This window comes from Tachypleus tridentatus, chromosome 7 (assembly GCF_004210375.1).
Source record: "Tachypleus tridentatus isolate NWPU-2018 chromosome 7, ASM421037v1, whole genome shotgun sequence".
NCBI lineage: Eukaryota > Metazoa > Arthropoda > Merostomata > Xiphosura > Limulidae > Tachypleus > Tachypleus tridentatus.
This window is the reverse complement of record NC_134831.1, coordinates 138,511,392-138,738,310: the sequence shown is the minus strand read 5'-3', so window position 1 is coordinate 138,738,310 and position 226,919 is coordinate 138,511,392. Positions and strand designations below refer to the sequence as shown.

General features: G+C 33.6%; 5 protein-coding genes across 10 annotated transcripts; 1 reads left to right on the top strand and 4 right to left on the bottom strand.

The window, feature by feature from the left end:
- Positions 1-2,441: 2,441 nt before the first annotated feature.
- LOC143256713 (growth arrest-specific protein 2-like) lies at positions 2,442-39,489 on the bottom strand. 4 transcript variants are annotated; one of them, XR_013031447.1, is made up of 8 exons: positions 39,149-39,489; positions 24,653-24,823; positions 17,514-17,638; positions 12,956-13,097; positions 12,102-12,526; positions 11,066-11,164; positions 6,897-10,669; positions 2,442-4,602 (listed from the first exon to the last, which is right to left on the bottom strand). XR_013031447.1 is itself a non-coding variant. In XM_076514319.1 (7 exons), the coding sequence occupies exons 2-7, from the start codon at positions 24,789-24,791 to the stop codon at positions 10,385-10,387; spliced, it is 1,215 nt and encodes a 404-aa protein (XP_076370434.1). In that variant the 5' UTR covers positions 24,792-24,823; positions 39,149-39,489; the 3' UTR covers positions 2,442-10,384. The 4 variants fall into 4 exon arrangements, 1 of the variants encoding a protein (XP_076370434.1); XR_013031446.1 differs by having other exon boundaries at positions 2,442-7,032; positions 10,335-10,669; XR_013031448.1 differs by having other exon boundaries at positions 10,335-10,669.
- A 4,720-nt stretch (positions 39,490-44,209) lies between these two features.
- Positions 44,210-69,875, bottom strand: LOC143256712 (glutathione S-transferase 3, mitochondrial-like). Of its 2 annotated transcripts, none has more exons than XM_076514317.1 (6): positions 69,752-69,875; positions 62,173-62,317; positions 59,495-59,559; positions 57,795-57,852; positions 48,761-48,833; positions 44,210-44,534 (listed from the first exon to the last, which is right to left on the bottom strand). In XM_076514317.1, the coding sequence occupies exons 2-6, from the start codon at positions 62,293-62,295 to the stop codon at positions 44,434-44,436; spliced, it is 420 nt and encodes a 139-aa protein (XP_076370432.1). In that variant the 5' UTR covers positions 62,296-62,317; positions 69,752-69,875; the 3' UTR covers positions 44,210-44,433. The 2 variants fall into 2 exon arrangements, with proteins under 2 accessions (XP_076370432.1, XP_076370433.1); XM_076514318.1 differs by having other exon boundaries at positions 69,756-69,792.
- Positions 69,876-86,891: 17,016 nt separating this feature from the next.
- Positions 86,892-178,347, top strand: LOC143256711 (uncharacterized). Its single transcript, XM_076514315.1, is given in 8 exon segments — positions 86,892-87,228; positions 141,233-141,717; positions 141,720-142,678; positions 169,715-170,191; positions 170,645-170,761; positions 173,021-173,245; positions 173,759-173,989; positions 175,340-178,347. Coding segments are annotated over 7 exon segments (2,226 nt in total). The 5' UTR covers positions 86,892-87,228; positions 141,233-141,554; the 3' UTR covers positions 175,394-178,347.
- A 3,677-nt stretch (positions 178,348-182,024) lies between these two features.
- LOC143258132 (uncharacterized) lies at positions 182,025-196,835 on the bottom strand. The gene is made up of 6 exons (XM_076517151.1): positions 196,587-196,835; positions 190,194-190,255; positions 187,128-187,181; positions 186,284-186,310; positions 184,829-184,885; positions 182,025-182,200 (listed from the first exon to the last, which is right to left on the bottom strand). Exons 1-6 carry the CDS (start codon positions 196,705-196,707, stop codon positions 182,141-182,143), a joined length of 381 nt encoding a protein of 126 aa, XP_076373266.1. The 5' UTR covers positions 196,708-196,835; the 3' UTR covers positions 182,025-182,140.
- Positions 196,836-213,806: 16,971 nt separating this feature from the next.
- LOC143258131 (apolipoprotein D-like) lies at positions 213,807-225,387 on the bottom strand. Of its 2 annotated transcripts, none has more exons than XM_076517149.1 (5): positions 225,069-225,387; positions 220,036-220,166; positions 216,568-216,650; positions 214,730-214,828; positions 213,807-214,131 (listed from the first exon to the last, which is right to left on the bottom strand). In XM_076517149.1, the coding sequence occupies exons 1-5, from the start codon at positions 225,234-225,236 to the stop codon at positions 214,001-214,003; spliced, it is 612 nt and encodes a 203-aa protein (XP_076373264.1). In that variant the 5' UTR covers positions 225,237-225,387; the 3' UTR covers positions 213,807-214,000. The 2 variants fall into 2 exon arrangements, with proteins under 2 accessions (XP_076373264.1, XP_076373265.1); XM_076517150.1 differs by lacking the exon at positions 225,069-225,387 and adding an exon at positions 221,101-221,674.
- Between the last annotated feature and the right edge of the window lie 1,532 nt (positions 225,388-226,919).

Sequence of the window (226,919 nt, the reverse complement as noted above, 5' to 3'; positions counted from 1 at the left end):
TACAGTTTTAATCTTATGTGCTTACTAAATTAAGTTTTGAATCATGAGTTTCTAGTTTTCCTTCAGTATCGTAAGATAATTTGTAATGAGTGTGAAACAATACTTAAAGCCATTATATATATACATATAATCAGAAAATAAGAACATTGTAGTACAAACTTTGACGCATCACTGTAATATTTAATATTAAGTTTTGATTCATAGTTATCTGCTAAATTTTAAATATACATTTAAAATGGATTTGGATAATTAAAATTCAGATAATAAGCACACGAATACATTTATTTTCATTAAACCTTCGAAATACAAAATACGATAAACATATTGAATAGTACGTATATGTGATATCTATATGTGCATGATGTTCTTTAAAAAGACTGAACAATCGAATTCGTTTACACTGTCAAATTTAGCAAACAGAAAACAAACTGTGTGCTTTTATACATTTATGTATTTCTACACATAAATAAGAAAAACAGATCCAGAAAGTACAACTTAGACCTTCGCAAATAAATTATTGGCCAGACAAAATTGTTTGACAAGTAATATTTCCAAAATTAAAAAAACAACAACAAAAAACGTTTTAATATTTTAAGAAATTTATCTAAATAGAGTATACGTCAAACTGCTGGTGTGGGTTTTAACACTTATTGATAAACTGAGAACAACGTTTCGACCTTCCTAGGTCATTTTCAGGTTAACAAAGAGAGAGCCAAAATTAAACCAATATAAAGAAACACTTTTATACCTACATTAATTAATAACCTAACATCCAACTGCATCGCCCCCTACAATCCCGTACCAGTTTTTATTCTCGTCCCTAAGACATGAGTACTGCAACGGTCAGTTGAAAACTCTCCTTGTTAACCTGAAGATGACCTAGGAAGGTCGAAACGTTGTTCTCTGCTTATCAATAAAAGTGTTAATACCCATACCAGCCGTTCTGAGACATATTTTTATTTCAGTGGGTTTTTCGTCATCGAGAGTATACGTCAATTGTTTGAAAGACATATTTAGACAGCTACTAGTTGTACACACAAATAATATGACTTGTTCAAAATGGCTCGATATAGCATTGATCCACCCATCACAAGTCTCCAAATTACTTCAGCTTGACAATGAAGCACGAGTGTTTTTTTTTTTAATTTTATTAATAATATTATCTCTTACCTCAGTAAGTTTATCCTCGAAGCAACAAAGACACTTCAAAGAATGATTTAAATAATACGTTATTATGGCTCAGAGTCACTAAAATGTGCGAGTGGAAAAGCCAGGTTAGGCTTAAAGTTTGAAGCTGTAGATAAGTGCACTGTTAATTCGAAATGCATATAATCAGAGGAAAAAAAGGTTTTTAAAAATAGAATTAATCAAATTTAGGATGTTATTGTAGTGACTGGTTGCTATTTATTATTGTCAACTTGGTTGCCTCTCCATAACAATAAATACAGCTAAAAGTGCAGTAAAAACCATCTGCACCAGGTGGATATCAACACATTTTCTTCAGTTGTATTTACATTTCAACACGTCTGTTTGATGAGAAATGGAAGTGTTGACTCACCCGCCCAAATTGCGTTTCGTCACTGTTACCGAGTTCACAGTTTGCGATCATTACACCACTGCATTCGTGTGTGTTTCGTGGAATTATGAATGTCCTCTGAACAAACTTACCATCGTAACTCAGATGACTGAGCTAGCATAGCCCAACGGGTTTTCTTTTACGTGTTACTGACGTTCACTGTTGAATTTTAAGCATACTTTTTGCTGCTTTGTTATTGTTTTTGTTACACAACGTGACTCAGTGGTGATGCTACTTTATCACACATGGTTGTCTTCCTGCCACTGTTGTTCTTTGTTATTGAGGTTTTACCAGGTGTAGGCTATCGATCTGTAAAAGTATGTTTCTCTTCATTTGTGTCTATTTAATTATAAATCTTTACGTTTGTCAAGCTCCATTCTATGTCCGTCTGCCTATTTACTGATATATGCAACACAAAGATACGAAACACTTAAACTAAAGAAGAAAAGTCCACTTTTCAAAAGGACTCGGGCCATAGTGTTTCTTAAGTTTGTGTCAGACTGATTTCTTGTATCTACATGTTCTCCTAACACCTTGAATGTATCAATATGTGTACTTATCCGTCTTCCTTTCTATATAGCTACGTATCATTGAATTATTTTTTATGAACAAAAAACCTCATAGAAACCTAAAGCTTTGTTTGTTAAAAGGTATGTTATCTGAAAAGGTTGACGATTGTATTTCTTCCAAATTTCTTATCTAGTAATTTGTTTTCTAGAAACAGTTTATGAGGAGATCATCTTTCGTTTGTTTCTGACATCCTATTTCACAACTGGCAAACATTTTACAAAGATATTCTTGTAAAGATTACGTGAGAAAATAACTTATCTTCAAATTAAACTATATGACACCACAACATCTCAGACACAACTTTTATTTCAAGCAGCTTTTTTCTCAAGTTATCACATTTTTTTACAGTCACACAAGAAAGCCAAAATTAATATACATTGTCAGAGAACCTTTGACTGTCAAATCGGAAGTACTTTATACGAAAAATTAGTACAATACAAAAAATATATTTGCGTTCATTAAGTGCTCAATGTATGAAAATATAATAAATACACAAACTTGTCAGTTAATTCAAAACTATTTTGAAACTGATGAAAACATAACAAGACCATAAATGACAATAAAAATGAGTTAAATCCTCAGATGTCACAGTTATATCCTAAAAAAGCATTAATTACAGACATCCACACCAAATCACTAACACTACTATTAGGAAGAAACAAATACTGTTACGAGATAGATACTTAAAAGCATTCACTTAAACAATAATGTCATAAGGGTGACCAAGCTTAACACGCTAAGTATTTTTATATCCCCTCAAAACTAATTGGAAACATTGTTAGCAGTTACGCATAATGCATATAATCCGGATCTATTATCCTTTCAAACACTTTAGCAGCAAGTTTTCACTTTTCTTGAGACACAGGATATTCCTCATAAAATTCTCATCACAGTGACAGCATTGTATTATAGTTTACAATCATTTGTAGAGAGTCTATATTGTAATTTTTCATCATTGATATCAAACAAGACAATTAATAGCGGGAAAATTAATGTGAAAATGTGAGAGAGAATAACAAAATATTGTTATGCATACCATGAAACAATGTATTATAGTGGATAATAAGGAGATATAAAATTAATATCAATATTATCATGAATATCAAAATGAGTTAAACGATTTCTTTCCCCTCATATAATGAAGAGAACAAGACAGTGTGTTGTAATGTACACTAGAGAAAGATAAATCACTGTATTTTCATAGATACCAGGAGAAGACAGCAGCAATCGGCAAAGAAAACAACAATCTCTTGTCATTAATATCGAAAAGAGGTAGTAACAATCTCTTGTCATTGATATCGAAAAGAGGTAATAACACTCCCTGTCATTGACATAGAAAAGAAGTAATAATCTATTGTAATTGATTTCAAAAGGAGGAAGTAACAATTTCTTGTCATTGATATCGAAAATAGGAAGTAACATCTTGTCGGTGATATCGAAAAGAGGAAGTAATAATCTATTGTAATTGATTTCGAAAAGAGGAAGTAACAATCTCTTGTCAGTGATACCGGGAAGAGGAAATAACAATCTCTTGTCAGTGATTTTGGAAAGAGGAAGTAACAATCTCCTGTCAGTGATATCGAAAAAAAGAAGTAATAATATATTATTATGAACATCAGAAAGGAGAATAACAATGTCTTATCAGCGATATCGGGAAGGAGTAACATTATCTTTTCATAGGGTATTAAGACATAATGATAACGATGTTTTATCATGGATATCAGAAAAAAATAGAACCAATGTCTTGTTACAGATATAAGGAAGAAAATGTACCATTGTTTTGTAATACCAGATAGGAGAGATAATAATTTCTCGTTGTGAATAACAGGAATGGATAAAAAGGTCTTGTACCATGAATATTAAGAGACAGTAACAATGTCTTGTCATGGATACCAGTATGAGAAAACAACATATTATCACAGATCTAAGGAGAATAACAGTTCTCCATGAAAATAGAAGAAAAATTAAGGTTACTAAAATATTATTGAAAATATTGAAATAAGAAGAAAAAAATGCAACTTGGTTTTGACCTAACAGTCGTATCATGCTGGTGAGATGTTTCATTTTTACGACAATTATTTTCATTAACTTATTCAGATTAATATTTCTTATCAAGCCTATTTTCAACTTCTGGCTAAGAAAAAAAATGCGATTATATATTCCATAACTTTGTTTTTTTTATTTGTTTTTGAATTTCACGCAAAGCTCGAGGGCTAGCTGAGCTAGCCGTCCCTAATTTAGCAATGTAAACTAGAGGGAAAGCAGCTTGTCATCATCACCCACCGCCAACTCTTGGGTTATTCTTTTACCAACGAATAAAGGAATTGACCATCACATTATAACGCCCCCACGGCTGGGAGGGCGAGCATGTTTGGTGCGACCGGGATTCGAACCCGCGACCCTCGATTCCATAAATAAGTGGAGTTGTAAGTTATCAGAATGGGAATGTTTTGGTCCTAGAAAAGAAAAGATTCAAAATATTTCTATACATCTCTTGTGGACTCTAACACAGATACATGCCTTCAGAAACTAATAATTACCAGTATACATATATTTCATAAAAGAGAAAACTTGAAAACCGATATATACAAACTGGGTGTACATGTGTAGTAGTATTAATAATGACCACTAAGTATGTTCATTTCTTGCTTTAAAATACCAACATTAAATGTGCATTAAGCTATGTTGATAAAACATTTAAACTGAACATTATAATGAATCTGTTGAAAGCACTTAATTTACAGATCGCGTGAAACCTTTTTATATTAATTTTCCTATTGCCTGTCTTGTTATTTCAAGATCAGTTCAATAACCAAGGATGCAATGCTGGCGGAATATTGTTCCGGTACTTGAAATTAGAGTACGAATCTCGACAGTTCAAAAACTACAAATATGTATACAAAGTTCATTCAGTGGCTTTCATAAACAGACATTCAGAGGGCTAGAGAACACTCCAGCTGTTTGCGATCCCCCGTATAAACTACTAGAACTCTCTCAGACCGCCCAACACACATTCTGTTACTCTCCCTCAGGAGTTGGCATCAGGCACAATACCACAATTCCAGTTCAGACTGTTGAAATGGTGAAATTTTTTCATGTGGTTATTAAGACACACAAATATCATATTAAAGCATTTAATAGAAGCACATTTCACAATTACACTGTGTGTTTAAAACACAACTATTTAAATATATTCAATATTTACATAATATACAATGAAGGTCGCTTTTTTTAATAGCTGTTCATTTTGGCAGGACAGAAAGTATGCAAGATATTATAAAAGTCAAGGTTGCTAATGCTGTATTCAGTTAGAAAGATGGTAAATTTATAAGTTATGAAATGTTAAAACTTAATTTAATATTTTTGATTTTTATTTAATAGACAGTTGTTGTTTTCGGTTATTTGGTTGCCCTGCTTTTTATTTTTAAAGTTGTTTTACGCGTTTTCATTTTCGATGTTGTATAATTAGTCTCAGAAAATTAGCGTTTAATACATTTTCTTCATTTAACATAGACTCACAATAACAGAAAATAGCTTTTGAGATTTTTACCCTTATGATAAAAACGTAAACAATATGTAATCAAATATTACAAACAAAATATAATTATATTAAAAACACAAAGATCTCTTTAAGTATACTTAATCAACGCAGAAATGCACAAATAATTTGAAAAATAATGACACAAAACACGATACACAACAATAACCATTGAAAATATTTTTCACGAAACTCTGACCAGAAGAATCACTATGAAAATTTCACTCATGTGCTAATATTACATACTCTAAAATTATTCAACGAAAATAGTCTATATTAAGTTATATGTATATATGAGCTTTTACTTGTAAAATAAGTATTGTTAGCAAAAAACAGTATGATCCGAACATACGTAACAACAAGATTATACTTGTTGGTTTGTTTCAGAGCAAAACTTAATTCGGCTCCTTACTATGTTCACCGCGAAGAATTAACACAACTATATTATCTTCATAAAATACATAAAGACGACTGTTTTAACTAAAGTAAAAAGCACCACAGCGGGCTACCTGCACTATGCTCAACGCAGGGATCGAGTCTCGATTTTTAAGCTTATAAACTCTCAAGTTAACCGTTGAGCTGCCAGGAGGCGAAGAAGACAGACATTTACATTATTTTAAATACGTCTCTACAAAACTTATATTCGTGTGAAAGTAAAAAATAGAGAAAGTAAATACTAATTTGTTAAGCAAAAAGCTACACTATTGGCTATGTGTGCTCTACCAACCACGAGTATCAGAACCCGGTTATAAGCGTTATAAGCCTTTAAACTTAGCGCTGATTCACTAGAGGGGTGGCATAATAATTATAATGTATTGTATACAAGTGTTTCAAATGTGTAAAAGAACAGTAAAATATGTTTAAAAATCACGGCCCATTTAAAGATTTAAAACACAACTGTGACTTTGTTTCAACATAAAATAATGTAGCTTAATAAAAACCATATAAAATACATAATATAATTAATTAACATTACGGAAAAACGAAATACAATCAGTACACGCTTATTTTGTCAAGTATGTATCTTAAAACTAGAAAAATATAATCGAGAGATACTTAGTTTTGTTAAAAAAATTAGTCCGGAACAAATAATACATCCTGACCATGGTAACCGTTATTTGGTTATTTCCGTAAATAAAAAAATGTATATCAATAAACTTATATTTATTAAATAATCATTGCAATCACAAAAATAATACGATCTGTACCTACGTATGTAATAATAATCTTATATTTGTTGGTTTCTTTCAGACCAAAACCTGACTGGACTATTTAATATTTCCACCGAGGGGAATCAAACACCGCATTTTAGCATCGTAAACTTACTGCTGTCCCGCCGGAGGACCTTCTATTTGTTAAAAAAACCCAAAAAAACACACAAAATATAATACAATCCGGACCTAATTTTGTAACAATAGGTTTTTCTTTGTTAAATAGTTATTGTACACACAGAACACAATACAAAACGAACAAACATACACTGTAGTAATTAGTTTATCTTTGTTAAATAATTATAGTACATCCAAAACATTGTACAAATGGAACATAAATATGTATCAAAGGACTTAACTATCGAACATGCATAAAATACTACAATCTAGACCAATGTAAGTAAAAAATAAGATAACCTTTCTTAGATAATTATCGTACGCACAATAATTTGTATAATCCAGAATGTCTTCTCGTTCAAAATTTAACGTATGCATAAACCATTATATAATTCTGGCCTGCTTGCCTCTGTTGTGTTCACGTCGTCAATACTAGAATTTCAACTCGCTTGATCTGGTAAAATAATTATTGTATATACACGAAATGTTGGTATCCAAGTGCTGAAGTTGGAGACATCGAAGTAACGGACTTCTCCAAAAATGTCAATGAAATTTTCAGTTTTAACTACAGACAATTTTAATACCGAGAAATAGAAAACGGTTAGAATTTTCTTCATTTAATTTCTAGTTTTTGTTTATTTATTTTTGAATTTCGCGCAAAGCTACACGAGAGCAACGTGCACTAGCCGTTCATAATTTAGTAATGTAAGACCAAAGGGAAGGCAAATAATCATCACAACCAGCCGCCAACTCTTGGGCTACTCGTATCAACGAATAGTAGGATTGACCGTCACATTATAACGCCTTACGGCTGAAATGGCGAGCATGTTTGGTGCGACGGGGAATCGAACCCGTGACCTACGGATTACGTTAATATCTAGTGTCCTGTGAAAAATGTTGGCACGATCAGAGAAAGTTTCCAAATTATGTTCTGCTACTTGAAATGACGACTTGTCGTCACTAACACCAAATATACAGGCAAATATTACTTACTTCAATTTACCATAAATTAGCTTACATAAAATGTATAAAATAAAATCATATTAAAACTTTTAAATATAATCCTTTATCAAATTCTTTCTCAGTTCGATTTCAGTGCGAAGTTAAAATAGTATGTACATAAATTCTAAAAAGTCATATATGTAACACATTAACGTCAACATTGCCCGTTTCATATTTTTAAATAGCAAAAAAATAGCCTTCAAAACAGGTAAAAAATTCTCTCTAAATAGTTCTGCAAAATATGAAGGGAAAAACAGATACAATAAACGAGTATTAAAGAAACAATAAAAACAAACGTATTATTAAATTTGACCTCACTAAACATCGTATGGGCCCAACTTGCTGATCAAAACTACGAAAATATCACATTATAATGTGGTTGGACGTTAACAAACTTACTCCGCCCCAAAACAAAACAGCAAACAACAATCAGGACCTAAAATATTTTAATGGATCTTTAGTCCTTGAATTATGTGTGAAAAGAAAATTAACGAAATATTGTGTATTAAATAACCTATTCGTTCTACGATAAGTGAATGAGCAGTTGGGTGTATTACCACGAATTACAATGTTGGCTGAACACTTAAAGCCTTATTTGCACATTAAGAGTCTAGGACCACAAACTAACAATAAAGTTCACGTACGAGTAACGTTACATAAGAATTAAATATTCTAGGTTTGCAAATTCACTTCAGTCGCAAAGTGTTACTGGGTTCCAAGGTATTTGGTGAAGCTACTTAACTATCAACACATCACGGTCTCTACACAGGATTTCAATGAACCTTAATTACATAAAAAAACAAAAACATTTTTACCTTTGACCATTTATATAATATTTTAACCTGTTGAACCTTAAATAATGTTTACTACTTTTTGACAAAATAATTCTCATTTTCTCTAACACTCCACACATTTTAAAAACAAACAGAAATTTCTGTAGTAAAATATCCAGGATAAAAACCTGACTGGATGTTAACAAAAACTGACCGGTAGCCTTTCAATTCATAACGTTCATATGCGAAATGACTTATTTCATTATTATATACTTAATACGTCCAGCAATTATTTTGAGAAATGTTTGTTTGTTTCTTTGTTTTGGAATATCGCGCAAAACTACATGAGAGCTATCTGCGCTAGCCGTCCCTAATTTAGCAGTGTAAGACTAGAGGGAAGGCAGATAGTCACCACCACCCACCGCCAACTCTTGGGCTACTCTTTTACCAACGAATAGTGGGATTGATCGTCACATTATAACGCCCCCACAGCTGAAAGGGCAAGCATTTTTGGTGTAATAGGGATTCGAACCTGCAACCCTGAGATTATTAGTCGAACGCCTTAACCTCCCTGGCCATGCCGGGGCTTTGAGAAATGTAAAGACACAATAATTAAGGAAAGGTAAATATATAGCCTCATTTTATCACATTAATTTTTGTAGCGTATCTAAAGTAGGCTTAACAATGACTAGTTTCGTACATTTTCACAGCTTGCTTGTGATTCTGTGTCAGTTTACCTTCAAATTATTTCTTATTTTCTATGTTAAAGCTACGGTTACTAACTGTTATTCATTAGCGAAAGAGAGAGGGATCATATTCTTTGTGATTAATAATTAAATGTGCACAAAATACACTGTGATTTGTGAACTGTATTTTTTAAATACTGTTATATATAGTTAGGGTTGATATTAGACTGACTGACATCAGTCTCACTGTCTTTCATTTTGAGACAATGGAGGCCTTCTTTTAGTTCCATATTTGTCAGTTAATGAAAACAACTGAAAACAGGAAATATACACTTGTTTTAGCTTGAATTCACTTCTTTAACACTGATTGCTGAAACACTGAGTACAGTTATCACAATTAGACCATAATTAAATACATAAGAAAAGCTGGCTATGAAATTAGTCGCTATGAATTCTACCTAAAAAAAACACACAAAAATTCTCGACTTTTAAAGCTTTGAAAAAATTTCATCATCGCGAAATTTATTAGCTTTTCTTTACTAATTCATGAAACCGGCTTAAATAACATACGGGCTTTTTTCTTTTCTATAACTGAGCACTTTATAATTTCACTTGCTTTTAGTTTCGCACTGGTTACTACTTGAAAGTTAAAAAAAAAACACGTCATAATCGTTACTGAGAAATTTGTCGGATCTATTTTTTAACTTGTCCACAGTTATAGCTGACTCGACTTTGTGTATTTACTGGTTTGGAATCATACAGTCGAAATTGTTTTTTGTTTTTTTTTGTAACCGACGTTTCAATACATCAGCTAATCTGATCAACTTACAATTTCAACACTCCTCTATGGTATCAACTTACAATTTCAACACTCCTCTATGGTCCAATTAGCTTGAGTTGCTTCACGAAAATTAAATTTGAATATCAACTGATCTTTTTCTGGAATTAGTGCTATGAGAAATGTCTGGAAGGGAACTCATAGAGTTTCTGTGTTTAGCTCTAGCATTAAGTAAAGACTCAGATCCACTACCATTGGACAAGGGGTTTGAAGGTTGAGAGTTGACATCTGACCAGGCTTGTTTACTGTCGATGAGCTTGACTTGAGAAGGGTCCGTCACGCGATGACGGGACAGGAAGTGTTCCAGGGTGTCCCAACCTCCACCGACACGGACCATCACGTGACGACCTTTCAAGAGCTGAAGCAGAAGGGAAAACTGTTACCCCAATTCGTGTACAAACACACACACAGTTGTTCTAACACATATTAAGGTATACACATAATGTTTTTATTAAAGTAAACGAAAGCTGTTTTGGTGAAACAGTAAAATACGCGAGATATAACTTTTAACTTCTGTTAAAAAACACAAACAGTGAAGTTAGTTTCAGTGAAAAACTATGAAGAATTCATATGCTTCAATTTATTTTTCGATTGAGTTTTTCTGCACAGTAGTTTAAATTTTACAAAAAAATGCATACAATCTTAAACTTTTATTCTGTCTAAAGCATTGTTTTATATAAGTATGCATTCAGTAGTGTTACAATATTTAAGTTTGTTTCAGTATATCTATTAAGAAAAAAAATTCAAAACCTACTCGCACAAACACACTTTTCCCAGCAACGCTGTATCGGCCTTCAGAAACCTTCTTTATCTGAGCTTTATCTTCTAAAACGTCATCAGCTATTTGCATCACCTAAAATATCATGACATTCGTATGCACGTTAATACTTAGATAGTTTCTATACCTTAATAAATGGCGAGCAATTATGTATCAGAATACAAAAGTGAAATAATCAATGCTTAATTTGGAGCGGGAAACTTCTCGAGGAATAAACGTTCCTAATTTTCTGATTAGATTATCAAAATGGATCACAAAAGAAAGTACCACTTCTTTCAAAACTACAATTTAACAATTACAAATAACAACACTAAACAGAAATCGCTCAACGTAATAGCATCTGTAACAAATGTTTGACCATGAGAATAAACACAAAATTATTTTAGTTTTTAAAAATTATAGAACTTTTGATATTAAAGGAATAAAAATTATAAATCCAAATTTTCAATTATAAGTTTCTTTCTATACTTTGAAAATTCGTATTTTATGTGAAACATTGAACGAAGAAAATGTTTTCTATATATAGTCCACTACGATAATACATACACCTATGTTTACGTTCGGGAATATTTTAAATACTTATTGAAATATTTACTCTTTGACTTGTTTATTGCTACGCGAAGAATTATCTTTACTTTCTTGATCACGGATATCGAAACCTGAATTTTGGTGTTCTAAGCCATCGGCCTTAACACTGAGCCACTCATGAATAATATAGTTAGGTATCTATAGAAACATTATACAAGCTTATCAAAGATATATGCAGCATTACTATGTATAGTATCACCCATCGTGAAAACAGATGTAGACATTATATCTATTATTAAAGTGTGTAGCATGGACTTTCACTCTCGAACACCTGGATCACGAAACATTCGAAGTTCAAATTTCAATAGTGTCCATGTAGAAAAAACCTATGAACTACAAAATCTTTCTGTTCGAGAACTATATAGCCTCTCACTTATAAAGTTTTGAATGGTACATACATCATTATTTCCGTAAAATATACTACCTTTTTGTCCAAATCTGAAGACTTCGGCCGAGGTTTTACGGGTGTTTCATTAGACCGGACAGGACTTGGAAGTAAGGGCGGACTAACTGAATTCTGACTTGAAGCGCTCGCTACAGAGTCTGTTGAATCAGCACCGGTGCACATTGGAGTGGGAGATACACTAGAAGAAGAGTCATCAGTTTTAGGCATAGGGACTGGCGATAAACTGGGTGGTGTGCATTCCATTCTTGGTGAATAGATTGGAATTAGAGATGGAACTGGGGAGATGGACTCTGAGTCCGAGGCTATAGTTGATCCCGTTGATTCATGTTCGTCTATCTCCTTCTCCAACTTAACTAGTCCTGGTGGCTCGATGCCATACTTTGAAGCAATCCTTCCTAGCTCCAAAAGACACAACACCACAGCACGAGGTTGGGTGTGTAGTACTAAGTAAGATAAATAAAGTATACACATACGCGAGACTGAAGAAACGCCAAAATCTTATCACACAAATTACGTGAAAAATTGGATCAGATAAAGAACTAAAAATCATGATATTTCGAAACTGGGTTGTCCATTTTTTTTTCAAATCAAAATTCATTCAGGGAGACAAGAAGTCAAATTCAACCTTAATCAAATGTAGCTAGTTTTTAAATCTAACGTGATTGAAATATGTCTTCATGCTTTTCGAACCTAATGTTTTTCAAGAAACTTCTCGATTTAAGTTGTTTTTGTTTCAAAGCTCAAATAACAAACGATTCTATCAAACGAAACCTATTTAGTTATCTCAAACTTAAACCTACGTAATATTTATTAGGGAACACCTACACAGCACACATTTCAAATATACTTTAACTTTTACGAATAAAACTTACCTAAGCCTTCAGATTCAAATATAACAGCTTCACGCACACCAAATTTTCGGCACCACTTAAGGAAGTTCTCCGCATTTTCGCGGGCGAAGAAAGATTTCGATCTTGCGTTTTCCCAACATTTAAACGACATTTGTGGGACAACCTACAAAATATTTATTAAGTTATCGTTAGACGTAAAATACTAAACGTCAATGAAGTAAAGAAGACAAAATTCAGGGTACGAAGAGAGATACTGATCTGAAAAATTTGTTTGTTTGTTTTCGAATTTCGCTCGAAGCTACACTAGGGCTACCTGCGCTAGTCTTTCCTAATTTAGCAGTGTGAGACTAGAGGGAAAACAGCTAGCCCTCACCACCCACCGCCAACTCTTGGGCTACTCTTTTATCAACGAACAGTGGGATTGACCACCACAATTAACGCTCCCACAGCTGAAAGGGCGAGCATGTTTGTTGTGACGGGGATTCAAACCCGCGACTTTCGGATTACGAGTCGAGTACCTTAACCACCTTGTCATGTCAGGCCAGAAAAGATAGAAAGGTAGGAATATAAATGTTGATAAGATTGTTGTTTTCAACATGAAATGTTAATAAAACGCTTTGTTGTCTCCCAGTAGGGCAGAGACAAGTTTCCCGCTTCTCACCACATAGTTAGGGGTTTGTTTTCCACCAGTAGACACAGCGAATAATCCTATATAACTTTACTCTAAAACTAGTAAAGTATTTGTAAGTCGGGGAAACACGCAGGATATCGATCTTAATGGTATCTCTACTTCATTTTCATAAACTAAATAATTTGATCGAAGACAGTCTTTCATGATATCACATTGAAGATTACTGGTTTTATGTATATGATTTATAAATGGTATGACACTATCGTAAAGTTTGTGTTTAAGGTCATATTGCGATGTGAAATTCAAATACCCCTCTCGTGAACTTGAAGCTCCTCCCTTCTTGGCACGTGTGTTTTGTTTATTTCGTATTCAAGGTTTCCAACTGCAAGGAAGGAGCTTAGCACTTAACAAAGAATTTTTTAATCAACGACAATCAGTGACATCTGCTTGTCGAATGGCAAACATTGGAGTCGACACAAAAGGCCTATAATTATTACGTATTTAATTTCTTGCACCATCTGAATTCATTGAATACTAAAATTCAGACTAAAAATAAATGAGAAAACGCTCATTTTTAGATGCTTCTATTACAACAAAAGAACCTCTTAAAATTTACAGGATGTACATCTGTATATACAATATTTTATAATAACCGTATGGAAAAGAACGGATGAGGTTTGTAATTATCGAAATCTTCAGCAAGGAAAATAGTATTTTGTAGTTCTGCAGAGGAGTTCAAGTGGTGTCGCTCCATGCTTATCGACTACAAGGGCCTGGTTTTCAAAAACATTAGTGATGTTTGGTCGATGTGTGCGTTAATCCACTTTGTGTCGTATCATCACACCTGCATACACCATTCAGGGTGGAAAAGTGTTATTGACAATAAAAACAAATGAATGCAGAAGGCGAAAAATGGGGAAAAACAATTAAAATTGACACAAATTAATTAATTAACCAATATTCAGTTTTGAGCTCATAAGTTTTAAACTGGGGTTTCTTTGTTTCTTGTTAAGCACAAAGCTCAGCAATGTGATATTTGCCCATCACAAGTATCGAAACTTGGCTTTTAGCAATGTAAGCTCTCAGAATTACCGCTGAGCCACTGAAGGGCATTAAACTATATGTGACAAAAACTTAGGTGTCAGAACACCAGAACGCAATACATAGTGATTATAAAACAGATAAACACGTGGATGACAATGTCAATGTCAAAGAGGCCAATACTCGCTGGTGAATGTAACATGTCTTTGGCACACAATCCCAATATGGCCAACTTTAACACTAGAAGACTCGTGAAAAACAAATAATTATCTAAAACTGTCTATATCAGTATTTGGAATCTGCAAGAAGATATCTTTGCGCCAAATCTCATGTAAGTCCACGAAAACCACGAATTGTGCTCTCCTCGCTGAGAAATTGAGCAAAAGACAAAAATTTCAAACATGTCTATATTTCTGTTTAGTACCTGTAAAGAGTATTTTTATAAGACATTCCATGTATATTGGTCGAAACAAAGCTAAGTAATTGACCAAGACCCCTAAAATTATGGGTTTATTTAATCTTTTGTTCCCTCCCTAAAAATGACCAAAAAATGGCATATTCTAAATTTTTTCTATGTACATGTATGGAACCTGTAGAAAAGTATCTTTGTACCAAAAATCATGTAAACTGAGAGAAACATGTCAGAATGACTCAAAAAATCCTAAAATTATGCTTTCTGTAGTACTTGAATTCCTATATTTTCTACAACTTTGCACCAACTGACCCTCCCTCCACAAAAGCTCAAAATGGGCAAATACAATATGTTTTCTATCAAAGTGTTGGGCGTTTGAGAATTTAAACTTGCGTCAATTGCTATCATGATTGCTGTAAATATGATCGTACAGAAGCTCAAAATATAGATTTTTTTCGGTTGTTTGACCTTTGGCCTCATAAAAGTTTTCACAAAAACTTAAACTTAAAAATGAAAAAAGTGTCTGGATATTGGATCAAGCTTCATATTAATCAGTGAAGGAATGACAATTGATTGAAACGTTTTCGGAAGAAGAAGAAAAATATAAAGAAGAATTCAAAAATAGAAAAACAGCATGTCTACACAGGGAGACTGATAAGTACATAATGTTTATTATTGAAAATACTGTATTACATTATTAAATTGTATGCAGTGTTGTTTAATTTTAACTTATTAAATTATTTTGAATTTCGCTCAAAGCTACTCAAGGGCTATCTGCGCCTAATTTAGCAGTGTAAGACTAGAGTGAAGGCAGCTATTATCACCGCCAACTCTTGAGCTACTTTTTCATCAACACGCAGTGAGATTGATCGTAACATTATAACACCCCCATGGTTGAAAGGGCGAGCATGTATGGTGCGACCGGGATTCGAACCCGCGACCCTCACATAAGGAGTTGAGCGCCTTAACCACCTGGCCATGCCGGGCCCAGCTGAACAACGTTACTACGCTATGCTGTGAATTTAACAGGAAAAGAAAGATGCTAAATAGAAGACGGAACAGTGTCAACTGTTCTACGTTGTTCGACTTGTATTACCTTATACGATGGCTATTTTACTTCAACTATCGTTAATTATATATAGAGGTAAAATGCTCACGCGGAGGCAGAAAAAAAACACACTTGTAACGAAATAAATATAGCTGTTTTTGATGTTTCTCACTTTTGAAATATTAACACGCTTAGTTGGAGAATAAAATCGTACTAACGATCTAGACTTACACGTTCAACATTGCCTGTTAGTTTAGAACCAGTTTTACCAACATGTTACAGTGTAAAGGTACAATAATGGTTATTAATAATAGTGAAATAGTTTACTTACACAAAGTTATATGAACCCATGACGACTTTCTTAATGTACTTAGCAGACAAAATTGTCATTACGTGTTCGTATTATTTGGTTGTTTTTGCCAATACCTGCACGCAACAAATACGTGGATGGAATATTTTATTGATAAGTAAAAAAAAACAACACAAGAAACTGAGGATAGGTTTCCCATTTACTACACATGTTTGTTTTATAATTATCTCTACGCAGTAGAGAGATCTTGACATCATGTATAACAATAGAGAAACCTTGCTGGAGTAAATATCATACAGTGCACAACAATCTTTCTACGTCTGGTATCACCTTTATATGCTTCAAAGTTTCGTTACATTTATTTTAATGTCATACAAACATCTTACTGCATTAGATATCCTTAGCACGCCACTGAAATCTTGCCACGTACAAAACAGTAATCTGATTACAACAGGTATCCTTATCACGCAATACATATCTTGCTACAGCAGATATCTAACACGATACAGACACCTTGCTGCAGTAGAAATCCTTAACACATACACTACAGTAATCTACAGCAAATTTCCTTACCACACATCTTGCTGAAGCAGATATCCTTAGCACGTTACAACTTGCTACATAAGATACTTTTAAGGCGTACACTACGGTAATCTTACTGCAGCAGGTATTCTTATCACTTAACACATATTTTTCTTCATTAGATATCTTTAACATGCTACAGACGCTTTGTTACAGCAGACATCTTTAGCATGTTACAGCGGATATTCTTAGCACGTTACATATATCTTGTTACATCAGATATTCTTAAGGTGTACACTACAGCAGACATCCTTAACACGTTACAAACGTAGTGCTAAAACAGATATCTTTAACACCTTACAAAAGTAGTGCTACAGTAGATATCCTTAACACGCTGCAAACATAGCGCTATAGTGGATATCATTGACACGATACAAACATAGTGCTACAGTAGATATCTTATGGACATCTTGCTGCTACAGATACATCCTAGCCCTTTACATAAATATGAAATCATAAGTATCTATACTTAGTGTAGAATGTAATTCTGTTTGCAACATAATCTGATGACATCCTGTAAAACAATTAAAAGTGTGTGAAAGCCAATAAACTAACCTCTGAACTCAAACCTTCCTGTCGACAGCTTTCTGCCTTTCTCTGGATCAACTTAGCAAGTTTACAGATAATGATCCCATTGTCTAACGCCTCCATGAAGTTTTCAATAGTTATAGTTTCTACGTCTGTAAAAATAAAACAAAGCTCATCTTGTGAAAATGTTCAGACCACTTGATGTCATCAACATGAAACAACTCAGTGTTTACTCGGTTTTTTGTTCTATAATTTTTAACTTACTTACAAGTCTTTCTTAGATTCTTTCAGTTAAAAAAAGTAATGAATATTAAGTCTGAGCACCGAAACCTAAATATTTTAATCGGTCATCCTATGCATAGTTAGTAAAGAAATGCAGCTAGATTCATACATAGAAACTTAGAAAGAGAAAACCTATATCAGACACGCGCGTCAATTTCTGTAACGTTCACAAAGAGTTCTAACCATTTTCACGCTACGTTTGATAATGTAACCTGGTTTAAATGAAAGGTCTTGTGCGAATACATTACGCGAGATATTTGTGAAACTACAAATGTAATAAAATTGTATGCTACCAAAGTAAAATATTAAAAGTAAAATTTCTCTTAAATACCGACACTAATGTGTATGTATCCAATTAAATACATATAGTGAAAGAAGCAGACACATAATATTTAGAGAAATATGTTCCTAAAATAGACACATTAATCTAATTATAAGACCATTAATGAAATATAAAAGATACAGAAAGAACGAGGTGTATTTCTGAAAGGATAGTTCACATGAATACACCTGGATAACATTTCTTGTTCTGACAGGGTGTCCACTCAGAAGTGTACACCACATATCAACAACTTACGAAACCAGATAGTTTGGTTTGGACGGGCATGGCCAGGTGGATAAGACACTCGACTCGTAATCAGCGGGTTCGAATCCCCGTCACACCAAACATGCTCGCCCTTTTAGCCGTGGGGGCGTTACAAATGACGGTCAACTCCACTATTCGTTGGTAAAAGAGTAGCCCAAGAGTTAGCGGTGGGTGGTGATGACTAGCTGCCTTCCCTCTAGTCTTACACTGCTAAATTAAGGACAGCTAACGCAAATAGCCCTCGTGTAGCTTTGCGCGAAATAAAAAAAAAAAAAGTTTGGTTTGTTTTGAATTTCGCGCAAAGCTACTCGACCTTCAGGTTACGAGTCGAGTGCCTTAACCACCAGGCCATGCCGGGCCTCGAAATCAGGTAGAGAATACGTAGAGTATTTTTTGTAATACTTCTACTTTGTTTTACGCTCTTACAAACAAAGGTTAAACGCAATGTCATCAAATCTTATTTGTATTCATAACGCGATAAGGTATTAAGGAAAACAAGCATTGCGACTTATATTAACTAATTAAAGTAAAACATTAAATATGATATTATAACTTTTTACCTATAGTTAATATTAAGAACTTTTTTTACCCAGAAAAGTTCAAAACACAACAAGAACAAACAAATCGTTGCTAAAACTATATGACACATCTGAATGAAGCTATACATTCGAGATATATAAATCAAGAAGCAAAGAACATTAACACTAATTTTATTCAGTGTTGTAGCAAAACGAAATTCATAAGCCTATTAAAAGCTATTAATTAAAAGCAGTGGACGAATACTCTCATATGCTCAGTACGTGCGAATTTTGCATAATTAGAAACACAGGCGGCTTTAATGAAGAATATAACCAAGATATATCTTGCCCTATCCCAAAAAAATCCCAGAGAGTTTGTTTGTTTATTTTTCTGATTTCGCGCAGCTACTCGAGGGCTATATGTGCTAGCCGTACCTAATTTAGCTGTATAAGACTAGAAGGAAGGTAGCTAGTCATCACCTCCCACCGCTATCTCTTGGGCTACTCTTTTACCAATGAATAGTGGAATCGACCGTCACATTATAACATCCCTACGGATGAAAGGGCAAGCATGTTTGGACGGGGATTCGAACCCGCGACATTCAGATTACGAGTCGAGTGCCCTAACCACCTGGCCATGCTAGGGCTGCCTCAGAGAGTCAGCAAAAACTTACTATTAGTCAATGACTGTGACTGCTGTTCACAATTAATAATTTTCGCTTTCTGCTTTTACCATGAATAGACCGCTTCCAGGTTACTGTCTATGAACGAATCGATCAGACACGCAACCAACAAGTTTTTGTGTGTCTGGCTGAATATTTTGAAAGGCTTATTTTAGTTTCTTTTGCTCTTTTAGGTTAGATTTGTGTTCATTATTCTTGTTCAGTGTTCATGAGCCCCTTGTAGAGATAAAATCATAATCATCTTAAAAAGTATCTAATATAATTTTTAATTCTGTTAAAATATAAAGATATTCTTTAAATGTATATATATATATAATAATTATACAGTAATAAATATTTTATTATTGACACTACTTTCTTTTGTGTAAATTTAACGTTCAACATACAACTGTTATATGTGTGCATATAATATATATATGAATCTTTGCTCTGAACTTCAATCCCGCCTGATTAACAAGAAGTTTAATTTAGAAATTAGCACAAAGTGTGTTGAACACGTCTGACGGTTGAACAACTTTTTCTAGTGAATATACAATAACCTCACACGTCACTGCTTCGACAAGAGGGCAGTTTATAACGCGTTTTGAGCGACTGTTGTCTGTTGTCGCCACTGTACACGTACATTAACGGAGCTTAATGTGTACTAGGGCTCGGTGAAAGAGAGAGGTCCAGAATCTGAGGTAATTCATTTCAACACTGCCGGAAGTACAAATAAAACATAATTTCAACTAGTAAAAATACAAGACGTTACGTTGGCGGAACGTGAAGGACCTTGACCACATTATTATATTTTCCCCCAACAAATATACTCTTCAAAAAAAGAAACGCAAAAGGGATTTTTTTTTATTTTAAAGAGAAATATATGTAATAACGTTACAAGCTCAGAGTATGTGATGTTACACGTGTTAAGGCACTGATTGTCAGACCAAAATGACAATAAAAGTTGTGGACTTTGAAAACGGAGGAAAACAACGGATTTTTCGCCAAAACGCATTCGTGTCCAATAAATTTGTTTGAGAGATCTGCATGTTCTGCAAGTGCAACATGTGCAAAATCCCTATAAAAGTGACGGGTTCTCGGTTTCCATAGCTCAGTGTTAAGCCACCGACACGCAATACAGTTACGCCAAGACTGACTGAAGCACAATGCAACAACGCCATTGGTCGCCTGGAAGCAGGCGAATCTCGATCAGATGTTGCCAGAGCTGTGAATGTCCACCAAAGCATCATCACAAGGCTATGGAATCGTCACCAACAACATGGATCAACTCGTGACCGTCCACGATCTGGCAGACCTCGTGTAACCACGCCCGCACAAGATCGTTATATCTGGTTACGTCACCTTCGGGATAGGACCACCACTGCAACGTCTACTGCCTCAACCATACCAGGGCTGCGTAGGAGTTCCGATCAGACCGTACGCAACCGTCGACGAGATTTTTAGGCCCCATGTGCAACCCATCATGGTGAACGTCAACGACGTTTTTCAACATGACAACGCCCGTCCTTACACAGCCCGACTCATCACTGTCTTATTGAGACACCACAACATCAATGTTCTTCCCTGGACCTCCAGATCACCAGATTTAAACCCCATCAAACATCTTTGGGACGAGTTGGACCGACGTCTGCGACGGCGACAACCTCAACCGCAGCCATTCCACAGGATGTGATTCGTCATCTCATCGCTTCCATTGGCAGGAAATGCCAAGCAGTTATTGATATACACGGGGGGCATATTCGTTATTGACGTTTAGTGACGTTAAACTTCAACTAGTGAGCGTGGACTTCGCCTTTGCAAACTTTGGATATTCAGCAGTGAATGTGCAAAGTTTCACACATGTCATACAAAACTACCCGGAATAAACTTGTTAACAATTTGTCTCAAATTTTGCCTTTTGCGTTTTTTTTTGTTTTTTTTTTTGAAATGTATACACAGAACAGCTAACACACTATTTACGTGGTTATGAAGACTATCGAACCTAAGGCTTCCGGATTTCAGAAACACAGGTTTAATTTTGGTATAAAAATCTAATCGAAAAGAGCAAACAGATAATACTTCGACGACTAACTATTTTCAAACTGTACGGGAAGATAGTCGTCACAAAACGTATTGGATTAATTCAATAGATCAGAATAGTCAAGGGTACGGTAAGAGTTTACTTCCAGAACTAATAACTAAAGACTTAGCTTTAATCGACTTGTCTAGTTTAAAGGATCAGGGTGAATCAGTTTGAGAAAATAAGTAAGTGCTTTCGGAAGTAATAATAAAACTTTATTCACGTTACAAAATATCGATTTTATGCAATTAGTTACATGATTAGCGCATGTTAAATATTGTTTCTTGTTGTTGTTTTTTTAATTTCGTACAAAGCTACACGAGGTTATTTTCGCTAGCTGTCCCTAATTTAGCAGTGTAAGACTAGAAGAAAGACAGCTAGTCATCACCATTCACCGCCAACTCTTGGGCTACTCCTTTACCCACGAATAGTGGGATTTACCGTCACATATAACGCCTCCACAGCTGAAAGGGCGAACATGTTTGGTGTGACGGGGATTCGAGCCCGCGACTCTGAGATTACGAGTCGAGTACCTTAACCACCTGGCCATGTCAGGCACGTTAAATATAAGTATAACGCCATAAGAACTTCAATATATACTACAACTGTAAGCAGTTTAAACAAATTTTACTCTCAGATTATTGACTTATTTTTTTACCATTCACTACAGGTAAAGTTCATTTACTGCAAGATGTTTCCACAATACTTTCTTTGTACCTGTTACACTACACAGTGTAAGGGATAGGTACAAATCATTCATTTGTGAAACGCCAGAAGTAATTAGTGACACTAATTGAGATTTTAACGGTAACGGTTACAAACTTTCTTGTGTAGCTCATATTTTATTAATGAATTACTTTATAACCAACAAAGTCAAGGAGATACAAGCAGTTGTCCTGCATAAGTAGATAAAGAAATACATTTTAAAAAGCCCATGGAGTGAATCGATGACGTAAGTTTGCAATTATAACTCCGAATAGCATGAAAACATTATTTTAAAAAGAGAGTTCATTAAAACTGAGGTTTCTTCTTTGAAAAAGCATGACTGTGAAAACAAGTAAATGTTTCTATATCTTATATATAAGTTTCAAAATATATAGACCCTCCAGTATATTCACAGCTTTATAACGTAATGATAGTCTCGAAATTCTGGCCCGGCATGGCCTAGCGCGTAAGGCGTGCGACTCGTAATCCGAGGGTCGCGGGTTCGCGCCCGCGTCGCGCTAAACATGCTCGCCCTCCCAGCCGTGGGGGTGTATAATGTGACGGTCAATCCCACTATTCGTTGGTAAAAGAGTAGCCCAAGAGTTGGGGGTGGGTGGTGATGACTAGAGGGAACTCTAGTCTTACAATGCTAAATTAGGGACGGCTAGCACAGATAGCCCTCGAGTAGCTTTGTGCGAAATTCCAAAAACAACAACAACAACTCGAAATTCTAGTTTGCAATAATAGTATGTTAATAGTTAAAATCATTAAATTACTTAATTAATGGTTAACTGAACAAAAGATTAGTTTGTTTTGAAATTAAGCACAAAGTTACACAATGGGCTATCTATGCTCTGCCTACCACAGGTATCGAAACCCGGTTTCTAACGTTATAACTCCGCAGACATTTCGCTGTGCCCCTGGGGATCAAGAGATTAATTAAATTTTTTTTTTTGAATGGATTTTATGAGATCCAACCGAATTTATATTAAAATTACACGTGCGTGTGTTTTCTTATAGCAGAGCCACATCGGGCTATATGCTGAGCTGACCGTGGGGAATCGAAACCCTGATTTTAGCGTTATAAATCTGTAGGCTTACCGCTGTACCAGCGGGGGACTTACATATACCTGTCACATTTATAATAATAAAAAGTACTTATGATGCATGCATTTTAAGGCAGAAAATATCTACTGCTATATGTAAGACTTAGAAAAGGATTAGAGATTGAATGGGAAAAATAGAATCCAATAAATACAAAGTAATGACAATAATGTAATGTTGTTGTTTGAAGTTAAGCACAAAGTTACACAGTTTGCTCTCTGTGATCTGCCAGCCACGTATATCTAAACTTAATTTCCAGAGTTGTAAGTCCACGGACAACAACTTGTCTGCCAACTTGGCTGACTGAAGAATTCTTTTTAGTAGGAAAAGAAACAGTCTTTTCCTGAGGGACATAACGTATTGTAACGAAGATTAAAACATAAAAATCCCTCTTTTTGTTATTCATGAAGATGTGTCGTAGATATTAGATTCTGAAGAAAATGTACGAAACATATGCTTGTTGTTTTTTATCTATTTACTTTAAATTAATGTACAAAACTGTATCGTAGTCTTTTGTTACAGCTTGTAATATTAAACATGAACTGGAGAATGTTCAATCTTTTTGCTATTAATTAACACACAAGTTTAAGAAATACTTAAAAATTGCAATGAAATAAAACATTTGTATAAGTTTTCGTAGTGAAAACAGTATTATGCGTGTGTGTGTAGGAGATGGAAAAATTAGAAAGACCGATAGCGGTCACACATTCTGCGGACTTACAACGCTAAAAACCGGGTTTCGATACCCGTGGTGGGCAAAGCACAGATAGCCCATTGTGTAGTTTTGTGCTTAATTCAAAACAACAACGGTCACACATATTTAATTTAAATTTCACGATAGGTTCGTGATTTAGCAGTGTAAGACTGGAGGGAAGGCAGCTAGTCATCACCACCCACCGCCAACTCTTCGGCTACTCTTTTACCAACGAATAGTGAGTTTGACTGTCACATTATAACGTCCCCCCCCGGCTGAAAGGGCGAGCATGTTTGGTGCGACTGGGATCCCTTAGGTTACGAGTCGAACACCTTAACTCACCTTGCCATGCCGGGTCATCTTTCGAGATATCTTGTAATATTACTTCAACTGTACAGCGACTTTCTTTCTTTGACCAAAAACTGCTTAAGTGTATCGGATTTGTATGTCCGTATAGGAACGTAAAAATCAAGATCAAATTGAGGTCAGACATGATAAAACCAATGCTTACCAGAAAATAACGACTAAGCCTTACCTAAGATTTTGTTTATCCAATCTGCCAAATCCTCTTTCAAAGGTATCAAATTTTCTTCCTGTCTTTTGGCTATTTGAAACTTAAAATCATCCCACATCTGCTCGTCCGACATAGCCTTACATTGTTCTTTTCCTGCCATTTACAACTGTCTTGTTCCACTGCCCATAGAGTCTACAGAAGAATTGGCATAACAATGTTACATTAACAAAATAATAGAGATTAGTCTACTTCTTTACTTGTTATTAGCGTATTAATCTTAAAAAAGAAAGAAAAAACATTACTTCGTAAAATTCATTTGCATCTCTTCAAAAAAAAAGTAAAATTTATATGGACGAAAAATGTTTGTGGACATCAGAAAGACGTTTACCTGAGAATACCAAAATGATAACAGTATGAGCCACTATTATCCAAACAACCCATAAGAAGGGACAAGTAATCATCTGAAAACTCATATGGTCACTGTTTTACATATGTAGATAAATAAAGTATCCCACAGATTTGTGAGGGTTCATATAGTAGTTAGTCGACGTATAGGAAACATCTTTAATGTTTTAACATTTCATTACTCACAGATACAATACGGTATTTATATTTGAGCCTCTTATTCTGGAACATTTAATCAGAATGAAATGAAGGACTCAGAAATTCTACTGTTACTCTGTTCGCAGTTTTGTTGTGGATGCGTTCGTTCAATTTAGGTAAGAAAAACCATTTAAACATTGAGACACCATGACGTATTTTAAAACATGCGTTTCAAGAATGTGGTTTTATGCTACAGACGGGTGATTCACAATAGCGTCTATCTTATCTTACACGGTAATATAATTTGGGAAGACGAATGTCTGCCCGTAGGGCTTGCATTTAGCTGGGCCGGTTTCTTTTTTATTGTTGTTTTTTTCACGATCAGCGCTACATAGCTCTTTCAGAGTACGGTTATTCGATTAATTAAATACTTATGTCTCTGATGGCGCTTACTTGTTTGTGTGTTTTGAGTTCCGCCCAAAGCTATACGAAGGCAGTCTGTGTTAGCCGTACCTAATTTAGCAGTAAAAAGACTGGAGAGAAGGGAGGCAGTCATCACCGCCCACTAACAACTATTGCGCTACTTTTTTACCAACGAATGTTGCTTACAAGAAGTTTCATAAACAATTCTTTCAATACGAATTCGATAACCCTTAGTTTTAGACCGTGACTTAAAATACCACAACTTTCAATTTTTATTTTGTCAATTTTTCACACGTTTTTTTTTAGCAAAATCATAATAATAAAGTTTGGGAAAATGGATGTCGATCTATCCATTGCGTATGTTTATTTGTTGTTGTTGTTGTTTTAATTTCGCGCAGAGCTACACGAGGGCACTCTGCGCTAGTCGTTCGTAATTTAGCAGTGTAAGACTAGAGTGAAGACAATTGGTCATCACCACCCATATGGTTGAAAGGGCAAGCATGATTGGTACGATCTTCAGATTAGGAGTCTAGTGCCCTAACCACATGGCCCTGTTACGTCCCATTGCCTGTAGATAATTAAAAAAAAATATATACGAAAACAAATTATATGTATATGTGTAAGGCCAACTAAGAGTGATTCTTATGGATGCATTATAATTTTTCTATGCGTTGTTAGATTTATCGAAAAGCTTTTTTGTTCAACACAAATTTTAAATCATGGTTATTAATTTTTTAAAAGCCAAATTTCACAATGTAGTGTATACCGTTTTATACTAAAAACTATGTCAAAATTTATATTTTAAAGAAAACGCACTTACAATAATTATGTTTGAATATGTTTTTATTTGAGCTTCGAATATGTTTCCTGTGCAACGATTTACAATTTTGTTTACAAATTCGAGAATTCTGTTTTCGAGTACAAAAACATGGGTGGCTAATTCAAACGTTTGCAGAATGGGTGTTTTAAAGTTATTCTGTTATTTAAAAGCTCATAAACAAAGACAACAAATCAAAACTTTGAAGAAAGGGGTGAATACTCACAAAAATCAACATTTCCGGAAATGGATTTTTAGTTTTAAAACGTATTTTATGAAGAGGACGTCTTAGTAAGCAAATGTTAGATTTTGTGTGGTGAAGAAAGGATAGGACCTGAATGAAATACATCGTTGTAGACGGTTTACACTTTCAACTAAAAGGACTTTATAACTGTGACAACTATGCGATTGAGAGTCGCAAAGTAAACGAGAGGGAGCGAAGATTTTACTGTGAATGTGGACACAAAGAGTTTTTATTTTACTGTGAATGTGGACACAAAAGTTTTTATTTCACTGTGAATGTGGACACGAAGAGTTTTTATTTTACTGTGAATGTGGAGAAGAGTTTTTATTTTACTGTGAATGTGGACACGAAAATTTAACTTAGTACTCATCTGTGTAATTACAGTAGCAGGTTTCTTTATAGAATCATTCCGATAAACTTAAGCTACACCTATGCACCCTTGATTGAGAAATTTCGGGAGCTATTCTATTGTTGCAAGTTTATTTTTAGAATGTTCATGCCAAATGCAAAACATTCCTATGTTTCCTTCACTGAACGAGTAAACAAGTCACTATACTGGTGAAATTTTCTTTGTAGCCTATGATCACAGGACCTAGTTATGTACCACAATATTAATATTATTTTTCACTGGGAATATATATATGTGTGTGTGTGCCCGCCTGTTTGATTCAAAACCAAGCTGATATTATACGATTTCAGTGTAATATTCAACTATATATTCTACTTATGATAAATTATAGTGTAACGTTCATATCAACCCTTTTATTTATTATGAAAATTGCTTTATGAGTAGTGTTTTTAACAACGAATTCCAAACTGGAGATCTCAAACATTTTTCTGTGGTTAGTAGATACTCCATTCCTATAAATAGGATTACTCCTTATTTTATGAATGTATCACCTGGATACTTAATGTGAATTAAAAAGTTAGACAAGCTTGTTTCTTTAAAATTAAGCACAGAGCTACAGAATGGGATATCTGTGCTCTGCCCACCACGGATATCGAAACCCGGTTTCTAACTGTATCAGTTCACAGATATATCGCTGTGCCACTCAGGAGCGGTTAAAAAAGAAAATGGAGTGGGTTGAGTGGGGAAGAGCAAATGGGCGCAAATGCCTTTCAAGTCCTTAATCCAACCTTGGAAAGAAAAGCTGTATATTTTTCAAAATTATCTGTAGTACATATTCCAATATCAAAAATAATGACAAGTAAATTTACGCAATATTTGCCAGCTAACTAACTACTAAGTAGGGTACAAATCTTCTTTAGTAAAGAATACAAAAACTCGTATTTTTCGTATTATAACTTTTATAAACGTGTATTACCCTCACACTTAGTGGGACGATCATCAGCGTGACTGCAACTTCCTTCCTCACATTCTTGTTCCTACAAAGCGGTGAAGGGCACAGTAGCAAGTCAACAGTGTACGAACTGTCTAAAGGCTGACTAACTAACTTTACAAGGCGCAACAATTTTTTGACAATCCAGAGGTATGTTGACCAAATAAGATTCTTCATTCTGGTGAACAACCTCGTCGAGCAAATAATCAGTATTACTTGTAGAGACTTCGGGACGAACAGGACCAGTTCTACCAGCGTAAGAACCAGTCATCACCTGTTAACGAATTTTCATTATTTCACTTCAGGTTTTGGATATTGCTTGTTAAGCACAAAAGTGCACAATGAACTGTCTGTGATTTGCCAATAGCGGGTATCTAAGCTCGATTTTTAGTGTTATAAGCCCTCAATTACACGGTTGAACAACCGGGAAATTGATGTTAAAAAAATAAGACCTTTAACATCCTTTATCAAGAACTGTATTCGCTTTACCTTTTAGATTTGCTTCGTACTCTATAATAGAAATTAGCTATCACAAAAGTTAACCCCTCTTGTGGAATGTATTTGTTTATTGTTGTTTTATTTGGCAAGCTGACTGTAAATTATTTATATAGGTAAATTTTTGGAAGTGACTTTAATAAAGATATTGAACTCAGTGTCAAATTTATGGTTTTGTAGGCCCAGGGGCCAATACTTTTTTGTGGGCTTTACATCCCATGTTATTTAACATAGAATAAAATTACCGATGGATCCTCATTAAGACCGTGGGTTCTGGAGCCGAGACCCCTCTATCCGCTACCTAGACATGCCACTGACTGAACTATTGGAAAGGGTTCAGAGGAGAGCTACTAAAATTATCCCTGGGATGGGGGAGTTGTCATATGAGGAGAGATTAATATCTTTAAATTGTTTTCCTTTAAATAAAGAATAGTTAGAGGGTATCTGATTGAAGTGTTTAAGAATATAAAATGAATTGATAATGTGATGCATTAATATTTTTCACGCTTAACAGCAAAATTTATAGAAGCACAGACACAAATATAGATTTAGGCAAGTTAGAAGCCGTCTTCAGCTTAGACAATTTTATTTTTCAAATAGAGTAGTTGACCTATAGAATGGTTTTTCTTCGGATGGTGTAGAGGCAGTAAATTTGAGTAAGTTTAAAAGAAAGCTTGATAGATGTATGAATGATAATTGCTGGATTTAAATGTTTTACTTTGGCGTAGATAATGGGATAACCATGATGGACCAACAGTTCTTTTGTTGTCTCTGGACACCCCCTATTTTGATACATAATAGCATAATGTAATGTTAAGGGACAAAATATTTTCTTCTGTTAACAGACAGAAGTCTCGAGTCTCTCCTACAGTGACTAATTAAAATCTGTTACATCAACAGGGGTGCATTGAAACTTGTATAAAAAGTGTATTATGCATATTATTGCTCTTCTTTGTAAGAGAAACGAATTAACATCTCTGAGTTCCGATTGGTTGCAACATCAAAAATGTTATTCGACGCTGAAATCCGTAAAAAAACATTTATACGATATGTAATTTTTCTTGGAAAAAAAAACAATTTTTATCATACTGTATTGAACACGAAATGAATTGGAAAATGAAGCTCCGAGTTTTATCCGCCATTACGTTCTATCTTTGACTGCACGTTGATAAATTAAATATCCGTTTGTAGTTTGTATATATATACTTTCTTGGTGGAAGGCGAACTCGATAAAAGTTTTATAGCGTAATAGTAAATATCCATGCAGAGATCGTGTATCTAAAAGTAAATATCCGAGTGACGACGATTGGTTTTGTTACCTGTAAACATAATTATTTTCAGTCATTAACTGTTGTTCTGAATTGTGTGTTTGAAGATTTACAATTATCACCTATGTTGAGTTATGCCACGGGGTGTGGTGAGAGCGTTTAGAATAGTTCAGGTTGCTTTTGGGGCGTGTACGTGTTTATACAATTCAGGCTGTTTTCTTTTGTCTCAGGTTTCTGGCGTAAATTCTGAATAAATACCAATAAAGCACAAAACCATTTCCATTGTATCTCATTTACTTTTAATGAACACTGAGTTTTTGTTTTAGTGAGCATCATTTTCTTTGTTCAAATTAAGCTCCAATGACTGTTTTCTTCTGTCTTTACGATTATTATTTTGCTTGTATTACATCCTTTCAACTTATACTCTCTCATTAACAATTCTTTCACTTTAAATGGGCTTATTCTATCACAAGTCCTGTATCGCCAGGTTTAAGTAGCACTCAAAGAAACAGACAAAAGAAAGGAAATTGCGTTATATATAAATTGGGTGTACAAAATATACACCATGTGTAACGTAGCAAATGTTAGGACTTTTGTTCAAATACATATTTGCTCAGACCAACTAGGTTATGTTGATTAAGATGCTATAAAAAGAAAATTACATTTATTCATAAATTAATTACAAAAATAATCATGTAGGCTACTAGAGTGATGTCTTCCTGTGGAAAAGAGGTAGCTTTAAGGACTCACAACTTTAACAACTTTAGTAAAAACAATAAACCTAATGAGTGATCTACGATATAAAAATTTCAAAAAATACTTAAATGTAAGATATTATTTTATTTCTGAAAATATATACAGATACAGATGCGTTACCTGTTCGAAGCAGAGACGATGCTAAATAATAAACATTTAAGTAATTATTTAAGACCCCCGGCCACGAAAAACTGACCCAAATTTAAGAAGAAAAACAACACGTCAGAACTGAAAAACTGACTGAGGGCGCCAGACTACATAACGGTAATCCAATAATACAATCGAAAACATTTCTTCTTCTGATTGAAAAAAATATATATACTCATAAGTGAAATCTGTAAAATAGCTTGCCAGGAAAATAAACATAGAAAGAAATGAGACTGTGGCGCCTGTAGATGCTTTGTTTACTTTCACACAAACCTCCTACACAAGTGCTATTTACGCTAGCCGTCCCTAATTTAGAAGTGTAAGACTAGGGAGAAGGCAGCTCTACTCTTTTATCAACGAATAGTGGAATTAACTGTCACATTATAACGCCTCCACGGCTGAAAGGGCGAGCATGTTTGGTGTTATGGGGATTCGAACCTGCGACCCTCAGATTACAACTGAAGCGCCTTAACCACCTGGCCATGCCGATCCCCTATGAATAGGAGGTATGGTAAATCAATCAGACGACTCTCCGTAACTCAGTGATAAGTCTACGAATTTATAACACTAATTTGGATTCGATACCCGTCGTAAACACGGCACAAATAGCCCATTATGTCGCTTTGCGCTTGATAATAAACAAGCAAACATTCAAATGTTCTTGAATAACTCACGAAAAGTGTAGGTAATCAATGTCGTAGTTTCACATAATAAAAAGGTATTTATAAACAATTTCCATAGATTATAAAACAAAAGTCAGTCGGTTTTCGCCCAAACAGACCGCTTGCTTGAAAGAATATGTAGGGTAAAATGTGCATGCATTATTATGATATACGTATGAAAGAAAATTTGTTAAAATACAGAAGCAGTATTATAGACAAAATTGTATTCATAGTTAGCTACACACTGAAATCATTACAACAATAAAAATTTTTCCGTGTTAGTTATGAGAATTTTTGAAAAAAGGTTGGATTCAAATGTAACGATTCTACGAACATCTAAAAGTTCAAAACTTATTTCCAGAGAAAATTCTGTATTCGAATAACATATGAGGATAAAATTATAATTTTCTCACAATCAGGGAATCGAATAACGTGTAACAACATTAAAAAAACACCAAAAGTTCACAAGCTGTTTTTAAAACTGTCTTCAGAGACTAACTCCCTCAAGTTTTATGACAAACAGTTCAAGAAAAATCAAAAGTTTATTTTAATACTGACGAAGTTGGATCATCTGTCTCATGATTTCGTGTTGGAGGAAAAAAAGGTACAAACTAAAGAGTAGGAATTGTGTGAAAAAGCAAGATTTGATGTTGTTAATTGCCACAAGTTCTTCAGAGTGAAAAGTCTAACAACACGTATAAAAGATTTTGTAACCGAATTTTATGTAGAAAGTAAAGGAAGTTAACAAATCATACACTTAGTTCGGTTCGTATGTTTTTCAGAAGACGAAACTAACAACTACGTTGTTTTACAGAAGTGTTCGTGAAACTTTATGAATTAAAAAAAAAAATCCCACAAACTTAGTTTCTAGCACAAAAGATTCTGAATTGTTCTATTCGTGCACTCAATGGATAAGGTAGGACCACAAGTACGACGACTTATAGCAAAAGAAATAACACTTTACAGATAAAATTCAAACCAGCATACTAAATACATACGCGAAATATGAATTACAGGGAATATTTTAACGTATTTGATTGAATGCAGTAAACTAATCTTTTGTGGCACAGAATGTAGTAAACCAGCAGTTTACTGACTGATTAGAAAACTTATAATGCTCTCAAATGTGGCATATATTTAATGAGTATAAACTAACGAAGAGAAACACAGTTCTTTATCCGTTTACTTGCTTTACTCTTATAACACATACATATCGTGACTTACCCATACGAGCTTAATATTAACAAGTATTTGTTGATGACTATGTGGGGAATCCACAATAGTCTGTGGCATTGCACTAGTTCTGAACTGTTTCAGTTATTTATCTACTAAGTCTTCCCATATTTTCTAATGTTACCTTATAGCGACAGATGGTGGGCGTGAGGACATTTTACATATGAGTAGGAACCCAATTAACTAACTTACTTCAATTTGTTTTCCTTGCGAAAATTATACGGCTATTTCATAATTAGTAATGTCTTTAAAAGACTGTGATGGCACTTCGTAATTCTTGGTTTCAGGAGCTACGGTGTGAGATGATGTTCGTTAAACCCCACCATGGTCGTGGCTAGAGCATCAAAATTATGCTCAGCATTTGACATTTAAATACCGTATGTTTAATGAGATTTTTAACGAGCTATTTCGTTTCTTTACCTCTAGAAATTGTATAATTTAAAATTACAATAAGCTAAGTAGGGTTTGAGTAGCAAGGGATGAAAGATCAGACGAGATGAAAAGAACCCATGCGGAGCGTATGTCTAAGCGACCTCCGGATGATCCCCAAGATGTTTTATCCAATTGCAATGTTGGCTGTGTACTCTGGTTATTAATTGAAGAGTGCGGTCTGGCTAAGGAATATGGTTAAGCATATTTTATCAAACAAAATACAGTTCGTCAAATGAAAGCCGTAATTTAGATATTAACGTTTTTTCCAAGATAAGGAATATTTCAAATTACTAATCCACAGATTTAAACTTAATTGTATATTCAATTTGGGAATCCAGTTTCATAGTTATGTTAGAGTAAACGAATTTCAAAAGCTAACTTAGACAGCATTTTTGAAAATGTAGTTTGTTTTTGAATTTTCCATAAAGCTACATGAGAACTGTCTGTGCTAGACGTCCCTCATTTAGCAGTAATAGACTAGAGGGAAGCCAGTTAGTTAACATCAACCACTGCCAACTCTTGAACTACTCGTTTACCAACTAATAGTTGAATTGACTGTCAGAATTGTAACGCTCCCACGGCTAAAAGGGTGCACGTGAATTCGAACCCATGGTAGGTAAATTGGGAGTCGAGCGCCCTAACCACCAGACCATATTCAGGCCATAAAAGCGTAATGTTATTTGAAGCGGATGACTAAAATGGTGGATCTCAGGTCTAACTTGAACTGTACAAAAGTTAAAAGTCAGTTTAATAGCATGACAACCAAAGGCCAATTTATTAAAACTTCTATTAACTTTAATAATAGAAATGACTACCTGTCAAGGCCATAAAGTTAAAAACTAGCAATATGGCATTAGTACCGTATTTTATGCCTTGGAAGATGCACTTTTTCTTTTAAGATACCACGAAAAATCCCCACGCGTCTTTCAAGACAAAAGTGATAGGTTAAGACAAGAGGTTAGTTTAGGATCTACTCGAAACGGCCTCTCATACAGATCGTAATTTCATTACTTACCAATTACAAGTATTTTTAATAGCATAAAACATTCAATTTAACCAATACTGTCGATATACTGTGAATGATATGATGTATTTGATTGTATTTACTCAGTAGGTTGAAAAAAAAGGTCAAGGCTGCATCAGGGGATCAGTTGCTGAGTCAAAATATGTTTTTCTTAGAATTGTCTTTTCAAAGTTAGGGTGCTTCTTCCACAATGTAGCATCGTACAAGACGTAAAATACGGTAAAATAAAGTCTGTATAATAAAACTTCTCAAAACAATCCAATCGTTGATACATTGAGTGTATTACACTATTTGTTAATCAGTACACTTGACTATACAGGTACAGTACAAATCACGACGTGTTTTAACTTTCTTGACGCATTCTTATTTCTGAAGAAGGTTCAAATTTCGCATTCGCTTCGACTCGGAAATATTTGATATTTCAACGAACAAGAGATGCCGAAAATGAAATAAGTTCGTATAAGTTTTTATTTTAATTAATCAAAGAACGTAAAAAAAAACCCAAAAAACTTCAAAGTTGAAGGCGTGCTGTGTATTACCTCCAATCCAAATTCCATATCATTTGGGAGCGAGGGTACTCCCACATTTTTTAAAAGCATGCTCTACTTACACCAATGCTCCGTTGTCCAGAATAAATTATAACTTTTTTATGCCTTGTTAAGTTTGAGTGACATTAATTACAACGCACGCAAACTAGGAGGATAATTATGTACATTAATAAAAACAACTGTGTAGGGACACCGCTCGTGAATTCTGTTAAGCCTAGAAATCACGTATTTTGTATTTAAACCACGTCTCTTCTACCTTATTATAATTATTGTATAAAGTATTAATTTTACTTAATTAATAGGAAGCAGTTTGAAACTATATAATCAGGCTTAATTTCTTTAGCAAAAGTTGTGCGGAATTGACTTACTAGGCGAAGATGTTTAATGCTATTGTTCTAGAAAATAATCCAGATAATTGTACCACTCTAGTAAAAGTCAAGATATGTAAACACACTATCCGAAATAGAAAATACCCAATTCAACCGTCCTACTAAATTTGAAAATATATGAATAACCGTTTTAACATAATATATCTAATTAAACTGATTTACTTATAGACAAAAATTACAATTTAAACTCTCTCATAAAATAAATGATGTATAATACACTACCGCTCATTTAATATGACACGAGTTGTATTAGAGTGATTTACTAAAATAGACTTGCATTATGTCTCCTACAATCAACATTTTAGTTACTAGCTGGAACACCCGTCTCCTGGACGGTAAAAAACGCCCATAAAAACTGTAAAACACAAAATGTGAAAGCGCAACTTTATATGTATCTTCGCATGGACCCAACAAATTTTCATGTGACGTTTGGTGAAAGTTTATCAAAAGGGAAGAAGTAGTTGTAAAAAACAAAACCTGTAAAAACTGCAAATTTGTATCCATCCCCGTTATAAACATTCATACCAAATTTGGTGAAGATCCATCCACACCCTGGGAAGTAGTTACATGTACGTAGAACAACTGTTATATGGATATCTAAGTTGCGTTGGCCTCGCGGTTATGATGCTTGACCAGCAATCTGAGAGTTACGGGTTTGAATGCTCGTCATTTCAGACGTGTGTGTGTTTTCTTATAACAAAGCCACATGGGGCTATCTCTTGTGTCCGCTGAAGAGAACCGAATTCCTGATTTTAGTGTTGTAAACCCGAAGACTTACCGCTGAACCAGCGGGGGACATGTGGGTACGTTATAATGTAATATTCAATCTCACTATTCGTCGGTAAAAAATTAGCTTAAGAAATGGCGGTGAGTGGCGTTGACTAGCTGCCTTCCCTTTAGTTTACCACAGCTAAATTAGGGACGGCGAATGCGAGAAAGCTCTCATGCAGCTTTGGGCAAAGTTCAAACCATTACTTGTTGTTTAAAAGCCTTTGACTCGCGATCTGCCGCTTGCAGGATTAAAACCTGTCACTCAACACTTCCGTCCTTTAAGACGTAGGAGCGTATAATGTGACGATTAGTCCTACTATTCGTTTGTAAAGATAAACCTAAAAGTTAAAGAAGTTGTCTTCCTTTTAGTCTATTACTCCAAAATTAGAGACAGCTTGCGCAACTAACCCTCATGTAGCTTTAATGTATCCAGCTAGAAATCTTTGCTCTAGAAATTATGATCTATCGAATAGCAGTGTTCGTTATCCAAAATTCAACCATCTGACTAGTTAACATCCTTAAACTTGGCATAAACACAGCCACATCCATAGCCGCCAAATCCAGATACTTCCCCTGCATGAGAATTGTGAAGATCCGATCTCGTCGAGAGAAAAACAACAAAAGCCAATGTCTCAAAAAAACATGTTGGCGCGATAATATCAGTGACGTACGATACTGCCTGGAGTGAGGTGTGGCTTCAGTCCAGCTACTTTGAATTGCTGGCTAATGCTACGAAGGCAATAACAGTGGAACACACTCGCGTCTGACCTACAATAGAAGCAGCTGTTTGACATCGGACATTCTTTACACTTCTCGTTATTCACTGTGGACGTCGGTGTAGCAAGTGAGCTGGAAATGTCTCAATATCTTTGACCCTGGGATGGGAAGATTTAAAAAAAATAAATGAACTCCAGATAAGAGCGAATCGGAAGAAAAAGACGAGGCTTCGTGTAATGGTGGAATGAAGCTTTGTTTTTTTCTTTCGATTTGCCCATTTCTATATTTACTGACGAGGGTTAAAATTCCCACGAAACGGAAACAACTCAAAGCCAAGTGATGAATCGAACGATGTATAAGGTTTCATATTTACTTTTGGTATTTTAATCAACATGTCTGCTGAACAATTCAGAAGAATAAATTAATAGCAACAGCGTTAAACGTTCTTCAAAACCTAAATAAATACTGGTTCACTGGTGTTTATACAGAGTATTTTACTCAGGCTGCATATAAAGAACATTTTTACTTGAATATTACATTGTACTGGATTATAATTCATCTTATCTCAGATGTTCACGAAACCTTTTTGGTCAAAAATATTGGCATTCAACACAGCATCGTAACCAAAGCCAATATATTACTAATTATAGATATGTATGTGTGTGTGAACGAGTGAAAAAACCTCAAAAAACAACCGAAAACACAAGTTACATGTCCTTGTGGTCAGCTAAGTACTGCATAGTATGCGCGGCCCGGCATGGCCAAGCGTGTTCGACTCGTAATCCGAGGGTCGCGGGTTCGAATCCCGGTCGCACCAAAAATGCTCGCCCTCACAGCCGTGGGGGCGTTATAATGTTTCGGTCAATCCCACTAGTCGTTGGTAAAAGAGTAGCCCAACAGTTGGTGGTGGGTGGTGATGAATAGCTACCTTCCCTCTAATCTTACACTGCTAAATTAGGGACGGCTAGCACAGATAGCCCTCGAGTAGCTTTGCGCGAAATTCAAAAACAAACAAAACAAGCATAGTATGCGTGTTATCAAAACTGCGGAAATCGTTTGTGTATTTTTCTTATAACAAAGCCACATCGGGCTATCTACTGTGTCCACCGATGGGAATCGAACCCTTGATTTGTAAATCTGTAGATTTACCACTGTCCCAGCGGAGGTCCTGTAAAAATCGATCAACTGAAATAGTTGTCCAAATATACTTAAAATTTACATAATATTTTATATAACCCTGAAAGTGTTATGTAATGACATGAAGGTGACACTGCACAAAAATATGTACTTCGCACTGCAAGAGGGTTGTTGTTGTTTTGAATTAAGTACAAAGCTACACAATGGGCTATCTGTGCTCTGTCCACCACGGGCATCGAAACCCGGTTTTAAGCGTTGTAAGTCCGCAGACATACCGCTGAGCCACTGAGGGGGGGCTGCAAGAGGGTTACGCTGTATAAATGTACTAAAAAAAAAGACAAAAATTGCGTCTAGCATATTAAAACGCAAACATTATTTCAGGATACATTTTTCAATAAATGATAATTCAATAACGAACGGTAGGTAGAAAATATTGTTATAGCACATTTCAGTATTTTAATTACGAATCCTAACACTAAAATACTGACTGTATAATGTTTTTACAGTTAACATTACAATTAACAATAGGTAAGCACGTTATAAACACAGAAATAAAGACTGGTAACAATTACTGTTTGCATAAATGTATTAATTTTAACAAATGAACACTAACATTTTACCAAAATGACATATGTATTTATTATTCAAACATACGCAACAAATTCTAGCAAGAACAAATCTATCTAAACTTACGTCATCATGTCGACAAACAGGTACCGCACAACATTCTCGAAACGCGACAGACCGAAATGCATGCCTTGGTCTCTTTTAAATGTTCAAACGGTGAGTGCTTCCTTCTTAGATAAGGAGTGAAAATATTTATATCCATCAATTAATAACTACCGATCCATATCACTACAGCGATGACTGCTTATAAAGCGTATGGCTATAAAGACAATTATGCAATACAATACTATGATAGAGAAGAAAATCTTTAAGTTTGTATGATTTTAAAAGTAGTGACTGAACATTGAAATTCAAGAAAGTAAGTTATAATAAAACTGCAAACTAATGAGATATTCAATGGGTAAGACGCGATCGGAATTTCACTTCCGAGTTATTAGCACAAAGACGGCCTTCTTTTATATTATTGTGTAATCCAGAAATCTACAGCAAGGTTAGAAAAAAATAACTCAGTTTTATTTCTGGTAATTCAATAAGTTATACCTTCAGCTTGAATATATATACAAATATGCCATCGTTTTATCACACTTAAACCTTTAAAGACGTGCGAGTTATATAACACCTAAATTTCTAAAAACAACAACAAATATCCGTAAAACTAACGAAAATATTGGTCAAAAATATAACTTGCTTTACTGTAAAAGCTATACATGTCTGTTATTTAGCTTTCAAGAAACATACGCATAAGGTTGTCTTTGGTAATATCGATTGCCTGCTTATAGGAGTACTGATGCAATCAAGACAATAGCACATACGGATTGCATCATGCACAAATTTAATTATTAGTCTAAACATGCAAAAATCACACGAATTTTCTTTTTAGATCGTTTATATAAATAAAATATTAGAAAGGACAATTAGTAAGAAAACTTTATATTTTCACTAACCAGCGAAATAACTAGTATCTGCACTTAAGAAAGATCGTTGAATTGATGCTGGCTTCAAATGTGTTGAAGACATAGCCGGTTTATAAAACGGCAGACAACAGCGTCATAACCCGTTACTGGAAGCCTGCAGAAGAGAGACGTTTGTTAACTCGTTCTTTGCCTGGAAGTTAGAGGAAAACTGGCGACTGTGTGTTATGTCAGCCACCATACAGCAACAACGTTCAGCCACTCACGAGCTACATATGCTTTTTCAATGACCAAAGCATTCCGAAGTTTTACTCTATTGCGACAAGTACTTCATCCCAATCTACCTGGATTACCTCCAACAGTGCCCTCTTTCGGCGAGGTTATATTGCTCTAACGTTGATTAATTAAACCGTGCATTCTGTAAATAATAAATAACCAACAGCTAACTGTTAAATTAAGTTCATAATGCAGAAAAGATGACCTGTCTTTTATAAGTGATTTGTTTGTTAAAGTTTTTAAAATAGTGTGCTTGTAATAATGCATTTCATAGGTTGAAAATAAACATTCATCTCCTCTGTTATAACAATACTTTGATGTACGTCTATAATAATAAAATGAGCATGTTCAAATATTTTTATTAAATTTTATACCGCACAAATTCTGCAAAAATCTATATTAATATATTGTAAATAGTTGAAAATATATACAGCGGTAAAATACGATGGTGTTTTGTTTCAAAGCACAGCCATATTAAACTATCCGTTGTGTCTACCGCCCAGCACTCACCGCTATTCCACCTAAAATCATAAAATGTAATCAGTATGACACTACTAAAACTGCTCACAATGCTTTTGTTGTTCAAAGTTTACCTTACGACATATTAATTCTAAAAATATAGCCAAAAACAGGTACTGCGGAACCGTAGAAAAAAAAAAAAAAAAAACATTTGTTGGCACTAAAAACAAAAATAATGCAGGATAAAGTTTTATGCGCACAATTCAGACATCGGAATAGTTTTTTAATACAAGTCTATTTCTATAAATACGCAAAATAACGTTTCCCTTTTTTAGATACATATACTGTTGATTTTACTGTTACTGATAAACAAAGGAACACACGCATCAGATTTTTGTCGCTGATAAACATCCCTAGCATAAGTACATTGATTTTATAAATAAACAGGGAATAAGCAAAATTTTCGTGCAGATGACCTCTGTAATATATTTGGTTTTGAATTTCGCACAAAGCTACATGAGGGCTATCTGTGCTAGCCGTCCCTAATTTAGCAGTGTAAAACTAGAAGGCAGCTAGTCATCACCACCCACCGCCAACTCTTACCAACGAATAGTTGGATAGACGGTCACATTATAACACCCCCACGGCTGAAAGGAGGAGCATGTTTGATGCGACGGAGATTCGAACCCGTGACTCTCGGATTACGAGTCAAGTGCCTTAACCACCTGGCCATGAAGTTCGAAACGTTGTTTTCTGCTTATGAATAAGTGTTAATACCCACACCAGTCGCTCCGAGATAAATTAACAATGAACACAGTTTATTTTTACAGTTTTAACATATTTATTGGTTCTAAGATGAGTCTTATCTGAAGATCTTATGCTGCTTTTGTTGTTTGTTATTAAGCATAATGCTACAACAAGGCTCTGCCCACCAAGGTGATTCAAACCCGGTTTCTAGCAGTTTAAGTCATACACATACTACTGTACCATTCGGAGTACTTCACGATGCTGTAAGGAAGTTATTGAAAATTGACATATGAAGATTAAAAGCAGAGTTCTTCATAAGCTTTTAGTTATACACACGCTATATAACATGTAGTAAACATACTAGTTGATTCTAAAGAGAAAAATGTTTTTGTGTGACGAATTTCAAGCCAAGATACAATAAGTCTTTCTGAATTACTTTTGAAGTGATGGCTTGTTTTTTTTAAATTTTGTACAAAGCTGAACAAGGGATATCTGTTCCTAACTTAGCAGTGTAAGACTAAAAGGAAGAGCAGCTAGTTATCACCACCCACTGCCAACTCTTGGGGCTACTCTTACCAACGAATAGTGGGATTGACTGTACATTATAACACTCCCACAGCTGAAAGGGGCAAGCATGTTTGGAATTTGAAACCCTCGACTCTCAGACTACGACTTGAGTGCTCTAACCACCTGGTCATGCCGGGCTGCTCATTTTTTCAGAGCAGTAGCGTGAATAAAATTTTGCCAAAAACACTAAAAAATAGGACGTAAAAATGTGTAGCAGAAAATTCTAAATAATAGAACACAATTAAAGCTATAAACTCGATAAAAGGAAATATTAATTATGCTATTAAAGTAATTAATTTCTTTTGGATTTTAAAAAAGCAACATGAGAGTCATGTCTCTAAGGTAGCAGCCGTAAGACTAGTCAACATTATCCACTGCCAACTCTTAAGTTACGCTTTATCGAAGAACTGTAGGATTGAATGAAAAATAACATCATCTCCATTCAGATGAGCAAGTATTTTCAGTGATGGGTTTCAATCCTGTGACCCACAGGTTAAATGACTTAATTTTGGGTAATGAGGCACAAGAAGGTTAAAAAATACAATTACATTTTAATGCAATGTAACATTTAGTGCTAATGGTACGCTGGATTTTGTTTTACTGATGCATATTATTGTTTGGTAACGTTGAATCATATTGAGCAGTTTTAATTCCTGCACTTATGAAAAAACACCTATTATTTGGCTTTACTATATTAAATACACCATTAAAAATACAATGTTACAAAATGTAAAGTGTAAAAACTAGTTAATTAAGTACACATTCATTACATTCCCAGACACCAACATTTAAATCATTTATCACAAAGCCAAATAACCCCATTCTGTTGAAAATTATCACTAGATCAATGTTTCAAAAACGAAAATAGTTTTAATTTCAGTCTGGCTTTGCAGAAATTATATTTCATTTGTTGAATTTTATGCAAAGCTACTCCTAGGCCCAGGGCTATCTGCACTAGCTGTTCTTAATTTAGAAGTGAGATAAAATATTGAGCTACTGTAATCAAGCAGTGGGACTGGCTATCACTTTATAACATCCCTATGCTGGAAAGTCAAGTATCTTCAGTGATAGGATTCAAATCTACAACCCATAGGTTATAAGTCAAATATCCTAATCACCCAGCCTTTAAAAAACAGGCAAATATTTTGGCACAAGTTAAAGACTTTGAGGTTAAACAGTTTCAACTTTTAGGCAGTAATAGAATACGACAGGTAAGTAATGTAATCATAGTACTACTGCATCAATATCATAAACTTTGTTGTAAGCTAGGTTTAAAAACTAAGAAAGCCATATATAGTGGTCAAGTCTTTGTTTTGAAAATAATGGCATTAATTAAATTGTAATTCCTAAATCAACGTGTTAGTGGGAAAAAAAAAATTTAATTAAACTAGTTCAGAGATTTTTCTCAATCTACAGAAAGTTACAATTTAGAATTTTATTGAGGTATGGTGTCATTTGTTACAAATGTCAGTACTTTTGTTCCCCCAGCAACTTAATTTCTGTGATCGTTAATTGTATCTTTGGGTTTCATGTCACTATTTGATATTTATACATTATGTAGCCTCTTCTACAAGCAACTATTTTTCTTCCAGTAATTTGTTTCTGTAACTACAGATCTCTACCCTGAAGATATATGTGTATATCACGTATTGTATCCTTTAGAAATCTACACGTTGAAAGTTTTTCTTTAAAAAACAACATTGGTTAAGAATTAATTAAAATAACATTTACAAAAGAAACTTTGATATTAGTTGTAGTTTTAGGTGTCACCCAAGTACAAATATGTTATCTTGTTTAGTGCTTCAGTTGTGTGATATTTCTTTAAATCATAATTTGTTGGGTATTAAAAGGATATACAGACCACACTATGTAACACAAATTTTGTTCCTGGATAGTGTGTGTTATTTCTCAATTGCTTATGTTGTAAAAGTACAGAAAATGGCCATTATTCCATTCAAACTTTGCTTTTGTGAACTGGATAATGAAATTTAGAAATTAACCTATTTTCTATGTAAAAACAGACAAATTTGCACATTTTCATTTATATAAGTTTTGAATAAAATATATGAATCAAGATTTACAAGTATTTATACTGAAATTGTACAAAAATGTTTAGAAGCGAGTAATTTTGAGATTTGCAACTGTAATGTAAATCACTTTCACGTATCAGCCCCCAAATACAGTATCTCCCATCATGTTTTTGGTATATGCTCGCAGGTGACAAAAGCAAAGTTTGAAGAAAAAATACACATTTTCCATTTACTTTAGGCATAAGCAATTGGAAAATAACACTTTCTCCCCAGGAAAAAAAAAAAGCAAAACTTTTGTTACATAGTGCTATCATTATATACATGTAAAAACGGTTCGTTTGGGTTGAGAAAATTTTTTACGTAGAGGAGAGATCAATGTTTCAACCTTCCTCGGTCATCATTAGAAGGTCGAAACGTTGTTCACTCCTCTACATAAAAAAACTTTTCAACCAAAACAAGCCGTTTTTACATATATATTTTTCTCTACAAGTGGGTTTTCTCGACATCACTGATTATTAGTGCTATCATTAATTAAACTACTTAAGTCCCAAAGAGGTTTTTAGTAATTGACCAATGTGAAACCAAATCTTACAATAACCACCTGTAGCAGTACATGGGTTGATTTCAACTGTTCATAAATACCACTATGTCTGATAATTAGTGTACTGACATTTGCTTTATAACTTTATGGAAGTCATACCAGGAAATAAGTGAATAAATACTGTAAGCATTTAACATACATATCTTCTGTGAATCTCACTAAATGATAGAGAGAGAGAGAGAGAGAATATCCACATTGGGCTATCTGCTGAGCCCACCAAGGGGAGATTGCCCCCTGATTTTAATGTTGTAAATCCATTGACTTACCGCTGTACCAGTTGGGGCACTAAAGATAGGAAGGCCCCTGGAATATACCATGCATTTCTTTGTATATCCGAGTTGTATAATTGAAATAAATCCTGAAATACAGTTATTATATAAAACTATTAATAATCAAGTAAACAGAAAATATAACTCCCAATTTTAAATCAAATTTATTAAAAACATTTTGTTCTGAATAATTAAACAATGTAAATGTAACTAGATAAGTAACACAATTTTAATATTAGAAAACTGTGCTATACATTTTATTTGTATAACTGGCCAGCATTAATTTTCAACGTATTGGAAGTTGTACGCTTAAATGATTTTTAACACATGGTGTATCAGCATGCCTGACTTTCAGTTATGTATCAATAATTAGATCCAGCCAAGAAGCCCCACACCAAAATGCACACTGCTATAGAGCAGGAAAAGAAGTCCGACATACTGGAATCCTCCTCGCATTCTCTTCTGTGGATCTGTCATTGAAAAGAATTAGGTAATAAATACCATTTCATTATAAAACTAATTTTGTATGGCATGGAGATTGAAATTTTAAATAATTAAAACTCAATACTCAAATTCGAGTTAAGAAAATTTAATAATGTCTAAATATTATCTAGTGAAAAAAAGTTATTTTACCTTTGTTAAATTTCTTTAATTTCTAAAAATATTTTGTCACACTAACAAAGTTTATATTGTATTCAAACTAAAATGTTGCTGAATTATCTTTACAAATCTATTTCATGAATAAAAAATTTATATAAATTAACTGAAGGACACAAAAAGTGCACATACAAATAAAAGAAAAATGTATGTGTATCTTTATTTAAAGAAGGATTTATTTATATAAATGAAATTAGGTCTTATTACAGCAACACAAAGGACACTTCATTCATAGCATACATACTACACATATTATGGAATTCTTGTATGGCATACACCATATTGGGCACACTTACATTCAACTGTCGGTGACTGACTGTACCCTACACAGCAGATTAACAGCCAATGGGTTAATTATTGATTAAATGCCCATACCAAACCAATATTTTACAGTTATAATTATTAAATCATAAAGAATATTCAAAAATTTAAAAACTCATGAATGCATCTCATGTACACCTGTTCTAATCTCTGCATGCCAAACAATAAAGACTTTAAAAATGTGAATATATAAACCCCAATCTCTTATACTACTCAATAAAACAAACCTTTAAAAAGTGAAGAATATATCAGTTTCTCAAAGAATGAAACCATCAAAATACTAAGAATAAACATATAGCCTTAACTATCAATTAATTCACCATCTAACACTGAGCTATATCATTTTCTGGGAATGCCACTTCTCACCAGTAACCTTGGATCAGATAAAATTGAAAGGATAAGACAAAGAAAACTAAATAGTTGGATACAAAACTGCAGAAGCAGAGAGAAAATAAGTGGAAATCTTGATAAATTTGACAAGGACTTTGAAGAAAATGAAGAAAAATGACAGCAAACCTTTTGAAGACATTAGTAGGTTGAGTACTTTCCTCTTCATTATAATTTTGATGAAGTCTATAACTTTGCTAATGTAATTCAAGCATTAGTGAAATTAAAAAAAAAATGAATGTTTTCTCTGTCATACTGCATCACTTTAAGCACCCTTGTGATTCATATGTATGCAAGTTCAGTTGCAAGCATGATTTTTCTAATGAAAAGGCTTGGAAACATAATATACTAGAGGTTTGATAAAGTGTAATATTTGCTTAAGAACATCTTTTTCCCACGAGTGAAAAATGGAGGTGTACACTTTCAGTGAAAAAAAACAAAACAAATGTATACTTAATGTCAGAAATAAAAAAACGGTAAAATAATATTACAATAACAGCTCCATACATGTATTAGACAAAACAGATTAAGCAAAGATCAAGTGCAAGAAGAAGCAGACTGAGATTTTGTGGTAGGGACAAGAGTAATTCAATTGTGAATAAGCAGAGGATAATACAGCTTATTGGAACCACCAACAGAGAAACTGTATTTTAGTAGTCTTAAGTAAACACAAATAACGAAACAAAATTACATTTTATAGCCTGCCCTCTGTAACAGTTTGAAACCATACATGAATCATACGAATTATTAAATTTCATTTGGTTGAGGTTATTTTCCCAGATTACAATAACATTTGGAAATTGTAAGAAGATAGTTGTTAATGGTAAAACATACCACTTTCTTAAATGTTGCAACACAGGTCTTTGCATTGCTGAATATATTTCTTATTACCTTTCTGTTTTGAAGTATGTTTTGTTATATGATTACTACACAACACCATAGCTATAAAATTTCTCAAAATTAGAAACAAAGATATTTTATTTCTTTTCTTTTTTTATATGTAAACTTTATTTAATCACCTAAAAACATTCCATAACAGATGAATGTCTAAGTTGTGTCTGCAAGGATACTTTTACTTAATGCAGGGTCAGAGTTCCCAACCACATGCATAAAACTTGTGAATACAAGAAATTGACCTTCTAATGTATCTCAGGATGGCTAGTGTGGGTAGTAACACTTATACAACTTTTGCAAAAGTGTTAATACCCATACCAGTCTTCGTCGAGATATATTTTTACTTCAAGAGGGTTTCTCATCATCACGAATAAGTTTCCAATAAGAACTGCTTTTCAGATTTTGTAAATGATTCCTAGTTCAGAGATTTAAAAAAGTTTTTCTTTTAATACAGAGATATTATAAAACAAATTGTAATTAATTTCACTCAAAGTTTATCAATTATAAATCTCCAAAATTCAGAAATAAGTTTTTCCTGAAAGTTTTGAATACAAATGCTCCTCTAACAACACTTATAAAGCCACAGAATGACTACAGTACCTACATGTGCCCATGAGTGCTTGTAAATCCATAGGGGTTTACTTGTTTCTGAACACTGGCCCAGTAGTTACACTTAGTCTTTGGAATTGTGTGTTAATCACATTAAATGTTTTTGAAAATGCAATTATTGTATCACATGATTTTACATTTCTCTTGGAGTCATCATCATAAAGACATCCATTAAAAAATAATAACTGACATGGAACTTATCAAAACAGAAGAAACAATTAAACTACATTCATACAACAGGTGAGGGAGGAACATTTAATTAGAATATTTTTTATATAGCTATTTCATGTATTATTGTATTTTATTATACCAGTAAACTGAGCAATTAGTTTTCTGGATCCAATGTTAAGTACACAGTTTGTAAAACCAGGTTACTCTGGAATCAAAACATTATACAGAGAGCTCTCTTTTTTTTTTTTAAATAGGGATAAAATAATTGTCTAAAACTGAACATTAATTCTTTTTTCTATATAAATTTATAATTTTGTGAAAATTATGAGATCAAATTAGAGAAAAATCTAAGGTACTAATAAAATTATTCTTTGTTTTACATCTAAAAACCTTAGAGTATTTGAATTGAATACACAGATTTACTGATAGGGTCTGTTATTTAACAAAGTTTATAAGAAAGATCAAATATTTACATATCATACATACTTTGTATACTGTTTCTGTTACAGATCCTCTTTATGTACACCTTTTGAATAACGTATTTCACTGATTAACAAAAGTTCAATACTCTTTCAGTTTTTTGATTGGCAGAGTCTCTGATTCTTAAATCTCATTTGTTGTTTCAACAACATGTATCAAAATTATTTTCATTAGTAGTTTAGTTACATTCTTGATTCAGAGCTTTATATACATGCGATAAGTTACCAGCTATAGCCTTCAGGTATCCATTTATATAGCACTGTATACTGTAGTGCAATTCATCAGCAATAAAAAAAGTATTCTAAAAATGTATGCCGTACTTTATTCAGCTTATCATATTACTAGTAATTATCATGAAATGTATAGATAATGTAAATAACTAGTTTATCTCATTATTTGACAATATGTTAAAACAGACTGTAGACCTGTACAGCCATCATACTGTTGTTTTACGAGTCTTTGATTCATGGGTAAAAACAATTGTATTTGTGAAGTAAAATCATTACCATAAAATTAAACTATACAAAAACTTTGTGTGTGTGTGTGTGTGTGTGTGTGTGTGTGTGTGTGTGTGTGTGTGTGTGTGTGGAAATTTTACAAAATGAAGGATAGAATTCATAAAGCTTTTGTATTGTTTGTTACCAATGTGGACAAGATAAGGGATTAACTTACTACTATTTAGGAGAACATATAAAAGGATATTGAAGTGTAGTGCTATTAATTCTTCAAACATTTGATTAGGAATCTGATGAAAAGAACTTTGATGTGTGTAGTTTTAACAATGAATAAGATGCAATAGTTTAATAAACTATACAATGATGACAAAGAAACTTTGAACCAATGCTGAACTTTATGTACATTTTTTAAAAAATTTTAATGCAAAAATGTCTAAAAACTTTTAATTGTAAATAAATAACTGAATAGAACATAATGTCAGTTAATTGTATATTTAGTTTTGGTAGAACTAAATTAAAATATTAAAAAAAGTCATCACTTATAGAAATTGTCAACCAACATCCCTATACAACATAAATTCAGTTATATCACAATTTTTAAGAAAATTATAAAAAAAAGTTCATTAAATACATTTGATTGGTTGTTCATTTAAATATTATTAGTATCCAGAGATAATTCATCAACAAATTCAATTTTCTCCAACACATGAAAGTAAACATACCTCCTGTAGAGTAGCCAATAGTATAAACAATTCTCCCAAGTAACCAGACCAATCCAGCTGCTGCTCCGAGACGCTAAGTAATAAAAATAAGTCATTTGTTTCTTGAAAATAAAAATATTTCATATTAATTGTCAAAACAAATTTCAAATCTTATGCTGTAACATTATTATCCCATTGAAAATGTTTTTCTGTGACTTTTTCACACAGGTTTTTGCTGGTTCATTCTTAAAACAACATTTTAGATGTTTGATTGACAGATATAATCCTATGCAACAGTAAACACTGGAACTATGACATATCTGTACGTAAACATTGGTTAAATATTCCTTTCTAGAACCCGGAAACTATGAATGTTACTATGATGGTTCTTAAAAATGTTTAATAAATGGCAAACTTTACAAGTAAGCTGGTATTTAGGGGTTTAGCTATTGCACAGGAAAAACTAGAGAAATAATACTCTTAGTTTACATAAATACAATGAGTTTATCAACCATTATGTATTATAAAAATTAAGCCTAATGATCAGTGTTTAAGAGTATTGATTGCTTCAAACTGAAAAAATAAACACAACAAAAGTACACACTTGTTTTGAAAGAAATTATGCTCATGAATAACATTTGAAATGCACAAAATATGTAACCAAAAAAAAATCTTAACTATTTCCGATCATTTTTGTTTTCAAATTTCACACAAAACTACACAAGGGCTACCTGCACAAGCTGTCCCTAATTTAGCAGTGTAAGGCTAGATGGAAGGCAACTACTCATCACCACCCACCACCAACTCTTTGGCTACTTTTTTACTAACGAATAATAGGATTGACCATGACCTTATAACTACCCCACAGCTCAAAGGGCAAACATGTTTTGTGCAATGGGGATTCAAACATGCGATTTCCACCACTAATGACAAGTTATTACAACTACTATTGTTGTACACAAAACAATCTATTCTTTAAGCACTGTACACTTACAAAGACTATCTTTAAAATACTTAAGGAAATACACTGCTGGCCAAAATCTTAAGGCCAATGAATATAGAGATAAAATATGCATTTTGTGTTGTTAGACTAAACCACTTATTTGAGTAGAGCTTTGAAAGATAACAATAAGAAAAGGGAAAATAAAAATAAACTTCTTTAGTATTTAATAGGGAAAATGTGAACACTATGAAATTAGCCTAAATACTAGCTGATCAAAAGTTTAAAACCATATTGAAACAAAGCATTAATTAGTAAACATGTAACGAAATTTACTCATTTGTGTTCAAGCATTAGCATTGTCAACATCTCCCACTGACATCTCCTGTGTTACACTGGGTAAAAAAATGGTGAAAGTTAAAAAGTTGACAGAGTTTGAACGTGACAGAATTGTCAAGCTGCAAAAGCAAGGTCTCTCTCAATGTGCTATTGCTGGTGAGATTGGGCGTAGTAAAATCGCTGTTGCAAATTTCTTTAAAGACCCTGAGGGATACGGAACGAACATTTCAAGTGGTCGGCCCAAGGAAATTTTGCTGGTGTTGAGCAAGAGGATTCAATTGGTTGTCCAGCAAGACACCAGCCGATCGTCGAACCAGATTATGGCCCTTATGGATGTAGAGGGCAGATCAAGAACAATAAGACAGCATCTATGAGAAAAAGGCTTTAAAAACCATAAACGTCTTCAAAGGTCAAGCCTCCTTCCACACCACGAATCAGCTCAGTTAAACTTTGCTGAGAAACACCAAACATGGAATGTAGAAAAGTGAACAAATGTTTTGTTCTCTGATGAGAAACTATTTAACCTGGATGGTCCAGATGGCTTCCAATGTTACTAGAACAACAAGCATATCCCACTGGAGACATTTTCTACACGATACAGTGGAGAAAGTCCCATCATGATCTGGGGTGCTTTCTCCTTCCATGAAACAATAAAGCTTCAGGTTATACAGGAGTGCCAAACAGCAGCTGACTACAGTGGCACATTGGTTGTTTTTGAATTAAGCACAAAGCTACATGATGGACTATTTGTGCTCTGCCCACCACGAGTATTGAAACCCGGATTTTAGCGTTGTAAGTCCACAGACATACTGCTGAGCCACTGGGGGGTGTGGCACGTTGGAGAGGACATCTTTATTGACTGAAGGCCCTTGCTTATATGGAAGTAACTGGATCTTTCAACAGGACAATGCTGCAATCCACAATGCCCACAGGACAAAGGACTTTTTCATGGCAAATAACATGATTCTTTTGGACCACCCAGCATATTCGCCTGAACTGAACCCCACTGAAAATGTTTGGGGTGGATGGCAAGGGAAGTCTATAGAAATGGATGTCAATTCCAAACAATGCATGATCTTTGTGAAGCCATCTTCACCACTTGGAATAACATTCCAGCCAGCCTTCCATCGACTTATATCAACCATGCCAAAGTGAATGTTTGCAGTTACTTGCAATGACGGCTGTGCAACTCACTACTGAGACCTCTTGTTGGGTATTTCCTACCCTGTTTAGGACTTCTTTTTGGTATGGTCTTAAACTTCTGACCAGCCAGTATTTAGGCTAATTTCATGGTGTTCACATTTTCCCTATTAAATGCTAAAAAAGCTGTACTTTTTTCCCCTTTTCTTATTTTCATCTTTCAAATCTCTTCTCAAATAAGTGGTTGAGTCTAACAATGCAAAATGCATATTTTTTCTATGTTCATTGGCCTTAAGATTTTGGCCAGCTGTGTATGTATACTATGTTCAAGAACAATTAATGAACTGGTTAATTCCCACTGTAAATTAAATTCATCATAAATTCGCAATATACTAATAAAAATTAAGTATACAAGCACTAAACATAATTATTCATAAAGGTACCTGATTGTGCATCATTATGTTTTTCACTATAAACACACACATTCAAATTATTAACTTCTATTATTTGTTATTTAAAATCAATTTTCAAATGTTTATTCTGTAACTGCAACTTTTCAGCAACTATAAGTTATCAACAGCACAAAATCATTTCAAACTTAACTTTATTACTATCATTTTCATAAATGACTCCTTATACTGAATAGAATTTGGATTAATTCATATTAAAGTTTAGTTCAGTTTCAAATGAAATACACAAAAGCTTTAGCAACAGTACAATTCCATAAAAGTTTATAAAACTATCCAATACTAATGTTAATAATTCCAAAACTAACCATCAGTAGGTGAACTAACAAGATTTTGGAAAGACAACACCAATGCTAAAATTATCAGAATTGCACTGACTATAAAACTAGCAATACCAGCATATTAACAAGATTTGACGTGACGTCCATTTATATTTTATTACTTGTATTTCATCAGGAAATGTGATGCATATATGTATAATACTATCACATTTAACAGTTGTCTTTATTTGGTGTTGTACCATGTATATCAGGTCTGTAAATGTAGTGGACATGTCATGGTAAACCAGACCTGTGGTGGTCTCATAGCTCAAAATCAGCAGGGAGTGAGAACTGGACATTGCACTTGCTATGTCTGTAAAACATGCTTGCTGATTACTTGATTCCTGAAAGCATGTCCCTGACATGACTTGACATTGTGTAATGTGAAATGGAAAATCACCTTAAATATTTTGTTCACAAGTTCTCTTATCTAAAGTAAAGAAACAATATCATATTCTAACATTTCACTGTAACTAATTTTGCCTTTAAGTTCCTCATGGAAATGAAGCAAAATGACAAACAGTCTTCTGAATCCAAATCATTCCATACTTTCTCACTGTACAATTATTACAGCACAGAGGCACATGTACTCATATTATCAGATTTGGGTGTTGATCCAGAGAGAAAAGTGTCCTTCCACAGTTTGCAAAATGTTTTTACTGCTTTCTACTCAAATTAGTAATTGGACTACAGAGTATTGATCATTTATGTTTATCTCCTGGCAATTCCAAGGCACTACAGCTTTTATTTGTGGCCTCATTGTCTCATGACTTTTCAGACTGTTGATTGTGGTATTCTCATATGCTTGGCAACTTGATTGATGTTGTATTCCTCTAAAGAATTTCTTTCTCTTGATTACAACTCCCATTTTTCTGAATTCCACCAAACTTTAATAATGTTTGTTATAACCCATTTTATCAGCTTCCAATAAGTCTTACTGCCACTTAACACTTTTTTGTTCACTGTTATAATACCAAAAGCATCTTAATGGTATACCAGTGTTATTACCACTGCTTGAGCATTACACTTTAAGAACTAACATTACAGATAACCCTGTTAGGAGTCATTTTTAAGGCAGAATAAACATGTAATATTTGGTGCTGATTTTATTCAATACCTGTATGCAAACTTTATCATAAACACTCTCTGGTGATTACTGTTTTACACACACACACAAGTTATACTTGTCATATTACTCTAATCAAGAAACAGCTTTTTGATGAGTAGTTTAAGTTATGGAAAGACAAGTTAACTCAAAAACAACCATATACGTGTAACTCATATCAGTTTTATAAACACATGAAAAATAAAATATAACCAGTAGCAACTGTACAATGTTACTCGTATCACATACATGTTTAATTAAACTGATTAAGCGTATCTTAGTTATGTTGTATTTCTACTTTTGTCTGTTCCTCTACTCACTGTCTGAAACTGTTTAGTTATTATTATTTTTTTTTTTATTGGAGGAATACTTCACTAGCTTAATTTAAATTAGGATAGAAATAAGAATTCTAATTAAATTAAAGTATACTAATTGCATTTATATTTAAGTTTATTTATATACTTGTGTAAATACATGTGGCTCTTAATCCCAATAAATATAAATATGGTTATAATTAACAAGACAAAGTTAGGAGCATCTTATTTTGTCATATCAAACACAGTAAAATAGCTGTCAGACTTGTGATTTGCAGATGATGTAATGTTTATGATGAGAATTGTTAAAGATGTTGAAGAACCACCAACAGTTTATACTCAGAAAGTTGGAGCACAGGACTGAAGATACATAGAAAAAAAATTAAATTATAATCTTTGTTACAATGGAAAATTCAAAATTAAGGAGATGTAATCAAAAAAGTTAATTTATAAGATGTATTATATAAGGCATATAGTATACAAATACCTGAGCAACACCCTAAACTGAGAGAACAATACAAAAGAAAAAGTAAACCACAAAATATAAACAGGTTGGAGTACTTTTGGGCCTCTCTCTCTAAAACACAAACATTTAACTATAACAAAAATTAAAGTATAAGACATTAAAAACATCAAAGGAGCATATGCAGAGATGGACTGAACATGTATTAAAAAAATACAACAATAAATTAACATAATGGATAATAGTAGGCCACTGGGGACTTCAAGTCTGGAAAAATACCACAAAAAATTGATGAAGATTGAAACTATAAGGATGGCTACGTCCCGAGTTGGAAATTACCTAAATTAAAAAATGCACTTTTACAAGATTAAATGAATCAATAGAATATAAAACTAAAGGGTCCAACTAGGAAAATCACTCCAAAACATTGTATATAATAGTAAACTTGAACTTACAAAAACAACAGTGCATACAAAAAAACTAAACTGTTAATGCAGCTATATTAATTTTACAGTCAATAATAATTAATTGCAATATGTTGGCCTCACATAGTACATGTAACCTGATGTATGCAAAATGTTTGAACTTCTGCTGTACTTTACATTTGTTTTGATTTCTTTAGATTGTTTCAAAATATTTTACTCTTGTACAGTTATTAGAAGTATTTATATTACATGAAGAATTTAAATATGCAACAGTTTCTTGTGGTTTGAATAAGTTGTTCTATTCTACTATTTTAAACACAAATGAAAATTTATACAACTAAATTTTAATCAAACAATCTTAATTTAACCTTTTATTGACAATGTACTTGTACCATGTTTCTTGGTCTTTAAATATAATTTTTAAAACTTATTTCTCATAATTTAACAGTAAATAAATGTACCAAAACTTGTATACAAACATATATCTAAATTTCATGTGAACACAAAAGATTGTATGAAAATATCATGGGCTTCTATTTTTGGCTTAGAACTGAAGACTGTCTCAGCCATGTGTGCTTCTGCTTTGCATGAATATAATCAACATACAACTGTAGACTTGCTTAATCTTGCAAGTAGCAAAATGAAAGATAGACTGTTTTAAATTTCTTTTGTGCCACAATTCATTATATTTAGCCAAAAGGGATCATTTAATTCTTTAAGACTGTCTTTTCACACACTTCATTTTTCAGTAAAGTTCCAAATTCCCTCTTAAACCCTTTTAAAATGCCAGCCTCTACAACTGCTGTTGGCCATTAACCCAATAAGTCAGTTACCATGTTATAAACATAACTGTTTTAATTTGACCCTAGCCTGTCATTTCCAAATCTTAGAAAGTTCCAATATCTTGTTATATTAGAGGTATTTTCCATACTGATCTCAAAGATATCTCATGAAATTCTATATCGCTTCTTACCCTTCTTTTAAGTGAAGGATCTTCACCTGTACCTAAAAGCAAACCCTTTCAGGCTTGGATTAATCCTAGTAGCCCTTTTCTAAATCTTTCCCAATAAGTCAATATCCTTTCATAGATGAAGAGGTCAAAACTGTACACACTTTTCCAAGTGGTGTCTAACTAATGATTGATATAAGCATAACATTACTGATTTGCAAACACACCCTAAAATCCTATTACCTTTACTACTAACAACAGAACACTGCCCCAGTGATTTGAGTGATCTATCCATCAACATACCAAGATCCTTTTCTTCAATCAGATTTTTCAGCAGGTTTACACTTATAAGTTTGAACCAAAAAATGGCAAACCATAAAGGGCATGTTTCACTTGATTATAATCAAAGATGAGTTGCAAACACTAATCCAACTTACCAATTAATCCAAGTCACTCTGTTGTACCAAACATCCTCAATACAGGTAAAAACATTTCAATGTGGTATTCAACCTGCAAGTTTTCTTGTACTATAACATCTACCTACATTTAAGTGATACTCAAAACAATTGTTCTGAATATTAGTTATTATCAATGGTTCTGTTATGTCCAACATATCAAAGAATGTGATAGTTAAGAAAAATTCTGAACAATTCTGTAATAATAAAGCATTTGCCAATAAAGACATGACCTTATCCTGTACAAGATTTTGGGTCCAATTACTAAATATTTTCAGGAGGATTTTTTTACATTTATAGGATAATCAGGGCTGTAAATACAGTATGGTGATCTGTGTTGACATTTTTCTCTGTTATTAGTTTTCCCACTGTTAGCCTTGAAATGTGTAAAATTCTAAATATGTCCCATATCCCTATTTAACAATTTCTCTAAATTCAGAAATGACAAAATTTCGTGTCATAGCCACAAAACAGGCTTTTTAAAAAAAAAGAACTAACATTTTATTTCTGTTATACCAATGCATACAAAATGTAAAACCTAATTATACAATACCCAAACTTTCTATATAGTCACTGGTATTTAGTAATAAACCTAAAATAGCTTCACCTCAAGTAGGTTCTTTGACCATTTAATATTGAAACCCAACCTATAATCACTTCAACACACAACTTTCCATCATTATCTAACTCCATTTAAACCTAATCCATGTGTTTATAATTAAAGTCTCTCTCACTTAACAGTATTTTAAAAGTAGCAACACTGGATTCATTATACAGTTCCTTTAACCCCATTTTTTTGATCAGGTGCCCTATAACAGTTACTAATTGAAACCTTTTAAAACCCTGAGCTTATCCCACATGGATTTAACCTAACAACTATCATTTCTTATACCTTCATTCTTAATTTACTACTGCATTTCATCAAGCACTTAAGGAGCTATTCCACCACTCTTTAAAAATAAAAGTATCATCATAAAATAACTTGTAACTTCCAAATATTCTTATTATTAATGTTCTCTGCACCTGAAGTTTCAGTAATTTCCACTATACCAGTCTTCCATTTCAACTAGTCTTAACTTACTAAGTTTTCTCCCTTTCATTCCTAATATTTCTAACATTAATATAACAGCAACTACAAGTATTTTTGACCATATGTTTATATTTAAATTTGACAAATATATCTTCAAAATGTATTATAAAATTTGCTATTTCAAAACCTTATTTTTGATCTGTATGCTGCCCTAGCTATATTCCTATCAATCTGTGTATTCCAAGTTTCCCTATCTTTCTCTGCAATGCAAGTTTAGTTTAAACTAGCTTTAATGAATACCTGTAGGGCTTTCCAACACATTCTCCTACAAACCTAATTAAACGGATCCCATTTATGGCATATAATTTATCCTTACTTGAAAATTATCCTAAAGTCCAACCAGCCTGCCCATTGTTCTAAGCATCTCAATAATTCTTTTAACCCTTGGAACTTAAATAATTCATTGTTATATCTAGTCTAAGGGAACATTCTTCAAAGGGCCACACATGTACTTCTATTTCTACTTTTTAAACAAGTTTTCTGATTTACAGGTTCCCACATCATTCACTTTAATATGTATTACAAAAACTAATGCTCCATTGAACCAACAACGAAATAATCAACATGTTCTATATTGTCTTATACTTTAAGAACTGGGAAGCAAATTCCAGTCCTAACAACAAATGACTATTACTTAATGAGAAAGTATCCACTATGATCATCTGATTCCTTACTGCAAGAAGACAATGATTCAATTCTCTTTGAAACTGGTGCTTGAATGCTAACTAAAACTACTTCTATAACTCAAACTTTTTTTTACTACTACTACTACTATTCACCCACACAAACCCAGCACTTTCATTTCCATCCTTCCCAAAACAACCTTTATCTGACTTCTTCCCATTACCCATTTTAATTCCTTCATTTTTGCTCCAAGGTTTTGATGAAGAAAGAACAAATGACACTAATTTGAATATAATCTTTCAAAATCTTAAAAATTATGGGTATCAAAAATGCTATGCAAACTAAATTCTAATATTATGACAGCATAAAATTCCACATACATAACCTTTTATTTGAGAAACAGGCTTATAATATAGAAACTTACAGGGTAATGGATTCCACCCAACAGCAACAAAACTTGAAACTGTGTATAATTTTCTAGGCTAGATAAAAAATGAAGAAAGGTGTAAGTTTGATTATAAACTATCAAAATAAATACACATGTAATTTAAACATCAGATAAATACAAAATTACTTACCTTCTTTAACTGCTTTAGGTTGCACTTTAACTTTGAGGCATAAAGGAATGCAAATATTCTGTAGATAACTCAAAACATTATCATTAAGCCACTGAAAAAAAAAACAGTATGCAAGTCTTGTTCTGATAAGGTTTTGTGAGATTATCAGAACAAGACTTGCATACTGTTTGTTTTGAATTTCGTGCAGAACTACATGAGGACTATCTGCACTAGCTATTTCTAATTTTACAGTGTAAGACTAGAGGGAAGGCAGCTAGTCATCACCACTCACTGCCAACTCTTGGGCTACTCTTTTACCAATAATAGTGGGATTGACCATCACATTATAATGCACCCATGGCTGAAAGGGCAAGCATGTTTGGTGTGATGGAGGATTCAAACCCACCACCCTCAGGTTACAAGTTGAGTGCCTTAACCACCTGGCCATGCAGAGCCCTTATATACTGAAACTTAAAACAAAAAGGAAACCTATTGGTGAGTAAAACAGTTTACACTGAAGACTAGAGAAATAAAAACAACAATCAAATAAGCAGAACAGATAAAAGGCCTGTCATTTTTTGTCCTGTTTATGTATGTTTTGTTTTTGTAATGTTACTAAACCTTTCCAAAATACTTATTACAAAAAACAACAGAACTATTAGATTTCAAGGTATCAAAAACAAAACAAAAAAACTCCATACATGTTTTGGATTAATTCTAAATATCTAACATTAATGTTTCTCCCTACCATTTGGGTAACTCAGGGATTTCCCTCCAAACACTTTCTTCTAAACCATTACTTACCAATTTCTAAGAGATGCCGAATAAATTATCTCAGTTCCATTACTTGAACAAAGGTAAAAATATTTTCCCCAACCCCTTAAAGAACCAAAGTATTCCATGAAAACACTGTTATGGGGATTACCTGAAAGCAGACCCTAAATTTGGCATCAAGTTATATTAACGTGTAACTAAGTAGACAAATCAATTACCAATCATAACTTGGTTAAAATATCATAATGGCAGAGACAATGATCATTGAATTGAAAAAGTGAAAAATACAAGTTCCAGAATTAAGTTTGCATTATAGTGACCCAATAAATGATGTGGGCTTTAGGCCCACAGTTTTACTGATACATTGATAATTACTATATTTTATTGTATTAACAATGGTCCATAATGAGTGAAACTTTTCAATTTGTTACTTCTCTGTTCATAGCATAATTCATTTACATATGTCATATATTTTAATGGAGGAAAAACAAAATATAGACCCTGTTAGCAAGTAGGTGTACTTTTCCTTTAAACCAAATATATACAATATAAAATCAAAGATACTATGATGCTACTGGAAACAATTTATAGGACTATTGAGCACATTTACTACATTGTAGCTAATTCTATGTTACATTACAAATGTTGGCACACTTACAGAATCTAATTCCACTGTTGTAACAAATCTAAATTAATGGTTTGGACCTAAAATTTCTTACAGCAACCTCTGAAAGTAGGTTAAGCTTACAAAGTCTTATTCTAAACTATCCTATAACTTAAATCTCAAACTTACAAATTCTGATGAGCCCTCTGGATACAGTTGAAGACATTGTTGGAATCACTGTACATTATAGGATACTACATTAAAAAAAAACAACACTATTAATGACCACATGTTCTACCTAAATATTGAAAATAAAAATTTGAAAATGACATACAATGATAGTAGTTAATTAAGATAAGTGTTAAAGCAAATACAAATCATTAACTTTACACAACACTTCTCAGAGAAAAAGCCATACATAATAATAAAACACTGGAGGTACTTACAATATATGTACTTCAGTCTAACTTACTTTTGAACAGAAGTTACAAATAATCATCTTTTGCTCAGCAAAACAATTTTGACATTAAACAAACAAAAGTAAACAAACAATTCAAAAACAACACAAGTCATGGAATGTTATTAAGGTTGAAGATTCTTTATGAACCAAATAGGCATTGCTCACAACTATAGAAAACAAATAACCAGCATCATTAGATATATCCATGTAACACAATATTGTTTTCTACCTTTCATATCACTGTCACAATTTAAATGATTTGACCATGATGAACTTTCTTTAACATCAAAATTTAGCATAAAGTTAAAATATGTTTATTTTTCAGATATTTTTCATTAAAACTTAAGATGCACATTGACAGAATAATATATAGATTACATTAAATAAAAAAACTAAGAGCAGATAAATATTTAAAGGGATCATATGAATTCTGATATAATTAAACCTTTTACTTTACTTCTACTTAAATATTGAAAAATAACAAAACACTTAAATTTAAACTTAAAACAGATGTATATCTGATGACAAAGAATGACATAAGATGCATTCAGTTGTATCAGTGATAAAAATTAAACTGTAGTAACCATTTTGCAAGAGGTTCAGTATATAATATACAGGAGTTCATCTACACATTTGCATGTTTAGTATTTACACTAACTTTTATACAGCATGTGCATCTTCACAAAATTTGGTAGAATTTTAGTAAAATAGTACAAGTATTTTATGTACAGAAAATCAGATTTTTAAATAAAATACGTTTACTAAAGATTTTTTGTGAAAAAAATTAAGGCTGTTTCATTACCAGTGTAAGTACAAAGTAATTTCATGTTATGATAAAAAAACTTGTTTCAAAAATATCAAGTACTACTTGCATAATGTCAGTTACATTTCATATTTTTGTTAAGATATTTTGTCATTTTCTATACTTATGTGGAGCCTACATATCATAACACAAAAATACAAATGTTTTGTCTGAGTAGTAGTGTATGTTTGCATATGCGCTTGCGGGTGTTTATCAGTCATGCTTAGCTGACATAACTTGCACTGATGTGGTGCATGCATACTCATGATACATATCCAATAATATAAAACTGACCTTTAATCCTCCACGTCTTGGCTGTGTTTTAAAAACTACTATTTTGTAATATATGGTCACCTTTCAATTATTATACATTATGTATATAATTATTACTATTTAGAATTATTAAACTTATTTTTCTTATAACATAGAACAATAAATCAAGAAGTAGACCAAACAATTATCTCTTCTCATTATGACGTTTGAACTTCGTTGCTGTTGGATATATATTGTTAAGGCTTACAAAATTTCACAGTGGAGGATATCGAAATATTTTTGAAAAGGTTTTATATATATTTGAATAACCAATAAACAAAAATTACTATGCTGATATCATAAAATTCTACTATAATTCATTAAGCTTAGTAACTAAGATTATTTAGATTTAAAAAATATATGAAACTTCATTCAAACTAAAGACAACCTATTTTCTTAAAAATTTGGTTCAAAAGAAGGTACAAGTCTTTTCACAGATTAAGATGGCTGAGAAAATCACTAGGTTGATATTCTAGGCTGTTGATGGGTTTTTCACACATCATAAATGGAAGTGTATATAAGGGACCATTTCAAAAATGTAAAGAGATGAAGGGATCACTGATTCAGTACGTATGCCATATCTCAGTGAAATATAAAGATATGAGGTTCTCATTTTACATTCTAACTTATTAGTAATCTGAGTTTCTTATTTGTAAAAAAAATTATAGACTTAGTACTCTGACATCACAAACATCTAATTTTAACCAATGTTTCATTCAACATACCATGTGACTTACTGAAACCTATATTCAGGAGTGTTCTTCTAATATTTATTCTTAAATTAACTTAAAAGTTTGAACTATAATCTACAATTCAATTCCAAACTTTTGAACAAACTCATAAAATAGTACTTTAATATTTTGAATGCAAGTTAGCTAATGAGATGATATGGTCTTTGACCAGTGACCTGCCATGAAAGGGTTAATAAGTCAATAAATGCCTTCAAATAATCTTCTGTAACATCAGTACACTATACTTAGATACACTCCAGCATTTTATGTAAAAACTTCAGGTTAATTTACAAAAAAACATCCTACAAACTATAATTTAATAAGAAAACAAAGCAGGAAATTTGATGGCAATTGTATAACAGCCTTGTTATTTAGTGGACTTTATTCATCTTGGCTAATTAAATACAACAAAAGAAAATGTGGCAGGCTGATAAATACCAAACAAAATCAAGATTTTTGAAATGGTAAAAAGCAATGTCTGAACACTTTTCAGAGGCAACAGGCACCTTGAGAATCAAGAACCACTTTACTACATTTCCTATTTCAGAAACAGGAACATTACCTTAATTTCGTACTTCCTCCGAGCAGCGCCAACTTTCATTGCCATCCACGTATTGACAAATGCTGAGCCAACGGACACTAGAATAACATAGCCATAGTCTGAGGGAATTTCCAGGGTCACCATGGTAGATAGCTCTCAGTATAACCTTGGGAAATAAATGTATAAACAGCAAGTTCACTTTTAAGAACAAAAACTGGTTTAATACAGAAAACTAGGAAGTTAATAATCTTTAATATATATTAGTTTAATTCAGTACTTCAACTTTTTCCAATATTTTTCATTCCTATAATTTTTTCACAACAGCTCATTCATTCCAGTTTGAAATGAGACAAAAAAAAAAAAAAAAGAACACTAAAATGCAAAAATTCCTTAAGACTTAAATATACATGAAACAACAATCAGAATTAATACAAAAAATTTAAAAAATGTATTTATCAAACTACAACGAGAATAAATAACTAATTTTGTTGCTCTTGACAATTTGTTGTATAACTGGTAATAGCTATTCACTCTGATCTCATTCACCCAGTAGAGAAGCACTGGGCTCTTAAGTTTAATACTACTTAAAATAAAAGGGGAGATAAAGAGCATATTTATGTATCTTTCAAATTCTTACACTTATCACTCTCACAATCTTTCTCTAGCTTGCAAAACGTACAAGTAAATGTTAAGAAGCATCATAGATAACAGTAAATCTTCTCAACTTTCACCTTAGTATTATCATCTAGAGTGAAATTTAGAAAGCATAAGAATGTAAACTTTATAAGATATACCTAAATGGCTGAAATGTGCAATTCACAGTGCTGGAAATAAAAGATAGTGTACAAACAACAGAAACACTTATCCATATTTTGTTCCAATTACATCTAATTGAATATGAACTGAAATTTTCATCAAAATGAAGTTGTATAATTATTTACAAAAAGTATGAAAATATATGTATTTACAGAAGTTTTTGTTTAACATTAATTAGTTTCTAGTAATGGAGCTATGTTATTTGTTTATTGTAACATTTGTACATAAATCTCTCACCTACAGAACTTGCCAGCAACCACATTCTTGTACATAAGCATCCAAAAACTAAGAAAAATGGTAACACATCAAAACTGACATATTCCATAAACATATTTTAGTGTTTAACCTTCAAGTGCCTTTGACAGATCTACAAGAAAGGTTATACAAGGGTATCTTCCAGTTCTTTCTTGGATTAGACAAATACATCACATAAGCTGTTACACATACCTTGTCAAGAACGTGTTAATTTGATTGACCAGTGGATTAGATTATTGGAGAGGGAAGAGATGGCTTTTCCACAATACTGATATTCACCTTAGCAGACAGATTATAATTTCACTTAAAACACAAATTTTTTTATGAAATTGTTTAAAGGACATAAGATGGAAAATTTGCCCAAATTGATTGCTAAGAAATATTTTCAATGGAACTAGTATAGATATAATTACAAAACATTTTATATTTGTTATATCCAGGAAATAACTAATTTTTGCAACACATTACAAGGAATTTGGATAGTTTGAATAACTAATGATGGTAATTAGAAAATTTTAATTAGTTATTTTCACAACATTAACGAATTTAATCATAGTTTCAATTATCTTACCTATGCTACCCGATGCACACAAATAATCAGTTATATAAAATAAGCAAATTAATTACCAAGTCTCATACCATATTCTCATTTCTTAATACATGAAGACTTACCTTTGCAATCTCTCACAGTTTCAGGTTATTTTCTGAAGTTGTTTCATTTTATTCTTAGTGAACACAATTTTTAAATATCAGTCTTTAGTGTTATTCATCATTACAAAATGCGATGCATTTTTTAAAGATAACATTGCTTTTATTAGAACTGGGCAATTAGTGGAATTTGTGAACTGATTACAAATCAGAATCAATCGATTACATTCAGCATGTCAAGTCTGTCTCATCACGAGACCAACCTTTGTATTTGTGGCTTATTTTGTTACTTTAAGAGACCATTCTGATTTACTCATCATAAAATATTAAAAGCACTTCAGGTAAAACAATCTAGGATTTAGTTACTTTTTTAACCACAAATTGTTTTACAGGACAAATTATCAGATCCAGGACAATGTCTCACATTCATGATTGCTGACTCTCACTTCAAAAAATTTTTGATGTTGCATTCCTATTAATAAATACAGAGCTTTGTGAAAATTTGTACTTTCTTATAAAAATGTGGCATTACTTTGATAAAGCATGTGATATATAATTTGTGAAAGGTTACAAGACTTGAACATGGTAATCAAATTAAGTCAATCAGCAATATTTCTGTAATTTTTTTTATAAGTGTAAGAAGTTTTTCAACAATATTTCAATTGTATGCAATTAAGTTTTTCTTTACATGAATTGTCTTTGTATGTGTGCGTGTTCAGACAAAAATTGTTTTTTCCCGTACAAGTATGTTTTGTATTTTCCAATCATTTTTTGAAAATCTTTGGTCTGTTGTATTCAACTGACAAAATGTTTCACAATTGTTTTACTAAAATATAATCATTTCTTTCTAATGAGATGCCAATTTTATTCAACAATGTGTAATTTCTCATCTTGAAAAGTAGAAGTTATAATTACCAAATTACCTATCTAATTAGATTCGCATTTGGAAACACTCTTTTGAAAGAATTTCCTGACATAATTCTCACTTTGAAACAAACCTAAAATTGCAAACAAACTTTCAAGATGCCTTTTTTAAAAAAAAAAAAAAAGTAAAAAAAATAAATAAATAAAAGGTAGGCTATATACAAATAATGTGGGGTGAAACATTGTACCCCCAGAGTATCATATATGTAGTGTTGAATGAAACCTAGAAGCTAAATATAGGACTAATATTGTTCCAAGTTTCTCCTTACAAGACTATAATAAAAATTTATTTAAAAATAACTGTCCTCAGATTTCACAGATAAAACTAGTACAGATTCTTGTATTATTCTGAAGTAAATTACAAACAAATAAGAAAAGAATTTAATCAAATCCTGCAAAAAGAGATAATACTACATTTTGTACATAGCAAAACGAATGATGAAAACATTTTGCAGCAATTAAAATGATTCATAAAATTGAAACAAAGTATTATAAGAAACATTAAAATTATAGTACTATAAAATATTTAAGTACAGATGTTTCCTTTTTTGTATCTAACTGTATCATCAGTGTGGAAAACATACAAAACTTTTATATGTACAAAAGCATCACAAACTTAAGCACGTTGTTACTGATAATGATGGAATTTAGAAAATGTGCATTAAAATAATTAATACACTCTACAGTACAGCCGAGAAACAACTAAAACCACAGGTCGAGTTGAGAAATCAATAAATCAAAACTTTAAGTTAACTACTAGACTGTATTTAAATGGTATGTAACAATACTCTTATTTTTCTTTTTCAGTGCTTTCAGTCCCATTTGTATAATGTGGGTAAGAACTTAAGTGTTACATATTGTTACTCTTATTAATTCATATGTAGTGAGGTTTTTTGACAGGCATGGTAAAATGTGTGTGCATGTTTTTCTTATAGCAAAGCCACATTGGGCTATCTCCTGAGTCCACCATGATTTGAGCATTGTAAATCTGTAGACTTACTGCTGTACCACCAGGGGACACAGTAAAATGAGCAAGTTACATTTTTCATAAGCAAATAATGAATATTAACAAACAGTAAATTTTTTTATTAAAGCAAGATTATCCTAAGTAATGATGGTTTATAGCTTGTAACAAATATGCAATTTAAGGTACAGCTATGTTAGTACTGTTTACTACAAACAAGGTAAATGTGAAACAGATGCCAACACTGCAAGTAACATTGGATTAATCAAAAATAGCAAGTAATCAGATATACTAATTTTGATTAGTAAATAAATTTCATGTATGGTTATATCAATCAATTTAACTTAAAAAAAAACTTAAAATAATCAAAACTAATAATGAGAAGTCATACTGGTGATATTTTGATTATTCAAATAAGCTAATGCACCAAGATAAATATTTTATTATTACACTTCATAGTACAGTTGGGCAATAAACTGAGTATCCATTACAACAATGTCACAGAATAATTCATTAATCAAAATTAGTAATTAATCCAAGACTTGTGCAAGATTTGATTAGTTCAGTGTGTTTGATTAACCCCTCAATCATGCTTTCAAACTGTTGCACATACCATGACATTTTATAATTGCATTAGAAATTTATCAAACAACTATTTTAAAATGTAAATTAATACACTAGGAATTGAAATATAATTTGCATATTTTTATATTTTATATTTGAATCCTCGAATTTCTAAAGGAAATATAGAAAACAATTCTCAGTCTATACTGGTATTGTCATGTGACATGCATGTAGACTGAAATAATACTTTTTGATTTCTACAGCTTCAATAGAGTATTTCCCACACTTTCTAACTCATATAATGACAAGATACAACTTTAACATTCTAGTTTCTCCACTTGCCAAGATATATCCCAGTCTATGATACAAGCCTCATAGATGTGAAAGGAAACAATTCAAATTGTAAATACTTTATCATTAACTTAAGATGTGGCAACAAAAAGATACATTCAAAGAAATACTAAAAGGTGTGATTCAATTTGTTTAATAATTTTCCACTTTTCATTTCACTGTACAATGTGTACCTTGATAGTTTACCTAAGTTAGTTTTAGGGTAGAGGAAATAAACAAAAGTTTTACCATTAAAAAAACAAAAAAACTTTCAATATTCATTTAGGCTCTGTAAATTAAATATAAAAACCTAACCATAATATGAAAAGTATTTTTATTTTTACCATGAGAGTCATCCTGCACTCAGATTGACTCAGTAAAGGCTTAAATATTCGTAGATAAATCTTTAATATAAATACTTAATATTTTGTATTCAGTATTTCTGTGGATACAACTGAGAATCCTCTGTCCTACCACTTAGAACAGTATATTGCTTGGACAAATTAAGAGACTGATCAAACAGAACATCAAGATACTTTTCTTTCATAACACAGATTACTCCCATCAAATTTACACTCATAATTCAGATTAGAATATTTTAAATGCATTTGTTATAATTAAATGACACCTGCCATTTATTTTCCCAACTCACTAAGTAATTAACTCCTTTTGTAAAGTGGCAACACCCTCCTCAAAGCCAGCAACATCCAAAGCTTTATACTATCACCAAATTACCATTCTTTCATCTACATCATTGATGCAAGTTAAGAGCAAAGGTCCCAACACAGAGTTGTGGCATACTCCACTTGTGTCAGTAACCTAGTTAGACAAATTTTCATTTATAACAACCTGCTGCTTTCTTCTATCCAGCTAGATTTCTTACAAATAAGTCAACCTATCACCCACACCAAATAATATTTGTGCAAGTCTTAAGCAGCACTTTGTCAAATTCTTTTTTAAATCTACATATATCAAATCCACACTTATCTCACCCACAGAAACAATCTATTAAAAGAATATTTAAGACTAGTGAAACAAAATTTTCTCACATTCAATAAAATTATAAACATAAAAACAAGGATACAGCTAGTTGATGTGATGGATTTAGGAATATATAGAGTTCTCTTCATAATCTGGGTGTTATAAAGTCAGATGCCATTCTTTCTAAAAAGTGGTGAATCCTACAAAAATATCATTTTTAAAGCTTGTAACAAGCGTATTGGAAGTTAGAAATAATTGGTGATATAAATCAGTGGAAGCTACCAAACTTTGTACTCATCGACTTGCAGATTCCTTTTACATGATATTATTGGTCTAATTTCAAAACACAGAAACTGATACTGCTATTGCACAGTGCATGCTCAAATTAATGATAAACCCAATATGGATTGTAGGATCTAATGATTTAGCACAAGAAAGATTAATGCAAAGAATGAGTAAAGTTGGTATTGAAACTTTCGACTTTTTTTAAAGCTACCTGAAGAATTATTGCATTTACAAGGTGCATGTTAGCTGAAGCAGACACAATGGAACACACAAAACCATCTAATGATGAAATATATTACATGCAGATTAGTAAGGAAAGATTCTTTTTTGTGCACAAAGATATTTCAAAGCACAGTATATGCTCTTTGATTTGATTTTAACAGACTGACATACTTATATTAGTCTTGTATTGCCTGCATCATACAGGTGAACTAACAGTGAGTGGGGAGGGCAATATACATAGATCATTAAAACTACTGTGGTTCCTGGAACCAAAACAGCACAAGATGGCATAAACTCACGAGACCAACTTCTACACTGGTAATCATGATGGAAAGTCTGTTGGACTAGACAAAACTGAAAGTGTAATATATTCAATACATAAAACTTGATGTTGTTTAGATGCAAAGTATGGATGAGATCAAGAATTGTTTAACATAACCCGTGAAGAATATAGAATAACTTACTATTTTAGGAATGTTTTTTATAAACACACACACACACTCTCTTAAGGTAAAAATACAAGAACACCCTTTACTTTGAAATAATCATCAATTAACATTTTAAGTTTATATAAAATGCAGGCTTCTATTCCAGCTGATGGTAACTTATGTAAGTGAATTATCTTGCTACAAAAATCATCTTAGTCAGAACATACACAAGAGTTCAGTCACTCTAAACTCATATAGCAAGTGTGGTACCTCAAGGTTTTGTAATGGTACCCTTATTCTTTTTTTCACATGTTAATAATACTGATGAGAGAATAGTCAAGTTCGACTGTATTACAGTTTTGGGTGTTGCTGGCTGCAAGGAGAATGCTGTTATTTTACAAATGGATTTAGATCACTTGATAAATAGCAAGTTGCACATAATTTAACTGCTACTCTTATAGTTTACATGCTATAAAAAGAAGCACACTTCTGTAGCAATATGACACAAGCCATAAACTCTCAAACCACAGGCCAAGATGACAGTAAGTACTAGAAGTAGGATATGCCTGGCCACAAAATTAAATACAAAAACTTAAAAGGCTAACGAAAAAGTTACAAATCCCACCTTCTATCATTTTATGTTTTTTTTGCATCTAGGTACTGATAAATAACGAATGTGTATTTAGTTTATATTTTCTTCTCTTCAGACACCAAATTTCCATATTTTAAGTAGTGACATCCACCTGTTGTTAACCCACAAATAACTTGCGGTTAAGCTTCCCCAATCCCACATGTAGCCTGAGAGTGTAAATATTACCAAAACCTGTTAACGACACCTGTTTAGGATGTAGTGTAAAATTGATGTGTCTATCTACGTACGAGCTTGTTTTACTAGTGATACTTGTGCTAGTACTAAGCCTTAATTTAAGGATGATAAACGATCAAACTAACTGGTATTAGTACTAGAATTAGTAGCAGTAGTAATAATAGTAAAGTAACAATTTACAAATGGAGGGACTATATCCCCAATATACCTTTTTATTTTAAACTAAGATTTTACTATTAAAATAAGATATATATCTCTGTTTTATAACTTATCTAAGCACAAAACAACAAAATTCCTATGACAATAAAACATGATTTCAATTTTAAAAGTAACTTATTTTTCATAAAATTTACTCACACACCACCAAACAGTTAAAGCAGGAAAATTATCGCGAAATCGCGCTATTTAAATATTCTATGTAAATACAGGAGAACGCCCTCTGCAAAACAAGCATCATGTTTAAAGTGAAAATAATAATATCTTGAATAAATAAATTGATGGCCCAGCATGGCCGGGTGAGTTAAAGCGTTCGACTCGTAATCCGAGGGTCGCGGGTTTGTATCCCTGTCACATCAAACAGGCACGTCCTTTCAGCCGTGAAGGCGTTATAATTTACAGTCAATTCCATTATTCGTTGGTAAAAGAGTAGCCCAAGAGTTGGCCGTGGGTGGTGATGACTAGCTGCTTTCCCTCTAGTCTTATACTGCAAAATTAGGGATGGCTAGGGCAGATAGCCCTCGAGTAGCTTTGCGCAAAATTCAAACAAAAAAAACAAACACAAAATAAATTGATTAAAGATTTATGTTTTTATTCAATTGGTATTAGGTAAGTGATGTAGAAAGAGTGAATGCTGGCCTTTCATTTCGAAATACATCTCAGTAAAAAAAATAATCCATATCTAGCACTTACGAGACCTTTCGTCAGCAACGTGTTTTATCTGGTCGAATCGTATACGGCAAATATATCGGTGGTTTAGGAATTAATTATATCATCAATTTCACTACGGCTTAAACAAGATTGGATAAGTGAAATGTAATTATTAACGTTTTTTCTATGTTTGAGTGAGATTAATATTTTTTGTCGTGGCTTTAAGTTTATTTTTGTTTTGCTTTTTTAAGTATAAACTCTTAGCTTATAGCTCCGTTATCTCGACCAATTTGAGATTTACGGTTTTTGGTCTTAGAAGGTTGACGTATTTGACTGCACCCTAGGTTTCAGAGATAAGTTTATTCTAATCTTACCTAAAATAACCACAATTTGAGGGTAGGCTGTAGAGATCCTGGTGAGTAATAAGACTGAATCATATACGCGAATTTCAATGGTGATATTACTGGCCCCCCACACACACAAAAAAAATGTAGTTATTAGAAAGAGAAACAAAGGTCTTCATTCTGCCCAAACGAATTTCAAGTACTGTGCTTATACATTATTCCCTCTTATTTATTTGTAAATTTTAACTGATGGACAAGATGAATGTCAAATAATTTGCACATTAAACACTGTCAATAGTGATAAATGTTTGTTTCGATTTTTAGAGATATCCCATTACCAATAATATTACTACTAAGATTATTTTCCGAAACTTGAGCATAGTGAAATATCGGAGACATGATAGCAAACAATTTTATGAAAATTACTCATTACAAGATATAGTTGCTGAGGTAATAATACATCTTTGGACAAATTTTTGGTGAACAAAGTTGTTATTTCATAGAGTGTGAGGTTACCCACAACGTTCCTACTACATCATATCATTTATTGTTTAATAATTTGATACTTTTAACCGGACATGAGTCAGTAAATTGATAAAATACGAGCACTTCAGCACACAATAAACCCCCTCCCCAATAACTCAGCAGTAAGTATCTTGGCTTACGACACTAAAAATCATGTTTCAACACAAGTGGTTGGCAAAGCACAATTAGCCTGTTATGTAGCTGTGCACTTAGCAACAAACAAACGTAACTAAAACACGCGTGCATGTTGGTAACTTTGATTGTATTTTCTCTGCACGACGTTCAGAATAATGTATTTTGATAGGACGTGGTCTTTTTAAGGATGTTACTATAACACCATTATTTACAAATATTACAGGATATCCCAATATAACTTATTAAAAGGCTCGGCATGGCCAGGCGGATAGGACGCTCGACTCGTAATCTGAAGGTCATGGATTCGAATCTCAGTCCCACCAAATATGCTCGCCTTTTCAGCTGTGGGGGCGTTATTATGTGACGGTGAATCCTACTATTCGTTGGTAAAAGAGTAGCCCAGTAGTTGGCGATTAGTGTTGATGACAAGCTACCTTCCCTCTAGTCTTATACTGCTAAATTAGGCACGGCTAGCGTAGATAGCCCTCGTGTAGCTTTGCGCGAAATTCAAAACAAACAAACGAAAACTTGTTAAAACCAAAGGCGAGTTCTGTTGTTACTCAAATAAATTTAAATGAGTTATCTACGTTGACATTAGCTTAGAAAGAACTATAGAAGTCAGACTAACTTGACAGAAGTTGAATATTATTTCATAGCTTAAAAGGTTAAGAAACAAAATCCCATAAATCATGTTTTTATAAAACAAGAAATACGTTTTATTTGCTAATATAAAAAACATATACGTTCTTACTACAACAAATAAAGTTTATCTAACGACCACCAGTCGGATTCTTTGCATTTTAGTTGAACTTTTTTTAATCCTATGCATATTACCCTGTAATTTGAATAATAGATTTAATAGTCTTAAATCTAGTTTATACAGAATGATTTTAATAACACTGAAACAGTGTTTAGGCTTCTCAATTTTACAAGTGAAGGTAAACAATGTCGGAAAACATTCTTATTGTACATTTCCAGGAACTTTAAAAGGAAAACCGGGCCAGGCCTGGCGAAGCGTGTTAAAGCATTCGACTCGTAATCCGAGGGTCGCGGGTTCGAATCCCGGTCGCACCAAACATGCCCGCCCTTTCAGCCGTGGGGGCGTTATAATGTGACGGTCACTCCCACTATTCATTAGCAAAAAAGTAGCTCAAGAGATAGCGGTGGGTGGTGATGACTAGCTGCCTTCCCTCTAGCCTTACACTACTAAATTAGGGACAGCTAACGCAGATAGTAGCTTTGCGCGAAATTCAAAACGAACAAACAAAAGAAAAACCGGAAAAGAGTCATATGTCTTTACAGTTCTACACTGCCGTCAATCGGTCATAAAAGCAATTAAGCAATGTAATATTTATACACGTGTAAAATAAAAGGCGTATTGCAGAAGATGGTAGCGTAAAAATACAGAAGCATGTAGATTTGTTTTAGGGTTGGTCCCCGTGTTTATTAAATACACTATGTAACACAAATTTTGTTCCTGGATAGTATGTGTTATTTCTTAATTGTTTATGTTGTAAAAGTACAGAAAATGGCCATTATTCCCTTTAAACTTTGCTTTCGTGAACTGGATAATAAAATTTAGAAATTAACCTATTTTCTGTGTAAAAACGGGCACATTTGCACATTTTCATTTATATAAAGTCTGAATAAAACAATATATGAATCAAGGTTTACATGTATTTATACTAAAGTTATACAAAAAAGATTAGATGTTAGTAATTTTTCGAGATTTGTGACTGTAATGTAAATCACTTTCACGTATCAACCCCCAATTACAGTCTCCCATCATGTTTTTGTTATACACTCCTAGGTCGCAAAAGCAAAATTTGAAGAGAAAAATAGCCCCCCGATAGTACAGCGGGTTTCCGTATTTACAACGCTAAAATCAGGGGTTCAATTCCTCTAGGTGGGCTGAGCAGATAGCCCTTTGTGGCTTTGTTATACGAAAAACAAAAAACACACACACACACCTGAAGAGAAAAATAAATCTTTTCCATTTACTTTAGGCATAAGCAATTGGGAAATAACACTTGCTGCCCACAAACAAAAAAAAAGTAAAATTTTGTTACATAGCGTTATCTACTGTGCAATTATTTTAAAGCTTTACTCCTTTTAACTGAATATTTACATATATAAGTTGCAGAAGTGACGTTTTAATTTATACTCTTCAAAACAAGAAACGCAAAAGGGATATTTTTTTTATTTTAAGAGAAATATATGTAATAACGTTACAAGCTCAGAGTATGTGATGTTACACGTGTTAAGGCACTGATTGTCAGACCAAAATGACAATAAAAGTTGTGCACTTTGAAAACGGAGGAAAACATCGGATTTTTCGCCAAAACGCATGCGTGTCCAATAAATTTGTTTGAGAGATCTGCATGTTCTACAAGTGCAACATGTGCAAAATCCCTATAAAAGTGACGAGTTCTCGGTGTCCATAGCTCAGTGTTAAGCCACCGACACGCAATACAGTTACGCCAAGACTGACTGAAGCACAACGCAACAAGGCGAATCTCGATCAGATGTTGCCAGAGCTGTGAATGTCCACCCAAGCACCATCACAAGGCTATGGAATCGTCACCAACAACATGGATCAACTCGTGACCGTCCACAATCTGGCAGACCTCATGTGACCACGCCCGCACAAGATCGCTACATCCGGTTACGTCACCTTCGGGATAGGACCACCACTGTGACGTCTTCTGCCTCAACCATACCAGGGCTGCGTAGGATTTCTGATCAGACGGTACGCAAATGTCTACGAGATGCAGGAATCCGACCTCGACGTCCAGTCAGAGGCGTCATCCTCACCCAGCAACATCGTCAAGCACGGCTGCAGTGGACTCGGGCACATCGGGTATGGCCTCATCTACGATGGTGGCATGTTTGTTCAGCGATGAATCACGTTTTATGCTTCGTAGGCAGGATGGAAGGACCCGTGTTTACCATCGCCGAGGTGAACGTTTTGCAGCAAACTGTGTGCAGGATGTTGACAGATATGGTGATGACAGCGTCATGATGTGGGCTGCCATCGCCTACAATGCCAGAACAGACCTTTTGCACATTCAAGGGAATCTTACGGCTCAACGATACGTCGTTGAGATTCTTAGGCCCCATGTGCAACCCATCATGGTGAACGTCAACGACGTTTTTCAACATGACAACGCCCGTCCTCACACAGCTCAACTCACCACTGTCTTCTTGAGATACAACAACATCAACGTTCTTCCCTGGCCCTCCAGATCACCAGATTTAAACCCCATCGAACATCTTTGGGACGAGTTGGACCGACGTCTGCGACGGCGACAACCTCAACCGCAGACTTTACCTCAGCTTGCAGCAGCTTTGCAGGCTGAGTGGACAGCCATTCCACAGGATGTGATTCGTCATCTCATTGCTTCCATGGGCAGGAGATGCCAAGCAGTTATTGATGCTCACGGGGGGTATACTCGTTATTGACGTTGAGTGACGTTAAACTTCACCTAGTGAACATGGACTTTGGATGTTCAGCAGTGAATGTGCAAAGTTTCACACATGTCATACAGAACTACCCGGAATAAACTTGTTAACAATTTGTCTCATATTTTGCCTTTTTGTTTCTTTTTTTGAAGAGTATATTTAGTAATAATAACTAAGTAAGTTGCTATTAAATATTATTACAATTATACTTTAAACATTGAGTACCAGTATTAAGTTAAACACTAAATTAATTTATTAACACTAACAAAAGAACTCGCTTCGGGCGTGATATTTGTTTAGGTGTCTCCAATGAGATTGGAGGACGGTTTGTGTGCACAACCTTCGCTGTCACTAAGGCAGTAAAAAGTGGAAAAAATAAAACGGCTGTTAAACGTTTTTAAAATGGGAACTCGTATAAAACAATTTTTGAATATTTCTGTAAAATCATTTTAAAGATTCGTAGTGATCACTCTTTCTTTACGTAAAGCCTCACAATGAGCTCTCTGTACTCTACCATCTGCAAGTATCGAATCACAATGTTTAGTATTATAAACCCTCAGTCTTACCAGGAGACTGCAGTACTCAAATCTTAGTTTAGTATGTTTGAAGTTAAACACAACGCTACACAGTAGCTGTGTGTAATCTACCCACCACGGGTATCGCAACTCAGTTTCCATCGTTGTTAGTCTGCTGACATACTCCTGTGCCACTGCGTGGAATGTTCACGGTAAAATAAATGAAATAAAAATAATCAGATTTGCTATTATGTAGTTAAAAATAGATATTGCATTATTTATAGTAGTGTTTCTTACCAGTTTTGAATAACGTAAATCTCTTCCATGTGCATGAGCCTTTCCTATTTACAACCCTAATATTACCGCTAGTGTTGTCATACGTGTGTTTGCTTAAATACTCGTCTCTTTTTCTACCGATGTCTCACTATATTAATTTCCACACAGCAAACGTTATTGTCAAAATGTGCCATACTTATCACAAGTTAAGCTACAGTTGCCGTAACAAGGCTGAAGAAGTTGACGAGTTACCTCGGAAAACAAACCTTAGATAACATAATTTTACAACAAGTGAAGGCAAACGATTTGGAAAAGGCAGTTATTGTACACTTATTAGTGTACCTGTCAGATTAGGCACACTACTCTAACAAAACAGTATTTAATTTCGTTTAACTTTTTTCTTTCCTTCTGTTCACTGTTATTAGGAGTAGCTCGTGTACTGTCGAGTCAACTACGCCATTGGTCGAGAATTAGTGGTCCCCCATGAGTTAGAGGTAAGATTACTGACGTATAACACTGATATCAGGAGGTTGATTCCTCGCGGTGGTCACAGCAGCTAGCTCAGTGTGGTTTAGCAGTAAAACTAACAATAATAATCGAGAATCAGCGATGCATAGCCCATGACTGTACAAAAGCTATAAAACTTTATATATGAGAAAAAAAAAAGAACACAATACTCCATGTCTTACAATAAATAAAAGTTTTGAAAAGAGTATTAAATATATAAAACGTATTTTTATATTGTAATCGGTAGCTCATGAAACATATTTTGAATTAAAATATAATTTAAAAAGATCACTAACACCGTAGGTTGTATAATGTCTATTTATTGAAGAATAAGCCATATAATGACTTGCAAGTTGTCCCACATGCCAGTAATCACAAAATGAATCACACATTCGCTCTTTACCTTCTGAAGGCCCGGCATGACCAGGTGGCTAAGGCACTCGACTCGTACGTAATCCGAGGATTGCGGGGTTCAAATCCCCGTCACACCAAACATGCTTGCCCTTTCAGCCGTGGGGCAATATAATGTGACGGTCAATCCCACTATTCGTTGGTAAAAGAGTAGCTCAAGAGTTGGCGGAAATGACTAACTGTCTTTCCTCTAGTTACATTACTAAATTATGGACTGCTAGAGCAGATAGCCCTCGTGTAACTTTGCGCGAAATTCAAACCTAACCATTCTTCAGGAGTGTCAGTAGAACTTGAAAGTACATTAAAATATGTTTGTTTCTTTAATAAAAGTAAAACAAATGGGTCATGATATGGAAAACTCAAAAATTAACAACACTCTTACTGCCAAGGACACAGTTTACAAGCTAAAATTTGGATTTCGATACCCGCAATGAACAGAACACATTATGTAGCTTTGTCCTTAAATATGGTAAGTACGATAATACTTAATAGTACAGATTAACAAGGTTTTCCAATAATTTACCAGCTATAAAACCACCCTACTGAACCCCTGAGCGAAAAACCGACCATTCAAAGTAATGGTTATGATATATTGTACACATACGTACTCATAATATGTTAAAACTTCATTAACATTTCTTGTGTAACAAGTTAAAAAAATTTAATAAACCAACATTTTCTTCTGCTACCTACTTACCTGCCCCCTCCATCCAGTGGTGCAACGGTATGTCTACGGAGTCACGCAGCTAGAAACCACGTTTCGATACCCGTGGCGGGCAGGGCACAGATAGCCCATTGTGTAGCTTTGCGCTTAATTTCAAACAAACAAAACATACTTTCCTGATCACGTCAGCAAGGCTGGTCAGTAAGAGGTTCAAAGTATCGGTACAAGATTTTACTAGCTTACTTAACTGGTTTGTGTTTATCCACTTCTGATACTCCAATAAATATACAAAGATTTTTTTAAATAAATAGTAAACATATGCCTAAATATATTTTATATCCAAATCAATCCAGCAGATGGTGCTACGTATCGATGGATAGAGACACGACAATTTTGAAAGGTAAAGTATTTACATTATACTCAAAAGACCCGGCATAGCCAGGTGGGTTAAGGCGTGCGACTCGTAATCTGAAGTTCGCGGGTTCGCATTCCTGTCGCACTAACCCATACTCCCCTTTTCATCCATGGGGGCGTTATAATGTGACGGTTAATCCCACTATGCGTTGGTAAAAGAGTATCTTCCTTTCGGATACTTCTTATAGCAATTCTATGAATAACCAACAATCCATTATTTCCCCTAAAACTTTAATTTTTTTCCTATTTAGAAGCTGTCATTAATAATTTGATTTTGGTTTCGTTGTAGTTAAGCTAGATATTGACAACTAGTGTTCTGTCCATTACGAGTATTGAAACCGAAACCTGAAGTTTTGCATCGTAAGTCTGTAGATTTACTACTAAGTCACTGGGGGCGGGCACCATGAAAAAAAAAATTTAAAGAAATTAACAAATTGTAATTTAATATCAGCTGTCAATTGATGCCAAAATACGTTTTTGTTGTCGAGAGCAAAAATGTCGATTCGATAAAACACACAAAATTGGACGTTTTTAAAACATTTTGTCTATCAGTGTAAACTTTGTACGTTATTTCTGAAAACCATATACTCAAACATTATTTTAACCGTTTGTTTTTAATTACCAAGTTTAATAAAAACATAAATCAGTAAATTCATAAGTTTTAGTTCCCTTTCTTCCGCGGTTTGATTTTTTGAAGTTAAACGTAAAGCTACACAGTGAGTTATTTGTGCTCTGCTCACCACAGATATCGAAACCTGGTATTTAGCGGTAAAAGTCCACAGACTTCCCGCCATTCTATAGTCACAAATTTCGTTGGCAAAAATTATGAGGGACAAGAGAAGGAGATTTCCCTATTGGATCTTCCATGATGTCCTTTAAATGTGGTAACTATTGTCTTTTCACAGTATGATATAAAATACCATTGGCATACGATATTTAAAACACACGAATAAACATTTTTAACTTTTCAATTAAGTTAAGATGATATTTTACAGAAGCTCTTAGAACTAATAATATTGGTTAGCCTGAAAATAAATAAGGATTCATTTTTGAAAATCTTAATGCTAACGTCTTGATACTATGCAGACCTGCATAGGGTTTGTAGGCGAATAAGCTTAAGTGATTTTTTAAAGCTGTGTTATAATGTAACACTATAGTAACTACTGAACTATAATATTATGCAGTACGTTAAGTGCATGATATGAAAACTATTTTAAAGGCGCGCCACGCCACTTCGTACAATCCATGCTGCCAGCTCTGGGCATGCTCTCTGACAAATGTACATCTTGGCAATAACCCTGCAATGCAATTTCCATTAAAAAAGGTTCTGCTCTAAGGTTATTATGTTCAATGAACATCTTTCTCTTTTGGGCTTTTCAATAATTCACCTGGTTCACGAGAACGAAGTTTTTTGAATGCTATGTTAGTTGAACTCCTTGTATATGCTGGATTCATAACTAGATTATCTAGTCACTGCACCTGTACATTCCAAGTACAATTGAAAATTAATCCCCAGAGTATGTTAAAATATTTCCTGTCAGAATGCACTTTCCAGTTTAAGATTTAATGTTACATATCTTTACTTGTTAATTTCTTTAAAAATAACTTTAAAACCTTTTAAACATAACATTTTCAGATAGCACTGTACAGTGTTTCGTTTTAAAACGTTGACAAAATGTTGCTCTCGAATAGATGTAACATTTATAGTAAAAAGCTCGTAAACTGTAGATATTTGTCCAATATTCATCTTCATTTTGCCATTTCGGTTTTCAAATTAGAGGTGCTTACAATAGGTTAGTTTGATAACAACATTGGCATTTGAAACAGAAAACAAATATCAAATGCTGGTTTTACATGCTTCTAATTTAAAATAGATTAACTGAAAAGAAATTTAGAAAAAATCATCTGCAACTAAATAATTTTATCGCAACTTTAAATTTATTGGTTTCCATTACGTTGTCAGTTTTTGACACTTAAACCTTAACTTTGTTGTTCATGCTTCCAGCCAATTACAAGTGCAAACAATGCTCAACACAATCAAAAACTGCCAAGTTTCAAGCTTCTACCCCATTACTGGACTGTAGGTAGCGTCATGCTATCTAAAATTGAATATTTTTGGGTAGAAAATGTAACGGCTCTTACCAAAGACAAAATATATTTACACCCTCATATTATAGCTAATTATTGAAATTGAGGATTCAAAATTTCCAAGACGAAGTTACCCCTTACACTTAATGGATCTGGAAAACAAAAGAATATGGATCAACTCGGGGTACAGGAACCATTCAGAAACAAAACTACAACAAGTCGTACCCAGCTCAGGTAATCAACATATGGCGTATTGTAAAAGATAAGAATCCACGAAAACAATGATCAGTGGCAAAAGTCGTCGATGTGCATCAGGCAACATAATGAAGAATAATCTCGATCTTTAAAAAGTGACACAAGTCACATGTAAAGAAGTTGCTTTTACAAACAATTTAGAGAAAAGCCTCTCCGTGAAATCCAGCACAATTCTACAGGCAGGATGTCGACATCTTCTGCACCAGTAAGATGAAAGCGACAACCATGAAAGTTCTTCGTCAACAATCAGAGTTAATGAGAATGTTTAAAATCAAATTACCATACAGTGTAGTTAGGAAAATCAAAGCATGGGAAATCACCAGGACAGCCTATAGCAAGAAGACATTTGGTAATATCAGAAAAGAAATTCTCTTCTACCTCCGGATGAGAGACTAACCACTATTGGCGTCGCCTCTGGAATTGTAGCTTAAAATTCATCTGAACTCAACAGTACTCAATTTGCAATTATAGATTCATAAGTAACCAGCAATTAGTTTTTCTTATGTTAGGATCCTGTTAAACGCAATTATTTGTCTAGCACTAAAGTTTTTTTCATATATAATTACTAAAGAGTTAAATTTTAAATTTATCAATAATTATGTATAGATATGCTTTTGTATAGAATAGTTCAGAATGAAGTTCATCAAATAATTTCATAAAATGCTTTAAAACAATCGTTTTCAAATAATTTTTGACAAAAGAGGAGACTTTAAGTTAGTATGTTGAAAGCTGTTTGTTTACAAAAAATGACCCCGTGGCTCCGCAAAAAGATTGAAAGTTTACAACGCTAAAAATCGAGTCTGATTCCTGCAAATGGCACAACACGGATAGCATTGTATTTAGCAATAACAACAACAGAAAAGCTAAAATGACTTATATCGACTAAAGTAAAATTACTAGCCATCTAGAAAGATAAATTCATGTGTTTAAAAATGAATGTCTAACACATATTATTAGGTTAACAAATTTGTTTGTATTTTTCTACACTTAATACCCAAATTACCAACTTGTTTTATATCTTTCACTATCGTTGGGTCGTCATTATTGTATCGTATTGAGTACTCAGTTGAAGTAATTACATTATCGATGGTACTTTTGTTTAAATATTTGTCTAAGTCGTATGTCATTGTGAATCCTGTAAGAAGCACAGACTCACAGGTGTCCCCCAGTGGGTCACGCGTAAGTTTCTGGATTTACAACGTTACAATTTAAGACTCGATTTCCCTTGATGGTGGAAAGCGTCTATTGTGCAGCTTTGCACCAAAATAAACTGCATCTAACATTAATGAACGAATATTGATAACTTACTAATCAGTGATACGTAGGTATGCAGATAAATTTTCGTAGTTAGAAGAATAATTAAATTAGGTAAAAAGGAATATGAGATACTTTACCTGCCTATGTAGTTCAAACTAATCTAAGGGCTATTCACCAGCCAAAGAAACTACTAAATGTATCTAGCAGACTACATGATGTAGAAAACTAAACTGTATTATCGTAAAATTCTTAAACATGCAGAAAGAGCACGAATCATTTCAACCCGAGTTTGTTTGTTCATTGTAAAGCGCAAAGCTATTCATTGGGCTGTTTGTGTTCTGCTCACTGCAGGTATCGAAACTCAATTTTTAGTAGCATAAAATCTCAGACTTACTGCTGGAACCACCATAGGGCAGGCCTAAGTTGGAATTTGGTATATAAAGGGTTGTGCAAATGCCAAAATGTAACCATAAGTTTGATGATGCACGAGTCAAAGTTTATTTTCTGTCCTGATAATACTTATTTATATAAACATAGAAGAAAAAAATAATACAAAGAAATACAACAAAAATCTGAATCTGAGGAAGAATTAGAAATAATATAAACTTTGTTATTATTCCAGAAAGCGTGACTAACTTTTTATTGTGTGATGAAGTTTTGTCATTTTCAGATGAAACAGAAACCGAATGGTAAGATCAAGTAATACTGCAGAACTGGGAAATATTACCAGAGTCTGGTTAAATCAGACCTCGCTCAAAATAAAAACAGACATAGTTGTTTAACTATGAAATGAAGTAAACAGTTTATTAATAGTAATATTTTTCAAATTCATCTTTGCATGAGGCTAGCTTCTATACATTCACCACCAACAACTGGTTTGACAATACAAACTTACTCCGCATCAAGACAAAATCTACCTGGAGATGACTGCTAGCCTCTCTTAGAATTTTATTGAGATTTTACTAACTCCTTCTAAAAGGCCCCAATATGGACACGACAGGGAATTCAGTTCCTTATCAAAAACGGGTAAAATAAAATATTCAATATGTTGAGTTTGCTTTCTATTTGTATTTATTTATGCAGGACATAAATGTAAATGATCACACATGGAAGTAGTCAATATCATCTACTAACCCTAACATTACGTGGAAAACTAAAGGGAGAATAAAAGCCTTTAATTTTGATTATCTAATTACGCATTGAAAACCTATACTGAAACCTGAAACAAATCTAAATAGAAACACATTCATTTTCTGGAATGATTACAGCCATAAATACCTGCATATTACAACATCTGTAAATTACATCTGTGGTTGTTGTTTGTAATTACGCACAGATCTACAAAAAGGGCTATCTTTACTCTGCCTACAAATGGTATCGAAACCCGGATTCTAGCGTTGTAAGTACTAACTAAAATATGTTAGAAACTATATTCATGCTAATTTGCTCTGGTTCAAAAGTATTAAACCAGAGTTGGTTAAATATGTCAACCAGGATACTCCTTTGTATTATTGATGTGAATTATACGTATATAAAAAGTATTTCAATTGTTTTTTAATTAATCGTCCCTCTTTAGGGAATTCAAATGTTCATTTATTATTGTTGATGCTTGCTACTAAAGCGAACTGTGGATTATAGGTAAAGCTAAATTCAACCATAAGTACATCTTTTGCAACTTTAATGGCAATAATAAGTTCAAGAACCGAAATGTTAGACATATATTTATCTTATGTTTAGAAATTGTTAGAAAATATATATTTATCAGTGTATGTATGCTTTTGTATGGCAAAACCATATCGGTATATCTGCTGTTTTCACCAAGGGGAAATGAACCTCTGAGTTTAGGGTTGTAAATCAGTGGATTTATCACTATTTCACAAGGGAGACTGATTTTAGTAATAATGTTCATTATCCTTGTCTTGTTATGAAATTAAAGGAATCGGCGAATAAAACTTTTGAATGATGTTGCTTAGTATATCTTTTATATATGTATATACATATATATTGCGAACTGTGGTGTCTGTCCGACGTTCGTCTGTCTTTTGTTTACAGCGACAGCTTTTCTCACTGTGTTTGAAATTTGAAAAGCTGTGCACACAGGATTAGCTCAGCATTCACTTTTGAAATGACAGGTAACAAGCATGAATAATGTTGACACCACATTTTATTTCACAAGCAGGATATTTTACACTAAAATGTAAGGAATTACTCACACTATCATTTACATCTCGAAACGTGACGTAACTTGAATAATACGAATATAGATTTACAACATGTTACTGTTGACCAATTTTTAGCGTGAAAAAATGCCATACAATTATTTTTCCTGGTGGGCAGTATAATTAGCTCAGAGCTTTGGCTTTGGGTGAAACCAAGATTGTGACACAATTAACCTTTGTAAACTCCAAGTAGTTTGAATTGACAGATTAACGTAAACTTTTCCTGTCACTGGAGACGGGTACTTTTGTTGTTATGTCATATTTCTGTTTCTTCAAAATAGAAATAACATTAATGAATATTACATTAAAATAGTATAATTGTTAATTAGAAAACGAATTAGATCCGAGAAAAAAGGACAGTCATTTGTAATACACTTCAAGGATCTATAAAAAATTATGTCAGTTTTGTACTAAAACGAATAAAGTTGATTTGTACACATTTTGTGCAAGAAATCTACAAATATCAAACTGAATTGAAAAGGTAATTGTGGGTGGGATAGGATCTGTTCTTTTTTAAGTCATAAAGCACTAAAAAGATGTATTTTCAATTTCCATAGTGCAATTAAGGTCTACTATTGCAAGAAAAAAATACATTAAAATGAAGAACACGGAATTTTGCACTCAACAAATGAAATATTTTAACTGTAAGAACAATTTTAAAATATGTGAAAATAAGTGGAATTGTACAATCAGAAAAGAAATTGAAATAACATAAAATCTACGACCTAAGTGACATTTTGCTAATGTCTGATTGGAAAGTACTGGAGCCATAAAGAAATGTTGACCTGTTTCCAAATAGTAAATACTTATTTTCCCTAAATATCTCTGTATAATATAACTAAATAATTTATTGTACTGATTAATTAATTGGCTAGGCATGGCCAGGTGGTTAAGGCACTCGACTTGTAATTTGTTTTGAGTTTCGTGCAAAGCTACTCGAGGGCTATCTGTGCTAGCAGTCCCTAATTTAGCAGTGTGAGGCTAGAGGGAAGACAGTTAGTCATCACCACCCACCGCCAAATCTTGGGCTACTCTTTTACCAACGAATAGTGGGATTGACCGTCACATTATAACGCCCCCACGGCTGAAAGGGCGAGAATGTTTGGTACGACCGCGATTTGAACCCGCGACTCTCGGAGTACGAGTCGAACGCCTTAACACGCTTGGCCATGCCGGTCCCCAGCGTTTGAAAGCAGAGATGGCTAAGTTTATATTTCGGTAAAAAAATGGTTCTTTGTGTTATTTTGTGGTACGGAATATTTATATTTTATTTTGAACATCAGACATGTGCGAAGTTTGCTAAATGAAGCAGCAATTTTGAAAAATGAAAATAAATATTTTTATTAAAAAAGTTAAGTGTATAGTACATAACCAAAGCGTAGCTGGTATCATTGGATTTCCCGTAACGCGACTTTCTCATAAAAGTAATATTTATAAATAGGTATCGGTTCAATCAATATTTCCTATTACGATTGAAAAGAAAAGTTATATATAAGTGTTACACAGACATTTTCTTCGGTGACTCTTAGATTTCTCTGATACAGTGTTTCCGACATAAAAATAATGCTATTAATACCGTAAAAACAACAAAAACAACTTAATTATAAAATGTACACGTTGAGTGAAGACCTACTGTGTCTGCTGGATTTTCGATTAGCCAATGAAATAGACTTATATAAAACCCAAGTAAAAGTTGAAACCAAGGCAGCTAATTACGTTATTATTACACGACTCCAATGAGACCATGATATGAGATTATCTTTAATCAGAGATGTTGGTTGATAAACACTTGAGGGCCATACACTTACAAAGACGTGATTTTCGGATAAGGCCCAATGATTATGCTACACTCCAATGGTACATCTGCGATATCTGGTCGCAATAACTTATAATTTCCAAGCAAAGTTTTCGTAATGGGATCTACTAAATCCTCTGGGAGTGCTTTTAGGATAGACGATTGGCAACGGTCACGTTTGCTCTGCGCGATGAATTTTTAAAACCGTTTTCCCTAAAGTTTTGTTTTTTTAGTAGTGACTAAATTTTTTTAAATTTAGTGTTTTGAGCAATTGAACACTGTGGTTATCAAGAAAACAATATGTGATCGAAGCCAACCATTTTTGAAAATAAGCTAATAGAAGATACATTAATGTTTCTTATGAAGTGGGCCCAGCATGGCCAGGTGGTTAGGGCGCTCGACTAGTAATCGGAGGATCTCGAGATTGAATTTCCGTGACAGCAAACATGTCTGCCATTTCAGCCGTGAAGGCGCTAAAATGTGACGTCCATTCAATACACTATTCGTTGGTGAAAAGAGTAATTCAAGAGTTTCCAGTGGGTGGTGATGACTAGCTACCTTCCATCTAGTCTTACACTGCAAAATTCGGTACAGCTAGCGCAGATAGCCCTCGCGTAGCTTTGCACGAAATTCAAAAATAAAGAAGCAATCAAATCACCAAAAGTAAGTCGTTAAAATAGCATATACAATAACTGTGTAAGATAAATAATTCTGCTAAAAACAAGAAACCTTCACGTTAACAAAGAAATATCTGTTTATAATTAAGCACCAAGCTACATAAGCTATCTGCGCTCTGGCAATCACGGGTATCGAAATCTGGTTTCTGGATTTATACGTCCGCACTGGGAGGCAGGTTAACACAGGTGGCCAAGCATTAACTCGTGGTATTTGACGCGGATTTTAAATATACATATTATGGAGGTGAAAAAAAAAATGAAATAGATTTATAAAGTTAGAGCACAATATTTAAAATGTTGAAACTTTGCAAAGAAATTTAAGTTAAGGAGAGATAGCGTATCCAGTTAAATTATATATATATATATATAATTAATTATCAAACAAGTATATGCCCGGCATGACCAGGTGGTTACGGCGCTCGACTGGTAATTCGAGTATCCCTGGTTCGAATACCGTCACACCAAACATGCTCGCCCTTTCAACCGTGGGGACGTTATAAATGTTTACGGGCAACCCCACTATTCGTTGGTAAAAGAGTACCCCAAGAGTTTGCGATGGGTGGTGATGATTAGCTGCCTTGCTTCTACTCTTACACTGCTAAATTAGGGACGGTTAGCGCAGATAGTCCTCGAGTAGCTTTACGCAAAATTCAAAACAAACCAAACCAATCAAAAAAGTAACAACAGTAACTAAATGTGTTTCTCCCTCTTTCATGATTGGATGAAAGGGTTACACGCTTTTTCTCAAGAATAATTACTTCAACAGTAGTTAACGTTTTCACTTCTTAACATTTCAGAAATTTTATGTCAGAAACATTAGGAAAACTGTAGTAAGTTTACCAACAATAGTTTACAACAACAGTGAATTTTTTTCAGTGTTGCAGCCAATTTAATATTGTATTAGCATAATATACAGATAACAGTATATCCTTGTTCTAATTCAGTGGATTTCAAAATATGTTTTAAACCATATACCTTATTGTACTTGTCATACTTTTAGGGACGCAAGTCATTGAGAACGTGGTCTGTCAAGCTTGAGTGCTGAGCTTCGTTACTGCAAGTATTTTAAATGAGAATAAATAACCTTAACATGGTTATGTTAGACAAGTATAATGCATAGAGGTGACAGGTAAAAAGGAAACTGACATGTTACGAATTAAATCAAGAACATGCTGTTTGCAGAACATTAAAAAGTTCACAACAAACATCAAAATTTTGACACTCTGCGTCCCTCCATTCTACCAACATCCCCACGATGGAGACAGCGGAATCGTCCACTAATCTGGACGTCTATCAATGCTTTCGCTGCGAGTTCTTGAATAGCACGAGTGACATAGCAATAACAAGAGCGTGTGGTTCTCTGGTGGGTTATGAAAAGTAGTAAGAGGACCTTCTAAACAGGTATCAAGGTCTCTTTGTGCAGGTAAGGCTTTTGCATTTTAATATTTCGCAGTATTTTCGTTGAGAAAGCGGCAATTAATTATAAACATGGAAGCATCAATATAAGCTTCTTATGAACACACCAGGCACCAGTGCTTGCTGCTCTCGACGTGTTTGGCACTCGCACCACATTCGTAGAGACGATCGTTAACGGCGTATATGTTGTATTATTATATATAGACGTAGATGTAAATATATGTAGCTGTTTTCCTCGCTCTGCCTCCTCTCTGTAGATGAATCGCCTACTTTGTATTTCCTGACGTAACTTTAATACCAATGTTTCCTTGACAACGAAAGATTTCTTTCTTCCCGACTACCTATCCATACACACACACACACATATATATATATATTACCCGCAGTGGCACAGCAATATGCCTGTGGACTTTTAAGGCTAGAAACCGGGTTTCAATACCCGTGGTGGGCAAAAAATATACAGTCCATTCTGTAGATTTGTGCTTAATTCGAAACAAATAAAAAATTCATTCGACTTTAATCTCCCTTAATTTAAGGACAGGACGCTCAAGTATTTTTTCATTAACCAAGAAATTTACCTTTGAGTGGCCCTGACAGCAACTTTATTGAACCTGCGAATTTTTCTTGAGTGTTAGAAAAATTAATATAAATAGTTACATGTGTTCCAATCAATTTCCACATGAATATAGAACATGTATGTATGTATTTGATGGACACTCAAGATGAAAACATAAACAATAGCAGAACTAAACTCAATACTCTAAAATCTTTTGGAAGCCACATCACTGTGGAAACGATTTGATTATATGACTGTTCTAACTATGAATAATTTGGTTGACTAATAATGAAAAAACATCAACCTGGACGAATGTATCTTTGTCTTTCGATTTTTATTAATTTAATTTTCAAATTGATTATATAATACCATCATAAGAAATACTTTTCTTATAACAAAGCTACATCAGTCTATCTGCTATGTCCACCCTGGTTTTGACGTTGTAAATCCGAAGACTTACCTCTGTCCCAACGAAAGACATCGTAAAAAATATGTATAACATTAATTTGTAAAGCTTCGTGGTAGTATACTGTACGGTTTGAGAGTCCATCTGACGATTTTTTGTTTGTTTGTTTGTTTTGGAATTTCGCACAAAGCTACTCGAGGGCTATCTGTGCTAGCCGTCCCTAATTTAGCAGTGTAAGACTAGAGAGAAGGCAGCTAGTCATCACCACCCACCGCCAACTCTTGGGGTACTCTTTTACCAACGAATAGTCGGATTGACCGTCACATTATAACGCCCCCACGGCTGGGAGGACGAGCATTCCATCTGACGAACTTAAATAACCTCAAAGAAAACCCTGAAATATCATAAAGGACACTCCTGTGAACAAGTAACAGAATAGGTAATTAAAGAAAGAGAGAAAATAATAGTTAAAAATCCATGGCATATTTCTAGTGTATGCAAATTTTATATACCTCATAAAAGTCTGTGGTTTAGAATTGAAGTAATATTTATCACATGAAAAAGTTGCTGTTTGTACAAAGCAGAAAGCTGCTTTTAAAGGTCTATCTGTGTTCTACCTGCCACGGGTATTGAAACTCGGATTTTAGCGATATTGGTCCGCAGAATTATCACTGTGCTACAGGAGGGCAACAAAAAAAGAGGAAGATTTATTTGTCAAAATGTCTTTTTTTTTTTTCACGATTTGGGATGCTTTGTTGAGTCACTTATGATCATTTAGGGTAATTAAACTTACCGTAGTTTAGTGTTTTCATGCTGTGAAAATATGTTATTCAAATTTAGTTAAAACTTTTAGATTCCAGCTCTCAGAAGCATTGGTACTAACTCGTGGTAGAACACCATCGATTTTATCAATTTATAGATTAAGCTAAGTGAAGAAAATATAACTTAGATTATTTCATGAAATTAAAGGGAAAACGTTTTATAAAATGCTAAACCCAAGGAACAACACAGGTAAAATTAGAGTATACTTTTAGAGTACAATTTCTCCACTAAACACAGTTAACGATTCAGTTTTTTAAAAAAATCCTCGCAATTCATGGAGCATACTGCGAAATTCATGATGCCTACAGTCAAAGCCTAACTGAATTTACTTGCGACGAATGGTTACATTTGGCAAAAAAAGAAGGAAAATGAATAACAAACAGGGAATATTTGGGCATGTACATATTCTCTTCATCTCTTAGATATACTTATTAGCACTAAGTAGACGATGTAACGTGAAACCTATCTCTTCCCCCAGTCAGTGTAACACTTAGTTTTTGAGCTCGCGTGAAGGGTAAGGTCTTTGGTGCACATTATGTTCATGAAGGTTTCAGTGGTGTTCCAGTCAAGGCTTTTACTACCTACTCAAAGGCTTTTTTGTTTCTTATTCAAGGTAGCTCTTCACAATTCTTGCATTATTCTGCATTAAATTAAACTCTGGTCCAACTGCATTCACAAAACATCTTGGAAGTGGGTTTCTTGACATGTCAGGTCCGGCATGGCCAAGCGTGTTAAGACGTGCGACTCGTAATCTGAGGGTCGCGGATTCGCATCCACGTCGCGCCAAACATGCTCGCCCTTTCAGCCGTGGGGGCGTTATAATGTGACGATCAATCCCACTATTCGTTGGTAAAAGAGTAGCCGAAGAGTTGGCGGTGGGTGGTGATGACTAGCTGCCTTCCCTTTAGTCTTACACTGCTAAATTAGGGACGGCTAGCACAGATAGCCCTCGAGTAGCTTTGTGCGAAATTCAAAAACAAACAAACAACTTGACATGTCGATCTTCTCATATTGTCTCTTACGTCGAAAAGAAACCGACAACAAAAGACACGAAACCTTGATTTGCCTGTGAGAAGTAGAGGCGTTAATAGTTTTACTAATAGTGGTAGTCTTTATAGAAACTGTGGGACTGGTTAGTACTGAATGTTACTCCAGCTATTCTCTTAAACTTCATGTGAGTCAATAGCAAAGTTCTACAGCCGCTAACAGTGATTTTAACAGATATCGTACGGCGTAATTAATTTTTGAAGATCTTATCCAATCTTTCTACTACATGAATACGAACTGTCGCTTCTCTATTGTATTTGTTTAGTAACAGCATTTAAACGTTTGTACTATTGCCAATAATTTATAGCTTCCGCTAGTAAGTAACATTGATTGTTTGGCTTTTTCTTTTGGCGGTATCTGCACCAAACAATCAGTACAAATTATGGAAGTAAAATACTAGAAAATGTAAAAGAAAAGTAGCTGAAATATAAATAATGCTCAGAAGTCAGGTAAAAACTTTAATATAGTTAAAAAAGGCCAATGACCCGTAAAATTCGAACAATCACGGTGGATAGTTCCACCATCACCAATGACACTGTCCAAAGTCAGGAATATACAGTTCTAAGGTATCAGTAAAGTAAACATAAGCGAAGCAACACTCAAATCAGTAAAAAATTCAATCTTTTTTTTTTATTTTTGGCTTTTCTCAAGTATAGTATTTCAACCTGCATTAAATGTTTGCTATATTTGATATTTTAGTAAAGTGCAGTTAACTTGAATTCATGACGAGATGTTCACGTGTAGAGAGAGTGACTTAGGTTCTCCGAGCATGTTCTTATTGTGTGTAAACATTTCTGTTAAACTTTCGAATTTTCTCTGCAATTTACTTATAGAAGAAATACTCGATGACGAAAAATTTGTCATTTTGCTCTAATGTTTTAAGTCATTACTCATACTAAGGAATCAACTTTTTATGTTAATTGTTCTTAGCACGAACAGTTTTGTAGTATACATTTCCTTCGTAGCAATAGTAAACAAACATTCTTTACAAGAGCTAACACAGAGGATTGCCAAAATTATTCAAATATATTTCAAAGACCTCAAAAGCATTTTGACATAGTTTATTATTAGAATGCTCTTGACAAATAACAGCAAACTATTCATAAGCACTGATGCTTCTGGATGTTTTATTCATTCAATGTATTACTGATAAAATGAAGAAATTCACTTACACTGTACCAGATGTTTTTATTTGCTTATTCCAAAAGGAACTGACTTAATACGTCTGCTGATACACAACAAAATGAAGTCTGTTTTACAGAATCTGATATAGATATCATAAGGTGTGATATTTATTATGACAACACCTTGGTCAAATAGACATGATCAGGTGAAATATTCGTTAGATATGCTAGGTTTTAATGAAGAGAATAGCTTTGTACATTTTAATGCATTGGTAAGATAAACATGAGCAGTACAGGCCAATTACTTTAATGTGGTGATCTGGTTGAAAATAATATAACTAAAAATCATAGTACAATAATGAAGCAAAATACTCCTTTATTAAAACTCACATCTTATCAAAGAGGGATTTAAATCGACCACGTGCATCTGCTTTTATGTTTCGTAGGCAGAACTAAGTACAAGTGTTAAGTCAAGTTGATTAAAAAACTTTAAAGATTGTTCTAAGTCAGTCGTAGGTTTGATTCGTTAGAATCCATTAGGTGTGTGTGTGTTTTCTTTCAGCAAAGCCACATTATGCTATCTGCCAAGAATCCATTAAGTATGGCTCATTTTTCAGATATAAACTGTAAACTTTTATTGGTGTAAAAATAAACTGTTTATGATATGAAATATAAAGTTTAAGTTATTATGGGTTTTGAACTGTAGCTTATATGTAGCTGAAACAACATCAAAAGATAAACGTTGTGAAACTTCACTGAAATTGCTTAGTTTGTTCGAAAACAAAAAAAAAACTAAGTAGATGCTCTTTCAAACTATTACTTCGATAAAAATTTGATAACTAAATATTAACAGTAACACTTGGTTACTGAATATTAACAGTATCACTTGATAACTGAATATTAACAGTATCACTTGATAACTGAATATTAACAGTAACATTTGATTACTGAATATTAACAGTAACACTTGATTACTAAATATTAACAGTAACACTTGATAACTAAATATTAACAGTAACACTTGATTACTGAATATTAACAGTAACACTTGATTACTGAATATTAACAGTAACACTTGATTACTAAATATTAACAGTAACACTTGATTACTGAATATTAACAGTAACACTTCTCTCGATTATTAGTTGCCAGTTTGTTTAAGTTATTTTATTTGTAAAAGAAAATGAATTAAAAGAACAGTATTTAAAAACCTTTAACCTCTTGTAGCACCTGAATAAGAGATATACTTTATAAGATTTAAAGTAATTTAAAACAAGCAAATTATATAAACAAGAAATCTTCAAGGTCGTATTAAGACTTTAAATGTTAAAAATCTAATTAGATATTTTTAAAAATAATTCTAAGTACTTTGAATAATAGTTTTGTAATTTATTGTTCTATGCACTGTAAGGCATTATCAAAGCATTACATACTGATATGTTTTATATCTTTTGAAAGACTTTCTATCGTTGTTTCACATACACCCAAGAAATTATCATTTTTATGTGAGAGTTTCTATTAAGTTTATCGAAATTTTGAGGATGTTTTCATTAGATAATTTCAGCCCATATAATATCACAGGAGTTACATTCGCGCTTCTTAACTTCAGATCGGTTAATTTACTTCGTATGTAAGATAGTGATGCACACATATACACATACATTTAGGCGCTCAGCTCGTAATGCTGAGGGTCGTGGGTTCGAATCCCCGTCGCATCAAACATGCTAGCCCTTTAACTCGTAGATGCGTTATAATGTGACGATAAATCCAGCTATTCGTTTGTAAAAAAGTAACCCAAAAGAAGGCGGTGGGTGGTGATGACTAGTTGACTTCCCTCTAGTTTTACATTGCAAAATTAGGGATGGCTAGCGCAGGAGTAGCTTTGCGCGAAATTCGAAAATAAACAAAGTATAAAGCAATGTATTTAATAAAATGCCTTAAATTTGCCATAAAAGCCTAGAAGAATGGAAACCTCTGTTAACAAAACATCAAAACATCTCTCTTTGTTTATCTTTCTTTGTACATTCACGTTCTCCTTTCTAATCACAATAAGTGTTTTGTTTTTTCAGAGATATTACCATGACATAATTTCACGTCATTTACAGTGCACTGTTAAATGTCGATTGAACGGGCTTGATACATCATTTCGTCTCTCCGTTGTATTACATTAAATTTTTTCACGCTTGTTTTAAAATCGTCAACAGTCTTGTTTTAGTTGAATTAATTGGAGTGAAAGGCACTAGAATGCTAACGTCAAAGAGTTTGCTAGTTTCTCCATGAATAAACGTAGAAAAACAAGTGAAATAACTTACAATTAAACCATTAAACACGGCCTAATTTATTTCTTTAGATAATAAAAAGAAAACCTAATGGCTTAGTGTTAAAAAATGCGTTTCGTTGAGTACTGTATATTTCTGCAGGCTGCAGCTTAAAGTCTAACACAAGGAACGCAATTCCAAGAAAGTCACTCGGTCAAAAAAAACAGGGTCATTCAAAGAGCTTTGATGTTCAAATTGCTTTAGAGCATTCGAGAAATAAATGCAGAAACATTGGACATACTGACGAAACAAAGATTGAGCTTTATGGAAACCGTAGAAGAATTTTATTCGAAGACGCGACTATCGTAAATTTAAGCAAGTGCGTGTGTTAGAAAAGCGGTGTGCGAATCCAGTTTATGGGCCTACATAATGGCATGGCATGTTAGTCCTGTGGTAAAACTCTAAATTTCAACGCAGGCGAACCAGATTCGGTTCAGTGCGAAACTACTAAACATTTCCTCGTACTTTAAGGTTATTGGTTCGTTATAGGAGCAATAATCAAGGAATCCCTCAGAATGCTACTGACTAGATATCTATTCTCTGCTCAGTAGCTCAAAACTAGCATCTTTACAGTAGATACAAAACTACGACATTGTTGAAATGTTTTCCTGTTGCAGAAATACTAGATGCTATTTAAAAAAAAGCACAAAAGTCGTGGGATTATTAAAGATATTTGGAACAACGTTTAATCTAAATTTCAGGAGGATTATGATCCAAAACACAATTCACTGTGGAAAAATTGCACGTGGAAAACAAGGAAAGAACTGTTGATATAAAACTGTGGATTGGCTGATGCTAATTTAATCAGAAATTTGGGACACTAGTTGAAAAGCAGAAATGAAAAATAGAAAATAACTAACTAACTTGAGTAATTTTGGGGAGAATGTACAGTAAATACGGAGAGAATACCAGTAGATTGTCTGACAGAAACTAGTGATGACCCTTATGCCAGGCTGGAAGTGGAACTACTAAATAGTGATTGTTCAAATCGTATCGTACTAAATAAAGTCAAGTGCTATGTTTATTTTCGTAATATTTGTTTTAAATATAGTTGGCAAACTATCACAACACTCTCTTGTTGTAACTATTCGTGGGCGTTGAAACCTTGGACCTTGACTTTTGACGGGTAATATTACATATTACCTTCTATTAACATATGTTAATATATATTAACTATAAAAATGTTGAAAATTCTATTTAGTTGATTTTAATTTTAATTTTTTTCAAGTGTTAGTACAGATGCAAATATTCCATAAGTTACAATAAGTTACATTTTGTAATGTACGTTACTTTTTTCTTAACTGTTAATGACCCAGCATGGCCAGGTGGTAAAGGCACTTGACTCGTAATATGAGGGTCGGGGGTTTGAATCCCCATCACACTAAACACACTCGCCCTCTCAGCCGTGAGGTCGTTATAATGTGACAGTTAATCACACTATTCGTTGGTAAAAGAGTAGCCGAAGAGTTGGAGGTGGGTGGTGATGACTAGCTGCCTTCCCTCGAGTCTTACACTGTTAAATTATAAACCGCTCGTGGAGATAGCTCTCGAGGAGCTTTGCGCAAAATTCAAAACAATCCAAATAAACAAACATATTTTAATGTCAAAATCATTTATTATGTAATTGTTTATATTTGTTTAAACGCTAATAAAAACCGTGGGTTTCCTGCTTCTTGCCTAAAGCAAGGATTAGAGCCCCGAAATTTAGTGTTTTGAATGCTCTATCTTCCCGCTGAGCCATTGAATACTGAAAAAAAAAATTAGAATAAAGGTTCGTTATATAAAATTAAGAAAATGTAACTCTTTTTTTTTTTCACCTTTAATCGTGTGCAAGTATGGGTAACTATGCAGTGATTATATTAATTGTGACTAAATAAATATATAACGATTTTAAACGTTGGAAACTCAGCATGCTCTGCTCGTGCATATACTGTAAGGAGCAATCTAATCAATCCTATCAGACTTTATAATTTTATATGCAGGGCAACGTTATTAGACTTAAACTGGGAAACTAACGCATATTTGTTGATGTTTGTTACACCTTTTTTAGACATAATTATTGTATTAACATGACGAGTTCTATTGTAATGACTACAGATTTTTGTATTAAAAATAATTGGGTTTTTCAACTGAGGTTTGTTGTAATCTTCTAAAGATAGCCGAAAAGACAAAAAAACATTCAAAACAAACCAGAAAACAACCCCGTCTACTTCAAACCCAATAGTAGATGTTGCTAGATAACATTTATATGTATGCCGATAACCATGCTTCAAATACATGAAATGTTTGCCTATCTGAATCATATTTCTTTTTGAATTGATACATTTAAGAACTTTAGAATTAGAAAGTTCAATGTTTATACATATAAACACACATAGTATATGTAATACATTTAATATTGTATTAAGTTTTTTTTAGGTTTTATAACTACTACCAATTGTAGCACTGTGTTAGTCGAAAATTCCTCCTGTTTCCTCAAAATATGAGTTGACATACCTTTTACATAAAACATGGTACATGGGACTCTAATTTTGAAATAATATAAGCTGAAGTTATCAAATGAAATACTTTAGGTTTTAAGTCTGCCAGAGTACAACTCCATGTTTGTAGATAAAAGTAGTGAACGGAGAACTAGTGAAGTACTACGAACAGTTAACAGTTCCTGGATATTACGAAGGGTTTATGAATGAAATAATGATTTCTGAGCAAAATATTGTCTTGGAGTGTAAAAAGTCTGATAGTCACATCCACCTACGGTATCGATCCCCGAATTTTACTGTCATAAACCACCAAGATTATCGTTGAACCTCTCTGGAGTTTAGATAATTTTGTAAAGATAATAACTACACCCAGAACAAATACTACCATAGATAGAACAAAATTAACGGGTTATTGCTCTTCCAAAACTAGATTAGAATTTTTAAAATGTTTATTAACTTTATGTAATAAAAAAAATTGAAATACTAAAGATTATCTTTCGATATATATCACAACCTCACAATATAATAAAATAGAGTAAAACGATTTAGCTGTTAAGTATGAAATTACACTTGTTTAAACCACTCGTACGCTCAAATCAGATTTCTAAGACATGTGATCTTCAGAAATTGATACACTTACTTGATTATGCTATCAACCACAAAGCTCATTTGCTGTTTAAGGGATTTCAAGTCCTAAATGTAGCTTAACGTGTTTCAGGAAAAATGTGATAACTTGGGGCTCATAACTGAATGTGTATGTTGATATTTGGGGGCGCAAAAAATATGTTCACTTATATAGATGTGTTATATAACTCAAATATAGTTGTATTATATAACTCAAATATAGACGAAATGCATTACAAGCAAAGCGTGAAGAATTTGTTTGTTTCTTTGTTCTATAGCAAAGCCATATCGGGCTACCTGTCATGTCCATTTCTGGGAATCGATCGTTGTAAGTCCATAAACTTACCGCTGTTTCCGTGGAGGATAGATTCAAAATAAAGCGGGAGATGTTTTTCTTTTTTAACTAGGAAATATTTAGAGTTTTGATGCAGGAATAATGCCAAAGTAACACGCTAGAAAAAACCGTTTGATTGGGAATGTTTTTTTTTCCTAAACCCTGTTTTATTATTTTGTTTTTGACCAACTCAAATTATTTTTTATACCAGATAAATCTAATCAAACTTCAAAGAGGCATTTGTTTCATCAGTTACTATATTACGTAATTATATTTCCGTTAAAAGTAATTTCGATGCTTTAAATTAAACTCTCCTGTCTTACTTGCCAATGGACGATTTCAGAGAAGCGTTTTTTTTTTTTGCCTCAGAATAAACAAAAAAGCGTTTCGTGTAAATATGGAATTAAAGAAAGCGAACAGATATCATAGTTATATCATATATCATAGTCCAATCCCACCAGCAGAGTTTAACATCTCAACATATACATTTTCTGTGAATAAAAAATAAATATTTTATTACTCGTTCATTAACTCTTGATGACTTGCATTTTTCTATATGCACGTTCATTTTCTAGAAATGTTTTCTGGTGACACGTCTCTTATGAGTTTCTTTCCGTATCGTTGGTAAATACTGCTGGTGTGCAGTGTGAGTGATAAATCACTCTAGGTAAAGATACATGTAATACATTTCTTCCCTCATATTTTATGCAAACATGTTCGTGTGAGAACATTGTTATAAACAAATGTACAAAATTAAGGCACTCATTCTGAATGTCTTTGGACAACGAATTGGTTCAGAGTTTCAGACTTATACAGGAAATATGTATGTCAGTTATCGATAGATGTCACATACTAATTATGAATAAATATGGTGAATACTTTCATAATATGTAAGGTCAAGCTCTTTTTTGTGATGTCCTCCTATGGGACAGCGGTAAGTTTACGGACTTACAATACTAAAATTCGAAGTTTGATTCCTTACTGTAAACAGAACAGGTAACCCAAGGTAGTTTGATGTGACTTTGGTCTAAAACAAAGAAAATCTTTTAGTGATCTAACAAGAACAGCTTAACCACTAAAAATATTCGTTGTGGTATATATGGTTTCGTTTTTCTTTGTTACAGATTCGTTATGGTCCACCAAGTACTGGAATTTAGAATATTTAACAGAACCTTATCCACAACACGTACTTAAAAACATTTTCTCAGTCTATTTATCATCGTCTTTATTTCTACAAAAACGACAAGGAAAGACTTACAGATGAATACTTGTAGAACTATTTTAAACATTAATGCAGTAATAAAATAGTTTGTTTGTTTTGGTACGATTAAATTTCTAATTTATTTACTAATAATCTCTCCAGTTGTAGAGAGAACATTGCATTAGTATAGATATTCTAGTTTTCAAGCGTTATACACTTAGCTTTATCAAATACTCTTATAACCATTAAAGAAATTTCTTCAGATGTTTGAGTTTCTGACATGGTCACGTCATTTTGGAAAAAAACAAAACATATCGTTTTTGAAATGATTTTCTCTTGAAGTCTGTCTTTGTATAAATAGGTATGTAGCAGTTTTTCTACTCATGTCGTTTTGCGACATCTATAGGAATTTAGCCCTTATTATTTTCCATATATGCCCTTAATAATACTCGTATCAGGACATTGTGAAGGCAAAATCATGACCGAAAGTTTTCTGTGTCTGATTGTTTTGCCTTTCAGGTGTCACTGGAGGAGGAATCCTGAGTAATGAAACTTGTTCTCGAGGGAATAACATGATGGATAAGGATCTTATTATACCTGTCAGCAGTCAAGTTCCTCAATTTGTGTTGACGTCTATTTGTTAAAGTGCACTCCATACTCGTCTTGATCCTCAAATGTGCTTCACTGTAAACATACTTTGATCATGACATCATTCTCACTTCTACCATTGGAAAATTATCTTTTGTTATTGCCAAACAATTTATAGCTGGATTCAAGTTTAAAGAGTATCATCGTTTAGATTTGTTCGTCAATTTCAGCTTGTTGGTTTGATTATTTCTTCTTAGAATTGATTTTGAACAATTACACATTCATTACAGCTATTTGTTTGCTTATATTCTATTCTGGTGGTGACGTTCCTACCTGCAGTTATAATTAGATCACTGACAAGATATAGCTTAGTTGAAGCATGTAAAGATGTAACATGAGTTACTTAACATTAATTTTGAGAAATTCGTGCTTTCTTCCTCGACGTATGTTATGAACAGTACTAATTTCACATGCTATTTTCTTAGTTTCTATACAGTTCCTATTGAAACACGAAATTTCGCATTAATGTGTCCAATGGGCTAGACTTCACTAACTAAAACTTTGATTTCAACATGTTCATGATGTAGCATTTGAGTCCTGGGAATAAAGAATGCATTTACCACAAAATGACTACTTGTACCTTTAGAGGTACAGAGGTTGGGTACGTTCTTAGAATGACTTTCCATATCGCCTAGTTTGATCTTTTGACAGTTGCTCTGTAACGTATTTTTCGATTGAAAATTGTTCAGTCCTAAGACTGTTCAAAGCACATTCTCCTGTTGGATTTATATAATCCAACTATTGCACTTGGACAAAGGTTTCACAGTATCCGTTACAACTGTTTATTTCGCACAGGAGTTCATAGGTATAGTGACAGGTGGATCAGTATGTCTCCATATGGAATAGCATAAATCATTTTTTATTTCTACAACTAGTTGTGATAAGAAGTAATTGAACAAATATGCCGTGGAAACAAGTTAGGTACACTTGACTTGTGTAACTTTTCCATACAGAGATTGTTTGTTTAAATCTTTTGCAACTTGTTGATTGGAACATAAATGTATTTTGCTACTGACCTTTGTTTCCGTTGATTCTTACCCGTTACAAGATGCTGCACTTTACTAATCAAGAACTGTTGCAGGTCTCCTTCTGGATAGTTCTGATGTCTCAAGTTGATCCATATTCTTCTGTTTTCAAATGTCATTAAATGCCAAGAATAGTCTGTATTGGAAGTTATAAATCTTCTATCTGAACACATCCACAAATATTTTGTTTCGGAAATGGCTGTTACGTACATTTCCAAAAAAGCGATTAGTTTTTGGAGTATCACACTTCCTACAAAATGTCAATCAATTTCAAATGCAGTTCTGACATGTTGTGTTTCACAGCGACTTCATACCAGCTTTAAAATGTTTTAATACAACGTGCTGAACACGCTATATTATACTGTTGTGGCAGTATCTGATGGGGTGAACGACGAGCAATCACAGAATAAGTTACAACCATGTGATTGGGCTCTGATGCATTTCATTCTCATACAAAAGTAGGGATGAATCTCATAGTGTCTTCATCTAATAATCATTTTATTTACCGTTTTTATAATTATATTCATAAATCCATGGTTAATAATTTTCTTGAACGTTTGGTTTTATTTATTAGCACTTGTTCATTCTTCAAAGCTACTGTTTTTCATCATAATTACAAAACGGTGCTATTATTTTTACCGAGTTAAATACATTCAGTATTTAACGGAAAACATTGTTTTCCATGCTAAGAAAATTATGTTTAATGTTCTACCAAAACTCATGCTTTTGTTTATCAAGATATATTAATCCAAGGTTCCGTCGAAACCTCTATTTTACTGTTAAGATAAATACGTTTAATGATGTATTAAAAACTACAAGCTAGTCACGAAAGTTTATTTACAGTTTCTCATTATGTTGCATGCAAATATTAATAGTTTTACTTTAACACATAAGCAAAAATTGCATTGCTTTGAAATGAGTCCCAATAGTTAACTACTCTTGTTTAAGAAAAGATAAAAAAAATTGTAAAGTTAATCAGTTCTCTTCATGAATTACAACGTAATTTACTGATATTGAAAATTACAACATTTTTTCACCGGCGTTCGGACATATTTTCAGAGAAAAACATTAGTTCGTTTATAGAAATTCGGCATTCTTCAGAAAGCTCTGTTTCATTCGCAGGCATTTGCTTCTGTCTGAAAACACTCTTTCTACATTCACCCGGTATCTTACCGAAAGTAACTCTTTATCAACAGATCTAGTTGAGTTGAGTTGTTTGGAAACAAACTATACCATGAACTAACTGTGCTCTGCCCATCATACGTGGGTCTGCAGACATACCGCTGTACCACTGGGTACATCAACACATGTAAATATCCTGCTCTCTTCAAAAACTTTTTTCTAGATTACAAAATTGTCGATGTTTCAATTATACTAACAGTTATATGTAGATATGATGGTACTTCAAAATGTATGTATTATCAAAACACATATATTTAGGTTTCACCTAAGCCTTCATGAAAGACAGAAAACAATTACTTCTACATAAAAAAACACTTAAAGGTATTTCAGAACCAAAGACATTCAGTGATACTCAGATTTTAAGGTCTTCAAAAACAAATTCCTAGTTATATTTAACTTGTTTTTTGCTGACACTGATTGAGCTAATATACAAAAAAAATCCTGTTCATTTACTTGCGCCCTCTCGTTTTCATAGGTCTTCGAAATTATTCTAGATGTAGTCCACGGGGACAGTAATATGCCAACTTTATTTACAGAAAATTAGCAGTGCTGTGAAATGTCAAGGTAACCTGTTGTTGTCTAGAAACCTGTACATGTACGTGTTTTGTGCTCGCAAAAATAACTGCTTTATGTAAAGATATTCAGTGCTTGTTACCGTTTCTATTGACTCACATTCAGAGACGTTCAATAGCCTCTACTTTATCTAGATAGTCTTCGCTATTCATCAATCACCACTGTAATAAACACCCGTAGGCGTTTACAAACTATTGTTTTGTCTATAGACAGTCTTCACTGTATTCCAAAATCATTTCGTGGTTCACAAATAGTCTTCTTTCCTCATTCATCAATACCATAAGCAGAGACACTTGGACCTGTCTTAATATTTTTACCTACAAAGTGTCGCCGCTGCTTATTGATCAGAACTATATATATAAACACTTGGAGGCGTTTCAAGATCATTACGTTTTCCTTATAGTCTTCAATGATTATTATTAGTCTGCTGCTACACGCGCACAAAAACACCACGAGATATTCCAAATTAGTTACTTTATATATACAGACAGTTATTGTTTCTTACTGGTTATTACTATATTTATTTTATTGATATACATATATATGTATATACGGTCATTGTTGCTCACTGATTATTACTTTATGTACAAACAATTCGAAGTGTTTATTCATTAATATTATATTTAAAGTGTTTTAAGGTGTTTGGAAACATCGCACTTATTAATTCCCAAGTGTTAAAACTATCTACACTGCATATACAGTGACTTATCTCACTTTGAAAACTACTCATATACTAACATCATTAATTAATGCTAACGTACTGATGACAAGTGAAAAAAATATACTCCGTAACTTCCGACTATTACATTATAATGTTTCTCTGAGCTAATATCGTTTTCTTTATCAGTCACTGGATATATTTTGTTTCTCGTATTCGCATGTAAGAAGAGAATGTGTTTTGAAAAGACACAACTCCAAATAGACTTATGTTGGAATTTAAGGAAGATTTTTCAAGTATCTTAAGAAGAAAAGGTTACATTAACTTTTCGGGATAAAGTAAAAATAATCATGTTACTTGGCCTGTTCACTTAGAAACACACACACAAGTAAAACAAGCCTAAAGCATAAACGTCGAAGTGATACGATTTGTATGAGTGCTAGTTTTCATTATACCATCACCAGCCTTTAATAACATGTGCATGGGCAGTCTGTTACAATATCGTATTAAATTGTTCCCGGACGTTTTAATAAAGAGCTGTCTTTGGTTGTCAGAGTTAGAAAAGGTTTCATCGTAAATGTAACGTTATTAAATACTGAAAGACACAGAAGGAAAGAACTCTTTCTTGGGAATTCAACAGGACAGGTTTAGGTATGCTTTCTCTTTGAAGTTTCTTTTTTTCTCTCTAGGTACTTAAGGATAGGTTTTCTTATCTTTCACAGACGTTACATTTCAAGGGATTCTTTCAACGTTTTTTATACTGTTAATCCTATATCAAACTTGTTTGTACATTAACTTTTGGTGTATATGCTCTGAAACACGAATAAATATGCATTGTCATGCACATATATATAGAATATTCTCTAGACTATTAGTTTCGCAGTGCCCCTGTGGAACATTGGTAAGTCTTCGGAATTACAACACTAAAATGAGGGTTTCGGTTTCCCCCGGTGGACACAGCAGGTATAATGAGGGTTTCTGTTTCCCCGGTGGACACAGCAGATATAATGAGGGTTTCGGTTTCTCCCGGTGGGCACAGCAGATATAACAGCATACACACACACACTCTAATTTTATGATTAGTTTGTAAGTTTGTAAATCATATACAAGGATATCATCATGGAATGTTCTGCCCTCCACCAGAGGCTTAGTGGTCTGAAAACTTATAACGCTAAGAACCTAGTTTCGATACCCATGCTTCGTAACAAAATATACAAACTCTGATTTCTTATTTGATGAAAAGATTTCGATTCAAATTCGTACTGTTTGATTTGCTAGAAAAACTAATCACGAAAATATTTCTTAATTCGGTATTCTGAATTCAACGGAATCACTCCGGATTTATTTGATACAGACGTGCTCACAAATCATAAATACCTGAAGTGTTTTATTTTAAATAAAAAAACAGACTTCTTTAAGTTATGTGTGTAACCTTTAAATATTTACTCAAGAATAATTATCAAGTACATTTAAAAACCCATCAAATTTCATATATTATAAGGAAATATTAATTTACCTCTGCCCTGCTACGATTACCCATAAAAGTTTATGAAATCCTGGTGTTATGTGCTACAAATTTTTTTATAAAGAATGGCCATGTAGTTGAAGGTTAGGGAAACTCCCTTATGGGGAATTTCTATTAGTTAATTAAAACCGTATAGTTATAAAATAGTAAAAAAAAATCTCCTAAAGAATTATTTTATTGTAAAATATTGTATTCGAATTTCTATAAACGTTTTTAGAGGCGAGTAGAATCCGATAATTGCAAATAAGTTAATCGCCTCTGTTAAATTACTTCGTAGTAAAAGGAGAGTCAAGTTTTCCATCAGGACTCCTCTGAAACAATTAAAAGCATCTAAGTAAATCCTTTGAAAAACTATACGTCGTAGTAAAATATTTCTTTAGGCCTTAGTTATATTAGATGTTTTCTTGAGGCTAATAAAAACACACACTTTCTTTTAAAATAAACAATAAGAAACATTTTAAGAAATAGCGAAAAGAATTTGTTTTTTGAAATAATTTATTTTTCTCAAAAATTATAAAATTCTTAACTAACAGAAGTTTCCTCGTGAGATTTTGTGTTCAGAAGTTTCCTCGTGAGAGTTTGTTTCAAGTGATTGGAAACGCTTAGCCCTACAGAAAAGGAGTGTTTTTATTCATTTGGTAGCTATTAAAACTCAAAAATTAACTCCATTCAATTATTCTGTTAACAGGAGCTCAGCGGATAGCTCTGTGTGGTTATGCTAGCAAAAACAAACATAATCACGAACTACCTAAGGCAGTAAAAAATAACGCAACAATAGTAATTGAAAAATTTCTAAAGACTGACCTGAGTTTAAGTCATTATTGATGAGATACTTAGCTGTAATATTTACTAACTTAATTTCACCAATAGCTAAATTGTAGGTCTAAAGGTTTATTATGCTAGAAACCAGGTTTCTGTACCCTCGGTGGGCACAGCACAGGTAACCCCTTATGCAGCTTTGAGCTTTAAAACAAACAAACATATAAAGTAAAAAATTCCATGATCTATGCTAAAAAATTATGATATGCTTCCTAATATCTGGGAAATTATATTAATGTTAGCTTTAGTTAACGGTACTGATAGTTAAGTTGTATATCAAGCCTTGAAATTGTTCTACATAACAATGTCAGTAGAATTATTGCCAAGCCTTGAAAGTTTGAACGGAATAGTAGTTATGAAGCTACACTTTAGGCCTTCATCATAATACTAACTGTGAAACTACACGAAAATTAGTGAAAGTGACAACATAATACCTGCTTAAAATTAGAAGAAAAAACTTAATGTTTTTTTTTTGATAAGGAATAGCACGATTTTATTAAAATTCTTATGTTTACCTCAGATCAGATATTTAACTGTATGTTTAACTTGCCTCTGTCTTCACTTACCACGTGTTTAAATAATAATATCTTATCTCCGATATCTTATTACTTCTATATTGCTATATCTCAGGTCAGAGCATAATGAAATATTATATTATTAAATCTACCTAACTGTGCACGTTGTTTAACACTTCCGAGGCTTGATCCAATAATATGTTGAGCACTTGTAAGGCGTCACAAAACGTTTTGTTAAAGCACTCTTTTGAGGCTCCTTTCCTAGTTCCATTCCTAGTGTATTACGTTGTATATACTTGTAACTGTTGATGTCGTGACACTGAAACTTGCAAGTAATGTCAATTATTACAATAGTAAGACGAATACCTTGTTTATTATCAATATTGTGAAAGTAAATTGGATATCATGTTTATTTTTATACTATTGTACTTAAACACATATTATGTTTTTACTTCAACCTCTCTCCTAGTGGCACAGCGGCGTTTCTGCAGACTTATAACGCTAAAACACGGGTTTCGATACTCGTGATGGCAGAGCACCGTTAGCACATTGTGTAGCTTTGTGCTTAATTCTAAACAACAAGGCTTCCATTTCTCTACGTATTTTGATTATTGTTTGTCTACGAAAAATAATTTACCTCTTACTTACTGGCAACTCATTAGTAAAGTGCATACCCTATTTATTTTTGGTGCACATCACTGTAGCAAATATTAGGTTATAACTCTAACAAAATCACTGCTATATTTTACTGTTTATATGCCAAAATTAACATTCTGTTTACCATTGGTATGTCGATGGTGGCCCGGCATGGCTAAGCGTGTTAAGGCGTGCGTCTCGTAATCTGAGGGTCGCGGGTTCGCATCTCGGTCGCGCCAAACATGCTCGCCCTTTCAGCCGTGGGGGCGTTATAATGTGACGGTCAATCCCACTATTCGTTGGTAAAAGAGTAGCCCAAGAGTTGGCGGTGGGTGGTGACAACTATCTGCCTTCCCTCTAGTCTTACACTGCTAAATTAGGGACTGCTAGCACAGATAGCCCTCGAGTAGCTTTGTGCGAAATTCAAAAACAAACAAACAAAACAAACTCGATGGTTAATATCCTGTTCAGTAGTGGTACCATAATAGTAAACGTGAATAGCTAATTTATTACTGATATCACGATAATAAAGGAAATACCTTGTTTATCACTGGTATAATGACAGTAAAGAATAACAATAATTATTACTGTGACAAGAGCAGTTAAATATTTATTATAATTATTAGGACAGTCAAGTGAATATCAAGTTTATTATTGGAAACACAATAGAAGTGGTTCGTTATAAGTAACGCAACACTGCTGTAAGGTCTCTTTTTTGTTTAATATTTGTATACTAAAATTATTATCCTAATCCTTACTGGTAACACTACGATAACTAACTACCACATCTACTACTGGTACAACAATATACTGTGGTATCCTGATACTCTAATTATAATCTTCCTGCTTGTTTGTCTGTGCATTTATGTCATTAAAGAGATTATAACACAATTTTATGTGTAAATACGAGATGTAAAGTTTCTAATTGGGTGCAATTTCTTAGTTATAATAACGGTTGTCAGAAGTTTATTTGATTGTTCTCAGTTTCATGAGAAAAGAACCAGGTTTTATTATTAGATATAAATGATGTAACAGACAAATAATGCCTCTGTTTAAGTGAAGAATATTTTAAACATTGCGAAGTAGTAACTGATAATTGGAGCTGTATCTCTCAATCCTGTGTTTTTCAGAAATATGCATACGAACCCAGAAAATCCGTTTTGCTTCTTAAAACGAAAGAGGTCTAAAAATAAGTTATTGTTAATCACGCATGTTAAATTTGTGAAGCACAAAGTATTTAACTACTTAAGGAAATGCAGTGAAATGTTTTTGGAAAACGTATTTGAATTATTTAAAAGTTTAGTAGACGTATATTATAGATTATGAGACATTGTAAATTAGGGTTCAGTTAGTAGTCCTCTGAGTGTTAGTGATTACTGAATATTACTTGCTAACAGATCAGTAGTGTCTTGCTTAATTTTTATATTAAATAAAGTATCGCGATTGTGATTAGGCTTAACTGTTATGAGTGTCTTAATAAAAGGATAAATTGTCACAATACGTTTTAATTGTTTAATAATTTATTTGTTGGATTTCGCACAAAGCTATACAAGGTATGTATCTCAAGACAGTTGGTATGGGTATTAAAACTTTTATTAATATAAAGAAGAGAACAACGTTTCGACCTATCTTGAGTCATCTTCAGGCTGAAGTTAACCTAAAAAGGTCGAAACGCTGTTCTCTACTTTATTTGAATAAAATTTAATAGCCGTACCAGCCGTCTTCAAATACATATTTACTTCAAGTGGGTTTCTCGTCATCACTGCACAAGGTATATCTGCGTTAGCAGGCCCTAATTTAGGAATGATAGATTAGATCATTATAGGTAATGCACTTGGTCAAAACAGCCCACCGGCAAATTTTGTGCTACTTTTGTCAGAAGAGTACGAATATATAACTGTCACTCTTATGATTCAGCCACGGCTCCAAAGAGAAGAGTGTGATTTATTTCTCGTGGTAACGCGATGCGAAACAAGAATCTTCAAATTCACAGTCCGTAACTTTAACCGTTAGTTCTGGCTTCAAGACTTCTGATCGTAGTTATGTGGTTTTAGTACCTGTTCTCTTGAAGAATTGACCTTAGCAGTCAATACATTTTTTTCCTTTTATTACAAAAATTTTCCTTTATTTATTATCTATGACGTGGCCCTACCTTTCCGTTGTTTGTTAAAAATACTACAAGAAGGCAAAGAATTGGATTAAAGATAAAATGAACCTGACACGAGTAACATGTTTATTACTTCTGGTGCGGCCTAACCTTTATTTCGTATGTTATGTTTATATTACGATGCTTTAGAAACGTATTCTTATTTTATTTACATGGTTTATGGCTACGTTTAACTGTCAAAGTATTTATCAAATAAGTGTGTGTGTGTATTATTTTATAGCAAAGCCACATCGGGCTATCTGCTGAGTCCACCGAGGGGAATTGAACTCCTGATTTTAGCGTTGTATATCCGTAGACTTACCGTTGTACCAGCGAGGAGCAACAAATTAGTACTTGCATAGTATGATTTCATAAGTCTAATATTACCTATCAAGACACTACTAACTTTTATAGTATGATTTCATAAGTCTAATATTACCTATCAAGACACTACTAACTTTTATAGTATGATTTCATAAGTCTAATATTACCTATCAAGACACTATTAACTTTTATAGTATGATTTCATAAGTCTAATATTACCTATCAAGACACTACTAACTTTTATAGTATGATTTCATAAGTCTAATATTACCTATCAAGACACTACTAACTTTTATAGTATGATTTCATAAGTCTAATATTACCTATCAAGACACTATTAACTTTTATAGTATGATTTCATAAGTCTAATATTACCTATCAAGACACTACTAACTTTTATAGTATGATTTCATAAGTCTAATATTACCTATCAAGACACTACTAACTTTTATAATTTTATGTGTAGATAAGTAAACTACTTTATGATGTGGTTTTGACAAATATATTTCATTTCCTCAGAATTTGTTTGAACAGCTGAAATATTTTTGTTATGACTGTAGTCAACCATTCGCTTCATCAGCATAACCAGTAGTTTGTAAACAAACCAGACCAGACTATTTGTGTGTATCAAATAAAAATACTAAAATAATACATTAGAAAACGTAATAAATAAAGTAATTCTAATAAACGTCAGTTCTGTTAAGCAAAATGTGTGTTTCTTATAACAAAATACTATCGAGCGATCTACTGAGTCTACCAATGTGAATCGAACCCTGGAAAATAGCTTTGTAAATCCGTAGATTTAACGCTGTACTTGCGGGTTACTAGGCATTGGTTAGTTTACAGACTTGTAACTCTAAAATCCTGAGTTCCTTCTCCGCTGTGGACAGAGCTGCGATAGCCTTTTATGTAACACTGCAATGAAAAAACAGTAGAGCCAAAATGACATATTATACAACAATATATATCATTATCATTTCAAGTTTATCTAAATAATTTGAATAATAAATATTTATTTTCTAGAATATAAACAAACAAAAATGCCAACTCCCTCGAAATTGACTCATAAATAATAAAAAAATATTTTGCTCTTTGTTAAATTATGTCTAAAAACGAGAAGTTATGGCGGAGCCTCATTTCTTTGTAAGGCTTAGCCTCAGTTTTATCACAACCAAATGAGTAAGTTGGACAATTTAATTTCATTTAATAAGCATTTTAACTACAAAACTTCTACTTTAATATCTGCTCTTTACATGGAGCTACAAGATAAATTGATAAACAGATTTTAAAGTGCTAAGGTTTACTTACGCTTTCAGATTAACTAGTTTTATGTGTGGCTGGTTATTTTGTGCTGCTTTATGTACGCAAGTCCTATGGTAGGCTTAGTGGAACTTTTGGATCGATGAAAGAGAATTGTTTTAGCAATGAGGTTCCTTCGTGACACGTTAGCAGAGATAGATGGGTTCCATATTTGTAGCAGAAAATTAGATAATTTTTTCCTACTATTTAGAATCACACGTACTCTTCTGTGTCTTCATTTGACAAAAGCATTAGGGTTCTATTTGATAATTACATTGATAAAATGACATCCAAATACACATCAAATTTATTTTTATCGTAAGACAGTGATGAATGCCTCACAGGATTTAATATTACTGGTAACACAGCACTAATGAAGACTTCGTGTTTGTTGCTGCCTCTTTGTGATATTTACTGAGTTAATTTCCTCGACTGTTATGCAACCAGACTTCTACGAATCAAGTGTACATTCTATTTAGTATTGTATGCAAAACGCAGGAAACACTTTTAATGTTTAAGATACATCGCAACCAGTCAAATTTTTCAGTGGGATTCATCCTCCATGTTCAATCTATCATATTATGTTTACTCTATAAGATTATGTCATAAATTTCGTTGTGCATAATTTCAGTCTTTCAAGTGACTCAAATATAAGTTTTAGCAGTTACGTGTTTTCATGCATTTCTTGGCTGTTTGTAAAACTCGTCTCTATAAACTTCATTATAGTAAAAAATAACCAATTAATGACTTGTTTCAACTCGGTATATGTGAGAATAAAATAACCTTAATGGATTTCTTTTTTCTAAATCTATTGATACATTTCTCCACAATTTTAAGTAATAATCAGAACGCAAATCGACAAGTAATTTGAATTAGGTAAGAATGAAAGCGAGTTAAGGCCACCTATTGATTATGTTACATAGTTTTAAACGTTCCATAAATAAAATATTTTTTTCTCATCAAACGTTGGGTTCGATATTCATATTTTCACTTCGTGTTTAATGACTGAACTTCGTCTTTCTAAAATATGAGTGACTTAAATATGATTTTGATTCCAATCGTGCACTTGAGCAACCTTACCTTATTCAGCAGCGAAATAAGGTTTTCAATTTTACTTACTGAAATGTGCCGTTAAGTAAAAACTATTCTGAATCCCAAAAACGTTTAAGAGACGAGATTAAATCTCAGGGGAAATACCCTCCTCTTGTTTGTTTGTTTTTTGTTTTTTTAATTTCTCGCAAAGCTACACGAGGGCTATTTGCGCTAGCTGTCCCTAATTTAGCAGTGTAAGACTAGAGGAAAGGCAGCTAGTCATCACCACCCACCGCCAACTCATGGGCTACTCTTATATCAGCGAATAGTGGGATTGACTGTCGCTTTATAACGACCCCACGGATGAAAGGGCGAGCATGTTTGGTGAGACGGGGATTCGAATCCGCGACCTTCAGATTACGAGTCGAATGTCTTAACCCACCTGGTTATGCCGAGCCGTTACTCTCCTCTACAAGCGATGGTAAGGTGCAGTAATGCTTTTTATTTTGTTTAATAAACATAGATAAAACATTTGTATGGATATAAATGAGTCGCATCCACTTCAAACCCATACTCTGTAGTAGCAAATTCGTCTGTAAATCCCTCTCTATTATTGTTATGATTACTTATTTTGTTGTTAACCACTGAAATAGTTTAAAAGTTTTAATGATTTGCCTTTCACTCTAACACAGATATATCTTATTTCACCAGATGTCTAATATAAACCATTCAGTACAATGTATCATATATTTTAATCTAAAATGAGCTTAGCCTCAAATTAATATTTTATATTAGACGACTGTTATCTCGTCTGTGAAACAATATTTTGTTGTTAGTAATTCGATAGTGAACTTTCCACTAAATAATTTAGAAAAATTAATGTTCTTTCTTTCTAGATACTCATAAGATTACATGTGATTTTGTAGAGAATAAAGGATGATTTAAACAGTAATATACATATATTGTATTTGCAAGAGAGTTAGTCCTATGTATTGACTTGCCACTGTACTGTAGAAGAGTGGAAGTCTCGAATATATGGTTAATTAGGTCCAAGAATAGAATGAGGCTTTAGCTCCTGTTTTGCATATTGCATTTAAGTTAGTTGAATACACATAATGTCTTTAACTATAATACTTAGAGTATACGTTGAAATCTAAGGCGTAGGGTGTGTGAGTGTTATGTGTACAGAGCTTACATATTGTTTTATGAGCTTTCAGTTTACACATATATGTGTAATGTTAGTGTTATGTAGATAAGTTACTGGAATATAAAGTATGACTTTGATAACAAGATATTATGCCTATTTTATAATTTTAAGGTAAGCTTTCACTGCCGTGTAAGTAAGTGATATATCGTATAGGCTCGTCGATTTAATTATAATGCTTATCGAGGTATGTAGTATGTTGTATAAGCATTTTATTACTCTATGCCAAATAGTATAGAGCAGTTTCAGGCACCTTATTAAGGCGCATCGTATTGTTTCAACAATCCAGTGTAGGTTGCATATGATATGTAATTTGTTAACGAATATAAGCAGATTCTTCGATGTGTGGTACATGATATGGCTTCCATCCGCTTCATGAGGCATGTGGTATACCTGTTTTAGTACTATGTATACAGCTTATTGAGAGCATGGTTTTAACGCTCCGTGCATAAATTAATTACCACAGTGTCTGTGTAGTTTCTGGTGTATAGGGCTTGCTTCCAGTTACTGATAAGAGACTGGATATATTTTAGTAGGGTTGTAGGGTTGTGTATATTTGGATCGTAACCAAGTTCTTTCATGTCGACCTTAATCTTTTTGTGAACGAGGATGTCTGTAAAATTGCCAGATACAGATCTGGCTGTTTTTACTTGAACGTTTTCATAACATAAATATATATGGCTGGTTCATTATTAAAATTGGGGCTTTCTTGTAATCCAATACATCTGTTAATACAGAAAAAAATTACTGTCCAAAAGCACATTGATTTTATAAAATATATAATTTCTTTACTGTTATAATATTATCCATATTCTTTCCTTAGATGAATATTTACCAAAAACAATTCACAATGAGTATTAAGTTTAATAAAATAATCAGTAATTGAAAAACAACAACAGCTATATTTGCATCATCAAAACATACTATGATAGAAGTTACTTAACTTGGACTTTGTCTTAGAGATTAGCAATGAGCTTCTACAATCTATGATTTCCTCTAATTGAAGAGACGGTAATCATTCACGTTATCAGAATCAAAATTTTAAACAATCACATGTATTAAGCATAAATGATTTAAGCCTTAGGAAACATGGCTAGTCTGATTGTGAAATAGGATTTGTTGATTCGAAACTAATGAGTAGAAAGTTGAACAGATTTCAGTTCCTATCATAGATAATACATTTTTTTATAACGCATGTCCTTCGTTGTGACGGATTTTGAACGCTGGAGTCTGTGGTTCGATTTCCCGAAATTGACACAGAATATAGCCCACTGTGGCTTTGCTGTAGAAAAAGCAAGTAAACAGACAATTAGAACACATAACTGAGAAAAAAACTATTTTTGACACCTAGGAAATTGTTTTCTCAACTTTTCAGTACAATAGATGCAAAAGTATGGTTGACGTTTTAAGTTTGTTTTATTAAAGAAAAAGCTACACAATGGGCTATCTGTGCTCTGCCCTCTGTGTGTATTGAAACCCTTAGATTCATTACTGTGCCATCGAGAGAGACGATATATAAAGATATATATTTTTTTAAAATATAAGTCATAAGTTCTTGCAATTACTAAAGTAATTTTTGCCAATTAAAGGTGTGGCTACTTAAAACTCTACAGGATAAAAAAAAATCTAATGTTATTAGTTCGCTGTTTCTTCTAAATGATAAGTACAAACGAATTTAAGTAAAATAAATAATTCAATGTTAATCCTAATCTTAATTCTCACGTCTAATAAATAAGGCTTAAAGTTCTTCAACTTATTCTAATTCACACCCAAAACAACTGTTGTTCAAAGAACCTTTCGGCTAATACTACACCTGTCTTGTCTTGATGAGTCCTGGTACTGGGCGAGAGGCTTCGTCAGTGTTGGATATAGTAGATAAGATATTGTGTGGTTGACTTATTATTCTAGTCTTCTTTATTGCGAATCATATGTTCCTATGATTGGCATAACCAATAAAATAAGACATGTTTAGTTGACGAACTTATTTTGGGAGTGCGGATCACAATGACAGTTTAACTTTTCTAAAAACACATAGTTTATTCGTCAAGGTGATGAAAGAATAACAACTTTCAAGTGACATACTTTTGAAATATAAATGTACCGAGTTTTATTTATTGGATTTTAAGCGTAAATCCTTATAATGGGCTATCTGTGCTCTGCCCATCGCGGGTATTGGATCGGGATTTTTAGCATTATAAACACCTATATATACCGCTGAATCATAGGTGAGACAGATGTGCTGATATACAGAAAATGCAATAATTTGTAGCTGCAAAATGTAAGACCAGTTTTGGTGAAAACACTTTTGTCACACTGTATTTAAATATAAACAACTTTGTCAATAGCGGTGCATCTAATAATTATTATGGTCATTATAGAAATATTCTTCCAACTCCAAAAAAAATCATTAATAATGATAACAACGTTCCTTTATCTATTTAATAAAGAATTTACTTTAGCGCTATAATATATAAGTGTAATACAATCCAAATTAGAAGCTATCTGTTCAAGAAATATACAGAAGTTTATGAATGAGTACAGGAAATATTGCCATACGTTATTTATCCGCTATTTGCTCTGTTTTTGTTGCTTCGAGAGTTTATTGAGAAACCGTGAAAGATGTGAAAATAATATTATTTCAGAAGCCATCTACGAGACAAGATTGAATACCAGTTTCCGATTTAACTTCTATGTTGTTGTTTTCTTCACTCCATTGACAAATTTAAAAACTGTGATGTGTGTTTGAGTTCTGTGAAGAAACGAGGGTACTCTACACTTTTTTGAAGTTAAGCCAAAAAACTACACAATTGGTTATCTTGGCTTTACCAACCGCGGGTATCGAAATCTAGTTTCTATCGTTGTAAGTCTGTAGACATACCGTTGTGTCAGTGTGGAGCCTTATTATAGCCGTGATAGGGTTTAAAAAGAAAACTCACCTTAAATAACGTAGTAGCAAAATATTTAATTCACACACACACAAAACTGGATAAAATAGATGAGAAAATAAAATAGTTATTCGTACTACTAACACTCTGAAAAGCACTACAATAATGTATTGTGTATTTTTATGTCCTATCCTTAATATCAAACATTTTCTCATTCATGCGTGTGAAAACGTTTTTTTTTTTTATTCTTGTGATTTCTTTGTTTTACTCATTTCATCATGGTATGCGAGGATTGTACTTTAACATTTTTCGCATAGCAGTGTGTCTTGATAACAGATATGTTTTACTTGAATTTGCAAAGTTGCTCTTCAGGAAGTCAGTGAGTTTATTTTGGCAGTAGTTTCAGTTTTATTTCTCAAGAGCTCCTTTGGAGATGTAAGGCAAGGAGAGGCGATCAGAAAAGTTCGTTTCTCATCAGCTCCTGCGCGGAATTAATAGTTGGTTCTACTGGGAAAGAATAATGGTATTACTTGGAGAATATGATATATACCGAGTTACTTGAGGTAGATCTATGTTAACATTAACATTAAAATGGAATGTATAAAGCTGTAAATCACGACAGAAAGTAGAGAAGGAGAGCTGGCTTGGCTGGTCGGCGATGACAGCTTGGAGGATGGCAGATGGTTCTTGGATGGCGAAGAAAACCAAGGCTATGGTGAAGTAACGAGTTCCTGGATTAAGCGGTTACTACTTAAAGGATAATAAAATTGGATTAAATAGAATAGCACTTTTGATTTAAAGTTTGCTGAATTATTGGTTTTAGCTTGAATCAGAAGGCACCTGACTTGCCTGGCTGTAACCGTTGGAAAAAAAAGGTGAAACATGTAAACAGTCATACAGTGAAACATGAGGAGGTTTTAGTACATCTTATGGAACATCAGGTGTGACTATCTGGCTAGGAAGAAGATATAGGGGCTATTATCGTAGTTCTCGGAGTCATAGTCGGGAGGTTTCTGGAACAGTGGAACAACTGGGTGAAGGGTGTCTGAGTCTGTTGTTGGTCAGATGTTAAACTCGGGGGTCTGCAGTAGCCAGTATCTTGTTCTTTCTTGGTGATCCGAGTATGGGTGTGTTGGTTGTCGGTAAAGGCCGATGTGTTGACTGTAGTGATACTTGTGGGTCTGGGATGTAGTAGTTGTTAGTTTCACCATTGGTGGTGTCTGGATGAATTTGGTGTAAATACTTGTTGTTTTCAAAATGTATGTTTGTCTGCGTGGAGTTGTTCTTGACGTGTGAGATAGATAAAGCTGTATTAATGATAGGTGAGTAACGGTGTTGGTGGTGGGTCAGACTTTCTGATCTTGTTGAACTGTGATGATTGGGCTCTAAAGTGAAATAAATGAAAAACAGCCATTAGTTAGAATCTGGTCATCTACATGTTTAAAGGGGTTACCACCTCCATAAATGAGAGACTTGTAATTCTGGATAGGATCAGGTAAACAGCATGGAGTTTGGATTCAATGGTTGCTTTAGGCGAGTGTAGGATATCTGCTGGGGAGATAGAAAGGGATAGACGTTCCTAAGAAAGACAGAAAAAAATATTGGTTGGGCTTTGAATGGTGGAACGCCCGACATTAATGTTGGCGTTCCAAGGTTTGCAAAGATGTGAGGTCGGTCAGGATAGAGGGCTAGATGAATACTCCGCCTCGACGAAGGATTCTGGTCTTTCTCAATCCAATAAAAACTCCTGGTATAAACGAGTCAATAAAGGTGACTATCTGGCAATGGGTTTAAATCCAGCAGTAGTCTATCAAGAATTACCTGTTGGATCGTCCATTTGTTCGGGAAAGAGTTTATTGTCTCGGGAGATATCTTATTACCAATCAATTCACACTTCTGGTCGGAAATTTATTGTTTAAACTTCAAAAAGCGCTTCTCGTGTGAGAATATTTTTTTTATCTACTTGTTTGTTTGTTTCTGAATTTCGCACAAAGCTACAGGAGGGCTATCTGTGCTAGCCACCCCTAATTTAGCAGTGTAAGACTGGAGAGAAGGCAGCTAGTCATCGCCACCCACCGCCAATTATTGGGCTACTCTTTTACCAACGAATAGTGAGATTGACCGTCACATTATAACGCCCCACGGCTGGGAGGGCGAGCATGTTTGGTGTGACGGGATACGAACCCGCGACCCTCGGATTATGAGTCGAGCGCCTTAATCAACTGTTCATGCCGAGAATTAAACTTGGGCCTCCTGGGTGAAAGCCAGGTATCCTAGTCACTAAACCGTATGGGAATATCTACTCGAATGTAAACTATTTCTTGAATAGATACTCAAAATATCGAAATATAGTGACATGATTTTTCTACTTAAAATTTAGTTTTACTTTCGAGGATGACTTTACAGATAATTATTGCTGAAAACCTAAAAGTAAAAGTTGTTTACTGAGACGTTACTGTAACCAACGTGGAACTACAATCACTGTGAAATAAATACAACACGTTACACTATATGAAAAATAAATTGTTTGTTTGTTTTGGAATTTCGCACAAAGCTACTTGAGGGCTATCTGTGCTAGCCGTCCCTACTTTAACAGTGTAAGACTAGAGGGAAGGCAGCTAGTCATCACCACCCACCGCCAACTCTTGGGCTACTCTTTACCAACGAAAAGTGGGATTGACCGTCACATTATAACGCCCCCACGGCTGGGAGGGCGAGCATGTTTGGCGCGACTCGGGCGTGAACCCGCGACCCTCAGATTACGAAGCGCATGCCTTAACGCGCTAGGCCATGCCAGGCTTCTGAAAAATAGAAATCTTGCTATCGTTGTAATAGAGTTTGCAAAGAAAACTCGCTTTAAAGTTTATTTGTTTGTGCTAAGCACAAAGCCAGGCAATGAGCTATCTGTACTATGCCCACCACGAGTATCAAAATCGGGTTTTTAACGGTATGAGCTCTCAGACTTATAGGTTGAGTGTCTGGGGGATTCACTATAAAGATTAGAGTAGTACAATTTTTAATTCATAAAAGAACTGTGAAAAATGACTGAAAGAAATAAATACAAAATCCGGATGTATTCTGAATGTTATAAACAAATAATAAACAATGACAACATTTCCAGATGTTGTAATTCTATCAAGAACAACGTATTACACATCACAACCTTTGGCTTATTTACAACTTTTGTAATACATCAAAACTTCATCATTTTCTAAATATTGAATGTTTGGTCAACAAATGCTATTTTTAACAGAGCGAGGCTGTCTTTCTTCTTTCAACATTACGTAAATAGTTACGCAATTCTGAAGTTTGATAATGCGTATGCAACATCTGATGCAACAAGAATACTTTTGCACAATGTTCTAAGGACCCTGCAAGTGTAATTCAGATTAATTTGTTTTTATTAGTTTATCATTTGCACTTTTATTTTCCATTAACCACAAAGTCGAACGTTTTATCTTTTTTTTAAAACTTTCCATTCAATTCGATTTGCTATTTTTGTGGAACATTATACTTGTCGTTTATTTCCTGTTTCCATAAACAGGGGAAAATCACTCACAAGAGAGAAAAGAAAGCTGAAATCTACAATTGTGAGATTCCCCAGTTGTTTAGTGGCAAGTTCGTGGACTTATGCCGCTAAAATCCAGGGCTCGATTTCCTGTGGTGGACATTATGGAGCTTTGCGTTAACAAACAATCCTAAGAAATTCTAATATTTTGTGCTTACATACTAAAAATTGTAATTGATTTTATATATTATTGATTCAGTTTTATACTCTACCTTTTCAGGACCAGATCCACTGCACCAATATTGCTTATTGCTTAAATTGAAACGGTTCGGCATGGTCAGATGGGTTAAAGCGTCCTGCTCGTAATCTGAGGGTCGCGGGTTCGTATTCCCGTCGCACAAAACATGCTCGTCCTTTTAGCCGTGGAGGCGATATAATGAAACGGTCAATTCCACTATTCGTTGGCAAGAGAATAGCCCTAGAGTTGGCGGTGGGTGGTGATGACTAGCTGCCTTCCCTCCAGTCTTACACTGCTAAATTAGGGACGGCTAGCGCAGATAGCTCTCGTGTATCTTTGCTCGAAATTCAGAAAATAAACAAAAACAATTAAATTGAAAAATCCAAAACACATTAACTTTTGCCGCTTCTATTTCGTACTTCCACGTCATCACCCAATAAACTAATTAAGAACAAACAAGAGCATTTCGACTTTTAGAGTGCGTCAAAGGGAAAAATTCTTTATTGAAAACTTCTCACAAACTAACATTCAAAAATGTATGGTACGAAAACGCGTATGATAAAAACTTGGCAACATGCCAGAAGAAATCGGTGTTCTTGCTTCTATGTGTGTGACTAAGAAGGTAGGATAGGTGTTGAGAAGTTCCAGTTCTAATAACGACGAAAGACGTTTAGCACAAATTTTATTTCTTTTCACTTACGTAATATTTATTTTATTTCTGACAGATTAACATTCCACCAAGCGTTCTTATTTCCTATGAATGTTCTGTTTCCTCTAGTCTTTAGAAGATAGATGAAATAGTTCTCTTCACACTGAGAAGTATTAAGGTAAAAATCAAAATGAATGTTTGTTTTTAATTTCGCGCGATGCTACTCGAGGGCTATCTGCGCTATCCGTCCCTAATTTAGCAGTGTAAGACTAGAAGGAAAGCAGCTAGTCATCACCACCCACCGCCAGCTCTTGGGCTACTCTTTTACCAAAGAATAGTGGGATTGACCGTCACATCATAACGCCCACACGGCTGAGAGGGCGAGCATGTTTAGTGTGACCGGGATTCGAACACGCGACCCTCAGATTGCTAGTCGAATGCCTTAACACACTTGGCCATGCCGGGCCTCAAAATGAATGTCAAAACAATAAAAAGCTTTTTGTTCGACGAACGATGCGATTAAGATATTTAGGTTCTGATAATAAGTTAAAAGCTGAGATTTATCCTTTTATGTGTGACGTAGCATTTTTATCGTGGTCATTTGATTAATTATAGCCGATCACAGTAATAGCATTTCACGCTCTATTTGTAAAGAAGAGATGTTATATTACGTGTCTTACTCTAAAAATATACTTTAGAATTGAAATAATCTTTATCTTAATTTCATGATTTAACAATACTATCCATTAATATGACGTTATTAGAACTCTGTTTATTTAGATTATATTCATACTAGTTTTGTAGCAAGATGAAAATTATACGAATAACTGTTTAAAAATAATGTCTCTGCTTGAGTCCGTTCATCAGAAACTTGGGACACAGAATAGCCTATCAACTTGTTCGTCTAAAATCCACATTAGGCTGTAACAAACGTGACTGTTATTGTGCTACAGAGTTGTAATAAGCTGACTGTAACAAGGATTGTATATTTAAAAATCCCTATTTTATTCATGGTTGTAATCAATGAAATGCTTTTGACAGTTGTTACCAATAATACAATTTTGACGGCCCCCAGAAAAACATTCTTCCTTTTGAATGATATTTTTGGTAAAAATTTCCTAACATTTATGTTATTTGAATTTCAGGAAAAAGAAAACGCAGTTTATATCAATACACTCAAGTTTATTTGTATAAAAATCTTGTAAGATGTTGATGAAATTAATGATAATAGCTCACTAGCAAAAAGTGACCGATAAGTTCAACAATAAAGCTTTTACTTTGTTAAGAATTAAGCACAAAGCTATATAATGGGCTATCGATGTTCTGCCTTCAAAGGGTTTCGCAACCCGATTTCTAGCGATGGGAGTCCGCAGACATACCGTTGTGCTACTGGGAAACCGATTATATAACACCAAATATAACCTATTATTAGATGATAATATAACTGCAAGCGCTTTTAGTAACATTTTAATGTAAAGTTAGTGTCAATGTCTTTCTTATTGTTTAGTGCAAACAACTAAAAATCTTCAACATATTTTTCGGATTTCAGTCTCATAGAATGCATCTGTGACCACCTTCAGAAATAAATCGCTAGATACTGTGGATCAGTTAGAAAACACCTTTGTAGGGCAATGGGGTAACATTTCTTAGAACTTCCTCCAGAAACAACTTATACAGGATAAGCAGCAACGTTGTAGAATTGCGTTAGCCAAAATACACATTTTCAGAATTCTAATTTTTCGCATCTTTTAATCATAGTGTTGGTATAGATATTCTCAAAATGTGAACAGTTACATTTAAAGGAACGTTGCAGAAGTTTATTTATTTTGTTTCTGAATTTCGCGCAAAGCTACACAGGGGCTATCTGCGCTAGCCGTCCCTAATTTAGTAGTGTAAGGCAGCTAATCATCACCACCCACCACCAACTCTTGGGCTACACTTTTACCAACGAATAGTGGGATTGACCGTAACATTATAACGCCTCTACAGCGTAAAGGGCGAGCATGTTTGGGTGACGGAGATTCGAACCCGCGACCCACAGATTACGAGTCGAGTTCCTTAACCACCTGGTCACGCCTGACCGAACGTTCCGGAACACTTCCCATTTACACATTGGTGTGTTGTGAAATTCATCTCGAGTAGAAATTAAATTTATGTTTTGATAAAAGATTCAAATAATAATATATGTCAATAACATGTAGATTATAATTTACTTTGAGAACGGGTGAAATATTTCAAAAAAAGAAAAATTTAAAAATCAGAATTTTGTTTCTACATATTTAAGATAAAGTACAGCGTGTCCTAATGGTAAATGTGTCTTGCTGCGGATCTAAAAGTCCACAGTTCGATTACCGTTATGCTCATAAATAAACACAGTTTAAGATTTCGGTTTGAACGTGTTATAATTAATCTTGCTATTCGGTTATTAACAGCTGTAATGGTGACAAGTACTACTGATTGCATTTTTTTTATTTTTTTAGTCGTTGGTCAGCATTTTGAATTCATAGATAGCTATGTCTTGACCGCAGGAATTTTTCACCTAGCAGTTTAACTCATGTGATGTATAAGATGCTGATTAGATTGAAAGTACCAAATTCCAAACTCTCTTGAAAGTATTTCATAGGATCTCACAAAACGTAAAAAATGAATTTCGAACAATAATAGACGTTAATTACGTGGTACATGGAGGGCATATTTTTGTCCAAAATTAATTTTATTAGTTGTATCTGTTGAATAAACCAGACGGAATTCTGAATATAATATTTGTGATACAAATATATTGTAATTAGATAACCCTACCTGAATATTTGTTTACGCTGTCCCTGTTTTCTTGTGCTAACTTGAAATGTAAATATATATATATATATATATATATATACTTCTCACTTTATGAATATACACAAGTTTTTCTCCGTGTAAATGCTTAAGATATGATGTTCTTGAATGGAGAACTATATTTTGAGATCTCACGTTTTTCAAAACAGGGCATTATATAAAATCACACTTCCTATCTGTAAAAAGAAGGGGAAGTTAAAGCTATATGATAGCTCTGTATTACCATACGAATATTGAGTTAGCAATGAGGATAAGTAACTTGTCTAATTACAAAATCAAAACAGACCAATACGAATTAATAGACATTAGAGTTGATAGTAACTTGAATTTTTATTTGGAATTAAGCACAAAGCTATATAACGGGCTATCTGTGCTTTGCCCACCACAGGTATCGAAACCCGGTTTCTTGTGGTGTGAGTCCGCAGATACACCGCTGTATCAGTGGTATTACTGAGGGTAGCAACTGGAAAGGTTAAGTTACTGGTTTGAAGTGGTTATTATATGGTTCGAATGAAAACTAAAGTCGAAAATAATGTACGAGATGATTGATATTTCAGAATTGAATCAATGGGAAGATCGGATTGATATTATGAATATCTCATTCTTTTTAGGTTTAAGTATGTCGTGCATGTTTTTCGGTTTATTTAGATTAGAAATAGACACTGATCACATTCACAAAAGAATAAATAGTTACATAATCAGCTAGAAAACGGAAGATAAACCATAGCTAAATTGAAATGTACAGTGAGCTGAACAAAAACTGTTTCGAGACCTCTCATCCATGTTGATTCAAAATATATACATGTATTATTTTACCAAGTGTCCAAATAAGCAAGTCAAACATATACAGATTTAAAGACGTTTAATTTACCTCAACTTATTCTAAATAAGAAATTAATGGAAATATTCACATAATATACGAAATTAATTTAAAATTAATTCGTATTCAGGCATTTTAAACACAAAATAAACAGTAGAACGGAATATCAGAAAATTACAAAAACCTGAAACACCCACTCACACACACATATTTATATTATAAAAATAAATAGATTAAAACATACTTTAGATTATACAATTACGTAGACTCGGGTACTTCGAAGTAACTAAATATTAGAATTATATACTTATATGTGCGTAAGTAAATTCAAATTAATTCAGATGTAATTATTGTAAGTAAATTACATATTTGTATTTCCAAACTCAAAAATGTGTAAGTACATGTTAGACTTTCATAACACAAAAAAGGAAAAACTGAAGAAAGATAAATATAACCGGAAAAAAACAGATTGAAAGTTAAAAATACTCAGAAATAATCACCTCTTTAAATGACTACAACGAATTATTTACCACTTTATCAAGTTTTAGTTAAGAAGTGTTAAGCCAACGTTATTAAGTACTATTGTAACCCATTAACTAACAAGTTTAATAATGCAGTTTTCTCTCTGTTAGTTTCTCGAATGCATCTTAAAGCATAGCTGTGGTACCAATAGAAGTCTTACAGTATACGGAAGTATCTGGAGCTATTTTCTACTGGTCTTATACAGCTTTGTTATTACTTTTCCTGCAATTAAATAAACGTATTTTGGCCAATCATCACTTTTCTCCGACATTTCATTTTTTAATGAGGGCTGTACTTCAGCAATTAACGCAAAATGGCTTTTATCTTGCTGTAGACCACCTCAAAATGAGTGACTACATAATTCCACAGTAACACTTTGTAATTCTTTTTATATTTTGCATCCAGGAACCAAGATTTACGTTTTTAATAAATCTTGAGAGTGAGATCGGAACTTAGACTATGTTTAATCAATCATAATTTGTTTGTTTGTTGTCCAGTAGTACTGGATAAAAAAAATATGTCAGTGGTTATAAGCCATTCTTTCAATCCCACAAAGTGTAGCCTAGTACAGCTTCCACACCTTCATGAATGTCAGCTTACTTAAGAATACTTAAAATACTTAAGAAACAAACTGGTTTCCATATTAAATATCCTCTTTTTCCACGAACTAAATGTGTACTTTCGTGCTGCGTCTTAACTTTTACAGCTGATATGTCTATCCTTATAAATGCATTACAAAAACAGTCACGATACCTAAAAGAAACAAAAAACACCTTCCTATCTAAAATCACCATTTTGTTGACCGAATTTTAATAATGCAAACTTGATCTTGTATTAGCTATCCATTTTTTTCCATGGACTGAATGTGTACGCTCATGTTGCATCTGGACTCCTACAGGTGATTCGTCTGTCCTTACAAATGCATTATGAAAACAGTCACAATGCCACCAAAAGAAATTCAAAAACTCTCTATCTGGAATCACCATTTTGTTAACCAAGCAGTAGATTTCTATACTGTTGGCACTTTTTCAAGAAGCTTAGTACTCTACTGAAAGGTTCATGGAGGGCTTGCTGATCTTCTACTAGTTGTTGCCAGGTTCTTGGAGCGCCTGGTACATCACAGAAGGGCTTTTAACAATGAGAAAGATATATATCTTCGATGGTCCTTTCTCAACGAAGTCCCTATAATTTCCCATTTGTTATAAAGAGTTGGCCGTTTATTACCAATGAAAGAGAAGAAAGAGCGGGAATGGTTGAAAACACGAAGGAAAGGTCAAAAGTGAAGAAAAACCAGCACTCAAGCGACTCACAAAGAACAAAGTCTCGACACTTAAATTTTCTTCGTAGCTTGTTTTGTGGTATTATTAGATATAGAGCATAGTACAGGTAAGTAAATATTGCTAGAGACAGTGAGTTCAGGAGAATATAATTGATAAGTGTTAATTATTCAATGAAAGGTTGTGATGTTGTTCTTAACCTGTGGAAGTGACTGAAGAACCGATACAAAATGGACACAAAAATTAAGGTGTCAGAAGTTGACATGAAAAAAATAAGTAATAGTTGACGAGTTCCATAGGCAATCTAGTTAGCTGTGTTATAGGTGACTTCATTGTTCACGAATCCTATCTTGAAGAAAGTTTCTTCTATTTGACCTTAACGTCAAATCCACACTTCCCAAAATTTTAATACATTAATCTTTGAAACTGATAATTAGAAACCAGTTAAGGGTCAGTTATAACTCTACGTTTTCACGTGAATATTTGGCCAACGACCAAACTTTGTCACTTATCTGGTCACAAAAGCCCAACAAGAGAAAGAAATTATGCACAGGTAGTTTTAAATTTAGTGAAAAGGTATGATACATTAAGACACGAATTTGAAACAATTAACAACTACCAATCAGCTGACTTTGTAATCTACAAAACATTTGGAAACAAGCGCAAATCCTTAAACTATATAATTAATTTTAGTGTTAAAAATACCATAGTGAATATATTTTTGTAATCATTGACGTTTTCATGGAGATTTTTGAAAATAAAAATCAGAGAATAAGGTTTGATACAAAACATTGTTTTATCTTGATGACATCCAGAAAATTACTGTAAAATTTATCCGATCAATGTGCTATTAGTAGGCACGGTAATACTTGATACGTAGAGACGACCCAAAAATAATGGCTGCCGTACTCAGTACTGTGATGGTTACAAGTAACTGCTAAAGTTGAATTATAGCCTTTTTTGAGCACCTGATTGCAATTGTCGAATGTTTCATAGTAGACTCTCAATATCGCTGAAAAGTGTTACTGAAGTATGGAAACTAGGTAAAAAGCCAAAGCATTCACCTTTTTGTTTCTTTTCCCATGCTATTCAAAAACAAATGTGTGAAGTTTTCGAAATGGATGTACTACAACAGAAGAGCATTTCAAGAGCACTTGGGAATAGGATATCATTAGGCTCGGTAATGCTTAGTATAAGCTAAAAAAAACACAAACAGATCTTATATCTACTGTAAACTATTTTACTACAGCTTAAGTTAGCTTTTTTATAGAAATCTGGTGTTCCTTTAAAAAGCTCAAGTACACGGCTAAACATGAATTATCAGCCAGTAATAAACGAACGCTACATGACTATAACATAAAGAATACTCAATGCTTTGAACACTATACGATTGGTTCCATTAGGGAGTCGACCCCTATATTATACATAAATTAAATTAGATAAAAAAGAAATCAGGACACATAATATTAAATTTTATTGCACATATTCATATAATACACTAGCTTTCAGTTGTTGTATTGAAAACGTGCTAAACATGGATTAAAAACATTTGGTAAGTGTAAAATGATGTAGTGGTAACAGAACAAAAAGAATCGAAACATAAATGTAAGGATGATACAGCTATACATTTTTTCATATGTTCCTTTCTTACTAAAGATTCTTTTAGGTTAAGTTTCAATAAATCAATATTATGACAAGTGACGATCAATAATATATCGTGGTCAATTATATGGTATAATATTAATATCTGTGGTACTTCTACAAGTGCAATGAAGAAACTGGCAAACCTGATATGATATTAACATATGTAAGGAAGGTTGTCAAAGCTAAATAGTACTGAAACACAGAAGGGATAAATATGTAGACCCATAAAACAATTCCTACATAAGTAGTGAAATCTTCACAAGAAAATCTTTTATCTACCACTGAACGTTAAATTCCTGTCACTTGCCTGAATTCAGGTTGAATAAAACCATTTCAACTGAGTAGTGCTATACAGTGGCTAGTAACTACAAGCTTTAAAGAATGACATAGTACTTTCTTGCTTCGTGGGTAGGGATTGTTGTGTGGTTTTTGTATATTCATCTCGATCGTGTCTCTGTGCTTTTTTGACATTAATATTTCTCTTTATATCATACTTAATTTTTGCAATTTTTATTACATGTATACATGGTGTTTTCTCCCCAAATTTTATAACAAACATAAACTGTAATATGATTCCTCACCGTCACGTTGGTCCCTGAAAGATTAAACTAATTCTGTAGATTTCTTATTGTAAATTAGAGTGTGAATTGCTTGAGAAGAGTTATATTTTAATAACCAATTGTTCTGTTTCAACAAACAATGATTATATCCCATTATTAGCTTGTTTGAAATCTACCGTATGGCTCTAATATTTATAGGAGAAAAAGGCAGAACCTATCTTGTTACACACGAATGTTTCACAACAAAACAGGATATGTCTTATAAAAAAAACATGCTAAAAATAACAACTGTTGAACTTTCTTGTCCTTTTTTGAAGTGAATTTTGTTTAAGACTTTTCTTGCGTTTTGTTCACAGGTTCCAATCTGTGGCCACGTATTAATCCAGGTTCGTTTACACAGTCTATCTAACAGTGTATGAACATGCACGTTGTTTGTATTTATGTGATGGGGATTTATGTACGTTTCGATAAACTCTTATATTTTACAAATAGATCATTTGAGATATCCCCTTCTCTTGAAGAAAATCTATGATATATTGGATTATGTATTTGGTTCTACGCTTTATTGGTATTTATATGAAGTGTCCGTGCCTTCTAAAATGTTTACCTTGTTTACCAAGTGTTCAAAAGATAAGTCTTTTCAGCAAGGTACGGATCCACACTCCGGCAACTTGATATTTACTAAACTACTGCGTGCTCCTCTCGAAAAGGCCCGGCATGGCCAGGTGGTTGAGGATCTAAGGATCGAGGGTTCGAATCCCCGTCGCACCAAACATGCTCGCCCTTTCAGCCATGGGGGCATTATAATGTAACGGTCAATCGCACTATTCGTTGGTAAAAGAGTAGCTCAAGAGTTGGCGGTGGGTGGTGATGACTAGATGCTTTCTCTCTAGTCTTACACTGCAAATTTAGGGACGGCTAACACAGATAGCCCTCGTGTAGCTTTGCGCGAAATTCAAAAAAAAAAACTCGAAAAAAGAAGGTAGTGCATTGTAAATGCACTTATTTATTATACACGAAAAAAGGTTTGTAATTAGATATAATTTAGTTTTCGTCGGTTAAATTGCCAAACATTTTCCATGGTTTAAGCTAGACGGTTTAAAGGATTGTCGACGATATTGTAGAAGTACGATAGCAAAACTAAAATTTAACGCAAAGGACTGTTCGACTTTTATAAAGTTAGGCGTATAATTAATGCCTCAAATAAGCATTTCCTTTATCAACCTTGCATCCGTGGCTTTAATGCCACGAGTAGCAGGCTTATTGTTGCTGTTACTCATAATATTCCTAGGATTGACACGTGACTTTTCACTCAAATTTCATATCATTTATTTTTATTAAGAACTAACCAATCACTAAATGTTATTACTATCCTACAGCGAAGGTCATAGTCAAATATGTCGCACTGATACGGTCCATTTACATGATTTGAACGCAGTCTTTTATTACACTCTTGGACATAGTTACCTTTATTACATAACAACAGGCTTGTAAGTTGGACTACAAAACGTGGCACAGGATGGCTCTAGCCAGGCTCGTTAGCAGAATACAGCACAGTAAAACTGACAACGTCATCACAACTTAACGAGAATACACTTACTAGCGATTGGCCTGCCATACTTTTCTTACAGTATCTTAAAAGCTGCTATTCGGTATGATGAACAAACATTTGTTTTTCGAAATCACTTCATTTGTGCTGTAACATTACATTTCGACATCTATATTGATTATACAACAAAGCAATAACGAAAACCAGATATTTTTTAACTTTTAAAGATACAGTTAGTTTTCATTCAAGTAAAAGGTGTTATGTTAACTTTGTACCTAATTAAGTAGATTCATCTATGTTTCAGAGTTTCATGTAAGTCGACTATTCTGAGCAAATCTGTTTCTGTTAATAAACTGATTGGGAAGACAGCAATTCAACGCCACCCATCGTCAAACGTTAGGTAAATCTTGTTCAACCGACAATAAAAATTTGATCGTTTCCCATGAGTCTTCGCGATATAGGGTCTCATGAAATCATGAATACACAGAGTTGCAGCACGCGCTGAATAACCACTGACCACGCCCAGCATTATCTGCCGTTAGAAACGCAGTAGCAAAAAATCCTCTACAAGGGTCAGTTAAATAATTTTTACCATAAGTATCTGACAACAAAAGAAGAAACTATTTTGAAATCATTTTTTTAATAAATAGCAATAACGTAACTCATGGTGCTGTTTGTTTGTTTTCTGACTTTCACGCAAAGCTACACAAAGTCTATTTGTGATAGCTATCCCTAGCTTAGCAGTGTAAGGCTAGAGGGAGTGAAGCTAGTCATCACCGCCCTCAACTCTCGGGCTACTCTTTTACTAACGGATAGTGAGATTTACCATCGCATTATAATGTTCCCACGGCTGAAAGAGCGAGCATGTTTGGTGTGAAGAGTATTCGAAACAGTGATCCTCAGATTACGAGTCGAGCGCTCTAACCACCTGGCGATGTCAGGCCAGCTCACAGTGATGAAGCCCCATTTGCACCAACGCTTCTCAATACAGTGTCACTGATTGTCAATTAAAAGGCCTGGCATGGCCAGATGGGTTAAGGCGTTCGACTCGTAATCTGAGGGTCGCGGGTTTGAATCCCCGTTGCACCAAACATACTCGCTCTTTCAGCTGTGGGAACGTTATAATGCGATGGTAAATCTCACTATTCGTTAGTAAAAGAGTAGCCTAAGAGGTGGCGGTGGTGGGTGATGACTGATGACTAGCTGCCTTCCCTCTAGTCTTACACTGCTAAATTAGGGACGGCTAGCGCAGATAGCCCTCGTGTAGCTTTGCTCGAAATTCAAAAACAAACAAACAAACATCACTGACAATATTAAAATATTGTTTTGTTAATTCTAGGTTATATGTATATCAGCTACATGTACCTCATATTTACTTACCAATTTTTCTCGACTGAGGGGTAATTATCTATGGAGGATCCAGTGGTTGAGAAATGCTACTCCATAGACATAGCTCCATTGCGTTCCTATATTTATATCCGAATTATTTATTTGCAGAAGAGACCAAAACGATATAATAATAACAAAAGCTTGGACATCACTGTAAACCTTATCTTTCACTAGAAGTCACCATAGCTATCTTAAAATATGAGTTCTACCTTTATTAAAACAAACATGTGTCGCACAAAGTAATAAAGACACAGAAGCATATCATATCCTGAAGACTACCATTGCTATCACGAACATTCCTGTACCAAGCACGTCTCTCTTCCAATCGTTCTGCCATTTTTTGTTTCTTATCATATTTACAGTTGAATGTTTCTCTAAGCTTCTACCTGGATGCTTGTCTGCTTTGTGGTAGGTATCTGAGAAATGTCGTTTAAACTTATATATTTTTAGTATTCACAGGTTATGTAACAATTATTTTGTGTGCCAATTATCATGACTAAAATCTTACGTTTAAATGCTTTATATAAAACATAATTAGCTGGTTTATTTGTTAAGCACAAAGCTGTAGAATGGATTATCCATGATTGAAATCCGATATTTGGCTACGTAAGTCTACAGAATTACCCCTAAAGCAATGGGGTGGGGGTGGGGTAATTACCAGATTGTGTATTGTTGACATGGGTAAATAAAAATGAACGTTTGATAGCTCGACTACAACTCCTCGCCTAATTGCTCAAGTCTGGCCACTATCTCATTTCCCTGTCTGGTGTGTGGCCAGTAACAAAACAGTGTTTAAAACAAATATCTTGTTTTTGATATTATTTTTGTATTCACTAATCAAGTAATAAAGGATTTACGTGTGTTCAGTGCTTTTTTCATTAAAGCATAGAATTTTCTACCTTATCCAATTCACTCATTTTTAGAGCATGTTGAATCATTCATGATATAGGTGCTATTTGGTCTCTTAAATGAAACACGTGAGTTTGGTGTTGATCTCATAATGTTTAAGAAAGGTTCATCATCTCACTCCTTGAGTCTTTTTACAACTTGTACAAATGGAATTTTATTTTACCTTACCTAACCAATCTGTTCAGTTTTTGCAATACGTTTTGAAAAGGAAATGGCGAACATTTGTCCAGATGACCATATTGCTTTGTATCAGATGCTAGTATTCTTTTCTTTGTTATGTGTAACTTAAGAAATTGAATTGCGTGATATATATGTTGGTCCACAAACAAGTGTACCCATGGCACCATTGAAATACACGAGATGTTAGTAACACCAGTTAGATCGTTGCTATTGCACATGGAAGACAAGAACTAATTTCACTGCAGGGGACACATTAAAATTCTACACTCTTATTGTATCATCTTCAGATTTACGTGAATCGAGAATATAAACATTGACCATGGCATGGCCAAGTGGTTAAGGCGCACGACTCGTAATCTGAGGGACACGGGTTCGAATTCTCGGCACACCAAATATGCCCGCCCTTTCAGCCGTGATGCTGTTATAATGTGTGTGGTCAATCCCCCTATTCGTTGGTTAAAGAGTAGCCTAAGAGTTGGCGGTGAGTGGTGATGACTAGCTGCCTTCCCTCTAGTCTTACACTGCAAAATTATGGACGGCTAGCGCAGATAGCCCTCGTGTAGCTTTGCGCGAAATTCAAAACAAAACCAAACCGTATCCAAGAAGACATCGATTTTGACAGAAGTGCCTTGGCATGATTTTTCTTTGCGAATATTGAGCCTTTGTATAAATTTAATCATCAGCAGACAAGATGATTTTGTTTACCATGACTGATTTTGTAAACCAAAGAAGATGAGACATACTAACATGTATAGTTATTATTTGTAAGATAGTGACATTAAACGTAATTGAAAAGCCGCACATGTAACATATAATGTGCTATGTGTTGGCAGATATTTTAAAACATTAGATATGCAGAAATAATATATGCATAATGTATGTTTTCATTACTTTTAATTAATTGATAAAAATCTACTTTGAGTCAGAATTACTGACGTTTCGAACATTGTGGTTGTAGTTTTACACTCAAGAATCTGTTCTTCTCGAAACGGATATGATGATCTTTGTACATATTATCTATAATATTTTATTCTTTCTTTGGCACAGCATACATTCTCTTTTTTGCTATGATAAGAACTGGTTTCGCCAGAAGCAAATGACAAAAACAGCTTTAAGCATCACTTATATCCTCATTTGTTTGATTGTTATTAAGCACAAAGCTGCGCACACCATGCATATTGACAACCGATTTTAGCGTTTCAAGTCCTCAGAATTACCGTTGAGCCATTTAAGTTTTCAAATATAGTTTTTTGTATAAACAGCACTTGACGATCCATTATATACACTAAACAATGCAGTGTCACCAACGATTGCTTTAAGTCATTCTTTCTTTTTTTGTTGCTTTCTTTTTATACCATATTTCTCAATGTGTCTTCAGCTTTTGACGTTTCATTGTTAGCTCTGAATGACAAGAAAAACAACCAAACAATCTTCATGCGAGGTCTCCATATGAAATAAGGTAAACGTAACTCATTGGTCTCCTTTTCTCAGTACCATGAGAGGAGGATCACGCCTATGGTAGCATCATCTGTTCTCCATTTTGTGAGATAGAAGGATCTCATTGGTCACCTTTCCTCAGTAGCATGATGGGAAGGTCATGGTCCTCTTGGCATCATCTTTTCAAGTTGTGAGATAAAGGATCTCATTGGTCACCTTTCTTCAGTAGCATGATGGGAAGGTCATGGTCCTTTTAGCATCATCTTTTCAAGTTGTGAGATAAAGGATCTCATTGGTCACCTTTCCTCAGTAGCATGATGGGAGAGTCATATTCCTGTTAGCATCATCTTTTCATGCTGTGAGAAAAAAGGATCTCATTGGACACCTTTCTTCAGTACCATGATGTAAGGATCATGCTATTGGTTGTATCGTTTCATCGATAATCTGAAGTAAAAATATCTCACTGATCGCCTCTCCTCAGGAGCATGGTCAGATGGTCAGACTATTTTTTGTCTCTATAGATCGCTAGTTATATATTTGTCACCTAAATAATCAGTAAATCTATTATTCAGTGGTACAATAGGAAAATAAATTAAACATTTTTGTAGTAAAAACAAAATACAATGTTGCTTTGTATAGCTTCAACATGTCTGAACAACTATTATTAATTTTCCATTTAATATATATCTTTGTAAACTAATACTATTTTTATATATGATATTATCATTATCATTTTAGTAATGTTACAATAATATTTATGAATCAATGACCTAAAACTTTGTATCATGCTACAAAATATTTGTATTTACCTCACCAATATATCATAAATACTTAAGTTGACATTTTGAAGAAAATGCAAACAAATTCATTTAAAACGTGTAGACGTAATTATAATGTTTGATTTTGGGTTTCTAATCGTTTTGACAACCTTTAAACCATTTTTTTCCATAAAATGTATTATAATTCAGATCTTCTGATTTATCCTGGAATTTCCTCTCATTCATTACTTTCGGATAATCACCAGCCTTTTCACCACATTGAGTGTGTGTTTTTCGTATAGCAAAGCCACAAAGGGCTATCTGCTCAGCCCAGCGAGGGGAATCGAACCCCTGATTTTAGCGTTGTAAATCCGGAGACATACCGCTGTACTAGCGGGGGACTTCACCACGTTGAAACTAAGCACGTTGGTTTCTTTCATTTTGATTGTTACCCACATAAAATATAGCAATATATTTCAAATGTTTAAAATAGAAACTGATTAGCCAAAAGTCGATAATTTTATTGTATGTTATGAAATAAAGTTAGATGGTTTTGGACGGTGAGAAAATGATTTCTACCACTATAGAGAAACGACTGGGAAAATTAAAAATTTAGAGTGCTTTTAGGATATTAAGTGGGAATTTTAATTTGTTCTTGCAAGAACAAAACTCTGATGTAATTTTAATACACTAGAAAATGTCTTAGTAGAAATACATTAGAATTTAAAAGGTTACTTTTCGAGTAAATTTTTATCGTCAATTTTATCAGAGAGAAATTTTAACTCAGCTTCTGATAAAAAAATGTTATAAAAACGTAAACCTTGTCAATGTTAAGGCATCGCCTTTTTTGTACTACAACGTATTTTTTACAAAGTTATGACAGAGTCACTGCTTTCTAAAAAAATCCACATCATGAAAACATTGTCGCAACGTTGGTCATAACATTACCAACACACAACCGTCAGACGACGTTGTGGGACAAGTTTTGGTTTTGGTGGAGGAATCAGTATTTAGGATAATTAACAATGTGTTCTTGTATTTAATAAAAACTCTATAATTTCACTAAAAACATAACAAGTTCCGTGCCCAAAATTCATACGGAGCGATATATAAGCTCTTCAGTTGTACAGCGGTATCTCTACAGACTTACGATACTAGAAACCTGGTTTCGATACCCATCGATGTTGCTTTGAACTAACCTTCAAACAAACACGTATATATATATATATACACACACACACACATACATATCCACGTATAGACATTGTATCGATTAATTGTATTGGTAAGCATATTTTCTCTACTAACTACTAAAACCCGTAATTTATGTACTTAATTTACTATATTATCCTTGAGGACATATTTTTGTGTACTTTGTAACTGTTGTGTTTTATCATATTTTAATACAAATGTAAAGTTTGACAGGCGCGCAACAATAACTTTTGTACGGAGTGAGGTTTACATTTAGTCCACCATTGACACGTTATAACCGATAAGTGTTTATCTAATACTAATACCAAAAATGTTTATTTATCGTTGTTTTAAAGCAGTTTAAGCTAAAAGTAAGTATTCATTTATTTAAATACGACCTTTTCTAGATTTTTTTATATTCACAAAGTTTTAATTTGAAGCTAAGGGGAGGGTTTGAAATTCACAAGATCTCCCTCCCCCGTCGTTATAAGCAGGAAATTAAACAAAGCTGATGAAGCTAAACGTAGATACTTTAAAGACAGTCCACCAACATAACACCAAATTTAGAAACACTTTAAACTTAGCTATGTGATTTTTTGATTTGATAAAGGCATCTACCAATTAAATGTGTTTAAAATTTAACTTCGAGAGGTACAGCATTTGAAGAAGCCATTGAACCTTTGTGAAACATAATATAAAAAGTATAGACAGTAGTCTATTAAAACTGGGGGGAATAACTGATTTCGCCATTTAGTTTATTTTGTGTATAAGGTGTTGTTTAGTTAAACGAGGTCTGTCATGATTAGGACTCACACACTGTGGGTCGTGGGTTTGAATTTCTATAACCGAACCTGCTCGTCTTTTTAACCATGGGGGCGATTTTAAGCGACGGCCAATTCCACTGTTCGTTGGTAGAGGAGTAGCCCAAGATTTTGCGATGGGTGGTGTTGACTATCTTTCTTCCCCTAGTCTGCTAAATTTGGAACGCCTAACACTAGTAACTCTCATTTAGCTTTGCGAGAAATTTGAAATAAACCAAATCGAATTAAATATATCAGTTAAACGGATAACCTGTTGGTATTGTAGCAATTTATCATGAGAAAGAAACGGGGAAGATATGGTAAACAAATACAAAGTTTCGTCACCTTAACGGAATTCATTACTAAAAGCAATCTTGCGCACTGCTCAAACAGCTGGGCTTGCGTTAACAGATTTGTATGATTAGAAAGGTATGTAATATTAAGCTCATTAGGTTACATTAAGTATTACAACCAATGTCATAACCAGCGTACACCTGTAGTTTCAACTCTATCAACTTTAAGCATCCAGTTTATGACTATGACAAGGAGCTTTATGGGAATTACAATTACACTCTTTGTGTTCGCTTAAATGCTTCAGATCATGTGAAGAACAGATAATTAATATTCATGCTCATTTATTTATCATATTGAGCTATTGATTATCATGAAAAAGTCATGAAACGTATAAATGTAATCTGAAACAATACATCCCTCTGAAGAGAAGGAGTTTAGAGAGATAGTATCTTGTAATGCGTTCAGATTATTGCAAAATAATCAGATTAAATGCTAATTTGAGAATCGTAACGCAGATTGTTTTCAAATGTTTGATGAAGGTTTAATTCTCAAAGTGCATGCAATTAATTTCCAATTGTTAGTTCAACCGATATTGTACAATATCCAAGTAGAATCGTCCCTTAGAATCGTAATTTGTTCATTGAATTCCTTTTAAAACAATGTTTCATCCACACCAATAAATTTCAAACCGAAATAAAAATGTTAAATTAATTTATGTTAGTGCAACAATTGCAACAATATTTCACAAATTATTCAAACAAATTTAATTGTAGTGAATTTGAGTTATTATTAAAACTTGGGAGTCCGTTTATAATGAGTAAACTTTCTTTTATTAAAAGTACAATGTTGGATGATCCAGGATCAGATGATCTTCAATTTTTTTTTTAAGTTAAGATGGGTTGTTTGCTGTTTTCTACCATAAATAGTAACACAACTTCTCTGCGATTAAGTCTGTTTTGAATAATTTATAAAATATTATTATAATTGTTGCACTATCTCAGTCTTTCGTGTTGTTTATTTTATAATTGACTTCATTCTTTTACTGCGAATATATGTTTCGTAATATTGTGCCCTTTATTCAAGTAACTGTGGAATAACAACCACCATTACATTAATTTTGGAATACTTCAAACAAACAGCCGTATCATAGAATTGGAATCGAATATCAAGCATTCAGTAATCATTGTGGATTACGATGTTTTGTTAAAAATAACTTAGTACGTAGTTTTATGATGGTATATCTCGGTCTTAATATAATACAAACTCTGTCTACATTTTGATATTGTATGTGAGTTTTATGATACAGTCGTATGTTTACAGCAGGTGGGTTCAGAAATATCTGTCCTGTAGTGTACTTACTGGCTTCAGTTCATTTTTCAGAAAAAACTACTTTAATATGACCAGATTACCACATGTCAGGACGTTTTGAAGGCAAGGGTGAACAGTTTTAATTAATAAACAAGAAAAATGTCGCCCCCAATTTATAATGTTGCTTATTACAATTTATCCCGAACAAGCCGCCATTGTGCTTCGATACGGGTTTTCTCTCTTTGGGCTTTGATGCAGGATTGTTCAAGCTCAATCTAAGCTAAGAAATAGCAAGCCCGTATTGAAGCTGAAAATGAGAAAGAGGAATCCCGTATCGAAGCAGAATGGGACTGGTTCGAGATAAATTATAATACGTAATGTAATGAATTGGAGGTCAGTATTAAAATAAACGTATGACGATAAATCCGTTACAAATTGTAGGCCAAAAATAAAGGTTTAAGGAGGGTGATCGTGAACGACAGGCCACCTATTGTGAACAAGGGATTTAATTTATCAGACGTTTATTAGAATTGAATTGCACAACCTGCGCATCACGTGGTTTCTCAATATGTTTTCCTTAGACTCTTCTTGATACTGCTTGTTGTTTCTTTTCCAATTGTATTACAACGCTGAAGATGTTCAAACTAGTCAAGTTTGCTATACAAACATCTATTGTGAAGGACGTAAGAAACATGCTTTACGAATCGTCTTATGCATTTGTATTTTGTGTAAAAAACAAAAAAAAAAGGTTTCAAAGTTACTTCATGAAAGAGGTTCGAGTTAATTTGTTTCAGTCTGGTGATGAATATAGGAAAAAACACAGATATTTTCATCTTAAATTTTATAATTATTGCTTCAGAAGCCCAACCATTCACGCTTGCAGCCGTGGTTCCGTTGATTTATTTGTTTTGAATTTCGTGCAAAGCTATACTAGAGCTATCTGTGCTAGCCGTCCCTAATTTAGTAATGTAAGACTAGAGGGAAGGAACTACTCATCATCACCCACCGCCAACTCTTGGGCTACTCTTATACCAACGAAGAGTGGGCTTGACCGTGACGCTATAACACCCCCACGGCTGAAAGAGCGAGCATGTTTATTGTGACTGGGTAAAGATGTATTCACGAATGTCGCGTTAGTAAGTGTAGTTCAGTTAATTTTCCACCAGAGATGTATCCATAAATTAGTGTTTGCAATATTCAACATGTTTTTGCTAGTTATACTAAACGTTGTGATATCCAAATTATAGTAATGAATTATTAATAGGAACATTATTTCTCATTCTTTTTACTATAAACAGTTGATAGGCCGTAATGAATGAAATCGTTTAAAATTTGGCTAGCCTTACAATGACACATAACACGTCTCTTAGCCATAAGCTATCATATTTGTCCAGCTGAAACTTTGTGTATATATATATGATTGATATTCACGCATTTAAGAGTTGTCGACCGATTTTTTTGTAATGGAAGTTCTGTACACAGGTAAACAATTTTTAATAATGAATAGAAAAATAAATTTTACTAAAATATGTAATTGTTGTTTGGAGTTTAATGCTCTGTGGTAAACAGAGCACAGATTAACTTTGTATTAAAGCAACAACATCTTTATATGTGGATTTAAAAGATTTACTAAAAAAATCTTTTTTTGCTTAAACTTTGAGTACCAACCCGATATAGTCTGTATATACCCATAAAATAGTATAGCATCAGACGGTTATGCAGAGATTTATTAAAAGCCAACTTTCATTATTTCTTAAGTGAACATCTTAAGTGAATGTACAATAAATAGATAAACCTCATTTTCACCTATAAACTAAGTCGTTTTTTTCAAAAATACAATACTCTTTAACCCGAGTGCTTTCGAAAAGTGGACCTTTCTTCTTCGGGGACAAACTGAGTCGTATATCTTCATCGATTGGAGTACCTGCTGTCTGGGTCGCTCTCACCATTTGACTTGCTTCGTATTGTAGCACGATCAACGCATACAGTGCAGGGATTTATTGACCTCGCTTCCAGTACGTCCTTACAGAAAGGGTTGATTTTTTTTTTTAAATTTCGCACAAAGCTACTCGAGGGCTATCTGTGCTAGCCGTCCCTAATTTAGCAGGTTAAGACTAGAGGGAAGGCAGCTAGTCATCACCACCCACCGCCAACTCTTGGGCTACTCTTTTACTAACGAATAGTGGGATTGACCGTCACATTATAACACCCCCACGGCGTTATAGTCCTCATGTAGTTTTGCGCGAAATTCAAAATAAACAAACCAAATCAATTCTTCATTTGCGTTCAGATTATGGTAAAACTATATTACCCTACACTACAGCTTGGCTTTCGATATTCTAAAGAAATTTAGTGTTGTTTTAACATTTAGGAATATTTTCTTAGGCTTACAACTACGTCAGGATTTTAATAATATTTAACTGTGTATTTCAAAGTAATTACCTCTACAAACATACAGATGAAGATTGGATGATTATATTATATATATATTTTATCAACTATTAAGCTGTATTAGAGGATTCTACGGTGGCTGTGCTCAGTAATATATTTACTGTAATCAGTTCTACCTGCACTTTATAGTAATGGTAATATTTAAGTTAATATTAGTTTAGTGGAACTGGTATCAGTATGTCCACAACTATCTATAGTCAGTAGATGGGTTGGACTCTGATTGTCGCGGACTTGACAGCCTCAATTTCATATCTTACTTGACACTTAATTCATTTTTGATGCGCGTTTACAAGCTTTTTACGTGCGATCTGGTGGATAGTTGTAGTTATTGGATATCTTTTTCATTAATACATGGATGCTAAAAACTGTAGAAACAAGGCCATCTTCTATCAATATTTGATTGCTGTTCAGTTTAGTCAGTTTGTAAAATGCACCTACTTGCTAAGAAAAAGACCTCATCTTAAAAAATGACATTAAAAAACTAAATCCTTAAAGATATTCCAAAGTGTATGTCAAACCTTTTGTATTTAACATTGTAATATCTCATTTTGTTAGATTAGTGTAACTATCTGAGTGCTATTAACTGTGGAGACAGGGTATATTCTCTATAGATATCTGAATATTATCACCTGTAGACAAGGTACTTCCTCTACAGATATCTGAGTATTATCACTTGTAGACAGGGTATATTCTCTATAGATATCTGAATATTATCACTTGTAGACAAGGTACTTCCTCTACAGATATCTGAATATTATCACTTGTAGACAGGGTACTTTCTCTACGGATATCTGAATATTATCATCTGTAGACTAGGTACTTCCTCTACAGATATCTGAATATTATTGCTTATAGACGTGGTACTTTTTCTACAGATATCTGAATATTATCACCTGTAGACAGGGTACTCCTCTACAGATATCTGAATATTATCACCTGTAGACAGGGTACTTCCGCTACAGATATTTGAATATTATCACTTGTAAACGTGGTACTTTCTCTACAGATATCTGAACATTCTCATTTGTAGACGGGGTACTTCCTCTACAGATATCTGAATATTCTCACTTGTAGACGGGGTACCTCCTTCACAGATATCTGGATGCTATTATCGCAGGTTTTTTTGCACATACGTGTATCTTTTATACTTTTTACATCTGGTACGATTTTGCTGCTCTTGGTTGTGTGAGTTTTTGGTTTTTTTAATGAAGATTCTCTTTACTGGTTTGCTGTACCGATTATTAACGCCACCTTAGAGTCATTGTATATCCATTAGATCGATTATGTTTAATGTATATAATGTATACAACTAATGAAACTTTCATATTATTAGATGGATGAAAGTATGTTTCACTTTTGTTTAATTAATATTTTGTAGATTTTGGAGAGACGTTGTATATCAATACCAGCGTTATAAACTTTTTTTAAAACTAAGCCTAAGCGAAATCGTTAATTATTTGGAAGATCCAGTAAAAAAAAAAGTTACGTGAACTCTTTCTTATTACGAGGTTCATTAAAGTTAATTGATTAAAAATAGCGAGAAAAAGTATGAATGAAAAAAGAATGAAGGTAAACAAGCGTCAAACTCAAAGTAACTTTTAACTTAGATAAACATAGGAGTAGTTTTTTTTCAGACACTTGATATGTAATGACGATATTTTCAGTAATGTAACAAGAAAAGGAAAAGTCATTGTTTGTGCCAAATATTTTGTATCTAACTATTTAATAGCTAGTTTTGTTAGATAAATGCAGCTATCATATTAATATACTCCAGACGAAAAGTGTTAATCTAGAAAAATGTTGAAATAAATACATACAATTAATTAACGTTACAGTATGAAAGAAAAATCAGCTCAGCCACTTGCAACCGTTTTTAACCCTAAGTTGAACTTGTTTCTTCAGCTTAAAAGTGTTAATTAGTCTTCTCTCTTATGTCTCATTAATTTTCACGTTTTCATTATACAAATCAGTTGACGGTTTATTTTTTTTTTTTTACAATATTTTATCGAAACTTCCTGAAGTGTTAACTATTGTTACTGTAGATAATTAGAATGTGAAAGTTAATGTGGAACTCCGTATGTATTAAAGTCGATTGCGGGTATATAATAGTATAGTTATAAATGCTCCTAAATCTCTACCTGTTGTCACTTAACCTGAAAAAAATAATAATCGAAAGAGTTTTATATGCACAGATTTTAGAGCCATTCTTGTAAAAGAAAGTATTGACATTTCTTTACAAAGAATCGAATAACTTGTACTTCCTCTTTGTTTTTAAATAAACCTTTTCCCTCTTTTTCTTTTGGTTTTAGGCACAGTAATAATACAGACTGAGCAAATGATCGCAAGAAGATTACGAGGATTTTTATTAGGACAGTTTTCTATAAATACACAACTGTGAGATTTAACCATAATCGAAGTGAACTGCACCAAGAAAAATTAAATGAGTCTTGTATCAGAAAAGACAAATAAATCCTTCTTTTTCACAGAATATTCATAACCACCAGGATGGAGAGGTAGCTTCGCAACTGTTCTTCGGGGTTCAACGTAAACCAATGATTAAAAAGGTAGTGAGGAAGTGCCTCTACCAACAGCGTGCTATAAACAGAAAGTACGTAGCCAATAACTGGAGGTATGGAGGCAGAGCTCGAACTTGACGACTGCATTGCCACTTGTTCAAATAGAAATCAAAACAAAATTATCAATGATAGTCAAGCAAAGGAAAGTTCAAAGAAGGTGCCACGTTACTTGAAAAGCGTGCCCATTAAACCTATCGTACATCCAGTGGATAAAAACATTATTGGGAGTTTTTGGCATCTGTAATTTTTATTGCAACAGCCATCGCAACTGGAATTCCTTCTGTTACTATACTGACACTCTTGATACCAATGGTATTGTTAATTCGTCACTTATTTGCAAATTGCTCCCAGTGTAAACAGAATAAAAGATGTGGCTGTGGAAACGACAAACTTCATCTTCTGTCAGCAGTTGATGCATTTTGGTTACATGATTCGGAATTTAATCGGTTCGTGTCACACTGCTTGTTCTTCGTAGAACGAGGAATGAACGCAGAGAAGCTTCGAGAACTCGTACTTACTCGAGTGATTAACAAACAATACAATATGGGGCTTGCATTCCCACGATTTACTCAGAAGATCATAACGGTGTCGGCAGGCTATTGTTGGGTTGAAGACGAAAATTTTACTCTTGACAATCATATATTCGAAGAACAAAAACGAATAACCAATAAAAGAGAGCTTGAGGACCATATGACATTCCTAATGGGTCAGCCCTTGTCACGGGAACGCCCTCTGTGGGAGATCCGAGTAGTTCCCTACTTTGGCAAAGCTGATGATACAGTATTAGTACTTCGTATACACCATGCCGTTAGTGACGGAATATCATTTGTAAAGATTCTAGGAAACTGTTTAGCAGACAGCCGACATAACCTGAAACTAAGACCTCGGTTTGGTGGGACCACATTTCCTCTTAATGTTTTCCGAGCCCTCGTGGTAGGGCCTATAACCTTTGTCATTTGGTTACTACGTTTCAGACGAGATTGCAACCTTATCCAGCATTCACAACGACTTTCAGGCGAAAGAGCAGTTTGCTGGTCTCGTGATTTCAAGTTCTCCACGATTCAGCGTATTAAACAGATTACCAGAAGTAGCATCAATGACGTTCTTCTAACAGCAGTTACTGGATCTATTCGAGCCTATTTCCGAAAAAACGGAATACAACATCCTCCTAGCGTAACAGTAAGTTCGTTAGAGTCTATTTATTCTAATAATTTTTACATGCTCCAGCACTATAAACGGTAATGAACCCAGAGAAATATCAGCTTGAAGAGATGGGTGTCTGGGAAGTTTGAAATCCTTACAACTAATACAACAAAGTTACTTAAAAATATAAAAGTACAAAAATACTGTTTAGATATGGTCCGGCATGGCACAGAAGGCTCTGATTGGTAAAAATAAACTTCTTGACTCTACTATTTATTATATATTTTTCAAGTTTAAAAACCACGAAGTATTTAAAAAGATACAGCTGTATATAACAGTAATGGTTTTGGAGGTTTCAGCGTTTCCATCTTCACCAGAATCAATATCATGCTACTTGCTTTCTTCTTATCTAATCTGATGTTGACATCTCAGGACGCTTGTCCTTTCTATCACTGTTCTTTCTTTACTTTCAGTATCGTTTATTCGCTTCCAGTTAATATGATTTGCTTCATTTGAGCATGAATCAAAAGGTAAGCAGTAATTACAAATGCCACAGGTAAGGCAGTCCCCCCTCCTTTCTATGTTTATGTTCCTGGCAAGACATGTTGCAAATTTCATTTATGACTATATATTTTCAAACACTACGAGTATCGAAACCCATATTTTAGCGATGTGAGTCTGCAAATGTACCGTTGAGCCACTGGGGGAGGGGGCTTTTAAACGAGATAAATTAGTTCTATGGAACATATTACCTAATTTAAGTTATAATAATAGCAATGATTTCCCTCTGTTTCGGAAAAGGGAAACAGTTAGACTTCTGAAACGTAATTTTCAAACCTGGGTTCAATATTAACAGTTAATACTGTGAAAATCTAGTACATTAATTAACACATTCACCACGTAAATTAATGTTTTTATGAATAATACAGAAGTATTCAGCGATTATTGCAATAGCACAATTAAATAAGTGCTGTTGATTATTAACTTTCTAAACTTCGTGTGTAAATTATGCACGATGCAGTTTCTATATACTAAAATATTACATTACTTCTATTATCAAGTTGTAGGTCACAGAAAATAATTCCCCTCCGTGGACTCAGCAGATAGCTCGATCTGACTTTACTATAAGAAAACAGACACACATACACAAACACGGAAAATAAATTAACTTGGTGTTACTGTTCTCACCTGATGTTAAATATTTATTTCATATAGGGAAATAGGGTGTTGTTTGTTTTTAACACTTGACCTTGGTGACTTACAAGATCTAATTAACGTATTATATGTATTATACATAACACTGAGTCAACGCTTGGTAATTTTAGTACTTCATTCTTATAAAACTTAGTTACCTAATTTCACTAAGGTAAGTCTGAAAAGAGTCGCCCTAAAGTTTGTCGATGGGTGGTATTAACTAGCTATCTTTCTTTTAGTTTATCATTCTTAAATTAGAGATGGCTAACGCAGATGGCACTAGTGTAGCTTTGGGTGAAATTCAACACAAACCAAATAATCATTAAGGTGGATATCTATTTACTAATTTGTTATTCGTGGATTTTTTTTCCATTGGTTATGTTTTACTTACCCTTGAGTAGCACAGCGGTATGTCTGTGGACTACAACAATAGAAGCCTGGTTTCGATACCAATGGTGTGAGAACAGATAACCCATTGTGTGGTTTTGTATTTAACTTCAAACAAACAAATATATTATACTTATTAGGGATTATCACCAAAAAGGCTGACGTTAAATCTAAGGTTATCAAAATATTTTTAACGAATGTGTTGACTCATGATAGATAGTATGAAATGAAAAGTTCCATAAAATTACTATAAAACTACAACCTTATTATAAGAACATTTTATGTATCAGTAGCTACACTTGATGTAAAGCGTAAAAATGCTTCTTTCCAATCTAATATTCGACATGAAATATACATTTTCTTGTTTGGTTACATTACGTTTAGCGTTAAGCCTGTTTATTTGTTAGTTTTAACACAAAGTTACACAATCGGCCATATGAGCTTTGCCCACCACATGGAATCAAACCCCTTATTTTAGCATTGTAAGTCCGTAAGCGTATCCCTGACTCAATGGTGGACTGTAGTTAAGCTATGCGTATTGTAACAAAGGAGATCAATTTTCCAAATGAATTCTGACAACAAAACAAGTAAATTACGATATTAATGATACCACGGAAAAGTCAACTATCATATTCTCAAAAGATTTCAAGGGTCCAAATAATCATCTGGGTCTTTCTTAGACTATACCAATATATCATATCTAAATAAACCAACAAATAACTAATTCCAAAATGTACAAACTTATACACTTCCATTAAGGATCACGTGAATTCTCCTTTTATATTATTATTTTTACTGGTCAAAATGAATAAATCACTAACATTAAGGTTTAAACCTTATTTTAAATATTCGTTGTTTAAAATAGATGTTCCCAAATCTTGTTTATCACTTAATATAAGTTAGGAGCACTTAATTCTTCGTTATAATCTTATTATAAATCTAGCATCTCCCTCTTGAACCTGTTTTACATCCTTACCACCATTGTAAACATTCCACTTCTGATCTTGTTTTAAGTTGGCGTTCATTATATCTTTACCACCATTGTAAACATCCCACATCTGGACCTATTTTAGGTTGACGTTCATTATATCCTTACAACCATGGTAAACACCTCCCTTCTGATCCTGTTTTAAGTTGACGTTTATTATATCTTTACTACCATTGTAAACATCCCACTTCTGATCCTGTTTTAAGTTGACGTTTATTATATCTTTACTACCATTGTAAGCATCCTACTTCTGGACCTGTTTTAATTATATTCTTATCACCATTGTAAACATTCCACTTCTGATCCTGTTTTAAGTTGACTTTCATTATATCCTTACCACCATTGTAACATCCCATTTCTGGACCTGTTTTAAATTGGCATTCATTAAATCCTTACCACTATTGTAAACATCCTATTTCTGGACCTGTTTTAATTATATCCTTACCATCATTGCAACATCCCATTTTTGGACTTGTTTTAAGTTGACTTTGTCTTTTCTAAGTAAAATAGGCCCAATAATGTAAGCATAGCCAGTGCAGCTTCAGTAGATACTCGCTTGATACCCAACTGAAAGTTGTGAAAGACCTAATAGTGAACAAAACCTGTGTGGGAACCTTTAAGGCTCTAACCAGTCGCAACTACAAACCCCCATATACTTCCACGCATACGTACGGTCACTTGCCGTAAGATCTCCTGAAACAATGGGAAACATTATTTTATTTTACATGTGTTATAATTTAGTGTTTTATTTTACTTATGTAACATTAATAGATCTGGGCGTCGTGTGGGTGGGAACAAAATGTTCTTGTCCTATGGCAGATGTACGCCATTGGGTAAACCAAAACCGAATCCGATGTTTGAATTGAAAGTATATGCTGCATATTTATGTAAATAGATCTCACATATTTGCTAACCTTACCTATTAATAGTTTAAATTTATATAGTTTTAACACCAAAATCTGGAAAAACCTTTAAGCCAAACATTTACAGAAAAATCGCTCATACTGTAGTTGTTTTTATCAAGACTACTTGTAATTTTATGTACTTTGTATTCATAATTTGAGGTGTATAAAACTAGCTTTAAGATATATTTAGTTTCCCACAAGTCGCTGTCCAATATGTCTCACTGTCAGTACCATAACTTTGAAATTTACATAGTTTGTATGCCACAAGTATTCTGTTAAGACGATCACTTTCATCATGACTTAATATCTCTGTGTTGTATGTTTTTGTTAATTACAGTAGTCGCATTGTAAACTTACATAAATTATTCAGGTCATTTTGGCTTTGAGTGTGGAACAAAATATAGAAAAATAAAAGGTAAACACGTTACTAAAAGACTGTTTATATGTATATAATTTTCTTTTTCTCTCTTTCTTTTTTTATAAATAGGTAAATCCTCTTCTGTTCTACTCAGTAGTTAAGTAGTTACTATTTAACGGTTAGTCGTGGCATAAGAACAGAAAAAAGTAACAACTTTGTGCTATCACCAAATTTAAACCTGGTACATTAAGATTTGAATTACTACGGAAAAACATTTATAGCTTTAGATTTTTTAAAGTTTTTATTGTAAGGTGATATTAACTTTCCGTATTGGGTTTAAAAAGTATCAGTTATTAGGTTCTATGTGAAACTTCCGTACTATGTTTTTTCTTATCTAAAGCACAGCATTTCAGAAGCTCTCTCAAGAACTGGCAAAGTTCCACATACACACGTAAAGTGAACTTGCCAGCGAACGAGTGATTGGTAAATAACTTCCCTAATTAAGATTCACTGTCTTATATATATATATATATATATATATATATGTGTGTGTATATATATATGTAAATTATTTTTAAAATATCGATATTTAGTGCAGGTCTGTTTACTGGAAAATCCAAAGCAGCAACTTTAAGTAAACTGATATATTTCTAATCGTAGAAGGGTCATATCTTAACACCTGCTAATAACTTCGCCATTATTGAACTTAGTTTTGGTATTTCCACGAAGATAAACCAGAGAAATAAAATATGCGACTGAAGAACTTCCATGCGCGATAGGAAATGATATATAAGATAAGTAAACAGAGATCAGTTCTGAATAGATATGTATTGAAAACACCTTGTTAATTCTACTCGCATGTTTATAACACCAACTACACTAGGAATGTTCTAGACCAAAAACAATTTTGAATGAGAAGAAATCTTCGTTATAAGCACACAAACTATTAAATTAATCTAATTATACTTATGAATAGATCTAACTCAGAATGGGTATTGTGTTGTTCTTAATTCTAGTCACTACCATAGTCTATATTACATTACCTATTTACCTTTATTTTACCAAAAACGGCCCGGCATGGCCAAGCGTGTTAAGGCGTGCGACTAGTAATCTGAGGGTCGCGGGTACGCATCCCCGTCGCACCAAACATGCTCGCCATTTCAGCCGTGGGGGCGTTATAATGTACGATCAATCCAACTATTCGTTGATAAAAGAGTAGCCCAAGAGTTGGCGGTGGGTGGTGATGGCTAGCTGCCTTCCCTCTAGTCTTACACTGCTAAATTAGGGACGGCTAGCACAGATAGCCCTCGAGTAGCTTTGTGCGAAATTCAAAAACAAACAAACAAATAAACTTTACCAAAAATGCTCAAAGAAATAAATGAAAATGTGGGATAAAACTTGAAGGACTGAGAAGGAATTATTCGAAGCTTCAAACAAGTTTACTACTGATAACACAGCAGATCTCTGGCAATATTTTGCATTTAAATATCCTGTTTTGATCTATTCTTCCCAATAACCTGGTCTCAAAGTATGCATGGCAACCTGTTATTCCTTTTATTCGCTATGGCTATGTCTTCTCTGGCAACACTAAACCCAGAAGATAGAGAATAATTATAGTTACTGTTCCCATTAATGAGTTATTTCATTGGTTAACACCCATATCATCATGTTCTGATAGACCAATGGGTCATACTTTTCCCCATGTTTCAAGCCACGATCATGCTTAGAAGGAAAAAAAGATATATGTATATGAAAGTATCAATATATATATATTTCTATTTGCTTCAGAAACATCTCTATATCAGTCTCACTACTATAGTCAGCCCCTTAGTCATATGCACATTTTATTAACAGTGTGTAAATGTTAAGACGTCGATCATGTACTTTTACATAAAATGGATTCGTTGTCGTTACAAATCAGAACATCTTATTGGAATCATGTGGCCAATGTTTACATGAATATTTTTAAAGCAACAAGAGTTAGCGATGGGTTATTTTAACTAACTGGTTGCCTTTACTCTAGTTTATCGGTTTAAAATTAGGGTCAGATGGCACAGATAGTTCTTAAGCAGCTTTTCATGAATATTTGAAGACAAACAACATTTTCCTTTCAATCGAATTGAAAAGAGCTAACAACAGGATTAAAAATAAAATTCACCAATTGTTCACTAAGTTAACTCATTGTAATTAGGGAACCAACATCTCATGTCTTATATTTTACTGGCAACGTTTTCTAACGTTCATCCTTTGAATGTACAAAATGATATGAAATATGCAGAACACGATGATCTAATAACAATCAGTATCAGAGCGTTAAGTCAACAAGTTCTTGTGCTCCTTATATACGTTAAGCTTGATATTCTTCGTATGCTTTAAGAGACATTAGTTACTGTAGGAAAAGTGGGCCTTATTCCAAGTTCCTGGAAGCCAAAGTATTTACTGTTTGTTAGAATTAGGATTACTTTGAAGTATCTCCAGACATTGAGATCTTGCCATTAAATATGTTAACCTTGGCTGACTGTGTATAAGATTGCAGAGTTGCACATAAGTTGTTACATTTAGTAACACATTAGTTGGTAAATGCGCAGACATGTAGGTTGATACAACCAGACAAATATGGGTTGTCGCATCCAGTAATTTTTAGGTTGTTAGATCTAGAAGCGTATAGGTTGTTCGATCCAAAATCACATTGGTTACTAAATGTAAAAACATATAGGTCGTTGAATCCAGTAACATATAGGTTATTAGATCTGCACACAGAACTGTATAGGTTGTAACATCCAATAGCGTATAGACTGTTACCTTCAGAAACATTCTGCTTCGGCTAACATATAAAAACTAGATTCTCACCAATGAAAGGAAATGTACAGATACTTACATATAAAAATGTCAACTTCTACTCATAAAATCTTAACTTTAAATATTTTAGCTTTAGATTTATGTCTTGATGTTAGCTTTATTAATACTTATACTACTTTTAGTGCCTTAGTTTATTTAGTTTTAAACTTAATAATAGTTTTCCAAATTATTGATTTGGTCTGAAAAAAGTTTTAATTAAAGAAACAATAAATTAAAACTGATTGCATTTCTTTCTACTGACGAGAAATTTAGATAAAATGTAATATAAAAAGCTTTTCACATTTTACACGATGCACAGTGTTGGAAAATATATTAACCAATGTGTTAACATTATTTTAAAACCTACTGAAATTCCAGTTAGGCCAGTGGTACGCACTTAGGGTATTCATGGTGTTGCAAAGCACCTAACATGTGGAATAGAAATATATTAGTCATTTTAGAGGGAGTCTCAAAGTTGTCTCTGTTTTTGGTTTTTTTATCAAAATAGCTTACGGAACGTATGTAAACTACCAGTCAGTTTCTTAACGATTTTGTTCTTTTTTGTACTTGTAAACTTAAAGAGAAACTTTAATATATTTTATACAATAACCTGAAGCTGATTAGAAATGAATCATTTTAAAGAAAAGTTGATTTCATAACAGAAATGCGTATGATCTAATAAACTAATATTACTTAATAGAATAATGATGGCAAAACTGAGAAATTTCATTATGTAAAATCTCCGTAAGGGGTTTGGTGACTTAAAAATACAGTTGTTAATTAGTCCAATTATACAGCGTCTATAACTATATCATTACATTCGCCGTTAGATACATTTATTTACTAGAATTCTAACTTTTCCATCCTGGGGCTAAGTTTCGTTGAACTTCAAAAACTTTAATTCAATCTTCCATTTCTCAAAGTGATCATAACACAATTATCTGGTTACTACAACTACAAGGTAGAAAAGAGATCGCAGTGATAAGAGTAAATTGTTAGTTTCAAGTTATGAGTTCACGCTTAACTTAATTTGTGTTATATAAGTAGAGAGCGTTACGTCCCACAGCTTTCTGTAGTTTCTTTAATTAGTTTAATACTCTTAAGAAGGCAGTTATTAAAAGTTTCGAATGTAAATCCGAATTTGCTACAAGAGCCGTAGGCCAGAATTTAAAACAATATATTTCATTTTTGTGAAATTAATGGCTCTTATATTATCGTTCGTATCTGGTTTTGTCTTTTTTTTCTTTGTCCGATTGCATGTATTCGAGTATCCATATGACCCAGATCGGCCAGTTGGTTAAAGCGCTCAAGGGTTGCGGGTTCGAATCTCCGTTACCCCAACCATTATCGCTCTTTCAGCCGCGGAGACGCTATAGTGTGATGGTTAATTCCATTATTCATTGGTAAAAGTGTAGTCCAGGAGTTGTTGGTGGGTTGTGATGACTATCTGCCTTTCCTCTAGTCTTACACTTCTAAGTTAGGGATAGTTAGTGCAGATAGCCCTCGTTTAGCTTTGCGCGAAATTCAAAACAAACAAACAAACAATCGAGTATGTATAATTAGTTTTATGTTATCCTACAGTGTGCCTTTTGAAATGACAGTGGATTGTGCATGGCATGAAAGCTGTAATGATTGTTGGTAAGCCTAAATTTGTGTTCTATATACCTGTTTATTTTTATATTATATATGCGAGGCAATTTATTGTCGGTTTTGTGCTATTATTTTATATTTGTTTCTCTCAGTAAATATACGAAAGTACGAATCATCTATTTGCTTATTAGTAATAAACAGAAAACTTATAAGAATTTCATGTTTTTATGAATCCTTCGATTTTTTTATTGTGTTTCAGTGTTTTCCGTCATTTTTAAGGTTCTCTTAATGAGAGTGTCATTCTATAAATATAGTGTCCAAATTACAGTGAGATGTGAACTTTTTTTCACAGAGAAAATAGATTTGTGTTGGATTTACAAGTAAAACCGTAAGTATACTACCGTTACCTAATTCGGTCAAAAGTGTTCCCACATTAATTCCTCTGCACCATTATTGTTAAACTGTAATTATAAACATGTTTCAAAGCAGTATGAACCAGTTATGACTTTGGTGAAAATAAATTCGGAAAACACGTTTTAAAAAATATTAAAATGTTGTAGAAAAATTGGTTTAGAAAATGGCGTTCAGGTGTTGGTTTATGATAATGTTAGAACTTTGATTAACCACATTTTTAACAAATTCAAAATACTAGCCAAGACAAATATAATTGACTTAAATTTACAATATACAATGATTTTATCTTTCAAATCTCGAACAATAAAGGTCATCAAGTTGCTACTTGGAGAAACTATTAGAAAGCTCAAAACTATGTGATTATACTTAACTTACGCTTAAACTTAATATGTTTTTAAAGAAAAATTAGGGTTATCAATTTTGGATATAATAACAGTACGTTCGCCTCTTGGTTTTGGATATTAGCGTAAAGGCATACAAGGGTTATACGCTAGCCATCTTTAATTTTGAAATGTTTGTTTTTTTTAATTTCGCGCAAAGCTACACGGAGGTTATCGGCACTAGCCGTTTCTAAATTAGCAGTGTAAGATTAGAGGGAAAGCAGCCAGTCATCACCACCAACCGTCAACTTTTGGACTACTTTTTTGCCAATGGATAATGGAATTGACCGTCACATTATAACGCTTCTACGGGTGAAAGGGCGAGCATGTTTGTTGTGACGTGGATTTGAATTGGCGTCCCTCAGATTGCGAGTCGAGCGTTCTAACTACCTGACAGTTTTGAACTGAGAGTCTCGAGTAATGACAGTTAGTAAACAACATCCATTGCCAGTTCTTGGGCAGCACTAAACAATAATGAGAGTTGACTATCTCTTGTAATGTAACATCCAGTAGCGGATTTAAAGTTGTGTGGGCCAAGGGTCTAATAGTGCCTGTACATTCCATGTAATTTTATATAGATTAAAATTATCAATGAGCCCCCATTAAAACCATGAGCCCTAGGGCTGAGCTTCCCCCAGCACCTACTTAAATACACCACTGACCGCATTTCCAACATATGGAGAGCGCTTTTTTGTAGATTCGCAACTTAGTACGCTAAACACTGGGCCACATCTGACCCAAGGAACAGTACGATAGTACACTATAATTTGCCGAAATAGAGACGTTCTTTGAAAACTTTCTGAAATAAAGACATCAAACCTTTGGATTTAATATTCTTTCCAAATTCACAAATTTTATTATTACTGGATTACGTTACACGCAGGCTAAGTTGGTTTATAACTAAAATAAGTTGTTTCTCATCATAAACAGATATTTTGTCGCTTGTTTTTTGCTAATCTCAATGCTACACAACGGGTTATCTGTTTTGTGGTCATCACGGGTATCGAAAATCGATTTTTAGGCATGGATATTCGTAAAAAATAAAGTTCTTAATTAAATTTTTTACCTAATCTATGAGTTACATAAAAAGAGAGCTAAGTTCGACTTTTGGGCGAAATTAATGAGGTCAAATTTATAACCGTTGGACAAGTAAGACTGTTGAAAATATCAATGTTCATCTTTCTATGTTAATTATAACTCGATAACTTACGTATAGTGAGTAGACAACCATCTACAAAGAACAAATACTATGTTGTCCTATGTTTAAATCATCTTTCCTCTTGCTCAGAGGTAAATTTGAAAGTTTATGACGCCCAAAATCGGATTTCAATACCCGTCTTGGTCACATCACAGATAATTCAACAATAGCTTTGTACTTCACAACAAGACAACCTATTTACAGGCTAAATAGTTTATTAGATGTCTAACATCGTTTTTCTTGTTCAATAGACTAATCATATTACTTAGGCTTGCAGTCAGACTTAGTGAAACCAAGTGAGACTTGGTGGAGAAAATGTATCGAGTGATTTCCGGAAGTAATGCTACTTATTGACTTCATCTGGCCATAACACAACCTTTACTACCTTATATATTGTGTCAACTAAGCTTCTTCAATCCAAACTAAAGTAGTTACTTATAGAATTATCATTCTCATAAAGTCATCTTAAATAAAGATAGAAAACGTCGATTTTAATCAAAGTCATACAACGTTGAAATCCAAAGAAAAGACAGTTTTAATGTATTATTTCAGATTTGTTTTTACCTTATTGTAATTTTGCAAACGATAAAGTGAAATATTTGATGAGGTGTTTATTTTAAGCTTTAGCAGTTGGTTGTTGTGTATCGTAATTTGTAAAAATAAAAGTAATATTTGATAAAAATATAAAACTACTAGATCTGAATTTGCGAAATACGTTTTCACGAATGTTTAAATTTGAATCTCATAAGTCAATGTAAAATTCGTGATTTTTTAAAAATTAATTTGAATAAAATAAAACGTAACGTGGTATATGAAATTTTCAGTAATCATAATCGAACAGTATTGATTGAATTAACAGAATAAAGTTCCTTTAACCTTTTGTAATTTATATTCAAAACACCACGTAATGATCAACGTGAATATTTTTACCAGTTTAATTGATTGGACATTTTGTCATTAACCAACCAGGCCCAATATGGCGAAGTGGTTAGGGCGATCGTCTAGTAATCTGAAGGTCACGGTTCGAATGTCTACCGTACCAAATAGGTTTGCCCTTTCTGCCGTGGGGGCGTTACAACATTCGGTTAATCCCACTATTCATTGGTAAAAAAGAAGCTCAAGAACTGGCGGTGGGTGGTGATGACTAGCCGTCTTCCCTTTAGTCTTACACTCCTAAGTTAATTAGGGACGGCTAGCGCAGATAGCCTTCGTGCAGCTTTATGCGAGATTCAAAACTAACCACGCGAAAATGTTTTTTTCTTAAATATACTTTTTGTGAAGAGAAATGGTTGAGTTAATATTCTAAATGGTTTATATTCAGTACATAAAACTTGTAGTTTGACTTGCTAAAAAGTGTATCTTTGTGAATAACAACTAATTTAACTATACAACTTAATTTGAAGAGTGCTCTCTTTGTAACAAGGGGTTGGTACGTTTGTTATCAAGAATTTCAAGCATTAAGGTGTTGTATACATGTAAACGGCTTAAACATTTCTAACACTTAAAACAACATTACAGACAATATTAGCAGAAGCACATGTGTAGACACCATTAATAACAACAAACACTGATTCTGTTAATACCGTCTATCTGTAACGAGAAAAGAAATCGCACTGCTTCTTATACTGTTTGTTCTGTTTATTCTTAGTGGTGTTAGAAATAAATAATTTTTTGGTAGTAATTAACGTAACTCAATAACATGTACGATTACATCTGAAACTTAAATATCTTATTGCAAAACTTATAATTCAGTAATAACGAAAAGAGTTGTTTAATGTGTAAACTGTCAGAACTATTGGAAATCGAAAAGTGCAAAGATAGCTAGCAACTCATTTTGGTATTCCAATGTCTGCGTAGTGAAAGTTATAGACAGGCTGTCTGTATGAGTGTGTGTGTATTACTATATATGTATATATTTGTAGCTGAGCCATGTAACAAACACTACATTTCCACAATCTTACTGATAGATGGTGTTATTCTACAGCGCATAGCCTTCGATTTGATATTAAGTTTTGAACATCCGAAGTGTTATAAAAACACCTCAAGAAACTTGAGAAAACTTGCTTTAGGCTGGCAATTCATCTTACATGAATTGTGTTTTTACTGCCAAGACTGACAGCACAAACAATAGTTATCCTCATAGAGGAGTGAAAGCTTCGTGTTTCTATTAGTGCAATGATTATTGGAGTCGTATCTAGAAAGCCTTGGGTGAACAAACTGCCAAAGGCGACATCGTTGAACATGACCGTTTGGGGTGAGGTTCAGTTTTGGTTTGAAGAAACATCATTATAAATGTACTTACAGCTGTTTCTTATGCTTCAACGGTTACGAATCTATTACTTGACTATATAGCCACGTGCTTAAGATTAAGGATAGATATTTCATGGTATGAAACTTTTTGTTTTCTTGATTACAAATACACTAACCGAAGAGCTAACTAAAACAGGTTTACTCATTCCTTTGTATGTTGACTTTATAATAGTATCTTCTGAAGATATTGTGGCTGTATCAATGCAATGATTGGGTGGAGATAAGAAGAGTCATACTTGTTTCCAGGTATCATTTATTACCAAACGCAGCTCTCAGTTCAATTACATGACTCAGTCAGACCCTGTGTATGCATGACCACATCAGGATGCTCATGTTTCAGATTTAATTATCGATAAATAATTTTCAAGAAAGCTGATTTATTAGTTGTACGAAGCAAATAAACGCTGCTCCAAAGGCACAGATTTATCCATCTAGTTAACGAATGAATTTACTTATGAAACCAAAATCTCGCCAATCTTAGTTTCTTTTTGAAGTATTTTCGTTGAAATGTTTATGGTGACGTTGAGCTGTAGTATGTTTCGGGTTACCTTTGCATATCCGTTTTAAGTTACTGACTCAGGAAAAAAAGAGAAAATATAAAAACGCTGCCGAATGCTGACGTGGCCACAAAGCCGTTTTTATAGTCTTTGTAGATTCTACAAAATTTTGGAGAATAAATAAACGTGACCAAGTAAATGTAAACAGAAATAAAAATATTGGAAGTTTGATAAGTCACATTAGGCTATCTGCTCTCAGAACGAGAAATCGAGCCACGAATTTTAGTTTTGTATGTCCGTGAGCTTACCACTGTACCTCCCCACTCCCCGAGGGACGTTTCAGTTTGAGTAAGGATAATGTTTCTGAAACATTTGCTTACACAATATAATGGTCTTTATAAGTTTATATAATAAGTATTTCAACAATCGTCTAAATCATTAGAGACATTTCTCTTCATTTCCTTTTAATTATTCACCATGTGTATGTACATAAGTATTTATTAATAACTTTTGATTAAAATAGAGTAAACGATATAGATCTACATCAAAAAGTAGCTCACTAATTATTAAAAGTAATTCACCACAATACTCTGAGAAGAAGTATATAATGATTAAAATGTATTGAATCGTAAGTTTAACAACGTGTTTTAAAGTGTAATCTCAATATTATTTCATGAAATTTACCAATTGAGAAGACTGTTTGATCTTAATTTTATATACTAAGCTAAGAATGCAGAATAATTCCGTAAGATTGAGGATTATCAAACAGATAAAAATAAATATTTAAATACCGAAACTAACCAGACTGGAAGATTCAAGATTCGAGACGCGATATTTTACAGAATATGAGCTGAACTTTTACCTGTAGGGTAGTTATAACTGTGAAAGTCAATCCTAATTCTTGCCTAAGAGTTGCTGTATAGGCGGTATCGGGTAATTGGTTTTCACCCAATATTTGAAATTAAGGACGGATATCTTTGAATCATCGAGGTAGCTTGACCTGAGGGCTTAAATCATAAATGATATAAATAGTCGAATATTTTATTTCTCAACATTTGATCTTATGATCTGACTAAATATGAATATATTGAAGCAATAGAGTTAAACATGTTCTTGTTTCAATTATTTTTGTCAGTACCGTGTTCATTAGCATATTACTGCTTGAACCTTAGGCCTTACGTTTCACATCCAGGCATTTAAATACCTCCTCTCAATGCAGTATCGGTAAAGCAGCTGTATTTTTGCTTCCCACATTTCGGTTCGTACTTTTCTAACTTAATGTTCTGTTTCACATATTCTTGACAAATGTTCGCCTGATTTTCAATGTTTAGTTTAAGGTTTTTTTCTTGGCATAATTTGACAAATAACAAACTATTATATTAGACCTAACATGTTCACTGTGTTCCAAGGAACACAAAAGCGTTGTCTAAAACTGTAATTAACAATTAATTATCTGTGGCAAAGTTAACGTAATTTATTCTATGTACAAATATTCCACGTCTGTTGTAATTTATGCTCTTTTTATTTAGTAGCCGCAAAATTCGTTAAATTTAACACATGGTTATCACTAAGTCAGAAGTAAACACATGGCCACCACTAAGTCAGAATTAAACACATGGCCATCACTAAGTCAGAATTAAACACATGGCCACCACTAAGTCAGAATTAAACACATGGCCACCACGAAGTCGGAATTAAACACATGGCCATCACTAAGTCAGAATTAAACACATAGCCATCACAAAATCAGAAGCGGCGAAGTAAGACATCAGTTTTATTTATATTATTCTAATGCATACTTGCATCACACAGTAATTACGATATTTTCAGCTTTATCAATCTGTAATTAATTGTTAAAAATAGTGTTCCTGTTCTAAATCCACGGAAAAATCAGATAATTTTTCGTGACGTTATTTATAACCAAACAAAAGAACTCTGTTGCATGTATGTGAAGCTATACATGCAACAAAATGTATGTTTCTTTGAGCAGAATACTCACATTGATATAACCCATGATTACATGGAGTATTTGTGGTCTCTAAGTACAGATAAAAGCTAATTCACAGTCCAGGAAAAGAGCGATGTGAAGTTACAAGAGATACATCTATTAAGATGTACATTCACGTCAACCAAATGGGTTTTGATACATTTTTGCCGTTCACTTATATCCATAGGAGTGAAAATACTTTTTTCCCTTTACAAAGAGTAGGTGTTAATGTTGAAAGTACTTTGATGGTGAATGTGTCTTATCTTTAGACATGCTTTTCATCTTATACGTTATTGATATTATAGCAAAACAAATATATATATTTCTAAGCCTTAAAAACTTTCAGCAGTACAGATCGACGTCTATTATGTAACATCTTTTCATAACGACACAACCATGTATTAAAGATCTTAGTTTCGAATTGCTGACCGCTAGGGATAAAACCGATCGGTAGAGGTTTCATAATTATCATAAAATTGAACGAGCAAGTTAAATTGGAATTACTTTGCTATATACATTTAAACAAGAAACTATGAAGTTATAAGCCATTGCTTCGAAATTTCAGGAAAGTTTGAAAGCAAACGCCTCACAGAAAGGTAAAGCCGTTGTTAATTAAAGAACAAAACATTACTGTGTGATAATGAAAACGATCGTTGCTGATAAATAACGATAGAATTGTGAAAGTTTCTAACTTAAGAAGAGAAAGTTCAGTATAAAATTAATAATATTTATTATAATTTTCAAAAATTACAACTAACAATTAGTAAGGTTTGGTACTAGGTTTCGGATTTAAAATTCAGTTTCGAGGGATACGTAAATTTCATCACCTATAGTTCTTTATTGTTAAAGTCTTTGGTTGGAGTGAGAACCATACATTTATACATTTTTATCAAATGCAGTTGATTAAGAAAACCTTCATGATTTGAAAAAAATCAAAGGAAGATAAGTGAATGATCACTGTGTATACAGCTCATTTACTCTTTTTTTGTTTATATTAGTAACGTACCTCGGTCTTTATTTGTGTTGTAAATATCAGACTGCTTTTCCAGATGGTTTATTTGTGTAGACAAAATCTTAAAATTAAATTCATGATGCCTTGCCTTAAAAAGTATTGTCTGAGTTAATTTGGAATTAATTATATGAATTATTTTACTTAGTTTCTTCCAGATTTCACAAATATTAATTATTGTTATTGACAACCACAATCCGTAGAATTTTCTTTCAGCATACAATAAATTTAGATGACTGAAAAACAGATAAAAATAATACATTGTTTGTTGGTGAAAAACAAAAGTGTAACAACACATTTATATCAATATTTCGGCCTAATTATTAATTTATTAATTTTCAAGCAATCTACACATGAGGGACATCTTTGCATAAACAGTCCTAATTTTAAACAGGTAAACTAAAGAAAATGAGATTAACCAACCATGTCCACCACTAACTCTTGACCTGCTCTTGTCTGACTAAACAGTGGTAATTTGGCCTTCATTCGTGTAGCGTATCTGTGGCCTTAGAATAGAAAGTGCGCTTATGCAGCGATGGAAAACAAAGTACAAGCAATCTGATTCACAGAGCAGACACACAATCATGTTGGTCATCTCTAAACCGCTCAAAAGTTTAAACCTCGTAAAATTAGATCTATACGTTAGTGCTATTCGAAAAAAATGAATCGGTATAAGTTTATATCATGAGTACTCGGTACTTCAGCTGCGATGAACCCTTAGAAAGAAGTAAGTCTAGATTATTGTATTAAAGGGAGATTATATTTGATTTTCTGGAACTAAAAGTTACTTGCTTTCAACAAGAATATCAACCAATGTATTTCATCAGCGTTCTCACATTATAAACGAACCCGAAATAAAATTAATATAAACATTGGATATTAATTTAACTGGAGTTTTGATCGATATAAATATAACAGTATTGTGTCTTGCATGTTTATATAACTAATTCGTAGGGTGTGGATAGATTTTCACCAAACTTGGTATGGAGGTTCATTAGGTCCATGCAGGAGTACATACAAATTTTCAGTTTCACATTTTGCAGCTTTTGGAGCGTATTTTTAACCACTACTTTACTCCCTTTTGATGGATCTTCATCACCTTTGGTATCGAGGTTCATTAGGTCCATGGGCAGATGTAACAAATTTTATCACTACTTCGCCCCTGTTAAGGGACCTTCAGCAAATTTGGCTTGAGAGTTTCTTTGGTTCATGCAGAGATACATGCAAACTTGCGGTTTCACGTTTTGTGTTTTGTAGGTTTCATTGCGTATTTGCCTTATGACGTATGACTGAATCAACTTTTCATATCCGAAAATAAGCTTTCATTAATCATACATTTACTTAAGTTCCGTCTACTGGAGAATACTACAACTAGTAGAAAATACTCTACAGTGACTGTACATTTTCTCAATAACTGTCTAGCTTTCATAATTACAAACATGTACTGAATGTATATTTAAGAGGCTTTCAAGTGCAAGACAGGAGTCGACGTGTGGATAGAACAAGTAATTATGAACGGTAAGTTCTTTTTATTATAATAGAAGAGTCATAAATAGATCTATTTTTTTAGTTATGAGGTTTCCTGGGAGCAGAGTTTAATTTCAAGGTTTGCGTTGTTTACTTTGTTGAAAAACATCAGGTTTTGTTTAATAGGCTTAAAATTTGCCTGTTTTTTAAATAAATATTGAAGACGTAAGTCAGAATTTGAAGCGCAAAGCACAGCTTGTTTCAATACGGTTTAATGACACTGATATTTCTATATAAAATGCATTAGAACCACTTAACAACAATAATAAGAAAAACACCACAATAGAGGCCATACACCAACAATGAAATATGGTAAATCACATTGGTGGAGAAAAGGGTTCCACAGTGACCAGTGGACCCACATAGGCCTTATACAATCTGAAGTATACTCTAAAAGCAATAAGAACATGTAATTCAACAGCGTCAGCAAAACCTTATAACTAAAAAAACCGAACTAGATTGCAAATGGTAAAAAATGGTGCCTTTAGGACGTGATAGAATTTCTAGATGTAGGAAATATAACAGGAAACTATCCGTTTACATTACCGTGATCGTTTTCACTATTTTTGCTATTGAATCTCAGAATATCATTCTCAAGAGCTGTCTGCTTTATTTGTCCCTAAGTTAAAAATGTAAGACTAGAGGGAAGGAAGTAAATCAACATCACGTCCTCTAACTCTTGGGCTACTTTTTACCAGTGAGATTGATAGTCACTTTATAATGCTGCTATGCTGAAAAATGATGGGATTCGAACTCTCGACTCCTAAAGTGTAAGTTGTGAGGCATAACCACCAGGCCGTTTCTCAAGAGGAACACATATGTAATAGGAATTGAATACATACATTATCCACACTTGTAAGTGGAAAAAAAATCAACGTTTGTTTTTAAAATATTTTATCCATTTACTGCACTCAATGCAGCGAATTTTAAACTAAATATTATTCGTTTTATATTATTTTTTCTGCAGTATCTTCAAGTAATTGCGTCGAGAGTCTTACTTAAAAGAATGAAATAAATAAATAAAACGTACACAAAAATGTAAAGATGTTTTTGAGTCGAGGGTGAGGGCAGTAAGGGAGTTCATGTTTCTTAAATATCATAACCAGAAAGTATAGGTCTTGACTTGATTTCATGTGACGTTATTTTGTACGAAGGTTTGCTGTTATTTTTAAACCACTGCGTTTAGTGCTCATTTCTTTTGATTGAGTTTCAGGTATTCACTCTCTCCAAACCAAGTGTGGATTTTGTGCTTATCTTTCGGTTCCAGGCTTACCTGAGAATATGTCGTTCCCATGGTTCTTTTAATCAAACAATTGTTTTAATAGAAGCTTGTCAGTCAACTTTAACTTTGTTGTTACTAAAAAGTTGCTGAACATAAATGCATTTTAAATATGAATTATTTATGTAAACACAAACTACAGACTTTTAATGCTTAAAATTAACTAGTATTGTGTTCGTTTACCTTGGGTAAAGCTACACAATTGGCTATTTTTGCTGTGCCCACTATGGGTATCGAAAATCAAAACCAAGGTTTTTAGTGCTATAAGTGCTAAGTCGTTGGGGGCTAGAGTTTGAGTGTAAATTCCTTCAATACCAGCATTCTTTTTTGATAAGATAATTCAAATGAGATTTGAGTTTCTTTTTTTTTAAGATAATTAAAACTTGTTTCCACGAATTTTAATAAGGTACATGAAAATTCTCAAGGAAATTATAAATTTTAAGTTTATGAAGGCATAAACACTGAGAAACTTACGGTTATGCAGCAAAATGTATATATGCATATATTTGTTTTCATAAAAAGTAAACAATTCCCTGGATGATGTAGAAAATGTTAGAAGTATCCGAGTAATGCCTTTGTACCAACAAAAACCTCTCGTTTCTGTATTTACAGAGGTAAACTCCCCCATAAATTGAATCTCGGTAAAATAAAATAGCTTTTCTTTCAATTGTTTTGCTTGATATACTGAGACATTGAGCCCTAAGTGATTTTTGTATCTGGTGTGTATTTATACAAATATATAACACTTTGGTTGTAAGTATTTGTATGAGAACAAATATCTTCAATTCAATACAACCTACAAATATACTTTTTTTAGTGTCTCCCGAAGAATTGTTTTGATTTAGAATTTTTCCCGTGATGTTAATTAAGGGTATTGTTTAGAAAATATATTTTTTATTTTTTCATTATGTGTGTTTTCTTATTGTGAGGCTACATCGGGCTATCTGCTGATGTCAACCAAGGGAAATCGAACCCCTGCTTTTAGTGTTGTAAATCCGAAGACTTACCACTGTCCTAGAAGGGGACTTTTGCTTGAATATTGGATTAATAACTAATATATATATATATATATATATATATATTAGTTTGCCATAACTTAAATGAATAAGCCGAAATAAAAACAAATTAAACCAAAAATGCTGCACTAATTAAAAAGATCCCAAGGTATAAGCTATAATGTGAGATTATAAAATGAACCTTTAGTTTTGGAGGTGACTGCAGAAGTAAGACCCACATTGTGGTGGGGATACACCATCTATCAGTATTAATATCCATTCTCCAGTCTCACATAAGCAATAAAGGAGAAGCAATAGATATAGAAATAGAAATTAGGAAAGCGAGATGTGGGAGCTCAAACCTACAACGTCCCACATCTATGTCATCTTTTCACTGCCTGCAGAAAGTTGGGGAATGTGACTGCTCTCCGAAACAAAGAAGAAGAAAAATTAATTGAAAATAAGAATAAGACACATAAGGTACTGCTATTTGGGGGTAAATAATTTAAATAAACTTACCTCTTGAAATTAACAATCCAGCCCCCATTATGGTAGAAAGGCACTAATTTGTAGCCAAGTAAACGAATAATACAAGTATGAAGTCATCTTCCCAACCACCACCCATTAAGTCTACTCTAACTATCATGCTCTAAAAAAGCTTTTATATGCGGTAGGTGTACATCCGCATAAAGTAATGTCAATCTGTTAAATTAACTGTATCATAATTAGAAATAGTTATTAGAAATTTTAGTAAAATTTCTTTAATTTTTATTTCTTTATATTTATTTAATACACCTTTTATATTTATTACAGAATAGTTTAATAATTTTATTTAAAGTTTCTTTATTAAGTTCATTAACTACTGATTTTTGTATCAGTCTTTCAACATTACTGGTAAAATATTATAACTTATTACGAATTCTACGATATCTAAATAATTGCTAAGTTATAATGCTTATAACAGAAGGGTTGCCCGGCATGGCTAAACGTGTTAAGGCGTTCGACTCGTAATACGAGGGTCGCTGGTTCGAATCCCGGTCGCACCAAACATGTTCGCCCCCCCCAGTGGGATTATGGTCAATTCTACTATTCGTTGGTAAAAGAGTAACCCAAGAGGTGGCGGTGGGTGGTGATGACTAGCTACCTTTCCTCTAGTCTTACACTGCAAAATTAGGGACAGGTAGCACAGATAACCCTAGAGTAGCTTTGTGCGAATTTCAAAAACAAACAGAAAAGTATGGTACAGTACTGTTAAAAGAGGATAAACCATAAATTGGAAAGACAAAATATTTTCTTTTTTTCAGAAATATTTGCATTGATATCATAATTATTTATTCTAATTTCTAAATCTCAATAATGTACTTCTGTATTAGATATTGAAGTATTTCCAATTTCTAATTCTGCTGGATAAACAGTGTTAATAACATCATTTATTTCAGGATTATTTACACTAATTAAAATTATCTATATACACTAGATGGCCAAAAGTATGTGGACACCCGACCATCACACCCATATGTGCTTGTTGAACATATCATTTCAAAACAAAGGCCATTAATATGGAGTTGGTCTTCCCTTAACTGCTATAACATCCTCCACTTCTGGGAAGGCTTTTCATTAGATTTTGGAACATGTCTGCGGGGATTTGCTCCTATTCAACCACAAGGGCAATAGTGAGGTCGGGCACTGATGTCGGGCGAGAAGGCCTGGCTCACAGTTGGCGTTCCAATTCATCCTAAAGGTGTTTGAAGGAGTTAAGGTTAGGGCTCTGTGAAGGCCAGTCAAGTTCTTCCACACCAACTTGGGCAAACCATGTCTTTATGGACTTCGCTTTGGGCACGGGAGGCATTGTCATGTTAAATAAAAGGCCTTCCCTAAACGGCTGCCATAAAGTTGGAAGCACACAATTCTCTAGAATATCATTGTATGCTGTAGCATTAAGATTTCCCTTCACTGGAACTAAAGAGTCTAGCCCAAACCATGAAAAACAGCCCCAGACCATTATTCCTCTTCCACGAAACTTTACAGTTTGCACTACGCATTCTCCTGGTATCCGCTAAACCCAGGATCGTTCGTCAGACTGCCAGATTATAAAGCGTAATTCATCACTCCAGATAATGCTTTTCCACTGCTCCATAGTCCAATGTCGGTGTGCTTTACACCACTCCAGCCAACGCTTGGCATTGTGTATGATGACCTTAGGCTTGTGTGCGGCTGCTCGGCCAAAAAAACAAACCCATTTCATGAAGCTCCTGACAAACAGTTATTGGACTGATGTTGCTTCCAGAGGGAGTTTGGAGCTCGATAGTGAGTGTTGCTACTGTAGACAGACGTTTTTTACGCGCTACGCGCTTCAGCACTGGGCAGTCCCGTTCTTTGAGTTTGTGTGGTCTACCGCTTCGTGGCTGAGCTTTTGTTTCTCCTAGATGTTTCCACTTTACAATAACAGCACTTACTGTTGACCGGGTAGCTCTATCAAGGCAGAAATTTGACGAATTCACTTGTTGGAAAGATCGCATCCTATAACAGTGCCACATTGAAAGTCACTGAGCTCTTCAGTACGGCCCATTCTACTGCTAATGTTTGTCTATGGTGATTGCATAACTGTATGCTTGATTTTATGTACCTGTTAGAAATGGGTGTGGCTGAAATAGCCGAATCCACTAACTAGAAGGGATGTCTACATACTTTTGGCCATGTAATGTATCTGTATGTTTAGGTAAAAATACCTGGATTTGTGTAGTTTTCAATAAAACTTTTCTCAAAATAGTAAAGACATAAATTTACTATACAAGTAGAATAGTTAGTTCTCATTGGAACCCCTATTACATTAAAAAAAAGAAACCTGTTTATTGAAAACATATAATTATTGTAAATATAAAAACTTAGTATATCTTTTACGTTTTTGGAGCTAAATTTTCTTTCTTCTAGTTCTATAAAAGAATAATAGAACTATTTTATTAATGAATTTAAACAAAAATTAAATATTTTAATGCAATTGTGATGTATTATGTGGCAAAATAGTGTTTGAATATTATTTATTTCTACACAATTTTTTAGATATTTTGAAATATGTTGATTATTTTCTATTATCCAAGAATTATGTTTTTTATTATTAACAATTACACCTTTAATTTTATCATGTAAAATATTGAGTAATTTATTTAATAATATAGTCGGCTGTTTGATAATTGTTGATATAGAATTAGAAATAAATCTAAGTTTGATTGGAGATTTATGTAGTTTTGGAATAACATAAAGAAACGGCAAATCTACATATGAATTTTGTTTAGAATAAAGCTTATTATAATTTTCAATGAAATTATTGATTACTGTATCTTTAGATGAATTAACAAACTTAAATGTTTGTGTCCTATTGATTTATTTTATCATAATTAATGCATAAAACATTTTACAAATGATACCAATGTTACAGTCAGGAACTTTAACATATTTTTCTTCCAGTTCTTGAATCTTATTTTTAACTGATGAAACAATAAATCTATATGGTATTTCTTTGATTTTATATGGGATAATTTTATTTTTATTTTTTAAGTACATATAATTAACTTTCCAGAAACCATATAGGTGGATAAAATGTAATATAGTTCAATTTTCTTATTATTATTTTTATTTCAATTACTTTTTATTCTTTATTTTGGAGAGCAGTCATCTTCCCACAATTGTCTGCAGGCAGTGAAAGGTAATATAGATGTTGGGCGTTGTGGGCTTGAGCATCCACATCTTGCTCTCCTAATTTCTATATCTATATCTATTGCTGCTCTTTTGTTTCTTATGTGAGACTGGTAAATGGAGGTTGAGACTGATAGATGGTGTATCCCCACCCGTAATGTTGGTACTACTTCCGCAGTCACCTCCAAAACCTAGGGTACATTTTATAATCCCACATTATAGCTTGTACCCTGGGATTTTTTTTTTTCAATTAGTGAAGCATTTTTTGTTTCAGCTTGTTTTTTTTAAGTTACAACAAAGTAATGTAATTAGTCAGAGGTTTAGATATGATGTTTTTAATGCAGTCCTACCTTGAGATAACTTGGTGCAGGATTTGAAAAGAATTAGTATTGCTAACGTTTTAAAAAAAATTGAAAATGGTATTTGGTACATTTGGTACTTTATCGAATGATCAGCTCTACTAATTAATACAGAATTATGTCTGAAAAATATTAATATTACTACCTGAAAGAACAGATCATTAATAACGTTCATCTACACAACTTTCACGGCGTTTTTTATTACATAATCCGTAGTTAAAATCTTATGCCCATTGAGTTCGTCTTTGATTAGATCTTTTATTTGCATATTGTTTTGTTAATTTGAAGCATTGCATATGTGAGTACGTTTTAATATTTACCTATTATTAGTATCATGATCCACCCTGTAAAAGTGTTTTTGTTGCATTACACTGAAAATATGTACGAAACGCCATATCTTATCAAAAGGGTCGAAAGTTGTTTTGTTTGTTGTTTGAATTTTGCGCAAAGCTACATGAAATCTATCTGCGTTAGTCTTCCCTAATTTGGCAGTATAAAACTAGAGAGAAGGCAGCTAGTCATCACCACCCAGGCCAACTCTTGGGCTACTCTTTTACCAATGAATAATGAAATTGACCATCACGTAGTAACGCCTCCACAGCTAAACGAACGAGTATGTTTGGTGTGACAGGGATTCAAACAGCAACCCTCAGATTACGAATCGAGTGCCCTAACCATCTGGCCATGCTGGGCCAGGGGACGAAGTTAAAATGTTACGGGTCAACGTATGAAGTTGATACAACTCAAAATCGTGATGACGAGAAATCCACTTGAAGTAAAAATGTTTCTCAGAACGGCTGGTATGGGTATTAACACATATTAATAATACAGAGAACAACTTTACGACCTTCTTGGATCATTTTGAGATTAACAAAGAGAGAGTTTGCAACTGACCGTTGCTGGGGACATGTCTTAGGAACGAGAGTATAAAAGGGAGGAGATTGTAAAATAAATTAATAGCGTTGATGCATCATCGTGTTTTTATATTTAACAGTGAGATTACTATGACTAAGGAAGTATATATATATATATTAGTAGGATAAGAGTCATCTTCAGCTAAGACAGTTTTATTTTTCTAACAGGGTAGTTGGCCTTTGAAATTTGTAGAGCAAATAAGTTCAAGTGAGTTTCAGAAACCCTTGTTAAGTATATGAACGATAAGAGCTAGCTTTAATTGCTATTTTTAAGTTAATTTAGTTTAAAGTATAGAGCAACCTAGAATGGACCAATAGGTTCCATGTTGTCCCAAAACATTATGTTATATAAGTTGTTTGTACTTTAGGCTTTGGAGCTGTCATACAAGTAAGTGTGTAGAGTTTTATGTGCTTTAATTTCCGTAAGAAATTTTGCAATTTCTTTTCTCCAAATGCCTGCGAGTCATTTGTTAGTTAATATTACACAAATGTAGAAAAAACATATTTATTATATTTTGTATAAATTTTGAAAATTCCGCTATTCAAAATAAACTTTATTGTAGATTTTTCTACACAAATTATCTCAATGTTGTTCTTCCATTAAAACTTTTATCTTAATTCTTTTATTTGTTTTTTAATTTGACACTTTTGTTAAAAGGTCTGTGTCAAACGCTTTAACACTTTGAAGTACAGTGGAGCGCCGTTAAGCCGCGGTATTTAGGGGATCAATCTGTTTAACCGCGGCTTAAGTGGTCCGCAGCTTAAACCTTTCTGACTGAAAAGCCGAAGTCGTTAACAGCTCCGCCGAGGAGCCTCATCCGGACCATTGTGAGATCATTATATCGGATTATCGAATTAAAAATAATACTTTAATTATTGATCACTTTTTTCACGGATTTACCGCGGATTAACTTTGATGTATGGAGAGGTGTGATTTGGTAACAATGGCGACCTCCATAAAGCTGACATAGAGAGCGGATAAGGTAGATTAACGGTCGATTTCTATTGTAATATATTTTATTTATTTCCCAAATTAAAGCAAATTCTTTTAAATATCCCCTTGAAGTTATAAAGCCAGAATTAAATTCGTAAGCCGCGTTTTTACACGTTCTTAAATTAGCAGTGAGCCGCGATAATCCTCGCTCACAAGACTTGCTACAGCGGCTTAAGCGATTTCGCGGTTTACTGGTCCGCGGCTTAATGGCGCTCCACTGTATAAATAATAGTGCCTTTGACCTGTGAAGATTTGATGATTCTAATTAATAGTGTAGGCCTTAATTAGACCTAGACCTTACAAATAATAACAGAGACATTTTTGATAATCTACATTAAACAAGGTTTTGTTTCGAAAACTAAGAAGAAAATTGATGCTCATCAAATGTTAACCCACTGTTAGGACTAAAACTACCCAACAGATAAATTGCAGAACTGAAAAATTATTTTTGAAATGAACATGAAAATGGGCTAATAGATGTTAAAGAAAATTACGATAGTTTTTTGGTGTGTTTTTTTTGCATAACATAAATTCAAACAGTTTTTGTTATCAGTTATGTTAAATACGTTCCGGGTTGCTGGCGATATGATGGATTGAGGTTGAAAAAAATTAGATGATGTTAAATTCCTTTGTTTAGTTGCACGGTAGTGAACGGGAAAGAAACATGTAATATAATCATTAAGCGGTTGGTCTGTTATATAATCGCGAATAATAAATTAGGAAGAAAGCCATAATAGTATTCACACACTTATATTAATGCAGATTATTATATAGTGAGTTAGAAAGAACTCAAAAACGTGTGTTTTACGGTATTCTTGGTTGATATTATTGAGTTACAGAACAGACTCATTGTTATATTTTCTTTGTTTTCTCTGCACTTGTGTGAAACGATAATAAAACCATAATTAAATATTGTAATGAATTGTCTCATAATGAAATACAAAACATTAACATTTTTAAACATTTTTTTTTACGTTTTGAAATTGGGATCTTGCATATTTTAAAAAGAAATGTTTATTAGTCGTATAATTAGAAATAATGCATATTGTTATTGATGTATGTTGTGTTGGGGGCTTTTAGATAATGAGAACGAGTGTATTTTGAGTTGACTTACCCCAAATCACCAATGTATTTTGAGTTGACTTACCCCAAATCACCAATGTATTTTGAGTTGACTTACCCCAAATCACCAATGTATTTTGATACGACATTCATAAGAAAAAAAATTGAAACCAGCTTTGTATTATTTTTTTCAGATAAACATCCCAATTGACTTACGATTTGAACCCCCGACGGTTGAGTCTGTTCCAGAAATGGGTAACCGATATGCTATTGTGAATACTCGTTTACCTACCAACACGGAGGGCGCTATACCTAGACTGTGGGAGGTGCGCCATCTGATGGAAGATTTGAAAACTTCTGCAGACTCTGTGGTAATGTACGGTGCTGTACATTACCTATTTAATATTCTTCCTCAGGCGCTTGCAAGCTGGTTTGTTCGGGTTATACTTAGAAAAGCCACACTAATCTACAGTAATCTTCCAGGACCAGAAGAAACAGTGTTACTGGGATCTCATCGGTTAAAAAAACTCATGTTCTGGATGAATTCTAGAGCTGACGTCCCTGTCTCCATTTCCGTGTTTTCATACGCAGGATCTATTAACCTAACAGTAGCTGCTGATAAAGTGGTTATTCCAGACCCTAAAGTGCTTGTTAAAGAGTTTGGTGTTGAGGTATAATTCGTATTTTTCCTTATTTTTTCCAGACTTTTATTCACAGATGATTGTTTAAAACTAACCACAATGTTACCTTGAACAACGTGAACTCGGCGTATTTTTGCATTGACCATCGACCACAAAAAATTCTCATGTCATTCCCCATTAGCAATCAATTACAGGCTGCTGTGTAGTATTGCATTACTTTGTCTCAATCGAGTGACTTGCTCTGCAAATTAAATATGACATCACCGTTTATATCGCTAAGAAAATCGAAGTAACAAATATGTTTAAACATTCCTGTATTTTACGTTTTAAATTACTTCACGTGAAAGAGAACTTACTGATCTCTGTTGTAACAGTTTGACTTTTATTATATAGAAATAAGTTTTTGGTGAAAACAAACTACTCCTATAAATGTAATCTCAACAAAGCCATGAAACGTAACTGCTTCCTCCTTTCTAATTATAGATTAATCATCTCTCACGGCTTTTATCCAAAAGACGCATACCAGGAGAACACAGACGACGCACTAGTTTCACAGCTGAGAGAAGAAAGGAAGAAATACTGAAGCCCTCTCTACAGGAGGTTGGTAGAATTAAAATAAAACATTATTTATGGGTACGTTGTACCGTACCTGCTTCGTGTTTTCTTTGTAAATATTTCTGTAAAACATCAGGTTACATATTAAGTAGCCTCAAGTTTATATACACTTACGTCCATGTATGCATAGGTGTAGGGCTAAAAAGTTAAATGTATCCTTACAAAAACAAACTTGGATCAATTTACATTTAAAGAAGTGACAAAAAGCACTTTATTTTGGATAGATCTTTTGTTTCTTAGTTATCACAAGACAATATGTTTTTATGGAATGTTTTCTATTTTTCTATAACTGAAGTATAGTACAGGGTATCCAAAAAGTCTGGAACAATTGGTGACTTACAACTTGTGGTGACTGACTTCGGTGATGTAGAATTATTAGATGGTCGAGTTAATTCTTCTGTCAAGTATGAACTCAAACTTTTTTTCAAATTACAAGGAATCCATTCTGTAAACATCCGTGTAGTATCTATGATTCCAGGCTTTTCAGTCCGTCTATTTTCATAGAGTGACGCATATAATTTATTTCTCTTTAAACACTAAAACGTATAATATGTTCATCCCTAGGGATTAACGTATTAACACCAAAGAACCAATTGTATTTACCAATTTTGAGTCTTTTTAGAAGGATAATTTTGAGAGTTTGATTAATTACTCAGTTGTATATGAGATTTAGTACAAAGATACTTTTTTCCAGGTTTCCACACCCCAAAAAAGTAAACGTGTCCATCTGTAGTAATCATATGAGGGTCAAAATGCCACAAAAAGCACAACTTGAAGAGGTTTTTCACAATTATTTAGCTTTATTTCGACAAATTTACAAGAATTTTGATACAAAGATACTTTTTTACAGATCCCATAAATATGATAAAAAATTTGAGATATGCAGACTTTTGGTCATATTAATGGGGTCAAAAGGTTAAACAAACCCAAATTTTAGGTGTTCTGATCAGTTACTTAACCTTATTTCTTTTTTATATAGAATTTAGTACAACAAGATACTCTTTACAGTTCCTAAACAGAGATACAGACAATTTTGGAATTTTTGTCTTATGTTCAATTTTTCAGTGAGGGAAGTACAGTTTGGGATTCACTTGAACTATTCATATGTATGCCAACCAATTTACATAGACTTTGGTACAAAGGTGCCTTCTTTCAGGTCCAAAGCAGTGATGTAGACAATTTTCGATTTTTCTGTGTATTTGCTTGTTAGTTTTCGAATTTCGCGCAAAAAAAATGTACACGAGGGCTATCTTCGCTACCCATCCCTAATTTTGCAGTGTAAGACTAAAGGGAAGACAAGTAGTCATCAACACTCACAGCCAATTCTTGGGCTACTCTTTTAACAACTATGGGATTAACCGTCACATTATAGCGTTTCCACGGCTGAAAGGGCAAGCATTTTTGGTGCGACGAGGATTCGAACCCGCGAGTCTCGGATTACGAGTTGAGTGCCTTGACCACCTAGCCATACCGGGCCTTCTGTGTATTTCACGATTTCTGTGGTACCAGAATTGGCCGTGTTGGAATTGCATGTATGTTGGACTATTTAAGATTAATGTTGTAAGTGTTTAACTATAACTTTTATTTTCACATGTACAGGATTTTTCATTTTGTCTTTTTAATTTAGCCGTTTGATTTTCCAGACTAGGTAGTGGTCTGATGGCAAGCGAAGTGTGTGTTATTTATTGAAATTGTTGCTTAGAATTTGGAAATCCGTCGATAATTTTTATATGAAGATAACTTTGTTTGACATGTCCAAACTTGCTTTCGAGTATAATTGAATCTATTGATTTTTTCTTTTATAAGATCAATGTGGTTAAATGTGTTCCACATTTTACTTATTTCTAATTCATGGCTGGGCGTGACCAATTTTAGCGTGCCCGTACTGTTAAAACCGAGGGTTGATGTCTCGCTTTTCGTTTTCATAAAGACGCGCTCTATATTTTGAGGTCATAGGTAGTGACGGACAAGACCCACTGCTCAATCAGACAAGAGTATTCCAAGCATTGGCAGTGGGTGTCCTTGACTAGCTGTCTTCCCTCTGTTGATCAGAACAAAATAATGGAGAACTATGTACATGTACTTTTGTGATTTGTGAGTATTCGCAAACAAATATAAACTCATGATAAGCTTCTGTAACGAATTTTTGGGGTTATTAGAGTTTCCTTTTATTACTGTTGAGAAACCCCATACTTATTGCCACTACGGTTGTTTTTTATCGATCTAATGTGTTTTTTATGCTAGATTCAACAAAAACTACTCGACGTACAAGATGAGCTTAGAGAGATCACAGTTAGAATGGAAAAAACCTCAAATTCAGATCATTCTTCATCAGAATTTAGACAGCTGACAGCTTCTCATGCTGCTCTGAGTCGGAGGGTAGAGGAACTGAAGGAGGAGTTTTCGGAGTTATTGACGGAGCTGAGAAGAAGAAAATCTTTGGCGGACGGTCGAGTTTTGATGGTAGAGGTCTGTTCATACTAGTTGTGAACTACAAAAAATAGTATCGCAAACCTAATATTAAACTTTTATTTGTTTATTTCTGAATAACCAAATAAATTCCTTTCGTCAAATGAGATCCATTCTTGAATTTAAGATGAAAGAAAAAAAAATGTAAGCTTTTTGTTTTTTTACTAGTCTCTTTCTTTACAATATTTCTGTAGTTTCGCAATTTCCCTACTTTAAATAAACACGATGTTTTTGTTTCATTTAGTTTTCTATCCCTCAATCGTACTGAAATCAAACTAGTGAAAAATACCTGAGAAACCAAATCAAGTTAGACTTAGGCTATATATTTTTTGTTTCAATATTAGAAGTGTGTGTGTGCGTTTTTCTTACAGCAAAGCAACTTCAGGATATCTGCTATGTCCACTAAGGGTAATCGAAATATTAGAAACAAGTGTTTCTCTTTATGATCAGCTACAAATAAAGCTAAATAATATTATCTAATTATCGCAGTAACGTTTAACAATATTTTCTTAGGATGAAGACTGTGATGGAATATTAAGGAAACCTCGTAAGAGGGCGCTGTCTATCACAGGACGAAGATCTAGTTTTGGCGTCGTTACATCTCCTGCCATGTCAACAGCACGACCCCTGACCACTCCCACTACACCTCATCACAGCTCCTTTGTATCATCTAGTCCAGATGTGGAGCAGCCTGGATCGCCATCTAGCGAAATAAACCGGACTCTTCTCTTTGGTGGAACACACGTAAGATTTTAAATTTGTTATTCGACTGAAACAGATTTTGTGAAATATTTTTCCAAGCGTTATTAAAACATCACGATGTACCTCTTCATATCGAATTGACGATAACCGTAACATTCTTCTACTTAAGTCCTAATGTCCTCTCAGTCTAATAAGGACACCATGTTAAGATAAATGTATGTTGTTTTCATGTATTCACCAAACTGAGATGAGACAGCTTCTTATGCTTAATAAGTACGAAGAAACACCGACCTTGGACTGCAAACATTTGTTCTATTCTGTTCTCACTTTTCTCTTAGACCATTACAAATTTCAGTTGCTGTGATTGAGTAAAATATTCTTAAGCAATGACTTACAGAAGCTGAGATAGATGTGAAACGACAACACCTACACACACACTGACTTGAAGACGAAAGGCGGAAGACTTTCGAAACGTCGACAACTGTATCTCCACAACAGGCAGTTGCCGTCCATTGTACAAAGTTTCAGCGTGAAACGATATTATTACAATTTTTTATTACTTAGATTTTAATGTATTATTAAGAAGAATGTGAAAATCAGAAACATATAATGTAAAGTGCCATCTTCGTCAAAGTTATTAGGCTACAAATTTTATTTAAAACGTTCAATAATTTCACGTTTGGGTTCTGGTATGAAGTATACCAACTATAAACAAAAATGTTTATAAGTTATCAGTATGACATGCTACTTAGCTGATTCTGATACATTGTTTTACCTTTATTTCTCTCTTTTTCCCTAATTTCAAATTCTATAACCCAGGCTTATTTTCTTATTATGCAGATTCAAACAATAAACTATCAAGTTTCAGAAACAGCTCATCCTATGAGTGCTGTACTCAACAAAGAGTACATGACGGAAGTAAGTGACATTAGGAATATTATATTCATCGAAACGAATTAACAGAAATATTTTATGTTAAAAAAAAACTATAAAAGACAAAAAATGTAACAGGAATGAACCATGTTATAAATGTTAAAAGACAAAGGAGAAAATTGCGTGACAGAAACGATTCGTATTTATATAAATGACAAAACTTACGTGACTATCACAGTTCATACAGGACAAAAACTACACAACACAAACGGTTCACGTGAATTAACGTTATAGAAGGAACAAAATTGACGTAGCAGAAACTATACCCACGACAAATCTATGTATAGGACAAGATTAGATTACAGAAGTGGTTCATATTACAAATGTTAAGTATAACGTAAGTGTTTTAAACATAATATATTGTATTTACATAATTGTTCCAAAAATATTTGTATTGGAATTATACAATATGTGTTTTAATTTAAAGATTTTGAAAGTGATGAACATTTTATCAAACAGGGAAACTTCAACTTTCTCAGCCATGAAGAGGGTGGCCTTGAACGAATGTGCTAAAATTTGGGTGAGATAATCTAAAATCTGTAACCCCAGCAATTCCCTCATCTAACTTCATTTGTGCGTTTTTGTTGGTGAATATGAAATCCAAAACGTCACTTCCACTCTATACTACGTTTCAAAAACTTGCAGTGATTGAAATATTGTGGCTTACTGTCTTTCTTGATACTTTTATATGACGAGTGTGTTTAGTACATGAAATTTGAGACCATCATACCGTTAGTTACAGAATTCCAGAACTCATTAATAAGACAGATGTCATAACCAGTTTCTTTGGTGTTCCTGATATTTTACTTTAACGGTAATCTCTAAATGTGTGATAAAAATTAAGCGATTAAAATTATGTATCTACTTATTGCAACATAACTAAAAAAACAGTCAGTATTCATGAGTGCCTGAGTTGGCATGTCTATGTTAAAACTTTAAATAAGCCTAAGTTTCAGTGTCGCAAAATAAAATTTCACGGGGTTGATGCAGCGTAAAGTGTCGTCTTTTAGTGTCTGTAAGAAAACTAGTGGTAAAAATTGTAGTAAAGTTTATTTTAAGGTGAATTTTGTAATTTAAGACTGAAAAAGATGTGTCAAACACATACTTTTAGAATTTCTAGTTAGTATTTAGTTCGTCATGATTCATGATAAATTTGCGTGACTCTCAACATAGCTTTCATTATTCTAATCCATTTCTGCTCTTTCTTTGAGTTATCGCAGTTGTTATGTAAAATGAGTCCATTGAAAGAAACAGGAGATTTTAATACGACAGCTTGATAGCTGTTTAAGATATTTTAAAGATACAACCGGGAAGAATAACAAAATTATAAAATCGTATTTGAAACACTTGATTATTGATTTTTAACTTTTAACATTAGGTTAAAACAATAAGAATAATGGCTAGTAATACTAGTCAGTCGGTTGTCCTCGTTTTGCTTTACCGACGCATAATAACTATATAATATACAATGGAAGTATTAATTAACCTGCTGTACATATACATATCAAGGAGATTAGATTGAATAACATAACTGTAAAATAGTTTTTATGATTGTATGTTAATTTTGTAAGCAACACCAAGAACGAAATATTTTTCCCGCCATTTCTTCTAGACAAAAAAAAAAAAAAAACGTTTTATTTTGTAACAAATCAAAATATCCTTCCTTAAGATGTTTTTAGCAAACTAGCGAATCTCACGTAATTGTAAAATACTCGTACCAGAGTTGGCTTGATGTTTCGGTTTCGTATTCAACGTATAAACTTAAACAGACTTTTGAACTTCGGCCGTGAAAATATTTTCATTCTGCAAAGTGAGTCACAAATTAGCTGCTCCAGTTTACATTATACAAGTTATCAATGTGACGATAGTTATTTTGTTTATTTTGTGCACGTCTTTGCTCAGAAAGTTAAATTATTTTGATCACAATACAAATATTCACGAATTTCAATATAATAAAATACAAAATTAGGTTGAAATTTGTTACTTATGCTTAGGACTAAAAAACATTATCTTACACTATATGTTGAAACTGATATTAATACTGAACAGTTATATAAAATAAAACAAAATCAAAGGAAAGGACTGTGTTAAAGACAAAAAATCCAAACCTCTGATTAATGTTAGTTTGTTATAAACAAAACAAGCCTAAACAAAAATAAAAAGGCCCAGCATGGTCAGATGGTTAGGGCACTCGACTCGTAATCTGAGGGTCGCGGGTTCAAATCCCCGTCACACCAAACACGCTTGATTTTTCAGTCGTAGAGACGTTATAATGTGACAGTCAATCTCACTATTCGTTGGTAAAAGAGTAACTCAAGAGTTGGCGGTGGGTGGTGATGACTAACTGCCTTCTCTCTAGTCTTACACTTCTAAATTAGGAACGGCAAGCGCAGATAGCCCTTGTGTAGCTTTGCGCGAATTTAAAAACAAAACAAAAAAAACTCTGCATTAATTGAAAGAATATCCAGGGTATAAACTATAATGTGTGATATAAAATGTAACCTAGCTTTTGGAGGTGACTCCTGAAGTAGGAATCTCACTGCGGTGGGGATACACCGTCTTTATATTTCAAAATACAGAGATTCTCTCATTCAAGTCTATTGGTATCTTCATTACCAATTTTTAATATATTTATATTAACAGAATGTAAAATGGTGAATTCTAAAATGCTTTAAGTCTATGGAAGTCGTTAAAATGTTTTTAATGTGGGTTCTACTTCCAAAGTCACCTCCAAAACGTAGGGTACGTTTTATATCCCATATTATAGCCTGTGCCATGGGAACCCTTGCAATTGATGCAGCGTTTATGAATTTGTTTGGGCTTGATTTTATTTATAATAAGTTGAAACTGATGTTTGTATGTCTATATATATAATGTTGATTTTAAGCCCTTCTTGACAGCAAATTTACGTATGTGAGAGTACACTAGTTAACTGTTAAACTTATATATCATATTTAGTCAATGACAATTGTTATCAAGTTTGGAATTGTAAACTTATTCTCAGGAGACTTAAAACCTATTAAAATAATTAAATATCAAAAGGAAGGACTACTATGATACTAATCTTTATTTGAAGGTTATGACCACAGTACTACTTGGTAAGTTTTGTATTCCATGTATTATATATTTAAATGCTATTTAACTAAACGCTGTGATTGTAAGAGTTGTGACCTTTATCTGTTTTTATCTCATTGTTTAAACAAATATAGTAATGGCGTTCAGTGTAGGTAATTTTAGTTTTGACATTTTTTGAATTAAGCATTGTTTATGAAAGGTGTCTCTGTGAAACTTTTGTACATTTATTACAAATATATAAAGTTATCGGGAAATAGCCATTGAGGCCATGAACAATTTTCGTGTGTTGATTGTGTTGAAAATAAAAGAGCTTATCACTCATATTCTGTGGACAAAAATAGGTGTTTGTAATATGTAACAGATAAAAATAAAAAGTTTCCATTTTACGTGAATATACAAGATGACTACGTGAATCTACATACTATGAATTCATCTCTATGTAAATATTGACACACTTTTTATCAGAAAATGCTCAAAGGAACCGAATAATAAAAAGACTTCATGAGTGATTTCGATTCAGATAAATGAGTTGGTAGTGCAAGTAATTCTTATCCTAATTGTTGCTGTGTTTTGATATATTACTACAAACAGCGTATTTAAAACTATATACACAGACCAATTAATCTGCTGTTTAAATAATATAAAAAACAGTTTTTATTTCTTGCCTTTAATTTACAGTAAGCAAATCTACCACTAGAATTAATAATAAAAATATTGAAAAGAAAACACTGAACAGATGGTTTCTTAATGGTAGTGAAATATAAGATTTTAGTGTTCGATAATTATATCACTGAATACACAGGACCAACACTTACAGTATGATTAATTATATCACTGAATACACAGGACCAACACTTACAGTATGATTAATTATATCACTGAATACACAGGACCAACACTTACAGTATGATTAATTATATCACTGAATACACAGGACCAACACTTACAGTATGATTAATTATATCACTGGATACACAGGACCAACACTTACAGTATGATTAATTATATCACTGGATACACAGGACCAACACTTACAGTATGATTTTGTTATCCTGACTATATTTTGTTTGCTTAGCAATTTATTTTAGTTTTAGATACCTCGATTTATATTAGATCATCGCATACAAATTATTTATTTCAGACCTATAGAAAAAAAAAGATATAACAGAGAAATATAGAACTACAATTAGTAAAGAATTGTGTCCTAGTTTCCTTGATGTCTTTGAAACTACTTACTTCATTATCGATTGAAATTCGATCTGATGTCTACGATTACGTCTTATTGTCCAACACCGCATCTCAGACCATGTATCTTGACCAACAATTTATAGATTTAATATTACATAGACTGAACTTTAGAGACCATGTTTAAAGAAAGAGAAGCGTGGAAGACATATTGGAAAAAAGTGTCGAAGAAGTTGACAATTGTGTAGTCGATTACGATTACTGAGACTGTGTGGCTACCTTTCTCTTGGAAACAGTTACCGATTCCGACACGTGGCTAACAGCTTGTGTTTAACTTGTAAGCTTTCATGAAGCTTAATTTTTTTTGTATGTTTTGGTAAATAGACCAGGATATATATATGCCTTCACTGCAGCAGGTTTTGGGCCACGTGGTTCTTTTTGTAACTATAACTTTCATTTTTCAAATGAGGAATCTCGTGATGACGAGAAACCCACTTGAAGTAAAAATGTATCTCAAGACGGCTGGCACGGGTATTAAAACCTTTATTAAAATAAAGTAGAGGACAACGTTTCTACCTTCTTAGGTCATCTTCAGGTTAACAAGTCTCTACCTTTTTTTTTACTTTCTCATGTCATTCACTCACAACGTTTTTTCTTTACTTTTGTCCTTTCATTCATCATCATTATTCTTCTATAGACGTGGCCTGGCATGGCCTAGCGCGTTAAGGCGTGCGCTTCGTAATCTGAGGGTCGCGGGTTCGCGCCCGAATCGCGCCAAACATGCTCGCCCTCCCAGCCGTGGGGTCGTTATAATGTGACGGTCAATCCCACTTTTCGTTGGTAAAAGAGTAGCCCAAGAGTTGGCGGTGGGTGGTGATGACTAGCTGCCTTCCCTCTAGTCTTACACTGCTAAATTAGGGACGGCTAGCACAGATAGCTTTCGAGTAGCTTTGTGCGAAATTCCAAAACAAACAAATCTATAGACGTTGCTGCTCTAATTTTAATCGTTTGGTCGATATATGTTTCGACGAATGTACTTTTGGACTCGCATATGGAATAAACTTAGAGTTTAAATGCTTAAACCAAAAAATACATGATAAATCATTATACGAATCAAAACTACAGAAACAAGGTTTTTTTTATATCAAAATCCAGTGATTCGGCTTCCATACTTCTTAAGGGTAACTACTTATAAAGTGTTTCACACTGATACGAGAACCGTAAATACTTAACTATTGAGAAAGAAAGAAGTCGAAATGTTGGGTATTAATAAAATGAAAATGCTTTTGGATTGTGTGTTCGTGTTTCTTATAATACTGGATATTATTTTCAGTATATCTTTAATATCTAGCTCATGTAAACGAATTTCCATTTGTACTAGGCATCTTCGTTGGAATAGGTTTATGTGTTATATTAATGCAATTGATACTATGTTGAGTTATAAATTACATTACTTGTAATAGAAGTGCATTTGAAGGAAATAGTAGATGATTTTCATTAATATTGTCGTCGTGATAAATAAGTTTACTGTCCACCTACTTTTGGCTCACCCTGTATGTGAAATCAGATACGAGTAAATTTATTACTTGTAATAGAAGTGCATTTGAAGGGAAATAGTAGATGATTTTGCTTCCGTCGTACAGTGGCTTACCATGACCAGGTGATCATGACGCTTGACTCGTAATCTGAGAGTCGTGGGTTCAAATCCCAGTCAGACCAAACATGCTACCATTTCAGCTGTGGAACGTTATAATGTGACTGTCAATTCCGCTATTCGTTGGTAAAAGTGTAGTCCGACAGTTGGAGGTTGGTGGTGATTACTAGCTGTCTTCCCTCTAGTCTTACACTACCAAATTAGCGTAGATAGCCGTCGTGTAGCCTTGCTCGATATTCATAAAACAAACAAACAATGGTGCTGATGTGAATGTCAAATCCTTACTGTTTCTACGTCAAATTTTTCTCTGTTATAGATGTGGTCTCTCGTATGACATACCCTCAAATTCAAAATATCCCTTAGGATGAGCAATAAAACCTAAGGAAATAAACAGCTTTCTCAAGTGTTTCCAATTTTCTCATTTATTCAAAAATACTAGTTGCATGAGCCAAATACCTAGAGAAAACGCGACGAAAAGTTATAAAATAGTAACATATCAGCTGACACGACAGAATTTATACGATATAATTATTAGAGTTTTGAAAATTTTGGTAAATCTCATAAAATTCCTTGAGGGAAGTTATGTAAGAATAAATAATGTTCAACCATTTGTTTAACATTCGGAACTACTGCAACAATGATAATAATTACGTTTAAGACAACTTATGTATACTACAGAGTTAGACAGCTATTCTAATGCCCAATTTGATATTCTTTAAATAAAACAAAATACACTAAATTTCTGTATTGATACTTTAATTATGAATATGTTTCCACTGCAAGATAATACCCGTCTTCAAGTTTAATTGCAGTTTTGTTTGTTTTTTTTTTATTTCGTGCAAAGCTACACGAGGGCTATCTGCGTTAGTCGTCCCTAATTTACTAGTGTAAGACTAGAAGAAATTCAGTTAGTCATCATCACGCACAGCCAACACTTGAGCTACTTCTTTACAAACAAATAGTGGGATTGACCGTTACATTATAACGCCCCCACGGCTAAAAGAGCGAGCACGTTTGGTGTAAGGGGGATTCGAACCCGCGACCCTAGGGTTATAAATCGACCGCCTTAAACACTTAGCCATGCCAGGTTGTTGATTACAGTTTAGCAGTATTTTACTTGTTTTTTAAAGCTTGATTTGGTTTATGATGTATTATTGACAACTAAAACTGAACGTTAAGGTGGTTTACATTTCATATAATAACTTGAGAAACTGTGTTACAGAGAACATGTTCAGTACAAAAAACAATACTTATGTTTATATTTCAAAAAATAACTTCGGAACTTGTATTACAGAAAAAGCGTTCAGTAAAACAGGATACAGAAGAGCACGAGAAACGTAATTACTTCAATGTGCTGATCCGTCAAGTTTCTCAGAAACAATTTGACCTTTTCTCCATTGGTTTGCCTAAAAGAAGTAGAAATCATTCTAAAGAACCCATGATACAACGTGCTTAACCCGAAACAATTAAAAAATCAATATCAAATAATTAATCTCGCATTTTAAAGCAGAAAGTATCAAATTATCTTGTGATAAAAAAGCAAAATATGATGCAATTTCAAGTACAGAATAAGGTAAAGTACTCCATGATTCATAAACTTTAATAAAAAATACCATGGAGTACACAAGATTACGGAAATTATTTGAGAGAACATTTCCTATCGTCATGAGAAAAAGAGATCTGTGATGGATTTTGTATTGTAGTTCCTCCTAGAAACATCCCAACAAAAAAGGTCAGAGGGCTAAGGTTAAACATTTCTATGATTCAAGAATTAGAAGGCATTTCTAAGGCCGCATTTGACAACGAACATTCTTTGCAAACTACTGACTAAAGTTGAGAATCCTATCAACATTCCGTCCTTAATATGCAAGCAACGAGATGAAACTGTGGCACGAAAGTTAGTAGTGTAATTTCGTGGCTAAGGCATTTTTTGGCAAGAAAAAGAGTTCTTGTGCGTACGTAGGTTGACCATAGTGTGACAAATATTTCAGTATTGTGGAGAAATCGTAGTCAAAGGTTTGTTTGTTTGAAGTTAAGCACAAAGCAACACAATGAGCTATCTGCGTTTTGCCCATCACGGGCATCGAAACCCGGATTCTAGCATTGTAAGTCCGCAGACATAACACTATGCCACTGGGAGGGCTGCTACAAAGGAAGTGCTACACTTAATTAGAGCAATGATTAGGACCCTCTCTGTAAACCACATGCACGGATACATTTAGCAGGATAGTGTATGCGGAGTGTATACTTTATATGTACGCATATATTTATCTACCCTTTTTTTTCTGAAATATGCTATGGTATACACATGTTTTAAAATGTTCATGTTTTTCTTTGTTATGTTTATAATTTGCTTAAACATGATTTATTTCTCTGCTATTGCTGGAGATAAAGGTCGTGTAAAATTATTGTACGAAAGAATCTGGCAGAAACAGTGTAATTAATTAATTAACATGGCTTTAGCTATATAACAACATGTTGACAATACTTTATGCTGTAAAAGGCAAAGTAATCATTAAAAAGTTTGGTTTTTTGTAAGAACATTTTAGCAGGAGCACAGTTATATCATTGAAACCCTCAAACATCAGTAACATTTCAAATGTAAGGCCCCTTATAGCTAGGCGATTAGGGCGCTCGACTCGTAATCTCAGGATCTCGGGATCGAATCCCCGTCACACCAAACATGCTCGTCCTTTCAACCGTGGGGACGTTATATAATGTGACAATCAATCCCACTATTCGTTAGTAAAAAGATAACCCAAGAGTTGGCGGTGATTGGTGATGACCTGCTCCCTTCCCTTACACTGCTAAATTAAGGACGGTTAGCGCAGATATCCCTCGTGTGGGAAATTCAAAACAAACAAACTTGTGAAATGTACATTCTGAGTAAAAACGTTTTTTTATGCTTTAAACAAACATACGTATTAATACTAATTTTTTATGATCTTCAAAAGCAATTCAGATTCCGTTTTATCATGTGTTTCAAATATAAACATCGCGACTTTGATTCACGCAGTTTCGAATTAATACTTTCCAAGTTTGACTTTAGTGGTAGTCAAAAGACCAACCATTATGTAGAGATGCACGACTCAAAAACGGCCCTTGTAATCCACAGTTGATATTTCCGTCGCTTATTACTTACAATGTCACTGTACTTCTAAATACATTAGTTCTTATCCAAGGTGCCGATATCCACCTTTTGTTTTTATTCCTAACAGAGGCTAAGCTCATTGTTTTTAACTATTATTTGATCCCTCTGTAATAAACAAAGCTAAACACTGTTGTTGTTGTTTTTGAATTAAGCACAAAGCTACAGAATGGGCTATCTGTGCTCTACCCACCACGGGTATCGAAACCTGGATTTTAGCGTTGTAAGTCCGCAAACATACCGCTGAGCCGCTAGAGGGGCAAACTTAATACTGTTATATCATTTTGTTATGAAAAGAGAGTCCTTCTGATGAAACGGTAGCTAAATCAATCAGAGATTTTAACCCACGTTTGTGGTTAATGGGTAAATACCGTTGCCAACTAAGTCACCGAGTTCCAAATGCACAGTTTTCGTCTCACTGATTTGTTAGCGTAGAAGATGGTAAATAGGGTTTTAAGTCTGAATCTCTATGATAAGAACTAAAAAGTTACTATTTTTGGTGGATTTGTAAATAACAAAGTTTGATACCCTACCAGCACTTCTACTTACACTTTAAATACCACAACTAGCTGGCTTGGCACGACCAAGGAACGGGTTAGTCCTAAACATAAGCCATGTATAATTTTTTCTTATCTTTACCTGATCGCCTTTGTGGAATCGAATCCCCAACCGTAAAAAGTCTTTAACTAAATTTTTGTTTCTAACATGAACATGATAGCATAATGCACCTCACTAAATCAGTGTTATGGAGAGCGTAATACGCATCGTTAAAACATAGACGTGATATGCATAGATAATTTGTAACTAAAAATTTTGAGTTTCTAAAGATATCACTGCTTCTACATTTCAAGGAATATATACAGAAAAAAATTAAAGTCGTACTTACGGGACGGGAACATTCCAAGATTCTCAGAGTGATAACCGTTCCTATGCACGTTTCAGTCTGGAAACAGAAAATTAACCGTTAATTATACTTAAATAAATCATTTTATTTAAATGTGGGATATATTTAAATTTTTTATTACTTTTTCATATTTTAAGGTAATAAACGTATGATATATTTTATGAAGTTGAGAATAATATTAGAAAAATAATTATTATATAGCTAGTGGCCAGAGGGAGTGTCAACATGATAGTATAATATTTTTGTATGAAATCAACTTTTATCCAGATGTATCAATGGTTCATTTAAACATGTTAAGATAATACTGTATTCGACTTCAGTCTAAACAGAGTTTCTAATTTGTACAGCAATATTTGTTTATGGAAACTATCAACCTATTAAACTACAGCAATGGCTAACACGACCACGTAATTAGTGGTAAAAAAAAACACATCAGTGTAGGATGTACATGGAAAGATAATTAATAATTTGAAAGATATAAGTTAAACAAAAGTATGTAAACAATGTCAAACAAACCATATATTTTGTTAATGAAATAAAATATATGTTTTCTTAAGATGGAAGTAAAATTTTTGTTATTAAATTTTGAGGTATTGTGATTTAATTTCCGATTATTTCCATCGAAATTACTCGTTTTTAACAGGGTAGCATTATTCTACACAAAACACTATCTATATTGTAATAACAAGTGTGATGATGGAGAAGAAAAACATGTGGTTGAAAATGATCTACGAGAAAAACAATTTATATTGTAATAACAGATGTGATGATGGAGGAGAAAAAAACGTAGTTGAAAATTATCTACGAGAAACACAGTTTATATTGTAATAACAGGTGTGATGATGGAGGAGAAACAACAGATGTGATTGAAAATAATTTACGAGAAAAACAATTTATATTGTAATAACAAGTGTGATGATGAAGAAGAAGAACAGATGTGATTGAAAATGATCTACGAAAAACACAATTTATATTGTAACAACATGTGTGATGATGGAGAAGAAAAAAATATGTGGTTGAAAATGTTCCACAAAAAACACAATTTATATTGTAATAACAAATGTGATGATGGAGAAGAAAAAACATGAGTTTGGAAATGATTTACGAGCAACACAATTTGTATTGTAATAACAAGTGTGATGATGGAGAAAAAAAAACTTAAAAGGAAAACTGATTTGTTCTTATTTAATTAAAATGAGTTATAAAAGCTATCTACGGACAGATAAAACGGAAGTAAAGTAAGTGAGTGCTATCGCGAACTTTGAAATGTACTTGTTTGAATAATCTAAAAGATTTATGAATAAAAAGAAGATAGCATGCATAAGACACAAAAATTATCCTTCATAAAAAGTACGACAAAAATCGTGTAGATAACATTAAGTAAGAAAAATAAAACATTTTGTTACTAGACAAAGAACGTAATATAGATACACTTACCATCAGTTTATTTTCAGTTGCCAGGTCCTGTGATATAATTGAAATACGTACATTATAGATCTTTGCTGGTAGAAGATAACTTGGTCAAAAGTTCCAATATTATAATGTTTTTATACAACAAACTTTAAATTTTATACAATGATCCCCTTGGAGTTATATTTTTGTTTCCATCCATCTTTCGCGATAAATAGTGAATAGAAAATTTGTTTTTCAGGTTATTTTGTTCGACCAAATCAAACAGATTTAGGTTTAGTGATTGTTTGTTTGTTTTTTTTAATTTCGCGTAAAACTACACGAGGACTATCTGTGCCAGCCGTCCCTAATTTAGCAGTGTAAGACAAGAAGGAAAGCAGCTAGTCATCACCACCCACCGCCAACTCTTGGGCTACTCTTTTACCAACGAATAGTGGGATTGACCGTCACATTACAACGCCCCCACGGCTGAAAAGGCGAGCATGTTTGGCGCGATGGGGATGCGAACTCGCGACCCTCAGATTGCGAGTCGCACGCCTTAATAAGCTTGGCCATGCCAGGCCTTAGGTTTAGTGAACAAAGATTGTCAGCCTACCATTTCATAAACGTATTCGAACTTTAAGTTGCGTTTTCAATAGTTCTCGCACTTGCATGTTATAAATCAACTTTAGTTTGATTTATTAGATAATATATTTTTCTCCTTTTTAATAGTAAATTTACTTAAAGCATTGTCTCCAGAACGCTACTAACAATAATGTATGTGCGCTAAACAATGAATAATATTTTTTTCTGTGGTGTTTAGAAAACAACTTATCCAAATGAATGTACAAAATTTGAAACCTCGAAAACGGTGAAAAGAGTTTATACTCACCATCTCAACATCAGGCATCTGGTCGCATGTTCTGGTGTTTCCTAGTTCTTTTACCTTATAGCAAGTAAAACAAATCAGAATTTGTATAAATTATCGTGGTACTTGTCAGAACCCAGAAATCATAATGTTAATAAAAGATTTATCCACCTATATAACCATTTTCAACAAGTTATTGATACAATGAGATTCCAATTTTAATTAGTATTCTTAAACTTTATGAAGTTTACCAAACTACGTTAACACAATACTAGTTCATTATAAAGTTTATCATACTGCGCTGACACTATAATGGTTCATTGAGAATAAGAAAACTCAAAAATTTTGAATCGAAGTTTTATCTTCTAAATACAGTTAAAAGAAGTACTGTTTTTTGTTGTTGTTGTTTTAATTTCGCGCAAAGCTGCACGAGGGATATCTGCGCTAGACGTCCCTAATTGATCAGTGTGAAACTAGAGGGAAAGCAGCTAGTCATCACCACCTACCGCCAACTCTGTGGCTACTTTCTTATTAACGAATAGTGAGATTGACTGTTACATTATAACGCCCCCACCGCTGTAAGGGCGAGCGTGTTTGGTGTTACGGGGATTCGAACCCACAACCTTCAAAGTACGAGTCGAGTGCCTTAACCACCTGGCCATGCCGGGCCCAAATGCTGTTTATCATATGATATATGTTCTTTATAAACAACTGTGAAGCTCAGGACTTTTACAATACTCTTTCATAAGTGTTATTATTTGCCTTCCCAGTTAGAAGATGATATTTTATTGAAATTATTTATTATATAAAATATTGTAAAACTGGTTTACTTTTAAACACATCTTACAACAGTTTTGTCTCTTTTTTTTTTTTTGCTTACCTCTCTGCAATTGTAATACTCTATTTAGTAATCATTTTTTCGGCATAATATTTGTTCCTAATCGTTAAATAAAGTAAAAGAAAGTAGTGTGCCATAACAGTAGCTGTGCTGATATAGTGCATATATCTTTTGCGTATTTCCTTCAACCAGGCACAGCCTCTTGAAAACAGCAATAAATTACCATACTTCGTAACTGAAAGTACTTCAACCATAAAACGTGGTTTGATGATGCTTTTCTAAGGTTTTATTAGATATATGGAAATCTCTTTCTCCTTTCATTTAAGTTTTAAGAGTGTTTTTTTTATTGGAAGTGAAAAAGATAGGATAATAAAAGTTTGTAGGATGACAAAACACATACTGCCTTATAGAGCGCATCTGTTTTAAGCTGGAATAAATTTTCTTCTTAATCAACGACCAATGAGGCACGAAGCGATATTTCTTCCCAGAATGAATGATTCACCATCTGTCTTTAATAGAACACTTCCTAAGGAGAATAAATGTTTACTTTATGATTGGATCGCAGTGGTCTGAATTTAGTTTTCTTCGAACTAGTCAAGAGTTCTTTATATAAACTCTCTCCTCATAAAATCCAAGAAAAAAAAATGTTATACAATGGTCGCCTTTAAAAACACCGCATTTAATAACACGGGGGTATTTCATCAGTTTATTAATTGAAAATAATGAGAAGTAAAGAAACAATATTGATTTGCAGTGTAAAGAAGGTTAACATCTGAGGTTTAACCATAACCAGTGGCTCCGTTAGCACAGCTTAGCATGAGAACCATTTGTGGCTCGAAGGATGTACAGTACACGGGATAGTCAATCCCCTCCATACCAAAGTATGTTACAGTATCAATCGAGTAATCTTTGTAATTACATTAGTTCGTCGGACATTTAACGTTGCCATATCGTCTTTGATAATGCCTTTCATATGTATTCTTATATAAACTAATAAAAAAACAACAACAATAAGTTTCAAACATATGTCTTACACATGCTGCAAACTGCAACTTTAAGAGATGCAAGAATTTGTAGACACTCAACGTTAAATATTTCATATATCTAAAAGGTTCAATAATTTGTGGACACTTTACATCATATAGAAGTATATGATATATTTAAGAGGTGCAATCATTTATGGACGCTCTGAATTACATAATCTATATATCTAAGCAAAATATTTCAGACTTATCTAACCGCACCTTTTTCAATAACACTTTTGACTTGATGTTTTTGTTTAAGAAATTTAACAAGATTGCTTTGTTTAGTATTTTTAATTAAATTAAAGATCTACATGATTTGTCTCTGTCGAAATTACAATACTCATTGTTGTTAATCGGTTGTTAATTTTAATTTTTTATTCCGATAACAAAAATAGTCCGTGTTTCATCATTGTATAGTTCTGTAATATTTTTTTTGTGGTAGATATACTTTTTACTATAGTTAAAGTTATTTCTATGTTTGGATAAATATAAAAAATAGTCTATCGGGAAAATACTAGTCGCACATATTTAAAAAATGTATAACCAGTTTAAGTTTTCTGAGACGTAGCGGATTTGTTGGAGAGCACTTCATTTGTTTCGTTTATATTTTTCACGAAAAGCTACACGTAGCTCTATCTAATTTTAAAATGGCATACATCGAAGGAAAGGAAGCTAGTAAATAACAGCTACCATGAGCTCTTGGGCTATTTTTGTCCCACGGAATAGTGATTTTTGGCAGCCATAATTTTTATACCCACGGCTCAAGGTGCGAAATGAATTTTTGTATCAACAGGACGCAAACCAGTGTTCACTATCCGGAGACATCAACCGTCAGGCTACGTCCGACCCCTTGAAAAGTAATAAATGACAAAATTCTTAGAATACACTTTTCTCCGAGAAAATATTTTAAAGGCACTGAACGAAAACACGTGAGAAAAAACTGAAAACTCCTAAAACAAAAAGCTTAAAGAATTATTTGTCGATAAGCGGCTTATTCTATATTCTGACTGTTTTGATTTGAAAACAAGGACAGTTCCGTATGGGGTGTAATCTATTTCTAAATTAGTTTATACATAGATACATAACATCTTTAAGACTTAGTATAACTTCCGTTCTTAACACACTCAATACCGTTATCGATACATTTTAATACTGTTGTTTAAGATTCCTATAAAATTGTATAAACTTAAATTCAAACCTAACAAGTTCTGTTGAAATTGAGCTTACATCTTCAAAGAGACATTCTTTAAGTACGTTCTTTGTAGTGTCGTCCACACAGTCTTGATCAGCTGAAATAAATAAATAATCCATAACAGATCTAGGTCTAGAAGCCAAGCTAAACTGATCATAGTACCAAAGTATTACAACAGACAAAGTATTATTTAAACATAGCTAAGAACACAAATGTGTGAGAATCAAAAATATTGTTGTGGTACAAACGTCTTTTTTAAGCCTGCGTATTAATTATAATTATTAAAATTGTAAAGATTAGACTTGTAATTAATTATAATTGTCATAAGACACTCGTATTAAGTTTATATTTTTTTATTTCTTGTATTCCAGTTGGTCTAATGGAAAGCGTAGTTGCGTCGTGGGCAATAGATATGGCTGTCATAGTGCGATTGAAATACTATTATACACTATTGTAACAAATTTACCGTTATACATTTGTTAAAATACTCAAACTTGTTTCTGTATAATTTTCTGTTTTACCTGCGACGTATATTCTTAACTTTGTATTGCGCATGTCCCACTTGTAGAAAATTTTTAAAATTGTGGGTATCAATAATGCTGGTTTGACGAAAGCGCGTGAAAATATCATGGCAAGTTCTGCAAATTCGCGTGATTTGTATAAAAATTGTTGTTTTTGTAATTTTCGCGCAAAGCTACACGATGGCTATCTGCGCAAGACATTCCTAATTTAGCAATGTAAGACTAGAGGGAAGGAAGCTAGTCATCACCACCCACCGTCAACTCTTGGGCTATTCTTTTACCAACAAATGGCGAGATTGGCCGTAACATTAAAACGCCCCCACGGCTGAAAGGGCGTGCGACGGGGATTCGAAACCGCGACCCTCAGATTACGAGTCAAATGCCTTAACCCACCTAGCCATGTATAAACCCACCTTGTACAAAAGTAACGCTCCAAGACAAAAAGATAAATTATTATTGGGCAGTTACACTCAGTACGCTATAAGCTTAGGAAGTTATAATTGTCATGAACGTCTTTTAACAGGAAAACAACAGAATATGACCAAGAAAGTTATAGATTTCGTACATTATAAACCGTACATGAAAATATTAACTAATTATTTCGCTCGTCATGAACCTGGATCGTCGGTAAAATATTCAGTTCTAAATCGTACAGGCCCAGCATGGCCAAGTGTGTTAAGGCGTTCGACTCGTAATCCGAGGGTCGCGGGTTTGAATCCCGGTCGTACCAAACATGCTCGCCCTTTCAGCCGTGGGGGCATTATAATGTGACGGTCAATCCCACTATTCGTTGGCAAAAGAGTAGCCCAAGAGTTGGCGGTTGGTGGTGATGACTAGCTGCCTTCCCTCTAGTCTTACACTGCTAAATTAGGGACGGCTAGCGCAGATAACCCTCGAGTAGCTTTGCGAGAAATTCAAAAACCAAAACAAACTAAATCGTATATAAGATTCAGTACAGTTTGTAAGTTTCTAAAACTGTTGTATATAAACTATCATTCGTAATAAGTATTAGTAATAACCGTTATTACAAACTGCTTTGTTTTTATGTGTGTATATTAAGATATATTTGTGTTAAAAAAGGATATTGTGTTCATTAATCTTGTTGGCAAATAACATAAATTTGTAAAAATATTATCCGTTAATTAACTACTATACTTAACCTGAAATTTTCGGTTATTTGAAATAGTAATACGTTAACATACGTAATATAATAAATCGCAGACCTGCCGGAAATTAAATTATAATATGTCACTAACATAAGTAGTGTAATAAATGTAATTATAATATGTCACACTATTCTTCTTTTAAAATACCTAAGGGATCGAATATAGAATGTAGTGTTAAACATGCTAGTAAACCTAGTGCTAGTGTCTTATTAAATATAAAATATTGTTAAACATTACTTTATTGCTACCTCATGTTAAATGTGTCATGGAATACTAGTAAACATATATTTAGCTTTAAGGAGATAAACGTGCGTATCAAATATAATCTGATCAACTTGACAGCGCCTTAAAAACTAAGAAACATACAAAAACTGTTTGTGTGTTTTTCTTATAGCAAAGCCACATCCAGCTATCTGCTGAGCTCTCCGAGGGGAAACGAACCATACAGAAACTGCGGATATATATTAAACATACAAGTCTTCATTAATTTTTGAGTAATAACGGCTTTATTGTAAATAGTTACATTTTCTGGCTTTTGGTAAGATTCCTTGTGGAAAAAGCTACAATCCTATTCGGAGCTATTAAGCCACGGTTGTTCAAAAATGGTCTGAACCCTTTTCTCAGGTTTTTGTTTTCTTTCCAATGAAAGTTTGAATACAGGTTCCCTTAAGCTTGTAGACGGCGTTGCACGCAAAGCAAGCACCGTCGAAATCATTACAAATTTTACTTGCACAGAGTTTATTACACTGTATAGGGGGTGTCAGTTGGCTTATGAGAATTAGGGTATTTTGTTCTTTAACACTACAAACCTGCAATCTACTCAGGTTCATTCGCCCTTTTCTTTTCAGAGATATATCGTTTTAACTTAAGGTTGTTATAAGCAACCTTATTCTTAAGACTATTATAAGAAACCTTATTCTTAAGACTGTTATAACTAACTTTATTCTGTATGGGGTCTTCAGATGTCTTTGGTAGGATATTTCTGAGGTTTAGAAAAGGAGGAATTAGAAGATGAAAAGTCTTGGGTTACAATACTGAGAAGATACCTGGCTTATAAACCCGAGCGAAACAATACAGTAAATTTAGTATGGTTGACATATTGCTACACATTATTTTTATATTTACTCATAGAGTTTTAGAAAGAAAGTCAGATATTCTAAGTCCATAGTTGACATACTTGAAGAGAAAGAACTTGATTTTAGTTTTAATTATTCCATTTCTATTTAATTGTAATAAATTTACTTTAATTCTCAGTAAACGAGCCCGAAGACATATACACGTAAAATATTTCAAAAATTTTAATTGAATGTGAATTGTTTATCTATTCAAACTAAAATGAAATGGTACATATTAGACAGTGGTTTTCAGAATTGTCTATTATATCTATAAAACACAGCAGCGATGTAACACATATTTTCATCAAACAATATTTTTGGAAGATCACTTGGTTTTGTTAAATCACAAAGAAGCTCTTTGGTTTTAGTTTTGTTAGTCTCCAGTAGTTGTATGCTTGTTCATTTAAAGATACTTGATTATTTTTTTGTTTTGTGATTGTTTTTGATCACAAGAAAATAATTTTAACATATTGCTGATAACCCTCTTATTTTTCTTCAGTTCTCACAGACTCATTATTTTTTAAGATTACGATTTAGCTTATCATACTATAATGGAACTTTTGCTTGCTTATATGATACTGAAAAAACTTTTTTATTACGCAATGTGAAACCCTAACTTCGCAAAAGTTTTATTTTGTGTACATGCAGAATTGCAATAAGTCACGATTTTCTCCATTCTCAGAGCGTATATATGACGTCATGAATACGTCAAATGCTGGTTTAATACACTGGCGCTATCTATACAAGTATAATAATACTGTCTGTTGTATGTCTATGTAAATACTTTGCTTCACCAAATTTGGTGTGTTGGGTCCATGAGGAGATGCATGCAAATATGCGGTTTCACATTTTGTGTTTTGCTGTTTTTATGAATTTTTCTTTAAATTATATATAAAAGAAACAACTTTCATGGCTTAAGGTAATAAATAACTTTTCATTAATAATGAATTATTTGTGTAACTTCTGACAATTGCGGTAATTTTGGAGAACTTCATAAATATTTTTCCGGGAAGAAACGTTTATGTCCTCTGCAGTGTACAGTGTTGATACCTGGAAGTGTTAAAAGGAATCTGTTTCAAGGGTATTTTACAGTATGATTTGTTTGAGATTTTTTTTTCTCATGATATTAGGGTTCAGATGTTCACAGGGATTTGGTGGATAGTAATGTGCTGCAAGAAGTGATGTAAATTGAGACCGAACATGTTCCAGTAGTTAGTACTTGGAAAACAAAAAACGATCCGCAATTTGAGATCTTAGGGGTGTTAAAAGAGCACTGGTCAAATCCTACAGTTCTACAAGAGTAGTCCAGAATTAGTGTTAGATGGTTTGACTGGCTGCCTTCTCTCTTGTATATAAGTTAGAAATTAACGATATGGTTGGAAACATACATGTATTTTTGACGATATATTTCACGTATTGCCGTGTGTGTTCAGGTTTAAGTACCTAGTTTAAAATGAGTTCGTTATTATTGCTAGATCTTCGTCAGAAGTGTCATCGATAGTGTTCAGGTTTGAGTGACTAGTTTTGGTTGAGTCGTGGAGATCTCGCCAGCGAAGATAATTAAGTGTTTGTTCTCCAGGGAAGGAACGACAATGTCAAGTTTAACAAAACATTTTCTGTCATGTTCGTTGTTAAAGCAAATCTTGATCATTTTGTTAACAGGTTAATGGCAGAATTTAGGATCTGAAAGCTATTTATTATAGTAATTTAAGTTTCACTATTTCCATTTGTAACTATAGTTTCAGAGTTACTATTCATGTAGACATAAGAATATTCCATCTCTTGTCACATCAGGTATTCTTTTATTTATTTGCGTGAAACCCTGGATGCTGTGGATTTAAGCCAGATTAAAAAAAAATGAAAAAATTATCTTGATTTGAATGGTAAACTGCTGGTACCAACATTGGATTGTAAACAAAACTCACAATTTGTTCCAATGTACAAGTTAAGTATAAAGCTTTTAACTTTCTTTATCTGAGAACTCCGACCCCAAATTAAAAGAAGCCGAAGATGGCTTACATAAACCATTATTTTGTGTTAAGATAATTATGGTTTTATATTCTATTCATTGTGTACATACAGTTTTTGTAGATTAGTTAAGTATAAAAAGGTGATTACTTTTTTATAGTAGTTGGCACGAAAGTTTTGATCTTTAGCGATACACGTTTATGTACCAATAACAAGATGTCAATTATCTAATAATGCCTTTCTAATAACGCTACTACAATGTAGCGTTCACCAATATATAACACTCAATCACACCAGAGCGTGTTGAGCTAATTTAAAAACAACCTATTGTTGCTAATTGCTAAGCCACTCTAAAACTAGTAGTGTGAGTAAAGCTTGATAATTTGTTTAAATCACCCCTAGTAAATCTATAAAGCGAAACGTCCAGCAAATATATATTGTACAAAAGCATACATTAATTGCAATAATCGAGCATGTTTGGTGTAACGAGGTTTTGAACACACGACCACCAAATTATGAGTCGAGTACCCTTACCACCTGGCCATGCTAGGGCCTACATTTCATTGGAATCAGGTCACATTGTGCTACACTTAAAATGTTGACAACCACTAGCTGAAGAGTTCTCTAGGTCAATCGCAAAGTTAAGAGTGCATCAATTATTCTAGAACCCAAACTAATAATAATATATGTTCAATGAAGTCAATATAATATTAATTTGATCTAAGAAAAAGCTTTCTTTAAATGCTCTATTTGTAAAAGAAATCCTTCCGCGACAGAAAGAAAAATGAATATTGTTTTCGAAATCTTGGTAAATGAATTATCAAATCCAAAACAACTATTACAAAACTTACATTCGCAGGCCTGTGTAATTTTTGTTTAACCAAATGCCTCGAGTATGTCTGCGGGCTTATAATACTAGAAACTGGGTTTCGATACCGTGGGGGGCAGAGCACAAATAGTCCATTGTGTAGCTTTGTGCATAACAATAAATAAATAAACACTTAACTAAATAAGCGTCGGACCAAACTATGTTTATGTTACTGAAAGTTGTGATATAATTATTATTACCGTGAGTACATTATGTACTCTTGTTGATAATCAAAGGTTAATTATTTGTTCGTTTCAACGCAAAGATACAGTGGGCTCTCCAGAGGTTTATAGCTTTAAAAATTCGGTATGTTTTGTTTTAAATTCTGTGCAAAGCTACACAAAGACTGTCTCTGATAACCATCTTTTATTGAGCGCTGATAGACTAGAGAAAAGGCAGCTAGTCATCACCACCCACCTCCAAATCTTTGACTACTCTTTTACCAACGAACAGTGGAAATGACCAAAACATTATAACGCCTCCAAAGCTGAAAGGGTGAGGATGTTTGGCGTGATTAGGGATCGACCCACAGCATGAAGGTTTCAAGTCGAGCGCCCTAATCATCAGGCCCTCAAAATATTATAAATATACGTTCAATTTATCTTATTATCACAACATAGTGATGTTAACATTTTACGATTCAAAATTATAGTACACGCAAGCACCTATCTGACTATAAAAATATCCTCCCAACAATATTAAATTAAACTTTTATATTTTTTACTGCCATGGGTAAGCAAACATACATCTGGTTTGTTCCCACAGATGTAACTAGAAAGAACATACTCACCACAAAATACATTTCGGATTACAAATTTCAAAGGGGGCCTAGGTCCTCTTCTGACAAAACTTCCATTGAAACTAGCAGCAGCAGCAAACCCCAAATACAGAATAAGAAATACTATCTTCATTGTTGGATTATTTCTGTAATTTTTAATATTATAGTCTGATCGACACGCGCATTTATAGGCAACCTTTCGGCTGACTATGGCATTGATTTGTTGGAAGTTTAATATGAACTTGTTTTATAAGTGGTTTTTCGCGTGTAACTTCGAGCCTGTGTGAGAGGATGTTACCAATTTGTACTGGTTGCTTCTTGTCTTGTTTTCGCAAAGTTTGCACAGGTGCAATGAAACCACCATGTAGAATTAGATAGATTGGCTTTTTTATTTGGTCAGGGATGTATGTAGATGCGTAATAAATTATATTTATTTATATGCCACTATTCCAATTCCTACGCTTGTGAGACTTTTTTATACTGCAGTAATATAATACAATTTACTAACAGGCACCTGTTTGCCCCAACCATGACATGTGGACCAATATGGATTAAAAAAAAAACAAACTAACAACCTCTCGCTCAGTTATAGGGCTCGGCATGGCCAGGTGGTTAAGGCACTCGCGGGTTCGAATCCCTATCACACCAAACATGCTCGCAATTTCAGCCATGGGAGCGTTATAATATGACGGTCAATCTCACTATTCGTTGGTAAAAGAGTAGCCCAAGAGTTGGCGGTGGGTGGTGATGACTTGCTGATTTCCCTCTAGTCTTACACTGCTAAACTAGGAACGGCTAGCGCAGATAGCCCTCGGGTAGCTTTGCGCGAAATGCAAAACAAACAAACAATTAGTTATAGATATTCAAATTTACAAGCCAAAAAGATTGATTAGATTACTTATTTAAAATCAAACCGTAAAGTGTATTTGTAATTCTTTTCATTACTTGCTAAACTAGTTAGTTAGTGAAGAATACTTAAAACATTGCATGTATATATAATTTTAGAAACCAATAAAAATTGATGAATTTACATAGAACTGAACACAAACATTGTGGCAAACGTTTGAAAATATAATAATAATGATTTACAATATTGTTAATCTAATGTCGTCTATCCTATTTTTTATTCGTGATGGCTTTTTTGTTATAACTTTCAGTAATGTCTTATTGTTAAGTAATACAAACATTTTTTTTCGTTATTCCTTGCATTTATAGGCTACATGTAAAGTCAATAGGTGGCATTTTAATAGAGTACTCATAATATTTCTGATAAAAAAGACTTGTTTTAGTTTATTGGCCAGGAGGTTAGGGCGCTTGACTCGTAGTCTAAGGGTCGCCGGTTTGAATCCCTTTTCAGACGTGGGAGTGGGCGTTATAAAGTGATTGTCAATCCCACTATTTGTTGGTAAAATAGTTGGCGGTGGGTGGTGATGACCAGCTGCTCTCCCTTTAGCCTAACACTGCTAAATTAGGGACGACTAGCGCAGATAGTCCTCGGGTAGCTTTGTTCCAAAATTTAAAACAAACTAAACCTAACTTCTGAAGTAGTAGATTAAAAGTTAGTTAGATAATAATACCCACATTCACCCGTTGATAGGTTGGCTTTCTTTGTTATAGAGTATTTGGATGGCAACAAGAAGCAAAATGTCTTCCGCTGGGAGAGCGGTAGGTCTTCGGATTCATAACGCTAACATCAGGAGTTAGATTACCCTCGGTGGACACAGCAGATAGTAGCCCAATGTGGCTTTACCATAAGAAAAACACACACACACAAGAAGCAAAATATGGCTTTTTCTGGAATTACGGTCCAGATACGTTTTTTATTTGTTTATTTATTAATCTACCTTTATTGTGGATTATCAATATTTCACAACTTCTCATGATAATGGCTGTACTTATCTGGACAGTAAAGAAATATTAATTAAAGGTAATAACTTGAGATACCTACATAGAAAATTAGTAGTAACAAATCAAAAAATTAAAATTATTACCAAACATGTTAATAACAGATGAACTAAAATAAACTGAAACTCATTAAAACGGAAATAAAATTATTATTCCAATTCTCTGATTAGTATATACATAACTCTGTACATCTTCATTTAACAAATGCTCAGAGTCGCGGTAAATATTATGGAAATCTAACACTTTGTCTCGTAACCGAAACCTTAAAAAATTCAAATAAAATTTAGTTTTAAGTTAAGACTTCAAGATGTTCACAAAATGAACACCAACACCACGCGATAGAACATTATTACAGGCAGAATAAATCACAAACTTAGCTATACACAAACGTAACAACCTGAAGTGAAGAGAACTCAGCCGATATAAAAATTCAACCAAAGCCACCTGTTCTTTTTCATAATACACTAACTAATGGCCTAAAACTGTCTTCAACAAACTAAAAACTAAATTCCACGTGTCCAGTTCTCTGGAATGTTGGAAAAACAAATGAGCAAGAGTTTTTCTAGCAACACCACAGAAGGAACATAAGCCAGTTAGATGATAAAACATATGAACCAACTTAATATTGATAGTTACCGTATGATGTAAAAAAAATAAGATAAATTGTAATCACAATACCGATAACCGACAGTGGAATCACAACAATCTTAACAAACAGATAGCCAGTCGGTAGAGGGTGCGACACTTCTCTAAAACTGATGCGGGACAAGGGGGTGAACATTACCTTGCAAAACAATAAATATCTTTCAAAACGAAATACCCTGAAACTAACTAAAATACAAACTATTATTACTTGAAAAATACAAAACTCGTGTGAGGAAGTATTTGTCTAAAGGTAATCGAGACGAAGTAAAGATAACCAATCCTGGGGAAAAGCCAAATAAAAAGACGGAAACGTTTACTAACAAACCCCTTAGTGAGTTCGCTATTAGTGGACAACTATTAGTGGACATTACCAGTTCAATAACCTCTGATTCTCGGAGAAAACAAAGGATGACCTCTTAATGTAAATGACAAATTTGCGTGACACTTGCAGCTATAAATTCAGTAAAATAAAATGTTTATCTACGATTATTCACTAAATTAGGATTCAGAAATAATGCTTACTCGAAAATCATCAGTTGGTTCCCGAGTAAAATCACCCAAGCTGTAAACCACTATAAAGACCAAAACAAAAATTAAGAAATGAAATTGAAGCCTCATGACATTGTCCCGATAAGCAATTCTGTAGCAGCTTTAATCTACAAGGATATTTACGGAGACAAATATATACAAAATTTAGCCCCTTCACAAACTGGTTTAATCAATACTTCATAACTAACTTCGTATATTCCTCTATCCCATAGAAAGATCAAAAACTCCTGTAATAAAGTAAAAGTAGATTATTCCATATTTAGAACCTAAAAAGGATACCATAGTACTGATGAAACTAAAACATCAATAATTAACACCCATCCGTCAGGGATAAATCTTTTTGTCGCCAAGATGTTAAAAGACGAGTGACTCGTTGACAGTTATCATGCCAATTCATACCATATATCTTAACACAATCAGGATAGAATTATATAACAAGAACCATTACAACTTGTGAAGAGACAGAAGTACCTTGAAATACCTCCTCTCCTCGAGAAACCAAACTTCCTTGCCACAGACCCCTGCTCTTATTATAATTAATCAGACTACCTGACGTACATCCATAAAGTTTGTAAGTTCCTGTAACATTAGTTATAAAATAGACATCACTAACTGTCAAATAATTATCATCATAATATTGAAACATTAGACTAATACGAGAAAATAATTTATACCCAAGATATCAACATGCCGAACAATCATATTATGTGAAGGCTCTGCACAAAGGATGTATAATATCACCGATAGAGGACACCCCTGGCAAAGCTATCGGGTAATATTGAAAATTTCAGTAGTATTTAATAATATTAGAAATACCAGATTAACAAAATTTGATCCACCAAGAAAAATTGACACCAAAACCACAACACTCAAGCAAAGAAAGCAAATAATCATATTCAACACTATCAAAAGGCTTCACTTAATCAATCTTGAGCAAAATTCTACCTTTTTGTGTTCGATCTGAGAAGTCCATTAACAGCTTCAAAAAAAGGGGCACTGCAACCACATCCCTACCTTAAACACAACCAGTCTGATTCTGTGATAAACACAACCAGTCTGATCCTGTGATAAACACAACCAGTCTGATCCTGTGATAAACACAACCAGTCTGATCCTGTGATGAACACAACCAGTCTGGTCCTGTGATATGAGTCCAGAAATGAACCGAGACAGTCGATTAGCTAATGTTTTAGTTAAAATCATGTTATCATAATCCAATAATGTTATCGGACGATAGTTTTCTGGCAATCGTCTATCTCCTCCCTTTGAAATCAAAACATGAACTCCACGATTCATTCTTTTAAGTAAAAAAAAAACAGCGTGAGAAAATCTTCAGCAAAATTCATCGATAGAATAAGAAATGAAATAAAAAAATCTAAAGTGAAACCATCTTCCCCAAGGAGATGTATTCCCTTTAAGGTATTGCAGATCCTCCCTGACATTGTCAACACTCATATCAGCATCACACAACACACGATCAAACGTGTTCCCTTTAAGGTGTTGCAGATCCTCCCTGACATTGTCATTGTCAACACTGATATCAGCATCACACAACAGACGATCAAAGACACTTAACGCTGTTGAAACAAAAAACAAAAACTCACCGAAAGCCGAACCTTTGGCCCTCTCCCACTTGTAAAGTGTGGAATAGTATCTGTGTGAAACAGCTCTGGTATCTTTGATACCGGAAACTAACCTACCCTCTGGTGTGAAAATATGTCGTATTTCCGTTTTCCTGGCTCGAACCTGTTCAGTGTGGAAAAAATACTTGTTGGATCGTTTTCCTTCCTCAAACCACTCCACCCTTAAAATTACACCTTCTATCGGCTGTACATCCAAGTCTGCTCACTCTATATCACAGAGTTTCTGGTGAGACCGAAAAGCACAAGACAAAATTAATGTAAGCTGACATCCTATAGTCATCTTTAGGTGCTCATCACTCTCTTTGAAAGCCTAAAACCGACGGAAACCGTAAAATAAAGTTATTCTATGTATAGCTTTCTTTCACACACCACTGGCAAATATTGATGCGATAATTTGGCCAACCCCGACTTCGTCCAATTAAAAAATGTACCGTTTCAACATAATCTATCAACAAACGATTATTAACATTCCGTGACCCAGGACCGTGAGGTACCCGACTAAATTAAAAATCAAAGGTCAATAGAATATTGTCCATTTGAGGACCCCAAGATTGATCAAAAGCTACCAAAAAAAGCGACACATTAGGTGTAACAAGAATTTGGTTAATACGAGATTGAATTAGCGAGCTAAGAATACACATTATCCACGTAAAACTATGTCGATTATCACAGAGAAACCGACGCACTTTCAATTAAGAGAACGCACTTAACAGAGAATGGAAAACCTAGCGACTAACATCTCGTAGAAGTTTAACTGAGATTTATCTAACTTAATATTAGTTAAGCAATTAAAATCACCTACTAATACTAGATTTGTTGCAACTGAAAAAAGTGTAAATTATAAATTGGTAATTATAGCTTGTATTGTTCAAGATGAGAAATTACAAATTGTTGCAAAAATTTGTCACTTTGTTGCATAAAACTGGGGTCTCGTTAGAAATAAATGGTTCTATTTCAATAAAACAATTGTCAAACACATTTTTTTGTCGAATACAAGAGACCAATATTTTCAAAAAAATTATTGTAAAATATAAAAGACATACGAAAAAAAAATATTTGAATTCAATACAAAAATATGACGATTTAATTCATGTAAAGACAAATTTGGAGCAATTGCCCCCAATCGAAATATCGTTCAAATAACTGCTTGAATATCTATAAAAAATTTGAGAAATTTTAGTGGTCGACTCACCTAATGATAAACTATGTGCTGTTGTAACATGTCCTGTAATGTATGTGTTACTATACATGACATCTCCTGTAATATTATATAATAATTATTTTGTAATATAAAATTTAAGAAATAAATAAAGCAGTAAAGACACATAACGCATTTTTATACATTCAGGATCACTGTTGGTTGATAAACGTCTAGCACTTGTTATCCACTCTTCATTATTCGACGTAGGAGACATATGAGATGAAGATTGTGGTTGATTAATATCGGGATCTCCACTTTCTACCCCTTTCGAATCGTCCGGCACTGCATCCTCTATATGAGTGACTCAAGAAGGCTGTTTTTCAAAAATGGATCCTTCCACGACCCCTTGGCAACAAGCAGCTTAACGTTGCCAATGAAAATGGTGACCAATCAACTTGGGACAATCACTGTTTATAGCTAGGCACAAGTTACACACACGACGCCGGTAATTATGCTTTGTCTTAATAAATATACCTTTCTCCGACGGATCCAACACCTTAAGCACATGAGGACCAGAAAAAGATACAAGGAAAAACCGGATACTACAGTAAATACCTTGGTCCCGTTTCCATACGATAACGTTTAAATATCACAATCAAATTCATGTATCTTGGATGTAACACTCGCATCAGTGACGTATTCGGAAATACCGAAAAATGAAACAGCCAAAGTAGGGCTAAACACATATTGCGCTTTGTAGCTTTCATCATTAATAGTCAATTCAGATTCTACCCCAAAATCTACTTCAGCATTTAAAACAAACGTGACCTCATAGCCCTCAGAATAAGGGACAATAGATGGTACTAAAGCAAACTGAGAAGGAACAGTTTGCATAATCTCACTTTGTAAACTAGTTTCATAGCTAAGTGTAACTAGTTGTAGTCACTGGTATTATTATTTTTAGATAACTTGTGAGGTTTGAATCATTGAAAGTAAACATTTATCAACTTACTCTATTGAACTGTAAAAACTGCTGACTAGTTACAGCTTACGTTTTCATTTTCATCCAATAAAAACAAAGTATTTTTTCATAATATATTTGAGAGTCATCCAGTTTAAGATGGTAGAGGATATAAACGTTAAAGCCATATTTCCACGAAACAGTAGAATATAATAAAAAGTACAGAAGCTGAAAAAGTTCCAGGAAACATAAAATTATGAAACTAATTACAGGAATCAGTTAGAACTTACAAGAGTTTAGTATTTCCTGATGATTATTGGTGTTGAATACAGTTTGCACAGAACTTTCGACCATAGAATAACTGTATAATTTATTCAAGTTCACACAAGCTTATAAAAAACAGTAATGAATACAATGGTTGCGTGTGTGAATACGTAAAGACGTAAGGAAATGATAACAAATTGAAGCATATATGACTGAATTATGCTTTTTCAAAGCTTAACGTTAAAATAAGTCATTTTCTTCATTCACCTTTAGTTATCAAATTTTACCCTCCGTAACAAAGCCCCATAGTAATAAAAGTTAGATACGAAATGTCATTATTAGTTTGTTTGATATTTTGGCAGTAAGGGGTTATTGCTCTTATTGGTTGTGCAATAAAAGAGCAGCTTGCTCTTTGTTCTTAAACACTATAGAAAATCTGATTTCGTTAAAACAGGCTTTTTCTAAGTCTTAGCAAATTTATAACCCTCCCTTATCCATATCATATATTAATACAACATATTAATATATTAAAAGCAGCTTAAGATAAACAGTTTAATTTAATTGTAAATGGGAGAGGCATTTCTGTTTTGATGGGCAGTTACATTTATGTCTATGGAGCCTTTAGCATACTATCGTTGTGTGAAATTTCACGTAGAGCTACACGAGGGTTATTTTCGCTACCCATCTCTAATTCAACAGTGTAATACTAGAGAGAAGGCTGCTAGTTTTGCCACACAACGAATTTATCTTTACAAATTGCTAAAAGAGTGATCATGTTTCATGTGACGGGGATTCGAACCCACGGCTTTCATATTACAAGTCGAGCACCCTAACCACCTGCCCATGCCAGGCCATGTTGTCTTATAAGTGACATTTGGTTTCGGGTGCAACAAATTTGCTGACCGTATATTTACTTTACTATTTGCGCTTGTTTATGTATAGTTTTCTTTTTTGCCTATGACTTATATTGTTGTTTGTGAAATGCACAAGTCCCGCCTGTTCTCGAAATTTGTAGACTCGTTTGTTTAAATTTAAGCACAAACTTACACAATAGGCTATCTTTTCTGCCCACCACTGGTATCAAAACCCAATTGTTAGCAGTATGAGTCCACAGACATATTTCTGTGCCACTAGGGAGCCAAAATTTGTAGAAGGTTCTTGAGTTAAGAATAAAAAATACGTGTTTTACAAAAACAATGGTGTGTTCGACCATTGATGAATATTCTAGAATCTCGCCTGATTGGTATATAAAATCTGAAGCATCAAGAGACAAGTATTAGTATTATTATTGGACAACTACAGTCAGTGTGCTATAGGCTAAGAAGCTACAATTGTGATAAACGCTAATTAATCGGAAAACTACAGAAATGGATCAGGAACGCTTATAGATTTCAAACATTACACGCCATTCAACTTCACTGAATTAACTTCGGATGTTAATAGATTTCAAACATTACACGCCATTCAACTTCACTGAATTAACTTCGGATGTTAATATTTCTTCGAAGACATTAGAATCTTCGTCGGTAAAAGTCAGCTTATAATCGGCGTTAGGCCAAGCGAAAGAGCTAGCTTCAGCGAAGTATGAAAATATCAACACAGAATTAATTAGCTCGTCGTGGACATGGATCCTCGATTAAATATTTAGTTTCAAATCGAATATAGAATACAGTATTGTCTGTACGTTTGTAAAGCTCTAGTATATAAGCCATCATTTAACAACCTTTATTATAAATTGTAGTTTTTCGTATATTAAAATATAATTGTGTTGAAAAAGAAAATTGTGTGCATCAATCTTGTTGGAAAATACCATAAATTTGATATTTGTTAATATTTAATTAACTTCTAAATTCATATTTCCGGTTATTTGAAATAGAAATACTTAAAGTATGTAATATAATAAACCGGAAACTCGTCCGAAATAAATGATAATACGTAACACGAGTTTTGTGATTCATATAATAAGTAAGAAGTAAAATGCACAATTAATACGCAACGTACAAATAACCAGATTAATTCATCTTTATAATATGTTAGTTTAGTATGGGATTTAGGCGTCTTTCTGTTTAGGGGGAAAATACTAAATTATGTGTATTTAAGTATCTACGTTAGAATGACACTATATGTTATAGGCTCACAGCATACACAATAACTGTGGGTTAAAATGGATATTAGTGCCAACAATTTCAGTCAAACACCAAACAACGACAACAAAAAATAAATTAATAGGAAAAGATAAAATAAATTAATAAATAGTACTGAAGTTAAGCATTTTTCTCCATAGACACAACTTATTTCAACACAATATAAATATATGAGTAACATGGAAGCAAAACTAGTTTCAGATATGCTAGTGATGTCACTTTACTGATGTAAGAGGTTATTTAGACTTTTGAATGTTTTTTATAAGTCCTATATAAAGTAGTTAATGAATATTAAACAACATAAATATTGTGATATTTAGTAACAGCTAACTGAATAATGACCTATGGTTAACAGCACTCACTGTTAACTCTTGGGATGTTCTTGACTGATCAAGTAGTAGGATTTAATTGCTATTTTTATGGTGCACTCATGATCCCAAAGGACAAAGTATGTTCATGCAACAATGAGACATGAATCACAAACTTTCGGATTCACAGTTTGGGAACACAGAAAACCAAAATTTCCAACCAGACGCAGGTTCAGGGCTCTTACCGAAGTATAAATTGAACATGGATGAAAAGCAAAACAGTTGTAGCTTGCAACACAAACGCAGTGTTTAGTTACCTAAACAGTTAACTTTATACATACAAAGACAGTAACAAGTAGCAGAATTGAAATAGCTGTGAAATTTGTATACATGAGAAAATTAATAAAATAAGGAGATTTTGAAATCCTCTCGGGTGTAACGAACAATCCCTCAAAGTCTCATGGTGACCAGAGGTCAAGAGCTGCAAACGTTTCTTCATGACAATCGCTGCTTTGTACTATGAATGTTTACAAAGTTATTTACCATATAAAGTAACAAAACTCACATGGCGATAGGAGCAATATTTAATACTAACACCGTAACTACTGCTGGTGTGTGTTATAAATACATGATCACTACTTCTGCGTTTAAAATCAAAGATTATGCTCCGTTGAGCACCTAGCAGCTAAGGATAAATCACACTTAACCACATTTTGTGTAGTTAGTTACCAAAATGGAGAAATTTAACTATCTTGGATCAACTGTTCAGGTGCTTAGGAGTAAAGTGGATAACAAAAAAATTAACAAATCGTAGATGAAGTGGAGAGAAATCAGTGTAGTGATGAGGGACAAATAGATGTCAATAAAGATAAAAGGAAAGATTTATAAGGTTGGAATTTAAAATAAAAAAAAACATGATAAACCGGGATGAGCCGTAAATGTTGAAGTGGATGACAAAGGTAGCTAAGAAAGACTAGATCCAGAACGAAACCATTAAGGACATGTTAAAGTAATATTAAATAAAGAGAAAACGAAGGATACTTGCCTCAGATAGTTCACGAAGATGAGTGGAGTATGTTGGTAAGAAAGTAATAAATATGACACTAGAATGGAAAAAGACAAGATGAAGACCGATGAAAAAGATGAATGGTTCTAGTGAGAAAGAACATGGGAAGTTGTAATATGAATGTAGATCAGGCACAGAACATGAAGAAAGGACATGAGAAGATGTAATGTAAATGTAGATCTGGCACAGAACATGAAAAAAGGACATGAGAAGATGTAATGTGAATGTAGATCTGACACAGAACATGGGGAAAGGACATGAGAAGATGTGATGTGATATAGCTCTGACTCACAACATGAAGAAAGGACATGAGAAGATGTGATGTGAATGTAGATCTGATACAGAACATGAAGAAAGAACATGAGAAGATGTGATGTGAATGTAGATCTGACACAGAACATGAAAAAAGGACATGAGAAGATGTGATGTGAATGTAGATCTGACAAAGAACATGAAGAAAGGACATGAGAAGATGTGATGTGAATGTAGATCTGACAAAGAACATGAAGAAAGGACATGAAAAGATGTGGTGTGAATGTAGATCTGACACAGAACATGAAGTCCTTTCTCATTATTTGTTTATTCACTTAACTCCATTTAGATATAATTTATTTAATTTCACTAAAATTTATTCAGTGCATGTGAATGGTCACTGACTATTCCGCATCTTCCATTGCATTGTTCAAACTTAATGTAGTTAAGTTTAACAGCCTAAACTAGACATATTAAATTCAAACTATAATTTAGCTTAGCAAGCTGGTTATAGTAATTAAATTTCTACTAATGTAAAAAAAGAAAAAAAAAACTGACAGACAGTGTATTCACTCCCGTGATGACGAGTGTGTCCCCACTGCAATGTGGGTCCTACTTTCGCAGTCATCTCCAAAACCTGTGATACATTTTATAATCTCACATTGTAGCTTGTACCCTATGACCACCTTTTTTTTTTTTTAAATGTGCAGCGTGTTTTAATATTTTTTAATTTCTTGTTAATGTGTTTTGATTTATGGCTTGAATATTTCATGGTTATAATATGTATATACACATACAGATCTTTGGTGAATTTTTTCAATAGCTGATTTATTTTTAAATTATAGTTAAACCGGTACTTTTAGGATAAAACATAATTTTTTATCTATTTCTTCAAAAATATTATGCGTTTATTTGTTTTTGGTCATGAACTTCCGCTAACATTAGAACTTTGGAAATTTATTATTTGGCAAAATCTTTTTTTATACAATAGTTTCTGCTGCTCATGTTTAAGATATGGGTCCCCTGATAGGTCATCAATCACTTTACCAACTGACAAAGCTAAAATCCGGGTCTTGATGCTCAGCGAACAAAGCGTATCGGTTACGTTGCGCGAAAAACAACAACGACTTCCAGTCAAAGAACTGATTACTACAGGTTTATCTACACTAACTCTACTGAAATCATAATGATTCATATTATCATATTGTTTTAAATCTGTAATATCCTCCCAGTGACACAGTTATATATCTGGGGGCTCGCTCTGCTAGAAATTGGGTTTCGATACTCGTGGTGGGCAGAACGCGGACAACTCGTTGTGTAACTTTGTGCTTAATTACAAACAATCAATCAATCAAATCTTCAATAAATCATTTCTTCAATCTGAAAAAGATAATTATTATAATCCAAAACCACAGATTCAGTTAATATTTAGCCCTTATAAATGTCTTCAATGTTTGAGCTTTTGCTCGGCAGCTCATTGGAAAGTAGTTATATGTGATAATTCCATATACTTTAGATATACATACTCAATATCAGAAACATCGACTAGAATTATAAAACAAAAGAGTTTTTCCAGAGGACTTTTTGTTGAAATCTGTTTATTTTTTTCCTAAATATTCAAGTTTTTTTTCTGGGTTTTCAACAGTTTATGTTTTTGGGCAGAACCTTTAGTTTGAAATTCTTTAAACAGTAGTAGTTTCAGGGTTCTGTAAATCGATTACAAAAATGTATTCGTTTTGTTTTATCTCTGTAAACAGTTGATTTTTTGCAGAATACAGATTTATTGCTGATGGATTAAACTGATCAGTATTGAAGTTTCAGAAATGTGTAATGTTTGGCTGGCTTGAATCAGTAAAGAATTTCGCAGAAGGAACTATTTACAAGCGATTGTTGAATATAAAAATTCGGCATAAAAGTTACGGCACGATATGGCGAGGTAGTTAAGACACTAGACTCATAATCCAAGGGTCGCGTGTTCGAATCACCGTCACACCAAACATCCTCGCCCTTTCAGCCGTTGGGGCGTTATAATATTCAGTCAATTCCACCATTCGTTGGTAAAAGAGTAGCCCAAAAGTTGGCGGTGGGTGGTGATGATTAACTGCCTTCCTCTTGTCATATACTGCTAAATTATGGACGGCTAGCGCAGATAGCCCTCGTGTAGCTTTGTGCGAAATTCAAAAAAGTTACCGGAAAATTTTACTGTCAGACTCTAAGATAAAATAAGCTTCCATAAAATATTCTCATTTTCTGAACATACCTGTCATTCTGCAAGCTTACGTTATCAAAACAATTTGATATTGAATCCTAACTGCCTGCAGCCAGGATATTTGTTCTATTTTATTTTATTTGTTTATTTAGGACGTTAAAACTCGATAACTGGAAGGTCTGACACAAAACCTTTCAGCGCTATCATAATATGACTCTATTGACGTTTAGCTTCTGTAAATTGAATTTCTTTTTAAAAAAATATAAACGAGTAAACAGTAAACAAGAGTAAGCTTATTCTTGATGACGAGAAACTTTAAATAAAAATGTATCTCAGAGAATTGCTTATCAATAAAAGTATTAATACCCATACCAAGTGAGATACAAGTGTAAGCTCATGTAAACAATTTTTCTTAAGCAATAGTACTGTAATCTATTACTTATAAGAATGTAATAATACTGTAGTCCGTTGATGTCATTATCAAATCGTAAATATAAAAAATACCAAAGAGGGGTTGTTTTGTTTTGAATTTCTCTTAAAGTTTCACAAGGGTTATCTGCGCTAGCAGTTCCTAATTGAGTAGTGTAAAATTAAGTGGAATGCTGCTAGTCATCACCACCCACTGCCAACTCTGGGGTAAACTCTTACTAACGACAAGTGGGATTAACCGTCAAATTATAACATCCCCACGACTGAAAAGAAATAGTTTTTTTGATACTACTGGGATTCGAAGCTGTGATCCTTGGATTAGGAGTCGAGTGCCTTAACCACATGTCCATGCTGGACCAACAAAGAGAGAGCGAAGGGCGATTCCAGAAGGAATAATATTCTCTTGGCTACCAGTCTGGAAATGTGTTTTGAGAAATATCAATGAAAAAATCTCACGAGGTGACTGTTTGTAAAACTTAGCCTGAAGGAAAAGATAAGACATGAGAATCGCGGATGAACCAACGTGTACTTATGCACAACAGAATATTTCCTGGTTCATCAAACGCGTGATAAGCGATTATTTTTTTAATATTTATTACCAGAATAAAGAGAAATTTTCTTCTGTTTACAACACGTATAAATCCAAACCAGAAATTTAAAGTCGATACACTTACTTTTTATATTTAAATCGGAATAAAACTGGTTTTGTGTCAGTCCATCATATTTCAAACACTGGTTTGGTTTGTTTTGAATTTTGCGCAAAGTTACACGAGGACTACCTGCGCTAGTCGTCCCTAATTTAGCAGTGTAAGACTGGAGGGAAGACAGCTAGTCATCACCACCCACTGCCAACTCTTGGGCTATTATTTTGTCAACGAAGAGTTAGATTGGTCGTAACATTATAGCGCCCCCACGCACTCACGATCCACATATTACGAGTTAAGTGCATTAAATCACTTGCCTATGCCAGACCCACGAAACGTTGTACGTTTCAATAGCTCATAAGGTCTCGGTATCTTTAAGTTTTAGCTGCTTAAGCCATGACATGAAGAGTGTCTGTTTTGTTTTTTTTTTGGTCTGAAGCCATAAAATATGTTAGTGGAGGAAAACGTTTCCAGAAACTGCTTAAAGATTATGGACCTGGCAGTTTAATATTGAAAGTACCTATGATAATAACAATCCGAAAATAAATAACTGAAAACTGTGAAACACACTTAACGTGATTTGTATACAATAACTATACTTCAGTTAGAGGAATCTGTTGATGAGAATAGTCTTTCATATACAGAATATAATTACATGACTTCTTTAAAGGGCAGGCATAATGAAAGTGAAAAACCGATTATGATGAACTGCCCTCCATAAGCTATGTTCAGATTTATTTTTCTACTTTAACTTTAACTAAAATTAACATAAGTTTCAAATAATGAATATTTAACAATACATATTATGATCGCACTTCGTTCCTAACGATATTCTACACTGTGTATTTAGAGATAAATATAAAGACTTTATTTAAATCGTAATACCTTACATACGGTAGGTACCAAACCGGCCCGGCATGGCCTAGCGCGTAAGGCGTGCGACTCGTAATCTGAGGGTCGCGGGTTCGTATTCCGTCGCGCTAAACATGCTCGCCCTTCCAGCCGTGGGGGTGTATAATGTGACGGTCAATCCCACTATTCGTTGGTAAAGAGTAGCTCCAGAGTTGGCGGTGGGTGGTGATGACTAGTTGCCTTCCTTCTAGTCTTACACTGCGAAATTAGGGACGGCTAGCACAGATAGCCCTCGAGTAGCTTTGTGCGAAATTTTCAAACAAACAAAAAAAGGTACCAAACTTGTGAACTGAATTTAGCTTGACTTAACTCTATTTATAACAACCTTTACTTTCTTCCATTTAGCTCTTTTTTCTTTTTATTCATTGAACAAACATATCTCCTCCACCTAACGAGGTAACTATTTTTAGCAAGCCTTTTGTGTGGCACCTTATAATGCTTTTTGAAACACCAATTCTAGAACCATGCTCTCGTCTACATAAGCAGCAACCTTCCTCAAATTATGTCAAAAGTTTAGTAAAGCAATTTATTTTTCCCTAATGAATCTATGCTAGCTATCCAACAAAATTTTAAATATTGTTAAATGACTTTGCAAAGTATCTTTGATCGGACTCTTTAAAACCCTCTCCGCCACTGATGGCTCTATAATTTTGAAGTCAATTTTTATCACCTTCCTTCGAAAGAGAGGTAACATTGCTTAACTTCCAATCAACTAACATTTGTTCAATATTCAGGGACTTAGTAGATAGTTGTTCACATCCCCATTCCTTGAGCTCTTTCTAAACGTTTGGATAAATACGATTTCAACCAACAGCTTTACCTTTATTTAAACTTTTCAATTATTTTAACAGTTCAGAATTAATGTGACCATCTTGTTCATTTTTTCCATCTAGCAACTGTAAAATGATAAAAAAAGACAGAATTTAATAATCTAGCCATTCCATGTTCATCAGCTGTGAGCCTTCTGGTATCATTCGTCAAAGTCCCGACTCCAATGCTAACGTTTTGCTTACCTTTAATATGTTTAAATATTTTTTTTTTTTTTCAGTTTGACTAACTCTCTTGCTATTCTATAAGCCTCCAAATCTCTTATCACTGCAGTCATATATATATATCTTTATACCCTCTGTATGTATGTGAGTGTGTTTTTCTTATAGTAAAACCACATCAGGTCACCTGCTGAGTCCACAGAAGGAAGTCGAACCCCTGATTTTAGTGTTGTAATATCCTCTGTGAGCCAACCAAGTTTTCTACTTGCAACCACTTTGTTTTATATAAGAAACACCCTATAATGGACCCTTAATTTACTTTGAAAAATTGTCTGTTTTATTAGTATCTCTAAATAATTCGGTTTTAAAATAACCCGAGACAGGTTATATTTTGTGAGAAACCCAACTTTAAGCAATACAGATTTTAAGTACATATAACCTTATCAAGCTTTGGTTATACTGAAGTATAGAGTACTTACTCTCATTTCTTAAACATTAACAGATAGTTCTGCGCGCAATCAATCAGTTCTTTTTAAAACATATTTCGAAACATTTTCACAAATGTGTATGCTAAGAAAAACATTCGAAATCATTCAACTCCGATCACCAACTGTAATATATTTCTTGAAAATATCGATTTTTTTCTAGCCCAGTGACTCATTACTATCTCAAAAATTCAATTCTTTTTTTTAAATAAATAATATATGTGTTTTCTTATAGTGAAGCCACAGCAGGTTATCAAACGTTTAATTTCAGCATTGTAAATCCGAAGACTTACATATGATGTTTCCTTGAATCAAACAATAATGAAAGAAATTCTTTCTTTACACTGAGAAAGTAAAGCTATTGCGCGTGTGTTTGTTTTAAGCACAAAGCCACATAACTAGGTATCTACCCTGCACCAACCACAGCAATCAATCTCCGAATTTTAGAGTTTTACAAGCTCAAACTTACCAAATAAAATGTGTGTGGAAGGAGAAATACTATAAGTCAGTATATACCTTATTTCAGAGACAGAAATAGTTGGCTTTTAACTTGCGAAATAAAATAAAAAAGTGTTTGTGTGTGCAACCCAATATCAATTACACTTTAACCTTAGTTAACCTTTTTGTTTTTATTTATCAATGTAAAATAAATTAATCACAATATGAAATATAGATTACAAAGTGAAATAATTAAATAAATGTGAACATAAATAGAGAGTAGTTACCTCTGAAATATATGGTATCTTAGAGAAATAAGTAAATTAATCGAAACGTTAATTACGAGATGTAAAAAAAATACATAAATATACTTCTTTTTACTTATTGGTTTGAATTTTGTAGAGACTTATTTTGTTTCGTCTTACTTCCAGACTTCTCACACCTAGGAACAGTCCTCTTGGTCTATAGGGCTCAAGGCATATTGATCTATCTTATTGCTAATTAAGAAATCGTAAATTTGTCCTTTCAGAGTGGCATCCATAGAAGGTTTTCTAGACAAGATGGTCAGAACGTCTGAAATATGTGAATTACATGGATATTTTAGAACTTTGGTCCCCACCAGTCTTTGGTTCAATTAATTACGTATCAACTCACATATCTTCTACACTGTTCATTGGTTGCAAACTATCTAATGACTTAACTGTTTTTAAATAAAGGTCTTTAAATAACTGCATCAAGCGAATTGAGTAAAACATCATTGTATAAAATGAGCCAACATTTTCAGTTAAGTAAGATTGTTAACTAAAATGTATTTAACTCAATGAATGCTTGCTTTTCCATATATACAAGCAGGGTTTCCTCATCCTGCATATTATCGTAATCAAACATCTAGACTAAATGCTATAATGACATCCAATTATGTTTGTCTTCCTAATATAAAGTTGTTAAATTTGCTTATGAAATGCTGTATTAAGTGATGTCAGTCTTTATAAATCTAGCATTTGCGTTTACATAAATTTAGAATCTCGCTCCTTCTAACTTCTTAATAAGATGGTGAACCTTTTACTTAATGTTCATGCGTAAAGACGAAATACTGTGGCAAACCAATACTTCAGACAGCAATCTAACATTTCCTGTAAGGAAAAATGTTATCAAAATTTCATTTCCTTACCTCTGAATACCAGATTTGGAATGAGTTCCAGACAGGATAGTGTAATAGCAAACTGATCATAGTCTGTGTTCACCACCCAGTAATTCTCAATATAGGGAACTGCAGAAAAACAAATAAAGTAGAAATAAGTTAAATTAAATTCCTAAAGAAATTGAGGAACTCCAGATTTTCTTTTTCTGATTAAAAGGTAAAAAAATAAGATAATCCGTAGAACTTATTATTCCACTTCCTCAAAAGCGAATCCTTAGCTTAGTCACAAAGTCAAATCAGAATAATATCTTGACATTTATTACATGCAACAATATAAAGAGATAGCCATTAGGGAATTCAGATGAACAATATTAAACTTGATATCGGTAAACCCATGGAAAGTAAAAGAAAGGTAATATATAGTTTAGTTACTGGCAATTTAATGAAAACATATGAGCTACAAGTTTGATACACTTCGTTATAAGAAAATACGCACACTAAATAAACTTTACTATGCCAGCCCCATTAAAGCTTTCGTTCCTTAATATATTATTCTAATAGATACGTTTCTAGGTGGTTGATACATGATTAAATTATGTTTAAAAATACTTGGTTGAACGTGAACATTCGTATGCAATTCTTTCTTTAGCACATTGAGTATAAAAGTCCTCACTGTATGCAGAGCTTAAAATTTCGGGTTCGAATCCCGGTCGCACCAAACATGCTCGTCCTTTCAGCTGTGGGGGCGTTATAACGTTACGGTCAATCCCACTATTCGTTGGTAAAAGAGCAGCCCAATAGTTGGCGGTGGGTGATGATGACTAGCTGTCTTCCCTCTAGTCTTACTCTACTAAATTAGGAACGGCTAACGCAGATAGCCCTCGAGTAGCTTTGCGCGAAATTCAAAACAAAAATACAAACAAGCTTAAAATTTATTAGCAGATATATTCCTATCTGAAAGAACGAAATGTTTATTACGACGTTTCGATGTCTGTGCAATTCACCTTTATCATTACCAAAGGCACTTCACACCTATCTGTTAACATAAAACTACAAAAAGTGCTTTGTCCATATGTAATGTGTTACATATGTCGCGTTTTAAAAAAAAACGGACATGAATCAACCATAAACACGGAAAGAGATTTTTTCCGTGAAATATATTTTGAACGCTAGATGTACAATCTTATATTCTGAACCAAATACTTTGTGTTATTAAACTACAATTGTAAAGAATTAAACATATGCTTTAAGTGAGTTGATGAATATAAAAACGTGACATCAAAAGAAATAATTGATTCATCTCGGAAAATTCAATGAACTGTTTCTTCCTGTTTAAATTTCACTAGATGGTTTACATTCTTCTTTCTGAAATACTTTCAGTAAAATTCTAATTTTTACAAACATATTTAATACTGAAATTCATGACAAAGAATGTTACGATAATATTATTATTTTTATTTTATTTTGACGCATAGGTACATGAGGAATGTCTCTTCTAGCCTCCTCTCATTTTGTAGCAATAAACTAGAAGGAAGACAAATAGTGAACAGCACCTATCACCAATTCTTGAGATATTCACAACGGATCGAATAGTGGGATTCAACTGTCAGTCCTATAATGCACCCACAGTTCCAAATGTGCAGAGTGCGATACTGTTTTGCGGTAATAAACCGAGAACCATGGATCCTCAACTTTCAGTTTCGCACGCTAACAAATAGACTGTGTTCGGCCCTAAAATAATGAGAAAACTCAATAATATGTGTTTGTAATACAAAATAGTTAATGAAATCCCTATATGTGTAACAATAATATCTAACTGGTGTAGAATGTACTAAACAAGCTAATACTCACGCCCGGGTCATACTTACGTCCATCATAGTGCATTCTCATTTTTCCTGGTTCGTTCGCATTTGGCGTTTTCAAACTACCAGTTACCTTCAGTCTATTGCCCCTACAAGTTCAAGTGTATATTAAGAACACAGATGTCATAATTATAATAAGTACATTCAGAAGAAAACAAAACTTTTTTTTTCTTTCATGTAAAATATGCACACTGGTAATACAAACAAATGTTTAACTTACTGGTAAGAGTTTCATGATATAAACAGACAAATCCAAAATCTATTTACAGATCACATTCTGCAATTTAATAAGCAACTATTTTTAAGCTTATTGGAAAATAAAAAAATGTATAAATGAAGTATATTACATTACCTGATGTCATATGTTATCTGAAATGCAAATTGTTTGTTTTTGAATTTCGAACAAACTACACGAGGGCTATCTGAACTAGTCGTCCCTAATTTAGTAGTGTAAGTCTGGAGGGAGGGCAGCTAGTCATCAGCACCCATTGTCACCTCTTGGGCTACTCTTTCACCAATGAATAGTGGAATTGACTGTCAAATTATAACGCTCCAGATGGTGAAAGGATAACCATATTTTGCGTAAGGGGGATTTGAACCCACGACCCTCAGATGGCAAGTCAAGCGCCCTAACCACCTGACTTTGTCGATCCCGAATTAAAAATGGGGATATCCACTGAAATCATTTTAAACATGATCCATATTGCATTGGTTTGGTGTATTTTCAAATACGTTCAGGACCAATACTATTAATAGGGTAAACAGAGTGTATGCACGAAACCCCATGATTGTAAAGAACCAAATTTGTAAGGTAAAAAAAAAATAGATGTTGATAATGAACATGCAGGAGAAAAAATCTCAAAAGAATGGTCTGTCACACTAAATCTTTCGCATTCAATTTTGAATCAAGAAAACAAAATATTTGATATTGGTATTAGCTGTGATCTGTGTGAGTTTTCTTATAGCAAAGCCACATCGGGCTATCTGCTGAACTCATCGAGGGGAATCGAACACCTGATTCCCGCGTTATAAATCCGTAGGTATGCCGCTATACTAGCGTGGGGCAGCTGTATTGTAAAACAAATTGATAGAACTGAAGATAGGGAAGGATTTCTTTGTTTGTTTTGAATTTCACGCAAAGCTACTCGAGGGCTATCTGCGCTAGCCGTTTCTAATTTAGCAGTATAAGACTAGAGGGAAGGCAGCTAATCATCACCACCCACCGCCAACTCTCGGGCTACTCTTTTACCAACGAATATTGGGATTTACCGTCACATTATAACGCCCCCACGGCTGAAAGGGCGAGTATATTTAGTGCGACCGAGATTCGAACCAGCGACCCTCGGATTACGAGTTGAACGCCTTAACACAATTGGCCATGCCGGTCTCGATAGGGAAGGATATCATATGACGGTTATTTAGAACCAAAAGTATAACTTTTGGTTATAAACGCCTTTTTTAAGAATTTAAAACATTCTTCATGTATTTTTATTTTATTGTGTATCTATGGAAATTAATTTTGCTCAGTAATTCGTGATATGTGAAAAAATAAAGAGAATTATACTAATGGAGAGATGCCCTGAACACGCGGTGATACATATGACCCCAGTAGTGATAGGTCCACCTGAGAGGTATATAACAAATAAATATTTTTGCCTAGGATGTAAAGATCAACTCGAATAAAGCTGAGCTGTCATATACGCTAAACCTTTTCTAGCATTTAGAGATATATTTGTCGCTACCCAATTCCAACTCGTATAAAACACTTTGTTAAACACATAAAATGGCAAACTTGACTCTATTGAAACTCAAGGGCCAGCCTGATACACATTTGCAGCTCCAAGCCTTATATGTGAAAGATACTGAAAAAACCTGACATTATTAAGATTCAAAGGCCAGCTTGATGCACATCTGAAGCTCATTGAAGGCCCATATATGAGAGGTAAACATGACAAGCCCTGAGTTCTTCATATTATTCAACGATTAGTGGCCCTCCATTACCCCAAATCCCCACTACAATGTTGCACGAAAACTTGGAAAACGTGGTTTAATTGAAGTCATATTTTAAGAATATTATTTTGCTTACAAACCATTATTGGGGTTGGACTGCATGCAATCCAAACTATTCTTGCCTGAGGGCCTTCATAAGCTCATGTAAGTCACTGCAGCGAAGTCCACTGTTATAGGATTCCTAACTTAAATTTTGCTTCCGGTCCCAAACTTGACTATGACTGATATAACACAACAGAGTGGATACAAGAGTCATTTCATTATACGATAGTCAGTTCATAACACATCAGAACGACAGTTGCATCATGTTATAACCTTAGATAGACTGACTATCAGGAGCAAATAATGAATACACTCACTGGTATGAAAATAACATTTTATAAAATTCATTAACAGCGACTAGCTCTCGTACAACGGACTGATTGTCCAGCCAGGATGGAAATATCGTACTAGTTTTATAAGAAAATATCACCTCACGGATAGATCCCAATACAAACTAACATCTAAAATAAATCAATATAAACAGTACAACTAAACTGTTAAAACAAAACTCTTCGTGAGCAAAATTATAATTGATTACAAATATTCGAAATATTAGTCTGTGTTGTTGATGGATATAACAAAATGTTTAATTTCTCGCTATCGATGGTAGCCACTCCACTGCCACGAAAGGCAACTGATCTAAAGATCTAATGTGATGCTAGAGTCATCCTTTTGTGTAATGAGCTGAATGCCGTAATAAAGCCACTGGTGTATGGTTTATCCCACTAACAATAGCTTTGTACCAATTTAATCAACATTTCTTACATAAAACCTTCATTCTAAAGTGATTTCCTTATTTCTGCCTTGCTTTCTCCCAACTAACCTTCATTACTGTAATAAGGTGAACTGTATGTTGCTTGTTACTAATGTAAAATAAAATGTCATCGTGTTTACGTTTCTCATGTTTTATTATGAGACTCCCACCAGTTTCTCATGTTTTATTATGTTATTAGAGGTCCCCACCAGTTTCTCATGTTTTATTATGAGACTCCCACCAGTTTCTCATGTGTTATTATAAGACCCTACGAGTTTCTCATGTGTTATTATGAGACCCCACCAGTTTCTCATGTGTTATTATGAGACTCCCACCAGTTTCTCATGTGTTATTATGAGATTCCCACCACTTTCTCATGTTTTATTCTGAGACTCCCACCAGTTTCTCATGTGTTATTATAAGACCCCACCAGTTTCTCATGTGTTATTATGAGCACCCATTAGTTTTTCATGTGTTATTATGAGACTCAACAGTTTCTCATGTTTTATTATGAAACCCCACCACTTTCTCATGTGTTATTATGAGACCCCCACCATTATGTGATGTCGTATAGCGAGAGTCCACAATATAGAAAAATGGAAAATCATCTACTTTATTTTATTTTTAATATTAAATGAAACATATGGATGATGTAAAGGTTTACTTACAGCAGTCCTAGTCCTTTACCCACTGCAGAATATGTGCTGTCTTCTCCGTTTTTTATTTCCCACGTAACACAGCTGGATCCGATATCGGAAAATTCAAAACTTTTTTCAATTTCATACCATTTCCCGGAAAACTGGAATATACCATTATATTTCACTGTACAGAAGAAGTCTTTCAGATAATTAAAATATAAATCCGTTTTAAACATATAACGGATAATTCATGTTCCATGTGATACATTTCAGCCGTTTCAAATATTGTTTTACAAACCCACTAACCGAATTATTACAATGATTATTTTCCTTATAAACACATTATTAGTGACTCCCTAAGAACGTTAAAACGATGACAGCTCTACTTGCTACACTTAAACACAGGGATTCCGTAGACAATTTCAAACCTGGTCTCCCATTTCATTTGTCAAGTAATTTTAAACTCACGAGAGAATAAATTTCATTTTAGAAGAAATATTTTAGTATAGTATTGCAATTTATTTTTAGACTTATATTAGTATAGTATTACGGTTTTAACTCTATATTAGTACAGTATTACGGTTTATTTTTAATCCTATATTTGTAGAGTATTTCAATTTATTTTAAATCCTATACTAGTATAGTATTACGGTTTATTTTTAATCCTATATTAGAAGAGTATTTCAATTTATTCTAAATCCTATACTAGTATAGTATTACAGTTTATATTTAAACATAGGTTAAAAACGTAACACAAAATATAAAACACGTAAAATGCTGAAAAAGAACATCTTCCTCGCACTATAGCAGAACAGTGAAGAAGCTGAGAAGTGGAAACAACTATATTTAAGTACGTCAGTACTTAATAGTACTTTATAGTACTTTATAATAGTACTTTATAGAAATTGAGAATGTTTTGTTGAAAGTAAAGTATATCACAAAAACGTGGACATCAAACATCAGAGTTCGTGCTAACAGCTGTTTCAGAAGAACACGGTTAAACAGTACAATCATTAAAACTTTACCTTGCAAGTAATTCAAAGATTCTCAGAAATCACATCAAATCTGAAACCAGCAAATGAAAGTCTTCTTTACCTTAGAACTGTCAAACTTCTGCATCACCAGATGCTTACTACTACATCCGGTCTGGCCACTGGTCACGTCCAGTTGAAATAAAACGAGAAAAATAATTGTCGTGAAAAGGATCATAGTTAGGACAGTGGACGTACAAACACAACAGCAGAGCTCAGTGTGGTGTGTCACTTCTAAGACTAACCCCCTTTTTATACGTCGAAGAAAACAACAGAAGACGGAAGGAAAGCATCCTGTCTTTTTTTTTTCTTCCTAAATCTTCTACAGGCCAATGGGCATCACGAAAAACCAATCTTTCAGATAACCGATGTTTTTTGTTTTTTTTTAACTGCTATGTGTCAACAAGGTTTCGTACAACAATATCTATTCATCCAATGAAACACTACATAACTTATTCCTATCTTCACGGAAATTCAACCTGACCTTCAATTAGGTCGAGGTAACGGCAGCTAATCTTATCACGTATTGCAGAGCATTGGCTGGTAGGCTTGAGGGTCGAGTGTCGAATGCTAACGAGATTATTCAACAACGTGAATGATGTTTATAAAAACAGAAAACAGCCTCCTGTTACAACCAAACCGCTCAATTTGCATAATACTGTATTACACTTAATAATAACACACTAGTAAATCTTATCTTCAATTCAATATATGAATTAATGCTTATTATTTTAATACTACTAGATAGCAAAATATTTTATAAATATTTATAAACTGTTTTGTCTGTAACGTATGTACGATATGCTTTAGACCTGTCTCTGGCTGCGAAATAAAAACGTGTTTTACAAAAGACTAAAGCATTATTGTTGAGTGTGCTTGCACGCTATATTCACGAATGACACGGACGCTTGAATTAGAACAATACGTACATTGTCTGGATTTTCTTCTTTACAGATCATCAGAAGTTAATATGAAGATCTACCTGGCATAGTTGCTATACCTCTGGTGTAAATGCCGCTTTACAGCTATCCAGAGCATCCCAAAACCGATATTTCTTATTTTTGTTTATAATCTTCTTTCTTCGGCACCTACCTAGTTCTAGCAGTAGCTATACTTTTATCATCATTTCATAGAGCAAATTAGTCTTTACGATTTTTGACTACCTATTTTAATATTATTATGTGCAAAATTTAAAAACAAAAAAATTATAATTGTTGTGTAAACGATGTTATTACCCCTTAAAGTTAGTTTTTATTACTGAAATATATTACTCCTTCAAAAAGCTCAAGTATAGGATTAAACAGGGATTACCAGTGAAAAATAAAGGATCACTATTTACTGTAACATGTAGAACACTCAATGATTTGTACACTATACAATCTATGTCTTTAGGGAGCCAACCCCTTATGTTATGAAAGAAGTAAAGGAGTAAAAAAAAATCAATACACATACAGGTCGATAGAAGCTGGATATGAAGGGTTACCTGGAACAGTTGCTCAATCTCCGATATATATATGTCTATTTTCAGCTATTCAGAGCGTCTTAATGTCGAAAACAGAACAGGCTAAAAGCTAAGATTTCCTATTTTCGTTTATCATCTTCTTTCTTCAACAGGTCTAGCGCTTACCTAGTTTTAGTAGTAACTATCATTTTATCATCATTTGATAGAACAAAACAGTCTTCACGATTCTCTTGGACTATCTATTTTATTATTATTATACGTAACAATTATAAAGCTTAGAATACACTCTTTAGCCTAGTGACGTACGTCCGCTCTTTTATAAAATAATAAACAAATAAGTATCAAGAAAAATTTCATCGATAAATAAAAAGTGATGTAGATCTGACTACTGCACGTCAATAAAAAGGAACCAAACAAGACAAGGATAGAAGTGGTCACATCACTTGATTCGGTTAATTAATCACACAGCAAACTAAGCTGTCTCAACTTTACATGGAATATAAATTCTTTACATTACTCACTTCCTCACTGGCGTAACAAATCTAGAACCAGAATTTCCAATCGTAAAATGTTACTTTATTGTAAAATAGTAATATAAGTAGTAGTTGCTGTTGTTGTTGTATTTGAATTTCGCACAAAGCTACTCGAGGGCTATCTGTGCTAGCCGTCCCTAATTTAGCAGTGTAAGACTAGAGGGAAGGCAGCTAGTCATCACCACTCACCGCCAACTCTTGGGCTACTCTTTTACCAACGAATAGTGGAATTGACCGTCACATTATAACGCCCCAACGGCTGGGAGGGCGAGCATGTTTGGCGCGACGGGGATGCGAACCCGTGACCCTCGGATTACGAGTCGCACGCCTTAACACGCTTGGCTATGCCGGGCCAGTAATATAAGTACTATTACAAAATTAACTAAATGAGAGATATAATCATGAAAACTGAGACTCTATTCAAAAATCAAGCTTTCGATAGACAAAACGGGAAAGCCAGTAATGTATGGATTTTATTATTTATGTAAAGTAGAGACGACGTAGTCTGCTATGTAGTCATTGGTCGAATGAAGTGATATATCCACTTCCATCTCTATCTTGTTTGGTTCCTTTTCTCAAGTTCATTACACGGACCATCACAGATAAGCAATGATTTTATTTTCTAGTACCTTTTAATATTTTATCAGTAAAAATGTATCAACTGGGTTTCTTGTCATTACAAATTTCATCAGTAAAAGCAGGATATTTCTTGTTGAAATAAAATAACAGTAAGTTTTAAATAAAACTGAAACACTTATAATAGCTTGTAGGAATGATATCAGTCAATTAATAATATTTTTCTTAACACAATATGTTAGGCCTATTGTATTTTTAACACTGTATTCTTAATCTAGTCTCTTAGGGGCCCCCAATGAGTATGTCTCCGGATATATACTGCTAGAAACCGTGTTTCGATACCCGCAGTGAGCAGAGCACATATAGCTCTTTGTGTAGCTTTGTGCATAACAAAACAAACAAACAGTCCCGTAGAGATTTTTAATAATTAGAAAAGTGTATAACAGAGTACCATAAAATGTATGTTAGTCAAACTGAAGTTGAACATGACTCCTATACTTCTGTCTGTGAAATAGCACATTAGTAAGCTCTTTTTAGCTTTAGGCTTACACACGACTGCTACTTCTGTCAGTGCAATAGTACATTGGAAAAACGTTGCGATTTAGGCTTGTACGCTATTTCAACTTCTGTCAATGGAAAAACAAGTTTTTACCCAACATTTAACTGTAACACTAATACAATGTTTTTCAACTGGAAAAGTTCTATTGTGATGATTCTGCTAGCAGGAAGAAAATATTGAACTATTTTTTATCAGTTTAAGAAAAATCTTTTTTTTTTTAAGAAATTACATTTATGGATAAAGCTTATAATAAAGAATCGGTGTCTTCTGTAAGAGTAAGACCATATTCACTCACTACTATTGGTAGATAACACTAATTATGTTTCTCGGTAGAAAAAGAATAAATCAAATAAAACACTAGTTACATAACTTAGAAGAATAACATTAACAGTGACTTCATTAGTAGATACTTTTCTAAGTAGAATAACACGCTAGTAATATTTTTAATACGTGTTTTTTGAATTTCAGATATTCGTTCAAAGCCTTTCTTAAGTTTACACAGACAGTGAGAGAGAAGGAAGACAGTAAAGAATACCCAACATATCAACTGTTATAATATGTCTATTATACAACGCATTATGATACATTTCTTACCCAAAGTGTGAAGTCAATTTTTGTGGAAATGGAACACGAATCATGAAACCTGAAATTCACAATCTGGAATTATTACCAGTAGAAACGAATTTTATAGGTAAAATAACACCAGAGTTTCTTGTGTAAAATAATGTGATATTCAAGTTCACTGACGAACAGATTAGCTAAGTTTTGAGGATAACTAATGATATTTTGTGTAAGAATAAATCAAACCTCAACAACAAAGGAGAGATTGATAGTGTTAAAAACAACAAAAACTTAATATTTATTTATTCGTAATAAGACAAACGACTGAAATATTGTACAACCTTCACTGGTAGGATTCTCCGTTCTCGCTTTGGCTGCTGAATCCGGGTGAAATAAGTCTTCGTTAAGCCAAAGACCCAAATGAATTGTGTTATACCACGATCTGAGCAAGGAAAACGCCCCCTAGCGTAGTAGCTCTCAATCCATAATTTCACCAGTCCACAAATCATTTATCGTGTTACATCTTAGAAAAGATAATCTCCTCTTTATACTGCTCAGTATATATTACTGTGCACTGTTAGTTCTGGGCATGGCCAACCTGCCAATTGAAATAAGTCAGAATATCGTGCTTGACCCTCGTACTGTGTAACCTTCCCTGGGGTAACTACCAACAAGACGATATGTAGCTTGTTAGGTTTCATGGTGATTTACATTTCGTAACTGTTCTGGAACGACGTTTCATTTTGACCCAGCCAGTTTGGGTTAAGGTCACTGGGTCCTTTGGAACAACATCGCAATCAGTTTTGCGCATGACAGGAAGCGTTGGCAGAAACTAGTTTTACGAGTCTCAAACTAAAATATTATATTAGACATAAATACTATTACAGTTCTTTTTTTTGTCAGTTAAAAATAGTCCAGTTGTGACGATTTTGTAAAGAGAAAAAAATTATGAAATATTTTTTGACTTAAAATATTTTTTTCATGAGAAAGACATTTTAAATAAAAATTTATGGAAAATAAACATTGTCTTCTGTACTCACTACTATTGTTAGACGACATTCATATTTTTTTCTTGGTAGAAGAAATAATAAATAAATTAAGACACTAGAAACATAATATAGCATAATAAACCGCTAGTAATATTTTTTATTTTTTATTTTTTCATTTATTACCATTATGATATTTCTTTTCTTTCAGCAATAAAAGTTTTTGCTGGAGTAACATCTCAAGGTATTCGGTCACATTAGGAGATTAGGTTAGGTCAGATACTCAAATGAAATGTTTGCTTGTTTTATGAATTTCGAGCAAAGCTCAACGTGGGATATTTGCGCTAGCTGTCCGCAATTTAGCAGTATAAGAGTAGAGGGAAGGTAGCTAGTCATCACCCCCAACGCCAATTCCTGGGCTACTCGTTTACCAACGAATAGTGGAATTGACCATAGATTTATAACGACCCATGGCTGAAAGGGCGAGCATGTTTGATATGAGGAATATTGTAGGAAAGCTACACATTGGTTTACCTGTTCTTTGTCAACCGCAGGTATCTAAACCCAAATTTTAGCGTTATATAGATAGTGAGATTTATCATTGATTTTCTAGGAGAAGGCAGTAAAAGTGGGTTAGTTTTAGGAAGAAGATAAGTGGAATCCATCATATGTTATAGTTTAGGTATAAGAAGATAAAAGAGAGAATAAAAAATTAAAAACTAACATATATGTAAATACGATTGTTTGGGTTGAGAATATCTTTTACGATGAGGAGCGAACAACGTTTCGACCTTCTTCGGTTATCGTCAGGTTCACAAAGAAAGAAAGAGGTAACTGACCGGAAGCTGACCACATGTTTGAAGGGGGTTGTGGAACTGAGTGTCGGGATGTAGAGGGCGGTGTTAGATGTATGAATATATAATTTTATATTATTTATTATATTATTTTTAAAATAGATATAAAGGTGTTCTTTTGTATTGGTTTATTTTGGGTTTACGTTGTTGTATAAGTAAGGCTTCTTTAATTTGCGTTTGTTTATGTTTGTTTATTTAGTATTTGAGTGTTTTCTATGGTTATGTTGTGTTTATTTGACTTGCAGTGTTCGAAACCGTGTGAAGGTGACTTTTTGTGTTCTGTGAATCTGGTTTCCATTTTTCTACTTGTTTCTCTAATATAGAAGTCGTGGCAGTTATCACATTGTATTTT

What these genes read in the sequence shown, in the direction of transcription:
- LOC143258131 (XM_076517149.1), bottom strand. Translation starts at nt 225,236, where the DNA reads ATGATTTGTGGACTGGTGAAATTATGGATTGAGAGCTACTACGCTAGG. An exon ending in GGAGAATCCTACCAGTGAAG is followed by an intron (nt 220,167 to 225,068) that starts GTTGTACAATAT and finishes GGTATATTCCAG; the next exon opens with TTTTCCGGGAAATGGTATGA. An exon ending in GGTAAAGGACTAGGACTGCT is followed by an intron (nt 216,651 to 220,035) that starts GTAAGTAAACCT and finishes TTGAACTTGTAG; the next exon opens with GGGCAATAGACTGAAGGTAA.
- LOC143256712 (XM_076514317.1), bottom strand. Translation starts at nt 62,295, where the DNA reads ATGGTGACCCTGGAAATTCCCTCAGACTATGGCTATGTTATTCTAGTG. An exon ending in GGAGGAAGTACGAAATTAAG is followed by an intron (nt 59,560 to 62,172) that starts GTAATGTTCCTG and finishes TTTTTAATGTAG; the next exon opens with TATCCTATAATGTACAGTGA. An exon ending in TGGGTGGAATCCATTACCCT is followed by an intron (nt 48,834 to 57,794) that starts GTAAGTTTCTAT and finishes TTTATTACTTAG; the next exon opens with CGTCTCGGAGCAGCAGCTGG.
- LOC143258132 (XM_076517151.1), bottom strand. Translation starts at nt 196,707, where the DNA reads ATGAAGATAGTATTTCTTATTCTGTATTTGGGGTTTGCTGCTGCTGCT. An exon ending in AGATGCCTGATGTTGAGATG is followed by an intron (nt 186,311 to 187,127) that starts GTGAGTATAAAC and finishes ATTATATCACAG; the next exon opens with GACCTGGCAACTGAAAATAA. An exon ending in CAACTGAAAATAAACTGATG is followed by an intron (nt 184,886 to 186,283) that starts GTAAGTGTATCT and finishes TTCTGTTTCCAG; the next exon opens with ACTGAAACGTGCATAGGAAC.
- LOC143256713 (XM_076514319.1), bottom strand. Translation starts at nt 24,791, where the DNA reads ATGGCAGGAAAAGAACAATGTAAGGCTATGTCGGACGAGCAGATGTGG. An exon ending in TTGGATAAACAAAATCTTAG is followed by an intron (nt 17,639 to 24,652) that starts GTAAGGCTTAGT and finishes TTATTTTTACAG; the next exon opens with ACGTAGAAACTATAACTATT. An exon ending in AGGAAGGTTTGAGTTCAGAG is followed by an intron (nt 13,098 to 17,513) that starts GTTAGTTTATTG and finishes AATATTTTGTAG; the next exon opens with GTTGTCCCACAAATGTCGTT.